Consider the following 229,531-nt stretch of genomic DNA (forward strand, 5'->3'; position numbering starts at 1 on the left):
TGTGGGATAATTGAAATAGCGATTATCTGATTTTGTGATTGTCCTATTTTTGGGGGGGGAAACTCACAAACACCAGTAATGAGCATTAATAGTTTTAAATGAATAAACAAGATGGGAAATTGGAAAAGACAATCAGTGAATATCATTGATAACAAAATATGTTGGCATCCAACGGCTGTTATTCATGGAGAGTTGTGTAACAGGCTCTGTCAGGAATCATGACAATTACAAGGACGTGTTTGAGAACGTTCAAAAATAACATTGCTCCCAAATTGCTTAATCGGCAATACTATTATTTCTTCAAACATGGGTTAAAAGTAAGTCCATAGGATTTTTTTTCTGATTAGTTGCATGTAATGTCCAGCTTTGTGTATTTCACCTTAGGTTCAAAATACAACCGACCTGGTTATTGTGACCAGCTGAGCAACATTTTCACCTTCCCAATGTCGAACGTGCAAGTCTGCTCCTGCCAGCGTGATAGATGACCATGATATTGACTTCAGGTTAATTCAAAACAGCACGGCTGAATTAGATCAAGGGTCTGGATAAGTGCTACAGATAAGAGTGCAGTTTAAAAGAAAAGAAAAAAATCGGGTCACATGCCCTGATGCCCCTCTATCGTAGCATCGGACTCAATACATTTCCTCATAATTCTTTTGTACTTTGGAAGACTCCAAAGCTAAAGAGTTACATTTGTACCTTTGTGGATTTATGAATGTTTGTTTGTATTTTATTGGTCTGGCTTTAAGCTTGCATTGGAATCATTTTAAACATTTGACTGGAGATAAAGATGCTTGCACATAGATTGAATTAGTAGACGCGCTTTTTAAAGCTTTCACAAAAAACAATTAAACAAAAATTGTGTGGTTTGGCTGAATTTAATGGAAAACACAATGATAGCAAAAGCGTCTATGCATTGGCCTGATTTGTGCATCCCTTCACTGCAGCACGGTATATTGAATTGAATAAATCGCAGCAATGTGGCGCATCAATTCGCCTTTTGTCACACCCATCATTACGCAGAAGACAACGCATTCATCAGTCAAAAATCAATTATTGCAAACGACTGTTACTTGTTAGTGAGCACTTGTCATGAAAATGGATATAGTGAGAGAGAAACGGACATAGCTGTACAGACATGCAAGTCAGATGGACAGAAAAAAAGCCTACAGTTCCTAGGGTATAAATGTGTTTGTCTTTGCTATCTCCATGATGAATTGGGTCTTTTTGTGCCTTGAGGCTTCTGCATGCTGAGGTTCCATCACCCCCCGTGTTTATACCCCGACTGGGAATGAGCAGGTAGCAAAAATAAGAGGGTGAAAACAATTTCAATTTCATTCAGAGACAGAGATAGAGGCAGGCTTGTTTTGCTGCAGTTGAACACAGACCCAGTGGGACGCTTTTCTGCAGATTGTGAACTACGAGGCAGAGATGTGTCCCTGTGTTACAGCAGCTCTCACTGCGTTTCTCTACTGCCGCAGGTAGCTTGAGCTGTAAATCTTTATTCTGAAAAACATCAACAATATACTGTCCTATGTAACCCAAATTGTGACAAACCACGGGTAATATAATGGTTCATTTCGCAATAGGTTGTTTTATAAAAAATGGTGCTGAACTAGTTGCTGTTTTTAAGACAGATACTACAAATGCATTTATAAATGACTCAATCCTTTGGTTTCCCAGATCACATAAAGAAAGCATTCAGAATAATGTTCAACTTTGTGTAGGTCATGATGTCCTCAAAGAATTTAAAATGACTGGAAATTTATGAAAAAAGATAAACGTTTTTCAACAAAATTCAATTCAAATGCTAATTCTGTTGTTTAAATTCACCATTTTATTATGTCCTTGAGTACGTGAGGTAGCAGACTTAATCTGTAAGAGTAAATTGTGTGAGTGCAGCCTTAGGACCCTGAGGATATTGGACCTAGGTTGCTGCAGAGGTAGCTTTGTGATTTGTATGCACCCCATCTGATAGCGTCTCCCGGATCACAGATGGATTATTTAGGCTTTTCCTTCAGAATAGGCTCCCTCTTTTGATTTTCTCTCCCTTCGCATTGTATGCTCTTTCTCCCTTTCTGCCTTTGCTTTCATTGTTAGGTACTTGCACGCCTTAAAAATACACTGACATAGATTTGGCTTAACCAGAGAAGAGGGAACAATGATGCTGGAGGAATAACCTGGAGGGTGAGTTGTAAAGTTGTACTCATTTATATTAGTAAGACTTGGTTAGTATCTTTGTTTGTTCATCTAGTGTTGATTATTGCTGCGAGGGTGCATGTTTTTGGCATTGGGGTTTCAAAGGGGATCGAATCTATTCGCTGCCCATTTATTCACACAGGAGCAGATGCTGTACACGTGCTGTGGTGCTGAAAGTTACTGATAATAGTTGTTATTTGAATTCTAATGATTGCATGTTGCCAAAAAGCAAGGATTGCTGAGTTTTCCTTTTAATTTTTCAATATGTATCCTTAAATGTATACTTTGGCTGAGGAGAAGTTGAAAGTCCAGTCAATATCATACATTTATCATTAGATCGGTTTTGCTGTATTATGTATTAACGTCTCTTGATAAAAACTCAGTCAACCATGTTGCTGATTAATCATGTAGTTGTATGGAAGGTGTTTGGCTGCCTCTACTAAAATGCATATACAATGAATGTTTCATTGTGCAAATGTTGAAAACAGGTGAAACGTCTAACAGTGTCTAACAGTCTCTACAAAATGAAATCTTCATTCTATCTCTATGACGCTGGTGCTGAAAATCCTTCATTGGTTTAAAAAACTCTACACGGATCAAACAGTGCACAAGAAACTGTTGCTAGAGTAACATTCAAGCAAATGCAAGTAATCTCTTAAAGGATCACCTAATCTGGTTAATATAGTTTATAATTACAGTTTATTATGCTGTACGGTCCACTAAGAGTTTTGCCCCTTGCTGACATTGCTGATAGAAATGGACTGTGGTTGAGAACATTGAACTCAGCGGGTTCATTCCTCAATGAATCCCTTAATCTGTGAATGCCTTCATCAAGGACAGATGAAACAACGGTTATCTGCCCCTGGCTACTTGCTGCGTCCTTATTTGGGTGGTCATCAATATTTCTTCCTTTCCTTTTAAAACCGAAATGCTTGAACAGATGTTTATAATGCACCAAACACACAGTGGCTTATCTTCTTCATTTGAAAAGGCAATGGCATGTTTAGTTGTTTAAGGTGTAGATGCTGACATAGCAGGGTCTTTCATCCTGTGGGGCCAAAGGTCACTGTCCCTCGTGGCTAGTCCGTGACATCATCTGTTACTCCTCAGACCAGTAATTCTCCTCCATAATGCCGACTCAGCCGACTATGACTTGTTACCATGACAGGGCCCCGGACATTACCTCTCATACTTTTAATATCCTTTGTCTTGCTCCGATAGCTCTTGTAATGCATTGCAGTGACAGTGATGAAGCCCGGGATCCGTCTCCCCATTTATTTCCACAAATGACAAAGCCACATGTCAGCGATTCCTGCCAGGTGTTGATAAGAACTCTTCAGACAGTCAGCCTTGTACAACGTGTAAGTGTGTGATATGGCCATACTTGATTGACAGTAATATAGGTAGGTGGTTTGTGTGTTGTGTGCACATCAAAAATCCGAATTTATCTCAAAAGCACACACTTCTTCTTCAACACACCTCCCTCTGCGCTCTTGATTCAGACTCCAGTTATTGCGGACTGGAAATAAAAGTCAGTGAATCACACTTCCTGGTTGTGCCCCCCGGCTTTCACTCAGACGGCTCCCCCCTCGCCCCCCTGGTGGTGTTGTGCTACAGAGCTGCTGGATAACCACCACATCTCAGTCTGCAATGGGCAAAGATGCCTATGTCATAATGTTTGGCCCCATATTAAAAAGCCAATACAATATTTAATTTACAAAGGGTGCACTCATTAAATGGATGCTACAGATGCACTAAAATCTGTCTGCTTTGTTTCTTACGATTTGCATCCAGGGGTAAATATGTATATTTTGTAATTAAGTATCTCCCCCGCATCTTTTGACATGGTGTACATGATATAACATAATGGAATTCACCTGCCTGTGTCTTTGAGCACGAGGGATTGTATTTAGGAGGGAGAGAAGATGGGGAGGGGGATGCTGGAGGCTGATTCTGTTCACGCTCCGCTGCGTCCTACAATGTGTGATCTGTCTGCTGTGGCGTAGGGGGAGCTGCCGTTCGGTCTTATTGACAATATGTTGGATGGTAAACTGTGATTATTCCCTAGTAGACAGAAGAAGGAAGAGGAAATCAGTATTCCCTTCTCCTTCGATCTACAGACTTTTCCCATTAGCTCAGAGCAGATGACCCCAACAGATATTGTATTGTCATTCTTTTGGGTATGGGCAACTTTTCCTATATTGAGTCTCAGCGCATACAAGTATGCATTTTTACTGAGAATTTCATGAGGAGAGCGTGCACTGTGTAGGACACAGCATGACATACTCAAAGTGTGCTTACATGTTATTATATATGTATATTTATTTATACCAATACCTTCTAAAGCACTAAAATATACCAATAGAAAGTGCATAAAGGAGTATATCATGTGGCCACTACACATACTTGAATCTTTACATAATGTACCCCTGACTTGAATTTTGTTGTTTTCATTAGACTTTTCAGATTAATTTTTCAGATGTGAAAGTACAAAAAAATACCACTGCAGTTATCAGCATATAAACGATAGTATCTGTTTTGTATTTCACTCATACCTCCCGCTGGCATTATTCAAAACTACATCTTGGATTTGTTGTATAGGGTTTTTTTCCCCTTCAACACCCACTTTCTGCCATTCCCCTTTCTTTTTTTTCCCATTTTAGATAACACTAAACAATGCAATGCTGTTATTACCACCCACATTTAATATTCCGCACTGTAGAAAATGCAATCTTCCTTGCTCATTATGTGAGTGATGTATTCTAGATTTTTGTGGAAATAATGTGCCGCAGATGTCAATATGTTGAATGTTATTCATATTGAAAATGATATTGCAATGGCATATTATGGTTTCTGGCTTTCATAGCTTTTGAAACCTCAGCATCTTGACTATATTGGCCTTTCACATCTCAGTGGTTCATTTGACTAATCAAGTTTTTACTGCCCTGTCATGCATACACATATGCCAAGCTTCCATTGACTTACAAGATTGCAGAAATGATCATAATGTCACGGTTTGGGTCCTCTTCCTGTCTTATTTTGTAGTTTTCTTGTCTCTCGTGTCTCTGGGTGAGCTTCACTTCCTGTCCTGTGATTGCCTGATTGCTTCCACCTGTGTCCAATCACCTGCACCTCCCTTGTGTATTTAAGCCACGTGTGCCTGTTGTCCCTTGTCGCGTCATTGTCCATGTCTACCCGTTGTTGGTGCACGTCCTTTTGCTTCTGTTTGGTTTTGTGCTGAATAAAGAGCACATTTTGGAAAACTTTGAATCCTGCGCTTGAGTCCTCCCTTCTGCCTGCACCAGCCCCCACACCTGACACATAAACCCTCTGCAGAATGTGGAGAAGAGGTAAAAGAATATAATTTTCATACTTTGAGAACACCCTGTATGATACAATTCCAGACAATCTTTCAGACAATTTGGCTTACAAAATTAATAACAGCTCATCACAATCATTATTTATAAAAGGAATTGTTTATAAAGACTTCTTTTCCAGGGTTTGAATAAAATCAGCTATGTTGAAGCTGTAGAGAAAAATATATCATCACAGAATATTGCTAACAATGAATTACATAGTTGGTAGATACGTCTCAATCACAAGCTTTTGGTATATTTGCGATTTGACTATTAGTTTGGATTTTTACAAACAATTAAAGTGGGGCATAGAGTCTTTGGCCAGAGGGTGCCAAGACATCCCAGGAATCTGGCTGTCCATCAGACAGCTAGGTTGAGTTGCATGGCTGTTTGTACAGCAGATGGCCGATCACTAGTAGTGATTCCCATTTCTCCCACCTGGCGCCGTCACGGTATCCCATTACCATTCCCACTTGAGAGCACCGGTGTCTGTTGCCTTGTTGTGTGTATTTGTTTGGGGGTGCTTAAGGCTGAGAGGTGCACCAGGTAAATGTGAGCATGTTTGCATGGTGTTTGACTTGGATTATGCATGAGCCCATGGAGTCTGGAGCACTAGAACACAAAGCGGTCACATACACTGTTTTTCGCACAAAGCGCACAGGGAGCATACTTGAGATGAGCAGCAGAAGCTTATTGGAATATGAGCCGAAATGCAGCAGTGAGGCCATCGTGATGGGCCTTTCCCTCGGTATGTGTGGATGGATCAGACTGAATCAGACTCAGAGTTTGGCGTCATGCGGGGTGCATTTCAGAACAAAGCCCATCTGGCATCTTCTCGTCTTTAATTTCACACAGGAGCAATGTTCTGTGTGGTGCTCGCCAGAAGGGTCGATGGTAAATGAGGAGTTTGGAGTGGTTTCACTTTGCGAGAGTTGCACAATATCATCATATAATGATGCTATTTAACTAATGTTGGGCCACAGTGGATGCTGATCATTTTGCTCATCCGGCACGTCTCAAGTTCAGCTCGCATTGGTTTATGCTGTCCTAATACGTTTGTCTCTGGGTTCTGGGTTGATCAGGGCCTTGGTAACGGCAGGGGACCATGCAGGCTGTTCAAACACTCATCCCATCCCTTCTCATCAGCCTTCTCTGTGTCAGCCAGCTGCAGTGGGGCCGTGCCTTGGACATTTCATCAGGTGAGAATCCCTTCACTGACCAGACATACACATAGCAACGTCAATATGACCTATTCTATTAACTTTTTAACACTTTTTGCTGTGTTGTTATCTCCATGTCTTGTTCTTTTAAGAAGAGATTGCGTTTAAATGACTTTGGTACTATCATACTTTATGAAATGAAGTGTGATAAAAGCCTAGTTTGGTGTGCACATTGCAAAAGTAGTTTGCACACAGCAGACTTTTGCAAAGGCTGCGAGGCTTTAGGGATTTTCAGTGCAAAGACAGTGTTTCCATTTAGAGTAAAAGAATATTCCTAAACAGATTATCTCTCCCTCACTGGTATTATGAAATTCTGAATAGTTTAACTATAGGATGTGCTTTGTAATTCAATTCAATTCAATTCATTTTATTTTGTATAGCCCAAAATCGCAAATTACAAATTTGCCTCAGAGGGCTTTACAGTCTGTACACATGCAACATCCTCTGTCCCGAAACCCTCACATCGGCACAGGAAAAACTCCCCAAAATATGAAAAAAACCCTTCAATGGGGAAAAAAGGGAAGAAACCTTAGGGAGAACGTCAGAGGAGGGATCCCTCTCCCGGGATGGACAGACTGCAATGGATGTCATGTGTACAGAATCAACAATGTAAAAGATGTACAATACATTCAATTTCTCTAACTGAAATGATACAAGTAATTGCAAGTAGCAGAAGAGGTGTACGGCAGGACCACTGCAGGGACAACCTCCATCAGATCGAACCACCATCCACAGAGGCTTCTGTGGGGAGGGAGAGCAGAAAGATGTTGGTTTTTGATGACAGTAATATGAATCATATTTAAAGTAATGATGATGGCAGCAGCAGGTGTCAGCAGAGCCATGAGCCAGGAGTCAGAACCACCATATGCCAGCTTTGGGCTTGTGTGGATGAAAGAGTGACGCATATATATACACCAATACTATTGCAGTTACTCTGTCCTCTCGTCGCTGCAAACCTAACACAGACCTCAAGATATGTTTTAATTCTTTATTTGTGGAAAAAAAATCAGAGCGTCCCAAACTGTATTTTTTTCCTTCAGTTGAAATCAATGTTTTGTCCCGCTCTGCTTTTAGTTATTCTTGATCAAATTCGTTTCAGTGAAATGAACATGAAGGTCAAGTGTAGTCTCCATTGGGGATCTTTTAGAGGCTAAATGTCTCACTTCACACATTTATTATAAACATAGTCAAGTTTTGTTATGCGTTAAATCATTGATTTCAGTATCAACCCGGCAAAGTCAAAGCTGTTATGTTGCCATATTGATGTGTAGTATGGATTTGTTCCACAGTTCTAACGGCTCTTATAATTAGACCTAAATATAGAGCTGTGATGAAGTGGGGGCCCCCTCTAGTGGTTAAACTATGGACAATATCCATGCCAAGCACCTGATCCGTGTATAACACATGGGTTCATCGATTAGATGTTATTCTTGATGCAAGTAAACATCTGGACATTATGCAAAAATCACATCTTTTACATTGGGATTATCAAAGATATGACAATTTGACGATTGTAAAAGTTACAAATGGTTTATTGGATGCTAAATTACCATTGCCTGTTACACATTTGATTTACTACTTATTACTTTTTATTTAGTACTTATTGACCACTTAGACTGACGAAATAGTATTCTCCTTGGAACTTACTTCACTACTGATTATTATTATTATATTATTAAATGTCTCTTTAAACATCTTTGTCAACACACAAATCACACATAAAATAATTCAGCTTACGTTGCTTGTTATATTGTTGTGACTGCTGCCTTTTTGTACAAATATACAGCATCAGCGAGAGGGCTATAAGTAAAAGCATATGCTTGCAATTTCTTATTAAATGGGTAAAATAAATCCTGGATTTCTTTTCTCTGTTATTTGCAATTTGGTAATAACAGAAACACAATGTGAACCTGCTGTAATCTAAAATGCTCATTTATTTTTTAATTGTATTCGCCACTGTTGCTGTCCCCATCCCAACAGATACAGAGAAACACAGAGGGAGCCGAGAGGTCATCTCTCAACCACCTGCATCTGAAGCTGCATCTGAAGACAACAGCCTTGAGTACAAAGGTACAATGCAAGTGCTGAATGTGATTTGTGCCGTTCTGGTTGACAAAGAACAATAATCATTCTTCAGTTACAGAAAGCAATTGAGTGCTTTGACAGGTTGATGAAGTTACTTGTTGGCTCACAGCACAGTAGCATCATTTCTGTCTATGGTCATATAATATATTGTTACTTCAGCCATCGTTGTGCTAATCCACTACAAGGTGTTATGAATCAAAAATCTGTGTGTTGTGTGTGTGTGTGTGTGTGTGTCTGTATACAGTATGTTGTAGTCCTTTTTTTTTTTGTTCACATTTCTTCAATATTCAAACTTACAGAATCTGTTTTATGGAATTATTTTTGCTCTACTTCTAAGCAGCCTAGTTTGGATTTGGTCTAATCTCATGAAACAATGTTAAGGACATCTCTGAAATAAGCTTTGTATAAGCCAGCAGTCAGTAAAGTGATAGTGTGGATTCTCCGTTTGTCCTTTTAAGATACAACGTTGAACCCAATTCCCCAGAAGAGGACTATGTTTCTCCATTGCTGACAAAGACTCTAATACCACTTAATGCCAGTTCAGCAGCTCTGCAGACCTAAAGTGCTGTGTCCAAAGCCAATACAGTTCAATCCCTTCTCTATTTGCTTTGACATTTTATGGTTCAGGCTCTGACTTTGGGATGTACTGATATAGAACAAAGCAAAACATTTAGCAGTTCTCTTCATATAGCTTCTACCATTTTGGAGGATGACAAAATAATAATTATTTCCCTTCTGATAAAAAAATAATCAGGAACAGAGTTTCTAAAGTAATTGTAATTTTTTGGCAGTTTATCTTCACTGGGCAGCATGAAACCCTTTTTTTTGTGGAACCTAATTGGGAGCTTGTAGTGACTTTCTAACGTGGTGGAGCTAATGGCTGAAAGAGGGATTCATCATCAGTCTGTTTCATCTCTCTTAATGAGAAGCCCATTTGTCAGAACTAAAATCTTTGTGGCCTATCCGGATAAAAAAAGATGAGATTGTGAGAAGTGGAAGGGCTGTCCAGGTCTGCAGGACGGATACGACTATCTGCATGGTTAGCTGCCAGTTTGCCAATTTGCAGCGGGATCGCTAAGAGCAGAGGCACGGGCTATTGCATCATCTTTTCATTCTGGGTGAGGGTCTCTAAAGAGCTGTCACAGATGACAGGAAACAGGGAGGGTGGAGAATCAGGCATGGAAAAGAAAAACTAGAATGAAAAAAAATAATGAAAGTAGAATTCCAGCTAAAGGCAGCGAAATGTCTTACATGCCCAAATACCCACATAGCTGCTGCAATTCAAATCTGGATTTCCTGTCTGTGCATGTTGTTTTTCTTGCAGTCAACGGTGATTAATAAAGGACTGGCTGAGGCCAGGTCTGTTTGTCTGTGAAGGTTCCAAACGATTTATTCCTCCATAAATATTTTTTTGATTTAGCTTTGTACTTTTTGGAGATTTTTTCTCCCCTGGCTCAGAACTAACTGGAGAGTGACTTTTGAGTGAAACAAATAAATAAAAATAGGTCTCAGTACTTGGCACTGTCTCCTTGAAATCCTTGCCATTTTGTGGGCTGTGTTGCCATGAAGACGTGCAAGTCTTTGTGGCCATTTCTCACCATCTGTTCCTGGAAATATAGGAGCTGGAGATGCTTTGGATTGTCACCGACTGTGACAGACACGATACGACAAACCCGGCATTTAGCTGCGTTCACTGCACCTGTCGTTATGTCGAGTCCACACGCGCACGAAGCACAAGCCCCACTGTTGAACCTCTGTCCCCTCCTCAGTTGCACTTTAGCCCGACTATTATGCATGCGCTCTCATAACCTTCATTGTTATCATGACACTAATTATACAGACATAACATGACCAACACCATATTGTCCTCTACAATATTATGGTGCTATTATGTTGTGAGCAGTCATTCACAGTCATACAATGGGGATAATATTTACTTGGAGGGAATAGAAAAATGTGAAGGTGGACCCAGAATAGCAATGTGAAAAAAAAAATTGAATTGGACAACGTTGCAGAAAAAAAGAGAGAGCACATTTTTATACAAGACTGTAATTTCACATGTTCTTCCTAGCTATTTATCGACCGTGATGTCTCCGCCTTGAATGCCTGCCCCGTTCAGCACAGCCACCAGCGGTCCACGATGGGCAATTAAGGGATTTAAGGCGAGAGGTCAGCGCCAAGGAGGGCCGAGTCATTCCTTTTCTCAGTGTAAATGTTGCTTTAAATATCAGAAGGATTACTCCTTTTTTCCGTGGCTTATTAGTGAAAACAACTGAATTACATTTTCTGAATACATAATTATCAATTCTATCAATCTGTTACTAATTGTTGTTGGAATTCTAAAAGCTTTTTTAAGCATGTGCTTTTTGTTGTATAAATAACAAATGCACTAAAACTTTATAATTTTTTCTTGATCCATTCAACCTCCTTACGTACTCCTTTTTACTTAACATCAGCTAAAGTGGGCAGAATTAAGGCGAAACTAATTTTAACCGCAAATTAAAAATGTTAAAACGGAATGGTACCCCTCCCCAGCCTGTACTTCAGCCTAGCAACCAGCAGAGGGAGTGCTGACCTGCTCAGACAACAGAAGACACGTTTGAGGTACAGTAATTTAAAGCTATGCTGTCACAATTAACTTCAGTGTCAGTCTTATGTTAATTCAAAACGTATTTGACTTCAGCAAAATTTTACTCAAGCCCTGTTATTATTACCTCAGTGTGTTTGGAATTGAGATACATTATGTTAGGCTTTACATTCTTAATGCACTTTAAATGCCATTTAATTCCCAATGGCGCGTTGAGAGGTCAGAGAGGGAAAATCGATTTTTGTCATTCGAAGAAGAGTCCCAATGTTGCTGCTACTGGGTGTGAATGCAGCCACTTTTTACTGGCTCATTAGGAATACACCATTCTTTTTTTTTTTCTTGCTGCCTGAGCGGATCCCTTTAGGTTTTAATAAGGTCACAGTGAAAGCGCACGTCTCTCTGTCTAAGGGAGGTTAAAAATAGTATGTATCCTCCACCAAGGTCAAATTATGCTCACTTTCAACTGTAGACACACTTTGAAATATTAAATACACTTTTGGTTTGGGAATGCTGGACTCTATTCTTAACATATAATATAGGGCACTTAAAACAAAGTGTTTGATTGGTGCAGCCAGTTGAATTTGTTGGCTATTGCGGACTTTTTCCTTTAATTAAGCTTGATCCAGCGTAATTTATGGGACTTGGTAATCGTTTATTTGGATATTTAAACGTATAAAAAACACTTTATGTGGTTTTAAATGAATGTTTTCTCGCATTTTTACGTGTTCATACGGGTCGTCCTCTAGACGAAGTGAACCCTCGTGTTGTGAATGTGTCCTCATGCGGTTAAACGTTGTCTGACTCACTGGAATCTCATCTGCAAGACCGAGAAGCCTCTGACTGGTCAGCACTGGGAAGCAAAAAGCAGCGCAGAGCGCAGGACGCGCGGCGCCTCATCCAAAAAGCGCACGTCCCACGAACCCCGCGGTACAACTATACGCGCCCCAACAATTACAAGTAACTGCAACTGGATTCCGCTCTCCGTTCGGCCACGGAACCACGTCCGCCGGAGTGGATTTACATCGGCGTCTCCGATCACAGATGAATTCCGCGAAGTTCTCCACATTTGGAAGTGTGAGGAGTCCGATCGTGGAGTGGAGGGGATTACTTCTCGAGTAACCCGCGACGATGCCTCCGACTGATCTGAACTTTGATGCAAATCGAAATCCACCCTCCGAGGAGCAGTTTTGAACAGTATTATCTTTGTGGCAGCGGAGTTGACGAACTCCCCCCCCCCCCCCCCCCCCCCCAGCCGGATCCCCATCACCGCGGTGCCGCAGTTGAAGTTGTGATTTAGATGAGACGGAACACAAAGCGCATTCGGACGGGATTTACACAGTTTTCCAGCTCCTCTGGAATGATGCCTGCCTGTCTGACGGGGACTTTTTGCCTACTGGCATTTCTACACGTGTGTTCAGGTACGAGTTTGCTTCCACGATAGCTTTCCTAATAGTTCTGACTGGACGTGTGTGTGTGTGTGAATATGTAAAGACAACGAGTGACTGATCACGTTAGGACACATAGAGAGAGATAGGCGGGTAGTGTATTTGCAAAGGCTGGCCCTTCGGGTATTTTGGTCACCTTTCCCTCTGTAGCCCGCAGTGGCCCCTGACCCACGCCGCGTGCTGAAAATGACCCATTTGTCTATTGCGCTCTGCTGCAGTTCAGTAAAACTCAGCCTTTTACACGCCTTATCACATCCTATCACACCGGTGGAAATGAATTACTACAATACGTGTCCAAGGAGAGAGAGAGAGCGAGAGGGAGAGGGGGGGAACGGTCCATGTGAGATTCAGGTGTCTATATGATATACAGAAGAATCAATGGCGTGGCAAAATTGCATGCGAGGAGTCAAAGTAGGACACCGAAGGTCATCACCCTCACTCCTCTGTCTCAGTGCGTAAATTACACGCGCTGCAGGTTGACAGGAACTGAACGACCTCACCTGGACAGTCCAGTCCAGTCCCCCCTATGTCGCACCATCGATTGTGCATTTCTTTCAATGCCTGGAAAACATCTCCCTGCTCTGAAAAACAGTAGTAACTTCTGGATCCTTCTGGACCACAGACGCTTTTATTTTAGTTTCCTTCATATTTCTATTTACGTAATTGATTTTTGGTGGTAAATCCAACCCAGCGTGAGTGCATGTTGGGAAAACCCACACCGCCAAACTCCTCTCTCACAGAGAACAAAGTGAACCTTTGGATTATACATGTTGTAGTACTGTGTTTTTGTTGGAAGGTCAAGGTTCACTATTGGAAAAATGAAGCCAAGCATAGCACGCCTGCACCCCTGGTATTGCAGGTGAAGTTTGGCGGGTGCATTTGCCGGGGGGGGGAAAGTTTTTGTTGGAGAGCTGACAACATGCTTCCTTTCCACGAGGCTTTATTGGCTCGCACACATTTTTTCTCTGGCCACGATCACAGTTTATATTAGCCACCGTGTTTCACTTCAACACATCTCACAGCTTTATCCATCGGAGGAGAATCGCCTCCTGCTCCTACTCCCGAGGCACACTAAGCAACCCTGAAAAGAAACGTAAAAAAAGATCCATATATAAGATAGATACTTGGAACTAAAGACAGAGTCCCTCCAATGCTCCATATTGGCGCGTGTACAAAGGCAGCTGTCGGTGACATGAACAGTGTCCACAGCCTGACAAAAGAACAGCCTTTTTCAGTTCCTTTCTTTAAAAGTGCAGCGGCACAATTTTTCCAAGGTTTTGCTCTTGCAAGAGCTGAAGATCAAAATACCTCTGGGTTCATTTTTTTCTCGTGGTGTGACTCCATTAGTAAAGTCAACATATTATGAGTGATAGTTATGGAGCGTTTTCCGTACCATACGTCGGGCCCCGAATGTTCCCTCTGGCTTCTGTGACCCCCCCAAGCCACAGCGGCATAGTGTCAACATGCGAATATAATACCGCCATTTACCGTCAGTTTTCTTAAATTGCCTCAAAAAAGGAAACCTACTAAGGCCTGCCTATAGCGCAAAAATGTGCATGACACCCATTTTCCAGTTTGTTGTCTCCCAACTTTCCACACTGACACACTTGCTCACCCTCAATCCAGAGCATTTCAAGAGCCTTCGAGGAGATTTGTGCTGTTCGGAAACTTCTCTGATCCCTCAACATGATGTGACTGTGTTATTCGTACTGAAATGGAAACTTGACACAGGTCCCAGATGCTAAGAGTATTTATTTAATACATACTTATGTACACGGAATGGCCATGTTTGAACCTGTGGATGTGTGTGTTTTTACCACATGGGGGTCTTATGCATTATATCTCTGATCAGCTGCCAGGTTTACATGCCTGTCCTTGATAATGATCCATGCGGAACTAAATGCAATCAGAAGGATTACATATTTTTTCCAACCTGCTTTTGTTTAACTTAACTCATCCACTTACACGGTATTTTGACTGTAGCATAAAAACGTACAGTGATCCACGACTGGCCATCATCAAAACCCCGAGCTCTTAAAGTTGTGCTGTTAAGTGACTTCACCGTACTGGGAACCCGGAAACCTGGAACTCTGCATTCGTTGGGCGTTAAATCTCTGCATAATAAATATGCGGCTGGTAATTGGATGATGCGTGATAGTCTAAATGATGGCCATTAAAAGCACATGCTCGTGTCGGGATGGCTTCGTCCCTTTCATCCCGCAGATGTAAATTATGCGCCCCCCCCCCCCCCCCCCCAGAGTGATGCTGTTAGTCGCCTCGCCGTTCTACCTGCTTTGTTTGATGATCTGTAAACACTGTCTAAAAAGGAACCATGGGAAAAAAAAGAGGAATTATTCTTTGTTATGATGGTTGTCTCGTCTGTGCTTCCAAACACTGGATTTGAAAGCTCAGTAAACCCTCTCAGTTCTGCTGCCAGTAACGGGATTAATACCGTCATAAAAACATTACCAGCTAGGCTAATAACTAGGCTAATAACTTTAGCAATAAGAAACCAAGGTCCCTCTGAGGCTTTATTTTACCCCTCGTCCAATTGTAATCGTTGAAGGAGTGAAGTACGCGAGGGGCTCAGAGACCAGCAGAACTCGGGATGATCCCATCACCGCTGTGGGAACCGCTCGATCCAGACATCTGGCTGGACCCGCCGGAGTTGGTTTGCACACAGGTCAGAGTTCACATGTACCTACTCATGCCGCCTTGGCGACTGACACCCGCGGCCGCGAGAGGCTGCCTGTTGTTGTGACCCGAAATGCCACGACGGGGCACTTGTTACAGAGCGCTGGACTTTAAGCTGTGATGGCTTAATTGGGGGAAGCTGTGCCTGCTGTGCCACACCACAGCCCCCCCCCTCCCCCCCTCTCCCTTAAGCTAACAAGCGCCCCCGTAGTCTTTGTGGTGGTGACAGTGATGAGCCGAGTCCCGCTGCTAATGAGGAGTTCTTTCGCCATGGATGATGGGAGATCTTTGCGCGCCGACAAGAATCCCTTTGTTTGCTGCATGAAATTGTTGAAATCCTTCTTTTTTTTTTTTCTTCTTCCTTTGGAAATGACGCATCTCACACGCTTCACTAGAGAGCCGATTGGCTACAGAGCGTCTCTCATGAACGTTGCTCATCTCGGAGAAAGTGTGAAGGGCAGGAACAAGGAGCGGAGTTTTATGAAATGTATTCAGGGTGTGGCTCTTCTGTGCTTGGCTCACGCCGGCTGCACTGGGTGCCAGTCTAGCTTTCATTCTTTCCTGGTGGTAAGGAGCCTGGCACACGATGCCTTTTCTTCTTTCAAGGCGTTGAAGAAATTCATATTCCTCCTCAACCATTCTTGGGATTAATAAACCCCGGTTTTTCTGTTTAGGTCTTGACTTCATTTTGAAGAGCCCCTGTTATCGCTAAACGATGTGCTATGTGTAAGATGAAGTCCTGCTTGTTTGTAACAGGTGTCATTAAGGTCCTTATTACCCAACAGACGCTCACCCAGGAACTCGCCTTGCAGAGGAACAGAGTCTCTCTTGTCCCTCAAACCCCCGGCGGACGTTGCTGCGATTGTTTGCTTCTGACTGAATATGCATGGGTGCATATGTAATGGTGTTGGCGTGTGTGTTTTCGGATCGCGTACCGTCAAGCTGGGATCCACGATTTCCTCCCCTTGTTTACTCACCGGCTTCCCGTGGCGCCGAGCGTGGTCGCCAACCCTGGGGAAAAGGAAGCTACTGAGAGTTCTAACAAGCCCCCATGTGCCTGGAGTTCACGGGTTATCACACCTCCTCACAGGCACTCGCGTATACGCACACATACACACACACACACACTCCTCACAGCCATACACAAAGGTGCTCATTTCGAGGAGGATCGATAACTACCAGCGAGTTCCTCGCCTCAAGGATCCGCCCACGCCCAGACTACTTCCTCCAACCTTTTCCACTCGTCGCTGTAAAAATAGAATCACGGTTCATTTATTCGTTCCGCCATCACAGTAGTTATCGTGTTATCTTTTTTTCTGTGCAGCAATAACTGAAGCAAACAATTAAAATAGAAATGACATGAAAAGCTGCTTGACTTTTCCAATACAATTAAAAAAAAAGCATGGACACTGCCACTTCAGTAAAGCATCAAATTAAGCACAAACTGTTCTAACTAAATGTAATTTGATCATAGTAGATGATGATTATGACTACTTAGTTTTAGGGCCAGGCAAAGGGAAGAATGCAATATGCACAATTGATGATTTATTTTGTGTTTTAAGAATTAAGTCATTATTTCAGTTGATGTCCTGATCTTAGCCGTTTAATTCACTATCAAACGTTTACTGTTTATTCATAAAGATTATGCATTCATTCTCGAAATTTTATTTTGACTAATACTCGACATGCTAACCTTATTTTTTAACAAAATGAACTTTATTCTTGAAATGGTATTCCAAATGCAATGCCTGGCTTTAATACTCAAAGTTCAACCTTAATCTTACATTATTTTCTTTTCATCTGCCTCTACCCTTGTACTCTTTCATATAGAGCATATAATACTACTGGGGAAAATGAACATTACATAAGCCTGTGGAGCTGGTCAGTAATTTGTGAGCATTAGTTTATTAATGAAATCTCTTGTCGACCATGCTGTGCTCCTCACAATAAACCAAACAGTGAACCGATAGCAATATTTGTTTGGACAGACTGGCTTGGAAGCTCAGGAATCGATGTGGATTTGTGGGATACTTTTTGCTTTTTGTACGCTTTTGACCTCAGTTTCCTGTCCTGAGGTCAGTACAGCTAGGGCTGCTTGCAGAGGCCGGGTTGGTTTGTTACTTTGAAAATACATGTGCTCTTTCTATTTTGGGGGATTTGGGCTGACTGTGAAGACGGTGCTTTATGAATCCATCTTGTTTTCTGCTCTGATAGTCGAGAGGGACATAGACATTTTTTCTTTCTTGCACAAACTGTGTTTCAAAAATGTTTGTACATTTGTGGCTTTATGCGACTTGTCTATCCCGGTTAGCAATGACTGACGTTTTCCAGTAGCTGCTTCAGGGATGATGCTGTGTTTCCTCAAGGATTTGAGGTTTGAGAGCTATTGGGAAACTTCATATTTTGAAAGAACAACTTTGAAGGTCATAGAAATAGTATAACCTCGCCTCTTGAGGTTACATCTCCTCTTCAGTCAGTCGGCTAATAATCAATATACTCCCAGTGATGTGGCTTAAAGAATTGATCAGCCAAACCCCTGGTACGTTCACCTCAATTGACCGTTCAAATAATTAATTCAGAATCATGTTTTCACACATTGAACTGTTTGTTTTCCTGGCATGCCTTTGAAACTCTCCCATCACAATTTATTCTAACAGCCTTGATTTGAATACATCTAAACCAAACACGATCTTTCGCTTGGATAATTAGATCCTAGTAAGAACCTCAGTGAGGATGAAGAGAGCGAGCCAGTAAGATCGTCATGCCCTCAGGACAGATTTTGTTATTACAGGGTGAGGACCTACCTAATATTCATTAACCAGAGTTTGATCTTGAACATTTTGACATACAGTCTTAATATTTAGTGGGAGAGCCAGTTGAAGATATTTGAATTATGTTAGAATAGCATAATGTGGCACTATGAATAGAAAATTTAGAGAGACGTATTGACCAAGACAAATAGCTGTTATTTTGTTATGTTGTTTTATTGTTCCAAACCAATTTCTTCTTTCAGCATGATGAAATCAAGAGAGATTTCTATCATACGAGTAGAAATCTGTGTTCGGGCTGTTTAATACAGGGATTAACAACAAGTAATTACATTTTTAAAGCTAATCCTACCTTAGATAATATAACAATATATTTATTTTTATTTTAATACCTTCAATATGGCAATTACGCTTTTAAGATTGTATTTCCCCTCTTCTACTGGTATTACTTTTCCATTCAACTATTATCAAGAACAATTTAATCTTTAATTTCAACTCGGCTGGCACCAAAATCCTAAAATCCAAAAGAGAAGAATTCCGGCTGTTCCTTCTTAGATTGCATTCCTCCCGTTTGCGTGATGGGATACAATTTAGCGCTTTTACACGTCTCAGGTTAATGAGGGGGTAAGAAGGAAGACATCGGGATAGTTTCATGGTGTTCGGAAGAGGCAAGACATCCGCAGTCTTTGGTCAATATGTGACGAAATAGCGTCAATAAGCAATTAACTCACGTTGAGAATATGAGAACATGAATGCGGGAACACCGACATGAAACAGAATTCCAGACAGCCATTATTTTCACAGGCATTTTGTTCCCCATAGGCTGCGAGTTTCCATTGTAATACGAAGGGCTTCCAATCAACCAAATTACCTGCACTGTTTTTTCACTTCAAACAGCAGCTTCATTGTGACGTGCAAGATTGCTATCAAGTGTAGACTGTATCCAGATCTGTAATGCCTCCTTTATTCCAAACAGTGCTGGTTTGGCAGAGAGAGGTCTAACAAATTGTTGGATCCAGCTTGTCTTCACAACTCATTGCAATTACATTTAACAGTCGAGTGGACCCTCTCTTCAAGCTGCAGAAGTGACAACTTATGCCAAGATTTTCCGATTGCAAGCTCATTTTTGCCCTCTTAAAGTTATTTATTAGAGCATGCAAAGTTTACCACAGAAACACCTCATGTAACTGAAAGCACACACCATAGCAAACCAAGCTGGAGAGCTGTGCTTGGGATGTATCCCTCACGTCAACAAACCACCCCAGCCAACACGCCTGGTCGACAGCACCAACACCAATGGAGCCAAATAAAAAGCTGTTCATACAGATGTACTTGGAAATCACTGCCAGTGAGCTGTTTTAATCGCCTCTAAAAAAAAAAAAAAAAAATCAAAGTGGAAAAGCTTATCGGGTTTAAGCTTTCATACTTTTCACAGAGAAAAGGGTTGGAGTTGGTTTTATTACGAAGGAATGAAGTGTACAAAGTGAAAAGCAATTTGTCAAGACACAACAGGACAGATTTTTTTGCCCGGTCGAAGTGATTGACACGAGCAGGTTGGCAGGGAAAGGAGAGGTCACTTTATTAGGGATTTCCTTGAGCCGCTTCTCCTCCATGCTGAGCTTTGACTTGTTGGCCGCTCCCCTGCGGTGCTTTATTGCCACTCCCTGCAGGTAGTGTTGATATACTAATGTCTGACAAATACACAGTACATACTGTATACAAGTGATGTTTCCGCATTTAGACTGCAATCATACGTGAAGATGATCTTAATCTGTAGTGATTGGTATCTGCATCAACCACTACACATGAATCTGTGGAACGGCTGATATCAAGGCGTAGGTTTTGTGTGCACTAAGTGCTGCAAGAGCAGGGAGATCTAATGTCTCAGAGGAAGACTAGATTTCCAAAAAGGTGGCAATGTGGCACCACCAGCAGCAGCAGCAGCTGTGTTTTGATAAGATTTGCATTTGTCTTCTTGGCTCGGCTGCTGCCAGTGTCAGACACCCGTTGCTCTTATCAGTCAGACTGCTGCCTTTCAATTGAAACCATTTGGAGTTTCCTTCTTTGTTTTCTTGGGGTTAGTGCGTTTATTTGTGTAAAATACCACACATAAATGTCATAAATCATTTATGGATTTCTGGTTGATTCATTTCCTCATTTTTGATACCAATTTCTGATTGGGTCTCATTTGCCCCCTAAAATAAAATGTCGGCCCTGAGGAGGAGAGGAAGGAATTTGTATATGTGCAGATTATATTTATCCTGCCTAAATTCTTTTTGCACAGCTTTTACCAGGAAGTGAACACAAGGGAAACAGGTGGCAACAAATCACATAACTGGATATCAGAATCACAACATGATGTTCTAAGCAATCTGCATTTGTAAAATAAAAGAGGAAGCAAAAAAGCATTTTACAGGAATAGTTTGAGATTTTTGCTTTACTCACCTTTTCACATCGATTGTCTCATTTACCTCTCTGCAAGGAAGCAATCAAGTGTCAAACTATTCATTCCATGTGAATTGTAAATGTGATTCTACTAGAAAGATGAATGACAAACAGCACCAAGCTGTAGTCTCCTTTGGCTGGAGGCACCCTCTTATTAATATCCTCTTTGACCATTATGCTTACACTATCATTCCTGTAAGTGCAGTCCAGAAATTGGGCTGCGGCCACTCCTCCCGCCTCTGCATTAAAGTGGCTGTAATTTAGAGTCAGGAGAGCAGTTCATTGACAAATCCGAGCTGGGTTGGAATTTCTGTTGGTGTTGAGATATTGCGTAATCCAAGACACATACGTGAATGTTTGCATGCACGCAATTGTATATCGGGATTTTAGTGACCAGTAGAAGAGGCCCTCAGTTTTGTGCTGAGGGCAAAGTCATTCTCCCTTCACAGCATGGTAGTCAGTTCACATCTGGGCTGCCACAACCGGGGGCGCAATTAAGACCAAAAATGAATGTAGGTCATACAGTTGTGCGTTTGTGACATGCAATGACGCAGCGTGAAGCTAATGAAAAATGTATGTATCAACTCAGTTAGTGTTTCAAAAACGTGACAGTTTTATTGATAAGTCTCAAAGTTAATTACATAGAAAAGTGCAGATGGTCAAAAACACATTATGCAGTCTTTTTAACCAATTATATTAAATACTGTAGACAAAGTGACTTTAAATTGATACAAAGACAAGGCAAGAGTATGAAATCCCCCATAGTGTTTATTCTGTGCTGTGTCTGTATGTAGTGATGGAAAGTTTGACTTTCAAGCTCTGCCTGTGATAATCAATGACCTATACAGACTTTGCTATCCACTGAACATTTAATGGAGTGAGGATAAGCCCCTCGGATGGGCTTGCTGGCCTATCCAGACAGTTGTGTTTCAAATAACACATACAAGAGGTAAGCTGAGCCCAACTAGTCCTATTTCAAAGCAAATATATTAAAAGATGAATGCTGGAAATGTTGACAGAATCAATGATTACCAGTAGAAAATGTTCAATAAACTGCAACAGCGTAGCACTAGATTTTTTTTTTTAAACTGGAGGAATACAGAATGAACAATGAGGAAAAGAATGAGACTACAGCTTAATATTGACAACCTGATAGATTTATTCTCCAGTTAAAGGGTCCTGGCAATTGAGTTGGCTCGGATGTTAATCTCGTACCAGCAATGTTCTGGTTTGAATCTGCCCCGGGGAATTCAGCGCTTGTTACCTTTCCAGCCGGCGTTTAACACATGACCACCCAAAGTAGATTTTCTATTTACAAGATTATATTACTGCGCAGTAAAAAACAAAAGGGAAAACAATTAGGTGACTGACTGCATAGAATTCTAAATAAACACGTTTGCACACAATTCGAGTGCAAATTATTTAATGTAAACCATTAATCAATTAATCATTTTCAACAATTCAGATGATGTACATCAGTAACAGTTACTGTTTAAGCTTTTCTGCTTCATATAACTTAAAAAAATAATAATTCAGGTTATGGACTGTTGCTCAGTCAAATCAAGGTATCCGGAAACATTACTTCCTGTGGATTATTTTCTGTCATTTTTTAAATGTAAAACTATTTTACAGATTAATTGCTATTGAAAACAATTGTTAGTTGGTTTCATTTTTAAGCCACTCGTCTGTTAAGCTTGCAAGCAAACTCCTGATGCATTCCCACCCAGTTCTTATCTTCCCCTGAACATCTGGGTGCTGCATTTGGGAAGTGTTATCATGTCCATAACCTTGACTTTCCTCTCTGCGCACTGCGTCATTGTGCATCATGTTGTTAGACGAGTGCCAGAAGAAAGAACCTCGTAGTATTTAGTGTAATTCAAGATTTCATAACTTGAATGTGATTAAAATCATAACCTTTTAAAAAGGCAATTACGAAAGAACAAATGTGTGTGAGCTTGAGTTTGGCTGTGGACACCTTTCCCCTGACACACACAGACATAGAAGCACATTCCTTCCCTCACATACTTGAGTGAATGACAGTGTTCAACTGTTCCACTTAATTGCAGTTTATACAGCCTGAGAAAGAATCTCCGGCATTTATTGGTTCCCTATGTTTTACTATAGAAATTAATGTGTGGGTGTGTGTAGGTTTGGAATATTTCTCTCCAAGGGATGAGCATCACAAATGGTTTATTATGCTGTGTTTTTGAGAAAACACACTTGTTCAAGACTGTTAAATGAGAAGCAGAAAAAAAATGAAGAAAAAGCTAACTGACACTATAAGCACAAAGAATGTAAATGGAGATACTGCTACCACGTCCCTGTTAAAAGGTTCAAAAACATCCCCCATTAATTCATTCAAATACTCCAAGTGGTTGTTTTATGGGGGTTATCTGCTGGACTATTTCTTGGTCACTGCTAAGCCGAGGTTACTGCCTCCCGGCTTCAGCTTCATATTTAATGTACAGTATCAGTTCTAATGGTCTTCTTTATCCAAACATTATCATACGTTAAGGTACCTTCCCTTTAGGAGGGGGGGGGGCGGGTTTCAATGGATCAGGGGTGGGGGGAGGGGGGAGTTGATATAATGGTTCGGGGAAACACTGCTTTTCCAAAGAAGTTTTATAATTACAAGCTAGTCGAAATGAATATTCACAGCCAACATTAATGCTAATCATGCATCTGAGAAGATTGTGCTTGGACTGCAAAACCCCTTCTGCAAACATGCACGGACATAAAATCTCAATGAAGTCAACTACATGAAAGACTACATAATGTGCTGGTTGGTGGGGCGAAAGGAGCCTCTGCAGCAAACGGATTTGAGCATAAACATGGGAGAAAAGTCATACGTTTAAGGGTCCAATGTCCCACCTGCTTGAATACGACGGGACGTGACTAGCTTCTGTGAAGCCTACTGCAAAAAACAGATGTCTATGAGCAAATGTTTAATTCGTTAAAGTTAGCCGTATACAGAGCGCTCTATGCTTATTTTTACTGGTTGAATATCATTGATGTGGAACATTTTTTCATTAGCATTGGGATGGTTTGGTGAGTGTAGCCTTTTATTATAAAACAGGTCTCTGGCCTCTCTTGTAACCACTTTGATGTTGGGCCGAATCCACATCAGTCAGAACTTGGCCTTAGAAGGGAGGATGGATTTGGCTGTTTTCCTGACATTTTTGTATAATCAGATGTGCTTAAAATACCAAAGGTGGTGCAGTGATGCACAAAACTTGCATAATATCCCCCACTTGTCACAGTAATACTCTGCTCCTGCTAGTTGGGTTTCAAAGATTTAAGCAAGGTGTCTAGTCTGGGTCTGTGAAGTGTATTTTAGGATGGGAATGCTGACAGCATTCAGTTCTTAGTCAAACACAGGATCCATTCGGCAACGTGAAATCATTCTCAACCCACTTTTGGAAAACTGCCAACATCTGTCACAACACTCGCAAGCTGTTGCTCTTCCAAATGATATTATTGAATTTTGGCTTCTAACTAAACTAAAAAATGTGGAATTTGATTTAGTTCAGTTGAGGATTTCATTGCAGGACTTTTTGGCGCTACAGAGGTCTGCTGTTTCTCTGTGTAACAAATGCTCTGTAAGCCGCTTGAATCTTAGATTCGGGTCTTGTCTTGATATATCGCTCGTTGCCTGTTCAAACATGTGGTGTCATTTGACTTACAAGAATACTGCTTTGACTCTCTGAAGCTTCGAGAAATCTCTGTCTCGCCATTGAAATTGTGGGGTGATGTAGCCCGCGGGTTACCAAACAGAAAACTAAATGACTTTCACAGACTGAAACAAAAGGGATTTCCTTTACAAGATGTAGCTGTTCCACTTACTGTCTCCCATAAGCCTCCCAGCAAAATTGGCCTGTGCAGTGGCACTCGAGCACAGGTAATCCCACAGGACCTCGAGTGGAGATTTACTATCTCCACCATCACTGTGGCTCTGGCCAGCTTGGCTTCTGAGTCACTGGGCAGGCTGATTGTGTCACATGTCAGCGGCGCCCAAGGGTGGCAGTCCACAGCATTCTGCATCGATGAATGTCACTGGCCATAATTATTTATACTGTAAAACAAAGGACAGTCACTTGCGCAGGCCCAAGTCGGAATGGAAAAGCTCGTCTCTATACGTCTGTCAGCCCGTATGAAGTATTATATCTTTTTTAGGATCATTTTTCATAGCGAGCTGACAGCTAGTGCGACCTCAGTGCACAGAGCTTATTTGATTGGGATATTTGATATTTTCTTTGTATATTTCTTTGGTTTGGTTCCAAACAGTCACAGTAGGCTCCGTTTATGCCCTCTAAACAGATACAGTCCTTTACTGTAAATGACACTGGGGTGGGCTGATGGAAGACCACCAACGTTGGCCTATATTATATACCAATTTGTCACATTCAGTTATTAGAATCTCAGATTGCATCATTTGTTGTTTCAAATCTCAGACTTTACCCCTCTATCACCTCGCCGTTTCCTCCTCCTTTCCTCCTGTAATTTATCCCCTCATGCCTTTGTTTTTTACTCACATTCTGTATCACCCAAAGGTAGGGGAATAAAATACAAAATACCAAGCTTGTTACTCCCCCATACTTTCTTCTTTTTTTGGTACATTTTAGTGTTGGAGAGAGAGAGAGAGAGAGACTCACAGTAGTGAAGAACACAGACTATGTACCCACCTTCTTTTCTCTTGGACAAAACTACACAGACATGCTCCTTTTTTTATGGTTGTTGCTCTTCAGCCAGCTTCTCTCCGTAGATCTTCATAGGACCAGAGAACTGCCTCTGGGTTGACTGACAGAAAAATACATATTTGTAGGGGCACAGGTGTTACAAATGACCTTTGTTGTGTACGTATGTACTCCATTGTGCATCTGTGGGCATGTTTTTGCATACTGATTGTGTGCTGGCGGCTGGCCCTTTGCAGATAAAGCCTGGTCTTCTGGGGGCCCACTTGTTGTGGGCTGATATTGCCTTTTTGTAATGCCAGAGAGCTTAGGGAGCTGCATAGACCCTTAGGCATCAGCCCAACACAATTAGGAAACCCAAGGCCATGCCCACCATGCTTGTATTGTTCTGTTATGGGTTTAAATGTTAAGATTGTGTGCAAAATAGCTTAAATTAAATGTTCACACCCATTTTTGGCCAAAGCTACATGGTTTTTTCAGGTTTTCTAGTTTTTTTTTATTTGGAGAGTTGTACCTATTGCTTTTTTATGTTTACGGTTTTCTTTCCTCATTTTTTATAGGATTTAGAACTCTATCTTGCTTGAACGTGACAGGTAACTTATTCATTTATGCAACATACTGGTTGCAAAGACTCAGTCAGTCAGTATTAAAGCAGTAATAAGCAGTAATAAGATCCCCATTCATAGACTAGGCTATTACTTTATTATGACTCACATTTTGTCACAACCCATAGTGTTACCGTTACAGAAGTTCAAGCTTCATTTTTACTGTGGCTGTAAGAAATTGATCAATACTCTACCACTGATAGTCACAAGCTACTCATTTGGTTGATAATAATCTTACTGGTAATAACATACATACATAAATACATACGGGGCTGCGTCACATCACATGTGTTTATTTCCAAAAGAGCTCAAACATGTTTAGAGAATGTCAGAGAGGAAACAAAGCGTGGATGATGCTACTATTCAAATTTAGATAAAAGTATAGCAAGTTACAACTATTTTGAAAAATCCCAATCTCATTTTAGAAATCATTGTTAAGTGTCACAATAGACAAGGTGTAGTATCAAAATAAAAACCTTTGGTATTGTCAATTCCTTGAGGACCGGGTGCTGCTGGTGCCTTTTTGGTATAGCACTCTGAGAAGCATTTTGGAAATGTTAATTACCTGCCTACGTTTAGCATTAAAGGGAAAAGCAGACCAAGGAAGCATATTGTAGGGATGAAAAAGAGTAAAAGGTAATAATCAGGCAATGGGGGGCTTTTCTCAGCAGTCGACAGCCATTCAGTCAGACTGCTCCAGGTAATATGGAGCTTTTGAATGTAAAACATTAAAATGTCGGTGCATTTCAGTTTTTAATGATAAGCTAGCACACCTGTCAAAAGATGTTCTTGTGTAAGTGACGACGTACTCTGCCTCTTAAATACTATCAAATTTGTCCTTAATAACATTTCGTGGAAGACTGTAGATATACACTCACCGGCCACTTTATTAGGTACACCTGTCCAACTGCTCGTAAACACTTAATTTCTAAGCAGCCAATCACATGGCGGCAACTCAGTGCATTTAGGCATGTAGACATTGTCAAGACAATCTCCTGCAGTTCAAACCGAGCATCAGTATGGGGAAGAAAGGTGATTTGAGTGACTTTGAACGTGGCATGATTGTTGGTGCCAGAAGGGCTGGTCTGAGTATTTCAGAAACTGCTAATCTACTGGGATTTTCACGCACAACCATCTCTAGGGTTTACAGAGAATGGTCCGAAAAAGAAAAAACATCCAGTGAGCGGCAGTTCTGTGGGCGGAAATGCCTTGTTGATGCCAGAGGTCAGAGGAGAATGGCCAGACTGGTTCGAGCTGATAGAAGGGCAACAGTGACTCAAATAACCACCCGTTACAACCAAGGTGGGCATAAGAGCATCTCTGAACGCACAGTACGTCGAACTTTGAGGCAGATGGGCTACAGCAGCAGAAGACCACACCGGGTGCCACTCCTTTCAGCTAAGAACAGGGAACTGAGGCTACAATTTGCACAAGCTCATCGAAATTGGACAATAGAAGATTGGAAAAACGTTGCCTGGTCTGATGAGTCTCGATTTCTGCTGCAACATTCGGATGGTAGGGTCAGAATTTGGCGTCTACAACATGAAAGCATGGATCCATCCTGCCTTGTATCAACGGTTCAGGCTGGTGGTGGTGGTGTCATGGTGTGGGGAATATTTTCTTGGCACTCTTTGGGCCCCTTGGTACCAATTGAGCATCGTTGCAACGCCACAGCCTACCTGAGTATTGTTGCTGACCATGTCCATCCCTTTATGACCACAATGTACCCAACTTCTGATGGCTACTTTCAGCAGGATAATGCGTCATGTCATAAAGCTGGAATCATCTCAGACTGGTTTCTTGAACATGACAATGAGTTCGCTGTACTCAAATGGCCTCCACAATCACCAGATCTCAATCCAATAGAGCATCTTTGGGATGTGGTGGAACGGGAGATTCGCATCATGGATGTGCAGCCGACAAATCTGCGGCAACTGTGTGATGCCATCATGTCAATATGGACCAAACTCCCTGAGGAATGCTTCCAGCACCTTGTTGAATCTATGCCACGAAGAATTGAGGCAGTTCTGAAGGCAAAAGGGGGTCCAACCCGTTACTAGCATGGGGTACCTAATAAAGTGGCCGGTGAGTGTATATCCGTGCAAACACACGGCACTGTGGATCAAATTCTCACTCATTTCACAATGTGCGAAGTGTTATCAATCTGGGTAAACACTTGTCTGTGTGGGATTTATTGGTTACAGTCGGAGTGTACACTTTAAAAAAAGTCAATAAAATTTATGGTGAAAAACTGTCAAATCCCTGTTAAATTCAGTTTATTTAACAGTGAAACACCGTAAACATACACTCACCGGCCACTTTATTAGGTACCCCATGCTAGTAACGGGTTGGACCCCCTTTTGCCTTCAGAACTGCCTCAATTCTTCGTGGCATAGATTCAACAAGGTGCTGGAAGCATTCCTCAGGGAGTTTGGTCCATATTGACATGATGGCATCACACAGTTGCCGCAGATTTGTCGGCTGCACATCCATGATGCGAATCTCCCGTTCCACCACATCCCAAAGATGCTCTATTGGATTGAGATCTGGTGATTGTGGAGGCCATTTGAGTACAGCGAACTCATTGTCATGTTCAAGAAACCAGTCTGAGATGATTCCAGCTTTATGACATGGCGCATTATCCTGCTGAAAGTAGCCATCAGAAGTTGGGTACATTGTGGTCATAAAGGGATGGACATGGTCAGCAACAATACTCAGGTAGGCTGTGGCGTTGCAACGATGCTCAATTGGTACCAAGGGGCCCAAAGAGTGCCAAGAAAATATTCCCCACACCATGACACCACCACCACCAGCCTGAACCGTTGATACAAGGCAGGATGGATCCATGCTTTCATGTTGTAGACGCCAAATTCTGACCCTACCATCCGAATGTCGCAGCAGAAATCGAGACTCATCAGACCAGGCAACGTTTTTCCAATCTTCTATTGTCCAATTTCGATGAGCTTGTGCAAATTGTAGCCTCAGTTTCCTGTTCTTAGCTGAAAGGAGTGGCACCCGGTGTGGTCTTCTGCTGCTGTAGCCCATCTGCCTCAAAGTTCGACGTACTGTGCGTTCAGAGATGCTCTTATGCCCACCTTGGTTGTAACGGGTGGTTATTTGAGTCACTGTTGCCCTTCTATCAGCTCGAACCAGTCTGGCCATTCTCCTCTGACCTCTGGCATCAACAAGGCATTTCCGCCCACAGAACTGCCGCTCACTGGATGTTTTTTCTTTTTCGGACCATTCTCTGTAAACCCTAGAGATGGTTGTGCGTGAAAATCCCAGTAGATTAGCAGTTTCTGAAATACTCAGACCAGCCCTTCTGGCACCAACAATCATGCCACGTTCAAAGTCACTCAAATCACCTTTCTTCCCCATACTGATGCTCGGTTTGAACTGCAGGAGATTGTCTTGACAATGTCTACATGCCTAAATGCACTGAGTTGCCGCCATGTGATTAGCTGCTTAGAAATTAAGTGTTAACGAGCAGTTGGACAGGTGTACCTAATAAAGTGGCCGGTGAGTGTATATGTCGGCACAGAAGGTTATTTTGTCATTCATATATTGTAATAATCACTGTTAATTGTACCAGAAATTGTACTGACAGAAATGCACCGTAATATGTAAATCATTCAATATTGTGATTTTTACATGAATTACTGAATAAATATATATTTAGTTAGTGTTAAATATACAGACCATCGTGCACTGTAAAAAGAATGTTGAAAATACGGTGAAATACCGCTGTGGTTGCCAGAACTCCACCGTAAAAATGACAGTGTCAACGTTGTCTTTTTTATGGTGAAGATCTGGCAACCACAGCTGCTGGTATTTTACCGTATATTGTTTTTAAAGTAAATTACTGTAAACAAATAACTGTTCTGAACTGTGAAATTTACAGTTAAAAAAACGTCCTGTTATGTTCTGGCAAACACAGCTGCCAGTATTTCAGATTTCTTTTTACAGTGTAGGAGACCGTCACTGTCTTGCATAGTGGTGATTATTTGCTTTACATTACCATTGGAACATTGAAGTGTGACCTGCTGAAGGCTGTGTAAGCCAGTGTTTGCAGGGGCTTGAAAGAATTGTTCCCAAAGCAATAAAACACGGTGCTTGTATGACTGACATTAATGCCTAATTTCTGTAATTTTCTCCATCTCTGTCGTTCTGTGTTGGGTTTTGAGCAGTTGTTCGCAAAATTGCTGCATGTCCAAAGCTGTTTTGTAGAATCCACTTCAGATTCTCCAGTATTTGCACAATACAGGTGGGACGAAAAGGAAGAAAAATAGCTGAGGTTGTGTGTTGGGATAGGGTTGGAGCTGGATTTACTGTGTTAAGGGCTTGGAAAGAAGTGGAAGGAGTTTAAGATGTGAAGGAGTTGTGTACCTAGATCTCATTAGGGAGGTTTGCTTTGTCCTCTGCCTCACAGGGACTCATTGTTACACAGTTTCTTTGACAAGAACAGCACAATTGACATCTCCACAGTGTATCAGGGATTAGAGCTGATTTTGTGGTTGTTAGTCTGAGAAGGTTGGTGGTGGATTCATATTTCAACGACTAGGGGCTGTGGTGAAACTGGCTCCAAATAGTAAACACAGAGCATAAATAAATGTATTCTCCAGTAGGGTGGAGGAAATAGAGTGATGGCTCCTGATGTGGATGGTTATTCTTTCACTTTTGCTCAGAATATTGGAACTATTGTCTGGAGAATACACAGCTGGACTTAGATTTTCTACCACATGTATTTTCTCAGTCCATAATGAAGTGCACTGTGAAAACAATCATAATACATTTGAGGACTTATGCATTTCCTGTATTGCTACCTATAGCGCAAGTTTAAGACGCAAGTTTAAAAGTAGTGAATATTTAAATTGGTGAAATGAACTCCATCACCATCTGTAGTATTGTGTCTGTGGAGCGATACACCCTAATCCCATCATAACTCAGCCTTGAAGCGCATCTCAAAAACAGCATATAAATATTTCATGTCAGCATTGTTTTTTTCTTTTTTTATTTACAATGCCTCATGGGGTTCCAACTGCTGAAAGAAAGGCCTAACATTTTATGAGCGACATGCAATTGTGCTGTAATTATATTGTCAAACTGGATTATTTTTAATACAAGGCACTTGCATTGCAATAATATCTTGCCTTGTTTAATTCCTTTAGAGCTGCTGGTGTTTTGATTAGCACTCCTCTTTGTTGCATGGAGGGATTATTTTAAATATATTTTACGGTGGCTCTTTGTAATAGTTTTGTTGTGTTCAGTTAACGAAAACATCATGTTCCATGTACTTCATTATACATACAGCTACACACTTGTAGTATATAGCAAGTGTATAGCAGGAACGTATTGCCCTCTTTGCTCATGTAACCTTTGTCCTTTCCTTTCTAGGCTCTCGTCTTCGCCAGGAAGACTTCGCTCCCCGCATTGTGGAACACCCCTCTGACCTCATTGTGTCTAAAGGGGAACCAGCCACTCTCAACTGTAAGGCCGAGGGCCGCCCGACCCCGACGGTGGAATGGTACAAAGACGGGGAGCGCGTCGAGACGGACCGCGACAACCCCCGCTCCCACCGCATGCTGCTGCCCAGCGGCTCCCTCTTCTTCCTGCGCATCATCCACGGGCGCCGGAGCAAGCCCGACGACGGCAGCTACGTGTGTGTGGCCCGAAACTATCTGGGGCAGGCGATCAGTCACAATGCATCCCTTGAAGTAGCCAGTAAGTTCTGCTGCCCCATGTGATGGTGTTGACATGTTGTAGGGCTCATAGCGTTGAGGATTCTGTTCAAAATGACATACATGCATATTTCAGCATGGCGGTATTATCTGCAAATACACCTAATATATAAATGGCCACAGTCGGAATTGGTGTGTATCAGAATGCTCAGTCTTTGATTCAGAATAACCGAGAATCTATCTCTGAAACCCAAGCTTTAGATGCAGTTTCACATAGAATTATCGCCAAAGCTGCATTTTATTTGATATCGTTATCTGTCATCTGTGTTTTTAATTTCCATCTTCAAAGAAAGTAAGCATTTTTAAAATCTGGTAATAGAATATTTCTTCAATATATCCTTCTGAAGACAAATAACCTTTTGCAAAAAAAAAAAAGGAATACATCTTTTCAAGTTCACTCAAACAATTGCATTGATCTAAATATACCAGAAAGGTTAAAACCCAAAGCCTGTTTACTTGTGTTACTTTCTTTCCAATATTGGTCATCTTTATTGTTTAGGGACAGGTGGAAGATGTGACCCACCTGTCTGAAATGCAGCAGCTTTAGTCCCCAGGTTCAAACAAGTGCCAACAGGTGACAATGTCAACTCACTGACTGAGAGTGTGTGGCATTGCCGCAGTATGTCTGAGGGCAGGACTCTATCAGGTTGCATATGGCAGACAAACATACGTGTGTGTGTGTGTATATACTGTATGTATATATATTTGCATGGAATAAAGCATGGCTAAAAGCGGACAGAGGGCACAGGGCCAAAGCGTCATCAGAACAGCGCAGATACAGACGGTCTGTGAATCCCAGGTCCATAAAATGGAAATCTTTTGAATACCAAGAGTAAAAAAACTGTACTGTAAGAAAAGGAGTGTTGGTAACCAGCGTTAACAACCTCAGTCACAACCTACACACACAGCATAGACTCATCTTTTACTGTCAATTCTCCCCTTCTCTAAGGTCTACCAATGCTGGGTCTCCAGGGCAGATCTTTTGTAAAGGTTTAAGAATAATAGTAGGCCTATTCATTTCACCTTTTGAATTAAAATAAAAGCGACGGTCAAATGTATCACGGAAATGCTGGATCAGCACTCTAACCCAAAGAAGCTGAGCACTCTAGGGAGAGAGTTTATTACTTTAAGTTCACTAAATTTGCTGTCAGGTTTTAAGGTCGAGGGAGAGGGAACACAGAGAGGACTTGTTGAAGCTGCCTAGATGAGTTACGTCTCCCTGTTTCATCCTTCAGAGGTCACAGATTCATGGGTCACCCTGGGGCTGCCCAGTAACACAGAAGCCCTTATGGCAAAGGCTGCTGAGTTAGGGTAGGGTTAGTTTATAAGAGGACAAAGAATCTGGGGGGGTTGTTCATTTTGTGTAAAGTTTTGATCTCTTAAATGTTAATAACTTCATTCAGAACAATGACTGGGTTTTGACGGGCTGGTCACGCTTTGAAAGACTGTGTTTGTCCCCCTCAAACACACACATTCAAAGGATCAGCATTTCTCACTTGTTATATCACTCGAAATCACTGAGGAAATAGAACTGTGTGATGACACACACACACTTTATGATAGCGCAGAAATATGGATTGCAATCTTTTGACTTCTTCTATTTCTTCATCCACACAAACCCTGAGATGTGCAATTCCCAGCATTCATGCCTGCATTGCCCTTTTCTGTGGCCCTTTGTGTATTTGTAGCGTTTGTTTTTTTCAGGCTCATTCATCGGCTGTGGGCACAGACTGGTTTCCCACGTTGACCTCTAGCCAGCGAGCTTTCTTTTAATGTCACCTTTGCGTGAACACATTGTAAATTACATATATACAGTGTGCAAACCACAGCCTTTGATTGTCTGCATTGTCCAGCAAACTTGATCATTCAAATTGCAAAACAGTTAATTCAGGAAAAAACATATTGTTGCGGTGGTTCGTATTGTATTGATATCAAATACCTGGTTGTTTCTGGAAGGGTAGCTGTTGTGCGTTTGTGTAGTTGTGAGAGTGGCGTTAACAAAATTAGCCTCGCTGATCTGTGTTCCAAAAGTGAATGGCCTAGTTGATTGCCTTGATGTGCTGGGAGCCACTAGGTCGGCGGTTCAAATCCCAGCTGCTCCCTGAGCAAGACACTTGCCCCCTAATTGCTCCCCAGGCAAAAAGTAAGCCATGGGATACAATGCAATGTCAGTCCCTTTGGATATAAGTGTCAGCTAAATGTAATGTAACTATAATCACCCTCATGTAGCCAGTGGAACTTCAATGTTTGTATGCAGGCATGTGGGCTTCAGTCAATATGATGAATAATTTAGGCACTTGCCCCAAAAATACTTTTTAAATGGTATTGTTCAAATACATGATTGGCTGGATATCATATCACTGATTAATTCATGGACTTGGCCACCCATGCAGGGAGGAGACTGCAGCACAATGACAAAAATCCCACAAAGCATTAGCTATTTGATCTTTTATCAACAAAGTAAATGTCAAAGCTACTGTTGAAAATGAATGACTTCTAAAAGCCCAAACTCAATTCCAATTGAATTTACATTAGAACTTTTTCTGATGCCATTTTGATTGAAGCAAAGCATGGGGCGGGAGAGGGGGGGGGGGTTAGATGATGGGAAGTAGGGAGACGGCTGACAAAAGACAGGCTGGCAGGTTGCAATTGATAGAAGCGGGAAAAGAGTTACAGAGACAGACGGGAACAGAAGAGAGAGAGAGAGAGAGGGGGAAAGAGTGTCCGTCCTTCAAGGCAGAGAAGTGAATGTAGTTTGCAGAAAATTGAGGTGACGTGGTGGAGACAGTGACAGATGTACTATGTGCTAGTGCCTGAAGTGTGACCACAGGGTTGATATACTATGTAGGGACACACAACATGCTCACAGACGCGTGCACACAGACGCGTGCACACACACACAGGCACACACACACACACACACACACACACACACACACACAGATGAGTGTAGCCATTTCCGAAAGTGAAAGGGATGACATGAGAAAAAAAGGAGAAAAGACATATAACTTAGTTTCTATCCAATAAATGTCACAGAAGACACTCAGCATATTTTTTTCTGCCTGCAGGGACCCTAGAGGACCCTGGGAAATGAACATATGTCCTATTGACCTCGGCCACATGATTCAATCATGGGACGCTTTATTGAGGTGAAGGCAAAGTCACAGCCTGTGTACTCTAAAGGTTATTGGATAGTGGACCTGTTTTTAGGTTCAGTAAGGCAGAGGAATACATTATATTCTTAAACTAATTGGACACTACCATTTACTAGAGCCAATGAAAAACGACAAAGATACAGCAAGTCACATGACTGCTCACACATGAGAGTGTATGAGAAAGGCAGCACTACTGATTCCTCTGTTGTCAGGTCAGTTTTTTTTTATGTCACACAAAATGTTGGGATAGTAAAGTAAAAAGCATCGTCCATATAATGAAATACTTCAGATCCTGTAATATATACTACTGTATACAGTTACATATTTCCTGTTATGTTTATGTGGAAGACTTTATTTACTTATAACCACAATTACCACTTGCCAGATTTGTATTAGATACGTATTAAAAGGCTTCTTTCCTCGTCTTACAGATTTCTCAAGTAAGCAAAACATTTCATATGTGAAAAGCCACCTCAGCGTTTAAAAATGTGGTTGTTATCTTACAAAATACAATGTTGCCGGATTCCCAGTAAAAACAACAATAGACAGCAACAGAAAGGAAATCAAAAAAATATATCATTGACGTGTAATAGTGGTCTCAATGTGGCGCTTGCAAATGTTTGTGAGATAATTTATTTAAAGCATGCATGTCCAAAATGTATCAATATGTCATCATCTTAAATTTATGCGGTTTTGTTCTATATACATGTCTTGAAAAGCCAGTGGGAGACATGTGATGCCGTTTAATAATTACATGAATGCATTAACGTGACAGACATGTTCATTTGAAAAGCAGATTCTCTGAAGTGGATCATGGGGTGTGCGCTTCCCGGTCAGACTTGGAGATTGACAGTTTAAGGTGGAAGCCCTGGTTTGCCTCCCTGTCCGCTCCTCTTTGAATGTAATCCTCATGTTGGAAACGAGCGGGTGCGGGAGATGTACACGGCAGCGTGGAGAGAGGCAGATTCTCAGAGGTCATGTTCCCCTTTCGGACTGCCCCTATCCATTAACTAATGGCTCCCCACTTCCACTGGCTGTCACTGTCACTGACAGAATCCCGCCTGTAGTCACTCTGGATAACAGCAATAAAAGATCCTAAGTGGCAGTGGAGCAGTACGTCTCGGGGAAGTTGTCATTTTTCAGGACTCAGAGTGAAATTGTTTGATAGACAAACAGTGACACATTGCAAATGCTCTTCATCCACAGCCACACGTCAGATATCAGTATTTACTCCCAATTGGCCGTGACAGTCTGTGAATGCGGCGCCAGCCTCTTGTTCCTCATCCGGTGTTCCGCTGCCTTGTTCTCCCCCAGATGGCCTATGGTTAGATCAGTCAGTGAATAAGGATCACACTCCAGGGACAGCTGGTTTCTGTTTACAGTCTGGAGACTGGGCCGAGTGCACTGCAAGTATTGTCTAAACAATTTTAGTCGCTATATTCCCCTAGGCTGAGCGGTGTTAGGACGGAGGGAAAGAGTTTGTTTGGCTTGCAACAGCACGGTGAAGGGCGAAAAGAGGGGAAGTACTCAAGAGCTTCTGACAAAGACCACATGGCTCCTGGATGTGTGGCGATACTATCGGAATGTAACGTGTTCCAGCTGCGTGTGTATGCCTGTACATTGTGTTAGGATCGTGCTAGATGTACATGTGTCTCAACTGAAACAACAGGCACTGCATTTCCAGAAAGAACTGAACATCACATCTTTATATTCCTTTGTTTTATTAGGGTTGTTTTCGCACATTCTCAGACCACTTTCTTTTCCAAGTACTTTTCAATTTGCAAAAGCCAGACATTTGAGCATTGTCAAGGAAATTAAAGAAATGTCTACCCTTATGGTTGATGACAAGCTTGCAGAAATTGGGAAATATCGACACTGCTTGTTAGAATCAGCAACAGGTTTCAAACTGATAATAACATACAAACCGACCATGAGACAAAGGACACACATGGCTTGAATACAATGGGAGGGTGCAGGTCAGGCGGGAACAATTAGGGACGATGCAGACAATCACAAGGGAGTGGAAAACACACTAGGGGAGGAAGTGACGCTAACCCAGGGACACAAGAGGCCGGAAAATGCAAAATAAAATGGAAAAAAACAGACCACCGTGACACTGTTGAAGGTTCTTACTACATTACAGGCACATGACGCGTTCTTTACAGGCCATGTTGTTTCTGCGGACTTTTCTCTTTCTGTGCTAATACTTGGAAGATACGTTGCTGACGAGAGGAGAATGATGTGCCACATTAGGAAGTTCACATTAATTATCAGTAATGCAGCAAGATTGTGCCCCTTTTCGATAAAACTCTGCTCGCTGTGTCGCGTCACTCTCATGTCATATATATTCCGTTCAACCATTTGCCAATTTGTCACATTGTAGGAGAAACCTCTCGGAGGACCAAACAACCAGCACTCACGTACTCAGCTGCGGAAGTGTTTCTAGCAACTGAAAATAATTAACAGTGAAAACCCATCATCAAGTCACAACATGCAACAAATCCTGCAATGACATAAACCATGATATGTCTAGCGCGCCCCATTTTTCACTATTTGTCAGTGTGCAAGTATTAGGGGCTTACAGCATGGTTGAGTAATCCTGCTGTCACCGAGAGAAGAGGGATGGTTGTGCTTTTGCTGAGATTTTAGCCTCATCCATCCTCTTTCCGTCACTCCATAACGCCACAGTCAACAGCACCCAGCAGCCATATCTGTGCTTGGGGGTTAATGCTATTTTCCCCAGGGGTGAAAGGTTGTGTCATTTTTTTCATTTCAACCGTGTGTCAGTTTTAATTTCCCAAAGCTTTCTGTCTGCTGTCTCAGGATATCTGCTCTGTCTGGTTTCCCGTCAGCTGATAAAAGTTGCAGCTCTGGTGGAAAAAAAAAAAAAAGAATTGAAAAAAAGCAGACGCCCCCGACAGGACTTGACGAAGACAAATGAGCACTTTTCCAGGTGTTCACTGTGTATTGTGATTTCATCATTGTTTGTTAGTGTTTATGATTGAAATGCCAACTTTTTAGAATATCATTATGCTAATCAACAGTGCTCTAGAAAAGACGGACACTTTGCTTTGTTCCTGCCGACCATATTTAAATATGTTCTGAAGACTTATAGACGGAAATTCTAAACTAGAATTCTAAATTCTAAACTTTGTGTTTTGAACTGAATTATTATAAATTTGGGACAGTTCCAGAGTGCACCCCAAACTCCCCTATCCTGGGCCACTTCTGCCAGCTCTTACTGGGTATCCTAAGTAGTTCCCAGGCCAGTGTGGAGATATAATTTCTCCACCTAGTCCTGGCTGTTCCCCGGGGCCTATTCCCAGCTGGCCGTGCATCAAAAACCTCCCTACGGAGGCGTCCAGGGAGCATCCTTACCAGATACCCAAACCACCTTATACCCGTGACAGAGTTCTTTCGGTCATGACCCATCCTTCGTGACTAGGTGAGGGTATAAACAAAGATGGATCGGTAGATTGAGAGCTTTGCCTTCCGGCTCAGCTCTCTGTGAACCACAACAGGTCTGTACAGCGAGTGCAATACTGACCCCGACTGCTCTGCTTCTCCGGCGAAACTCATACTCCATCTCCCCCTCAGTGGCGAATAAGTCCCTGAGGTACTTCAACTCCTTCAACTGCGCTAAGGACACATTCTGCTCCCACTGTATCTCTCGGGGGACCCGCAGTAGGCAATCTATCGGTTTGCTGCTGTCAACCATAGCTTCAGATTTGGAGGTGCTGGTCGCTCATCCCAACCGCTTCACACTCTGCTGCAAACCGCTCCGGTGAGAGTTGGAGGTCACAGACCGAAGATGGCATCAGCACCACATCATCTGCAGAAAGCAGCGATGAGAGCCGCAGCATTGCGAACTGTAGACCGTCCTCCCCCCCCGACGACGCCTCTATATCCTGTCCATGAAAACAGCAAACAGGATTGGTGACAAGGCACAGCCCTGGCGCAGGCCAACCCCCCAACGAAAAAAACTCCCCACTCCTGCCGAGCACCCGGACACAGCTCTCACTCTGGGGGTACAGTGATTGGATCGCCCCAAGAAGGGACCTCCTCAACGGATGGCCCTAAGAAGGGACCCCATAATCCTGCAAGTCTTCCCACTATATGTCTCTGTGGACCCGATCATACGGCTCGTACAGGTCCACAAAACACACGTAGACCGCATAAACGTATACTCCCAAGCCCCCTCCATCATCCTTGAAAAATCTGCATTGTTACTCTCCCATCCGTGGTTTGACTATTCTATTTGCCGAATCCTCCTTTCTACTACCTTGGAGTGGACTTCACCTGGGAGCCTGAGTAGTGTGATACCCCTGTAATTGGAACACACTCATTGGTGCCCCTTTTTACGTGCTATCCAAGATAGCCCCTCAACACCCATTTCCTTCAGAATCTCTGGTTCTTCACAATAGATGATCTAAATGGTTATCCTTCTATATACAGGGAGAACTTCTTTCCATACTGCCGATCCGATATTTTTAATTCCAAATGATATTTGCATGAAGCAGTAATGTCAGCATTCTATCATGAGCGGACAGCCCCGATGACAACCCGGCAGCCTCCTGTTACACAACACAAGAGCCACACACATTGAACGGCAACCCACATCAGCTTCCCTGCTGAAGTTGCGTCCTTATCTAATTAACAAACGTGAACACACACGTCTTGTTTCGCACCTTAGCTCATTGTCAAGCAACCAAAGAAGAAATCTCAGAGGAAAAGTGCACTGCTAACGTCAGCTTGCAAGCTGGATGTATAATTAGCTGTTCAGCTGCAAAGTATTAAAACAAAACCTAAACTTGCCTGCAAATACAACTTGTTTGTGTGGTCTTTACTCCTGCCTACCACCATTAACAACACATTATTTATTAAACAGATCTTATTTTTTACTAATCTAGTTGTCTTTAGAGTAACTAACTAACTTTACCTGAGAGATGAACTAAATGGCATCTGCACGGACATAGAGATGTACTGTAATTCTTGTATGATATCGTGAGAACCAAATATTGATCAAACATCACATTGTAAACTTGAGCCTAGAAGCACACCATACATTATTGATGAGGCTGATGACGAATAACAGAGAAATCCTTTTTTAGAAACATTGAAGGGCAATCCAAGATATACTAGACTTTGTTAAATACTGTTTTTATACACAGTGGGTTTACTTTAAGGAAATAACACCACAGAGTAGCAGTCACGGGCACATGGAGTCAGAGATGTGAGCAGTTGCCAGTGCAGGAGCCGATTATTAGGCTGTTCATGAAGAATTGTTCCTACCGCTTAGCCGCCAAAACCAATGTTTCTGGTATCTTGTGTAATAGGCTGCAGATGTGGTGATATACAAAAGACAATGGGGACAGGGAAAGAGAGAGAGATAAAGAGAGATAGAGAGGGTGGTTATTCCTCCGTAGAAAGCGAAATAAATGAGGTGAACACTTCCAAGGCACAACAACCATTTCTGTGCCCGCCTGACTGTCAGTTCTGCATCCCCTATTTTCTGCCATTTTCCTCCTCCTGCTCCTCCTCCTCCTTCTGGAGCATCGCTTCATCTTTCTCCTGTGGGAATACTTTAGAATTTTCAGACAGGTTTGTGATGGCGCTTCTGTTGTTGGAGCTGCTTACTGAAAGCTTTGATGACTGGTGATGGGTTCCGCATTATTGTCATTATTTACAAATTGTATGTATTTTTTTTTCCTGCAAGGTGCAGAGTAGTAGACACACAGTAAAACAAGGGTGTGTCTGTATGTTTTCATTGGGATGCTGCCCTATACCTAAAAACTAGTGATATTTCAATTTGTATTGATAATTCTGTTCCATGTGTCGAAAAAATCTAAAGTTTATTTATTCAGATGTGTTTTTCTGCACTGAAAAGAAATGGTTCTAAACATTGTGTCTGTCTTTTATCACCCGACTCACTTTAAAGGGTTGCACCATGTCTAGCTTTTATCTTTTGAATATCAACAGCCTTTTATGATGTTGACGTTGGAATTTCAATATTTTTCCAATTAATTGTGTTGCTATGTGTGGATCTAGTTATAATTAATATTCACAATTTCTATGTTTGTTTAATCGGCAGCTTCCTCCCACACCCAGAAACCAAATTCCTTTTTTTTCCTTTTTTATCAAAGCCAAAAACCTTCAAGTTCAATGTCTCAGGTTTATTATGCGGTTCCTGGCCAGTGAGATGAAAGAGAACCTTCTTCAAAATACTTCTAGTATGGGAATCTACAAGCACCATTAAAGTAGACATTTTTGCATTTCATTCATTCTATCGAATATAATGAATAATATGACCAATGAAAACGATGGAAAGATGGAATAATCAAATCTCCATCAGCCATTACGACCATCATCTCTGTTTACACAACCTCCCTCAATCTGCTTTTCTCTGTGGAAAAGTCCCTTTCATTGTGCTTCCCAGACTTCCCAAGGCCATTGCTGGGATACAACAAAGAAGCACAGATACAGGCAGCATGAGAGGAGGCACTGAGAGCCAAAAGAGTGGATAAGGCTGAGAGGTAAAGGAAAACCAACAGACTCTGAGGAGGGACTGCAGATAATTTAAACAATCTTCAGAGTGGTATAGCCCTTAGCACTGGGATGTCTCAGTCATTTAAACACATATAAATGCCTCTCTGCATTCAGGACATAAATCTCTCGCCTCCCCACCCATATCTTTGTGCTAGTTATGCAAAGCACGCTCTGATCAAATAATTTTCATAACAGCAAATCATAACAGCAATCTACTGGCAACTTATCACAATCAAGCATGAAGAATATATTATATATATAATATATATTATGCTGCTGAAATTATTATTTTGATTGAATGTAATTTATAGCATTTCCAGGAGGAACGACTGCATTATTTGCATAATAGTTTTTAGGTTTAATGTCAAAGTGAAATACGTGCATCATACTAATGGAATGTTTGACTGTTGGAATCTAGTAGTGTTTGCTTTGAATATCTTTATATTGAGACTTTCACTTGTGCAAACATGAATGATGACAAATGATTGATGGAGTTTACCGCTCGTAAATCAAACTAATGTGATGATACTATGTCACCCTATTCCTCAATGAGAATGACAGAGGGTTTAGATGGTACTGTGTATACAATGTAAATTACTTGATCAGCCTCTCTCAAGTAATGTATTTCCCTTCTTTTAGGACGGTGAATGCCATGCGTGGCTTAGCACTACTGCCCCCTTTACGTTGCTGCAGACAGGCTCAGGCCTCTGGTTGTTTCTGGGGCCTGTAATCATAGCAGTTCTGTCCGGGTCTCTGAGGTCAGCGGAAAGAACAGCTGATTGGACTGTTTGACAACCTGTCACCAACTGGTCTGGCACCAGAATAATATGTTTGACACCAGAAAGAATGCAATTGTGTGTCTGACCACTGCTGCTTGCTTGAGGGATTTCATAATGCCTCTTGCTGAATTAAAATTTGATCTAATTATTTAAATGTTTAATCAATTAAAATTGGTGGTGTCTAACGTATAACTATAATTGTTCTATTTTTCTCCCTTGTTTTTCATTTACTAATTGTAGTAGTATTTGAGTGTTATTGCATCTAGGATTCCCTGCCGCCTCACAGTTTATTGTAAGATTGTGGCTTCCCTGCTCAGTTGAAGATTTGAGGGAAGACAGATCCAGAATCTCGACTATATGATTTCATACTCTTGAGTCTCAGTTTCAGTACATTCTTGAGGTGGACATTCTGTCAGATCTCACCACGCATTTGTAAAGTTTGAATCGAAATGCGTCTCATGGTGCCGAATTAGAGTGTCAGTTTGTTGACTCGAACCTGGCAGTTCATTTTTTTTCATTTTTTCCTCACAGACATACCTAAAAAGGATATTCCTTTCCAGCCTCCAATCCTGTATGTTTTCCCCGTGGCCTCAAAGTAGAGCTGTCTAATTATAGTCTTACTGAATTCATTTGGAGTTAGTATGTCCGAGATGCGTGTTTAGACTGATAATTGGATTCACCGGGTAAACTCTCTCTTCTAATAGAGTGCCATGGAACCTCAAAACAATGCCCCATTAAAGTTACAATGTTTTGGCATTGTGTGTCCTGCCATAATTGTTGTCAGGATATCTGCACCAAACAGCCACCTCGGCTGTCTGTCCTACTGCCTGCTCACATTTTTGGTACATACCCTGTCATAGCCTGCCCGCCAGAAATATGTACACGTCAAACATGCCAACAGAAATTAGTTGCTAAAGGTTTTATGCTAAAGGTCTCTCACCAAAATATCAACAGTGCCCACACACCACAGACACGCACATCTTTCCCGTCCACTCCCTATTTAGGGTGTGAGAATCCTGTGAAGATGAGTGGTTGTTTAATTGACAGCTGCTCCACTAACTGGTCTCCCTCAATGACAGATGAGGAGTTTTTTACTCTAATAGCCATCGGACACCTGCGTGTCTTGTCAGGATTTCCTTGAGGTTTGTTGACAGCATGTGCAGGGACGGGTGTGTGATGTAGGAATGCTGTCAGTCTGTTGTCTTGTATTCCTCGGCAAACGCTATTTATAAGTGGCACTTATGTGGCAGAGTGACAGCAAGAATATAAATTTATATTAAAATATATTTATTAGATTGTATACAGTATATACTATATGTCAGTTATATATGTGGTTATACAGTATATAACCACATATATAACTGACACCATGCATGTGTTGTGGTTGGCATGCATTTCTTTCAGCGCTTGTGCCTAAAATTAACTAGCAAAAAATATATCATGGGCATCATGTTAGATGCATTGAATACAATCATGTTAAGCATTTATGTTTTTAGGCACATTTCATTTAAATGAATGAATGAATGAATTTGTCATCTTATTTTGCCTTCACTTCCTGCTCTCTCAAATCTTTTTAATAAGCTGATAATTCATATGATATACTGTGCCCAGACAAGACATTTGTAAATGTTTTCTGCCGGGGCAGTCATCCATATTAATCATCTTAGTGTGTTTTCCTTTTGGATTTGGCCTGTTTGAGTATAACTTGGCCTTGGGTCTACCTCGCTCCACTCCCCACTCTCGCTATCTGCTGCGGCTCTGTTGGCATTGATTATCTCAGACCTCTGTGTGTGTATGTGTGTGTGTGTGTGTGTGTGTGTGTCTGTTTCACCGTCTCGAGCCACGCTGCATGCTGAGAAGGCAGATATCTCTAGAGTTTCTGTAATAGAGCGGATAGTGTTGCCATGGGGGATGGCGGTAGTGTTCGATAACGGGGAGGGATAGAGAGGAAGAAATGGGGGAGAGGGCAAAGGAGGAGAGTACCCATCGTTAATTTACAGATATGAATAAAACCTTGTTAGTTTGATTTGCCCTTTGCCTCAACTGTCCAAAACACTCCTATTAGCTACTGCGGTAATTTAATTGTGTGTTTTCAGCCCGAAAGAAGGTTTGAAACTTTTTTTATCTTTTTTTTTTTACCAGGTGAATTGAGTTTGAATTGTCAGAATTGTCAGATGAAGAGTCAGTTGACCCAATTCAAACACTCTAGATATTCCTCCATTCTGATGAATTCATGAATGGAATTGAATTTAGTTTGTGGGGTTACTGGACAGTTTTGGAAGGCAACAGGGAAAATAACCTGATTCAATGTCTATGTCTTTTTTGATATCTGTTCCATTCGATGATGGTTGATTATCCATTGTTGTGGTTAATGTAGTTCATGTTGCTTGTGTCACTGTTGAATTCTTTATCATAGTAACATTATACAACAATATTACCCTCCATTGCTTTGGGGTATAGTGAGATATCAGAACCTGCACCAAAGAAAAGCAAACAGATGGGGGTGGTTCTTTTTCCAAATAAAAATCCTGCTATTTAGTCCATCGATATTTATTTGTAATTGACACATGATAATAAAAGATATGATTGCTTCCTGTTAGCGCAGTAAGGAGCAACAGCACAGCTAGATGACTCCTGTTCCAAATTACTTCTGGGAGGTGGAAATGCATGAAGCTTCACACTCCCGTGAACACACAGCAGGGAATGTGCTGTACGTTGTTTACAGCATGCACAGTCTGCCATGTTTAATAGCGCTCCCCGTCACTCTCATTTGGTTCCTGAAAAGAACGACAAGCTCACAAACACAGGGACTTTAACAGCTCATGCATGTTATTCACTACGCTTCAATGGATGCTATTAAACATGGGCTACCTTCAGCAGGGACACTTACTGGGCCTAATCAAGGGTTTCAGTCACAGTAAATCTCACTTTTGCCTTGTAGATTACCGTAAGTCGACCGCGAATGTATGTTGACCTCCGCTTTTTCATTCAAACCCCCAAGCAGCAGCATATTTGTATCAAGCAGAGCGTAAAAAAAACAGTGCATCCAACAATAAACCAATTAATTTGGACACATGCTGCCATATCAGACAGTGAATTGAAATTAAGAAAGTGGAAGTCAACCATGAAAAGAAAACCTTGGTAGGTAGTGGTTGTTGTTTGGGACTTGGAGACGCTAACCCTACTGACTGAAGCAGATATGATAATAACTACTAACCTCGAGTCAACCCTGAGTCTGTCCTCTACACGTCTTTTTTCTTTTTCCCCTGCCTTTAGAGACACAAAAGCAGCTTTCTCTCTCTCTTTCTCTCCTCACAAACTGTGAAGGACAACATTTCATTTGAGTCCACAATGCCAGAAATCCCTTCCAGGACAAAGAGGTTATCCTATCCCTAACTGTCCCCCTTCTCATTTCTTCCTGCTTGGATCCAGACAGTGCAGAGTCTACTAAGAAGAAGACAGGAGGGATTAAAGTGAGCTAATTATTAAAGATATCTATACATAATTGCAGCGGATTGTGCCATTATTCATATAGAGCTAAACAACGCAAAATGCCTTCACCACCATCAACCCATGTGGCATATAGCGCCGTGTATTATTCACTGTTTGTAAAGCTGAAACTAAATATTCACATTTCCGTTTAAGGAACTCTATTACCCTATTAAAGGTCTTTTCATGGTCTGTAACGCATCATTGATGAGTCCATCAGGCTGGTGCATTGACGCTATTGTTGGGCAGAAATGTGGAAATGGCATGGTCCATTCAGGTAGCAGATCAATCAGTGAAACTAATACCTGGAGGACTGGATGATTTGACCTTTGGTTTTGTCTGAAGATGACAAAGAGACAATTTAGTGGATGAAATCACTGAGCAAATACCAGAGTCCTTGGATCTTGTGAAAAAAGTCCTCACCTTTCCTCCATCTCCTCAATACATTAATATAAAAGAGATAAGGCAATGTTGTTGTGAAGAAGCTTTTTAATTAAAACACCACCTTGGCAATGGGCTTTTGCTTCATAGTGTTGCACTGTTGGTACTTCTGTCAATGTTTCAGTATATCAATGGTCAACTGCACAGTCACATTCATAGAGTTTGCGCTGAATGTGATCCCATGTTTTTATGCCTCTTGGCCGGCAACTAACTCAGGCAGGCATTATGTTACTGGGTTGTCTGTCTCAGGATTGCGTGTTTCTTCATTTCTTTTAAATTTGGCACATTGTCCACTTTGACTCAATGAAGACGGATTTAGATTTTGAAAGGGAAAGCTTAAGGTCAGTGCGAACTCACCTCTGTACTCCATTTAAAACAGTGACAAACAAGTATGTTGTACAATGCAGTGTCCTAGTCTAATTTAAAGTCAGATTCAAATATCCACAGAGCCTGTGGCCTCCCACCCATCTGCGTGTCAGGACGACAGTATGTTATTCATCAACATCGCTGATTTTAAAAATAATCCATTAAGCACTATGTTCACTTCTACCTCCTGCACATCAGAGCAGCTGTCTCTGTACACATGGTGCAGCAAGCCAACCTCGACGTTTTCATTGCACTGCTGCTAAAACCAATTAAATTCACAGCAAAGGAATCACCTGATTACAAATCTACAAAGCCCCCACCATTTCCCTCTGGTGTTTGTGCATCTGTGTATGCATGCCACCAAGGGCGATGTTAAGAGCTGATCAGGTGGGCATGTGACGTACTTTCTGGTTGTGCACGGCCCGTCTTCTTCTCTAATCCATATGGGCGCTGCACTAATTAAATGAAGCGGCTCAAGCGTTCACATGACTGGTTGCTTGGCACGGAGTGAAAAATGCGTTGGTGTTCTGCCAGGTAATATGACAAAACAGGCGGGTGGGGGAGTTTATGGGGGTTCCTGTCGATGTCAGTGATAGAGAAAGGGTTGGGATTGAGACTGCTTGTTTGTGCGGAGCGGCAAGAGGGAGCCAACTGGCCTGGAGAGACAGAAATATTAAATGTTTGTGGGACATTCAAATTGCCTGCTGATGGTGTAGATGTCTGTGCAAACGAAGGGGATGAGTGGGGGATGATAGCAGAGGGGGGGGGGGGCATTACGTCATGCGAAGCCTCCTCACTGAGCCGACCCTGCTGGAGTCACTGAGAAAGACGGGCGGGCAGAAGTGGGTGCCTCTCACAGCAATTTCCAGGCCTTATCAAATCTAAAGGGTATAAATGCGTGCCCTCCCTCACCCCGTGACCCCCATCCCTCCCTGGGGCTTGTGATCTGCCACTGCCATCTCCACAGCAAAAAAACGTATTATTGTGTTTTAAGTCACGGCTTTACCCATGGATTCATTCTTCTGGGCAAATCCTTTCCATTGCTTTCCAGAATAGTTTTGTCGGAAATCTTTTTTCTTATTCATTGTTTACTATTTGCAGGTGCAGAGATGGATGAGTGAAGTCTCCTGGTGGCAGTGATTTTATAATTGTCCGTTTGATGTTTGTTTCACAGCAAGCGGGCTGATTTTCCTCACGGATTATGTGTCGGTGTGCTCGATTAGTCTCCTTGGGAGGGCTAATATGTCGGTTTATTGGTGTTGTGCTAACAGGATCGAGATTTAAAAGGGGGCAGACCAGCATGTGCTCTGTGGTCCGCTAAACATATAGATAAATAAATGTAAATTGGGTCCATTTGTCACTCCTTGGCCTTGCCACGGATGCCGTGTACCTGTGGAGTGCCGAGCCCAGCATGGATGTGAGAGTTTGTCCCTGTTAGGACCTTATCGGTTCATCACACACGTCCCGTCGAGCCTGCTGCAGCCTCCTGCACGCACAACTACTGGTTCACTACAACACAAGGAGAGAACAAAGCCAAATGATATGCCAGGAGATAGCACTGGTTAAGTTTGTGGCTTTTTTGAAGAGCTACATGAAGTTTAGAAGGCACATCCTGAAGGAGAAGAACATTGACATTGTTTTGATCAGAGAATTACTGCACATATTTTACATTGATGGAAAGAGTTACGATTTACTTTGTCTTTTAGCAGTGCACCATAACATTTTCTTTTTAGTTAATTGTTAAAAGACTAAAGCACTTTGGTTGATTTATGCTTAATGCTTTTAAGCCTGTTAGGATAAGATGCATTCATGAAGAAATGAAAGGAAACAAACTTCTCATTTATTGGTGTCCTTTATTTTTTTATTGCAGCTCTCTCGAAATGTCCCTTATCATTGTGTCATATCAGGGACACAAAGACAAAGAAAGTGACACTGACATTGTTGTGTAACCAAATAATCTGTACGGCGTGTGCTTACACTTTGCTTAATGTTAGGAAATGGTTGTGGCTTCAGTTTTGTGTCATTGTTGACTTTTTCATCCAGACCACAATTTTTTCCTCTGCCTTAACAAAGATTTGCCAAAACGTACGTTTAATCACTCTTTAGTTGCCACAAGCAAAGCTTGTACTGCAGGAGAGCATATTTTGTTTTGCTTGCAAACGTTAAATAAATAAAAAATAAATTCAGTTGTAACATATTGCAACTAACAATATTACTTTAACTAAGCACATTTTCTCATTATGTTGATGAAAAATACAATCCAGGCCACCTTATGTTTATAACAAACAATACTTTCTGTTGCAACATAGCAGTATATAACCCTCCTTTCTAGGAGACAGGGTTGTTTATTAAGTACATCTCCCCTATAATTTCCTCAAGAATACAAGTTTTGGCACAAAAATTGGGGAAAATCTTGTCATGCAAAGTAAGTGTTTACCAGAAGCAACAGCAGCAGTAACCTAGAATAAGTGAGTAATTATCATGTTGTGTGATAGCTTCCATGGTTACATGGGCAAAGGAAATAGTAATTTCAGACAAGAGAAAACCCTCAAATACTGCAGCAGTGACCGCTCATTGTCAAGTATGAGTTAAAGTCTTCTTTAAATATAGAACCTAATAAAAGCAAAACCTCATTGCTAATCAATGGCCCATGTGTGCTGGCCACTTTACAGCCACATGTTTAGCAGTAGTGTTATTTATATGTGACACAGCTTTACTAAGTGATTAGTATATGATTGGAGTCATTTTTGACTCATACTGTAATGTTCAGGCAGCAGTTTTTCTCTCCTCATTTTTTTTCATAGAAGAGAGCGTCATTGAAGCAGAGACAGACATGAAACCACAGTGCAGTAGTGTGGTTTACTCTGGTATTCTGCTGACATGGGATCCATTAGGAGGATTTGAGGGGGTTGGGGTTAGAGAATGCACAACAGGACTTGGAGAAGAAAAAAGAAAGAGAGAGGGAAGCGTGCGGGCCCAAAATTCACTGAGGAGAATCTAGCATAGCTGAAAGAGGTTTGAAGAAGGAGCGAAGGAAAAGGAGAAAAGGGCGGAGCAAAGCATCGGGAGATGGTGAGATGGCTTAGATGAAACAAAGGAGATGAGAGTAAGCAAAGACTGAATTCGGAAGACGGGAAAACACAAGGGAGGATGAAAAGTGATGAGGGTGTACAGTACTATACATGCAGGAAAAGAAAGATGAGAGGCGAGCTGGTGGGGGGGCTGATTTAGCTTACTTTGCACTGCATCAAAGCTGCCTAGTGGAAACCACAAGCATGCCAAATGCCATTTAAAAATATCCAGGTGTGTACTTGCCTTAACCAAAATGATCAACGGCGTACACAAATAACCTCGTCCTTGGCCTTCTAAAGTACTCCCATTCAGTCAGGTGAGTCACGAAACGTTTGCAAAGCCCGGAGAGGTGCATTCATTTTCACGGAGCTCATTCATGGCATACCTCATGCTAATGATAAGGCAGGGTGTCTGTGAGCACACTTAGTGATCTCTCCTGTGGTGCCCCGAATGATACCCCGCGTCCCTGTCATCACTGAGGCCTCGCACGCCAACCCAATGGGAGTGTCATTGTCAAGGAGATTGGAAACACCTGGAGGCTGGTATCATCCAGCAGCACATCCGTCAGCCTTATTTACGCAAAATCTAACACTGATGAATGTTTGTAGCCACAGGGCCGCAGTGGTGTTTGTGATGGAGATTTGCAGAATGACACAGAGGGGATGGAGAAGGAGGATAACCGAGTATTAGCTTTTATTTTACAAATGTGCTTCACGTAATTACAGAAGCTCCTCGAGGGACGTGCCCCTCTCACTTTTCTCACTTTTCTATGAACATCTTCGAATGCAAATATAAGGTCTCCCCAATCCTGACTCTGACCGCAACTTCAAACGGAATGAGCTATCAGACCCGAGACTGGGCGAAGCCTCCAATATCATTTTATTTTCTCCTATAATCACGTTTTTTTCTCTCTTCCTTTGCATATCATTTTTGGGGCGCCCTTGCTTTTTTTTCCCTCCCCCATACCTATCCATGCTCTATCCTCGTCAGAAAGACAAATTACCCAGTGGGCTGCTCTTTTAGCTGTGCTTTCTTTACAATAATCAATTTGAGGACCAGCGAAAGAGGAGGCTAGAGAAACGTGAAATTATTCATCAGGGTTTCTCACTAGCCGGACTGTAGAGGTGCGGGGGATGGTAGGGGCTACCAACGTCCTCCGTGAGATAATTAGGGAGAAAACCGAAAAAGCAGTGAGAAGGGGAAAACCGCAAGACTGCAGTGAGAGGGAGAAGAAAAACAAAAAATGCAGACGGAGATAGAGAGCGGTGTAGGTGCAGACATGAGGGATCCTAGAGTGCAGTTTGTTGTTATATTTGGAAATCTGGGGATGGTGTTTAGTTTGTCGTCCCAGCAACAGACGGATACACAGGAGAGGATGGAGGAAAGACAGCTGGGGCTGGTGACGAGTGAAGTGGAAGTGCAGAGAGGAGGAGGAGGAGGAGGAGGAGGAGGAAGAGGAAGAGCTTCGAGGGGAACACGACAGAGAGTTAGCTTCAGTTAAACTACTCGGGAGAAAAGAAGGATAGCGCGAGGAGAGGGAAAAATGAGCCCGGCTCTCTCCTATGGCGGGTGTTTATTCAGAGCCCTCTTGTTTCCTACCAATTAAAGGGGCTGGGGACTGCTTCAGCACAATCCTTCCTGTCTCCCTCCCTCCTCTGCGCGATCCGCCTGCGCTCTCTGCTTCCCTCCTTTTGCCGCGTTGGCTCCGTCTGCATTTTGTATCATTTCAACGTCTCACAATCCACACTTGCACCCATGTGTTTGGCCTTCTGAATTCTCCCATCTGACATCATCCTTTCATTTATTTGACAACACGACACGCAGATCGAACATCAAATAACGCCGTCACAGCATGTATTCATCAGCGGAATCGTCTGTAATAGGTTGACCTTGTTTCAATTACTTGTATTATCTACAACAGCCTGCATTTGTTCTGTTGTTATCTTCACCCTTCTCTCTGCGGCTGTGCTGCAATGACCCGTTTTCCCCAGAGGGATCATTAAAGTTTCATCTTTCACCCCTCATTCATTTTCCTCTCCATTCATTCCTCCCTGGTGCAGCTCGGTCCAAACCAAACAAGCTTGTCTTTTTACTCCCATTTTTTTTCAACAGTCTGGCTGTAAATCACCCGTCTTTAGCGTCTGCAGGATATGGAGCTTTTTTAAGTGCCAAAGACTACTGTTTCATGGCATAATCGTAACGTTAAATAGCGCATACAAATTTGTATTACATGTGTCTGATCGCTTCTCTGATTTCTGAAATCCCCCTGGAGTTGTTGCATGCATGAATATGCTCATACCAAGCTTAGAATTTTTTTTCTGGAAGCCATCTTGGAGGCTGAGATTTGAGAATACAACAAAGTGCTTGAAAACCATTGTTGTTATCTATAATCTGCTCTGGAGTAGCGGTAATGCGGTGCTGTGCTCACCGCTTCAACCCCCACCTGCACACATTATTATCAGTACCCAACACCTGACAGGAAGCACAATTTGGCTCTAAATCTGCCAATCAGTCATTAGAGTATCGTGCTGCATCTTTCCAACATATCCGTCAGTTGGGAGTAAATAATAGTGTAGTGTCAAAAGTAGCATGTTTTTCTGCTATCTGCACCTGCACTGTCAGCATCTTTCCCCGTCACAATCATGTAATTTTCCCTGGTTGCGCCAAGGCATTGTTGTGTAATGTTGTGTAGACTGTATACCTGTCAGTCAGAATAATATAACTTGAAATATAATGCCGTAGTCCCAGGTATTTGTGTGGAATCGGATTTTTATTAACCTATTTTTCTGTCCCGCTGGAGAGCCTTTTAAACATAGCGTAGCCTCTTTCTCTCCTGGGCCCAGAAGTGTCTCCCTCGATTGATTACAGGGGAAGGACCAGATCACATCTGGGTACATTAGGATGCAGAGCATAGCTGCAACTGTGTGTGTGTGTGTGTGTGTGTGTGTGTGTGTGTGTGTGTGTGTGTGTGTGTGTATTTTAGGGGCATTGCCTATTTTGGCACCTCACCCCCTCCATGCAGCAGAGAGCCTACATTTCAGCGCCGGTTGAGTCGTCTCGCTCAGTGTTGCATACAGCGGAGCTCTTTGTTTCTTTGTGTCTGTATTTCTACTTCTACCCAGGCTTGTATGTCTTTGTCTTGCTCACTTTTCTCTTTGTTACAATGCATCGCCCTCCCCACTACCGGTTCTTTCTCATCCTCCTCCTCCACCTCCTCTCTATCGCTTCTCTTTGTGACCTGGGTGCACTCCTCCCGAGAATATCTCTCCTGGGTTTTGTGTTTTAATATTTCTACCGTTGCCCAATTTGTCTTCTTTCACAAACAAAGGCCAGGTAGGAATTAGGGTAGATTCTCACTCAAACAGAGAGTAGCCCAACTAAGCTTCAGATCTATGCCCTGTCTGCAGTGTGTAATTGCATATACCCCCGTGTTTGACCCTCTTTTTTTTGTTGTACGGTTCACAGAAGGTGCCTTTTTAGAACTCAGCCAAAGGAGATTTTCCAAACAATCAATTGCTAGGGTCATGCTGCTCAAACAACTCTGTCCCTGGGCCAGTATGCTGGAATACATTTGTCTCAAGGTCTGACCGCTGTCTACTTTCCAGTAACAAAGCTCGCAAAATCTTCCTCAACAATCTCATACCTTCAGGGGGGATCCGTTTGCCTTATTAGTAGAAAAATCTCACTCTGTTTTTTTTTTCTTTTTTGCCTGACGGAAAAAAAAGACAACATCACTTACTACTTACTATTCTTTATCTACTCGTTAATGCTCCCAATTACTCCGTCAAAAACCATCAATGTTTTTGCAGTGTGCCGCGCTTATTGAAATGGAAATGCAACCATCTCAAAGTGAAAGTCTTTCATTCACTGGCTTCTAAGTGGATTTATTCATGACAATTTACTCTTCTCATGCAGGATTACACTAATGAGAGGGTTAAAAGGTGGTGTGTGTATGTATGGATATGTGTGTGTGTGTGTGTGTGGGGCTTTTCTCTGCTTTTTAATGCAAAGGACTCTTGCCCCGGAGAGAAAGGGCCGTGTTTCCACTGCTTCCAGCTCACTCCATTATTCACAAGAAGAGGACTTGATTTGGTTTTGCACAATTTCTCATTGCATTTCCTGGCCTTCGAAAGGATTCAAATGTTGCTTGTCGGCATGAACCGACCATTGTGTTGCATCACACCTGGAACACAGCTTTAATGTAATAAAGCAATGCTTGTGTGCCAGAGGAGCAGTCAGTAAGCCGCCCCCTTGCAGGAGGTCAGGTCCCTATGGGGCGGTATTGTTAGTACAGATCTCAGCATATAGGTCTGTGTGCTTTGGGTTCAACCATCCCTAGCCTCTGTTCTACTGTCATTTCAGCTTGCTAACTGTCAGCAGCACCCTGTCACGCACCTCTATGTGTTCCCTTGCCTTGCCTGTCGCTCATCAGAGTCCTCTCCGTCGTTGGCTCCTCCGCCTCCTGTTATCACTTGAACCAGAAGGAATTACGGAATTGTTTGAAAAAACCGAGGGACAGTTTCTTTGTTCATTTCATTGTTGCACTTTTTCAAAAGCTTGAAGTAAAGAACAAACTTGAGGACTTTAGTTATACAACATGCAGTTAACACTGTTTAGCTGAGGTGGTTAATAATGTTGAATGTTGAATAATGCATGATTGTACAGGCTTCTAATAAAATAGAAAACACAGAGGTTACCAAGTTGATACCTTATTTATCTAATATTTATGATGGAATGGACCAAGCTGCCATCTTTCTCTTGTCTTTTCATTTGCTTTTGTTTAATGAACTAGTGAAGCACTATTACAGTTGATATACTTAAAAGTAATGAACATGTTGGATGATTTATGTAGAAGAAATAATACAACATATTTATTTAGTGCAGAATTTTAATTTAAGGAGAGGGCACCATGTATAACGTAATGTAATGTAAGATTTGTCATGTGGGTTTTACTCCCACACCCAGTGACATAAAGGGTCTTGTAGTTATTGTTGCAGAAATGTAATGTAATATATTTAACTTATTTATTACGTAGTCCTCACCTGCAACTGTATGGCACTGAGCCTCTCTTTAGATGGCAACAACATTTAATTGTGGCAATTAAGCCCTTCATACCACACTATAGCTACACTTACTGTATAACATTTCACTTCAATACCGAATGATAGTTCACAAATGACAGTTTGGGAAAGCGTCGGATTAAAGAGTTATATTTGGTCTGAATATCAAATTTTCACAGGCAGAGCAGGCTAGCTTAATGGTGACTTTTCTGAAGTAATTTGAGAATACATGTGTGGGAATGTTTTTAATAAAAACACTTGTGTTTGTGTCTAGTTCTATGAACACGTGTAACAACTTGTCAGCCTATATTTACTTCTTAACCTTTCGCAAATCCTTAAAGATGAGATAAAACTGATGTAGCAATAGTTCCTAAAAAAACACTGCTGTAAAACCACCCTTTTTTATTCACAAAGGATTCAGAATTTGATACTGGTTTTATTTCATACTGTGCCATACTGTATTCAGCTGTGTTGTCATCATCCTCCGAGCTGTACTGTGTTATTGTCATGTACGTCAAGACCATTTGGGCAACAACAGGAATCCTTAGTCAGCCTTTTGTTTCACTGATCATTTCGATTGCAGAAAGGTTTCAACCGGCTCTTCTGCCACCTCACTAATTATCTTAATCTTTCTCTCTGTAGCTGACCTTTCCTTATTCTCAGCAACGCTTCTTCAAATGTTCTCCCTCCTGACTTGATTCTCACTGAGGGGTAGGATGAGATTAAAATGGAGGTTTCACAATCCTTTCAGCTGGTTTTAGCGTCTGCTCCTCACGAGTGATATGTTCTGCACGTACATCAAAAGGATTAGTGTGTCAGATCATCCAGGAACTGTTGAACCGGTGCATCCATCCTCACACACACACACTCACACGGCATCCTTGCACCCATACACCCCCTGTCAGAATGCAGTGCCTCCTAATAGGTTGTGTGCACGTCCATTGCACATGTACAACCATTTCTTCTGACTTGCCTCTGCCTTTCAGAACAGAACAATCTAATTGATGGACTCTGCAAAAAGGGGCAAAACTGTAACACAAAAAGCCGGACTAGCAGTTCAATTGTGGGTCAGCATTCCTAAAATATCTACATGAAGATGTGTAAGAAGCTAATGCTGTGGTTGTGACAGAGCTATACATCGGAGGCTCTTCAAGTCTAACAGAGAGCAACAGTTAAGGTGCAGAATTTGACCCAACAAATATTATAACCGGGCGGCTTGGTGCCAGTAAGTGAGCCCCTATGTTGAGTTAATTGGCTCACCAAACATAAGCTAGATTTATGGCCCTGAATGCAAAAAAAAAAAAACCTGTGTGCCCAGGGACTGTAGTGAGTAATGATTTCTGTGCAGAAAATAAAATTCAAATAGGGGTGCTTGGGGAGGACAGGCAAGGATTTTCTGTTTGCCTTATAAGCAGTGTGCGGTTTCTTTTGGAATGCCAGTGTGTATTCCACAAATCTCGTGTGGCACTGTTATGAGACTGAGCTAATGCGCGTATTCTAATTTGTATGTGAAGGAGCTTCTGGTTTTATTGGATTTGCTCGGTTGCAGTTCATATTCAGATATTGGAAGTAGTGCCAATATCTGAATGTGCTTGTAAAAGGGTACAGGGCCCCCTGGACCTCCTCTGTAAGCATGCATGTGTGTGTCTCTTTTCTCAACCCATGTGACCAGCTACATTACAAGAGCCGCACATATTGGTTTTTGTGTGTCGACCAGCTGTTTCTCCTGGAGCTTTCTATCTCTCCAGACTACAGCTGTGCAAGAGCAGGGAGCAGAAGAAAAGTAGGAGGTGATGGAGGTCAGAAAGGGAGGAGATGGAAGGGAGCACAGAGGTAGGGGGTAGGGAAATGTCAGGAGATAGATGGTAAGAAAAGTCAAAGATCTTATATCTGCTAGGGTTGGATGATAACTGTATTTTTAAAACTAGCTCTGGGTATTTATTATATTTTCAAGTCAGTGCCCTGGGCTATTTTCGTCAAAGAAGGCTAGTTTGTATTTAAACTGAACCGAATGTTATTTGACAAGCGCTGAGAAACGTTAACTCATCAGGGCAGTGTAATATATGCCAGTACTCATTTTTAGTTATAATTGCTTACTCTTGGATTAATGTGATTTAGTACGGTCTCAGTCCCAACGAACAGAGGAGGTGCCGTAATTCTAGTTTAATTTCAGTATTTACATACGTAAAATCTGATGAAGAAAACAAAATTAGTCACACAGCAAAGACAATATTTATGAGTGGGGACAGCCATCTATGGAGACTATTTATTTTCTCTTTCTTTTCATTCTTTTATTTTTCATTAGAGTATTTCTTCCAACGTCCACATTTATTTCCTCAATGTGAAACCATTTTGAGGAACCCACTCTGTGTGAGTGTCTGATAAGATATTTAGCGATGATGCATGGGTTTTGTTGATTAAAAAGGGAAATAAAGTTTCAATTAAGTGGATTTCAGTCAGACAAACCAAACACATAATGATTCAGATTTTCATTGGAGAGTTTTTCATTTAAAAACAAAAATTCTGTTACATTTGCCAGACATCTTGTCTGTATTTCTGTTTTAGTGCTGTCTTTTGTTTTTGGGAATCAAGTGAGTCTTGTCTTCACTGTGAGGTTACCAATTACTGCAGAGACTCCACAAAGTCACGGCTCCTGGCTAAGAAAAAGAACAGCTCTTAAAACCACTACTTTTCAATTTAACACAATGTTTTTTTTGTACAAATCAAACAAACACCAGGCACTAATTTGATTAGTGAGCTTTAGAGGTGCAGGAAGTATTTTGGTCAGAACAAGTTTTGTTATTTTATCCTTTTTTCCATCGTTATGTTATTGGAAGCGGAGCTGGCTGCCCGTAAAAAAACGCATACATAACCTTTTTAGACACCAGAGAATTATATTCCGGCATTTGAGGAATGCGCAACTGAATTTTTCTTAAACCTTGGGTACCTTCATTTTATTATCTTACAATGAAAACTGTATTTATTGAATAGTTGGCAGCTAATTATAATTATCAAACCCAAATCCTGCTGATTGTGAAAACGGGTTCCCATTCTTAGTATTGAACTCCCTCTGTCAGCAAGGATTTTCCTTTATTTTCATTGTTCTCCATGGACAGGACGATTCTGATAAATGATAACACACGGACATTTAAAACCACATTAAACTAATAGTGTGGGAAGTACTTCAAACAGGCATTTCTATGACTTGATTGTTATCCTCTGCTCTAATTGGAGTTGGAGACAGAAGCATGCACAGCTGTTGTCCTACTTTTGGCGAAGCTGCAACTGATATTAAAGCCCATTGCCTTGCAGTAATGTTGATATTGAGCGAGAAAAGCTGAGGATTGCTGAAACATCGAAATCGTATGGCTGGATGTTCACTATATAAAGGTACTTTGAGTCCTAAAATGAAGTACCAAGGGATCGTTAGTTTGGCCGTGGTGACAAAAGATGCCTCTAGGTGTCTCATGCGGTTCTGCAATGTCATGAGGTCACTGTGTGTGCGCCGCCGCTGTCTGGGATTGGATTGTGTTCCCGTTTGGTCCAGTTGGACTCTGCAGAGAGGATTATTGCAGCTCGCCTGCAGTAGGCCTTTTCAAGCGATGGCTCAGGCTCCAGAGGACTAACAACAAGCCAGACACTGTCAGATCCAGGGTAGTGGGGCCAAGGGCAGATGCTTTGAAGTGGGCTACGAGATTCTCATCTAGAGGGATCAGATGGAGGGTGAAAAGAAGACAACGCAAAGCTCCACCTAAACAGGCAAACTGGAGGTTGCTTCTAAAGCTGCAGAGGAGGTTTCACTGTGTTGAAGCCAGAGTTTACAGTATGTGTTACGAATGGCTTCACAAACCTGTGAAATTCACATGGGTGCAACCTGTGGAATGACAAAGTATGATTTGAAAATAACACGAGAGCCTTGTCAAGGCCTTTGAAAAGAATCACCAGTGAAAGAGAAGAAGGGAAAGATGGCAGTGAAATAAACAATACATTTGAATGTTTTGGAGTAGATTAGAAGAAACGGGAGAAGTATGAATCTTTATGCACTCAACGAGTGTTGAGGGTCTTTAATCCAGAGGTAAGACAGACGGTTCAATTTGCGGTGATTGTCTTCTGCCTATTCCTGGAAATCAGGGCAATTGTTGCTGGATGTTCATATTGTGTTAATCAGCCCGCAACATTCTATGTTCATCCAGCATGCTTTTTCTCACTCTCCTCATACATGGAGTCAGGTTTTGCTGACTCCACTTGGGTTGAACCTTGGCGTCAGCTAAATCCCCCCAAAGAGAGTAACATCTCAGGATATGTTTCACGTTGAGCAGAATCTATTTTATTTTTTTGAAGCTATAAGATGACAAAACAAGGAATATTGTAATGTTCATAAACTGGAGACAAAAACAAAACAGTAGCAGAGTTTAGCAGGGCTTACATTGTGTATGCTTCAGTGGTTTTTACTTAGGCATGCATCCTTTCTTATTAGGATTTAATACCCAATTACGTTTTCCCTTCTGTAAAGGTAAATAGTCAGTTATACAGGCACATCTTCCAAATGATTTGGGTACTTACCCGCCACAACAGCATAACATCCACAGACAGACAACTTTTCCACGCTCACGCACAAACATGTACACTTATGAGGACATTATTTAGTAACCATCATAAGCTTCCTTTGTTCACCAAAAATAAATCTTTAACAGGGAGTTGTCAAGAACTAATCGAGGCTTTCATTTCATTCGTTCAGACCTCACACATGCTGGTAGAAACCGGCAGACCAATAAGATAGTATCGCTCAATAAATCAACACACACACACACACACACACTGCAAGCACTATTGTGATGTTCTCTCCTCCCGTCGGAAATGTAAGCTCAGCCATGTTTTTGTGTCACACGAGGAATGCCTTTTATCATGTGACACAGTGTTGTTGGTGGGGGGGGGGTAGGGGGGGGTGATTGCCAGACAGCTGTTTGCCATCAGCACTCATTCAACTCCAGTCATCCAGTGGCAACTCTGCTCAGAGGATTAGACGGGGCAGAGCAGCACGGTGGAGCTCAAAGAAGTGAGGGGGCCAAGAATCCCTCCAATTAGAAGGTCTCCCCCCCCCCCCTAAACCACTGTGCCCATAAGGCGTCTCAGGCCCGCTTGTCCAGTGTCATGTACGAACTCAGAGCCAGACGTGAACGGTGAGTTGCCACCATCTGGGAGTCATTATGCCTTTTCCTCATTGTTTCCTGTCGTTTCACCCCAACGCAGCTCGACTGAGATCTGCTCTTTCTTTGTTGGCTCGCCTCCCTTGGCCTGTTCAGGTTCTAAGCCCCCCCCCCCCCCCCCCCACACCCCACATGTAATTTAAGACTGGGAATGCTTAACAGCACACACTGACGCAAAGGCGTCTACATTAGCAGATGTGTTCCCCCTCATCAGAAGCAGAATATTTCTCAGTTGTTTTTGATCAAACGGTTGCTTTCATTTACGGCGTTCCCTCCTTTTTCTCCTTCACACCCGAATTCCAGTCACAATCTCTGGCGTTATTCCGTTATAAATGTCTTTGACACCCTTTAAAGAATCCCTCGCTGCTCCTCCTGGTGTTGCTTCGGGCTTGAGGCTGTGCAGTGGCGCCCTTTAAACGGAACGAGCCGCCTGCGGCCTCCAGGAGTCCCGCTCCTCTGCTGGGCTTCTTGGAGTGGATGTGGGATTCGCTTTGTCTCCAGTTCAGCTTCTGCTTCGCTTTATTACTGTGCGCGCGCTACGCGTCGTGGAAAGATGATAGATTGCTGTGGTAGCTTTTTTTTTTCCCGATGGCTTCCAGGGGAGCCGTCTGGAGCTCACCTCTCTGCTTTCGCTCTGCAGCAGGGTGCAGTATCGTCGTGTCTTACTCTCTGTCATTGAGACAAGCGTCTTTATGAGCAGCTTGTCTCAATGAACCCTGACTCTTGTTTGAGAAAGGGAGTAGTCAGGTGAGAAAGCTTTTATATTACAGTGTCTATTTACATGAATGATTTATCACATTTACGATACAAAAGATCAATGTGTTTTGGGCAAGAGTTGCTGTTCTTGGAACGGAGCTTGAAACGGCGCATATTTAACATTTAACTGCCATTTAAGCGGTTTAAGAATTTTATAGGGTATCGACAATATGGTCCTTTCACAAAAGTTGTAATAATGGTATGTTTTGTTTATTTCATTGCCATGCTGGGGTGAAGAACCGGCTAGACAACCGAAAATAAATAAATGAAAAAACAATTTACCTGGGCTGGCAATGAAAAAGAACACATCAGCATACGGTATTTCACAACTTCTGAATCCAGAGCTTTCCAAATCCCGCGGGTGAGAGCTGGATGTTACATCAGTCAGTCCAGGCTTCTCATTCACACAATGAATTCAGCACGACTTGAGTGTACCAACATTTTTTTTAAAATATGATTATTACGTTGTCAAACGTGTTTTGTTTTTTCTCTTGTGAATTCCAGTTTTGCGCGACGACTTCAGACAGAACCCGGTGGACGTGATGGTCGCCGTGGGGGAGCCTGCAGTGTTAGAGTGCCAACCACCTCGTGGGCACCCTGAACCCACCATCTCCTGGAGGAAAGATGGAGCCAACTTAGACGACAGAGATGAACGCATCACAGTAACTGCCTTTTTGAATTATCGCACGTCACTCGGACTTTAAAGGAATGTTGACGTAAACGTGTAAACTGTTCCCTGGTTGGAACGTCCACAGGATTCAAAAACATTACTCTGAGCTGCTTTTCACCACTTACACTTACAACAGTTGGATTGTGCGTCACATTTTAGAGAAAAAATTAAAGAATGATTCCTTTGTGATTGTGAGAAAACTAGTTAACATCATCCATGCTCATGCCCTCTTTGAGTTCCCACCACAGAATTCAGAATGCCTTGAGAAGAAGGATTTATTGGGCACATAAAAATGCTTTTGAGGGCATATGATGCTTTTTTTATATGGCTGGAAAAACTGCACAACAACAGGAAACAACAACCGGCTGGAGTTTAAAAGTGTCATCATATGAGGTATAACAAGCATTAATCTAGCGTGTGTGTGTGTGTGTGTTGATTTGTTTATTTGTATTTTGTGCATGCTCCCAGGGACGAGCACAGTACAAGAGCAAATTCAAAGCTCACGTTAGTGCAGAGTGACAGGAAGAGCCTCTCGGGGGAGCTGTGATGGACAGAGCGGCTATCTCTCATTCAAGGAGACGCATGGATCAGAGCCAGGGGGGGGAGCCTCCTCCGAGGGAAATACAAAGGCTGCTTTTTGCTTTGTACTTTCCGCGTGCCTCTTTGTCCTCCTTAATAATCTTCTTTATATGGAAATATGTCTTTGCAGTGAGAGTTCACTACAAGACATCACTTACTGTACAAAGACCAAAGAAGTCCACCACAAGTCACAAGTGATCCATGGCTACTTTTCAGCCTTTTGAATATGTCCCTTGCTGCCTTGACCATCATTAATTCATTCATTCATTGTAGATAGAGTATTAAGTTCCTTCTTAATAACAGTTTTCAGAAAGTCTCATGCACAGGAACAGTTTTATTTATTGATTTTGATATTAAAAAATGAGGGTTTTTATATGGGAAAAAAAGTGGTTTCACCATTACAATGTGTAGGCCACCAGGGCATGTAAGGCTACGTTACAAAGAAAGAGAACACATTGAAACAGAGCAGCAACCAAGTCTGAGGTTTCAGTGTCCGAGGTGGAGGACAGACAAACCACATTTGGATTTCTTAGAAATAGAATTGCTGCTAAACAGGAGGAGCGGTCATTCCAAGAAATAAAACAGCTCTTGGTCTGCTCTTTAATCATCTGCTAGAGTTACTTGTGCAGCAGTATTTACACAAAACAGCAGACAATGGTCGAACCCAACTATAGTATTAGTGCGCGGCATTTGTTTGCCCTAGATCATCACTGCCGTCCTGTAGGAGTAATTTACTGCCATCGCCACTGCAAAATGGGATATTGAATCATGAAACTATAACACATAATGCCACAGATTCATCAGTCTAAATGCCCCGGAAGACATACATCTCTAAATCCAGGGTTTAACTGGATGACCTCAGTGACCTGATTTTAATATGGTTATGCGTTTAATGAAAATGTTAGTGCTCACTGAATAAAATGCAAAACTAGAGTGTGGGAAAGACTGTGAGCGAATAATACAGTTATCCACTGACATTTAAGTAATTGGGAAGAAATCCTTTATTGTATGTCTTTATGGCATAGGTCACCCTAATTTTATACTTCATGTCATGTAGCTTTTATTAAAGCAATTTAGCTGCTATATGTTCCGGCTATTCTCTTAAATTTCATGTTCAAATGAGACACCCAAAGTCTTAGTTATATCTCCAAACTACAACAAAAAATACTTTCCGTCATGCACGTTTTTGCATTGACTATAATGTGAGCTCAGGCATCCGAACCGAAATCCACTGAATGCTGACAGGAATGGCTGAATCTGCAATACCGGTTCCCAAACTCTCTGCACTTTTTGATCTCTGGATTTTAGCTTCACCACAAGTCACACCACAGTCTGTCAAATCATCTTCTTAAAACCACATCATCAGCCACACATTTAGAAGCTCACGCTTAGTTTTTATTCATTTGGTGTACGGTATCAGCTGCTTGGGCAAAGGCCTACTAATGAATGGAAGGCTGTTGGTGTCCTCCCCTCAGCAGCAATGGAATGATGCATTCTATCTGTTTGCTGGTGTGAGGGCAGTGCTCTGCAAGCCACGTGGTGTCTACCATTAAGCCCTGCATGGATGCAGCACTGTAGGCAGCCTTGACCTCTGACCTCAGCGAAGAAATAACCGAGCCACGCTATTCCAGGCTGTGTGTGTCTCTAAAAGGAATACATGAATAGATTCTGTTATTTGGTGCCAGCTGGGAGGAAAGCAATCTGAAATCACAATAACGAGGATGAAAGTTTAATTGAATGCCTACGAGAAGGTGCAGGGAATGGCCCGGCGTGTTTTGGTGGGAAAAGCTTCAGATGTTCATGTCAACCCGCTATAGTATCGTGCCGCCTCAGAGCTGCTCTGGTGTCACCCCTAGAACTGAGAAGCTGCAGATCAGAGGTGGAGTAGGTCACATTGAAATCTATAAAGACACGCAGTGTAGTCTGTGGGGGCGTCGGGTGTATAGGATATGAAAAGAATAAAAACAGTATGGGGCGCATATATCTTCCACCTCTTTGTGTGTGTGTGTGTGTGTGTGTGTGTGTGTGTACGCTTGTGTTTGTGCAGATTCCAGCATAGAGGAGATAAAAAGTTTGGGAAAAGAAAAGACGGCTGACTGAACATCTGAGGAAAATCTCTACAAAGAAGCAGTGTCTTTGTTCTGAGGGTTTTGTGCTAATGTAGCACTAGATATGAATTATGTAATTTCCTTATGAGTGACCTTCTGTGCAGATTGGGAAGCAGAGTAAATTCTGTCCCTTAGATAAAGGGGTGCATACCAAAGCACACTAGCAATACATGCAGGACTTGAGTTGGAGCACATTTGATTGGTAAATTTCCACTTTCTGGGATTCCCACTGGCTTCTGTAATTCACAAACACAGTGCAAACAGCTGTGCAAATATTTCCTGTGCTTTCTTTTAGATCCGCAGTGGTAAGCTGATGATCACCAACACCCTGAAGAGCGATGCAGGGAAATACATCTGCGTTGGAACCAACATGGTGGGGGAGAGGGAGAGCGAGATCGCTGAACTCACTGTGCTAGGTAACATTTTACGATTGCATTTCACAACGTTGCTCCACTTAGTCGAAGATCCCTCTCAGTTCACAGTTTGCGGTGTGCTTTGCTGTTTTTGTTACTGGCATAAAATATCCCATTAATTGCGTTGATTATGCAGCACTTCTATTCCTACTGGCAGGTTTGGAGAGGTTTCCCTCCAATCAAGTGCCGCACATCTAGTGCCGCTACATCCAACGGCACAACCCCTGACACCTTTCAGTACAAGAGCTCCCCATTCCCGCTTGTTCCCAAAAGCCTGTTTCCAGCCTCAGTTGTTCAAAAATAATGTATTTTTCTAACATTTCCCAGAATAGAGCTCTTATCGGTATCACAGGGTTAGATGACCTTGGTTGAGGTTGAAAGAATACAGTATAGTGGCTCATTGAGCCATTCAAGGCTGTGGGAATATTCTTGCTGAATGTAGAACTAGGTCAAAATATGTTATTCTAGGTTGTGCATCATAAATGACTTTGGAGACCGACGGATGATTAATACTAGACTATTAAATGTTTCTAAACTAATAGCAAGATTGCAAGATGTAGATTATTTTGCACTATGCTGGATTTTCTTTTTGTATTACAAATCTGGTGTGTTTTTTTTTAGGGCGTTGGTAGAAATAAAACTCCAAGCAACCATTTGAGGTTTTGGGAGCGGAAAGTATTTTAAGTCAGTTAAAAAATAAAAAGATAACTAAGTCTGTATAATCTGTTCTTCCCCAGATAGTTGACAATCTTCACCATTCAAAAAAATGATTCCAAAGTAAATGTTATCATTACACTTGTAACACAGTGATATTTATCTAACCAACATGAACTAAGAAAATTCATAAGAAAATACTTTATATATATATATATATATTCATGCGCATGTTTGTTACTGCTTTGCAGAGCGCCCAACCTTTGTGAAGAGGCCCAGCAGTGTGGTGGTGCTGGCAGAGGAGAGCGTCGAGTTCCACTGCGTGGTTCAAGGAGACCCTGTTCCCACTATCCGCTGGAGGAAAGATGACTCTGACCTGCCTAAGGGCCGGTAATGCACAAAATGCCCTCTATGCACATTAACATACCATGCTAACGCAGTGTTTCAACTTGTTCTTTCGTGTCTTGATTGCTGGTGTCCGTTCTGTCTCCAGATTTGAAACCCTAGAGGACCATACATTAATTGTCCGCCAAGTGACCTCTTTCGATGAGGGCTCCTACACATGTGTGGTGGAGAACATGGTTGGAAAGTCTGAATCATCCGCCACGCTCACTGTACATGGTCAGTACAACCCAACCTCTCATCTACCATCCTCTCCTCTAAATAGTTCCTTCAGATACTAACATTTCCTTTTCATGAGGTATTTGCACAGAAGCTGCTTCTACCTTAACAGGACCTTTTCACTTCCTTGCTGGGGTCCATATAATGTCTGAAGCAATTACAAAAAAACAAGCAGTATCGGACATTACAGCATTTAGATTTTTTTACGCTATCCATTGCATGGTTATGTCCTGTAGAAACAAAGAAGAGCATGCACAGTAAATGCTTACTTGCTGTCAGTTGATGGGTTCATTTTGTATGTGTGTCCTGCCACACTGACTTCCTTCAGTTCTCAAACCATTGACAGTGAGACACAGCTGCAAACACTGACCAATCATATGAACATACTGATTTAAGCACAGCAGTGACGCAGCGGGTGACATAGACTGTGACTGTGTCACAGACATAGACTGTGACTGTGACTGTGAGGCCAGGAGGACTTAATTAAAGATAAGAAAAGGCTAGATGCATGCAGGAAAATGACATGGTTCCAATTACACTGTTTTCCTTCTCCTCCAAAAACCTGAGAAAACGAGTGTCTGGGGGGGAGGGGGGTGGGGGGGCATAACTGATTTGGGCAGTGCATGTAGAAAGAATGAGAGGCCCCTGAGTTGAAGTTGAAGTAATGGAGGAAATTATCTAAGATAATAAATGTTGTATGATTAAATTTAAAAAGTTCTGCCAGGTGCAATCATTTTTAACCATGGAATTGTTTTTATTTACCTAGAACATTCACTTGCCATTTAAATCAGATTTAGCATGCACAATTTAATTACATTTCCTAAACATAGATATAGATTTATAGATTAAGACAAACCCATCTTATAGAGCAATAACCACTGTTATCCCTAAAACCAGCTGGTTAGCTAGCCATTGTTTTCCCATCTCAAAATGTGTCTTTTTTTGAGTAGTAAATGCCTGCAAGGCACCAGCACCTCTCACTTCTACCGTATATCCAGACAAAATGCTCCTCCCTCAGCCCTCACAGTTTTATGTGCTTGTGATGGGATTGTATCTTCGCCCAAATACGCCTCAAGGCTGTCTGGCAATATAACTCCAACCAGTAATTACATACAATTTTCACACACCTTCCAGTGAAATAGTCTGATGGGTTTAAAAGGGGCTTAACAGAAGGCACTGTCCACTGACACCTGTTTAATTTAAATTACACTTTTTAAGTGGGGAAATGTTATTCCACAAAAATTCTGCATGCATAGATACGGTTGGAATTGCATCCCCATATTGCTGTTTTCTTTTATACCAATTCCATTGTGTTTCCTCTTTCAAGCCTGTGTCAAAATTGTTGAGTGCATCATTGTTGTTCCATTTACCTGTGTGTGCCTTCATTACTCATTACAACTGCTCTTTTTTTGTGTCTTTTCCCTTGTAGTCAATACTGGTAAGTTGTCATCCCTCCCTCATCCACCATCTGACAGCAACAAGAAATCTTAAACCCTGTCATTGTGCTCTTCACTGTTTATCCATCCACCAATACAGTATGTCATTTATATTATGTGCTGGTTAATCAATAGATATGTGCTGCTTTTTTATTTATTTGAAAAGGAGAAGGTCAATAATGGCTGCTTCCTGCTTCAATCACACTTAGCCTTTATTCCTTAAGCTTTTGGTGCTTACTGAGATCTTCTAAAACTGGGAATGATGACAATGTATCAGGCTGCCAGGTAATTAAGGACTCATTTCCTCTGCAGTGCCCCCGGCATTTGCCATACGCCCCAGGAACCAGGTGGTGGCAGTGGGCAGGACGGTCACCTTCCAGTGCGAGGCCACTGGCAACCCACAGCCCGCGATCTTCTGGCAGAGGGAGGGCAGTGAGGTGAGATTGACGCTCTGTCTGTCACACTTGATCACTACCGTATGCGATGAATGAAACTCAAACTATCCTCGTCTTGTCTCCAGAGTCTCCTGTTCTCATACCAGCCACCACAGCCCTTCAGCCGCCTGTCCGTCTCCCAGATGGGCAGTCTGACTATTACCGATGTGCAGCGCTCTGATGGCGGCTTCTACAGCTGCCAGGCGCTCAACATCGCTGGCAGTGTTATTACCAAAGCACTGCTGGAGGTCACAGACTGTGAGTAAAGGGAAGGTGTGATGGAGGGCAGATGGAAGGGACTGGGGGGGGGGGGCACTATCTAGCTTCAGTGTTTTCGCTTTTGGCTAAACAGACTACTTTTGCTGCAGCAGTTTTCCATTGTCAAGCAGGTGTCTTAAGCTGCACACTGGCATTGGTCGCAGACTGGAGAGAGCAACTAATTGTCGGGGAAGGGATTTCAGGATTTCTTTGTTCACATGTTGGGCTCAAAAACCATCTGTTTCCATGGTGATTGTGTAAAAAAAAGGATCTGGACTTATATATCTTAACCTTTGAAAATGAAATTGACTAACAACAGTACAGTTTGTGATCTGAAATTGAGGTTAGAGGAAATATAATTCATAATACCCATTATAACTTCTTTCCATTTATACATATTGTGTTTTATTTTAATGTAAATGAATGTGAATTAAAAAGGCAGAATTTCCAAAATATATCCAAATCCTGGGGTGATGAAATAACTTAATTGGTGAATAGAAAAAAAGCAATTTAAATGTGCTTGGAGGCCCTCGCCAGTAATTACACACTACCAGCAAAGTATACAAGCTCTCAATTAAATGACCTGTGTGATCATGAATACATCTGTGTGGGTAACTGCCTACTGTGTACATACAAAATAAATTAATGACGATAATTGATTCAGGCTTTTGAATGTCACTGCATCTCGTAGTTGGTCAGTGCAGACGTAGTAGTCATGAAGGACAACCTGCTGTCTACATTGGTAATGTGTTCCACAGCCTCCTTTAAAGGGAAATGAGCAGCATGCACTCAGTGAAAAATCTGTTACAAGTAATGGAAAAAAAAAAGAAGGGGTCATGTTTTATGTAATTTTTTTCAGTGGTCTAAAGAGCTGCAATCCTGCCTGCACCTGTTTCTCTCTACTCTCCCCTCCCCCAAATTATCTCCATCCCACCACACTCCTCTCATCCCCATTTGGAGTGGTGCATTTGTATGGAAATAACCGGCACCTCTGGCAGTTTTCAAGGCGTGTTTCCATCACCTTTTTTGGGGGTATTTTTATTTATTTATTTAGCCTGAACCCCTGCCTCAATCCGCGGGGTTTTAAAATGTAAGAAGAGAGCGACGAGAGCTCTGTTATCTGAGGGGGATTGTTATTAGTTGGGCTTTGCCGCTGTCGTTGGAGCCGGGCTCCAGCGGTACGTACTGACGAATGAACGATTAGTTGCTCTCCGCTGGAGGGGAAAAGTTGATTTATTTTTTCCTTCACTGCCTGCACAGCCACATGAACCTGTTGTTGTCTCTTTACCAATTTTCTTTTCAATACCTTTCACATCTTATCTGCCTTCGATTTTTGGGGCGGGGGCAGCGTTTCAGGTTTCATTTTCTACATTTTCATCTTTCTTACTTTTATTTGTGTCACTCTCCTCTTGACTTTGATCCTTTGTCAAAAATAATCTCCACTTCCATTATATACTTTATTCGATAGTGATTGTAGACATAGAGACAGGGTAATGCACAAAGACAGAAAACAGAGACCAATCGGGTCTTAGCCACACAGAAATGTTTTTTTCAATTAATAGTACCAAATGAAATACAAGAAAGTAATTGACCTTTTCTACAAACAAGGGATCACAGCATCTTGTGAGCATGTTCTGTTAAGAGACCTTGTTTCCTCTGTGGATGAAGCACAAATCACATGAGCTGCCCCTAAAGAGCCAGTTTTTTCGGTAACTCTACTTTAGCAATACTGTTAAATTAAATAGGTTTTTAGTCAACCAAACATGACCCCAAAAACTATAAACATGTTTAGCCGGAGTGACTCTTGTAGGTGAAACGCAAAAAGGCTACTGAGCATTTAATAAAATATCAGTCTTTCACTTCTTCTTTCTATTTTCCTTGTTGTGTTTATTAGCTGGGTCAGACCACCCGCCTCCTGTGATTAGGCAGGGCCCTCTCAATCAGACCGTCTCCGTGGACAGCACGGTGGTCCTGGGTTGCCAAACAGCGGACTCTCCACCTCCTACGGTCCACTGGAAGAAGGACGGTGCTGCTGTGTCTCCACTGGACTCCCGCTTGTCCGTGGCTGACACAGGATCACTGGAGATCCGCTACGCTAAGGTAGGTGACGCAGCAGCCGGCATTCAGCAGTTGGAGTGGCCCACTGATAATGCCTGCTACTGGTACGTCCTCTCCTCAGCTGGGCGATACAGGCCTCTACACTTGTGTGGCTTCCAGTCCACATGGAGAGGCTTCCTGGACAGCTTACTTGCAGGTGGAGGGTAGGTCACACGAATTAAAACGTGGTCGTAAATGTTGTTTAACGCGTGCTGAAGAGTCCCGTGTCGTGTGCTTAAAAATGCTTTTCTCGGAACCTTTTGGCAGAGTTCGGAGTTGTTGTTCAGTCCGGGCAGCCGATGGACCCGTACCTGATTCCCGGTGCGCCATCCAAACCTGAGGTGACAGACGTCAGCCGCACCTCTGTCACTCTGTCGTGGAAATTGAAACTCGATGGTGGCGCAACACCGACATCTTTCCTGATCGAGGCCTTCAGGTTGGATACCTGTATTGTATTGCCATCCATCAACCTTGATGAAACTCTGGTTACATCTGTGTGTTACCGTTGTGTCCCCTTTGCTTGCAGTCACACGTTAGGGAGCAGATGGGTGACTGTCGCCGAGCATGTAAAGACACAGACCTTTGTACTGAGGAACCTGAAGCCTGCGGCTGTCTACCTCTTCATGGTCAGAGCGGTGAACGCCTACGGCCTCAGCGACCCCAGTCCAATCTCTGACTCTGTCAGAACACAAGGTCGGTGTTTGGCTTTTCCTTCCCCTCACGTTCCAATCGCGGTTCAAATGAATGCGTTATTGTGCCATTTCACTCATGTCCTTCAACTTGCACCTGACAGACAGCACATCCACCATGCAGGGAGTGGATCACCGACACATCCAGAGGGAGCTTGGCGATGTGGTTATCCACCTGCACACACCGACAGTGGTGTCATCTTCTGCTGTTAGGGTGCAGTGGATGGTAAGGGGCCGTACCATGATGGCTGTCTTGCAGAACATTCAATATTTTTAGTGTTTTTCAGAGTTAAAGTTGAAATGGGAATGGGTCAAATGTGCAATTGTACCTGTAAAGGTAAACATATTGCAAGGCAAAAAATAACATAATTTTGATTAGGGATCATTTTCATACAGATTTATACTCTTATAGATTTTTTATCTTATTCCCCAACAACTCAAAGAAGTGAACTATAAATAATAAATGGGAAAAAAAACCATTCTCAGCATGGATGTGAAAGAGATCTGAACAATTTGAGCAGCTTCTGGGATAAAATGCCTCGTGCAAAAGTACATTTTTATGATTAAATTATATGTGGGTGTCTCTTTCGAAATATGTATTAGCAGAGAATAAACTCCTTGCAAGTGAATTCATCTTTGTTATTTACTTTGTTACATTTTGACCTGTTCCAAAAACATAGGAATTTATTTTGGATGCATGTAATCGCAGTTGTGTATTTATCTCAGGATAAATATTCTTCAGCATTCTTTGTCATAATTGCATGGTTTGGATAGAAATGCTTAATCCTCTCCAGACATTGCGGTTTACAGTGAGAAATTAAAGATTTGACAGCATGCTAATTAGTATCAACCAAAACCCAAAGTGTAACAATTGAGTCTAAAGTGTTTTCAATCTCATCCAAAATGTTTAACTCACACGCAGATACAATTGCACACTGACATCACATTCACACATCTCTTTGCTTCTACCCCGGATGTTTCTAGCTCCTTATCAAAAAGGGTATCGCTGTCGCACGTGCTGACATTTATGTGGCGTGTTTTTATCTCTGCGTCACCACTAGGTCGAACAGCAGTCGCCATACATTCAGGGTTACAAGGTGCTTTACAGGGCCTCCGCTGAGCATGGCCAGCCAGAGGGCCAGTGGAGTGTCCTGGATGTACATGCCCCACGGGAGGACGGGTTGCTGATCAGTCAGCTCACCAGGGGGTCCATCTACGAGTTCAAAGTGCGCCCTTTCTTTGATGAGTTCCAGGGAGCTGACAGTGAGGTGAAGGTCGTCAAGACATTAGAAGAAGGTGAGCGTTGCTGGATGTATCTATAAATAGCTGAGAGGAATTAAATGTTATCATGTATTTTTTCATTTCTTTGGAAACTTGTATGTATTTTTTTAAGTGTTAAAGCCTGTAAGAGCTGCAGAACATAAGTGTGCGCATGGTTAACTGTATACTTTATTCTCTTAGCCCCTAGCAGAGCACCTCAGGGCGTTACAGTCACAAAAAGTGATGCCAATGGGACCGCGATCCTCGTTGCTTGGAAACCACCTCCAGAATGGGAGAAAGCTGGAGTCATTCAGGAGTACAAAGTAAGAAAAGAAACGGCCCCCTGCCTCTCCTATACACATGCTCTGAATCATGTGTCTAACGGTTAGAATGTAGATGACGCGTTTGTGAGGCTGAGGAAGCCTCTTGTGTTGTCGGATGTGTCCCTCAGGCGATCACTGTCATCTCGTCTCCTCTCGTCACCTTCTCTTGACAGATCTGGTGCCTAGGTAATGAGAGTCGATATCATGTAAACCAGTCGGTCGATGGCTCCACCTTTTCCGCGCTCATCTCCAGTCTGACACCAGGAGTCCGTTACAGCATTGAGGTTGCAGCCAGCAATGGTGCTGGACCTGGGGTCAAGAGTGATGTCACTTTTTTTCAATTAGGTGAGAGTTCTCCCAAGATAGGAGTGTTCATATGGTTCGGTGTAACAACACTATAACTAAAAGCTATGACACAGCACATCTTCTACGTGGTCTTTTTTTTCTCGTTTTCATTAGCGAGGAAGCAATAAAGCTCCATGTTGTGCTTACCATGCTGTTAGCCTCATACACATATATTTTTACAATGCTCTTGTTTCTTTTCTGCTGTATCAACATTTTTGAAGATTCCTTTTTTGTACACATTCTATATGATGTCTCCTTTTCTTTCTTTTTTTTGAATGGTTAGACTCTACGGGACAGATGATGGATATCAGTGAGGAAAAAGACACGTTGTCTCAGATTTCAGATGTGGTGAGGCAACCGGCATTTATTGCAGGCATTGGCGCCACCTGCTGGTTGGTCCTCATGATTTTCAGTGTGTGGCTCTACCGGCATCGCAAGAAGAGAAGCGGCCTCAGCAGCACGTACACCGGCATCCGCAAAGGTGTGTTTTTCTACACTATTGCGTTTATGCTTTAGACAGGTAGGTGACTGAATGTTCAACATAGCTCATCAAATGTGTCATGTGTGGATCTGCAAAGCAGTTTGTCCGGTTACTTTTGTGGGAACATTTTATGGTCATTAGCATTGTAGAAGGGATGAAGCAACAACACGCTGCCCCATTACTAAACAGCAGTCTTTTTTTCAGGGATTTTAAGGAATAATGTAAGAGGCTGATGAGCAGATGACATCAAAGGCTGGAAAAGGCTCTGTTATAATCTTCTTTTGACGAAACCACTACAGAAACAAATTTGCATTTGTGACTATACAGCCTGTCAAAGGCTGACCTTTAGACGCTTATTTCTTCAACACAGCGCGGGTCTTAGAAGTCAGAGGCCTGTCATTACCACGTCTGCTACAATATCACTGTTATTTTCCAACTCTCTCCTGGGTTGCCTGTCACCAACCATTAACTATTCACCTGGGCACATTTGAAAGAAAGAGGCAGCATTAAGGCAGACTGTCAGACAGTCATGTGGTTGCTTCCACGTTTGTAGGTCTTTCACACGAAAAGAGTGTACGCATAGACATGTCGCAATCTCATAGTGTAACAAAACTACTGTACATTTTTTTTTTTTAATTAATTCTGTTTCTTCACTCTACGTTCATTTCCTGTCTGTCCTCACAGTGCCATCATTCACCTTCACACCCACAGGTATGTACTGTAGGTTTTTTCCACTAATATTTGTGATATGTAATGTATTTGGCAAGTGCGCTTGTCGAGTTACTGTATTTTATTCCGTTGAAATATCCCAAGATGAAACTGCTCATGAGTGGGATTTTTGAACAATGCCGCAAACACAAAAGTATTTATTGAATCAAGTAAAAGAGCATCAACAATATAGGCTAAAAGGTGGAGTCAATCATTATAGTATTAGCATTTAAATATATATTTGTTGGGTAAAATTGTGGATTTAGCTGATGAGAATAATGTAACAATGTGCTGATGTATAAATCCTGCTTCCTTGCTTGATTAATACATAAGTAAAACTACATAATACAGTCCATCACATCATTTGGGGCCCTTCTATGTGGTGTTTGCATGTTCTCCCCCATACCTGCTTGGGTTTTCTTCGGGTGCTTCACCCTGCAGTCCAATAACATAAAGGTTAGCATATTGGTGACTCTAAATTGCCCGTAGGTGTGTGAACGTGAGAGTGAATGGATTTCTGTCTCCAGCCCTGTGATTGACTGACGACCAGTCCAGCGTGTACCCTGTCTCTCGCCCAATGCCAGCTGGGATTGACCCCAGGCCCCCTGCGACCCTCTAAGGATCAGCCGTATAGAAAATGGCATCAAATGTTTTACCGGTGGCAGAAGGGAAACTGTCTCACACGATGCGTGTACATCGGGTTCTGCAGTTATGTGGATGTAGGTTAAGGAACAGGCAATTATTTGTGTCCTGTTTATGCACATCAAACCGCAGAGTCAGCCTCTGTGCCCTATTGATGGAAGCATGCATTAAAGTGAGTGCAAACCTTTGACATGAGAGTTTCTGCTTATAACCTCTGCCTGCCTTTCATGGCTCCGTTTCATCTGCCTTTGGCACTTCTTTTCCGCAGCACATTAAGGTTTGTTTATTTAATTTGATCTTTTTTCTTCATCTCTTTCCAGTGGCGTATCAAAGAGGAGAATCTGCGTGCAGTGCTGGAAGGTGAGTGATATTTTTGTCCCTTTGTGTCAAACAAAGACTCACAGGAGAAATGCAGTTACGTGGTGGAAACACTGGGAGGAGATGTCTTCCCTCTCCAAATGATGAACCTCATGCGTCCACCCACATGCTCATTCATCAGCAACAATGGCAGGTTTTGATTGGCAGCACTGTGGTCCTCCTTGTTGCAGACCTGGCCTTATCGGCATGGGTGAACCTCTAAACCAGCTGTGGCTGCCAGACAATTGGCCGAATGCATGTGCCAATCACAAGGACTGTAGCATCAATTGCTGCAATAATGGCAATGGCACCAGTGACAGCAACATGACAACATACAGCCGACCAGGTTAGTGCAAAACTGAACTCATGTCACAGCGTAGGAACTGTGGGAACCCCCTGAGGTACATATTTAGTGTCTAATACATTATGCCCAAGTCTTGTGACTTGTGTTCTTCCTGAGTTCATGTCCTGCTTTGTAACACGCTCATCTTTTCTCCTCAGCTGACTGCATAGCAAACTATGGAAATCATCCAGACAACAAACAGGGGGGACAGCTTAGTTCTGAGACGGCCATTTACAGCGACGTGAACCTCTCCAACAAGCTTAATGAGATTAAAACATTCAACAACTCCGACTTTTGCTACGCAAGTCCAGGGGGAGATTCAGCAGCTACATATGAACCCATCCCGTACGCCACCACGCAGCTAATCCAGGCCAGCATTAAGAACAAGACAGGCCCCGGTGGTGCAGAGAAAATGGAGATGCCCTGCTGGAAACAGCCCCCTAACCCGCCTCCAATACCAAAGGAGATGGCGGCACAGATGCAATACAATGTATTTGAGCAAAATATGCTAAATAAAGGTAAAGCAGGGTCACATTGGATTTATTTCACACAAGTTCTGTAAAAGAAAGAAAAAGAAAAGCTGTTGCAAATGTTATTGCGTGTTTGTCTTCAGATCATTTTCAAGGAGGTGAAGGAATGATCCATCCTAAAACTATTCCCTACAACCCGACCCGTGACCACAGCACAGGAGGCTCACACCACAGCTCCGACAGAGGCAGCAACAGCACTTCAGGTGAGGCCAACGGCTCCGATGCACAGTGGTGAATCTAAATGAGCTGAGCCATAAGCCCGTGTTTACCTTAACCTCTCATCTTTCAGGGAGTCAAAATCAAAAGAAAGGAACGCGGGCCCCAAAGATCCCGAAACATAATGCAGCAACGTGGGGAGAAGCTCTGTCTCCTCCTCATGCTAATGCCTGGGACTGTGATGAGTACAGCCTACCGATGGAAAGGAGGTATGGGGGTGGGGAACACACATGCATGCTCTTCTCTACAGCACACACTAATACGTAAACATTGCTTCAGAAAATGTACTCCCTCAACCGGTTGGAATGGAGTCTGGAAGAGAGAGATAAAGTACTTGAAAATGCCCTAAATATATACCGAATATATATATATATATATATATATATATATATATATATCTCAGGTTTAATATACCAAAATAATTTCTCACACAAGCATAATTGGAGGTACTGAATGCTGTGAATACCTCCAAACCTTTTATTAAAACATATGCTTATACTTTACATGTCATTTAGCTGACGCTTTTATCCAAAGTAACTTACATGCATTGTAACCCATGCATTACATTTTTGCCTGGGGAGCAAATAGGGGTTGGGTATCTTGCTCAGGGACACTTTGACATGGTACATAAGGCAGCCGGGATTCAAACCACCAACCTTGCGGCTCCCAGCGTATCACTCTACTCCATGCGCCACCATCAGCGCTTAAACTCACCTTCAAGAACAAATGTACACATTTTAGGTTATTGTCATTGTCACATTGTTTAATATGACTTCTGGTTTTATGTAATTACTTCAGAAAATGTGGATGAACATAACAGGAACGGTGCATTTAAGAGCAACATTTCCGCAATAAGAAAACAATGGTGTGGGGAGCCTATTGTTCATCTTCATCGTGCTGTTTTCCTGTGATGGAAATGTGTTTTCTGATGACAGACCAAGGGATTTGCACACAGGTTTAATGGACCTTGACTAATGTGTCAGGACTGCCAACCCCCGTCATTCCTTTAGCCATTACCTCATGTCACTTTTCTTTTTCTTTTCAGTTTTGATCCAGGGGAGAGAATGGAGGGGTGCCCCACCCCACCAGTAAGAGCAGCACCCTCATGTCCTACTGAAGTGTCCTACAGTCACCCACTGAACAACACATCACAGGGAGACCTGAGCAACGGAACTGATCACCTCAGGTAACCAGATAAAACCTTCCTGAAACCAAATTCTTCCCTTTTTTAACAAACACTAAACATTCTTTGACGCGCTTTCCAGCGAACACATCGCCAGCCACCTTCGCCCTCTTTCCCCAACACACACCTACAGCTCCATACCCTTCTGCATGGACACCGATGTACAGGAAGAGGAAGAGGAAGAGGAGGCAGAGGAGGAAACAGGTGCAGAGCTTGCTGAGAGTCACTACAGCCAACACCCCAACGCGCAGAAGCACAAACACCAGCTGCACCACCCCTCTCCACACAAGCTGCTCCTTCATGGGCTGGAGCAGACCCCAGCCTCCAGCACCGGCGATCTGGACAGATCGGTCACAGGGTCCATGGTTAACAGCTGGGGCTCAGCATCGGAGGACAACATCTCATCTGGCAGGTCCAGCGTTGTCAGCACTTCGGAAGGATCCTTCTTTACGGACGGCGATTTCAACCAGGCAGCGGCCTCTTCACGGGATATTGTAGGCCTGCGCATGTGCCGATACCCAGAGGAGTCAGGTGAGAAGACTGAGAGATTATTTTGGTTCCAAACGTATGAACTGCACTAGCTCCAGAATTGTTTACTTTAATTTAGTGTACAAACAGGTGTAACACAGTGTGTGATCCAAACAACCTTTTTGTTTGATTTGTTCTGAACCTGTGTGATGATTTCAGGCCGGCGGCTCCAACGGCCGAGCAGCCCCATGTCCACTGACAGCAACATGAGTCCTGCAATAACACATAAAAGGCCCAGAAGACATAAACAGAACCAGTCTGGTGAACAAGGCTACCAGCCCAAAGATGTCTTCAATGATGGTATAAACCGAACCCAGAAAGAGAGATTTTACCCCTGTTTTATCTCCTAATAACTCTGACCTTTTGGATTGCCCTACCGTGTCCCCAGACTCCTGCATGCCTATGAATTTTTCCAGCCAGATGTCCCACTGCGACTATAATGTGAGGGGCGCCACGCTGCCTCGGGTGGGCTCTGGGGAGGCCCGGGGTCGACGCGGCAGCACTGGGACTCACAGGGCCAGGGAGGCTGCATCAGAGCAGAGGGAGAGTCACGACAAGCACAAGACTCCAGGAGGAGGAGGGAGAGGAAGCAGCAAAAGCCGACAGCACTCAGGCACTGGACGGATTATTTTGCACGCACTTTCCAGTTTGTCAATTAATGACCAGCGGACTGAAACTGTGTTTCTTGTTCCGTTAACAGAAATTGGAGATGTCCTTCTGTACAGTCGTCCCTCTTTCCCATCAGGGCAAGCTCAGAGGGAACCTGATGACACAAATTCCTCCAGCTTCATGTCGTGTGGAGACTCAAGGACCAAACAGGGAGGACAGAAGGAAGAGGTGAACCAAAATCAGTAGGAAAAGTCTAGATACACAATCGTCTCTTCATTATTTGGTTTCATTATAATAACTGAATCAAGTTAAGTATTCATTTAAATGCATTAAGTGCAAGGGAACCTGACACTGTTTTGTTTTCACAGTTCCTGAAGAGCTAAGTGCGCAAAAAGGAATTTCCTACAGTTGCTTCAGACCTTTCAACATGAAAAAAGACTCTTACAATACTGCACAATTCAAGCTATTCTTTTCTACTCACATTTCTCATTAGATGTTGGAAAAAGAAAAAAAAGTGCCCTCATTTTTAACTCTGTAGACTTTAATTTGATGAACCGTTTATTGTTTGCTTTTCGGGTGACCAGCCTCCAGGAGCCTGAACTGCTGGTTGATCATTAAAGTGAAATGAATGCACATTTGATGGTGGTTGTGAGTGTCCACATAAATATTGTCCATGGCGACTGCTTGATGCGGTCTGTACATGATCTTTGCTAATCAGTTGTCTTGATATTTTACTATAATTGTTATTCAGCCATTAACAGCCATCTTGTAAATTCTTGAAATTGTTTACCGCCACGTAAGTGCTTCAAATTCAAATTTTATATAACAGTGTTAATGTTTTTTAAGTGATGTACATCTTGTCTTTGTATTATTTGTCCTACTTTGGTTATAAAAGCACAATCACTTACATTCATTGTATGTTTTTATCATATAAATTTCAGTGTGGAGGTTTGGAGTCTTGTGAATCGTTTAATTAAGTTCACTTGAGGCTGAGAAATTGATTGTTGATTGTGATTGTACATTGAGTTGCGTACGTTGAAGCTGCTTTCATTCAGATTTGAACTATCTATTGTGTGTACTGAGAGAATTGCATGCAGATTCACGTGTAGGAGCTTTTACTTCACATCTTGAATGCGTTGTCCTTACTTTGGGATGATGAAAAAGTGGAATGGTTCCAGTTCCAGTTTCTCCACTGAGTCCGTTTCCTTTAGTCCTGTGTCCCCTTGACCTTCACTTTTGAGCAGGGGTGGACAATGAGCTTCATCTATCAAATTACTAATCATGAATCTCTTCCCAAAATGAATTTGGATATTCATTTTTAAATGGACACATATCAGAGCGCCAGTTAAGAAAAGTGTGAAATTATCAGGAAGTGATGATTAATAAAATCCGTTGATATTGTGTTTTTGTAGTTATAAATTTAAATTTGCATTGGGTTTCTGATGTTGGTCATATTGTCCAGCCCTAATCTGTAAATTATATATGGATAAAATATGTCACTTTAACTGCTTTGTTTGAAATATTATTGCTGTTCCTAGAGCAACAACAACAAATCATTGTTTAACTTATTCTTTGAATATCCTTCTAAATAACCTATCCTCTTTGCAGTTTCAAATGAAACACTGATTTTCTGACATGAACAACCAGAAATGGCAAAAAAAGAGAGCCCATGGTACTATGATTATTATAAAATATGTTGGACTCTTGTTACAAATGATTGTTGATCCTTTCCATTTCTCTCACCCATGTGTACAAATGTGTTTTTAAAACTTTGAACTTCGTGAAAACCAAAACTAAAAAGGAAAAGTATGATGAGAAAAATGTGTCCCTGTCATTTTTTCCTTATTTACCTGAAAACACATGAATTTGTCATGGATTTTTCTTTTAAAGAAATGTATTTACAGAAAGGTGAACAATTGAACTTGAACAATGTGTATAACACTATAGTTGTCCCTTGTAAAAACCCTTTACAGACCATGGGATCTTTTAAAACAAAAATGCATTTAAATTGTAGTATTTAAAAAGTGTAGCTTTTCTTAAATATTTCTTGTTTTTTGCATCATTCATCACTTTAACATCTTCATAGATATTTGTTCCTTTTTTTAAAGTCCAGTTCATGATTTCCAAGTGTCAGGTTTTTGCTGAACGCCGTTCAATTAGTCCCGCAGATAAGCCCGTCCTATTCCGTGGTTGAGAGGACATGAGGATTATGAGACAGAACTGTGAGGATGTGATGAGACATGCCGTTTAATTAACCTCACTGGTGAACCTTCATCAACGGAGCAGCTGTGTGCTGCTGAAAGGAAAAAAGTTTTACAGATGTCTTCCAATGTGTGTCGTCCATTTAACTATTCCTTGACTCACACAGTAAGTGGTGCATCATCAACAATTAATTACGGTGATTTTATTACTATACAGAACTCATTTTGATGCATTAACAAAGTTGATCCTGAACAAACTCCACCCAGCAGTGATAAGTATGGTCATTAGGTACTTTGAAGTGTGTGACCCTTTGTTTCACAGTAGTAGATGGTTTTGAGAGTAATTGCCTGTCTGCAGCTCCTCACAGCACTGTGGTGTCTTTCAGCTTGTTGACTTAAATGTTTTATTCATCAATTTGCATCGCTTGCAACGCTCTCACCTCGAAAACGCAAAACGTGCCATACCTACAAAGCACCAAACATCAGATGGACACAATCAATAATTAAAGCTGCATAGGACCTTCGGACAACATGCCCCATTTGTTCCTTAATGGAGTGTGTGTCACAGTCTACACAAATCTAAGCAAAATTAAACCAAAAATAAAAAAGGCCATCTTCCTCCTGAATTCAGAGCATAGGAGCCGTTGAGTGCATTAGGCTTTTTTCACCAAGATCATGTTTTTTAGGGTGAATCATGCATCACCATGGCAACAGCATTCAACGAAAACTTGGGATGTAGAATTCACGATTAACTGTTATTAATGTCTTTATGGCTTTACTCTTAACATCTGAACTCAATCAGCTCAACTTGCATGTTACGTTCCCCAGTTTCTGTGTCTGCTTGTTGTCTCCCCTTTCCAAACAGGTGATTCCAAGAGCCAGATTGGAGACCTGGCCCCACCCACTCGTCAGTGGCAGAACCAGAATCACTCCCAGCCTCGGAGGGATATAAGAAGTCACACTTGCGGTGGCTCACGGTGGCTGATGGCTCTCTCTCTCTGGTGTCCTGTGTGGGGGTAGTACGCGCATACGTGACTCTGATTGTGTTCTGTTACCTTGTTCTGTATTGTTGTGAGAGCGTATTGTCAGTTCTGTGTTTTACCTGTTCCTTTTGTTCCCAGGGAAAAGGGGAAGCACCTTGGGAGTGCGTAGGCAAGCTGCCCGTGGGCCTACACCACCCGTAGTCATTTCTCCTGTCTAGAGACACTAGGCAAGACCTGGGCGGACCACCCCTCTGTATTTTGGTTAGTGAGCCTTGTTAGTTCTCAAAGCTAGGTTAGTTTGGGGGGGGGGTCAGGTCAGGTAGGCAAGAGATACTGTTTTGCTTTGTTCTTTGTTTTGGTTCCGTCCAGCCCCTTTTCTCAAGCAACCCGTATGTTTATTTGTTTTAATAAACATTTCCTTTTTACGGGTAAACTGTTTGGTCATCAGTGCACCCCCACACACTGCACCTTTTTCACACAGGCTGCATTGAGGTCACGAGCGGCGGGGTCGTTGCGTTGCCTCCCCCTAGAAGCAACGTGACAGGGGAATATATCAAAGTATGAAATGCGTTATTTCCTTTTGCCAGTATGTGGTGTTTGAGTTAGTAAAGATTTTTTAATGATAGGCCACGAGGATTGGAAGATGTTTATAGTGTATAAACTGACTTGATGTGACCAGGAGATACATACTGCATACCTTTGTCAGTAGAAAACCTTCCATTCTATTTCTATTCTATCATCTATTTTATTTGATCTATTTCTCCATTTAAGCTTGTTCAAATTTGACTCTGCTAACAGGAAAATGATCGCAGGTATAAGAAAACCTCCTGGACTCAAATAGGATGCAACTTCTCAGTAAAGTGCCAGCTGAGTCCTTATGCTTACATCTACATAAACCTGAAAAGCATTTAAGAACAGAACAACATAAAGTACAATGAGGATATATATATATATATATATATATATATATATATATATTTTAAATTGTATCATGTAGAATAGTTTCAAAGGTTAACTAACCATTTTTAATATAGGTAAAAGGCTACTCCCGATACCTGTGGTATAATCTGGTGTGTGTCCTTGTGCACAAGTCTGACCTTTACAGCCGTCGGCAGCTACAATGTGATCTGTGCTTTTTTTGTCCAATTATCAAATCAAACTTGTGTGATGTGACTAAATGGTGGGGAATCGGTTTTACTGTGAAGCTAATGTCCACTTTAATTAACGTTAACGCTAATCCATCAAATAGAAAAATCAATACTATAATAGCGGTAGGGGAAATCATCATTATTGCCGCTGAGATGATGATTACATTATTTTTGTAAAACTTGAGTGTGCATGGGCTGTACTTGCGTGGAATCTTTTTGAATTTTTTTGAATTTCTTGGATTATGTTTATAGAGTCGTTCATACAATCAGTCTCTTCATGAATTATTCCAATAACTTGATTGCAACCAAATTGAGTTCTGAGTAAGTTTCCGTTGTGTGTGTAACACTGTTTTCCATTCTTGAAAACTACTTTTTGTCTCCATCCATGACTGCCTTAATGCCAATCTATTGCTTTGTCTTTCATTTCACCTCAAAAACAACTATCCACGGTAGGTCATTCGCCCGCCTCGGTCGCTAAGATAATGTGTGTGAATGTGTGAGCGTTAAGGTTTGTGATCTTGCATGTGTGTGATGCCAAGCTTCATTTTCAATGTTGCTATGTTTATCCAGCAGATTCTCTGCAATCTGTTGACAAAGAGCTGGCCATGACAGCTAGGGCGAATGTGGCGGAATTGCTGCCGACGCTGAAGGAAAAAGTGAAAGGGATGGCTGTCAACCCCGAACAACTCTTTATAAGAGCACAGGGACAGTGGGTGAGTGCTTTGCTGTGAATTCAAATGTGTCCTCTGGCCTACAAACTGAACCACACATGTTACATTTCTGGAGATTATCGCACACCAAAAGTTGAATCTTAACAATAACAACACATTTTCTTCTAATTATTGTTCTTGTAATAGAAAGACTTTGGAGAACTTGCACACATTTTAGCTCTTGAGCAGGCTCATGAAATAACTCAGGCGACCTGATGGTCTACATATTTGGGCGTATTGAGGATGAGAAGGAGGCACTGTTGCAGAAAAAGAAGTCTGGAGGGGATGAAGACATCGATTAGCTTCACGGCGGTGAAACAAACAGGTGGCGTCAGAGATAGGCAGCATTTTTTCAGCTCTGAGAGGAAATGTTTTCCTGTCATTGACATACTCGGAGGCTGGGGGTGAGGTGACACCGGTGTTGAGTGAGAAGTCATGACTGAAGGGGGCCACGGGTAATGAAGTGTGAATTTACGATTTCAGATTTTTTGCAGTTGTGTTTGAAGAAGATTACTCTCTCTTAAAGCAGACAGTTGATAAGGAAGTAGGAGGTGTCGGAAATAATGACTCTGGTGCTGAGTTTGATCCAACAGTGTTGAATTTAAATCTGTTTATGGAAATATATCACTGTCTGTCACTCTAAAAGTTAACTCTGAAACTTGGGGAGAATCAGTCCTACGACTCCGAGAGGACTTTCTGTGGCAGGTGAGAAGAAAATGCCTGATTGTCAAAGGCTGCACTCAAGGCAGAGAGGAACATGACACCTCTATCTGGCAGCAGGAGAAAGAGGGGGGCACTGTTTACAGAGAGTCACTTATAGAAGTTAACAAAAAAACTCAGTTAAAAAGGACATTTACTGAATTTGAAAATGTACATTGTACCAATGTATTATGAGGGATGTGGGGACATTTAAATAGTTGGAATTCTGTCAATTAAATGCATCCTACACAATCAACCATGTCACCTCTTTGAATGCAAACATGTTTAAATTTCCCTTTGAGCCATGTTTCACACCTAAAAATGTAATTTCATGAATCTATTTCAATTGTGATTTAGCTTGTTAAAAACATCCTGAATATCTCAGTAACTACAAAAGACAGTCCTTCTTCACTGAGATGTCCACACACATTTGTAGTACATTTACAGTTACTAAATGCACTGACTGTTTCATGCAGGATTGTTTACCGCTTCCGCTAAGGGTCTTGGGCTGGCTTAATTGGAGTGCCACAACAACATTAGCAGACAAATCGTAAGTCAATGTTGTTAAAGAAATCTATTAGGGCAATAGTGGAGAGACAATCTGTCTCAACTTTAAAAGCTAACTAGCTCACTACACCACTTTCATTAGCAAGATTACAGCAGTTTCTACAGCTGGGTATTTGTTCTATGATTGAACAGTAGAGCATGTCTTGTTTGAAACCTGGAGACTCAAATCACACTTTAATTGTACTTAATAATGGCTCTTACCTATAGCAATCGGCATGTAAATCGGCTTATTTGATTAAATTGCACTTTCTTGTTTCTTGTTCTTCTGGGTTTGTATCCCCGTGGTTGAAATGCACTTATTCAGTCGCTTTGGAAAAAATTCAGCTAAATGACATGTAATGTCTGCAGACTGTGAGTTGGTGAAAACAGGTAAAGGCAAAGATACATATAATACGTATATAACATAACATCCCTTCTGTGTTTCAAATGGCCTCTTTTGAAGATCTCCAGGAGATGCCTCACTGCTTCATGTCAGCAGCAAAATGTGAACTGGCAACATAAAAGAACTAGATGAACCATCAGTGTGAGCAAGACAAAAATAAATTGGTCACTGAGGGAGCTAAAGGCCAAGGAGCCCACTGGCCTGTGGCGTACCCTCAGGGAAGCTGGGCCACAGAACGGTGCAGCATTCTCAGATGGGGACGATGTAAACCACCACCACTTGAACGTTGCAATTAGCCAAATGGCATGAGTCAGAAATACGCCTCTCATGGCAATATTACATATAATCATACTGAGAAGGTCGTCAAGCTCATTTCAGAGAAATCCCATGAAATGATGTTGCTCCTGCAGTGTTGAGATCTAACTGAACGTAAAAAGGAGAGTGGATGGCTCCTTTCCCTTAAACCAGCAATAATAAACCATCCTAAAAGGGAAACGTATCCAACTAGAAAATGCATTTCCTGCTGTAAATGCGTTGGAATGCATAAAGCTGAAATTAATTTCAGAAAGTTGCTTGAAGTACAGAAATGAAAAAAGCTGAAATAAATTCCAAACATTGCTGAACGAATAGAAATAGGAGAAGCTGAAATACATTTATAAATGCATTCCAACAATAAGATGTCGGAATATGTCGGAGAATACTTGGAATGCATAAATGCATTCCAACAATGAAATAAAAAACACTTATATAGACCAGGTCCAACCCTGTAATCAAAACTTCAAACTTAATGACTCTTCTCCTAGAAGTAGTCAACAAATATGTTATTGGCCAATTTGTGTCAATATACAACAGCCTGAGGGATAGATGACACACACATGGGTGTTGAAATACAATGCAATGCTGTCTGTATTATTATATGAAAATTGTCATATGTTAATGTTGTGTTAATATTGATATCAATACAATGATGTACTTTTGTTTAACTTGCCATTTATGCCACATCAAATTTAATATTTTCAGAATTAGACAATACTTTGCCTCATCGAGACTACTGTAAAGTTTGTCTGTTTTTAAAAAATAAAAAAAAGTAGTAGTTCGGTCTATTGCTCCAGCATCATGTTATGCAATATATTATTATTCTCTGCAGTTTGTAATTACTGTAATGGTAAAATATGTTATAACATAGTCTTATGCTGAAAGAATGGCTATTGTCTGTATTGAAGTAATGTGAGAAGAAAAAGGAGATTCAACAGTTGTCTTTTGCACCTGTGTAAAGGAGGACACTCGAACAAAGGAACTCTGTTACTCCTATCCCAACCTTGGTTCTTATCTCAACTTAGTTTGCAATATTTCCTACGTGCCATTGAGGATGGCCTTCATGTGTGTGTATAAGAACTCAACATTTTCACTTCTCGAAGACGCCATCTCCACAGAGCACCGTAATACGTGCTTGTGTATTTGACTTCCTGCTTGCAAGCAATAAATGGACTTTTGCAACTTTCACTCATCAAGACTCTGTTTTATTAGATGAATCCAGAAACAAGTCATTTTCTTCTCCCGAACTTTTATTGAAACTTTACGGTGGTGTTTCAAAACAGTGGAGCCCTTAATCATACTATTCTTTGATATTGTGTCCAAATTTAGCTCTTCATTGGGACAGTGGCACTATGGGTATGAATATTATGTATGTATGCTAATATCTTTTTGCATGTTGTTACATCTTGAATAAACATGTCTACTATCTGTGAAGCTGATTTTATTCATGTAAACCACAGTGTGTCATTTAGGTTCACCCAATTATGAGGATGTTTAAAGTAATATTCTTAATCTCTGCATCCACAATGAGAGAGCCCCGGAACACTTGTTTGTTTAAATCTCATCATCATCGGGTTATTTTATTTGACGTTGGTGGTCACAATTTCTTTAAATGTTTGATTTTATCACATTTAAAACCACCAATCTCTTGCTCAAACTTTCATTTAGAATCTTTTGCCAGTTGATTAGTTAAAAGAAATGGTGAACAATATGAAATAGAACTATTTGTTAACTCGTTGTGGTTTGGAGAAAAAACAATTCCCCACAACAAATCAATATTTGTAGCAATCTGTACAGATTTACAGCAGTTTGAGGCCAGATTATTTCCCTGAGTGATTAAATTGCCTTTTCATCCAATGAGAATCGCAACAACCATCATAAGATGGAGTTGTAACTTTGTGAATGCAGGTGGAGATTTGTAATTGGCCCTTTGGGCACTGTTGTTTTGTTAAATTCCCATGTCGAGCTGGGTGAATTAGGAGGAGTCTATGGAGGACTCGGGGGTGGAAGGTGGGGGAATCCTGTAATAAGGCAGCTAAATGATGAAGCAAGTATAGAATTCATTACAGATTTAGCAAACATTATGTCCCTAAAGCATCACCGGTCACCCGCTCAGTTGGATTTACAGTTTAAATGGTGGAATGCAAACAGTATGCTTTTTGCACGCCATCTGCGGTCAGTCCTAATCCCTGCCTATTTGCCTTTAGTTACAAATATTAACAGGCTCTGCTACGCTAGACATAGCAGCCAATTGCACCATTACATGATGCTTTCCTCCCCCCGCTGTGCAGATCTATGCTAGCACAGCTGCATTGGAGAGATAACAGAATCTCTAACTGTGTCTCTCTTGGCTCCTCTGTGTTCAACTTGTTTACAAAAAATATTTTTTTAAGACTTCATCATAGCAGTGAACATTTTGCCTAACAATTTAAAAGGTTTCCGATTAACAACAAAAAAGTCTTCCACTGTACTTCTGTTCACATTTGACTTTATTATAACTATGTAATTTCATGACTTACTATATTATTACATTTGTGTAACATACTAAACTATTTGCATTTATAGTTTGTATTGACATACTATACTATGCCTTATTAATATTTCTTTGACATACTATACAATAACCTTTTTAGTTTTTATTAACTTTCTGTATTATGACATTTGTATGACTTTTTACAAGCAATAATAACCATCCTGCACTGCATTCAAACTGCTTCACGATGATTTTTTTTGGTCCTCTGCAATGGAATATCAGACCATACAGTGTGAGAGTAGAGTCTCAATCATGTGTAAGTCACGAATAAGTGATATAATAAAGTAAAAGGTCACAACAATGTAGATCATTGTACGTCATGCCATTTCAAAGCAAGGTTGTCACGGTTTCAAGGGTTTGTGTATTAAAAAAACCTAGTCATAGTACAGGGAGCCATAGAGTAGGCTCTAGCTATCTCTAGAGTAGTACCTTGAACTTCAGTCCAGAAAACAGTCAGATATGTACAGTTTGATTGATCAAAATGTTTATTTAAATCACATTTGCAGGGAGATATTACTGCCATATGTGTATATTAGGGCCGGGACTCGATTAAAAATATTAATCTAATTAATTAGAGGCTTTGTAATTAATTGCATTTTAATTGCATAAATATTTGACCTGAGAACAGTGAGAAGTAATTTTTTTCACATGGATTTTTATTTTTGTTCAACCAATTCCAGCAGACAAGTGTAGAAATAGCATATTTAGAAATATAGTACTTTCAGAAATCCAGGTAGCCTATAGGTAAGTAGACCTTCTGTAAACTAGGTTTTTTTAAGTAGACCAATACTTTCAAGTACATTCAGAACATTGGTTATTTTTTCAGACGTGGACTTAGTTACCCTGGTCCTTAAACCAGTCATCTGGTGCAGTGTGGGTTGGGTGTGGGTCCTTGTACTTGGAGTCGGGCTAACGTCCACGCTAGCTGCTAATTGTTTTGCGTTGAGGTGATACTTGAGGCTCGATGCGAATTCCTTGTTGCATAGCTTGCACACAACCATGCTCTTATCGACGCTTCCATCCGTGTGTTTATTATAATAAGATTTCCCATTGCCCTAATTTTAAATTAAACAAACAGTGACACTTTGAATCATCGTGAGTTCTGGTGTCTCTAGTGGAATCAAAGCTGACCTTCCTGATCCACATTTGGGATTTGATTCTCTCTCCTCAAGGTGCCGTGTGTCAAACGTGTTTATTTCTTCCGGGATTTATTCTCCACTCAGCTGAGGAGGAACCTCGGACTGGTTTAGCTCCATAGGGGAGTCGGTATGGATCCTCTCAATTCACACGCGGGCATCAGCACACATGTCGAAAAAAGTGAAATAAGGATCACAGCATAAAAGTAGTGAAATCCACTAGGGCTTTATTAGAAATGCCATTATATGACTTTACTTGACCTGCAATTCTATTATAACGGTATGGAACAGTTGTGGATTCCAGCCTGAGAATCTATGAGAATTGAGGTTGGATTCAAAAGCATCAACAGGTGTGTGGTGGAACAGTGCAGGGAGATAGCAGGAAGGCTGAAGTGTGGAGGATCCTCAGTTCAAACCTGCTCTCTCAGAAGGAGGGTTTGGTTGCAGTCAGGGATTCAAACTCTAAACTTTGAAACAGTTTTGAGGTTGAGTAAACAATCCCATGGTCTAATATGAGAAACGGACACAATGAGGCATGTGCTTGAATAGCACAAGGGAACAACTGAAGGGCTGCAGGCTCCAACCTGCTGTCTGAGTTTGTGAGTTCATGCCCCTTCATGCAGACATCACTTCTGCTTTGAAAGAGTTTTGAGGTTTGAGTAGAAATATCAAGGTTAAATACAACAAACAAAGGGTTGGTTAGTGTGTGATGAATTAGCACAGCGGAAGAGCTGCTGCCACAAACCTGCACTGCATTTCAAGTTTGTGGGTTCAAGCCCAGTCTTGGGTTTGAGCCTTTGGCTTTACTTCAGGTTTGAGTAGCAATCTCAAGGTTAAATACAACAAACAAAGAGTTGGTTAGTGTGTGGAGAAGTAGCACAGCGGAAGAGCTTCTGACATTAGCCCCTGCACTGCACTTGGAGGTTGTGGGTTCAAGGCCACATGTGGAAAGAGCATTTAAAACCGTTTTAAAGTTTAGCTCACATGCTCAAGGTTAAATAGGAGAATCATAGCTTCCAAAATGTGACCAGGACTGGTAGTGTAGGGGTGAGTGCAGGGTGCCAAAAGCCTCTGTGCGCACCGCCAGTGGGTTCAAATCCCACCCGCCAAGTCTTGAGCGCACTACTGCGGAGGTAGTAGTGGGGGCATTGTCCCCACTGGTTGTTTCAGAGAAGTGTACCCTGGGGGTTATGCAGAAACACAAGGCGCGTTCACTTGGTTATGATGGCATTGTCAAGAATGATGAAGAATCTTTTGAATGATGATGAATTGAATTTGATGTTAATTGCTTTGCTTTAGCCTTTTAGCACTTATTAGCCATGCTACGGGTTCCACCTTTTTGACGGGAGAGAAGGCCGGATGAGTCAGTAAAGATGAGCAGATGTGTCTCATTCAGTGGTCGCACTGACATGAAACTTATTACAGCCTCTGAGGGCATTTTTCAAGACAATCACATGTTTGTCTACTTCAGGCCATCCTGTGGACAACCTTAAACTGACAGTCTGGCACAGGGTGTAGATTTGTTTACCCTTTTCAGTGCATCCACCCTCCAATTCTCTGTTACATTCAAATTCAACTCACTTGTGCCTTAACCAATGCAGGAAGGATGAATAGCATGGTTGATCCTCCAAGATGCATCAATCCGTCTCTGGGGCAATATCCCATTAGGATTTAGGAAGAGCCACCATGTCCCTTGAGGGTTGAACCCAGATAAGGTTTAAAGTACAGAAATTTGGGGCATTAGTGACAGGGACGTGTAGGTTGCTCCATCTAAGATCATTCCAGTCATGTCATGGGAAAAAGAAATATTGTGAAAAAAGTCAAAATATGTAGGGTCAAAAAATGTCACAGAAAATATTTTTTTTAAATAATAGTGTTACGTTCCCACCTAGGTTGGAACTCGTTTTACAGGTGGGGAGCGTAAAAACCTGGGGTGGCGCCCTGTATAACTAGCGGTGGACAGTGAAGTAGTGTGGGGGGGGGGGGGTGCAGCTGAAACAAATAAAGCGGCATGACACGCAAAACTTGTGTTTGGTCCTCGTGGGACATTTAGTAGGTGACAAACAAAAACAAAAAGTACACACACAACCAAATAAGGGAGGAGAAGGGGATTGTGGGGGCTGGGGGCAAAGTAATGAAATAATCAAAAGGTCTCTTTTGTTCTACACCCCTTTCCCTGTAACAAAGTTTTACCTACGTGATGGAAATGTACACCCATGGGCAGAACTACCTACCCCTTCTCCAAAACTGAGGTAGAGTACAATTGGGTCTCACTCGACCAGATTCCTAACAAAACAATATCCGCCAGGCCATACAAAAAACCCACAGCCTCTCCTTTCCTTTCTCTCTCTCTCCTCTGTTCATCAACCAGGCTGGTTAAATAGGCCACCAGCTCGTTAGCTGATTGCTCCCCAGGTCTTATACGGTCACGCCTCCTCGCCAACAGCCAACCAGCACTGCACACCTGTAAGCCATGAAAAAAACAAAACACTACTCCCACTCACAGTTAAAGGCATAGAGACAAAACATGGGGACATGTAACAAAAAGGTAAAACATTATTATAAAAAAATATATGTAAGGTCAATATATATAATATAATATATATATATTATTAGGGCCGGGACTCGATTAAAAATATTAATGTAATAAATTAGAGGCTTTGTAATTAATTAATCGAAATGAATCACATTTTAATTGCATAAATATTTGACCTGAGAACAGTGAGAAGTAATTTTTTTCACATGGATTTTTATTTTTGTTCAACCAATTCACACAAAAGTGTAGAAATAGCATATTTAGAAATATAGTACTTTCAGAAATTCAGGTAGCCTATAGGTAAGTAGACCTTCTGTAAAGTATGTTTTTTTAAGTAGACCAATACTTTCAAGTACATTCAGAACATTGGTTATTTTTTCAGACGTGGACTTAGTTACTAGCTGCTAAAACACTTAGCAGCTAGCGTGGACGTCGTCCACGCTAGCTGCTAATTGTTTAGCGTTGAGGTGATACTTGAGGCTCGATGTGAATTCCTTGTTGCACAGCTTGCACACAACCATGCTCTTATCGACGCTTCCATCCGTGTGTTTATTATAATAAGATTTCCCATTCACGGGGCCAACCGACACGGTCTCGTCAGCTTCTTCGTTCATGTTCACTGTGGTTTGTGGTTGTCTGAAGTCATGAACGCTAGTTGGTGCTCCAGTATAATCGGTCCTCCGAAACTCATCCAGTGAGAAACGTTCCGCGGTGCAAAAAATAAGTGTAAAAATGCGTAAAAAATGTTTAATGTGTTATTTATTGTGTAATTAATTAATCTTAATTCACATTGTAATTAATTGTAATTAACACGCTAAAGTCCCGGCCCTAGTGTATATGTGTATTTTATTAGACTTTTAACATTAGTTTAATAAACAGAATCAAACAAGGTCAGTAAAGTCACAACAACCAAGTAAGAAATCCATAATTTCACTGAGTAGCACCTTTGTGAGCCACTTGCAAGCATGCGGTCTTAAACCTGCATATGTTTGCAGTTAATACCCATGTCACAGATTTATAAAATCCCTGCAGAAATAAGCTTAACTAAGGAAAATGTACGCAAATATCTTACATTTAGTTTAGCGTTCATGTCTCGAGGTAATTTCACATATTTAAAATGAAGTCAAATGAGATGTAAGTAAACCAATAGTATCCTATAAAGAGGTGAAAGGATAAATCCGGTTTGTTTTCACATACACATTTTATTTTGCATCAAAGGATTGAAAAATGGCCCAACTGTATGTGGCTGCATATTCCTGAGGGCAAACCAGTCTGGCAGGTAAAGATTCTTCAAAGGGCGAGCCATTACCAGAACAATGATCAGTCCAAAACCATCCAAACAAGAGTAAAGACAATGCATCGTCAATCTCACTGGCAGAAAATACTAGTTGGCTGAATTTAGAAATTGAAAAAGGTTTTTAAAAGATTTTCCAAGTTGGTCAAGTCTTTGAAACTTGGTACAGCGACAGTGTGAATCCATAACCATTCAAAAGAGTAATATTCAAAAAAAGATCAAATCTAGTCTCATTATATTTCATTTGCCTTCAGGTGACAAAAAGACAACGTGGACATTTCCCTTTACTGTTATGCTGTCCTTTTAATATTGCACTACACTGAAAGCAACTGGAAATACCATTTTTGATTAACATAAGTATTTTTTGTGGATTGTACGAAAAAGACATCATTTGTCAGTGTCACTGCTTTGGATGTCACAACAGATGTGCTGCTTTGTTACCACATGGAACTGTTTTGGTTACCCTTTTCTTAGTATTATGCATAATATTAGATTTCCAGCAAGTAGTGTGAAACACAGCTCGTTACATTGGCATATTATTTAAGTATTGGTTAAGTACTAACCTTTTCCTTGTAACTCTCAGTATCTTAGTGTTTATAACAATTATAGCACAGCCAAGTACATATATATTCTGTTTAGGTTCCGTTCAACATACAGTAAACGTCCCTCTTTGCCATCATGATTCTCCGCCTCAGCTCAGCTGACAATGGGCTTGTGCTTATTTTTACCAAAACGCTCTGTGCAAAGTACAACGATACAGTAGCTTCATCAAAATAAGCTAAAAGTTTGAGCAGTAATGAAAAAATCATTCACAGTAATAAATCACAAAAGAGACAACATCAGGTTTGGCTTGCATAGCAAAGCAAAAGAAGGGAAAAGAAACATTAAAAAATATATTTACAGATTATGCAAGTCCTTTTTTCATATTAGGTTGTCATTTGGCTGTGATTAATCTTCCTTCTCTCCACTGTGTGAACTTTAGTACACCATGTGACAGATAAAAGAAGCGGACAAATAACATTGTTTACTTTTTTGAAGAGGGAATGAAAATAACACTGTGAGACTGGTGTCTGTACATGGAATTTACATCTCGGCATTTTTATCTTGCACTCTTTCCTTTGTCTCCATTCTGTCTCCTCTCCATCTTCCAAACATCATTCTGTGTCACTCAGAGAGGAAATCTCATAGCGCTTACAAACAAGGTGTCCTGGGACAGGGAGCAACTGCGGGAACGACGCCTCACAAAGACTCTGGAAGAGCAGAAACACCAAGAACAACAAATGTCAAATCTGTGGGAGATGAATACTTCGCTCTTAGTATCTGCATATCCCAACAGCATTTCACTTTGCAATAGAAATTGTCAGGCTTCCACAGCATTCCTTCTTTTAAAAATGATGGGGCATAATTCTTCCAAATCTAGAATTTGTTGAATCTCTGTCTACTGATCACTGCATTCTGATGCTGTCACTACTGACTATAAGAGACAAATCTTGTCTTGTCTTTCTTTACAAATTGTTAGAGAAACGAAAGCCACAATTTAGGATTCATTATGTGCTCTGTGTTCATCAAAGAGCATGGATTTTTTAAATCTTTGTCAATCAGGCTGAAAACAAAGACTACAGAAATATTCGAAAAAAGAATCAGTCAAGGCTGCAAATCATTTTTTCTCTGCATGTACAGGTGACACTGCTGTCTTAAATTACATTCATTATGTGTAACGTGCATACTTCCTCGCGAGGATCAACACCTACAGTGCTCCCTTTTCTCTGTGCTGCTTGTGGAAGGATGCCCGTTGTGGATGGGTTCTGTGCCAGGTCTCTTGTGGGAGCCCCTACTCAGGGTTCCCCTGTTGGATGTTGTCGTGCCGCTCCACGAAGCCATATGCTGCCGCTCCAGCGTCGACACGGTCACCATGCACTCCTCAGAGGGGTCTGAGGCCGCAGCTGCCCACGAGCTGTGCATGCGGGAACCCAGGCTGTGCAGGGGCTTCGCGGCCGGTGTGTGGGCTACAAGCGCCGAGGGTAAGGCGAGCGGATTTGTGAAAGGACGCAAGTGAGACATCAGCATGAGAGCACTCCTCGTTATGAATTCAAAGGGTGTTTTGGTAAAGCAATGGCAAAGGATACGTACCGTCAGTGTTGGTGTCCCTTCGTCTCGGCAGAGTCCCGACCTTGGCCGTCTGAGGTTTGAGGCCGGTCAGTGGTGCCCTCTTGTGGCCAAGGCTGTGTGTGCCATGGTCTTCTGAGCCAGAGCTGTCGGGGTGACAATGCTGGTAGCATTTGCCTACAGAGAGAGAGGGAGTTAAGGAAGATAAATATTTGGCTAAGCGGCGCGTCAACAAGTATTTGGCTAACGTGCAGTGGATCGAGCTGAACACCAAAGAGCGATAAGGATGTACAAAAGTAATCAGCTTTTGTCAAAATCCCAATGAAATAATGTCAAACTTGGTTCAAACATAAATTTGTACGTGACGTCTTTAAACAGCAGTTATTGATGATAAGAATCTTACTTTTCACCGGATTGACAGTGACTTCACTAAATGTCCCAGCTCTGTCGGAGGAGAATACTTGTGTGCTGGAATTGCCCAGTTATCACAACTTTTGGGGAATATATCATTCAGCTGCCCTGCTCGTTATCAGCTTGGATACGATCCATTATTACGCTTATCATTTTTAGAGAAATGGGTAATATTCGCTGTTTCAACTGCTGCATAGAAATCCATTATTAAAACCTTTTACGCTTAAAGACCACCAAGATGGAGCCAAAACCGAGCCAGAACCAACTTCCAACAGGAATACAGTGTACTCATTATGAAGGAATATCAGAATGTTTCACACCGTTTGAAACATTAGAGACTTGGCTACAATCTGCACTTATCTGTTCAAAAACACTCCAAACACAACTATGCAGATTAGTCAAGTTGATTTGATTTGAGTTGTGATCATGCACGTTTTCCTCATCAAATGACGTAAAGGTGCCCGAACCCAGGCAGCGAAAGCCAGCGTTGCCCTAACCCGGGAATGCGAATTCTGACACTGTTTCCGGTAATTTGTTGTTTTGCAGATTGAAAACGTAAAAAAAAAGTAATGTTAATTCATACATGTCAACAAATCTTTGTGTCAAGTCATTTACATGTCTAAACTACTGCAGGAAAGTTATTTTGATGAGATAAAGGAGTAAGACTCACTGGCGCAATGACCAGAATTTTGAGATACGTTGAGACAACATGAAATAATGTTGTGACAAACATTCCTTACGGGACTAAAGCCGTTTTCTCAATCTGCTCTTCTAATACATGTGACAGCTAAATATAACTCTATAAAATGTTTGCGTTGCGATGTTTGTAAATATTTTTAGTCACAGCGACCAGTATTTTGTCCTGCAATGAGTTTTTAAAAGGGTTAAAAACATTCTCAAATCTCTTAACCTCTCAAACAATGGAGTCTAAAAACGGTGCTGTCATGTCCCAGTGGGAGAAAATCTCCACTTTCACTCTAAAGAAAGGCTTTCAGACAAAACCCTATTTATAAATGCGTCAAATGGTAAACTTTAGACATGTAGTTTTTCAATAGAGCACTTCTAAAGGTTTTTGAATCATTTTACATTATGGTTTTGATATCCAGGACGGCTTCAGACTGTCTGCATATCTCTTTGACAAAGAATACTTGTGATTAAGACTAGATCTGTGATGTCCTCCGTGTTTCTTGACAACCGTTCATTTGATCTGCTTCACAATAGCGTTGAGTGTGAAGTTGTTTGGATTAACGGTTCTTGAATCGGCCCAAATGGCTCCGTTCCGGTAGAAGACAACCAGTGGATAGATGCGTGTTGGGGCCTGCATAGTATTAAATGGCCGGTTGTACTTCTTGGACTCTGTTCTTTGTGTCTGTAGGTGATAGTTCTGCCAGAAAACCGCCCGCACAGTGTTTGCCACCTCAGGGATCTATTGGCAGAGAAATGCATCAATATTGGACTGTCTGCGAAAACATGGCGAAGGCTTTGTTAGGGAAAGCTTGTAGTCACAGTAAAATAAAAGGACCCACGGGCCTCCACAATCCACACACTGGCTTTGCCTTGCTGCACGACGCTTCTTCCTGCACGCAGTGGCCATTGTCATGGGAATTTAACCATGTACTGTAAAATTGTCTTACATTAATGAAATTTCTAAGGACCAAGTGGCTGCAGTGATATAGTAGTAAAAGAAATCAGTCTGCATTATTAATCCACAGCCATTGGACATATTGACATTGAGTGTATGGCCTTGTTTCTAAATGTGGTGCATCTTTAATAACAATAATTCAAACACCATGTATGCATTAAAAAGCATATAAATATTTTTTACCATCAATCTACTGATGGTCTACTGATTTAAAAGCAACGACTTCATTCAAACTTGTTTCAACATACATAAAACACACCTGAGCCCTCAAGGCCTTCTATGCTGTGAGCAGGAGCGTAGTCAAAGCCACCCAGATTCTTTGAGACCACAGCGTATCTTTCCTCCTCCTCCAAGTCCTCGTCTTCTTCAGAAAGGAGAGTTGCTCCCAAATCAGAGCCCAGTGTACTGGACATGAAGTCCACTGGAGGGATGGGGGTGGTTGACACGTTTGGACTGCCCTTCATGTGCCTAATAAATTGTGGGGAATTACTGTATATTAGCAAAGAAAACACATTTCCCAAAGCAAAGGAGGTCAGATAATGAGCATGAATATTTCAAATATTGTTTTGAATCACATGGAATCAGTGCATATTCAGAAAGGTAGGGATGCAATGTGCACTGACTGTGATTGCCTGCAGTGATTCAACTGATTACTTTCTCAGTGCTCGTGTGTGTTGTGCTAACACAATGGAGTTGTAATTGGGCTGGATAAAGGATATCTGGATGGGCAGGGCCGTCACCGACATGCCTGTTATCTCCCCCAAAGCTGTCCTCCATGATGGCTCACATCCCGCCGTAGAGGAGATGCATGCATAATTATCAACTCGATTTACTGATGTCAGAACAGCATGTTAGACTAAACCTAGTCATTACCCTCCAACACCCGTCACCTCTGCCTTCAAGTTTCCCAATGCTCCATCAAAGGTGCAACCAATTGAGATCTGTTTTAATCGCTCACAGGAAACGTGGTCTGCAGGTTTCGGCTAACACAAGTAAATAGCAGCATTTTTTGGTGCGCAAATATTGGCCGTTGATATGCAAAATGCCAAAATATCAATAGAATGTAATGAATAAAATCACTGGTGCATCTCCTAGTGTGCAAAGCAAGTATGTTTGAATGATATTGTAAAGCATGGGAAGAGCATATAGCTTTTAAATTACAGTCAGTACAGTACGATAACGGCCCCTCTGGTCTTTTTTTATAACCAAATAGATAAATCAAATTATAGAAGGAAATTGGTCCCAGTGTGTGTTTGCGCATGTGTATATATATATATATACACATATATATACATATACACATATATACACATATATATATATACACATATATATACACATATATATACACATATATATACATATATACACATATATATACATATATATATATACATATATATATATACACATATATATACATATATATATATACACATATATATACATATACATATATACATATATATATATACACATATATATACATATACATATATATATATAAGTTGAGCCTTACCATGTCTGCTTGGCCACCTCGTATTGGTAAGCTCTAGTCAGCTCATCCAAGTGGGCCTGCAGAATGGACTGCATTTCCTCATGGTGGGCAGAGCTGAGAGAAGAAGATGAGGGCTGGCTGAAGGAAGCTGCTGCCGGCGAGGAGGATCTTCCTCTAACGGGAGGAGTCGGACCTCTCTCCCCCTCAGCCTCATTATCCAAATTCGGATGGCGGTACGTCTGGACAGACATTGGTGGGGTCCAACTGTTGCTGTCATATCTGGCATATGGACAGATGTTTTATATATTTATCATCACGACTTGTCGTAAATGGCTGAAGATACAAAATGTGTAAGGATTCTAAGGGAAAATCTTCCACTTTGTATGTTGTTATATTGTTAGTGTTGATGGTAAACATAGAAGCAATACGTTTCACAGTGCATGCTTTACTGATTGAGAGACATTGCTTACATGTACCAGGGTGCATTGCAAGTGAGCTTCTGATGCCCCGAGGTCTGCTGGCTACTGCTTCGACCTCTATTGTATGTCATCAGCCATATTCTATACCTCAAACACACTAAATGCATCCCCGCCAATAACATCCTTTGCTTAGGGAAGCCATTGCTGTTCTTTGAAACCTAATTTGTTATTAGGGCTGTCAAAAGCTATAATAGACTGATTCATCGCACAATTCATTAATCAGGATTAAAAGTTTGTTTTTGTAATGAGTAATCACTTTAGAAAGCGTGTATGTTAGACACTACAAAAACTACACACAACCGTCATTTGTGTTTGAACTATGTGAAGCTCTTTTCCAGGCTCTCACACACACACACACACACACACACACACACACACACACACACACACACACACACACACACACACACACACACACACACACACACACACACACACACACACACACACACACACACACACACACACACACACACACACACACACACACACACACACACACACACGGCAGGATCTGTTCCGAGGCAGAGGCAGATGAATGTATCTTACCCTCCTCCGTGGTTTTCCTGGGGGTAACGGTCAAGGTCAACCTCTGTGCCAGGAAGTGGGTGCATGGGTGGTGGAGGCAGGGGCATGTTAGCCCAGCATGTCCCATTTGATTTAGAGGTCTTTGTTCCACCCTTCACCTTCTTTTTCTTCCCAACCTTTGTACCTGGGGGGAAGGTAAAGAGAAAAGGAAGTTTGGTCATTTCTAGACAATGCTAAGAAATCCTTGTGAACACAACTATTATTCTGCACTGAATTCACAAACACTGGAGTCTTACTTCCGTCTTACTCTGTTAACTGAATTGTTTCAACCCTGTCTCCTACGCAGAGTAAATTATTTCTCTTTTTGTGTCCTGACAGCACATTAGGACTTTTTTCAAAATGTTGACATTTCTTAAAGAGCCCCCAAAACCTGCGGCGAACCACTTTATGTTGCCTCCCCACGTGCTCCACTATCTCTGGTAAGCCTGACATTTAGCCGAGCACACAGGCTGTTGTGCAAAAGACACCAAAGTAAAGACGGAAATGCCTCCATGACTTTACTAAATGTATACACACTGCATAAACAACTCAGAACACTGAGCGATTTTCCGCCATCACTAATCAAGTTCACCCAAAGAAATGCGTCATGATTGGATGACATTTCTGGGCTAGATGAGCTCCTGGGGAAGAATTGTGATGAAGATAGAAGAGTAATTAAGAACATTATCCTGGGGGTTCATTTTCAGTTAATGTGTACATACATTCCCCCCTTTCCAATTTGTGCTTGTTCCGCTTTAGTTTTCCAACGCCCCTTCCAGTCATTTCACAGAAAAATAACAATAACTTCCTTTCAACTTATAGCAAAAAAAGGGCTTTTATTGGAATGTTTTGCTATTGCTATCCATAGAGACTCACGATACACACATAAGAGTCCAAACATCAACACACCAAAAATGAAAAGATAATTGAGCTCTATCTACAGCGGGACTCGTACCACTGCCAGGCCGCCTGTCCGTCAGCGAGTAGCCCAGGTTCGCTATTTCCTGCTGGGCTTGGAGAGAGGCCTTCCAGCGGGGATCTGGCCTGTCCACGGCCAGCTCGTGGAAACTGTTGGACTGTAGAATCTGAGAGGTGGCATAGGGGGTGGGCTGACTGCCTCGCGCTGGGCTGCTGTAGCCGGCCTTCCCCATAAAGTCAATACTGCTGTAGATGGCCCCATCAGACAACATGGTGCCCGTCTTCTCAACCGCGGCGGACGGTAAAACGTCTGAGACAAAAGAGGATGGTGGCAAAGCGAGGTGGGAAAGAAAAAAAAAAATAGGGGTCACAGAGAGATAACATGATGACATGATGTTAACGATCTTTAAGGTCATTAACGCTCCCTGCTGCTCTGGCACTCGGTATTAGTTAAATACAGGTCTCAAATGGACTTGATATGAATGAAAGTGATTATCTAGTACCACAATTAGCATGCGACACGCTGTGGAAGCCTGGTAGAGTGGTCACATGACCCTTATTCAAGCAGCGCTAACCTTCAAGCTTTACTTTCTTGCACATATAAATCATGCAGCTCACCAGGGTTCCAATAAACAGACAGGATATGCAAACACACAGATGCAGAACCTCGAAATAAGGCACAATGTCAGGGCACGAGAAATAATGAAAAATTTAAGCCAAATATCAGGCTTGTCAAATCAAATCAGTCAAGTACAGCCCTCAAAGGCTCTCTTAATTTGCGTGTACGAGTTTGTTTGTGTGTGCATGCTTCTGCGTGATGTCCTGTCACTGCGCTTCCTAATGGATGAGCATCAAAACTGTCTGGCCAGGCATTGCTAAAACTGCCTTTCACAACACCCCGGCCCGGCCTGTTTACCTCCTCGGCCAAAGTTGCTGCCGCCCTTTGGACTCCCTAAGCCGCCGTCAGCTGGGAGGCTCGTCGAGGGCCAGGAGTCAGCCAACCAGGGGAGGCCTTGGTCACCCGTTTTCAGCAGCCCTGGACGGCTGTGAGGGGATGTTTGCAGAGAGAACATGGGGTAAGACAGGGGACCAATTGACATTGTTAAATATCAAAGGTGCGCTGAAACAGCATTGCTCATTTTTCTCGTGCTGCATCAACAACAAATTGCTGTGAAAACTCATTCAGCATATTCTCGCCCGTGGAGCAGCCTCGCACACAGGCGACCATACACCACAAAGAGACATAACACGGCAAGTCTATAAATCAGCCTTCTATCTACCCTTCCCTCCACCACCCCTAATTCTCCCCCGAGAAACAAGGCAGCCCTAAATACACACTAAAATCCACTTTGGAGCCTTAGCACAACAGAAATTTACATTTTAAATTGAGAATCATGGACAGCCTCTGGCAGATCGGCTACACTGGTGCACCGTCTCCATGGCAACAGAGACAGCAGAAGCCCATTAGGTGGTTGGGGAGAGCTACTGTGTCGTTTTGTCTTAGTGAAATACAACGGTCATGAATACCAGCTTTGACTACAAGGTACGTTTTTGGAAGCAATTTAGGGACAAAAAAGGTTACAAACATTTCTTATCAGCAGCTGTAGAACTGGGAAAACATTCAATGCCATGGCGCCTCCTCTTCATATATTTTTGCTTCATGTGCGGCTACAGAGTACATTGTTCACAGATGACTCTGTGATCGCTCAAATTATTTCCATTTTAAAATACACAAGCATACACACACATTTACATACATTTGCTGAGAGACGAAAGCCAAAACACGGACACAGTAACATAAATGTAACTATACAACGTGACGAAGCGCACTAATGCACAAAAGGGTTAGGCAAGAAGACATTTATTTTCATACTGCTTGCTTTGGTGTGACAAAACAGAAAGAGGGAAGGGGGAAGACTAAGGAAGATGAGGAAGTTCATTCTTTCCCTCTCTGCAAACGCAAATCCACTCCCTTCTCTTACATCCTTTGATTTTCGCTGGATACAAAGGTAAACTTGAACCTGGTCATTTTGAGGTGTCAGGAAATTCTCAAGGTCCAGTCCTTTTGTTGTTATATTCCCCCCAAATGCAACCCATCAGAATGTCCTATGCGGAGAGCGTTTTTTCCAACAGCACATTAATCAACTCTGCCCAACTACCTCGACCTCTGGCTCTGTTAACAACCTCGGCTGCACCGAGAGAGAGCCAGGGAACAAAGCCCTCACCTGCATTAATTGGTAGCACTCACTTCAAAAGGAGTGATTAATGCTTTCATCAAGTGTGCCATCAAGTGTGCAAATCATATGCCGAAATATTGGAACCTGTATGCAGATTTTGTTCATCCTGAAAGATTTCTTTAATACAGGTATGACAAAAGGCTCTTGCCACCAAGAAGGCAGGTGAAGCAATACGGTGTGGAGCACTAACAGTCAGTGGTAAAGCTCTTGCTGAAAGGTTTTCTTGGTATTACAATTTATTATTATTATTATTATAAGTCTTACCTTCCATTTCTGATCAGGCCTCTGTCTCTTTGGAAAGTAACTTTTAGAGAAAAGAGGGAGGATGGAAGGAAAAAATGCAATTATTTTGCCTGAAAACATGCAGTAGACCCTTCTTTTAGTAAAATCAGCTTAACTGGGATAGTTTAATACACAATGATGAATGTAAAAAGACATACCTGCACGCGTAAAGGTAAAGGATTGAACTGCAATTCAAAAAGAAGAAGAAAGTGGATAAAGTGTGATGAACCATATGAAAACATTTTGTTATGCTCAAAAAAGAAAATCAAAGGAAGGCGTGGAACTATGAAATCAGGCGCTTATTTAATGCCTGCTCTTTTTTCAATGATGGTATCGGCATGATTTGATGAAACTAGGTGCTCTATTCACCTAACTAGTAGATTGCAGCATTATCTGAATTACACTGATTGCCCTGAGGGAAACAGTTCAAGTGAAGGTGAGACACTTTCGACCTGTGGCATTTGTGTCATCATCATTTTATTCACTACTTATTTTCAGAAGACAAATTTCAAACCTCTTTTTAAAAAGAAGTTTTTAAAAGAGAGAGGAACACTTTTCTTGACAAATATCACACCACAGACAATACATACTGTGTAGTATTACACATATTAAGTATTTAATATCAATATGATTAAAACTAGTTATAACTAGTTATATTTTACATCATAGAATATTTAAAAAAATAAGAAATATTTCAGTAAAACTGAAATGTGATGTTTTGATCTTAAACTCCATTTGTTTTGAGAGAAGAAATCAGAGAAGCAGCACTCAATCTAATAAATCCCCATCAAATAAGGAAATCGCACTGCTCTCTCCCCAAGTCACCTCAATGAAAGCTGCAAAACACATAACGATAATGGCACACAGCTATATGCCAGACTCACTAAGGGATAAAATAATATTTCATACGTAAACCTAGACGCGCCTTGTGATAATGTGCAAACAACACCAGCTACGGTCTGATAATGGAGTGGGATGTTAAATTACTTATTTCGCATGAATGTATTAGACTGTTGAGGTGAGGTGCCGATGGAACTCAGCACAGTTGATGCACATCAGTGCTCTGTGAATTAAAGTAAATAGGGCCTATTTCCGTCAGTGCCGAATACATTTCCTTTGTTCTGAATTTTTTGCCAACTCAAATGGAATCACATGGGATGACATCAGCTTTTGTCCTAGAAAGAGACCTAATGTGCTTTGTGATTCCGTCTCGGTGCAGAACCATGTAAATTGATTTCATTTCGGATTTTTTTTACCTGCATAGTTGCTTAGTCCCTTCCTCTTTTTTCTTCTCCAGTACAACCAGGCACTGAAGCCCATGAGGACAATCCAGCAGGCCCCTCCCAAACCAGCGATGAAGGCTGGCTGCTTCACCACGTCTGAGATGCTATTGTTTCCTTCCGATCCCGTCATTACGTCCCTCAGTTCTGCACCTTGGGGCCCCCACACACAAATAAATACAACCAAACACAAGCACACAACAGACACAAATGAACAAATAAACATGATTCAATAGAAGCATTGTTTAAGAATCATTTTTGGACAAAGATTAAAACAATTATATTTCCACTGTGGCTCAAAACATGCCTTTTGGTAGTTGACAACAAATAAATAGACGTTTTGAATAAAAGAAAAAGATCTATTGTTCAGTTAATTTTAAACATTTCAAAAAATAAATAAACTATATATTAATGACACATGGATCTGTGCACAGGCTTAAAGATGACTCTGAACTAATGGAAAGGAGAAGAAAGAACATGCTGGGGAAAATGTGGTAAAAGCAAAAAAAAAAAAAAAGCAAAACGGCATCAGTGCATCCAATATGTAGGCAGAGTAAATCAATTCAGCATTGCACTTATCAACTTGAGCTGCAAGACACAAGATTGACAGAGCAGCTCTCACAGAGTTTGATTTTCTGTTGCAGTTACTGTGCTGTGAAATTAGATTCACAGTCCCCAGCAGGAACCCCCCCCCCCCACCCCCTCCATCATTAAGCTTCAGTCCGCATGCCTGTGTTTCCTTTTCTCTGTGCGTTGAGGGTGTTATTATATATCAGTCAAAAGTCACAGATGAAGAGCATCTGGCCTGGGCTACGATATTGATTCCGGGCTTATATAATCTGGGCATCTTTTAGCCATTTGACGAGATGTGATAGGCTGATAAGCTCCAACAAAAACACAGTTGACATTGTTAGCGCCAGCTGGACACATATTGAAGTGTTATTGATATGGCAAACAGTACTTGGCAGAGCGTTACCACACACACTACGCTTATTAACAAACGACAATCGATTCCTCTGTAGACGTCTGCGTTGTAAAGCGCAGTCTTCTTTCACCAAGTCTAATAAATTGATAAATCATTTCTCCAGACTCGCAGTCTGTGAAGGAGACTGAGGCCCCTCATTATGAGCTTTTTGTTTGACCCTAGATTTGGTGTGTGTATGTGTATTACCTAAAAGGATGAGTTGGGGTTTGCTCTTCTCCCCCACCCCTGCACTGGTGCATGCAGCCACCTCCACGTGGTACTGCACTCCAGTCTGCAGCCCCCCGACAACCACAGAACGGATGGTTGCATCCACAGACTTATTGACATGAAAGCGGGTTTCGTTGGCCAGACACCAGATCTGACGGAGACAGACACGCCAGACAGAATTTATTACAAGGCACAGTACATTACTAACGTATTCAATTTGGTTCAGCTTATGAGGAGCAGCGTTTGATCCCACCTTGTACTCCTGGATGATGCCGTTCTGTTGGTCGGAGGGAGGAGGGTCCCATGACACGCTGATTGACGTGCTGTTCTGGCTGCCTACCGTCAACACGGTCACTTGCTGCGGAGGCGCACCAGGTGCTGATGTTGTCCAGGGTAAAGGGGGGGGGGGGGGTAGAAAGATGAAAGAAACAATGGTAATACGTAAAGGAGTGATATGATTTAGACTGTTTACTTTGTCGAACCCACTCCATCAACTCATACGCAGCAAGCCATACAACAAAGTGTTTTTCGTGCCAGTGTGGCAGATGGCTACCAGAGCACTTTATCTCAATTTCCCTTCCTTCGTGTTTTTTTTGAAGGGTTTACTGGAACCTGAAACAATGGACGATTCAAACTGAGTTTAAGATTTTCTAATCTTATTGGCTATAAGATATACACTAGTATTTTAGGTCCAAGTTGTGCACAACTAATCGCGCATGAAATTACCATATCAAGCAGGCCAGAAAGTTCAGATATGGGCAGAATGTTTTTGGCAAGGGAAAAATGGCAGAGCCCAGCTGCTAACATTATCCCTTTAATGGACTAAGACCATAATGACCACATGTAAATGCATTTAAAGTAGCTGTACTCAATTTTGCATATCTTATTTTAATGAAAATGGTCAGTCTCTGTGTCCACTAATGAGAATTCTGCGATGTCTTGTCAACAGAAATGTGGTGTTATGCCACATGGTGCCAAACTCAAACTCTTTCTTTAATGGGTCATTTTTTTTTAAATGTACAAAACTGGCCTTATAACCTGCATGGACAGATTGGCAATTGGATTTGAAGAGACTGCCAGCAGCAGGAGGCAAACACAATGTCTGTGCAAGTGAGCAAATCATCATCTCTCACTCAACGGACTACACAACCACTCTGGGTACACCGTTTCTCATGATTCCCATTAAAACTTTCATTATGCGCTGACTGAGGGAATGAAATAACTACTCTGGATGCAATTAAGGAGCTGAAACAAACAAGGTTATCTACAGTGAGTTGATGTAAGCAATGTGCTGAGTGCCGCGGCAATGCAGAAAAGCCAAAGCAGGTGGGCCATGATGGGATTGTCTTGTTTGCGACAAGGACAGAGAGCAACATGACTTCTCCAGATAGGATTAGTTCTGAAAATGGTTGGAGAAAAAATGCATCATAAAGGTGCACATTATCTCAGTGAGAAACATTGGTGATTGTATTGCTAGATCAGAGAAATAAGGCCAGGCCATGAGTTAGACATCTGGAAAGCTCTAAATATCTGGTAAACATGAACATAAGTAAACCCTTATAATAAATGAAGGATCTTAACAAACCTTTCTAAAAGATTTCATTAAAATAACCTCTACAAATTGTTCGGAATCCCTACCAATAATCTAAATTAGGAAACTTTTTTGGCTCATGAATCAACACTGAATCTTTGTAGGTCAAAAGTCAAAGTCATCCCAATCAGGTTGTCTATTGTACTTTTGCTCTAGAGATACATTTTGTTTCACACAGTTCAAACTACATTAATGCTTTAACATATTTTGCTTAGCAAATGTGGGTGCACCACATCCAGCAAGTAAGCTCCTGTTCGCTGTTTCCGCGAACTGATCGATCTTTCCCGGTCTGTCAAAAGTATACATTAGGAAAAGAGACAGGAATCATTAAGTGCATTTCTGCAATTTCCGTATTTACAAGAACAATCCCCAAGGAAGACTAATGGCTACAATACCAGCAATGACTCAGAATAACATTACAATAAATCTCCAGAGCAGCTGAAGAAGTCAAAGAGTATGCTCCTAATAGTGGGACTAAACTTACATCGAGGTTAACAAAAACAGTATCTCAAGAGTTAGCAAAAGCAATTAATGATTCCAATGTTGTAGGAAACCGTGTTTAATCACAGCAGTGCAACAAAAGGCACATAAACTGCTTGATGTCCTGCAATACAGGGTATCGAGTGGTAGACATAACCCGCTGTAGACATTGACTGTTTTTGACCACTGAGACCCCTGAGACCCCTGAGACGCCCTCTGCCAGTGCCAGTATTTCACAAAGACAGGGGGCACATTCCAGATATATAGAGTTCTTTGCTCTGAATTCTGTCGAGCAGCACATTTCCAATCTTGAAAGCAACTGTAGATCAAACCAATTTTCTGCACCTCTATGCCTTGTTTTCAAGATCCCAATCAGCAAGAGGATGTGCCCACAAGGCCTTAAATACCTGCAGTAATTATGGGTGGCCATTTTAATTGGGCTACACTGAAATTAATTTTCGTTTTAAGCCCCTGTGCATAGCCATTCTCATATTCTTGGGAGGAAGATGCATTAATGGCCTTATAATGACTTGCTCTCAGTTCAGCTTGTGGGGCACATGAATTCAATACGCCTCATGAAGAGGTTACTATGCCCTGAGAGCAAGCAGAACCCTTTGTTTAAAAGTACAAAAAATACGTAAGGTGCAATTCAAGACTCCATTCTCAATAGCTTTTTTTTGTAAATCAAGAGTTTTCAACCTCATGATATGGAGTTTTTTCATAAGAGTTGCTTTAGTCTCATCCAATAGCACCATTTGGACAGATTTTGAAAGGATTTTATTTATTTTTCTCTCTCTATTTACAGATTCTTCAAATACATTTTGAGACCCATTCTTCCAATGGACATAGAAATAACTATCACTGGATAACATTGATACTGAATACAACCTAAACATGTTATGATTCTGTAAGTGGTCTGAAAGGGGTCAATTTCTAGATGCTTTTTCATGGTGGATATATAAGATTATAAAGTCCTATTAGAATCTCGAAAAAATGCGTACTCTATCATAACATGTGTTCAGAATTGATTAAGGTAAATTATTACTCAGATGACACTACATGTTGTCAATTTTTTACAATGATTTTATTAGTTACTTATAAAACAATTAACCTAAGAAGAACCAGTAGCAAATCATTTAATCCGCACGAAAGGAGCACAAGGAGAATACCAAGAAGTGTTACCACAGATAATTTGTGTGTGTGTGTGTGTGTGTGTGTGGGGGTTGATAAGAGGGGCTTATGTCATACGGCTCTGGTTTGTGTGTGACGGAGACGAGGCAGCAGGGGTCCACTGCGGAGCAGAGAGAGAGTTTAGCTTATGTCAAAGGAGACCGTTTGTTCCCTCCCCTTCTGCCCACCAACCTACAGAGACTCAAGCTTGTCACAGACCCCCACTGCGCTGTCTGGTAGACCTGTTTTCACACTCATGGGACATGCTACTGCAGCAGGGTGGGCGGGTGTACTTGAAATGCCATCACCCATTACTATCTATCCACCAAGCCATCACCAGCAGCAAATAAATATAAAAGTAGGTAGAATCATTTACAAAAGAGCCTCTGCTCTTGCAAAAGTAACTAAATCTCACTATTTCTTTGCAGCGTCAGCAGAAAAATGAATATCTGTTATGAATTATAATTCATTTATCGCTTACCTTCTTCCATTGTGCGTGCCGTCATGGATTCACTGTCTGCACCTTGGAACTCATTGAAATATGGCCGCACTTTAATCTCATAGACAATCCCTTTCTTCAAACCAGAGAGAGTTATGTCCCTCTCTGAGGCGACCTTCAAGTCTTGCATCTGCCACGGCCCCGGGGAGGGCAGCCCCGACGTCTGCCGGTACAGAACACGGTAGCCTTGAATGAACTGGGATGGATTCTCAACCTGAAAGGAAAGAAGAAGAAGAAGAAGAAGAGAGAGAGTGCAATGAAGACATGCTGTACTGTAATGACCTGGGAGGTGGCGCACGCCTGTGTGTAAACTGCTTTGGAGCATTGGATCGGCATTTAGTTAGTCTCCTTGTCAGTAACAATGCACGCTTAGTTAATCATACAATTAAATTAGCAGCAGAGGAGACAGAAACCACAGGAAGCGAGTTGTAAATCTATTTGGTAAAGCTGAACAGCACCTCCGAGGCAGACTTTCAGCCCAATTTGGAGAGTTAGACTTTTTTTTTCATTTTTCACTGGTCCATTTCAGGAGAGGAGTACAATTTGTAACATTGAACTCATTGCATGGGCTTGTTAACAAGGGCAGACGCAAGGCAAGGCTTTTAGAAGTGATGTAGAGCAGCTGTTTATCGTCAGACCAATCAAAATATATTAGGATGGATCTCTTTTCTTTTCTCGGTCTCTTTCTCTCAGTCAGCATGTCACTAACACCATGATTTGAGAATCCTGAAAGCCTTATGCACTTTAGATGTACTGCCACTAATGTGTTTGTTCCACTGTGTTACAGAAAAAATAAATCAAGGGGGTTTGGTCGATAAATCGAAATAAATGACCCTCCTCTGTGTTCACTTTATCATTCTCTTAGAAGCCCCATTTTTAACCAAGATGTGCTTTAGAATAAGGGTTCTGATCGCAACTAGTGACACGTTCTTGAGCATCTTTGCAGATTGTCCAATTCAAGTTCACTGACATATGAAATCCAACAGTGCACAAAAAACACTTTAATAGAGACACTTTTACTTGAAATGTGTTAACCAATGGGTGTGTTTCTCACAAATGGAGCCTGGCCAAGCAACATCCACAGACTTATTTGAAAGGACAAAAAAGCCCGTTTTTTCCTGCCACTTTATCAGTCTGCAAGCAGCATATAAGCACATAATAGCAGGCTAGTGTCCAGCCGCGGTGTGTCATTAACCTACAGCAGCAGCTACTAGGGACACCTTGCTAGCAGACAAAAATAACACTTCCCAGATAAAGGGCTGACTTTAAACTGCATCACTTCCAGAAGTGATACACGTAGCGTCTAATGGTGATGTATTTGTCCTGAATAGAAACATTAGTCTTGTTAACAGCATCACCTCAAAACCATTTTAAATTGATTGCGCACCAGCTGCTCAAGACTGTGAATGTGTAGCCATCCCTTAAACAATTTACCTAGCGTGCCCGTGTAAACAAACCTAGTGACATGCCCGGTGTAACGTTCCCAAAAGCCTCAGCTTGATTTGTTTGGCCCCACCGAAGGTATAACTACTATAATTATAAAAACGTGGAAGAAAAAAAGAAAAAGTATACCAGTACTCACAGTCCATGTGACCTGCACTGAAGTGGAGCTAAGGACCACAGGGTTGTGCATGCTGACCACCACGTCTCCCAACTCTTTCTGCACGCGCCGATGGTCCACTCCCTGCGCGGTGGGACTTATGTCTGCGACACAGAAAAGAAATGCAGGCATGTAGAGGGGAATATTGATGATTCATTATGCTGCACTTCATTTTTGTACCTTGAGTGCGGACTGGTTCAGACATGGGGCTGGGGTCCCCGAGCCCTTGAGCGTTTACCGCCCTGATGATGAACAGGTAGACAGTATTGGGTCGCAGGTCAATGACTGTGAACTCCGTGGTCTTCACGTGGTCTGCCACCGTCTGCCAGCTGTTACTCACTGACTGCCTGTAGAACGAGCAGGATTAAATGTAATTAATTAGGAAGAATCTTTTCATTACTATTGAAGTAATGTAGACTGTTTGTTCGAGGCAGAACTGGTAGGCTCCGTTTCTTGAGACAGGAAGCTAAAATCACATTTCACGCAGTAATGAAATGCCACATTCACTTGTGAAATCTTTAGAAAAACCTCCTGTCATCCTCAAAAGGAGTAATCAGTTTAACAATCATGACACATGCTATGCCTTTGAAGTTCCATTTTTAGTCAACTGTTTGGTAAGGATAGAACAAAAGCTAGTTCTCATGTGCCAATCATTTTCTGTTTGAACGGAGCTTTTAGTCGCCAAATAATTAGCATTAAAATATAAAATATCTTTAATAAAGAATTGAAAGCCGAAACTGCTCCGGCTAGAATAACTGCCCACAGAAACACCCACAGTTGCCGTAAAAGTGTGGGGTCAGTAGATGTAGCCCGAGGACATAGGTCACAGACATACCCAAAGGCCTCTATGACATAGGAGGACACTGGAGAGCCCACCTCCGGCCCCGGTTCCCATGACAACGAAATACTGCTCTTGGTAACATCAGTGACAACTGGCTTGGAGGGAGGCCCCGAGAGGGCCGTTGCATTGTGAGGAGTGAAGTCTAAGAGGTCAGTGGATTCTGAAAGATGCAAACAGAGAGAGAGGGTAAGATAATGAATACCTGCCATAGCAAAGAATATTAACCAATGCCATGTTTGATGAACAGATTTTTGTAATATGAATTATTTCTTCTGAAGCAGACCTCTGACATCCAAGTAGGCACTCCATGATGTTTCTCCACTGGAGCTGGTGGCAACACAGGTGTACAAGCCCAGATCAGACAGCTAAGAAAGACAGATTCTGAAATTATCCTAAAGGCCGAAAAACAAGCCACCATTTGCATCTTCACCATCGTCACAGATACCAAATTCAAAAGCAAAGAATTAGGTGAAGCAATCTCATGACACATACATATCAAATCCAAAAGCAAAGAATTAGGTGAAGCAATCTCATGACACATAAATATTTCCTCCACGTGAAACAGTTTTCTTTCTGTTAAAAGCTCTTGCGTCACTCTGGGCTTTTGAAGGAAGTTCACAGTTGGTATTACAGTAAAAATGCATTAACCTCCACTGGCCTGCATTTGGCTCAAGAAAAACTGGAGAGTGGATGAGGAAACTTTAACACAGAGCATTAAAAAAGAGCCCAGTAAGAGCATACATTCATTTCCTTAATTGATTTCCTCCAATAATAGTCACCCTCTATTCCGAGAGCCATCAACATTATCATCATCAGTGCTGACGCAGGGAATAAGAGATCTCACAATCTATTGTATATTGGCTATGCCTTAAAGACCACTCTCAGCTGTGCTATCTCTCAAGAGAGTAGACGACAGAGTGACACAAGAGGAACACTTTGACACTGTGACAGGACACTGCATATTGCACTTCTTCCATTATGAAGACCACTCACTTGTCCCTGTCCTTGAGTCTAACTGCTGCCTCAGAAACTAAATAGCAGCGTTTAATAAGTTATAAAAAATCAATACTCGCTATTTATCTTTTAAAAGCATTTTTTAAAATTACATTCAGCTAGCAGGTGGGACAAATTAAGTCTTTCACATGCAATAGAAGAAAAAAACATCAAATACATTGTGTGTATGAACATTTGTGTTTGGATGTGTATCTATGTATGTACAGTATAGCTTCATTGTTTCTATTGACGTTAGTTATCAAAATAATTTAAAAAAAATATGATCCCTTCCAATTGAATAAGAGAAACTACATTAAATTGCATCAATGTACAGAGATTATTTGCAGACACACATTTACCTACCTGCAAATATTAAGATGCCGAGTACAAAACAAGTTTATTTGTAACTATAGGGGGGGATTATTTAATCAAAAGCAAAATGAGAAATTGACTTTCTAACTAATTAATCCTCAGATAGAAATATTGCTGGACAAAATTGATTTGAACACACGGTAAAGCAAAAAATGAGGGAATAAAAGCTTAAGCTGCACTTTGGGAACATCACAGCGTTTCCACTTATCACCCAGTTGATGGTTTTTAGAGGCATTATTGAAACAAATGAAAACAAACCCCAAATGACCACAAGCATGAAATGATCCTGTTATTCTGTTGATTATATACAAGTAGCAAACCATTGTTCCATGTAATAATACAGGCACATTGCTTGCTGCCTAATCCTACAAACATTCATCTTTCTGTCATCCACTAGAACCCACCCTGGTACTCTGGATCTGAAGGCTGCCATGCTCCAGCAGGGAAAATCGTGGATCTCTTCCAAGCAGATTGACGCCATTCTTCCGCCAGGTGACTGTGGGCTCAGGGTCTCCTGATGCCTGACACTTGAGAAGGGACAGACCTCCCAACGCTTGCGTTTGATTGGATGGGCCTTGTCGAATGATGGGTGGAGGGCGGCCCTTCAGCGCTAAGGGTTATAATCAAGGAATAGGTGGTATTTAAAATAACACTGTAATTTTGATGTCACAGTTTCGGCATGCAACAATGACTCTTTATTCTTACTTGTTAGATTTTGTGTGTTTGAAAAAAAAAAAAAAACATGTGACCTTATCACAAGGTGTTAATTTGTGATTGCAGTAATTGCATTAGTGACTGCAGGCCCAAGATGTTAGGGTTCAATCTGATGGATTTGTTGTGAGAGGAAGTGACTGTTTTGTGAGCCCTTCCTACAGCGAGGCAGTGCGCTCATGGCACTGCATCACACCTTTAAGCTTTAATTACCAGGTGAGGATTAACGATGCTTCACCCATGGTGCTAATTACCAGACCTTCTTTCTAACACTTCTCAACACATTCATGCCTGTCCGCTCTTACTCTGTGACTCATGGGTGCACCTCCACCCTCTTAGCATTTCTCCCCCCCGCCCCCTGCCACACACAAACACAAAACTACATTCTGAATTAGCATGCCGAGCAGAACAACAATACACCTACTCTAAAGCTTTTTAAAGCATGTTATATCATCCAGAAAACAGGCCCTGCACTCTGCAACCGTAATATGTGGAGTTTTGAAGATCTCCCTGCTTTTAACTAGTCTCTGCTTCCAATTTCCTCACTGCTGCTCGAAACTCTCTTCAGGTCTGTCTGTAGTTGTACAAGTGTTTAGTGCAGCTTCCCCATGCCCAATCTCTCATCACACCTCCTTCAGCACAATGGGCAACAAGGCACTTCGGGCCACTGGCTGAAGGTACATGTGGCTAGGTTATGTGAAATTATCATCTACATATTCAGTGTTGCCGAAAATCAACTTTTGGGTTGGGATTTTCACAGCAATAAATTATTCTATAATAAACACACCCACCCACCCACCCTGTCCCCTCTTCGGGGACTCTTAGAAGGCCGGGTTCTATTCACATGGTGGTCAGGTTGACATTATTATACTATTATTACACCATTATACTCTACTATTCTTACAAGACTGGATATTAAATGAACCTGTCAGCCACACATTTGAGCCAGGGTGGAGCATATATGGATTTTCTAAAAATGTGCATCGTGTGGGGGACCCTCACCCCCCTTTGTTGAGTAATGCCATAAACATCACGTCACTTCTACTTGGTATTACAGCCACTCGCCGTTTACAGCCATCAATCAACCGTATCCTTCCCTGCCCTCATGCTCTAAAACAAACATTTTGATATTGATCAATCTTCTGAGTGACAGAACAGGAGTCATTTCCTCTCAAAAAACCCTTCAGCAGATGTCAATTTAATAATGTGTGGGAGAAAAAGCCAAGAAACAAATGGAAAAAAGGACATAAACAGCTCCCAGCTGGCAGCGGCGCAGCACTTAATGTTGACATTAAGGCTTTGTCAAAAGAAAGTGTTTCTCCATCAAGGAGGCAGTTTTCAGACTATTCGCATTTACCACAGAGAGGTGGTGGCTTTTAGACATGAAAGTAAGATGCATCTTAACCATTCTGAGTGTGGGCGGACAAGGGCTTTTTATTCACTGTTTCAGTAAGTCAGGACTTGACTGGGGAACAGCAATGTTATCTCTTAAAAAAAAATAGTGAAACCTCAGTATTTATCAAATCTAAAATGCTAGAATACAAATGCGGAATACTATTGACAATTGCATTAGAAAGTGTGTTGTTAGTACGCTATACCAACATTGCTAATACAGACCTGTGACTTTAGAAAGAAAGGCAAAATATATGTCATTGTTCCAAAAACCACTATCAAACTATCAGGAGTATTCCTTCCAAAAGTAATGCTCTATTCTGTTGAAAATACCTGTACATCGAGCGTTAATATCATGCAATAGTGTATAATACCAGAATTCTATTGAATCTATAGAATTCTGGTTGAAACACAATTAAAGTAATAACTATTAGTGCATGTTGTTGCTGTTATATCCAATGCTTTAACACATAGTCCAGCCTTACCGTCTGCTACCTCAAGCTGGGCCTTGGCGAGGATGCTGCCTGCCACAGTGAGGGCTTGGCAGATATAATAGCCTGCATCAGAGCGTTGGACGGATGAAATGGTCAGCTCTCCATTCAGTGACACAGAAACCCGGCTATCTCCCTGTTTTGGCTGGTTGGGGAAGAGAAGGTCCTACGGGGAGTGAGAGAGAGAAGTAAAGTAAATAAAAGGGGGTTGGCATAGTTTCTTGGTAGTTTAGAATTCACAAAAAAAAGTTCTTCCTTAATGAGAAGTATATTGTCCATGAAGAAATGAGTTGCTTGTGTAGATAATGTTTGTAACAGAACACCATCTCCTGCTTAAAAAGCTTACAGGAGTATTGTGGAAATTTTCTTCACATTATCGCCAAGTCTCCTGGTTAAAACCGTAATTCTTTGCTTACTATTATATTACGATTACTAAATCATATCTTTCTAACAAAGTTATGCTCAATTGTTTGGTACCCAATGGGCAACCAAACTATGTTTTTCTCAAATTGACTGTTTACCATCAGTCAAGCCACATATATCTGCAAATGTCTGCATTTCATGCAGATGGTTCCTACGTGAATCTCAATGTTACTAACAATGATTTCACTATTCTAAATTACCACTTTCCCAAATTACATGTTGGTTGCTTTAACATTTTCCAAAGGGAAAAGAGAAACTTCATAAAGGGAAATTAAAAAACATTTTACTTCCCTGTATGGAAATTTCCGTAGTGTCTTTAGACACACAATTTGAGCCTTTCAGTAGCAAACAAAATCACTTTTAGCTGATGTAAATCCACGGTGATAATTTACCCCAAGCAATTACACTACAATCTATTTAGTGGTTTCAGGCTGCAGTGCTCTCACTCAATACAGGGCAAATAAAAAAAAAGCATCTCAACTTTTCATATTCACTAAACATAACTAACTTCAAAGCAATCACTGCTGTACTCAATACGTATTTTCAATTTGCTTGCATATTCCAAAAAGCATGCACGATGCAGTTAGATTAGTGGGTCAACGGGTGGCTTCAACAGTTTGTCCACAACAGTGACACTCTTGCTGTAATAAACCGCAGTCATGGTCACGAAATGGAGGCATCAGCTATGTCTGTTTCTGCACCCTGGGCAGACAAGCTGATGGGCAGGAGAGGACATTGGCCCTGTCTCATTACATCTAATGACTCTAATGCTGCACATGCTAAGTGAATTGGCCAGTGATTGGTGATAAATGACCACTTTGTTGTCTATATATCGAACAGAAGTACACAGAGCTGTCACCTGGTTTGAACCTGTTAGTTGGACCCCTGGGGAGGCGGGCCTATATGAGATATAATGAATTCCTCATAGTGCACACATACACAGGCACACACAGAAACGTCACATTTAGTCAAATCGGTAGCCTCACCTGGCTACCCTCTCGCTGCCAGAAGACAGTGGGCTGAGGTTTGCCTCTGGTCTCACAAGGAAAGGTAGCTGTCCGTTCTTGTGCCACAATCTGATCACGTGGTCGCACCACAAACTGGGGCGCCTCTGAGATTTAAAGTGAAATAGACGATGATACAATAGTTACACTTTGCATATACTTTCACAATGCGTATGCTACAAAGAGTAGTATTAAAGGAAAATTCTGTGACTGAAGGTCTACCTACTACCTCAAAGGTTCATGCAGCAGATCTTTGTTACATCTTTAGGAACGATTTGTTGACTATGCCAATCACACAAGTCATTCATCCAGATGCAAGAACATCTGAATGAATAATATCAACTAATTATCACGGGGTCAAAAAGTCATTTTTGAAGTCTTTTGAATTAGGGCATATGCTAAATCTATATATCCATAAAAAAGTGAGGTGGTAAATCCAAACTGTCCGGAGAAGTCAAGGGTTGATATGAAAAAATGTGGATATTCATGTGCCCTATTAGTTTGATGAATGTTTGTGGAATGCCACATTAAACCATGCATATGTGATCAAAAACAGAAACAACAAAGAAGAGCAATGCATGCAAAATGGGATCAGCTCTTACTTACCAACAGGGCGAGCTGGTAACACAACAATGGTGTGAGTAAGATTAACACACAACACAGAGAGAAGGAAAGCAGAGGAGTAGAACAGAGGGACAGAAAAAAAATTGAATGAAAATCAGAAATGAATGAGATGGAGTTTGGTTCTTATTTACACAGGCTCCGCCCTGTACTGCCGTCCCCTCTTCCAATCACAAGCATGCTTTGGGCCACGGGAAGTTTGCATTGGCATAGGCAGCTAATCTGGAGATGCCGACTTAAACACTCGCTGACCCGACAGTACGAAAGGCAGCAGACGCACTGCTGTCTGCCATTTCCGTTATCTCTTCTGCCAATGGCGATTGCAGATGGATCAATGCATGCTTCTAATTGGAGGATTGGATTAGCCATGTAGACCAGCAAAGGGCTGAAATTGTGCTTATAGAACCAGGGTTACAATATGGTAACCATATTTTCCATCCATGGAGTTTGAGTGGGGAGGAGGGTGAAGCTCAGTCACCAAAAGCAGTTTTTTGAATTAACCGAGTAGTCTTCATCTATCCTCAAGGACAGGTCAGGCTTAAAATAAATGATATGTTGGTCAAAATATGTCTCGCTTGTTTCCGACACCAATCGTTGGCAATTAAATGTGTTGCTGCATCTCTTAAGGGTTCACAAGAAGTCATGCCTTAGTTATAGGAACAACCACAATAATCCAATACAAAAAGAATAAAGTAATAAAGAAGAAATGAAATATGCATGAGAGATTTAATGTACAGTGTGTGCTATGATTTACCAAGTACTAATCCCCGTTGTACCAATATGTTGTTCAAACAATGTTTTCAGGATCTTTTAAGGCCAATGTAAAGAGCCCAAAGAAAAGGGGGTTTAATTTGCTAATCAGAATGTATTTCTAATTGTGAAATTAGTTCCCTCACACTGATATGGCCGTGGCTATGGAGTGAGTGGACTGGATGGAGAACGAGCCCCCCCCCCCCCCCCCCAGGAGAAGTCAGAACAGTTCACTTAAAACTGGTTAGATTTTTCATATCTGGAGCCTGGCTGCAGATCTGGAGCAATCAACTCCATCAGCCCGGCGATATGAAAGAAAAGCTGAGGTGGGGCCCAACCTTTCAGCAGGGGGGCAATAACGCTCGTAAAGTGGGCAATAAAGGATGATTGTCCTCTGGCCTGCTTTGGGAGACACAAAAATATCAGGGACGGGTTATGAGCTTTGCTTCGAGTGAGTTGGCGAGCAGGCACCCACCTCTGATCGTCAGGTAGGCAGAGGCCTCCAGTTTACCCACACGGTTCTCGGCTACACAGGTGAAAGTTCCCTGATCACTGACTGATGCTTTTTTTATCCTCAGCAAGGAGTCCTCCTTTTCATATCTGATCTCGTACCTGGGAGACGGGGACATGAAGGGTCAAGTGAAGAGATCGAAGGAAAATGTCATAAAACACAAAGATCAATAGAAAAGACGCACATCAACATGTTCATTTGAATCAAATAAATACAGTCAACAAACACTACAATAAAAATGCATCTTGCTTAAACTTGTGCGATGTTTCAGATTGAAGCTTTTATTTAGGTGATGTCATTTTTTATAGAGTGAAAGCCTTTTTTAAGACAATTAAAGACTTCCCGCTGCACACACTGCCGCAGAAGTAGAAAAAAGGAGAGCAATTATGCTGAGAAGAAGGCATGGCAAAATGAAAGGTGCTTCCAGCTGGAACCCTGACTGTTCCACTATTTCAATATTTATAAAGACGAGCCACCCACTGCGGTGTGGGCTGTGCAGTATGCTATACTATGTATGTGTGTGTGTGCGCGCGTGTGAGTGCACGCAAAAGAGAGGGAGACAGAGACAGAAGGAGAGATAGACAAACAGTCTGGGAGAAAGGGAGTGGCACAGTCTGACAAACTGAATTTGATGAATGAGCCAAGCAGTAAGAAATGACTAATTCATAGATGTGTTCCATGCATCAGTGTGCATCCACCAGTGCAGCATACTGCAAAGCGGCAGGAGAGCAGTGAGGGTGGGAGGAACATCTCAGCTACCAGAGTTTAGAGAAGCCCCTCACAGGGACTACGGACGGAAAGAGTAGGAGTGCAAGGAGTTTGGCTCCCCTTCTCTGGGGGGCGTTTTGGCCATCCTGTGAAATTGTCTAGCCAGCCATACTGATGCAGAGATGGGAGACAAGTCAGGCAGAGAAATGGCACAAGGGGTGAGAAAAAGCCACATTCGAAATAGATGTTCTAAAGGGTGTGGGCAGAATATCGATGGAGATTGCGAGGTCTGTCCAGAGTCTGCTGAGGACTCCATTCAGAGCACATCTCTGACCCAGATACAGCCTTCCCAGGAGGCTGACGGGTTTACGAAAAAGAATGAAAAGCAGTGGAAGGAGGGAAGTGAGGCGAGGCGGGACTGAAAGTGGAACATGTTTCTAAAGTCAAGGGGTGTCGAGGTAGAGGGCAACACGCAGGTGGGCAGAGGGACTGTCAGACAGAGAGAGACAGGCGGTCCTTGGCACCGCTCTGACACACCGTCCCAGGCCGTTTGCCTACAGCACAACGGCTGCTAAGTGTTGGTTAAACTTGTTGCACGAGTCATTATTTCTTTCTAATAGTGCAGGACCTCTTTTTTTAGTAGTCAACACAGTTGACTAGTTGTATTGAGCAATACAGGTGGGATGTTTACTCAAGCTATATCTGTTTGTTGGATGTGGTGGTTAATTGATGCTTGATGGGAATTCCAATCGGGATTTAATACTTTACCATATTAGTAAATTATTCAAATATTATGCCACAAAGTGACAAAGAGAGGAGCTAATAAATAAAACCAGCCAAATAGAAAATGCAGTGCTGAAATAATATAAAATAATAATAATAATAAATAAAATATAAAAATAATCAGATTTTCTTAATTAGACAAGGTTTAGCCAGGTTATTTAAAATGCTATAGTATGTATTGGGACTTGTATTGCATAAATAAACACAGACGTATTCATAACACACGTGCATCCCTCACCTGCCGCGGGGAATGTCCACGTCCTCCTTTTTCCAGCGCAGTGTAGGAGGGGGGTCGCCATTAACCTGACACCTGAACTCTACAGTCTCCTCAACTAGGACCACCTGGTTCACGGGCCGTTGCACAAACACTGGTCTTTCTGGATGTGGGCAGTACACATAGCATGGAGGCTAAATATACTTTTGAAAGAGTGGTAAATACCGCATATGCTGGTGCTCAGTAAATACCATAGACATACAAAAAAAGTCAGGCTTTATTGCTTTTTGAGCCAGGCAAAGAGCGTATATGAGAGTTCTTACCAAACACGGACAGCTGAGCTTTTTCACTCTCTCTTTCTCCAACCATGTTGGCCGCCACACACACATATATCCCCATATCACTCTTCTTGGTATTTGAGATAGTTAGCTTTCCCCCACGGACCTGACAAAGAAAGAGGCATTTCATGTCAATGAACCAGTTCGGTAATAAGCGCTTTCTATGGTAACAGCTCCGGGTAAATCTGAAAGGGTGAATCATCGAGCGTGTGATTCAGAGTATAAGAGTCTTGTAAAATCTGTTCCCTGATGAGTTACCCACCGTGATCCTGTCATCTTTGAGGTCAAGGCGAGCTTTATCTTTCCTCCAGAAGTTGGTGGGCTCAGGATGCCCGCGTGGAGGCTGACACTCGAGGCTGGCAGTTTCCCCGACCGCCACCACCACGTCCTGTGGGTTCTGCCTGAAGTCATCCCGTAACACTACGGGACAAGAGGGAGCAGAAGTTGTCACTTTAACTTCAATGGTGGCAATGGTTCATTAGTAGGAAGTTTTTTTCCCCGATTATTTCGGTCACTCATTAGTATTAAAGTCACTCTAAAACTGAGCCGTCTTTGGCTTAGAGACCGTAACCACCTATTTCTAATGTGAGAATATGAAGATAATTCAATCGAGTAGACTGCCACACAGGACGCTCAGAAATCTCTATATTTAATAATACAGCCGTCCCCCCGAGGATATAAGCACACGCTCTTCTTTGATCTCAGTTACGAAATGTAATAGTGTGCGAAGCCAGGTAGGATTAAGAGAACAATGTGGGAAAGACATCTAGCAGAAGAGTAAGACTCATTAAAAGGAAAGTAAGAAGAGAAGTAATCCAAAAAGGGAGATCTATAAGTCAACACTGAATTTATACCGCCCTATTTCGGCTTTCTAACCAAAATCTTCTTCTAGCCTACATAAGGAAAGTGTTGGATAGATCAACTTAAAAACACAAATAGCACGAGTGCTTATTATTGTTGTTTTATTTCAACCTGCAAGCGATGGCAACAATGGACATGTTGGGGGAGGCAGGTGGAAAAATTAAACCTGAAGCTTGTGCTTAAAAAACCCTGCATGGAGTCCATAATGAAACAGGTTGATCCTCTGCGGAGAGGGAACAAGCTAGGTCCATTAAAGTCAAAGAAGTTTCTGGTGTACGAGTACAGTATTGCTAGTAAATTATATAGCCGTTGGCCTAATTGAATTGTGCAAGAAGGAAAGTTGGAGGTTCACCAAATCATTAGAATGAATTCACTGGGAACCTGAAATAGTCTCAGAGAATTTTGCAACATAATGTAATAAATGCAATAGTCTATTCAATTTAAGAGTTAAAGCCTGGACTTTGTGCTCTAAAAGACCACATGTTCTAACTTGCTTTGGAGGAGGGACTGTACTTGTAGCAGACACAGGGTCAGACCTCGGTTACTTGAAAAGAAGCCGTACCACCTCGTGAACAAATTGGACCACCGGTGGCACATATTGACTAAACTGAAGGTCTCATTTAGGTACACCTGCATAAATGGTTTCAAAATATCTCACTAACAGCGGCAATCGTTACGGTTTCTTTTGAAAAATGCTTTTCCAGAATCAATAACGTACCCTGAAGAGGGGCGGCAATTTTATAATACTAAAAAAAGCATAGATTTATGACAGCTACTTTAAATACAGTTGGTGAAAAACGCCAAAATAGCTTTTTTTATGCATTGAACGTACACACACCTTTAGCTCATTAAAATTCCATTTCTGAGCAGTTTATTTCTGCATTCTTCCACTGTTGGACAATCGTCTGGATTTTTTCAATGGCAGGGATGTCTGTACTCAAGTTTTGAGTGTTCAAAGGAGCGTGAACATCAAGAACCGTCAAGCAATGCCACATTCATGCATTGGAACGCAGCTATGAGCTATCTGCTGCTAAGTCAAAAGGTTACAGCTTCAAGATTCCCTTACGCTGTCACAACTGCTGTCCCAAATATCAATTCAAAAGGGTCTGCTTTAAGTAGATGCAGGAATGAGGGTACTGTAAGCCATCACTGGAATTATGTTTAAAAATAGAGATCGCGATTTGGATCCAGCAATGCTTTGTGGCGCTTTGCATTAATACCTTATGACATGTTGTTTTTGTGAAACGCCTTACTGTAGTGCCCTGTGTGACAACAATTAAAAGACACAAAAAAAACGGTTGTGAGGAATAAAAAGATTTTCTGTCAAAATCTTGTGAATAAACCTAAGCTTAAAGTGTCATTTCAGATATTTAAGGGGTGACAGATAATACAAATTAAACCTAATTATATTCATACTTGCCAGAAAACAGTTCATATTGAGTTACAGTTACATGTTAGTTTTGATGATCTTAGTTTTTAGATACCAACTTTAAAATGGTTGTACAAGCCAGTGTTGTGACTGGTTTTACAAAATGACAAAAAAAAAAACTAATAATATAATTTATAACTAAGAGCAGCACAGAATGGAAACACTGGCTCGGTGTTCAGTTTGCTTTTCATCCTCATTACAGCCATAAGCTGTTCTGCTGATATACTGCAGCATGGATTCCAAGTCCCAAAGGACACCTCTAGTGGAAAAGAAAATCAGGAAGGAGCCAAAGGCCCTTCGGCCCAGCTGTCAATCTCATCCGTTCTGTGCGGGAGTAAATGAGGCTCAGTTGCAGACACTACCTTGGCAAAGACATATGCACGATACGCTTAGTGACCCACTCCATGCAAAAAAACGTTCATCCAGTCACACAACTACCGTCCTGCTCCTGTGTTGTCACATCAAAGCTGTTTTTGTAGCGAAGCTTGTCTCAGGAGACTGAAACCCAGACAAACAGAATGAGAGAAAACCCAATCATGAAAAAAAAGCAAGGCAGAGAATGAACATTGTGTTGTATTAAATTGTGCAGATTAAACTGAAAAATACAGTAACTGTGAGAAATCTAAAACCAAACAAACAAACACAGCCAAAGACCAATATTAATATGTTGTCTGAGGAGGTGCTAGTCATTTGGAAATGAGCTATGTGCGTTTATTGAAACTTATTGGAGGATATTTCCAATTTCAACACAATATTACAAAAATTGTATTTCATTTATTCTATGATTGATGATGTGCATAAAAACTCATGTCTAAATATATTGAAAGTGACTAAGTTATTATATAAATATGGATGGGGGTTTGGGTTCTTTGTCCGAATAGATAAATGCTGTCAGTTCTGTGGCTGTGATTTAGTCAATGGCGACAGTGAGCATTACCCGACTGCAGTGGCAGGTTCTCCCCACCGCGGACACTGCAGTGGGGGTCCCCTTTCCTTTTCCCCCCTCTCCTCACAGGGAGGGGCTTAGCAGGGTTCTGTAGGTGGTGCTCGTAAAGGCATGTCAGATGTTCGCTGGGTGGGGGGTTCTTGTTTTAATCTACCAGTCACAAATGCGGAGTCCCTGCGGAGGCAGCACCCACGGGTGGTTTGCTGTCAGTTGGTAATTATTTCAGATGGTGAGGACGCCACCACTGCCTAGTGCTGTCTGATTGAGTACTGCTCAATTATTCAAACAAGCCATTCAGTGGGCATTCACTCGTTTCCGTTATCAAATCAGAAGAATGATTTGTAAATGGGCTTCATTTCATGGCAAAATGGGTGGTAAAACAATGTGACAAGGTGGAAGTATTTGAATACAAGCAACAATGAGGGACCCGTTGTATGAATAATAAAAAAAGAGGGATGCGTGATTGTCATGAATGTTTAGATAGTTCATCTTAGCATTTCTTCTGAAGACCCACTTCAGCTAGCACTCAAACTAATTTACATTACTGCATTTTCCCTATTAGACCCATGAAGATTGCACTTGTCAAGCTCCCCATGTCATTTAAATGTAGAATATTAACTCCATTTGGTAACAGATACATGGGTTTAGTTTGTTCCTATAGAGGAGGTGTAAACATCATATATATATGAAACCTTCCATTTATTATATTGTCTGGTACACTTAACGTCTCCATCAAGCTTGTACTCAAATCTCTTTTTGAGGAAGTTGATAAATGTTATGATCACACAGCCATAACAGGAAATGTTTGTAACCAGGCTTTGTTTTGTTTGTGTAGTTGCCATTGCTGAGGGCTGACAATGTTGGCTTGTGGTTATACCACTTTGGCCTAGAGTGTAATGAAATGCCATGAAATCCGGTTCAGACAGTGACGGTCGTGACCTTTGCCTCTCCCTCCGTCCCTGTCACCCACAATATTTTGCCGAACAAGTGGCATGGCTCTAGGGGCGTCGATGTCAGCCCGTCACTCGGTCAGTCCAGCTCTTCAGTCCAGACAGACTATCTCTACAACTCTTCAAGTATTCCCCCCTGGAGGGGGAGTACTACTGACTTTGTTGATCTCCTGACTTTTTCGTCTAGGTTGATTTATGTGCTGTGGTCTGATTTTAGGGACATTTCCTGACAACTCCTGGATGGATGGGTTATAGTCATGGGGATTGTCATGTGCACACGTTCATATCCTCCTCAGGATGAGTTGTAAAAACTTTGGTATTATAAAGAAAGTTCCATAGCTGTCATCACCGGGGCAATTTTAATTTGTCCCATTCTATCATTGCAAAATGCAAATTTAGCACGCTTACTCGCTAAACTCTGATGTGTTAGCATTTGGCTCAAATAATTGTGCCTTACTGCAACCTTGAAGTTTTAAACTCTAGTTTATTCATTTAATTATGTTTAACTAAAAAGGAGCTTAAGTGAGACTGTTAAAAACAACTTTATTTCTTACTATCCCTGCTATAATTTAAGCCTACATTTTCTTGTGTGCTGTATAATAAGAACATAATATAAGAAGCCATTAAAATCCATTTCTTATTTTTGTCACTGCACTGCTATTGAAAGGTAAACATGCAAAGTCAATACAATTTGGCCTAAAACGTCGCTACAGTCAATTTCCCATAGAAATTGTAAATGTATTCCTGCGGTAATCATGAACTTGATCATGAGTTTGACTAAAAGGCCACATTTCTAATTTACCCTAGTGTATCAATACACTTTTTGGAGAAAAGGGATATAGTGAGACGTGGTTAAGGAGCTGAATGTTATAATCGAGTATTAGTTCATTATTATAAAACCATCTGGTAAATAAACACGGTCTGACAGATGATGATGGGTGACTATACTGCAACCCAAACATCCTATTTTTTGCATTTTGTTTACTTTGAAGCTTGTTTGCTCGTGGATGTTTGTGTGTGGGTGTGTGTGTGTGTGTGTGTGGCCGTGCAAGCAGGCTGGTGTCCCAGCAAGGGAATGTATAACCCCACCCAAAAGAAAAGTGTTGTGGTGTACTACTGTAGGGTAACACGGCTGAGCCAAAAAAGAAACAGAATTTCCAATGAGGAAAGATGAAGACACTAACACCTTGCGAGTTGTGGTGAGTAACAGATGGCTGTATTTCCATTTGGGAATCACAGATGCAATGAAAAATGTATGTCCAGAATGTGGACAAAATTTGCCACATAGCAGGTTTAAAAAGCAATATGCAAGCAATAGCAGTGGGTAATCTTGGTATTTTGTGAATATTCATATTTATAATATTGCTAAAGTAATCATAGAGCTATTTTAAAGCTTCATACAGTTAGTGATGCAGGGTCCAAAACGCCAAACAACAGCTAAGTCATTTCTCATCACAGTGGTCGGCTAAATTGTGTTTTGGAGTTTGCTGAAGATCCTTTTTGAGCACGATACCCTGTAGGGTGTGTCACTTTCTCAACGGCAGTGAAGGATGTCCCATATCTGTCACATGCATAAAAAAAACACACTGACGCATACACACACACACACACAAACACCCTCGCATGCATGCATAAACAAAACAAAAAACAGCTGCCCTGTTCGTATTCCACAAACTTTGCTGATGACCACAACATATCCTCGCTGCCCAAGAGAGACGCAGACTGCAAGACAGATATGCCGACACACAATCAGGGAGGGGAGGATATATATATATATATATAGAGTCAGGAGAGATATCTAGATTGAGGATTTTTTAAATTAATAAACAATTTAACATGTCCGTGCCCTAAAAAAGTCATCAGCAATCAGTCAGGACTGACGTGGAGACGGGGAGCATTTACACATTCTCCCCCGAGGCTATGAGTCCGGCACAGATGTACATACCTATTGTAATCCTGTATTACCATCAGCAGGACACAACTTGATCATTTCTAGCTATCAACTTCGCATTACTGGGCACTGCTTGGGTGGAAATATGGGTAAATTATTGTATTTTTTTATTCATACTATAAAATTGTTTATATGGACCGAATATGACCAAAGCTCATTTCCATTTTCCAACATGGAGTGTCAACTCCAAGGCAGTGTGAGGAGTTCCATGGTAACCAAAGTCAGCATAGTCCAAAATTATAAACAGACAGCCAAAAAACATAGTACTGCTTGACTTTGCTTTTTTGGCTTCATTAGTGTCAAGTCCAATTAGTGTCAATATGAAGGTTAGAAATAGCTGCACATTAAAAAGTGGGCACGCCTCTGGCAATAAGAAAATTTAACTGAGTTTTAGATGCAATTCATTTGGTATAAACCTATGTTTCCTTTAGAATTATACTATTTTTAGTCTTTTTAGCTTTAATTTGTTCTTTCATATTCAAATTCGTACCACACACATAATTAGGGACAATTGTACGCATATCTTTATTCATAACCTTTTCCATGAGATAATTTTATGGCCATATACACTTTAGCCTAGACTCAAACACATTTTTAATGCGTTCTTTGGCCTTTTGTGTTAAGAATCAGTCAACCACCATGAAGGCTTAACAATAAACGCCCTACCATTGTCATGTTTAATTAACCTCCATTCTCACGTAATGTAAATTGAAGTTGTGGATGGTAAAGGAGGAGGGTCCCTCCCCCAACGTCTTTGCCCCTAGTTACAGAAACAGCATTCCCTGAGACCACATTTCTACATCTATAATTAATTTTGCCTGTCTCTGTGCATTTCTTCACTAAAACACATTCCTCTATCTCCAAGACCAATCTTTGTAAATCTGCTAGCTCCTGCTCCTATCTCACATCTACCAACAACTTAAAAACTGGATGCACATTTCAGTATAATGACATTTCCATATTACCCATGTTCATGATTTTTCATTTGAGGGTGTCTAATTCCTCATTAATTGTGTGGATTTCTCTTTCTCACTCTCTTCTTGACTCTTTTAAGGAATCTTGCCCAAATCTCATTGGAATGGACATAGGACCCGTGTTCATGGAACTGGACCCTCCCCTAGGTCAAACTGAATATATATATATATAAAAGAGTAAGGAGATGGAAAAATGGAAGCAAGCAAAATAAAGCAAAAGAATGATCATATTATTTCTCCACAAAGACCATGGATATCATAGACCCTTACAGCAATATTGCGGAGTGGTACAACATGAGCTGGGAAATGAGTCAGGGATCAGACTGGATCCTTTTATCCGCCTTGTTTCACTAAAGCAGCGGTCTCCCATAGAGAAGGGGCTTTCTTACATTTACTCTTCTTCCCTAACTGAAATTATGCATGCTGCTGTGTTTCACAGCCATCATTGTCATCGGCACAATGGAATGAACTGGATTTTTTTTTTAAACCTAACGGCATTCTTTCTCAGACCTTTAAAGGTTAAAAAGGCTCAATCTATTTTTTTTTCTATGCCTTTCCTATAAATCTCTAAAGGCTATATCATATTTCCCCACTGCCTTGACTTTTGTGGGTTATAATGGAAGAAAGTGATGTCGAGAAAGCAAAATAATCTGTGTGTCTGGACCATCCTGCATGATCAAACACATCTCATGACGGCCACCAGAGACGGAGGTAGTAAGCTGTGTTTACCACAGCATCCTGGTTATATGCTGCTTTGCATGGGTACATACAGATGGGCCACAATATGTGCATGTTTGGATAGTATGTAGATATGTGTGAACGCATTTGAATAAATGCTCGGAGCTATGAAGCAGGGCGCCGCAGTGCCACTACTCCTGACATTCGGCACAAAAGAAAACTAATTAATATGGTAATGTCATGCTTCCACATCAACTGGTAATATATGGTACACTTTGTTTGCACTGGTTTGATCTTTGATCTCGGAATGAGAAAGTCGACTGAAAAGTACGAGTGTAGTGCACAAGGTTCATGGCGTTCCAGAGGTGAGGGCAGATACTACATGATCCCCCCCACCCCCCAGACCCATCCACCATGTTAATCAGGAGCCATCAATATACCATCTAAAATATTAATACAAGAGGGTATAATCATATTCTGATATATTGGAAAATATTCTTCTTTAGATCCCTACAATTTAGTTGTAAATCTTATAGTATATAAATAATAACAAGAAGAAGAAATAAATACAAATTTGTGGGGTTTATCTGGTGGACAAACCAAGTGATGGCAGCCAACAAAAATTCAATTCTGCGCTGCGATTTCTTCAAACTTATTGGTCAACGTAAATCTGCCTGCCGAAGATCGGTTATACGTGATGCCGACGAATCGCTGGGGTCCAAATCAAACATTCAAAAAGCCACGTGTCACCTTCCAGCGGGCAGGATGGGGTCCAGGTATCCGTCTCAGTAGCCCTAAGCTTCTCCCATCCGCATCTCCAGCCCAGTCCCATCCCCGGTGCTCCACTGAGCGGCTTAGAAGATTATTCACCCCAAATCTCTGTTAATCACATCTATGCACACCCCCTGGTAAACCCAAGGCCACCCTGCACAGATCCTGTACGTACAGACGCAGCAGCTGCCACTGGCCCACTGCTCTCCAGCACCGTCGCAGAATCCCTTTCCACCTCTACCATCACGTAAGTATCTATGCAGATTTAAATACACCATCTGTTAGAAGGAAGCCTGCGGTGGCACTCCAGAAAATGGCGTACATTTTTTATACATTGCAATTGCGGTAGACAGAGAGGTATGGCAAGTCCGTGCAATCTTCCAGTGACGGCCCATCACGGGGTGATCAGTCTCTGCTGAGGGGGCATGTCTTCCCCCCTGTGTGAACACACACATGCATATTCATGCGCTTACAGTTGAAGGTAAGCTCTGACACACAAAGAGGAAAGACGACATACCTTTCTCTCTGTCCCACACATGGGAGATGAAACTGCTCAATGTATAAACGTTGCATACATTTCTATGTCTATTTCTTCAAAAGAAGCTTTTTTTACACAAACACTCCCCTTTTATTTTACGTAGCAAAGTATTAGTCCCGACCATCATTTCCCTCAATAATAATGTGCCCTTGTATCTCCATCACACTTCATCCATTCCTACCACTGGATGAAAATATCTAAATATAAATGTAAATCCAAAGCAAAGGTCCAAGTGGAATAAACAGTGGTTGACAAAATAACTGTAAATACTGACATGGCTAATCTCAGCACAGCTGTTAGTATTCGGCCCTTTAATCCTGGTCCAGATCGGTGATGCGCTCACACTGGCTTGGGGACAGATGAGCAACTGCCACCAGGCTGCCAAGTGGGCTAAAGGCAGCAGACTGGCCAAACGCTCACTTTTAGGCATGATAAGCTGTGAATCTGTGGGTCCTGGACAGCAGCTTCAAACAGCACAGTCCTTTTGTTGCAATACACTGCTGTGATCTTACACCAGAACCCAGAAATAAAGGAAAGTTTGGATGCCTGACAAATGTAATGAGCACTCTGATGAACTGATGAGACAATTTCATTCATTGAAATAATACAAATCTATTTAGTGCATTTCGTGTTACACAATAGATTCATAGTTTACTGACTAATCACAATCTTTCTGTTAAAATGGATTCTGCAAACAATCTCACTGTACTCAATTTTGCTTAAAAAGTTATAACACTATGATTGATCACCCACTTTTCATTGCCTCCGTCTTTGTCTCATTATATTCAGATCACTTCATTTTAAGACCGACAGAAACAGCGCAAACTATCTCAATCTAAACACACATATCATGTGTATCAATACAGTTTGCTCAGATGTTCTCTCTATAAAGCGCGCTCTGGCATGTTTGATTGTCTAACCCCTCACTTTATCTGATTTTACCAGAATCAAATCATATTCGTTGATGCTTTTATAACCTGTCAATCAGAGTTCTAGCTGACATGCTATCACTCATCACAGACAGCTCACCGTGATGAAATACAGTGTGCAACACAGGGATGTTTTTTTCCTGGATGCAATGTAATAACCATTTGAATCACTGTAGACATGACTGTTTTGAGAGGCTGACTTTGCAGTATGAAGTGCTGCACTTCTCTGCTGCTGACAGACTGGAGCCAGTCTGCATTGACTTTATGTGCCAAATCCACTCCCAGTCAATGATCAGTGGACGAGAGAGGAAACATCTGTGTAGCGTATCAGAGGGAAAGGAGGTAAGGTCAGAAGTATGAGACATGAGTGACAGATGCAAGCAAACACATGGATGCCAACACATATTCCCGAGGTGCTAGGCATTAGGATACTGCCAATCCAGTTGTAATCTTCTGGATAAGGAATCTCAACACTCCCACAGCACACAAACAGACCGTGCAAACAAAGTATACCCATTTGGCTTCCACAGCCCATTTGGCTTGCACACACTCTCTCAACTCACTGTTGAAATTCAAACATTACTCATCATATTTAAACAGTTTAATGAAATCACGGCGTCAAAACTGGACAATAAAAGGAACTAAGAAACTGATCTATCTAGATGTCATTAGGCAGTAATTCAGCAATTCTGAAATGGAATGACTGACTAATCGACTAATCAATTGCTGGCCTTCAATTAAAACTACTCGGTATTTGCTGCCAGCAAAAAATGGCTAAATGATTAAGAACATTTATTCACATAGCTTTTCAAAAAACAGAAAGTTCGAAAAAACGTGAAAACAAACAGTTTGTTTTGCTTTCCCTGCTAATTATTTATTTTAATCTACTATTAAGCAGGGTTCAAATGCGTCCTTGAAAGGACGGAAGTGAGAAAAGTTTCTACTCATTATAATGTCCTTCTAAGATGGTCAGTAGTATTTTTAAGTGTGAAGTACAAAAACCGAGAAGCTGCAACATTTGGAGGAATGAACAGGGGGTCAATCAATAAAAGTTGATAAAGCTGTATTCCGCCTGTGCTCCCTACACTACAGACTGCACTTATGATTGTTAAATTGCTCCAATTACTGGCTGACAGAGGCGTTTGAGAAAAGGACCATCAACCCCGGCATCCGAAGAAAACAGAAAACAGCCGGGTGTTTTCTCTCAGGAAATGTAATTGATGAGACACTGTAGAACAACACACCCACTGGAGCATCCAGTCCCAAGGCAAATTATTACTTGGCTTAAAGTATGTGTGGAGTCTACAGTACCTGTATTGCCATTTTCATAATTGGTGCCTGAATATAGCACACGGAGAATGAGCGATGTAAAATGAACATAGAAAAGTCAATTTTGCTAAGAAAATAAACTGTTCTCCTGTTGTATAAGAATATGAAAATGTGATGCACTTCACAGAAGGAATATTTACTAAAATTATAAGATGTAAAAAAAAAAAAAAATGCATGTGCATGTCAGCCTTTCACTCGCTCTGGCAGCAGTCATGTGCGTGAACACAGCTGCATTCAAAGTTGTTTTAGAAGATCAGCCTAATCCACACAGCAGCACAGGAATCATCCTTCAGGCTTACACAGTGAGCAACATGCAGCAGCATGTTATTAATGCTTATTTCACACAACTTTCCTCTGAACCCAAGTCTATGTAAATAATAATTACTATGTATGTTGAAGTTTATATGAGAGGGAAATCCACAGGGTGAAGTTGGAAAAGTATACTTTAAATAAAGACTTATTGGATGGGCACGAACACAACGTAGTAAACAAACAACAAAAAGGTCCTATAGGGTTGAATGTTCTCCTGGTGGAACATGTGGGTCTTCTCTGGGTGCTCTGGTTTTCTCTTTGGCCAAAGTCATGCAGGTTGAATTGGGAACAAAAATAGCCGATAGGTGTGATTGTGCCTGTCAGTTTGTAAGTGTGAAAGACTGACGACCTCTCACCAGATGTGTGTCAGGATACACTCCATATTCCTAGACCAGGGGAAACATCTACTGGCGTTATTAGCCCAAAATATTGTAAGTATATTATGTTTCTAGATCTTATGTGTTATTAGTTTTGATGATTTTTAACAAAGAAGTAAAATGTCTAAAGATCATCATAAAAAAAGCTGAACTTATATGCTAAACAAAGTACTTGTGAACACCAGTATGTTAATGTTGTATGTGTGTGTGTGTGGGGGGGGGGGGTTCTCTTCTTTTTTTGAAGTAGTCAAAAACGTGGTAAAGAATTCTATATTCGTTTTGCTGCTGCTACTCAATTCCTACCAATGACAGTACCTGAATCGTTGGAGGTGAAGGACGTTTAATCAGTTAAATTCAGGTGCCAACTCTTGGTGGATATATTGTGGCCCTGCAAGATGGATTACTGTGCAGCTTAAAAGTCACAATCACAACTCTGCCCTCATTTGGTTAATGGGCCTATGTGAGTCCTATGGGCGCCTTCACTACTACGTCACTCTCTTGCACCACTTCTGGCTCAACAAAAGCTAAAGATATTACGGAGTAAAGGTGAGTAGACTCCCAGTTTCCCTTCAAACGATTTAAAAGGTTTTGTATTATCCTGGAAGAGTGAGAATCTTCTTTCAGAGCATGCATAAGAGCTTGCAGAATCTCTTCCACCTCGTCAGCCATTTGGTGTAGGTATTAAACCCCCCACAACTCCCACCATTATAATCTCTATGCTGAGAGATATGTGGAAAAAACATAATCAGCTCCAATAACTAGACTATTGCAGAGGCGTAGGCCGCAAAATCCATCGTTTTGAGCAATTTTTTAAAGTACATTTTTTTCGCTTTTACACTTTTACTTAGCCTATTTCTGCCTTCCTATGGAGGCTGTAAGAATTATTGCAAAGCAAACAGGATTTCTTTGTTTCCTTATCATTTAATTGATCAGCAGGACCATTCGTAATAATTAATTGTTTCAGAGAAAATTCCTAAATTGCAGAGCGCAGCATGTAGTAACAACTTCATTAGCTGAGGGTTGAGGTTTTTATCAGAATTAAACATTCATTATTGTGTTAGCTTCGAGTGTCAATCTGTGGTAGGAATATCAACATTTAAAATCAATATATTCCTCTTTAAGCAAATTTAGCTAAGTAAATTCTACCTCAAACTGCTTTTACTCTTACTTCTTTGTTTGACGAGTAAGCATGAATTAATAATATGGACAGTGATCCCATTGCTACTAAATAGGTTAGCAGAAAGAATACATAATGATGTACTGTATGAAGGAAAGGGTAGGGGATAGGGGATGTGTGTGACGGCTCCAGATAGAAAAATAGAATACCAGATAGCAAGATGCTGAGTTTGCTGATGTGTATTCTTGCTGTATAGTTTTATCCTTGGTGGGTGTGCTGTTGAGCCCTGCATGGCTGAGCAACTCACTGTGGCTCACTCTAAAAACCCTCACCCACAGACAGTTTCCCAACTGTCACATGCCATTGAACCATTGTAAACAACACACACACACACACACACACACACACACACACACACACACACACACACACACACACACACACACACACACAAAGCAGAGCCATTTTCATTAACAGAACCACTGGCACTCTCGGCCCAGCTGGTCCCTGAGTCGACACTGGAACTGCACATCTGGTGTCATTGCTCTGTTAGAGGGAGGCCATCTGGTTGGATGGAGGAAGGGGGGGGGGGGACACGGGGAAAAGAGACAGGAAGTCAGAAGAGATTCGGGAGACTCTCTATGGCTTTCATCGATACTGTGCCTTTCAACGCTTTCACAGAAAAAAAGGAATGTTTGTCAAATGTAGCGTATACTCTGCGTGCATTAGTCCTCTCCCGAGTAAGAGGATTAGATGTCAAAGTCAGGTTTGCACTCTGAGCTTTTGGAGCTAATGGCAATGAACAGATAGCATGTTTAATGGCTCTCAGCAAAACACACGTCTTCTCAACACGAATAATGCTCCCTCTGTATTGTGGGCTTTGGCTTCCATCGAGAACTTATTGTTACATAATACATAGAACCATTAATAATGGTTAGGGGTTTCACTGTGACATTGCTGCGCAGTCAAACCTCCCTGTTATTTGTGATGTAAGGTATTATGTTATTCAGTGTTCCAATTCCTACCAGTCTGTTTTCATTAGAAGGCTGGCTGTGAAAGGCGTTTGCATATAGAAGCGTTGCGACGCTCCAATTAACTCTGCTGAGCTGCGTTTATACTTCACTGGAAACTATTACTCTCTGATTTTCCTTGGTGTTTGACAGTGTCACAGGGATTCTCCCTGTACACAAGAGCAAGCCACGACAAAACCAGCATTTGTTCAATATTGATGCACTGTGGCACAACTACAAAATGAAAATACAGTTGCCTCACTTTTGTCTGTTACCACATACTTAGAGGGCAGGTTCATAAGCAACAAAACAACCTCTGCCCTCTTGATTACATTATTAATGACTCAAGCCATCCTCTCGTTAATTTTCACTGCCCACAGTTTCACCCTGACACGGGTAGAGACTTTCTGGCGTTGTAAGGGAAAAAATGAGAAACCCTTGAATGCACCACGAGCAGCATTGTACTTATATTTTACGTTAAGGCCCATGTACACAAATGCCTGCAAACGCACACACACACGCACACACACACACACACACACAAAGTGCCTCCTGCTGCCAGTGGCCGACTGAATCATACTCTTATTAAACCTTGATCGGAATTCGAGCTTGGGCATTATCCACTTACAGTTATTAATGCTGCAGCTCTCTTGGGAGGGCAGAGCGGGCAGTGGGGGAGGGACACGCGTCACACATACAGATGCTGGCATAACATCTCTGACTGCAGGTGGGATCGTTTACGTTAGATGCACGGAGGAGATTTGCATTTCGATAAATGATTATAGAAATACTGCTCCTGTATGGTAAAGCATGCACATGCACTATGAAAGAAAGATAGAAAATACACCCAGCAACATGAAATCCTTTAACACACATTATCATCAAACCAATCAGGAAAGTGGCGAGTTGATACGATAACCTTGCACTAGATGCTCGATGAGACATAACAACATTGCTCCCAAAATCCTGCCCTCAAGGGAGACAAAGAAATGAAGATTTTCATTTGACTTTTCCAGTATTCTTACCCCTGTTAATTAGAAATCATACAACATTCTTTCTTTCGACAGGATTAATTAAAAATGTGTTGGAAAAAAAAAAAAGAAAGAAACATAAGGCTGAGAGGAGAGCAAATGACAGGAAAGGAAAGAAAATGAATCGGGAGTCCATGTTTTGTGTACATTAATGGGAAATAGAAGCTGCTAAGTGGTTGACTGTATTTTTAGTTTTGTGAACAAAACAGAGTTATTAAGAAATAAAAAGACTTGCACAACATTCGTTTATCTTGCTGTAGTACGGAAATGAGAAGAAATGTTTCAAACGACAAAAAAAATGAACAAGTGCTGATGGGAAATAGCTTGACTGCATATTCAGACCGTGGTGGACTGGGGAAATTGTTGCCGGGGAATAATAATCAGTAGCCTCAAATCTCAACTGGTTTGACAGTGACAGTATTGACCCAATTTCATAGCAGGTGCAGAGCCGACACAGTTGGATTTTATTATGGAAGTGGTACTTGCCCCTATCTGCGCCACAAAACCGGTGTGTTCAGGCCGCTGGTTGGCGCGTGGCACCAGTAACCAACAAGAACCTGATCTGACGTCAATGGCGCAATATTCCTGCAATCCGGATGCTGCGTCGTTGAGACAGTGATTGGCATTGACATTGGCGGATTGATAACGCACTTAAACTGCGCGTTATCAACCACAAGGACGCGCAGAAGAGTTCATTCTCTTCAGTAAATAGGTTATTGGTTCATTTGCTCATATGCGGGAAAAATGCAATGGTCTATGGGACTGGAGAGTGGGAGAGGGTGGAGGCCGACAAGACGTAGCTGCTTTGCTCGTACGCTTTCACTCTGCAAGCCAGCAGATAGCAATGTGTCAAGTGCAGGCACATCTGGCTTTTAAAGGGAATGCCAGATTAACCTGTGAAAGGAGAACTCTCAATGTACTTGATCCATGCACTTCAGACAATGCGGTATATATTGTTTGAATAGACGTTTTTATTTTGATAATTGGTTTTATTATTATTATATTATCAAAAAAAGGCAAAGAAATGGTCAAGATCTTCTGGATCTTGGGTTGTGGATTGTTGGTGGACCAAAAGAAGACATTTTAAGATGTTACTGCTTTAAAAAATATGTTGAAAATACTAATACTTTTCCTATTTCTTTGTACATTTTATAGGCCTTACAGCGAAATGAGAAAATAATCAATAAATGATCTGATGTTGAAAATAATAATTAGTTGCAACCCTGTTTGACCTCTCTAAACATGCCACTTTTCCCTTGTGTATTGAAATTGTAAATTGGCTATCAGAGAAGATTTAAAGAAACAGACTTACAATAGCTTCAATGTATTTTGGCCATTCTGTTGAGATAAATATCTTTTCTTTTTGTTGTTCTGATTTAGATTTGTGGCTTTAATTAGAGTTCCTCTAAACGGAATTTCAGTTTATGAGGGAATCTGTTTATAATGGGGGACAAAGGCGGACTCCAAACTAATTTAAATTGTGGCCACCTACACAGATGCTTTTTAATTAGATAGGACGGATAATGGTGGTGTGTTTGTTGTTGTTCAGGGAAAAACACATTTCTCAAATGTACTGTAATCTGCGAAAGGAGCATTAGTGTTCACATAATCACAATCACAATCATAAGATGGATGGTTTGGATGGAACTTACTGTGAAACCCCTACCCACGGAGTGGGGGGGTAAAGTGAATATCCATCCAAGCTGATGTGCTATTACTTCAGTATGTAGGTGGAATCGCAAAACAGATAACAGCAAACTTTGTCATCTGAAACATGTGATTTGCAACGGTATTTTGCATGAACGTGTCTCTTTCCCCGTGGTAACTGACTTTAGGATTTGTACTTTGTAGTCTTTGTAATTCTTCAAAGTGCTTCCAAGAGACGCCGCACCTGTAAGTATATCCGCCAAGCAGCATGAATTTTTCCATGCTCCCAGCAAGGTATTACTGCCTGGACAACACGGTGATACAATGGGAGCGGTGGCCGTTGAACGCGAGCCGGACCGGCGCGACAGGGGGGGAAGGGAATGCATGCTGGGAAAGGGAAGCGACAACTGTGGCTGGATATGGCTTTGATGAGGAGGCATGAGAAGAGGGGAGGCTCAGTCTTGGAAGGAAGCAGGTGTGTGAGGGGGTGATAAGAACGCTGTGGCAGGCACTACACACACACACACACACACACACACGCGCGCTTGCAAACAAACAGTATACTCCTGCAAATACAACTTGCTGAAACCCTTCATTCAATTTCAGAACTAAATCTAAACGGCATCCCTCTCAAATAACTGAGCTTGCAGCGGTGCAGTGCCGAACACTCCCGGTGTGCTCGCATCATAAAGAGACGAAGAATTATGGTGAAAGAAAAGAAAAATCACTGAGTGGGATGAGCTAAGTGTGCGGGAGCTGGATTCAAGGAGCTAATATTATAGACACTTATTTTTAGGAGGATAGGAAGAGTTAGTCGGTGCCTACTGTACAGTAAGTGCTTGGCCACATTTACCACACATTCACATGAATGTGATTTAAAGCGTCCCCGGGGAGTCCTTTGCTGCAATGTGCGGGGCCGAACAGGGAAAAGTAATTTATGGCTACAATGTTTTTTTTTTTTTTTTTTTGGCTGCCGTTTTTTCAGAATCCATTAAGATTAATTAAGTGTCGCTAAATGTGGTGCTACGGAGTTCAGAATTCAGATGCCGTCTAATCATTAGCACACAGTTCATTCAGCCAGTTTAGCTGCTAAAAGCCTGAGTGAATCAAGACCAGAGTGATCTAATGGCTGGAGAACCACCAGCCCTGCGACCGGCATGTGGATGGTGAATTCACGATTGACAGTGTCTGCTGCGGCGTCACTGTATAAACCATGCTGGGTGGATGTATATCGCAACCCCACAATCATGAGTAAAGTATGCACCTGTCCATACTTGCTAATCAAAAGGAAGCGCGAGTGAGTGATACACAAAGAAGGCAATTAGACACTCCGTCATCAAATATTTGATTTGTTTGGCAGAAAAACTGCATCGAAGGGTTCACAGCCAAGCACGTTCAGCCTACTTCATATCCACTGTTGTCTCAGAGAGACCTTCCACAAGCAATTAGCTCCAATCAGGGATTAATTGAGCTGACACAGAAGGAGAGGGGTGGATTTGGAACCGTTCTGCTTTAACATTTGCCATAAGTCCAATTAAAACATCATTTCATTGATTGCCGATCTGTTCACAATAACTGTGTGCATTTGTCAGTTCATGCACGTTTTAATGTTTGTGTGTTTATCTGTGTTTCAGGTGTGCATATATATATATATATATATATATATATATATATATATATATATATATATATGCACATATATAACTGAAAAAGCAAAAACTGATAATAATTTGTCCTAAAACATATGTTAGATATGCGGAGGAATGATAAAGAATTATTTGAGTGGGATGAAGTTTGCAGTATTTGACATCCAAGTCTCCCTCAGCGAGGCATTCCTTACAGGATACTCATGACCTCATCACCTCTGATCTTTAAACCTGACATCCTGAATTGACAAGAGACCAGACCCTGTAATATGAGACTTCTTTAATAAGCTGTTCAAATTGGAAGAAGCCTATGGAACTATTAATAAAATCAGGTCATACACTTTACCAGATGACGAGCAATGGTTTTATACTCCACTCTTCTCCATGGAAGTTAATTCAAAATTCTAAAGCAAATTTGTCAAGCCGTAAGAATTATTTTGGTTATTTATAATAGTCCCTTGTACTTAGCCTGGACAAGATTAGAAATTAATCCATTTTAAGAACGGAACCAATTATTTACAAACCTTTCCCTTTTTGTGGCTCTCAACAAAGTTCTGTCTGGTAAAAAAAAAGGCAATATTGTAAATATTTAATGAAAACATAAATTAATTCAATAAAATATGCAAAGCAGACAAGATAAATGTCCATATTTGATGGTAAAAATCTTCCTTTGTGGATGACTGCACAGGAATGGATTTTTTGTTATCTGAGGCCATCTGAACCAAGTTGGCAGAGAGGGCGCTCTCTAACTTGCACACTAACTTGTACTGTGAATTATACAAAATGAATACAGTCGGTATCACTTAAGCCACTTTTTTTCTTGGACATGCTGAGCTTTCAATATTAATAATCATGTAAATTCATCAGTGGGCTATAATTATGGCATACTAATGCCGAAAATGGGGATCTGGGCGTCATGATTATGTACGTCATCTTTGTTTGGAGAGGTGGCTAAGAGAAGAATCAAGCACTATGTGGGCTGGATTAAGCAGCAGTATCCAGATCTTGGATGGAGGGTGTTTAAAACTTACTGTCTATCTTTTTTATTTAAAAGTACAAAACATAGCATGCCTCATGTGACTCAACTGATATTTCCCCACATCATCATCCTGTAGGGAGAAAATAAATTAATATTTGACATCCTATTTAGTAACTGTCTTTTACCAAAACTTAATTGGCTCAGTTGAATTTTGAACAAGCAGTGATTTAAACCTGGTGGAATATATGTCTGGCAAATTACATTAACTTTTTAAACTTTTCAAATTTTTACATCTTTACATATAGACCACCAAACAAGTGGCATGCCTTGAAAGTCAAATAAATTCTGTTTTTATCTACATTATTAAAAGCTACTACAAATAAGTATATTGAGGAGTTTATTGAGGAATCACAGCGTGAAGAACTGGAGCCCAGAAACAAAGTCAGCAGGTTTCATGAGGGAAGATCACAACTTCTCAGACATTCACCAAAAGTTATCATTCGATAATGTTTGAATTAAATATTTAACCGTATCATTTCAGAAAAAGGTCATGCTGCTACCCTATAAACCTGTCGTGGCTGGCAAAATATATGGAATTTTTTTACAATACATATCTTTAAACGCCATTTTCTCAAAATGAGGTTTTTCTCATATTCAGAAATCATAACTTCCGTAGCACTTACACCAAACTTTCCAATGTCCTTCCAACCCATATTCTGAAGAGAGCTTTGTTTCGAGTGCTATTCATGGCTGGATTTGTAGAACATTTCATTCCTGAAGACGGGGCCAAAATGGATTTTTCACAGATTTTAAGTCACACAAAGATAACAAATATTCCCTCAATAAAATTTCCGGACACCAAGTTTTCAACTTGACTTTATCCACCTTGAGTCTGAGGAAATGTCTTCACATTAGCACACATGTGCATGAACATAATTGCCTGAGCCTTGTAATACATTTGAATTGGGTGTGCCGAGTTTGATTTGGACACCAACAGCTTTCATAAATTGACTGGGTTGGCTTGTATTTAGTCCATTAGATATTTCCAGGAGAATTGTTTTTTATTAACTCTAGCGTCAAACAATGAGAGAAAGGTCTAAAAAAATACAAACTTTCCCATCTTTCATTGGTATTTGTGTGAGATCTTGATCGCAACTACAGCATACAACAAGGCCAAAAGAACGCTACCCACCATGAATTCTGAATCTGTTAGTTACAGTACGGACGTGGAAGCTACCCAACAGGATGCGGGAAGACAATACAAACCAACAACCCGTGATTTCGTTGGCTTCCTGACCCCTTGTGACAACTGCTTCCCCAGAAAACATCCATCAAGGGAAATGATGAGGTCTATGTTTGTCTCTACTTTATATGCATTTCTGCTCCCACTGACAGAAAGCTGTCAGCTGTGGGGCTGGAGTGATTTTCCACTGGCATCCATGAAGAAAATCCTGGTTTAGATTCGGAGCTGCCTGGCTTTTCTGATGTGCAAGAGTGCTAGAGACAGGCCTGTCAGGTTTAAGCAGATTAATTAGGGTGTAGCAAAGACTGAAGAAATCTCTCGTCCATAGATGCTATACCCACTGACACGGCTTTGAATACCAACAAGTCCCCGGGCAGAAACAGGGCAGAAAGTCTGCCATGCCCCCCCCCCACTCATACTCCCTCTCTCCAGGGTTAGTCCAATAAGCACAGCCCTCCCTCTTTCCTTGAATGTGTTCATCCCCGCCTCTTTCCTAGAACCCTTTCTCCCTTGTTAGCGCACTTGAAAGTCAAATTCCATTCTATTAGGGGTGATACAATATATACAGTGTATATGCAATGTGAGAGATGAGCAAGAGATACACAGCTTCACAGGGGCTTCAGCTGTGATTCAACGCCGATTAGATTGAGAATGACAAACTGGTGTTGCTCAAGAGAAAGAAAGAAAATGAAGAAAGTGAAAACCCAAACTTATTTTTCGTTCTCCACTTTCTCATTCTCACTCACACTCATTATCGTCCATCTTATCTCATTGCACCGATTGATATTGAAGAAAAGACAAGGGCAGAAAATAGAAGCACACCCCACCCCTCCCTGAATCCTCATCACCATCATCACTTTCATCATTACATGAAATATGACCGAGAGCATAATCCCACAATGCCGTGCAAATGTCGACGTGAGTTAGCATCAAGAAGACACAAGAGATATGCATGCATCATCTGGCCAGGAGAACATCACTTGTGGGGAGACAGCCAGAGGCCCTACGGAGGAGAAGTGGATAGGAGGGGGGGAGAGCGATAGAGAATAGTAAAAGTAGAGGAATAAAGGATGCAGAACAAAAGGGAAAGTGAAAAGAAAATGAGGTTCAAAATTAGGGAGAAAATGTAGGATAAAATGCTCGGCATGTTCACCATAGAACAATCCGGGATGTAATAGAGAGGCAATCAGAGAAAATGGAGGCATAATTTCTCAGCGCTGCATAATCTGCACAGATTCAAGCATAATGCGTAATCTCCACAGGTTCAACAATACACCATTTGCCCTGATTCTGAGCCAAAAGTGTGTGCCATTCGGTTGCTTGTTATTTCTACAGTACATGGGTATGGATTTGACTGGGATGAGCTTGATTGGGGATTTGAGGTGGGTGTCCACCAAAGGGTGCAGACAGCTGGGGTCCCCATGCGTGCCCCATCCCTCCCCTAATGCCCTTCACTGACCAGATTAAAACCCAAATGACAAATGCACAAAGGCTGGAAACATCTGTTCTGGAACACACTGTCCATCCCTCCCTGTGCTGAGCCCTGTTGGTCACTCCTCAGTTCAAGTCCCCATGCGGACAACATCTGCACCAATGGACTACTGCACATTAACTACTGGAGCATGAGACCAAGCTAACCCAGTGAGAGCACCATCATTTACACAGGAACACAAGTGCTTTATCAAACACATTCTTTCCACATTGTTGCCCTTTGAATAATCTCATGGACGTTACCTGTATTCTTTGAACTAAAAGATTCCATCTTCACGACTGCTTTGATAAACCAATGAAACGCAGTCATATTTGTTTATGATATTTCAGCGTGCAAAACCCCTTTTTCCTGCCGGTCTCTTGCAATAATAACACTGGTTGTGAGTGAAAGGGGCTTTTAAGACTTTGACTACAAATGCATTACACGGCATGCCATCCTTCACAGTGGACTAGTGTAAAGTGTCCTTAAGTATGAAGTTAAGCCAGTATAGGCCCTGTAGCTCGCGACATGCGCTTCCATCACCTTTAATTCAGATAAGGGATTCCTGGAGCTGCAGCTAAGGAGTTAAGAGTCATCACAGCATACCGTTAATGGAGCATAGTGGCAGAGCCCACATTCCTGTGATGTGGAAGACGCCGGATCCATACAAACAACCTACCTCTATGGGCTTAGTCAATTCCACAAGAACTGAGCAAATATTGAAGTCTAGTCTGGGTTGAGGAAAATGAAAGACACCATGTGACGTGTTGTTGTTTTGAACGTTTGGGATGAGGCAGCAATCTAAGGAGGCGAGTGGTGAGGGAGGAGGCGATGTGCTTATCAGGAAGAAAGTAAAGTCACAAAAAGGCAGGATTATGTACTTTGATTGATTATTTGGTGTTAAAGACGTGAAATAAAAGCATGCTTTGAAGCAGCAGCAGCACAGATAGAGACCCCCTAGTACCCCGACACTGAATCAAGACCACCACACAGCCCCTTGCAACACCGACTGTAACTGTAGCCTGCTTCACACAAACACATGTCAGGTGGGGATGAAATCTCATTTGCTGCCTTGTGCTTGCAATTACACCATGTACAACAGTGGAGAACGAGTTTGCACACGTTGAGGTGCAGCACTTGTTGGTATCTAAGGCAGCGACAGGCCATTGAACGGTACACGGCATGTACTTGCCTATGAAATAACCCCACGCAGGTAGAAAGCATGCAGAAACATAAGCTTGAGTGAGTGCACTTGGATATAAAAGAAGACACAATGTTCAGTGGATTTCATGAATTAATCAAGCTTCCGGATATTCCCTTTCCTTTTTACTCACTGAGGTGTACGCTGGGGAGGTCTGATGTCATTTTTTGGTATTTTGCTGCGCTATGGCACTCACCACTTGAGAATCGGAGGATACGATGGATGCAATTGTTGACGATTTCTGGGCAATCTGACGCGATGGAGGTGAACGAATGGGGCAACGGAAGTCCGGAAGGCGACACTTAGCAGATATAAGAGCGCTTTGGCCTAGATGGGTGGAACGTTGGGTGGGCCACATAAATAATAAACCAACGACTGAGTCCTTCTTGCAGGCTGGTGATTTTCTTCACTCCCATCACCTCCTGCCAGAGATGGGACCACTGTAGGGAGTGAATATTAACTTACTCAAATCAGTGGCGTGACACCATGGAAATACAAGATATGGCTTGCAGTCAAGTTGTATATAAGAGAAATAAGGAAGATACTATATTTGGTTCTACTGCTTGTGAATGGGCCAATGTCCTTGGCGGTTTTCTTTTTCATTAGAGGCAAAATCTGCCTGAAGATACCTGAAGTTAGGTCTATATGCAGATTGCACATCAATCACTGCGTAGGAACAATAATGAACCATTGACATTTTCCTGGGGGACACATGATTTAGCTTTGTCACACTCACATGCGCACACACAGTATCACCCTGAAATGAAGGCCCTTTTAACAGACACATGCATTTAGTACGAGCACGGGGGAATGCTAGGGGTCAGTTTGAGTATCACTCGATTTGCAATCTGCAATTTTACTTTGTTCCTTTTTTCACTGGCCATTTTTTCATCCTATATTGCTACTCGATATAATGGTTATAAAACATGACTGGATGTAGCTTTCAGAAAACGGAAAGGCGACACCCAGCTTTAACGTCTTTATGTGACAGGCGCAGTAAGTTACGGCTGTTTCCGGAGTAGTGTGAAGGCCTCATTCAAGGTCTGCTAATGGAGAAGCTTAAGCCGGCGCCAACTCATCTAAAAGGAGATGTGTAGCCATATTTCAAACTCAAATGTTACAACACGACTGCTTTAAATTACAGCCAATAATGTGTTACTGTGCAGGGCATCGCGATATACTCCCTTTAAAGCTAGCTGCATGGAATGAATCATTTTGGGATCCATCACATCGAAGAGGGATTGCGTGTTGCGGTCCGTCCCAAACGTGAAAATACAGAATGTACAACGATCAAATGTTTCTGTACAGCAGGATATATCACGTAAGCTTCTGACAGAAGAGGAAACTGAAAATATGACATTGTCTGTGTTTTTTTTTAAATATCTGGTATCTTTTTTAAAACTCAAGGCTGACAGTACGCTACTTTTACCTTACTAAATGAGAACCGCTGTCCTTCAGATAAGGACGGAGTAGCTGGCAGCTGAACCTTTTCACACTGTTTGCTGGAGGATTTTCAATCTGTGGGCTGGAGATCTCAGGCAGACAAGAATATTTGGTTTATTCATAACAGGGATCCTCAGTCTCAGGCTGTGACAGGTGCACAGGAGCAGCTTGACCCATTATGACTTTTTAGTTTTGCCAGTGACTTCTTGAACACAACAACTGTTATACTAATGGGGGATATTGACTGCTGCTGTCATTACACTGGACTTTAGTGGAACACAGACTGTTTCAACACGTCATTTTAAAATTGTTGTACTATTTCATACTATTAAAACAGCTTTAATCACTCAACAAGACAAAAGAGTTTTGGTTGTGTCTTTTCACACAATGAATTCAAACAATAGCCCGACACTTGATGCATTTAATTCAGCGTATATAGGTAGGAAGAATCATTTATGAGAGCACAGGAAAATATCCAATCAACTAAGTAAAGTATTAAGCCATTTAATATGATTTAATTAAATTTTTGCTTTAATGGACTTTTTTGCCGCTTCAGCATTCAAAGTATTTTCTATTTAATCAGCACTTAAGTTTTTTTACATGGAAAAATGCTGATTAGCTAACATCTTTTGTTAGACATTTACTTTGAAAAAAGCCTCTTGATGGAGGGAGATATAACGCTGAGTCGGTGCATTATTGAAATTTAAATGAAAGTTCAATACACTACTCAAAGGGCCGACGTTGATTAAGCAGCAATAATGTAGAGAAATAGATTTAAATGAAAGCAAACTTCCAATTAAAGTCAACACAACCACCTGAAAGCATTTTCCAGGGTATAATAGCGCTCACTTTATTAGCTTTAATAAGACTGTACAGGTGGATTAAATCATTTGAAAAAGAGCTTTCAAATTCACCTAAATGATGTTAATTGAGACACTATGTTGAATTTAATCTCACATCAACACATACATACAGCTGTTTCTTCTTGGGAGAATTAGTGATGTGTGACAAGCTGAAACACAGTAAATTCCATTTAGTATGCCTCTTCACACCGGGCATATGTTTTTTCCAACCAACTGTAAGAAAGTGCACCAGAGCTCTTAAAGGTGTTTGCATGGCCCAATTCACACCAGATGCTAGCCCTTAGCTAACCCACCGAACCTAGTAATGCAGAGACCTCCAAGGAGTGAGCATGGTCCAGTTAGCACCAGATGCTAGCCCCCCTTATCCCACTGTCTTCAGCCAAAAGAAATATGCATAAATGAGTTCCGCTTGCCTGCCCTGGCCACCTCGATATTTGCCTTGTTACAAGCTTAAACACAAGAAAATGCATCTCCTACACAGCAGTGATATTTTAGTATTGTTCAATGTTGACACAAAGACATAAAACTGATGCTGAGACATGTTGAACTACTCAATAGGTTGTATGGTAATTTCATCAGCCATATTAAGGGCAAATATGTTATTATAATCAGCCACTGCAGTCGACAGCGATTACAGCATGTATGAACAACATGCAAATAGTCCATTGGGATGCTACTACAGTACTCTAACTGGGATGGGAAAGCAGATGGTAATCAACAGTACATTATCATTGTTTGACTTTCTGTGTGACCTTATTGAACAATAACAGCAACCAATTGTAATAAAACATGACTTCTACTCAAACCGTTGAAACGTTTAACTTATCCCAGGAGACAATTTACGAAAATTAATCAGTCAAGATCGAAGACGCGGGCACATGGACATTTTTCATTTTATTTTGTATTACGAATACCCTTTGCAGGGTTTTAAGCATACGGTAAACATCTCATGTGTTTTGTGAGGCTCAGAAAGAGGACTCTAATTGCCCTCGGTTGGAAAAAGTAGCACTCCGAGCAGATAAATGCTCTTGAGCTTTTTCTCTGTCTCCTAATCTTAAGAGCTCAGGGGGTGTCCTTTTCTCCTGCACTGTCAACAGCAGAAATGGAGAAAAAAGGCGAGCAGTGCTTATTACTGACCACCCGGAGCTATAGAAACTGATTAGACGGACAGAACTTGCCGTGACATAAACAACGCACATCAAGCTAAGAGGAACATTAGTGGGGCATTCAAACCTTCGGGTACATTTTTAGATTTGAGTTTCAGTTACTGATGTTTTCGTTTGCCTTAACATAGCTGCTGTAAATAGTTATGTGTAGCTCGCTGGCACAAACAACACTGATAGCAGATTACGCGCTGCCCCAGCAACAGCAAAATACCACTGCAAGATCCTCTGTGCGATTGTAATCAGAGACTTAGGGTGAAAAATGAGTGTAAGTGCGATCACCACATAAGGCTTAAACAACGAAACTATTAATGCAACTTTCACATCAATGTTGTATCTGTGTTGGAATGGAAGGGCTTTTTACCACTTATACAGCTAAACGTCTGTATGATGTGTGTATATATATATATATATATATATATATATATATATACACACACACACACACGTCAAAAGATGATATAAATTTATGAATTATGGAAAATGTATACATATTATTGCACCTTCATCAAAATGACAAGTGCGGAATATGGTAGAACATGTAATGTTCAAACAATGAAGCAGTTTAGTAATTCAACTTGAACATTTTAGTTATATTTGGTGGAATTCTGTTAAAATCCAGATATTGGTGAATAAATCAATATCTCTCACAAATAAATCAATCAATTCTGGCTTCTATTAGTATGTATGTTTGTATGTATTCATTTGTCCTTTTTGGGACCACATTACCAGTCGTAGTTTTAAGTCAATTATCTGTAATTTACGCACTGTATAAGGCAGAAAGAAAATGATGAGCTCCTCAACAACAACATCCGAGAAAGATCACTTCTGATAAGCTGGGTTCACAAAAATTCCATACTCTGTAGCGGCTTAACGAGAGCAAGGCAGAGGAAGGCAAACAGGGGATAAGTACACAAGAGAGCTGTTGGACTGGCAACAGATGGTGAAATGTGGCCAACCTATCCACCCACAGAAAACATTGACAATCTGCCTGGGAACACACAGGGCTGGCACTCGCTAACTTCAGATTCCGTCTATGGGTAAGACTGAAATGCATGATTGATGGCAAATTGCCACTTTCCAAAACACCAGAGAGTTCCCGTCTAATATGAACCGTATTGAACTTTACTGTAAGTGTTGTGCTGCATTTTCCAAATCTCCACAGCGCTGAATATGTGCTTAATAACAGCAACGGCTGACCACAACCTAATCGCTGGTACCACATCAAAAAACCCAACCAGAACCCAGGCCTGGCCAGACTAAAATAATTTATAATCCACTTTGCACATGGTGTATGCCAGTTCTGAATCACAAATATGGAAGGGAGAAATAATTCCTTCCTTGTGATGCACTTTGGGAGAGAACCATAATTTAATGCCTGGAGAAAGCAATGCTTTGACTGTCAAATTATCCCGATTAGGCAAATGTTGTTTACTGCGTAGTCTACAGCATTGAATGGCTCAAAGGAATGCCCAACACGTAAGAACACAGTGACAACGAATCAGGGAATGAGGACACGGATGACTTCTCAACAGGGACGAGAAGCAACACAAGCAAAGGTCAAATTAAGGAGATGAAGACACATTAAATAATGTTTATAATTAAGTTGGAAGTTAGAATTATAATTTCTAGAAATCAATTTTTCTTTGGCATTTTGTGAGTCGAGGTATCGAACCATTTCTTTAGTAGTATATTGGCTTATGAGCTTTAGGTTCTTCCTAAAGTACATTAAGACCAGATAGAAACACATACAAAATTAAATTGAATGGTGACTCCAAGATGCTCATATTGGTTCCTCAGGCCGGTTCTCAAAAGGGATTTGACAGCACAGCTTCCCAGAGACCACCGGCTTGCAAATTAGAGATACATTAGTGAGTGCTTCAGGACTCTTACATGATTATGCATGGCTAGTATTTTTGCCGTTTGCTTTGACAAGTAAAAACAAGAAAATGAGTGAGGAAAAAAAAATGATGAGGCCAATCACAGCTTAAATGTTGCATAATTTGTGTCTGGTCTTACTGACGCATGTAATACGCTTATTTATTCTGAATGTTTTATTCCTCCTAGTTATTTTTTCATTATCAAACCGGAAAAAGGTAGCAGGCTTTCATTTTAGAGAATTGAAGGAAGAAATGTTGGCCAACATTTGTTGCTAAATAACATTAAATCTGTTTGTAACTTGGGCATGTCCAAATAAGTGGTTGTATGAGGCAAAACAACATAAAAAAAACTCGTTTCCAAGTTTTTGCAGTTCTATTTTAGCGTATTGCATCATGTCAATATCAGTAGTTAGAACCATGTAAAAGTGTTTGTCCATCCATGTAGCCTTTTTTTTCTGGCAGAAAAGCCCCCCACAAGACCCTGGGGAGCGTTCCAGCCCAGTACTCCTGCTGAGTGTGGGGTTTTGTTTCCATGACAACAATATCCTGACAACACATCGCAACTGTAACCGCCTTTTGTATGATAGAATAAATCCAATCCTCTGATGGTGATTATCTATATGAGATAAACTATTTCTTTTTGGGATGGGTTTTTTTTTTTCACCATTAGGCAACAACTGGAGGACTCACTGACTTTGGGCATCAGTGACGACACCAGCGCCTCTCTGAAAGGCATTTAGCTAAAAGCCCTGCTGTGCCTGACAGAGCATAGCTGTGGACACTTGGTCTGGTTGGATTTTATGTGACAGGGTTTTAGATAATATATATTTTTATTTTACATCGTATTTGCAGCTAGTGCATGCTGGCTTCGGCTCCAACTCAAAACTGCGTTGCCTACCTTTTGCTTGGCAAGTGCTAGTAGCTTGTCAACAATATTTCTAACAACTTTTTTTTATTACATGCTCCTCCATTAATTCCGCTCATTCTATTAACGTTTCAAATAAATGTCCGACGCGTTCTCCCTCATTGAAATAATTACCACAGTGCACAATGCAGACAGAAGATTCATCTAGCATTGTGGTTCCTCAGTTTGTTGGCTGCCTGTAACTTGGGGGATTTAATTGATGATTGTCTGGCTGAGTGACTACTCTAATTCACTTAGCACAGTCAAACAGAGGGGGCTCATCTTGCTGTTGAGGTTTGTACCAATGAACACCCTTGCTCCCTTCAACACATCACTGTTTATGTCTTTCAGTCCCTTCTTAGTAGTTTGTGGGAGCGCGTTCTAATTCTATCAACGGCCACTCGCTCTGGTGATTAGTGCCAGTCCACTGGTGGCCTGGAGGTCGCGCAGTTAGGTTGACTTTGCTCTGAAGTACTGCTCAGCTGGAGCATCTGACTAAAAGCGACAGAAGAAGCGAAAAGCCGGCATGCTGGTTGGCTTTGTGTGATGTGCACATTGACAGCAAGTAACGGTTGAATATTAAAAATACATTCTTGGATGTGATAAACAAGTGACATGCTGCAACAGTACTACAAAACGCAAACATATAAGACTGTTTAATAATAAACAGACGTGGCAAGTCATAGAGAAATTGCTGATGTTATCATTTGTGTCAAATTTTTAGCCAACAGTACAGGAAACAGAATTTCAACGAGAGTGGGAATACTCCAGATTTGTTCTGGGTGACGGCAGTGCACGCTCCCTTACTGGCCGTGGATTAAATTTGCTAATCTGCTTGGTCTTATTTTTGGATTTCTTATTTCCAGCCAGAGAGAAACATTTAGGGTCTTCTAGGGCTAGTTCTGCTACTGTCAACTAAATCAGAAAACATCCACGTTTTCACTGTACAGAGCACATTTCATTAAAATTCACCATTCTTGCCAAAATAATTACATTACGACAAATATTTAGCAAAGGTTAAATAACCATGCAGATGGCGATAAAGTAAAACAGTCTACTGACAATTTCTATCAGTAATATGTGCTCAGTATCCGGTGTCCCTGTTAGAGTGAAGTGGACCAGCACTAATTCATTTTAGTCCATTATGTACTGGATTTCCTTTTGAGAATCTCAAACAAATAAAAAACACCTACAAATAACTTTGTTTTTTTTTTCAACTCTGCCCTCTCCACTTTTCTTTCCCCGCCAGTCGCGTCATGTGACCAAAAGTGTTAGGCCCAGCCCCAAATTGGTTTTGGTTGGTTGAGACCTGTGATGATGCCCTTCCCGAGCTCATACTGATCAGCATCCCCCCTCTCCTGTGACCCATGGTCTGTATTCATAGGCAATGGACTTTCAATATCATTTTAAAAATGTAAAAAGTTATAAGGTATATTATTTGTTTTGGAAAGGCTGCCAGATGTAGATTCCTGGCATATCTACATAATTTACATATGTCAAGCATAATTAGCATGAAGAATGCCCCTTCAAACTTGAGTCAGACTCAAGCTCCTGAAATGCATAACGTACAACCAGAATTGAGCTTGTGCGGCACAAATGCAACCAGGGGAGCGGCACCCCACAGGTCTGCTACATGTTCTAAGCTCCTGGTTGAGATACAATGCTACAGACCATTAGACGATTTGAGGGTGTGTGCGGACTCTGAGGAAACAGACTCTTTTGAGCTAGACTCACTGTCAAAGCATCCCCACAGCACTTTCATCTACCCGCTTGCTTCCCCCCGCAGCATTGCATGACAACTTTGGCTCCAGCAATTCTGGCATTATCCTGCAGCCCTAGGAGGAGCCATATGAATATGCATCCCCACAGACACGTTGTTCTGCATAACACAAAGAAGACTAGAAGCCATCCTGGACATGCTGTATTTTTATGATTAAGTAGTTCCAGAAAAAAAAACCATTACTCATTATTAACCTTTTTTTGCACAAGAAGAGATCATTTGGTTATTGTCTGTTCTGTTGACTCAAGAAAGACTTCATTTGTGGGCAAGTTGCGAGCAAGACATCAGGTTGGGGCTTTAACGGCCAGGAAACGAGCATCTAAATATATGTAGTTAGAAAAGACAACCATGCAAGTGGTCTTTAAATTTGACTACTAAATTGCAAAGCCTACACAGTCATTATGTTGCCATCCCACTTTAAAGTAGACATCCCAATCAGGCATTAGAAAATTCCACCGTAATCAAACAGCAGGTACCTGAGCGTACATTGGAAATGGAGATCTAGGTGCATAGTTGGTCTACCTGGTCTATATATATATATATATATAAAAAATACTGATGGTACATCTTACCTCTTTTTCAAATTCAACAATAGAAGAATAAAAACGATTAGTCAATAAGAATTGCTACTCCTACACTTACAATGAATGTGACAATTAACTCGGAAAACAAATTCAGAATGCCTGTTTGCGCCGTAAAATACAAATGAGCTTTATTTTGCTTAAGGAGAACCACCAAATCCCCACAAAATCCCTCTGACACATTGTGTTCATAAAGCCGGCCTCTATTCAGTCAAAGGAATCTGTGGAGTGGCTATAACATTATAACGACAGTTTTGGGTCTCTTTATGAAGACGAGTTAGCACCCATCTTAAAATACAACTGTGCAATGTAAATGTGACATATGTAAATTCACATTGTAGTGAGCCAGCGATACTGTTATTGCAGCTTTAGATTAACAGGGCATTCAAAACAAAATATCAAAGATCACACTGTCTCATTTTATATGTGAAAGCCAATGCTCTTTGCTCATGCACACACACATTTCTATTTACCAAGGCTCTCCTTGAGCATTAGTATTTCCAGGACATTTCACCGGTATTGATTTGAGAGAAAGGAAAAGAAACATCACCGGTAAAAGAAGGCAATAGAAACATAATTGTCTAATGTGGAAAAGGCAATGAGACAAAGGGAGGATGTGGTGAACAAAACGACACAAAGATCCCAGATCATGTCTCGACTGAGTCCCTATAAGGGTCAGGCCTCTTATCGCAGTCTTTTCTTCTATCGCCTCCTATTTTCATAATTTACCCATGAAGCCTAACACTGAATCCAGAGCGGAAGACAAATCTGCAGAAGCCCCAACAGCAACGCAAAAAACATCATTCTGTAGGGCAGAGGCCCTTCCAATCCTTCGGTACGATAACTCCACCATTTAAAACAGACATCGACTCAGAAGTCATTGGGAGGCCAAGTGTTTTAAAAATTGAAAATCAAATTGCAATAACGTTTTTTCCTGGAATTCCCTATTTCCTGTGTGTGTACAACACCTCTATGAGAGTGAGAAAGAGAGGCCACTAGAGACATTGTGGATGTTGGTGTGTGCACGGTGCATGTATATTTGTGTGTGTTTGTGTGCGCGCCTGAGTGTGTTGTGCATCTTGTTCATGGCTAGAAATCAGCTCAGTTTAGCACATAATGGAAATGTGAATAGCCCAGAGCGCTTCTCTCCCACACAGGGAGAGAACTGGCTGGGAGCTGGCTGAATCTTTCCAAATCCAAACAGTGAGAGAGAGTTAGCTAGGTTAAAATCCTGCCCCCCTTTCCTCTCCGTCCCTGGAGCAATTCACTGCTCTGCCCATACATTACTCGAACAGGTCATCCAAACAGGTCTCACTAGCAGTCTGAAAACATAATCGCAGGGATATTATGCACACACACACACACTCCCGCTTGTAGGTGGAAAGGTGACGTTGCTTGTATTATGACGGACAGCGTTTTATATTTGGAACCCTTCAGCTCATCAGGTTATGCTTAATTGAACCGAAAACTCTACCCTTTTCCAGATGAACATGGACACTTTCCTCACGTTCACGTACTCCACCAAAGGTTACCAACCTCAATATATACTGCCACACCATATTTCCATGTTGTTGTCACGCAGCGCTGAGATTGCTTTGACCAGGCTTAGTGCCTTTGTGCCGAGAGGAGTAGGACGGGAGCTCTGACTTACGTGCTACTTCTAGAGACGCGTTCCGGCTCACGGCCTCCCCCACGTAGTTGCGGGCCACACACACGTAGCTGCCGTCGTCGGGCTTGCTCCGGCGCCCGTGGATGATGCGCAGGAAGAAGAGGGAGCCGCTGGGCAGCAGCATGCGGTGGGAGCGGGGGTTGTCGCGGTCCGTCTCGACGCGCTCCCCGTCTTTGTACCATTCCACCGTCGGGGTCGGGCGGCCCTCGGCCTTACAGTTGAGAGTGGCTGGTTCCCCTTTAGACACAATGAGGTCAGAGGGGTGTTCCACAATGCGGGGAGCGAAGTCTTCCTGGCGAAGACGAGACCCTAGTAGGGAAAGGACAGTGAAAGTCCCATTAAATAATGCTCACGTTCACCTAGATAAGGCATTGTTAGTTAAACTGGTAAACATGTACAAAGTGCAAGATCTGAAATATGGAAAACCAAATGTTTCAAACTAAAAGCAGCAAAGGAGAGGAAGTTGTTGATTGCTTAATATTATGATGTTCAGTCATGTATCTGCTAAAAAAAATACATATCTTCCCAGCTTCATGAACATTAGATGTACAAACATCTGTACATTTAGTTGGTAAACTAATTAAGATTTCATTACACTCTGTGAAAGGAAAGTTGATTGGTGTTGGGCTCACATTGCCTGCGCTGGATGCAGTGTTACTACACTCAGGCTCTAATATTTACCTTCACAGACAGGAGCTGAGGAGTCATTACATCTCATTAGCTTTTTCATTAACACTTTCCATCAAACACTGACATCTTCAAACATGTTGCCTCAGCGGGTGTAGAACAGAGACTGCTACATTGGATCTCTGCATCACTGCAATGATACGCAAAGTTTACAATTCCTCCTTAAAGGTTACATTGTTATATTAAGATGAATAGTGTTAAGCGTTTTGACAGACAACCTTCAGCAAATGTCATGACAATGATTCTGACTGTGCCGATAAGAACAACATGCTAATCTGTGAAACAGTGACCCAGATAACAACCCTTACACTGCAACATTCCTTCCATTTATTTGGCCAGCACCTTCAATACTGTTACTGAGTAATTCTACCTCTAAATGTCAGAGGAATGACTAAAACGTAGCAGCACTGTGCTTCTCTACAGACTAGACAGCATCACAACTCTTATAATATATGTGGTAAAAGGACTTCCCTTTTTCCATTGTGTGCATGCTAAAACCAACATTTTGGCAGGAAATATGGCAAGCAAATAAATAAAAATCCCAGTACAATATCTCTGGTCTTTTTGCCTTTGATTTTGAGGAATCATACAAATTGAAGAAAGCAACCGTGATAATTAGTTGTTACACAGCAACACAATTTAGCTGCAAATATGAGTTAAATGGATGTAACTGTCTATAATGTTAAGTGGTTTGTTGACAGAAAGCTTCCCATTAGCTGCCGCCAACACACACACCATGTTGATACGTTATGTTCTTTATATGCTTTTAAAGACCTACATGTCTGTCTAAGTAACAATCGAGCAGATCCACCAAAACACACATACACAAGGTCTGTGGGATGGTGACTTCTTGTAATTGGTTTTCCCATTAGCCCGTCTTCAGTGTGGCTAATGTATGGTTTGACTTGTGCTGTCAGACAACACTATAGAAATTAGATAATTGAAATTGTGTGTCTCTCGGTGGCTCAGTGGTGGGTACCGTCATCTAACAGCAAGAAGTTTCTGCGGGGTCCTGTCAAACCCAACCACAGGGTTCGCCTGCTTCCTGTCCTATGCATGCTCTGCCACCCAATGACCCTGAACATTAATAAGTATGGACAGAAATTAGTCCTTATATGTGTTTCTATGTTACTCCTAGAAATGAATCCTTGACTGTGAATAGCTGGGTGGTCTCGTATTAATAACATCTGATGTTTTGAATTAAATCATGTTTTAAAGGTACAGTTTGTTGGAATGGTGACAGTCAGAATGCCCCCTAGGACTGCTTTAACCTGTTAAACCTGTGTACATCCAGGTCTATTTTTCTCTGCAGGAAGCTGTGTTTATTAAGGGCTCTGTCCATAGTGCTGAAGCTGAAACCCAAGGTCTGGAAGGAAAAGCTAGGCAGGGACATGTTATGACTCTAATAAAAGTCCCTTTGATGGTACATCTGTCCACCAGTTGAGTTCAGAAGAACTCTGTTTACAACGAAAAGATTAATCTGATCGTTGAGTGCGCAGAGTGCGGAAAAATGAAGATCGACATGTTGTAAACAAAGTGTTTACAACACAAAAGCAAAAGTCAAAATCAACAGTTCTGTGCAATGTAAACTGTAATGTCCACACTCAGAATTAGTCTCTCTAATAGATCACAGATGACTTATTTCCAAAGGCATAGTCAATCAGACCACAACCATTGGGATTACTTGTGCTTCCTTGGTTGAATTTTAACTACTAAATTAGTAAGGCTGAAATGTACACCTATCTGTTTATTACATAAATATGCGGATAACATTACATGCTGCAGTGCGTAGCTGCTTTTTGGAGAAGCTTGTAATGTTTTTTGTTTAGACTGTCAGGAATCAGGAATGTACTTTTTAAAAATGTATATACACCTGGGTATTATTATTTAACACCTATCAGCGACTATCAAATTGAAATCAAAGCTTCCGAGAAAAAACACTTTATATTAAACAGTTTCCTGAAATTTGTGTAAAAAAATCTGATGAGCTTCACAAAGATGCAATTCTTTGGCTTTACAATGCACAGATGGCTGTATTAAATGAACGGGGAACATAGCAATTCCAGTTTCCTGGAACCACCCAAATCACACACCTTGAAATGCATCTACTCCACTGACACAGATTTATGTTAGAGGCACAGGGGACCAAAAAGTAGGCTACAAAACACTTTGTGAAAAGCATTCCCGCCAAGAAGCGTGGATATGTCTATTAGAACATCCATGCAGTCAGTCAATGTAGACACAGACAGCCACGAGGTGAATTTCAACAATATACAGTATGAGTGAGCATCTTCTCTATGGCACATGAGCCATTTCAGCCACAGGACATCCATTCAGCTATCTGCCTGAGCAACCTTTTGCATCACAGGTCACACAGAATATGACCCACGATGAGCCCGCCACAGAAAACTGTGAGCACAGTTTGATAAATGATCTGTTTGCAACACTTTGGAAGGACTGTACAAGTCACATCCGACACCCAGGAAGATGAATTGTTTCAAACAAAATTAAACAAGGTCTTTTTTTTTTCTTCCACAATACAAAAAGTTCACAGCACACTTTCAAAATCACAAAACTTGCGATGGCACACGACATTTGTAAGCTGTGGAAGAGTAACAAACGTGTTCAATTAGCGCTGCCCTTATGAATAAATGATCAACTTTTGTCTGCAGGATCCATTTAAACACTTATCCTGCCGCGCAATCTTAATCAACACCGAATGAACCGACACGTTGGAATGACGCATTTATGATAAACGAAAAACGATCATTTCCACTTAACAACCAGATAACTGTGGACCATGTGTGACACAAGACTCGTTTTCTTCGTGCACTTACAGCGACAAGAACGTGGATCAAATGATAGCCCAAAAGAGAGGGTCGTCCAGGAGATCAATGTGAGGGGGGACATGACCCCAACAATAACCTTTATGAAGGGACGCACACGTAAACGTACCTTTGCTTTGGGTGTACAGAAGTCCACAGAGAAACAAATACTGTAGAGGACCCATTCTGGCATATTGGCCCCGCGAGCTATCGGCGCATGAATTTCTCCTCAAGCGAAATCAAACAGGAAACGTATCACTCAATTGGCGTTTCCGATTGTGCGACGTTGAGACGAGACAAGTGTTTAAAGTTGGTGAACTCAAATCAAAAAGCCCAGCGAGTTATTTCAGCCGCCGAAAGGAGCCGTTCACACGTCCATCCTCGCTCCCGCGCAGCGCGCCAGTAACGCGGTGCTCCGTCGGCTCTCCGGCACGTTGGGAATTTCTGCAGTCGCCAACAAAAAAAAATACAATCATCACCGACGCCCAAAGACACTCCGGCGACTGACGGCTCCCCCGTCCGACCGCATGCTTCTGACACTTTACCGGGTCCGACCGAGGGGAAACGCGTGCGTCCCCCGCGCGGGACAAGTTGTGGGAGGAGAGGTTGGAGATGAGAGTCGGCGAGAAGTGAGAAGCTGCACGGTGCAGCACAGCAGAAGCAGCAGCAGCATCAGCATCAGCAGCCCCTCCTCCCCCCTCCGCTGCCCTGGGAGAAACTAACGGCCAGATCAAACACAATAGGGCCTGGACACCAAAACTCAGCAGCACTCAGTGTTCTGGGAAGTGAGATGCTGGTAATCATGCTCATTAGTTGTGTTTTTTTGTATCGCTTCTGGTTTTTCTTCTTCAGGAAGGACAATTTAAGACTAACGCCTCAGAAGTACACGACATACGTGCGGCATGTTCAAAATGAAAGCATTTGGGCCTTTTTCTTTCGTAGATTGTCATTGGTTAATCGTTTTTTAATTAATAACTAATTACTAATGTGTCAGGGAGCGTAGCTGGTGCGGAGGAAGGCAGGACTCACAAGCAGGATTTCCAGAAGGTTTCCAAAGGTGCTCTTTATTCACCCACAAAACAGGACAACGTGCACCAACGACGAGTGACAATAGACAATGACGCGACAAGGGACAACAGGCACACGGGGCTTAAATACACAAGGGAGGTGCAGGTGATTGGACACAGGTGGAAGCAATCAGGCAATCACAGGACAGGACAGGAAGTGAACCTAAACCGATTCGCACAGTTTGTTCTATGCATATACATATAGGACAGTCTACAACGTTCACTTTTCAGGGCCATCTAATCAAACAAAAAATAAACATGCCTATACTAATGCTCTGGAACTCAACATTGCAACTGTAACTTAACAGTTTTGTCATTGAAGCTGTTTCCTTTGTCCAACAAAAGAATATCACACGGATAGATTCATCATTTGTTTTTTTCTTCGTCATTTTAACTTCTAACCCTTGTGAAGGGCCACCAAGTACAGCACAATATATCGAATGAAATAACTTAGCCCCCCTCACAGTTTTATCAAGGAGCATTCTCTGTCCCTGTTCGTGGTTGAAAAAGCTTTCACAGAAAAGGTGTACAACTGTAAAGAAATGTCCCTCAAAGCACAAAGCCTGGGTTGCTTATCCTGCTCAATATTGTCAAGAGAAAAATAAATGCAGTGGCTTGCTGTGAGAAGAGAATGAGATGGGCTGAATCAGGTGTTATTGATCCTGAGCGTAAAATCAAACCATTTTTAGCATTGTGTTCACAGCAGCACGTCTTTGACGACGATGGCTAAAGTGAGTGCAGGAAGCGGGGTGTAAATTGAAAACATTCAATTTAATTAGACAGATATCATCCATGAGAGAGTGGTCAATAGGGTTTTACTGTCACGTTGTTCTTATGGCAGCTCAGTTTAGTTTATGGTGTTGTTAAAGCTCGCCTCAATCACATCTTATCTTCAATTCAATAATGCTGAGAAAAACAGAGGGCGAGTGTATATATAGATGTTCCCTTTTTGGAAGAATAGAAAAGAATAGGGAGAATGAAACTTGTCAATGCAGGGGAGAACATACGTAACGTGTTAGAGTTTTTCAGATTTCATGCAGAGGGTGGCCTTAAAACATTGCGCAATATTGTCCCGTCTTTCAGAGGTGCAAGCAGATAATAAATAGGCTTTTGAAGAAATTAATAACCTCACAAAATCCATCAAGGTGAATTTTAATGATCTGAGGAGGAAACTTCAAGAACACGTTAGTGCTAATTGTACCAAATGACCTAATCCACAGTGATGCTGCATTTCTTCACGAGCACTTACTGAGCATCAATCTCCTACCTCTTTTACACTGACAAATGCTAATGTCAATGTTTAAATGCAAGAGATATTAAAACACTCAATCTAAATGCAAAGATTACTGAACATCAACCTGTGACACAGGAAAGTTACAAACATTAAGTCTGAGTTCAATCAATTTCCTGTAAGGTGTACATGCCGTTCGATGAAACCACTGAAACTCATATTGGAAGTCAATGTTAGCGCTGCATGTAGCACAGACTGCTTCCCCTTGTTCTGTTGACGTAGCCGGGCTGTCAAACACACATTCATAAAAAAAAAAAAAAACATATTACAGGAGCCCTGAGTGGCAATCTGTATGTGTATATATAAAGACAATTTAAATAATAAATTGTTAAATAAAATGTTATGTTTCATGTACTGTGTAACTGCGTTTTATGCCTTGTCTCAGGTCAAAAGAAGAGAATGTACATTTATTGAGGGAGTTGATTTGATGTTTATCTTGGTTGGATAAGGTAGGACAGGCAGAGAAAGCCTCCATCTCTGATCACACACACAGACGCTCATGTTTCCAGGCAACATGGGACTCTGCTGCCTTTCTCACACAAGCCAAATTCAAAAGGGCTTCGAACTCTCATCAATCTACCCCTCTCTCACTCGATTGATCACACATAGGAGACGGTGTCAAGGTCACAAGTTTTGTCCGCCCCATTACCTACTCATAACCATGTTTGCCCAAGCCGGGAGTGTTGGAGGTAGCAGATGGTGTGTGTCTGTGTGCGCGTGACAGTGTCTTCAACACAAGGCTAGCTCAGCGTTAGTGACAGTAGACAGAGAGGACATGTGTCCTGACCACTAAGTCCAAACCCTTACAAGTGACAAAGCTGTGCCTTACAACTTACAGGGTGTTATGTCCAGTGGATACCTTTTTTTTTTAAGTGCCTTAAAATATTTACACCAATGATTTGAGTATGTTCAGGCTATGAACAACAGAGAAATGACGATTCAGTAAACTGTATTCATTTTGTTGTCCTCCTTTTGTTGTTGAGCCTTGCAAATTGCCTTCCAATAAACCCATTGGCCGTTGAAGTACCATGGACTTTTCCCTATACTTCAAGATATAGGGCATTTATTTAGCTTGTGCGTGAATATATGGAGAAAAATAACAAATACAAATCAAATGAATAAAAAACATCTTCATTGTTGCACTGTGTCGATTATTGGAATGTGCAAAGTGTCCAAAGAACAATACTTACACATACACAGACATTCAAAATAGTCAAAATGCCTTTTATTCAGTAGCAATAACAATCCCATTGAGGCTTGATTTCAGATCACTGAGGCATTCTGATTCTCAAATGGCACCATATGATGAAACAGGTTATATTGCATTGACCATTAAGCATCTCCTTCTGTTTTTCAAAAATTACTGAGATAAAATATGGCGCTCCTTTCATGGCTCTCAGAGAAACTGCAAGGCGAGGAGGTCAGGAGCTAAAGACAGCGAGACAATGCAAGATTAGTGAAGAAGCTGGGAAGGTGTAGCCAGATGGGGATTTGCTCCTGGAAGAGTCCTGACACAGCTCCCTTAAGGAAACTCTGAAATCGGCCATGAAAATTGATGATCACATTACAGACTGTTGTACTTAGACAGTGTGACTCTAGCACTGGAAAGCCTTGTACTGGAGTCCATCAATAAGTACCAGCTGGATACAATACCTTGTCTACAGCTGCAAGAGAAGTTGCTGAATCAAAGGATGGACCGGTTTTCCACAATACCTAGTAGATGCCTTTGGATTGTATACTGGCTGTGGCCTGTTTAACGCTAAATTAGAGCAGGACCTGCACTACTCACATGGAATCAGCCAGCAGAGATGAAGACAAAAGGACACAGTTGACGATTAAAGTTAAAACGTTTTATCTTGATGCCGTTCTGCAATGGAATCAGAAACCGAATGTTCCCTTACACCAAGGAATGCTGTTTAGGTTTGCAAGATTATGAGATGGCCGCATTTAGCCAAATGCATTACTGGAATATTTATATACAATAACTGACAATGTATAATTCAATTTCACAAATCTGATTCCATCCTCAGAGCAATAGATCGTCAAGCGCGTTTCTTTTTTTCTGTCCTGCCGTTCTGGATCTAGGCCGTTCTCTAAATCTTGAACTCTAAGACACTTCTCGGGTAACTTTTGAAGTAATGTCCGGAGCACTCTTGAAATCAGAGCTAGACATCACAAGATGTCTCTTCTCAGGAGATGCAGTTTTCTTCTCTCTCGAATGTGGAAGTGTTTTCAATGCATTACTATCACTTTGTTCTCTTGCACCGGACACAGTGCTTCCTCTGTGTACCTTCACGCTCCACAAAACGCCATTGAACTCCTGACATACCTTGCCAGAGTGGCAAGAGAAGGGCCCAGTGCTACCATCTCCATTTAAATGCTTTCAAGGTGAAAAAGGCCCCATTCAGCTTCTTGAAGTGGAAGCAGGACATTGGGGGACACTAGTGAGGTATCTCTCTTGTGATAGAGACACATAGGAGAAAGAATGGGTTCTTTCTTTTCAGTTTAATCAGGCGCAAGAGCATTTACACCATTTATTTTTCCTCTGGATGAGCACAGGAAACAAAAATAGAGAAAATAGGGGAAATGCCAAGAGAAATACAAGGACCCAAGGAGGCCCTGTACTCTTAACATTTTCAAAATAGCAGATAATAGTCTTCTCTCATGCGTGTAAACATTGAATTTCCATAGAAATGGCCTCCTGCTGTGCCTCAAACGGGTAGTCATGGGTGAGAATTATGTAGCACCACTTAATCGTATTTGGTGATTCTAAAGCAGCTAAAAAATGGAGAAAACAGAAAAACAGGCAATATGTTGGGGACAGTGTCAGTGTTGGTAATTAAATACTTCATCAGATAGTATGAATCCAGATTGATCTTGATGCCATCTTTAAATTACTATATATTTACTTGTGTCATATACAGTCATGGGCAACTATTTGATTGACTATTGAACACATTGATAACAACTAAATGATTTGATGATAATTAAATTCAGTGATGAAAAGTATAATTTGTATATCTTTATTAGTACGGTGAGCCAATTCAAGTTGATGATTTTTTTGATCACATCCTAATGGCGGTGCTGGGAAAAGGTCATCTTAAATAATATAGTTTAGCTTTAATACATAAGAACAACAGAGCACAATGCAATTAAAAGACGTCTCTCATTTTAAAGCGGCGCGAGACTTTACGACGACGTCTGTCTTCATAGTCACAGTCTTGACAACATAATAACTTTAAGAACAATACACGCCAGAAACTCAATATGTACACCACAGGTTTCTCCTGGATAACTGCCATGCGCTCCCTTTACAGTATAGGATATGGTTAAATTTTGGAAAGCTCTTGCCGCATAAATTTGCATTTCTGTGAGGAAAATATATTCATTTTTGACAACAGTCAGGCTCAGGCAGCCCCTAACTCTATTTTTGAGGATACGATTCTCTCCTGAATAAATGCTGGGCTGCTCCATTAACGGGGCCCAATGATCCAAGCAGAAGAGTTCAGCTGTGTCAGGGTAAGAGTGAGATGGACAGTGAGTCTGCCCACGGATTTAGCGCATCACTACCAACCCGGTCCTCTGTGTGTCCCTGACCTATGGTCATAGGGTCCTGGGCGGTGAGCGAAAGAATGAGATGGTGGATACGAGCGGCCGTGTGTTCATGGGCGGCACTCTGCGCTCCAGGGTGAGGGACTTAGTGATCCAAAAGGACTTCTGTACCATTATTGCTGCTCCTTCACATCGGCAGAAACGGTTTCATCAATTCAGGGTGAACCCGAGGGGCGTCGCCGAATACAGGCGCAAACGTATTGACAACATTTATCTTGGTAATACAAGGTGACTCTAATTCTAATATTAGAGTCAAATCCACTGCTCTAGTGGCAGCAAGTAGCAGATCCTGGTTCTGGTTGTCCCCCTGATCTGCAAAATGGGTAAAACAATAACGTATTGATGAAATGAGGTCTCCCTAATATTAACTGGAGATTACATTTCCTGCTGAAAATGTCTTAGAATGCTCAAACCTAAAAGCTGCATGATTTTTTTTTAAACTGCTGAACTCACAGAACGAAAAAGTACTGGGATGAAAATTCAATGCCAAAATCTGAAATTCAACTAGCTTCCCATTCAGACCCTTGGTGACAATTTCTCAAAAAATGCAGACCGTACCAGTTGAAACTGATTAGTGCAGTCTGACACATGATTCAGATATTAAGTCCTCTCAGACTGACATCATTCAATTCCCCCCCCTCCCTTGCTCCCGTCCCTCCATATACCCCCCCCCCCCTCCCCACACAAATACAAGCCAGCTCAGAAAAGGACATCCCTGATATGACTCTTCATGTCTCTACCTCCATTCTCCCATCACCCCATCTCCCTGTAACTCCCTTCACCTCACCACCCCCTTGAGTCCTCCAAGCCCCTCCCCCACCCTCTCTATGCCTCCTCCACTTACACACACACACACACACACACACACACACACACACACACACACACACACACACACACACACACACACACACACACACACACACACACACACACACACACACACACACACACACACACACACACACACACACACACACACACACACACACACACACACACACAGTATATATAAATAAATGTATATATTGCGACGTCTTCGGGCACGTCTCAGACACACTGTCAGAATTTCTTGCAAAGTTTGTTTTACCCCTTGAGTTCATGCAAGCTCTTAGACAATACTACTTGTTGAAGCTTAACGTTATAAGAGTCAAGGAATATAGAGACGGAGATGGAGCTTAGCGCAGGTGACTCGTGTGCAGAAAAATTCAATACTTCTGACTCTCAACCTTGGAAAAAGCATGATGTACTACACACCCAAGGACACAGTGTTTTACAGAGTTGCCGTTGGTGAGACAAACGGCAGCAGAACTATACTCACACGGAGCGGTGTACATCTACTGCTCTAACGTTACTCAGACACTTGCAACAACACAACATTGAATCGAGCCATTTCGGATCTCAACATCAGTCTTGACAACCCCGATTGATGTGGTTCCAACAGAATCAGGGTTGACATATACTTGTGATCACACAGCTGTGACATTGTTTTGTTTACAAAACTATTAATATCGCATGAAAAGACCTATTAGTACAATTTAGCTGCTTGACATTGAAATCTAACAGTAGCGTTTGGAAGTATAACACTGCTCTTTTTCTATTAAAAGAAAGTAATAAGCTGTGAGTGTGACCTAACTGCAGTATTGTTTCTGTTACAGGTTCCCAAACCCAATCGCTCCTCACTATTCACACCTGCTCAGTGTCTGTAATTAACATCCGATTCATTTTGCAGGACGAGATGTTCGTGAAATAAAAATGACACCATTTGGGACACAGCAGACAGCAGAGATTTGAGTAGCTTTCAAAGGACAATAACCATCTGGTTCATTTGGTGGACTTTTTGGCTACTTTTGCCTGTTTATCTGTACAACACACGTTTAACGAGTCTCAACCCATCTCATTTTCAACCGTTTATCTGGGGTTGGTTGTGGGGATATAATCTCTCCACCTAGACCTGGGTTTTCCCCGGGGCCTCTGCCCAGCTGTCTGTGCATGGAAAACCTCCAGAGTATGCCTTAGATCAGCCTCCGTTTCCTCCAATTATCTGATTTTTTTCTGTGGGGGGGGATGTACACCAATGGAAATGAACAAGGAGCGCACTGATATGGCTTCGGGATGGTGGATAGTCGAAAATAGTTTTTTTTGTCCAAAAATGATTAATTGCGTCCAAATTGGGTAATAAACTTAATTTGACAGATGAACGATTAGGCTTGGAAAGAAACGTATCTGTTGTTAGGCAAATACCGAAGACATCGCCTGATCTGTTCCTGGACTTAGTGAATGGTCTAACATGGATTGTCATCTCTAATAGTACACTTAGCGACAGTGATGCCCTCAGGTTTCACTGCAGTAAATCAGTCAAACTATTAGTTCCTCAACTATCCTCCGATGTCGGAAGCTGCATGAAGTGAATGGCAGAGGCAGCGTCTACGGCTGGCTTTAGTGATAGAGAACGTTGTCAAGTATTGTTAATGTAACATGCCATCCCTAACACTGTAGACAAGATTAAATATTGGCTGAGTGAAGTCCTTTGAGAGCCTATTACCAACTCTAGACTGTTGATTTGTATGATGAGTGATATTTTTGGCTACGCTTGTGAGAAATGATGATAATATGAGCAGGCGGATGGATTATTCTTGCGTCTGTCATTAGGCCTCATTTTGTGTTGCCTTTATAAGCTACCTGAAAAGCAAATAAATCTCAGTGGTTTTTACGAAATACATTGTTTAAAACACGATGAATACTCTTTTTATTACACTGAAATAATTGACTAATCACATTTATGGCAGAACAAGTCATATAGCCGGCGTCTTATACTGTAGCTATGAACGTTAAGTAGACAATGCAATAACAATATATATTAGGCTATATATTCCTTAATACTCCTTAATGGTTAGAGTAGAGAATTTAACTCCTTACAATTTTCCCGTGCTGAAGGATAGCTGATGTAATTTTTCTTTCGTTTCAGTCTTATTTTGGAATTGAGTTTTTGGTAAGGAAAAAATAGATTTTAAGTTCTTTTTTGAAAAATTGACTCTGTTGAGTATGTGCATTGAGGCTGGCTCTCTGACAATTTTAACAGTACATGCATCCTTCAAGTAGCTGTTGAAAATCCCAGTGAACATTTACGTGTATGTCCATACATGAAACTGTTGTCAATATTAAATAAAGATGATGAAACACCCAGTTGAGTGCAGATCTCTTTTCAATTGATTGAAACTTTTGGCCTGGATTTGGCTCCATGCTCGTGAATAGAAACCTTCTTAAAACACCCTTTACCCAAATAACAAAATCAGACTCACCCATTTGTCTACCCGCACTGCAGCAGTTAAGTAGCAACAACATACTCAGCACCATATGATGGACAGTTCAAAGACAATACACTGTCCAAAAGTGACCGCAGTCAGCTGTGCTATAACAAACCCCTCCCAACCAGGGGCGGTTGAATAGTCAATGGTAGCATGACACGGAAAATAAATGCAGCCCTATTTGAAAGGGTAAAATGTTATGCACCTTTTTGCAGTGGAACGCAAGATAAATGTAAACAGTCACAGGGTTGCACACTCAGGCGACTGATCTTATTGTCCTTCTGGCAGATAAAACAACAGGATGCCAGATGCCATTCATATCAGTCCAGGTAGGAGATTAGTTCAGATTTCCTTTTGCTTCCCCCATCACCGTCATCAATGTCAGACTTTGTGTTTAACAACCCCCTTAACCACTGGGGAGGAACTTTCTGTTTTGTCGCATGTTGTATTTCCAAATAATTTATAAACACACTCGGCTCAGAACTCAATAGCTTGATTACTTTCTTGTCTTGGGAGACAAAGAACCAACCAAAGCCCATTGAGCAAGGCGCTTCAGTCTTACAAACCTGAAAACAGGCAACTGGACATTCCCTTGTGCGCAGATTACGATGTATCAATCTCATGGATTTAACTCTCTAAATCCCCGACTGAAATGTTGACCTGTTGGTTTTGTGGATTTTTCCCTAGAGCGTCGTTGTGAATGCAACAACGCGGCCGTACTCAAACCCGGGATAGGTATGGTAATGTTGAAGAGGCCAGATGAGCTCGGACCCTGAAAACTAACCAACGAGCCAATTGTACAATGAGCAAACTATGAAGATCTCTTTCAGTTTTATCTCATGGGTTTAAGTTTTTGGTTGGAACTCTTAGATTTTGTGTTTTTATTTTTTTATTTACCCCATTGGAGTTGAGCTCTTGAAGTGTTGAACTCAACACACTGTACAAACAGCTTTCTTATTCTAGTTTTTTCTCTTGTACATTTGGAAAAAACGGCTTGCTGCATCGCTGTGTTTTGCTGTATCTTTTATGAGTTGTTTGAAATCACTTTGTCAGATTATATCTTTGTCTTTCACATCTTAAAACGGAGATTATATAGGTTTCTAATAATAAATAAAAATAATCAAATTGAAGATTGGTTTTATGTCGTTATAGTTATAGTAAGAGGCATTTAAATAAAAAGCTGCTTTGGCTCATCACAGTTTTTAAATGACAGAACAAAGAGTGTAAGGACCAAAGTAAATATATATCTATTTTTTTAGTTGGGCATATTTACATCAATTAAAAACTGTTAAGATCTCACCATTAAATGTTAGTCGGCCCTTTCAAGTGGCAAGGTGACTCCTGTGCTTCCAAAACCTGTTGTACAGCATAGAAATGTTTGACTGCATTTATATTAATTACAAAATTACTGAAAATGCCTGCTTTAGCATTTGGTTGTTGTTGTTGTTTGCACCACCAATGGCTCACGTCATCGTCCATCAATGTTCAAAACGTTGAAAATTGAGGAAAATTGCTGTTCCTCATTAGGCAGCTGAACACAGTCAGTGAAAGTTTGAATGTGTGTAACCGAGGCAAAGAGATCACTCACATACTTTGTTCTGCGAGTAAAACTGACCTGCTCCGTCGTTGATGTTTGAGGATGCGTCGGTTCACACGTATCGCCATCAAGCACCTTTTACTACACAGTAAATGCTCAACTTAAGCTCCCGGTAGCAGCCAGGACGCGTTTCAACAGAGCTGAGCGTCCTCTCAGTCTGTCTGACTGAGCACACGTGAAGACAGGACTAAGCCCGACTGTGTGTTTATCTCCCTGGAAGCGTGTTTGTGTGGAGCACGGAGGATTTTAGGAGGTAATCAAAGAGAATGGGCCGCAGCTGTGGTGGCTGAGCAGCTGTCGGAGTACTTATTTTAAATATTTGTGTTCAGGTTCAGAGCAACTCATATTTCCTGCATGTGTGCGTCTAGATTTCCAAAAGTGACATGTTTACGATCAAAGATAACGTATTTTTTATTTGTAGGCCAGTTTGGACTGAATGACTGTAAGTGAGTTAGTGATCAGTAGCTGCGTATTTCTAATGCACAGAATAGCACGTGCTGTTTATCCAACCTCTGCCACGAGCACCTGCCGCTGCTGTTTTATCCTCATTCCAACGAGGCAATTAACAAAGACAGCTGACGGTCTGTACTACACTGCTGCCCCCTACTTATCGGCTGTGGTAAACAAAAGTGTTTTTCCCCCATTTTCTCAAAAGCAGAAACATTTGCTTCCCCAACCACCTGAACGTTCACTAAGTTGTACCAAATAGTCCGTAGAATTTGTTTGCAGGTTTTAAATATGCAAGATTTCTGACTTATTGCTCTGACGTTCCCATGAATAACATCTATTATCCTAGAAAAAATACTGTTCAAGAGTGTGATGGAAGCAGTCTCCAGCAGCGTTCTCATTCTTTGTTGTGGTTTCGGGTGTCAAACAGAACGGAGAAAAGCTGATACATAGAATTCAATAGATGGCACTCAAGACAACAAAGATACAGAGGAATATTTCAAATGCATTTGCATTAATTCCCAGGAGATGCTACTCACTGCTCATCTAGCTGAAAAAAACCCATCCTGTTATTAGATTATTCAAAAAAGAAGATGTGCTTCTTACATACATAAAGTGTTGCAATGTCTTCAGGAATAAGAGGTATTTTCACCTGCCTTCACCTTTAATGGTGGAATATTCTATGGAACAAATCTGTAATTATTCTTACGTGAGTAGGCAGCTCAAATCGTTTTTTATTTGGATGATATACAGTCCATTGTGCCTCCGGATGGATTTTAAGAAGGAAAAAAAAATGTTTGAAGAGGATACATGGTGGACAATCAATACAATCTACTTGCATAAAAAAAACAAAAACGTGCTATGGTGTTAACATGCAAAAAAAGGTCACTGTGTGTGTGGGGGCGGGGGTCGAGAGGAGCGGGGGGAGGGGGGGGGGCTTAAGAAGTCCGCTGGAAATGATCAATGCACACGGTATAGCATCAAAGGTAAATAGATGGATGGCAAACAGAGAACGGGGGTAGTGTGCTGAATCTATACAGCAGCCCATACTAATAAGGGAAATCTAAGCCGTTAGTGGGGCTTAAAGCGGCTTACAGATGAAGAGAGTCTCAATTTGGCTGCAGTAATTTATATATTTTTTTGAAAATCTTGTGGCTTGGTAATTTCTTCACACTGTATGTCAGACAGATTGAAAGAATATCCAGCTCTGTTGAAATGCATCCTCTGCTGCCTGCAGCTTAAGTTGAGCACTTAATACGTAGTAAAAGGAGCTTAATTGGAAAAGGAGATGTAGACACGTCATTCTTTGCCGGTGTGTGTTTGAACAATGTTAACATTAATGCAAGTGTACCATCCATAGCCAGACATGTCTTTGTGAGATTATTTTCTCTGGGTTATTTAATATGTATAAATACATATTTGAGTTCAGATGGAAGCTGGTCCTGAATAACACACACATCAGTACAAATCTGCAGATGAGCAAACTACTTTTTAATAAATCCAATCAATGTGACATGAAATAAATAGAGTATTCATTATCAATGGCCTGTTGTGTCCTGTGCGGTGTGCTTCATCTGCTCACCTTGTGGTCACTAGTTCACTCGCTCCTCACACTGCTGCTAGTCATTGTGTTGCATACACTTTAGCATCCAGAAACATTTTTACCCCAAATTTAAAAAGAAAGTGGGCCATGCATATTCAACCTAATCCTGTAATGGAATGATGCCATGTAAACAAACTGTGCAACGCAAAAGGCAAACGAGCACATTCTTAATCTTCTCATTCAAACCAAACCTAAAAGAATGTGACGTTTCACATTTTCCAAATTAATAGTGGGCTCATATTTGATATTTGCATGTTTTTTTTCTCTCATGTTTCTTCATCACTTTTGGCTGTGTCTTAATTGGCATTCCTTTATCTAATAACAGCTGGTTACATCTTTCTTATCAGTTTGGTTTGCAGCATTTTGTCACATCGTCGCAGCCAAAGAATCTGCACATCTAAACAACAGCACAGACAGATTTAAGACCTGTCAGCTTAACCAAGCTGCTCGTGGCTTTCTCTGAGTAAACCAGGTGTCTCCTTCCAAACATTCTTTTTTTTATTCCCTGCATATCTTAATGCAGTAGAAATTCTTAAATTATTGTATTCTCTAATATAAGTTTGCTTTTGAATGTGTTAAATGTGTACATGGGGATTTCAATGCTCCTTGCCTTTACGAGTCCCAGCATGCACATTTTATGAAAAGCGATCAAGCATGAAATTAATCAGAGGTGTTATATTGTTTCCCACCTTCTTTCCTCTATTTTGCAAACAGATAATTCTGGCCAAAAATACTTAATAATTTGTTGGCAAGTGCCTTGAATATGATAAATGTATATTTTGTATTTAAGCTATGTGGGGGGAGAATGGAATTCTTCACTGGGTGTTTCACTGTACTAGTAATAGAACTGTGAACATTTTTAGAAAAGCTTAACGCATACTTTCTCCAGGCACCACCCTGACGTTGGCATTTTGGGAATGAGTGGAATATCTTGATAAATATTCGTTACCGGCTAGACGGTAATACTTAGGTGATCTCTCACTTTAAACTCAATGCCTCTGTTAAATGTTAGCGTGCTGATGGGCTAAAACTAGATTGTTAACATCGATTCAAGGATTTATTAATTCATATTGTACAAACCAGGATTGCAAAATTAAATAGTAGTTGTATTTGTATCATATATGTAAGAAGTGAAGTAGGGGAAACTTGCAATGTAGTGAGACCTTAGTGGGAATGAGGGGAAAAAGCACTCCGCTGAACATCAACTCGTTAACAATGTCCCAGCGTGAGCTCTAAGCATTGGTGCATAAGTGCAACTTCATAGCGCTTTCTTGTGAGGCTGTAGTGTATATGTTGTTTTGACACGTTTTACTCTGGATATCTAAAACACATTGTCATTCCCAAAGAGTGTACCTACTTTGGCCGTTTCTTGTTCTAGTTTGATGCTCAAAGCGACTGGAAGGAACAACAAAGAATGTTGAAAATACCTTACTTTGGATTAACAGAAATCAAGCAAAGAGAGAGAAAACTCAATATGATAATCATAAAGTAATAGGAAAATGGTTAGGAGGAATGTAGCATTTATAAAAACTAAAATTCATCAACCTCATCAGAGAAGGTGCCTTGGTCCAGACCTTGCCAATTTGACTTTCCCATCAAGCATGACAAGCTGATGGATGTGTGCTATCCAAGAATTGAGTTCACGTGACCTGCTACCCCAAGGATGAAGTAGCACCCTTACAAGTGCACTTGGAAGCGGGAGATGAAGCGCAACACGCACCCTTCGCGGCAGGACACGACACAATGCTTCCTGCTCCCCACAGCAACAAGCCCCACTGCTTAATCTAATCAGTTCGAATTAACCTTAATACACACCGGGCCGCGGGCTTTTGACTCTGCTGTATCTTGCCGTCACACCTTGTACAACCGCACCACATTCCTCGCCGAATGACTGCCACAGGGCCTAACTTGGGATGACACGCGGGACTTGAGAAAAGTTCATTTGTAGATAACTTTGACAAAGCTAAATTCAGGAATCTCAGAGAATCACAACGGGGTACAAAATGATGGGAATATTTTGAATGACAAAAGCATTAAATAACCACTTAGAGAAGATTGTAAACGCCTGGGTACTTATGTACATCTTATTACTCAACAAATTGTTGGCTGAAATTGCATATTTTCAAGAACGGAGGGGCCCCGCAGCTAAGAAAAGCTACATTTAGCCTCAAGGAGAAAAGTTGGTGGCATTCAAATGCCCACAGGTTGCCCACTTAGATATATCAACAGCTAAAGGCATTCCCTGGCTAGTGTACTGGGCACATAATTACATTATATTACACTCATCTTGCACCAGACTCGACACCCCACTGACCCCAGAACAGCCTGACATCTTCAGGGCAGAGATTCATCCAATTATCCCTGCCAAAGCACTGCACAAATAGTAGCAGGGTGCTGGTCATTTTATACAGTGCCCGGGTCATCTCACTGCATGCTGAGGACATTCATAATGAAATATTCATCTTAGCACAGCACACAGGGCTCTGTTTAACATTGAAACTTGGCCAGCAGGCTGCCTCTAGTCTTCATGACACTGATGTTGACTGTCTCACAAACCACTGTTTACCATTCCAAACAGGGATGTCTGCTGGACTTCTCTTGCTCTAGTGATTGAAGAAGACACTCAAACTGTATGTGCTACGGTGCCCTAAGGGCCCGAAAAGAAATGGGCGGTTTAGCTTCGTTTTTTTTTGGTTAGCCTTGAAATAAGGTATGAATACGTGGCAAACATTTCATCTTTTGCATCCTATCAACAGCAGATGCAAGCCTCTTCATACGCTCATGCACCCCCCTAATAGCATTTGGTTCCCCTGTTGGTCTTCCATTCTCATGAGGTGTGTTTAGTTATATTCTCTGTATTGTGTTGCGTGTCACTATTCAAAAAATTGCCAAATAAATAACTGGTTGCCTTCAGGTGTCATGCATCACATTTTCCACAGCAACACAGGTTTCCTTTTATGGTTTAGGCAAATGTCCCACAGTTACACTGCCATCAAGTGGTGGAAAAGCAGTAGTCTGGTGTTAAAGTGAAATCACAAACTATACCATTCTTGCCAGAATATTATTCTTTCAATGGACACGGCTGATGAAGAATTGCTGTTTTTTAAATATACCTGCATCAAGCCATTAGGAAAACTGTAGAAATATTCTACCAGGACAAAGATGAAAAATATATTCAGAAGATTAGCTTATTAAAAACTGAATAACTGTCTTTGTCCAATGTATTTGTTTGTAACAGATAATTCTAGACATAGATGCACTTATATCTTGACCTGAGGTTAATGGGGGATTGAGTACATTTTAAGGAATGATAGCTGGGGTATTTCTGTAGTTAAAAGTGAATACATAATTATATGCCTATTTGTATAATATAACTGAATCTACAACCAAAAATGCTGTATTTGTGTCTGCGACGTCTTTTATTCTTACTAGGGACTGATTTAAAACATATACCGAATAGATAAACACAGGGGAGTCGGTCACACACTGACCACACTGGTCAGAGAAATGGTGAACTCTGCTTCCATCTGCTGGTAACAAGGGGTCAATACAGTACATGCAATTTATTTTCCATATTTTATAAAATTCCTCTTGCTATGAAAACCAAGCCATTAACGTGCACCAATCCAATCCAAATTCATGCTCTTTTTTCCTCCATAACAGAATTATCTTATCTTATCTTATGAGACCCTACAGAACCATGTGTGGCCTCATGTTTAGTGTTAAGCTACATTATGCATGCACAACAACCGTTATTGAATATCAATGTTCCACCACCTGTTAATTACCAGCACTTAAATATCAAACCACAGAATACAACTTCCCTCAATCTCACACGTAATTACGCGCTCTGTGGACAAACCTTGCAGTATCGCTAGATATTGCTTTCCACAAATCTTTGATTTGGCTTTTCTGCTACACTCAGAATTCAAATGGTCTGAATTTCAGCCCTTCTTGCTGTGCACTGACCTTGCAAAGCGTGTCCAGGGAGATTAAAGCTGACCAAGAAGCTTACACATGAAGAGAATGTGGGAGTTTCTAGAGATGCTATATAACTGCAAGTTGTTTTTCTTGATCATAATGTAGGGATGAATTAATTTATTTATATCAACTATAAATGTTGATATCAACTCCGCCTGAAAAAATTAATCAAAACATTCCGTCCTGATCTTTTGTATAGTAGGGTGTTATGAATACTGCAGCATCTTGAGAGCATGATTGCACTTGGAATTTGTATTCTTATTAGACTCAGTTATACAGCCTTGACCTTTTGCCTCAGATCTTTTCATATCGTTTAATGCCGTGTCAAGTTTTCTGGGACAAGTTTGGTAAAGGCTGTTGACAAGCAGGACAGATTCCAGGGGGAATAAAAAATCTGGGAGAGTTCACATCAGGGCGGAATTCATAACTAGGAGGTTGATTGTGGCTTTTGTGTACGTTTGCTGACGTTTAATTGCCTTAAAACCCATGTGGGACCACAGAAGGTAATTGGATGTAAGGACGCGGGGATCAAGCAAGGAAGCAATTTAAATTGAGAACAAACTATTCTGTCGTATTAAAACATGAGACCGATAATGCTGAGATAATGCTGAGGCAAAATAATGTAAATAGTTTCAGGAAAGCACCTCATGTGGACCAATACTCCTGCAGATGGCCAGAGGTCCCTTTTTAAGGTATTTTTTCTAGCATAAAAATTCAAGGGCTATTTAGCTGTTTACTTTAAAAGTGTAATAATGCTTTCTGTTTGCATTCTACCCAACAACATCCCCGATTGCTGTAGTTATTAGTGCCAGTGATTGCTACTTATGTCCTTAAGGTTTCAAAGTGATGTTCAATCCCATGGTATCAATCATGATCTGAAAAACAATTAAATATCTTCAATTACTTTGAAACAATTAAAGACTTAAATTAGATATTCATCTCATCTAATAATACATCTAAAATAATAAATATTCTTTTTACTATTGCCATTGCTATTGTAATAACAATGATAATAACAACATGCTTGAAAGTAAGCAAACCATCATTTGAACAATCAGTTAAAGCTGAAGATGTGCACAGCTGGCTCCCATTAACTCCCACTCAGTGAGATTCATTTACCATGTTGGATCACAACAAGCAAATTAAGAAATGTGCAGAAACATTCGTGACACCAACGTGAAGTTATCAGTTAAATGAAAATTTCCTTGATGACAGGTTTTTACTGCACTCTGCCGAAATTAAGACAATAATCATGACACATTGGTATTATCGTCTTCCTTTTTTTCTCCATTTGCTGTCTGTGTAAACTCTCGGGTTTAGTGCAGCATGCATTGTATTCAACGTCTGTGCACATAAACCTGCTCCTGCTTTTCAGTTTCAACAGTTTCCTTCCATCTGCAGCAAGGACTCTGAACACTGCTTCTTTCAATAACTACTTCCCCTGCACCAACAGTGTATGCATTGATTTATTGAGCGGGCAGCTTTATGTTTCTGTGATTCATGTTGATGTGCGATTATGTTGTAGAGTCTAGGTGTCTGGCTATGTGGGCTGTTACTGACACTGAGCTGAACCACATCAACATGCTGGTGCGAAAAACCAATTCCAGCCAATCTGCTTCAAGAAAAGTAAAATGACCACAAGGTAAATAAAGCAAAAAAAATAACAGAACAACGTCGAAATGTATGTACTTTAGTAAGGGAACAAGTGTTCAGAAATATGGACGATGAAAAAGATCCACCTGTAAAACATCCAGCCATTTAGATTCAAAAAAGCTGTTATTGGCCTTCAGTTGATTTTCTTTTCCTCAAGTTGGAGAAGTTAAACTCTGTCATCTAACACCTCCAGCATCAAAGAACATGACAAAACACTGTTTATCTCGCAGGCTTATTAGACTGCACGGCTAAAACACTTAAATTCATGTACAAATATACACGCTTTAGATCACAGTACTTTGCACAGAGGGAATCATTTACATGTGAGTGAGCACATGTGAGTGGGCGTTCGCACGGCGATTGCAGTTGATTAAATGGCCTTCCTGTTTTCATGCTGAATTATGCCATACATTTAGCCACTATTAAGTCATAGTGGACGCTGGAAAGGCAGGTTAATGTGCAGTACGTTACTATTTTTTGATCTTCAACCACCAAGCAATCTTTGTCTGACGCTTACTGGTAGAAACGTCACAGAATACTGTATGACCATGAGTCTATTCATGTGGGTGTTAAATATATGGTGTACTGTGATGCCTCACACTGCTTTGCAAAGAGTTTGCTTTTTTTTTTTTCCAGGTCATGAGCCATTTGACAAACTGTGACATTTTCATGTCTTGGTGCTCGTTCATATCACAACTGCCTATAAATCCCAACCTCTGCTACCCAACCTTCTGTAAACAGGCAGAATTAGAGGGGAGGAGATGCTATGGTGCCGCCTCAGCATTTACCAAAGGACAGTGCTACCCTTAGGTCTTATACTTTAATGTCAAACTCTAAGTTAGTGTCTCGGGAGTTGTTTTGCTGAAAACAAAAAAAATATCAAACTTTTATCATTTGTGTCCCGATGCATTCATTATATAAAAATGTTTGAAGCCAAGCCTAATGTGTTTTTTACCACATTTCCATGCAGTCAATAAGGGAGAATCGTTGAAAACCCTTCTGTAATTGCTGTTTTAAATGAATTTTTCAACCTAAACTCTGAAATGAGTTATTAAAGCGATTATCTTTGCTATGCATGACAAAGATCCCTGTATCTATTGAGGTTTAAGATCGTGATTGTGGCTGGGTACTACTCATAAACATGCCAGGGCTGTCAAATAGCTTTTACGGGTTGTAAATAACAGGTTTGTATCATTTTGGGCACAAACATAGAGCAGGTGAAGAAAAGGGTCGAAGAAGACATGAAGGCACCTTGTGGGGAGACGAGCATCTGACTAATTAGTTCACTCATTAAGATTCAGATTCTTGGTTCTGGTTTGCTATAGTTATTCAGTTCAAATGAATTGCCCTGAAGCCTTGACTGAAACATATTCAATATCATCTGACTATGAAGAAAGCTCAATAAGAGTTTTGTTGTACTTGTAATGCCAGTACATCCAACATCCAGCAGAAAAAAAAAAGTAAACGTCGGTCAATGAGCCGCAGACGCCATGCTGAGCCCTGAAGCTTCTCCTCCGCCACCGAACAGAGGGCCGTGTGCGGTTTATCCTGACTGTATTCAAATATTGAATGCGGCGCGTGTCCGAATTACTCAAACTTCGCCACTGAACGTCCTTGGGTCCCCAACAATAACACATCCACGTGTGCACTAGAGGGGATGAACTGCTCCTGACATATGCAGAGGAAACACCCTCAAACACACAGACAAAGATTCATTGCTTCATAGGAAGTTCTTCTATTATTTGTGGAGCCTCTGCAACACTAAATAATTGATGTGTAATAAAAACCCATTTCTGCTCTGACCCTGCTGTAAACATAGCGGTAGACAGAAGAGTAGCCCTTAATGAGGGGTAAAAAAAAAAAAAAAGCATTCATCCCTTTCACGGTTTAACAATTGTTGAAATCAGTTTGTCGAAAAATGCAGGCAAGGTGACATCTGGAGGGCACTGAAACTGCACTCCGAGTGATACTAAGTCACACATCACTTGAAATGACGGAGAGAGATTAACCGAAGCACCACATTTGATGGCCAGCTCCTTTACTGTCTGATACACACTTGAGTTAACTGAGGATACAGCAGTGCTCAGCCGGGGTCTAATTCCAAGCAGTGCAAAACAAAGGCTTCTCCAGGCTTGCTCTAATATCTTTGCTCTCCCAGGCTCCGGCTTCTTTCTCTTTCTATTGTCTTGCATACAATTGTGTTATATGAGCTTATGCTGACTAGGAGCAACTCCCACAGTGAAATATTTTCGTAGAAACCGAGTGCGGGGGGGGGGGGGGTTATACCTTGAAAGAAAGATTCTTCTTAATGAAATTAAAAGTATGGAAAGGTAATAGCGACTCATATTGTATTTTGCGTGTGTGTTCATGCGCACAGGCTACTCACACATTGCTGCATCAATATTAATGCAGCAATGTGTGAGTAACATTTTGGCCTTTCATTAACATTTAGATAAATTGTAAAAGGTTGTGAGAAGGGAAAGGAAAGATGGAAAAGAAAATGGACGGCACGGCGACCTGTGTGGAACATTTTCTTTTAACTGTGCATGTACAATAATGCAAATTAAAACCTCACCTTGTGATCCTTAATTTGATTGTTGTAGAAGTGGCAAACATTACTGACGTATCACAACCGGAGTGCTGTGCCTCCTCTCTGGAGCACCGCGCTCCCGCATCCTCAGACACACTCACAGACACTTCATCGCAGCTGAGATTTGTCTACTTTCATCTGTATCATTTTCACACAGTTCATCAGCAGTTGTCAAGTAAAGGCAATAGCTTTGACAATAGCAATACTATTGCCATCAAGTGGAGAAAAAGCATATATATTTATATATAGATGTACATTATATCTATATATACATATTATTCTAGTAAACGGCAACTAGAAAACATTATGCCTACATCATTGAGCGCGATTCTTTAGAAAACAGCTCACTCATATATTCATTATTGTGAAGAAATGTATAAGACAAGTGACCACAAATGATCACTTCTCATTCGAGTGACCTCACGTCGTCTGTAGAGGGGTCCTAAGAACAACTGAAAGATCAAGAACAACATGGATGAACAGTTAGATCTTTAACTTCAACTTAACTTTTAACTGTGGAGAAAGAAATGTCTTGATTGCAGCTAATCAACGGTGTAAAACAAGCAGTAGCGGGCCTCCCTGTAGTCTATTCTCTCTTCATTTTACGGCTTTCCTCCTGGTTGCTCAACAGGTCGAGATTTGGAGGGATGTCCTTTATGTCCGAGCTTTCATCCCATTATATTTCAGCCATCACGTGTCGAGCAGGGTCCAAGAAATCTGCCATTGGGTCTTCAGAATCAATCGCCCGTCGCTTAGAGTCAACACAAAAACCAAACAATCACATTTTGAGTTGGCGAAATTGGGGAAACAGTAACGTCAGCACATGCATGGCTTTTGCATGGACACGCAGGGAGGGGCCGAGCTATGCAGAGCTTGAACAAGCCGACCTGTGTAGATCTACAAGCTGTTTTCTTCAACCCACTTTGGCTGATGTAGGAGCTGCGTCGTAATCCCGGTATTAACAGGTGGATCACACAGTAAAATGTGAAATCTCTTTGTGTTACGGTTGTGTGAAGATGTTCAGCCTGCTTTAATAATTAAGGAAATAATATATATAACGTTTGCCACCTGCAATGTGTACATCATCGCATGCTTAGCTATTTGTAAGTCAATGAGAATTAGTGAATATTGCGAGCACTTAGGATGATGAGTGTCTGGATGAAACCCTGCCTCCCCCCACACTCCTGCAGGTCTTTGCACTGTTGAAGGGAATCATTCCATTGTGCATCCAGTGCAAAATGAATGCCTCATAACGATAGAGATATTTGATGTCTTTTATTATCAGCACGTTTGTCAGTATAAAGCAATTTGTTTCTAGGCATTTGTTTAACATGTCATGTCTCTTCTTTTCCTCGGTTGAGGCATATTTCACTTTCTTGATGAATACTGAGCAAACAGAACATCAGAAAATTACAGAGTGGCATTAACACTAACACAGCACGGCGAAAATTGGGAGAAAGAATTCCCCCTCAGCACTTTCACAGCCCTAGGAGATTTAAATAATAAAAAGCACTGAGCCTCTGAACAAACAGGATAATTATGGCCTACAGTCTTCCTGTCGCTCGCCTGGCACGGCCAAGCGGAAAGAAACATGTTATTACCACTCAAAAGGTTCTGCGAGGAGAATTAGGAGGAATAAATGTTTTATGTAGAAGGATTGCTTCACGGTGGATCCCTCGGACCAATTCAACAGTCGCATTTCATTGCTTTCATGTATTTTAGGAATGACAAAATCATAATGTATGGACCACGCTTGCTCACGTAACATATGAACATAAAAATGTATCACTATGGTTGGTTTAAATTAAATTATCCATTTAGTGTGATACGAAACACACCAGTGGTCCAATAAAGATCAATGGTTGTCTGTGTTACATCACTTTATCCATTTCAATGCTATCATCAACACACTTTGTGATTCAGAAACAACATCAAGCGGAAGATTCAAAAGACTTCTATCCGGATGAATCTGATCAGTTTAGCTAATTACATCTTAGTTATAAAATAACTGGCTATGTCAGGTCTTGTCGGAGCAAAGGGCCTCAGACCATTTCAGTCTGCTTTCTAGGTCTCGCTCCAACATGTGTGCAGCTGCCAGCGGAGGTGTTCAGTGGAACAGATGGTGTTGTAATGGAAAGAGCTTGTCTCCATTAGACGCCACCGCCTGTCTCTGTAACACAGTCATTCAAGGCAGCCATCGCTTTTAGATTGCCACACTTTTCAAAACCCATTGAAATGATGTCAGCACAACACCATATGACCTTTAGGACTGATGATGCGGCATCACTTGTCATGTGCAAAATCACGTATCGCCACTGATCAATTCCTTGAGTTAAACCACAAATTCAAAACAAATCTGGGCTTTTATTTTAGGATGAAGAGCAGAATCATGGGTTAAACAGCATTTACGTTTACGAGTAATTTGTGCTCTGAGATGCATGGTCACAGATACTTCAGACATTCTGAGGTGAGGTTCTATGATCATAGTCATAGGGGTGAAGTCTGTGCACAGAAGACATTACATCTGGCCTTTATACTTTAAATTTAATGAATGCTGAATGCTCTAATTCAAATGTCATTTTCTTGCATACCAAGTTTACATCTTCCTTTCATATGGTCAAAAAAGCCACCTTCAACCACACTTTGAGTATTAATTATGAATATGCTCTCAGGGCCACCCAGATGTCTTGTGGCAATTGAAAAAACCTTTTTGGTTCTTCGCTTATTTTTGAATTTGCATCGTGAAAATCCCCACTGAATCTCGGGAGGCCATTTCCACAGTCCAATTAGCATCTTATGCAATTAGAGGGGAGAGAAAGCCCATGGTAATTTTCAGTGCAGGCAATTTAAACCCAGGGTTAGAGCACACTGTGCAGTGGAAGTCCTGCCTAGAATGGGGCAAACATGCAGCCAAGTGAAAAGCAATCTCATTTTTGCTGAAAAAGAGTGACTGAAAAAAAAAAAAAAAAAGTCATGCTTGTACTCTGTGTCCTCAAAGCGAAGAATGCGAGAAGAAGCAAATGACATATGGTGGGATGACAAAAGTCTTGTATTAATCATTCTGCAATGTTTTAATATTAGTGCTCATTGTCATGCACTTTGAAATTGTTTTCAAACCCTAATGGTGTGCTCAAGTCCATACTTTGCCCTTTCTCAAACCACAAAACCTGCAAATAAGGCAATATCAAATTGTATTTTGCATATGTATTTTGCGTTAAAAATTATGCCTAAGATGAGAAAAATAACAACAGATACGGACACTTAAAAAGCTCGTCATGTTGTGGATTCTCTTATATGGTGAATGTTTTCAGTGAAAGTCCAGTTCCTTGTGTCTTGAGCCTAAAGTCATTTGCCACCGATCTGACTTCACCAAGCAGAAAACAGGCAACTGAATCTAGCCCCGGCTCCCAAAAATGACTTGCATTCAACAAAATGGCATTGTTAAATAAATGCATTTTGTGGAGAAACCTATTTTCACATGTATTCCATTTTGATATTTCAATAACACATTTCTTCTGTGGAAAGGATAGTTGAGGTGGTTGGGTTGGATGTGAGAATCAAACAAACACACGACTTTCCCCCAGGCGACAGCTGTTAGAGTGCCGTGTAAAACAAAAGTCCTCATTGACTGTTGAAAAATTATGTTCATAATTTAAATTATTAAATAATAATCTGTGATGTTTTTCCGTACTTATCCAATAATACATTATGTTACATGAACAATTTTAGGCATGTAGCATTAGTCTGGAATAAAATGCATTCCCCTTTAAATGTAAATGAGAATGCTGTTTGGTTTATGGGAACATTATTTTACAGAAGAAATAGAAGCTGAGGCATCGCTGGCCCAAAAACATTTGTGCTGGCAGGAGTATGTTTTCTCTACGTGTCCCATTTAATGCCAATTAAATAATTCCTTCTCGAGTGGCTTGCATAAAGGACTAGGACCACCTTTTGCCAAGCCTCTCCTGAAGAGATGACAGTATTGTGCCACCAAAAGCTATTCTGTATCTGGGGGAGTTCCATATGCCACAAAGGTATTTTACATCTCCACATCCAATTAGATGGACCCATAAATGCAGGAAGGGTGATGATCAGCTCGGTCCCTTTTCGCCAAATAATGCTCTTTATGCAGAGATCCACAATTACAATGACATGTTAACACATGAGAGACTGCCACAGTGGACACAACAGTGGGAACTTAATCATTGCCTTTACTTAGAAGTCCTACAGGGTGAAAGCTATGAGATGATTTAATTGGTCAGCTTCTGAAAATGTATTTATATCACTTCATATCACAGCCAAGAGTTAAAAACTTCTTAAACCCATAACTACAGCAAAGGTTGTAACAAACATGCTTGAAATGTACTTTGAAGAATTCACAAGAGAAGGACTAATCCTTAACAGAAACGTTTGTGCAATTAAATATTTGGCTGACAGTCCGCTTTCCCTTGTCACTTTGCACTCGCTGAAAATTCTACATTCTACACCTTTGGGACGACTTAAAACACTGACTCATATCCAAGCTTTAAGGATATAACTTCTATCTATTTCATCAAATATATTGTTTAACCTGCCATGCACTGTAGTGGTTATGCTTTGCATGAAAACTTGTTTGGAATGTCTTCATCCCCATGAAGAAGGACAGCTACATCACTGGTGGATGTGGTAGAATAGTGGCCGTGTTTAGTACTGGTATAAATAGGCCGTGTGTGTACGAGTGTGTTTCATCAGATAAAAACGGTTAAGTGCTGAAATGATAGATGTTAGATGAGTGGCTGGAATGGAGAATGCAGATGGCATTCCACCCCGGTCTCCTCATCCTGCGTCCATCAGGCACCATGTTGCTCTCTCACTACATTTCCTCGCGCTGTCCCCTAAAACAGGCTGTACTATGCAGAGAAAGAAGCTTTTAATTGCATTTTCATGTAGGTGTTTTCCGAGGGTGTCTTTCCCCAGGCAGAGGGAAGAGTGCTCTGAGACGAGCTTTACATGCTCACTAGTGCATTCAAGCCCCACCAGGGAAAGTGCGTAAGAGGGGAGAGGTGCTGGAAGTGCAGACAGCCCTGTAGGGACACTTGAAAAAAGCCATAACAGCTAGAGTATAAATAAATGCATGGGGAGAGCATTTTTCCTCATGGATGAAAAGCCTTTAACCTTTTGGTCTACATAAGAGCAGAAATCGTTCTGTGACATTTAACTTGCACATTCCCTCTTTTCTTTCCAGATACTTAATTGGTTGTTTTTATAGATACATCAGCACTTTCTCATTGGAGTCCAGCAGCTTACAAACTATTCTCAGTCTAGTTCTGTGCTAGCAAATTTTCAAAGAAATGTTTATGTTCATGTTACCTTTTGACTTTTGAAAAAAAAAAAAAAGTCCCTTTGCCCAGTTTATTTAGCGTCAGTGAACACTCAACGCTGTCTCCTCTTGTGAATAAAAGAAAGAGTTTGCTTCAGCCCCAAATCTGTGATTCCACAATGATGCATAATTGATTTGGAAAAGGACAGAAAAGGAAATGGTGACACAAGCAGAACAGAGTTTGATGTTGAAGGCTACACAAAGATAATACCAAAAGGATGTTATAGCTTTTAAGAATAATGAAAAAATCTGCCTTGGATCGTGTTGATTTGATGCCGATTTGATTGAGGTCCACCTCAATAGCACAAAGAAGAGCTGAGACAGAAGATGGTCATTGATCCAACTCAAACCCAAATAGTACAACTTTACCCACTATAAAATTAGACCCTGGAAAATGTTACTTCAGTCAATGGCAACACATATAATATTAATGGAAATGAGATGTTCTGAGCTTTAAAAGGTGCCTATGCAAATCAGCGCCCACTATACCACACATTGCGTGGGGAAATACTTGTGCGCTGTAGCAAAGCATTAAGTACTTGGGCTGTGATACGGCTGAGTGCAGACTGCAATATTCCCACTGCTGATGCGATGACTGTTTGAAACAATCCTGATGCCAAGAAGTCTAACACAGCGAGTAGTTAAACAACTGCTGGAATGGAATGTGAACGCTGAGTAGAAGATTCAATGACATCTTTGATTTCTTCAGGTAACTGTAATATTTCATGGCTGTTTAATCTGTAACGCATAACGATTTCGTGTTCACTCAACTGAAAATGTTTGTGGCAAAATTCCTAGTACAGCGTTAGTTCATGAGGCCCACAGTGTCCACTATTAATAGGTGCAGGATAGCTTGTGGCTGGATCATCATCTTCAGCTTGCATAGAAAACATTTGGATCACTCAGGGACCAGGCATTCTCCATTTATCTAGTGGTTTAGTACGGCGCACTTTGGTGAAAAATAATAATTCAGAATCAAATATTCATTCATTTTGCATTTGCATCCCGATTCCCGATCAAATGTTTGGACACATTATTCTCTGTGTGCAAATTTTTGACTCTGTATATGAAAATGTTGTATTTTAGAAGGTAGAAGACACTGAGGTGCATCATTATTGATGGGATCTATTTTTGTAATGGTGTTATTATTTTTAAAACATCTCCATTTACTCTGGAATGGTAAAATAGTTTCCTGATGCTCAGAAATTACTCATGCATTTGGGGTTTTGTTATTCTTGGAGTCTTTCTTGGGCTAAGGCTCAAATGGTGAGCAACAGTTAAAAAGCCGACAAGTGACTATGAGATGTGACTGCTGAAATGCTGAAAAAAATAAGCATTTGACATTTTTGAGGAAAGCATACTGATGGCTGTATTCAGATAAGGCAAGTGTGAGTGTATTTCATACTGGTTTTGATTGAGATAATCTACCTTTAGTACATTAGTATAGCAAATTTGAGGTGCAATTTTTACAATATTGGTGACACAAACAATCATTCATCTAACACAATGACTTCTTTACATAAAGCATGCATATTTAAATGCAGTCATATTTATTGGTATAAAACACCTGCCAATCAATCTGAATGCAATATTAGTTGCTGAGGTTTTTGACATTTAGCAGCGGGTCAATCATTTTACTATCATCTGAGTCCCAATCTGTCCCATCAAAACACTAAAGTGGTTGAGTGGAGAGGTTGACTGATCAATAGTATCACACTATGGTTGTATTAGACAGCTGAGGGAATTGAGGGCCAATGAGTGGCATGTGTTCCCATACAGGTTTCTCTGGACAAATAATGGTTAAAAAAAACCCAACCAGTCAGTTTCCCAACCATTGAAGTAGAAGAACAGCTCCAGGCTGTACATCAATGTGACATCGCAGATCATACACGCAGATCTCTGAGGGCTCATTTATAAAGCTTGTATACACTGAAGATACACCCTCAAAACTGTTCACAGCAGCTCCCAATTTCTGGCAGAGATTAGCAGAACAGTAATGAGCCCTGATACATCTGGGGGGAAGGAATAGCACTTTAATACTGAATACAAAGAAAAGACAATATGTACAAATGATTTAAACTAGAGTAACACTTATTTGCTCCATCTATTTGTAATAGCTGGAGGGTATAATGATATCGTATGACTTGCTCGGATGGCACATAAGACATATTTAGTTAGTATGTTTTTAATGAGTCTAATGAAAGGGTCTCTTGATACAGTGCAGAACACTATTAGAAACCGACAACCCCTATGCAGTGTTTATCTATTGTGCACATTTTCTATTTATGATACGCATAGCAATAAATAAAGAGCTGCAGTTATCACCCTTCATATTTATTTCATATTATAGCCTGAACTAGTCATTCTTGCTCTCTGCCTTGTCATTGGAGAGTTTTATATAATATAGAGAGTGACAGGAAATGAGAGAACTGAGGATATTGCAGCTACACAGTAACCGCCCACATCCTTTCTTCTACCACGATGTCTGCAGTTTCATTTTCGACACAAAGAAGGATTTTAAACCAAGTTAAATGAAAAAAAAAGATGTGCTCAACATGGAATTTATATGATATATTATGTCAGAAGTAATACTATCTTCTTAGTGTCCGTTAAGGGTGTGTTAAGATACAGTTTTTGGAAGTTGGTAGAAAATATTATTACTCAGCTACCTTTCCATCTACAACAGGACTTTAAGTAAATAAGTAAGTAATTGATTGGGGTGCCTGTTTAAGCTTGATTATTCTGTTCACTCTTTCCTGTATTATTGTCTTACTACTTAAAGAGGGTGCTGATGTGCACAGCATTTGCCTACTATTTATTTTGGCTTTACTGCCAAATAAAAAACATTAATACTTAATGTTTGACTTGACTCTAAAGCAGAGGCTTTCCAACTTTGAATCTAAATTGGCCTTTGTGTTGTTGTTTGTTTACGAAATAGTTTTCTTTTTCTGTTTGTTAAAGCAAGCCATTCTATAGGAAATAGAAAATGGAATAATAAAACATAGCTAAGCAGCTAACTGGCCCAACCTTTCTAGTTTTGTTGAAGTCAAAGGGATCTTCAGTTCTGATATTTGCAAGGTTCACAATTTTTCCCGTGAAATATTACTTCCCCCTTTGGCAACACAAGTGTATGGTAATGTCTGAAACCTCGTGCCAAAAAGAATCACCTTCTGCTTAAATCAAAACCACAAGAGTAATGTCTTAGTTTAATGCTCACTTACAAAACTGCATTTGGTTTACTAACCATTTCTTACGTAATTAACATCTTCTTTGCCTTGTTTCTATGTTATATTTACATTGATTGCTGCGAGACTGTATGAATTTTCCCATGTCCCTTAAGAATGAAATAATATTACAACTCAAAGCACTGAACTTAAATTAATCCTTAAATAAAACATGAAAGTGGATGTGTCTGCTTAACTCTGCTGAAAGTGCAAGTAGATCAATGTCTGTTCATTGTAATGTAGCCTACCCTATACAGACTTAAGTGTGCACACAGGTTCTCTAACAAACACAATTATTTTCTGCCTACCATTGGGAATAACTTCAATCCGGGCTGGCTGCTCCCCACAAAATGTGGTTGATCAGCCACATTCTCAGGAATTAATCATGAATCAAATGAAGTGGTCCTGAGTGTATTCACAGAAGTTGGACAGCTTGCAAGAATTAAAAGAATCATCTTCCCACTCTAATTCCTGTCACCGGGGTTTCAAAGAGAAAGTAACTTTCATCATCATCACCTTCAATCAATACACAAAGAGGCTATGTTCAGCAGACTTGTGTCCAATTTACTTAGACGTTTGTTTTTAAATTAAAGCGAAAATACTCTTTTCCACTCCTTGCCAGTGAGCTGTACAAGCTACCTTAAATCTATTATTTTATCCCCAAATAAATACAGCATAATGCAGATTTCAAAGTAAATATTTACAGTTTAAATTCTGAGCATGCAGTTTTAAAATCATCATCAAAAGCAGGTTTACAAGTTCACCAAAGTGAATGACTAAAATGACTGATGACTGGTTTTAAGGGAGAATTGCAATGTGCAGAGTGTTAGACTCTGATGATCAATACAAAGCTCACCTTATTAAACACAATTAGCTTTCCAAATGCTAATTATTTGGAAGTAATGCATGTTTGGAAGTGATACATCCTGTCACTTAGAATAGATGGGCTGGGGGATTAAGTCGGAGAAAACATGTTTAAGCACCAATGATATGCTCTATTTGATATTATGAGCTACCTGGTCACTTACATTCTCTGTAAACCTCTATCTGTATCTTCCGTTGCCTTCCCCTGGGATGACTGTATTGACTACCTCAATATGATTCTCCGACAATTTCTTTAATTGTTTTGATCTCGCGTTTGCCACTAGTTATATGTTGCCGAAAATGTCACAGGGGTGTGCTGTATGAGATAACAATTCAGTTCACAGCGTGCAGTCTTAGCTAATTTCCACTGGTTGTGTCTGCTTCTCTCTTTGATGCCACTATTAAAAAAAGCTGAGACAAAAATGTGTCTTGTTTTTTTGCTAAGAAGGAATGGCGGGGGAGGGGGGGGGGGGGGGGGGGGGCTCTCACAGAATGTTCCAGAATGCTTATTTTCCCTTCGTTGTTCAGACGAACAACAGTTGTTACAGTATGTGTCAAACACATTGTTATGAATGTGTCCTATGATTAGTACAGTTATTGGATATTGAAAACGACTCACAGTGCAACAGCAACATTGGGCTTATTACAATGTTTCTGCTCCTTCAACTCTGTACACCAAGAGGTTTTTTCTTCTTGCAACTGGTTAATGGTTGCAGGAAGCCATGTTGAGAAAAGCAATTACACAATATCCCACAGCCCGTATAGCCGCAAGGCAAATTTGTGTAAAACAATCCCCAAATACTAATGTCATGCTCTCTGTGATAATAATATACGGATACATACATATATTTCATATATAATAATATATATAGCTCATATTGTATTGCTCATTTGTAATTCTCTCCTTCTACCCCTGCTTGCCTGTGGGCTCTCTTATTCTAACACGGTTTCACTAACAGCCAAGAGGAAAAGGAAACTTTTCTTTATTTGTGATGAATTCAACATAAAAATTTGACCAGAAGAGGCACTTATTAAAGTATGCTAATGGCTTGTTGTGTGCCCACAAGGATAGAATGGGCTGTTTATATAAGGTATGAAAGTAAGCTCTTCGGCTGATTCATTTCTTACCTTTAAAGGTGGTCGCTTGGCGGGTTCCATTAGCAAGCACAAACATTCTGTAGGTGAGACGCTGCAGCAGTGTCTATGAACGCTCTTATTATCTGCTCTCAACAAGAGTTTAGTTTGCTTCTAAATGTGCTATTTCCATGCAAGGATATGCATGAATTGGAGAATAATAAAAAAAAACACCTACAAAAGATAAGTGCACATACAGCCTTCAGTAAATCACAACAAACAATGCACAGACACAGGCGCTTACACTCACACACTCTAGGAAGCACAGGCGCACATTCTCGTCTGTCTGTGTGATTCAAACATATCAAACACCCCCCCAAAAAAAGATTAACCATGTGGGATACAGACTTTTGCACAAGACAAAAAAAGGATGTTTGGTGACTTTTAATAGAGCCAAGTTATCATTATACCAGTCCATATGCTGGTCCTCTCCCACAACTTTTACACAAGTGAGAAAGTGCAAAATCCTTCTCCAAACATGTGCTGTGTGAAGGCAGAATTAATAATACTATCAATTCCTTGTTCTAATCGGAAGAGCCACTTACTTATGCATTCATTAACAGCTAACCGGATTCTTTCACTATAACAAAATGACTGTGCAGGAGGTTTGAATCAGTTAGGTGAGTGATTCAAATCTTTAAAACATTTCCTCATCCTCAGGTAGAATTACTTTGTACAAATACAATATTTTCATATAGGGTACCTTTACGGAATAAAACAAATATAAAATTCATCTTTGAGCTTCAAAATTCACTGGTTTTATATGATATACTTTTTTTGCAGAACTAATTAAGCAATAAGGTACGAGAGGTTGTACTTTATCGTCCAATAATGTAACAGATCGAGGGCGTTGTTACAGTCTTAATTTTGGCGGCTCTTTTAGATTTAGAATGTTGCGCAAAATCTAACTTGCTACTTTGAGTGCGCGGTGATATGGAACGCTCGGGTCAATGTGAACAGCAACTGTACATTATCGCTGAATAATGCATCCCAAAACGCTGGATTTCATCTACCCGTATTAAAATGATGAAAAATGTTGTGTTATTCATCATTTACCTCAATATTTGCTGTTGGATATAGTAATTATTTAAAACTGATGTCTTGTAACGGTAGGACAACTGAGAAAAGAATAGGGTCTTTATGTAAACTTAAGCTTACCAAATAGGGTTCACCGTAGTTCACTTAACTCACTCAGTAAAAGGAAAATCAAATTCAATATTTGTACCTTTTTATTTTTTTTCAAAAGATTCAAATGTGGTCCTCCAACCAGATGAATATTTCACGCAGAAATGCTTTGATAGAGTGCATTTGAGAGTTGTCTCCCTGTACAATGGGTTGGGTGGGCTCCATGCTTGGAGCACTTTGGCTGCAGAGTGGCAGCGAGAGAATGGCCGCCGTCCAGCTGAGATAATGGAATTGGTCTGTTCTTGCTATGCGGTGCTCAGAGCTGGAGTTAATTCTGTTAATAGCAAGACCTTCTAAAGTCAAACCATTCCCTTGGCTTGAAAAAAAAGGGTGGCTTCTCTAAAATGGTAAATGGATTTATAATGGATTAACTGGAAAGTGGCACATACAGTTTACGATTGTTCTTGAAGCTGCTAATGTGTAATCATAAAAGGAATTGGCACTCTTTTTTTTTTTAAACGCAAGAGCGATTCATGCAAGGGAAACGCCACCATCCAAATCCGCACTGAGTGCATATCTCAGAGCCCAGCCCCATTAACGTAACGCTCTTTGACGAGCCAACATTATTTGTATATCACACACATTGTCTCATCATCCCACATCAGCAACAATTAGCCGACACGCCAATGTTCTTTAACAAAACAGGCACCAACTCCCCAGGACCCTGAATTCATGAGCACAAAGAGGTTTGAAGAAATTCCTTTTCCCAGATGGCTGAAGATGCAATCAGCTCTGTAGTTAACCCTTTCAATACCCACTATTGATGTTTCTTCACCCTGACGCCGTAATGGCATTGATTCATGACGGTTATCTTGAAGGCTTAAGCAATTTTCCAACAGGATATAACTGTGTTTTAATCTTTTTCATAACCCCGCCGCGCTTTTCTTATTCATGACAGCAAAATGGATACAAATATGATATATGTGTATATTTAATCTATGCAATATTCCTTGGTCCTAAACCTTATTTATTAACTTGAAATCAAACCAAATGAAATAAAACATGATCAGAGTCAGGCAACGAATCGTTTCAAAATACGATTTAGAATATTTTCAGATCTTGTTTGCAATTCAAATGAATGCAGACAGAGCTGAAACAATTGAAGACATTCGGTTTAACCTTCATCGTCCCAGTGAAGTCGCTAATTAACTGCTCAGTTGAAGTTTGTTATTCCTTCTGGTTCATAGTTACATGGGTTAAATGACTTGTGGAATGTAAACAAATTACAGAGCATTACTGTTTTTTGAAATTGCTATGAACATTGTATTAGAACAGCATGAACTTCGGCAGACACTAACTGATTCTGGTTTGATCCAATTAAGTACATGTATAAAAATGTTTCAGGAAACTCCAATGTAGACTGAAATCAAACTTTAGTAAAGAACACCAGACATCACAATGTAGTTATTTTCTTAATTTTACGAAAGTGCCAACAAATTGTTTTTTCAAATGTGCTTAGATGGGTTTTCATGTGTTTGGTTTGTTGATGTTCTTTATTTTGCTCAAATGTATTGGTGCTCACATTTTTTTTTTACTAATATCGGTCATTTAAAGACAATCAGGGTTGAGTCTAAAGCTGAGCCAACATAGAGACATTTCTCTGTGCAATAGAGGGACAGCCACGACACAGTGACATAGTATGGTTACCTTACTAGTGACAGTATTTGCCATTGAGTTTCTTTTAACCTTGTTCTTGCAGTAAAATCAAGCACCCTGTTATTCTATTGATTATGACGTAAAAGTACATTCAGATGCATGGTGCATTTGCCAGAAATACGTATCAATCATAAATGCCAGCTGGGAGATTAGTATGCAGTTTTGATCGCTGTCAAAACCCTTTCTCTATTAGCTGAAGCCGAAGCTATAAATGAGCCTCATTGTTCTGGGCTGAGGTCAGATTACGAATTCTGCAATGAGTACACACTACAGAAGAACCCCCCATAATCTTCACCTCGTGTTAATTACTGAAGACAAACATTACAGATCGCCAGAGACTCTTATCGCTGACTGCTTGAACACATTGGAGATTTGCCCCACATCTGATATGATTTTAAACTCCAAGTAATCTTTGTAACAAAACAATCTGTTTGCCCTATTATCAAATATATCCCTTTTTTTATGAGCCGATCTGAAGAAGATGGATGTACATCCTCACTAATTACAGCAATTATTACTTAGCGATGATATGACAAGCTCTCAAACAATTACCCCTTCTCCCCTTCCTGTCTCTTCCTCCCACACAGCCTTAGTGGAAGTATTTCACTGCACAAATACTTACCATTTATTCCAGCTCATGAGGAAAAACCACAAGCATATTATTCATTGTATTGCATGCCAACATAGAAAATAAACAAGACCAGCACCAGGGAGCAAACTTACATCCTGCTGAGCACAAGATGTTGGGATGGTGACACTCTCTATTACACCGAATTTACAGGACTGCTGACTAAACCTTTTGCTTATGGCTTACATGCACAGAAAAAGACATTATGTATATTGCCTGGAGTGCACAGTGGTATCCACCTTTAACATAACACAGACCTTTACTGACTGTACTGTCAGTACAGAGCCAGTGTTGACATGAAATATAATTCCTAGTCCTTATTTAAGAAGGCACGTTATCTAAAAATACACCCCTTTGTTACAGCAAAAAGCTATGTGGGAACTCATAGGCTATGTGTACCAACACAGCTGGGAGCTAACAAGTACAAACACTACAGCCTTGTCTTGTTGGCCTCACAGCCAATCTGGTGCTGCAGTCTCTCCATGCCTTGTTGAATGCCCTGCTCAAGGGCATTTCCGCTTTGGAGGATGATAAAGGAGAGATCACTTTGCCCATCCCGGGCCAGACTTGCTGCTGCAGCACCCTTTCTTAGCAGCAGCTTCTTCCATCACACTGACCACCGTTGAGCCGCGCAGGGCTGAAAAACATTTGCTTTCTCCCGGATTGTTTTTTTACACAGCTTGTTTTCAATATGCAGTATCATCGTTTATATTCTGATGGGAAAAGAGGTTTTTGTGAAACAATGTTCAAGAGGTGATTCCTCTCTAGGAATGTCTGGACTCTGATGAAAGTGCTCTCCTTCATTTAGTTTCTGTTTCCAGCCAGCCTTCTGCGTGCCACATGGCAGAGGCTGATGAGGGCTGGTGGGTGAGTGAAAAGTGAGCACAATGGACAAAGGCATGTGTGGCACCTCACATCCATTTCTTCTCCTCCTCGCAGCTATTATTGTATGAAAGTGCTGTCGACAGCTTTTGCACTGCACTGTGACTTCTCAAACAATAGCTAACTTACCTGCCTTTCGCACAAGGAAATGTAGCCTCCAGAATATGAAGGTAGATTTGGAGAGAACGATACCCTTCGATTTTCGACTATTAAAATATATGAGTACATTATACTGTACAATAACATAATCATGTGTCCAAGCTGTTTTTTGATAGCGGATGTAATTTTGGACCAAAAGTTCCTTCGGCTACAGTAGAAGGCAGTCCAGTCTGGTGATCTTCTAATGTGAAGGGAATTACTGTTATCCTAGATGACAACACTGACATATTAAACAGAGATAACTTCTTAATGACAATGTTGCTAATCTAGTAATCCGAAAACGCATTGGAAATCTGACAACGGATAAACCTCTGAGGGCAAAGGCTATATTTCTGGTGTGTCTACAGATATTATTCACAGTCCGATTAGTAAATTGAGATCAAAGATAAGACTTGAGTGTATATCGCCGGATTGTTTCATCTTTACAAGATCATTTCAAAACAATACAAAACTACATTTTCTTAAGCAGATTAATTTCAGGATTTTATTTCCACCTCTTTTTGCTATTCAGTGACACTTGCATTCAACAACAACCTGCTTGAATTCTGTACAGCGCTTCAGTCACCAAAATCCTCTGGTTTTGCAAATAAATGCAGAATCTGTCTCCATAGATTATTAATCTGGTAATGGAATTAATATTATTTTTTCATCTCATTTAATTAACAATTTCCTAAGGATTGTGTTGAAAACATGTAAATGAAATAAGAAAAAGTTGACACCCCAAAGTGACGTCATTAAATTGCACGTTTTGTCCTGCAAAAAAGTCCAAAACGTAAAGATATCACAATGATACCAAACGCAGAAGGAGCAGAACTTCGAGAAGCAGGAGTAAATTATTAATGAATGTCTGCTTGGCAAATTACGTCATTTAAATTAATCCTGTAACAAAAGTATAGATATTTGAAATTAAACTACTACATTAGATAGAAAACAAACCCAGGCCATTAGAAATCCCAGAGATGCACAGGTTGTTCAATCAGTGACAAGCAAACACTGGGATGTTCCCTAATCTGACCCGCAGTGGGTGCAATAAAAACAATATTACATCGTGCTCAAAGTCACGATCATTTGCCTGAGCTTCTCTCTTTCCACTTTCCTATAAAGCAGGCGTTGAGGATTTAGAGGGTGCAGCTGTGAGGGATCTTTGATCCCAGATGGATGGACACAGCTTTATTCATCCTCTTGTCCCTGGTTGATATCCTCGCCCAGATTGAGATGGATTAAAAGATTTGCCATGTGGCTTTCTTTCAACGTTCAAGGTTTATGTCACATGTTGCAAATATTCCTTTTCTAAGATGCTTTGAACATTGGAGATGAAATAAATGACTGTTATCTTTATACACTCACCGGCCACTTTATTAGGTACCCCATGCTAGTAACGGGTTGGACCCCCTTTTGCCTTCAGAACTGCCTCAATTCTTCGTGGCATAGATTCAACAAGGTGCTGGAAGCATTCCTCAGGGAGTTTGGTCCATATTGACATGATGGCATCACACAGTTGCCGCAGATTTGTCGGCTGCACATCCATGATGCGAATCTCCCGTTCCACCACATCCCAAAGATGCTCTATTGGATTGAGATCTGGTGATTGTGGAGGCCATTTGAGTACAGCAAACTCATTGTCATGTTCAAGAAACCAGTCTGAGATGATTCCAGCTTTATGACATGGCGCATTATCCTGCTGAAAGTAGCCATCAGAAGTTGGGTACATTGTGGTCATAAAGGGATGGACATGGTCAGCAACAATACTCAGGTAGACTGTGGCATTGCAACAATGCTCAATTGGTACCAAGGGGCCCAAAGAGTGCCAAGAAAATACTCCCCACACCATGACACCACCACCACCAGCCTGAACCGTTGATACAAGGCAGGATGGATCCATGCTTTCATGTTGTAGACGCCAAATTCTGACCCTACCATCCAAATGTCGCAGCAGAAATCGAGACTCATCAGACCAGGCAACGTTTTTCCAATCTTCTATTGTCCAATTTCGATGAGCTTGTGCAAATTGTAGCGTCAGTTTCCTGTTCTTAGCTGAAAGGAGTGGCACCCGGTGTGGTCTTCTGCTGCTGTAGCCCATCTGCCTCAAAGTTGGACGTACTGTGCGTTCAGAGATGCTCTTATGCCCACCTTGGTTGTAACGGGTGGTTATTTGAGTCACTGTTGCCCTTCTATCAGCTCGAACCAGTCTGGCCATTCTCCTCTGACCTCTGGCATCGACAAGGCATTTCCGCCCACAGAACTGCCGCTCACTGGATGTTTTTTCTTTTTCGGACCATTTTCTGTAAACCCTAGAGATGGTTGTGCGTGAAAATCCCCGTAGATTAGCAGTTTCTGAAATACTCAGACCAGCCCTTCTGGCACCAACAATCATGCCACGTTCAAAGTCACTCAAATCACCTTTCTTCCCCATACTGATGCTCGGTTTGAACTGCAGGAGATTGTCTTGACAATGTCTACATGCCTAAATGCACTGAGTTGCCGCCATGTGATTGGCTGCTTAGAAATTAAGTGTTAACGAGCAGTTGGACAGGTGTACCTAATAAAGTGGCCGGTGAGTGTATATGTAAAAAAATAACTTGCCGCCGGTATGTATATTATCAAACTAATACAGCGTAATAGCAAGCGGGATGGTATAATACATTTTCTATGGTGATTGGATGCCAAGATATATACTACTGAGGCCTTGAGATTCACCTCCAGCCTAATCACACCTGCAGTGTTTTCCCCTTGTGCAAATGTGCCTGTTGATGGGCTGTCTAATGTGAGAGCTGTGGCCAGGCCTGGAAGAAGTCATCCACTCGCCTCATTTGGTCGCTTCGTTGCACTCCGGGAAATATTTCATGAAGTCTAAGTGACTAAAACAGACAGTAGGCATTTTTTATCACATCTTTACATTTTAATATGGTTGAGATATTTCAAAGTTTGAAGTTCAGGGAAGAAACTTGCTCTCTGCAGTATTAAAACTTTGCATTGTGTGGGGTTTAGATAACGTGTGCTTTTGACGTCAATTCATGATGATATTTATAACCGGATCTTATTAAAACTTTTTAGTGCATAACTATTTTATTTAAAATCTCAGGGCCAACAACTATAAATGAGATTTTCAACATAAGAGCAGCTCATGGCAAATTATACATTTGTATTGTTATAGAATGAATTATTGATAAAAATATATTATTATTCATTATTATGAAGAAGGCGGCCAATCAACAGATACATTATGAAAAGCAAAAGTTATGTCACAGTGCGAGATGTCTGTGTGGAGACACCAGCCGTGTGAATTACATTCCGATTTTTTTCTTTTCTTCTAATCCAATCGAATGAGCCCCTTTGCCTACTGACTCCTTCAATTCGCTGCTCTGTATGCAACCCTGTCTTCTAACACCTGAATCTCCCCTCTAGGGTGTCAATTAAGTTTTATTCTTTCCTAGAATCCTGTATATATAGCACATTTTTTTTTACCTTATACTCTGTTAAGGGAAACACATTTGCATGGATTATGTTAACTGGAAATTGTTTTGCAGGTGAAGAAAGTGCAAGACTTGTGCAGCCGGAGGGAAGGAGGCTGGGGATGTAACAGAAAAACAACACACGACTTGGTACAGGAGATAGACCTTAGAAAACTGACTCTTGCATTTTGTTAGTTTGGCAAATCCCGTTTTGACGTCAACATTTAACTACAATCTTTACTTCTTAACTAAGTGCTGTGAGTGAGCAACATAACAAAAACATTTCTGTATTTTGTGAATATTGAGCGAATCTGTTGAGTGACATTTTTGCCTTGATTGAAAAAGTTTTTCTCTGTAAATAAGAATTTGTCATCTGGGTGGCATTGTGTTTTTCTGTTGCAATTATTTACTGTATAAAAATGTAACAGTCCAAGAGTGAGAGTTGTTGTTTGCCTCTACTTTGGGAATCGGCTCAAGAGAAAAAAACGTCATATCGGTGAGCATCAGGTTTGACATTTAGCAACTCCAAACTGTGTGCTGTCAACTTTTCCTCACATTAATTCCATCCTTAGGTGACAGGGGTTACTCACTTAAGCCGTGGCTTGATGACCCCTTTTGCTGACTTTATCACCTCGGGAGCTTCCCCTTAGTGGAAAAGAAAGATGCACGGACGTGCTCCATCACAGACTGCAGCAATCGCTGAGGGCAGCGTCTGGATACAGCATCAGACAAGGAAGCCTGCAAAATATAATGCACTACATAGTTGTGCACAGAATATAATCCAGTTATGTTTTCCAAAGAGGGGAAATAAATGTCTATTCACCCAGCAAATGGGGATTTAATTAGTATACATCAGCAGCTCACCATGCGTTGATAGATATGGATGCTTTATACGAAATGAAAAGTCGGAATACTGAGGAGGACTCATAGGCTCTCAGCATGGATGTGACAATCAGATCTGCGTTTGGTGAAGCGTTAAAGCAAACCGTGATCACTGGTTGATCTCACCAAATGACTCTTGGACCAAAGATAGATCTGCTGCCGGGATCGCAGGCTGCCACCGAAATAAAAATGGAAAGGAAAACCAATCAGGCCATAATCTGTTTGCATGCTGGTCTCCATGACGCAACCAAAAGCCATGCTGACTGGTACGTTAGGAAGTCAAGAAAAAACAGGTATATAAAATGTAACTGACTACATGGCAAAATACTGCTTAGGCTTTAGAAGTGGAGCTTCAGAGTGCTCTTTCGGTCTATTTATTATACATTTGATCTTTTTATCTTTTTCAACTAATTCCCCAGTGGATGAGGACTCTGGGATGAAGGAATTTGTGCATTTATCAAGAGTTGTCATTAAGTTGCAGTCTTTTTTTGTTGCGCTAAATTCTTTGTTTTTTGTCACATTTTAAAGACTTGACTCCAACCCTCTGTTTTAATCACTGAGAATTCTTACATTTGACTCGGTAGCCAAAATGATATTCTTAACGGCCCCACATTATGACCCTTTTGGGAGATGAATTATCTCGAGGCTTTAAATGTGAAGTGCATGTCCTATCTCTCAACCCTGTCCTCTTGCCCTTAGTATTTTGGCAGTGCACTTGCATGCCATTATAATTAAAAAATGTCATGTTTTTGTTTTTACCTACATTCAAGGCTATTCCCATTTAAGTCCATGTCACAGCAAATGTCAATGTCTCGTTGCCCTGTTCCACAACTGCCTTTCAATTTTTAAGCTGAACACATGAAACTAATATGAATATGAATATTAAGTGTCAATTGTTAAATTGTAAAATAGACCTCTCGAGGAATACACAAACAAATTACTACTTTAGCTTTTTATCTTATAAATAGAATCAAACATTTGACATTTTGTGTCTCTAAACTATAAATATACTCTTGATATTCACATTGAGATATTTTCAATACATGCTGTAGTTTGCTCCCACTTAAATAATCAAGTTCAGAAAAATATTTATATCTGAAAGGAAGAATTGAATAATTAAATAAAATTCTATTTTCCCTCATTGTAAATACCAGAAACCATCTATATGCAAATACGACAATTAGTCAAAAAAGATTTGCTGAATGCAAAAGTTGCCTTAGCTCCTCTAAAGATTATTTGTGGTGTATTTGCAGAAGCCTTCAGGTTTACACAACATTTCTGTAAGTTGCATACTGGATTGATTGTCTTCCAAACTAGTTGTGATGACACAGAATCACCTCGTAGCAGAACGTATTAACTCAGATTTAAGGTGAGCAACAAAACATTTCCCCTTGAACAGCTGAGGTTGAAAATTCCCTTTTAGTGTAAAATTCCATACATTCTCCGTTCTGCAGAGCAAAGCGAAACTACTTCCTGAGCGGAGGGAGACATTAAATCATATGGCAGATATTTTTCTTCTTCTATTTCTATTGTATTACCTTTATCTGCTTCCCAACAGCCTTGACACTGCTGTATACATACATGAAAATTTTTTTCAGCAAAGTAAAAATCACAAGAAGAAGAAATCATCAAACTAGCAGTTGTGGCAGAGGAGAAGACAACTACAGCGCCAATGTTCATCCTGAATAACTATGGATTATTGATATGTATTTTTAATTCTGGAGCACAGAAGAACATGCTTAGGATAAGTAGGATATAAGTATAATATAACCAGCCTCATTTCAAAATAAAAAAATGGATTACAACCTTACAGCTGTTCAGATTTTTGAAGAACAAATTAAAGTAATTAATTAAAGAAATCCTAAAACATCAAATACAAACTCAAGATGAGTTGCATGAAAGAGCGTCTTAAATTAGATTTTTGTTCTGTTTTACCCCAACTGAATATTTCCCTACGTGTCACTTTCTGCTGTCAGAAGTGCTGCTGATGTTATCATGTTCACATTCTTTAGCCCTATGCAATACAATAATTTTAAGTTCCAGTAATGCTGAATTTGAACTGTTTATGTCAGGCTCTTAAGCAAACAATCAGTAATACCAGTAATTGCTGTGCAATCTCATTAGTGGCATTAAAATATCATAATTAACTTAAATTGACACAAAACAGATGGAATTAGAACATGAAAAACTTGCGGGCAAAAGAGAAATACTTCAATAGGGCATCAAGCAGCTGAATGTGGGGCTTTCATTACTGCAGTGCACTCCTGGCCTATGACTTTGATGTGTATATGATGTGCAACTAGAAAGGGAAAGAAGAACTGACACTGAAACTGTACCTACTCAGATAACAGAGCTGAAATCCTGTTGAAAGAACCGTCGCGTTTCACACACTCCAATTACATGACTCTCCTGCATGGCCATCATAAATCATAGAACAGATCATGATCCTTTAATGGAGACATTGAATCACTGACGAGTTGGGCCTGGTTGTCTCCCCATCCTGTTAGTATGCGCTCAGTGATGTAAGGAATTGAATAAAAACCCTTTTCACTTTTCACAAATGTGGAACACAAAGTGAAGCTCACCAAATTATGCCCCATTAATGAAATAACTGAGGGGAATGACGAACGATGTTGATGGAAACAGTCTGCCGCTGATGAAATGAAAAGGCACTGGACTGCATGCGAGTATTGTACAAAGGTCAACTCTGAGATGTGATCAGTTTGTAGATTTCTTCATGTTTTCCTAATCACTGTACGCATGGGTAAATAAGTGTATGTTAGTAGGCACAGTGACTGTGTGAAAATTGAAGCCACATAATGACCTGCTGAACAAGAGACTGGAAACTGAAGACCGGTGTGAATCTGTGGAAGTCTCAACATGTCTCTCTTCATCAACGTGTAATCCCTCTGATGGATTTGTGACGAGTGCTTTGACACGCGGATCGATATTTGAGTGTCAAAACATTCGATGGAAACGTGTCCTTTCGACCCATGGGATGTCAATACACATAAGACATTAGAAAAAGTCATTTTCATTGTTTTGTATAGTTGAATGCATGTGTCCGCACAGATAGACAGGCACTCAATCCTGCCTCAGCCTTGGATACCTCTCTTTTTATTTTTTATTCTTTTCATTGAGGGCATTTTTTTTTTTTTATCGACTGCTGCCGACATGTTAAAAGTATTTCAACATTCAAAGAAAAAAGATTATTTTGAAGAACACTGGCTGCACTTTTAAACTGAAACAAACCCATTGTGAGCCTGAGACGAGCAGAAGTCCTTTTACACTAGGTCTGTCTGCGGATAGAACATCCTCATATCATGGCAGTTGTGTTTTGGTGTTAGATTCACTGCCTGCAGGTAACCTTTGCCTTAACTCCAGCCTCCGTGCTCTGTCGTTTGACTGACTGATGTGCTTTCATGAATCATGTGCTCTTATTTTCTAACTGACGCGCTACATTTTGTCATCCTTGACATCTCCATCCGAGCATACAAATACCACACTGTAAAAATGTTACCTCGGAGTCAAAGCTGGAAATTTACAGAAAATTTTAAAATGTATGAAACAACACATTGCTCCAAAATTGTTTGCAATTTTAAGATTGTCCAATTTCCTTAATTTGAATAGTAATTTGTTCATTTCAGTTAGATTGGATTCACATTTTTCCAAGAGGGCGTTTTTACACATTTTGGTCCTTCCTTTGTTACTTTGCTGCCCTGTTTGGAAAAGTCACCCCAATAAAAAAAAAACATTTTTTCTTTAAATAAATCGGATCATGTATTACGTCTCCCTGGTTTGTTTTTGCATGTGTTCAGGTGTGTGTGTGTGTGTGTGTCTTTCACTCATATTTTAGCGTTCAATCCCCTTTTTGACACGTCAATGGCATCACTGGTGATCACAAACATGGGGTTATTTCTCACATGTGACATTTTTAAGCTGGTGCACACAGCTCTCTGTGGCTATGGATACTCAACAGTTAAATACTTGTGTTACTGGTGTCTCTGAGTGCTTCAGCCACGTAAAGTTCACCCACAGTTTGCCTCTTAAGGAGACGAGGGACTCCTTTGACACGTGGAGTCAATTCGCCTCACAGCCGCGCTCACCACTTTAAACACATCAGCCACTGACTGTGAATTTGACTGTGGATGCGATAAGTCCACAGAGCATTTATCCAACTTTGAGGAGTGGCGAGAGCACAAAGTAACAAAAGAAACTGAATGGTCAAAAAAGTGTTTGATTATAGGAGTCTAGTTGATCAACTCATAGTTCATCTGCCTGAAAGACAATTTTTTATTTACTTATGCTCTAAACAACTGTTTCAGCAAAAAGTATGTCTCCAAGAGATACCGTTTAGGTGCATGCAGTACACTGTATTATTTCCTTACCCAGAGCAAAAGCATAACACCACAACACACACACACACATAATAGCTATGCCAGGAAACATAAATCAATCAGAAGCTATGCCTGTATTTCTGTAATGAGGCCCAACCTGATACACCAATATATATATATATTCCTTGTGTCAATCCTGCCCCCAAACACTTGTTTCCTTGGCCTGTTTTCCTTACAGCGTGCAAGAGGAGGTTGAGTAGAGACAGTATATATGATAAGGTCCAGAATGGAGGGATTGGTTATGCACCACTGACAGTATAAGACATGCAGTCAGCAAAACTTGCAAATCTTTTAGTATGTGTCATAAAACCTCGGAGACATACTTTCAGGGTCACACAGCCACAGAAACACCGTGTATGTATTTTTGGGACAAGTCAAGCAAGTGAGGGAAAGTAGTTCCATTATGGATTTGATGGATGCCCGACTTGTATTTGTCACACAGTCCTAATGTTTCTCTAAACGTGTGTTCCTGCCACAAACCACGCTGTCCTGAATATAATCCTACCCTTTCAATGGCACAGAGTGATGCGTCCGAACGCTCCACTGAGGGGAGACAAGATGTTTTTTCAGTCACGACACTGTTGTCTGGCAGAAATCTGTGGGAGCATGAAGACCTCTATCCACTATGATGTCAAAAATCCATCTGTGGCTTGTAATTTTGTATAGTAATGAATCCATCTGTAGCAAAAACATTTCAAACCCCCAAAAATATCCACTCATAATGAAAATGTCGTTATGTCAAATGACTGTAAGTGTGTTAGTGCTACGGTGCGGGACTGAGTCTGTCACTGTGTGAGTAATTCCTCTCGTTTCCCTTTTAACGTTCCTTAATATGAAAAGCAAATAGGACACTTGTTGTCACTCCCACTGCTGCATGTATTAAAGAGCTTTTGAGTTTACTGAGGAAACCACACTTGAGTTCAGTAGCAGGGGGAGATGGGTGTAGGCAGTTTGACGGAGCAGTGTAATATTTCACAGTTTACCTGTCAGTTGCCAGACCTTTAGTAGACATGCGCTGCTGCCTGTGTACATGTATGTGCTACCTTCTGCCCAGAGACTGGCTGACACTCTAACATTGTTAATCTGTTGGGTGTTAGACAATACAAAGGGTATTGTTTTATCTTTGGTATGAATTTTAATTGAAACTTTAATTACAATCCTAATGAGCAGAGTGATACAAAAAGGATTTTTTTGTCAAGGCCTAGTTGGAAAATGTGAGCCAGAGCAGCTGAGCCCAGGAAAGGAAAAGTGTAACCTCCCTTAAATGGGCATGGTTTGGTTTTAAAAAGCTGAACAATCATGTCGCAGCACAGTGATTGCAAGGGAGAGAAAGTCATTTTTTCCATCACCTCAAAGAACAAGTTCGGTATTTTTTTCCAATGAATGATTGCAGATCAATTAATTTAATTTAAAAAATAATTAATATGTAAAATGTGTTCTAGTAATACAATTCAGAGTACACTTATAGCTACCATGAAGTGGTGATACCACTGCTTTACCAGAGCTTGTGTATTGACATTTTGGGAACAAGGATTATAATGTGATGTAAATGGTTGCAATGCTTCTGAATTTAACCATGCTAAAAATGTAAGGCTATGCCGCCCAGCTCTAGTGCCAACGTAGTTTGTCTTATTCTAACACGTTAACATATTCCCATTTAAACTGTGCAGTTAAAATGCACTTGAAATTGTATATTATGTGCCATAGATCAATTGGCTGCCTTAACCTAAATTACAGTGTGTTATAGATTTGAATAACAACACAACAGCTTCTTAATAGCACTGTTACAGGACATATATAGGGGCCAACCAAGGTGTAGCTACAGCCCTTTGCTATGACATCATATGCTGACAACCGCTAATGGTAAATGGTGCAAATATACAGATTGGATGGTTACTGCAAGGTAAACACCTGCTGAAATGTAATGATGCATCTGCATGCTGCTTTTTGTGCACGCACACAAAAAACATTTTTTTACCCTTAACACATTAGAACTATGTGTATTTAGCAAAATTACAGCATAATGTAAAAGAAAAACACTGCTATGCATAGTATCTGTAGGTGCTTAGTGGACAAACTGTGGTCACGGCGACTTTCCCAACATTTACTAAATACCAAGATTGTGTAGAAACACTGTCTTTTGTTCATATACCATAATATGGTAACATGGATTACAATCAATTCGGAACAATTTATATTCAACCTCAGATTTATTTCATCTTTATATATTTATTGTACCCAAATGTACCTGAAAGTTCTTTTTAATATTATAATTAATATAATTTAGTTCTGAACGCTCAAAAATAAAAATGTATTACTTTTAGTGCAGGTCCTTGTATGTTATCCATCTGTTCTCTGAAGTTTCAACATCACTATTAAAATCAGGTAAATTAAATAAAGGATCGCTTCAGCTACTGCAGTCAACTTAGAGCAATCCCCATCCATGCACTACATTAGTGACCAGCTTGCCTCCGCTCTACCGCTAATGCAGGTAACATTAACATCAGCCCTCACATGCCCTGTGAACACCCCCGACGGCACCATTTCTGCACACGTATGACAATATGAGCGTTTGTAGTTATAATTTGTCAGGAAATTAGTTATTCAGCCCCTTAGAATAGCTTCTAGCTTCACACACAAATGCTGTTGGTTGGAACTGATCACACAAAAAAGAGCAAAAATAGAGGCGCAAAAATAGAGGCGCAAAAATAGTGCCGAAAGAGACGTATTAAAGCACAAAGTTTAAAGAAATTGTTTTAGAACATCCACAAATTGAACACTTTGAAACAACTGCCAGCGATTCGGAATTTCTGCCTCTGGGAATCAAACTCTCAGTCTGGAAATGCATTTTTGTCATTAAGAGGCCGTGTTCAACATTGAACACTTGCGGAACTAGTGAAGGCAAGGAATAGAGTGAGCCGCAAACAGCATGATATAAAAAGCAGCTTGTTGACACACGTACAGCCTCAACCACAGGCATGTTTATCAGTGGGTAAAAGAGAGAGTTGTCACAGCAGGATTAATTAGCATTTCTTTGCCGCGTGTCATGTTTTTTACCTTCCGCATTAGAGCTGACACCCTAACCCGCCGTATACCGTAAACCGATGTTCTCAAGTGAGGCGTGTAACGCTAGGGGCGCTTATTTTCAGACGTTATGAATGAGTTATTAACCGTGTTTGGAGCGATGCTTCTCCATATGATTGAGTTCCTCCAGCCCTGTGCATTCTGTGGGAAGAGGGGGGGGGGGGGATCATGGGGCTACCATGACAAGCTCATCCATCAGCACAGCATGTTCAAGTCCCCATCAAATGCCTGCACCGCTCCATAAAGTGGAGGAGGAGAGGTGTCACTCCCTAAACAGGATATATGGTCTCTCGCCGAGACACAAATTAGACAGTAAATACATTACGGTGGAAGTAGCCTCTCCCACGGCAACATGTTTGCGCTGCCGCTGTTGCCAAAAGCCACACTGCAGGGCTTTTACAGGAGGCCGCTCGCCTGCCAACCAAAGGTACACAACGGATCACATCCCCCTCACATCAAAGCAGTGCAGTTACATAGTGACAGCTTGATATTTTATGAGTCTGATATCAATTAGTGATTCATTTTATGAAATGTCATTCTCAAAGTCAGTCGACTTTTCTGGGTTATTTCTTTTTATTGTAAATTACCATCACCATGAAATTCTAATATCATTTTGTTCGTTCGGAAGCAGATTTATCATCACGTTCAACCTTCACTGACCATTATTCAAAGCATGCTATACTGGAGGCACAGGTGGACTCCGGCCCAGATTCGGCACGCGCGAGGCGTGAATCCGTGTCCGCTCAATCTGGCCTCATCTCATTGGAATACTCGTCTCACACGTACAGCACGCTGCACAGAGACAGGGCTGTGGCTCCGTCCAACAGACTTAATTAATTTTCCCTCCCCTCGTCTTTGTGCTTCCCAGTTTGGTGCGGCCAACTCCCCCAGCAGCTCGCTCCAGTGTTGGCATAAAGGAGGACAGCGAAGACGGCTGCGTATCCTCTGATACGTACACACGGTGTCGCCAACCCCGACCACTGAGCAGCCAGGACATGCGAGAGAGAGCGAAATAATCCCTCGGATTGCGCAACACAACTGTTTTGACCAAAAGAAGGTCGCCTTCCAACAAAGCCGTGACACTTTGCAGAAGGCCCTGTATTCACAAATAAACAATATAAAAGCTATAAATATTGTGCTGGGGAATGATAATTAGAAATGGTGCATGAGAAAGGAGAGCAGGGAGAAGTTGTATTTGTGGTATGGAAAGCAAAGCCCGGGTCGTGTGACCGGTGATGAAATTACTAGTTTCATGGGCAACAAGAGAAATGTTGATGTAGAGCTTTAGGATTGAAAACTGAGGTGACTCCTCTTTGCTGTGAGATGTAACCCAGCACTTCAGTGTGCTGAATGCCTGAATGAGAAACTGGAAGGACACAAACCAGTCATTCATGAATATGCATGGTGCAGTTAAAGGCAATTCAAAGAAATCTGGATTCACTGGGAGCGCCAAACTGCAGCGGGAAAAAAAGTACAAATTCAGGAGGAGGTTTACAAACCTCGATACACACAGAGTTTTGAAAGTTATCTAAATGTATTTTTGGTTTGATGCAGAGAGTTTTCCAAAATACTGACACATAGAGCTGAATAAATTACAGTGGAGCAGCCAACTGAGGGCCATGTTGAAATCTCTAGAGGCAAAAGAGTTCGCCCCTTTCATCTCAGACAATTGCACAACTCTCGCCTCGAGGCTGCCTGTGCGCCAGGTACGTTTGGAAGCATTTATTTGTGTAAACAAATCTTCTTGGTGATGAGGCACAATCATCATCTCACAAGCCCATGACAGACAAGAAGGTGCATATTGTCTAATATGTATATTATTTCAGTAACAGCCTTCAGAATTTCCTCGGCTTTTGTTTTGAAGTCGTCACAGGCTTGTCTTTGGGATCAAACTTGAAGGGCAGCTACAAAATGAGTATCAGAACAATCAGAACCAGTGTTGCTGTCACAAAAGAAAAAAAAAAGTTTCATCGAATTACTTTGTGGGACTTAATTTGAAAAGCAAAGTACAAAGCTCTCGAATTTAAAATAAATATTGACAATACGAGGCTCCGACTGTCAGAATGTGTGGAAGGATGGAAAGGTCAAAAACATGATTTGGTTGTACATGTTCGACAAAAAGTTAGTGACCGTGTCAGAGTGCTTTCTGGCTGTCAGTTTGTAACAAAGGAAATGTCATAAGCAGGCTTTAATACCCACTGAGATGGGGCAACGTGCACTCTGTCAATCTAAAATATCGGCTCCTGAAAAGTGTGGAAAGGTGTGTCCAAACTTCTGACTGGTACTCTATATATTTATGTAGATACATGTAAATTACACGAAAAGCATTTTTCTCACAATGAAGCATTGTTTTTGTTTATAAAACAAAGGATCCTCTCCTTTGGACTATATAGGGTGATGAACATTTTAACAATTGCATAGTTTCTCCAAATTAAATCAATCATGAAATATATGTGTTATAAATAGTCAATCCAAAAATCTGTTAAGTCTTGTACTTGTACAATCACTGTAATGTAACAGTTTCCAAACTTAGGGGACCAATCACTGTGTTTTTCTCTCGTTGCTGGTTGTGTCTGTTCTTTCTGTGGATTGCTACAATTTGAGGAAAATCTGATCGGTATAAAAATAACGACCAAAAGAAGCGACCATGTTGACTGTGATCTGTCTGTCTTTATATTGATCCGCTCAGATTCAGGGCTAAGGACAGTGCAGCACCTGCACACACACACACACACACACACACCACACACACACGCCTTCTACGGACAATAAACAGCCATCTATCTAGATTTCAGTTTTGAATAAAAAATTGCCGTCTTTTAATCTAGAAATTAAAGTAAGGCTTTAAGGCTTCTCTTATGGCTTAGGGGGCTTCGCTGCTCCATCATAACTCTGACAGGCCAATGGGAGAATCAGAAATTAAAGTGGCAAGCTGCGTGACAGTCTGATTGAAAAGAGAATAGGCTGTAACTTCATTAGTGCCATCCATCAATCAATTCAAGCAAAGTTTTACAGGCATCTTCATGAGGGAACACACATCACGATCCTAGTTTGACGATTCACGGAACTTATTGGAACTTGTGCAGCTGGACCTTTTCCCACAGGGCACTTAGATGGGTGCTAAATCGCTACATGATTGCAATATTAGGAGTATTTGACTAATGATAGGTAATCCAACATGGACTACATGACATCAATTGATTAACAGGTATTTATTGTTGATCTCATTTAACTAATTTGAACATACATTAGAAGTAGAATGGCTCATTAGGCCATTTTAATAATAATCCGCATTGTTGAGTTGTGAACAGCACGCACTAACACCTTTTTGCTGCCGTTACATTTTCTGTTAACTCAGAATGAATTGATGGGAATATTTCTAAATTGACTGCTAATAGAAGTTTTAGTGAGTATTTCTCACTGTAAAATGGTGCCGTCGCAATGCACCTCTAAGCTATACGGTTCGGTAGCAACTATTTCACTAGGATTGCATGTAAACGATGACTTATTGACCCAAATATTATCAATATAGTTGTCTAACGTTTGCTCAAACAATACCTTCATAACTCACCGTTGAATGGAAAAATGTAAGAATTGTTGCAATTTGTTTATTTAGCACTTTATTTCTTGGAAGCACTTATTGGCCTTTATGCTGAACATAGCATTAGTAAAATATTATAATCTTTAATATAACAATGTGGAAATTGGAAGTTGGTATATGGATATTGGTGGAAAGGTAATTCATGTTTGCATAAGTGGAAAGACCAAAACATGACTAAAGATTATGCCTTATGGTTTGTGAGTTCCTCTGTTTCAAGAGCACACCTGTTAGTATCTATATATAGTTTTGATGTGAAGCACCAAGCACAGAAATAAAGTAGACAAAAAGCTGATTAGAAGAACTGCTACAAATGTTAAAACACATTTGACATGTGGTTTCGGTTGGGATTTTGCTTCATTTATTTGCCCTTCATTACGATAAAAATTACAATACAACATTATAAATTACTATATATAGTAATTTAAAATGCTGTATTGTAATTTTAAATATTGTATATTTAAAATGTATAAGCATTATGTTACAGTGAAGATGTATCAAAAAATATACATCTTTTGATATATAATATCTGCAAAGTGCAACATGTTCTCTTTATATGGTCTGCATATACTTTGCCAAGATCAGAGCAATTTTCCAGCTTTAGAATACAATTTTATTCATTCAATTTCAGTCATTTGTTTGTGGCACGGCTAAAATGTTCTTAACTACTCTCACAGAACCACGAGAGAGGCTTTTTGTTACAATGCTAGAAGACAGACAGTTGATGTGCAACTTGCTCTGCCGCCTCCGTTCTTCCACTGCATCCCCTCCGGATACTTCCACATCACGCCAACACATAAGAAAGGGAAAAGGCCACTTTAACTTTAACCCTCGAGACCCGTAGACCTCGAGGTAGAACACTTCATTACAAAGTAAAAAACATGTTTTGTTGTTGAACTCCATGTAATCTAAAAATAATGAAACAAATAAATAGAAGCAGTCCCACCCTTTGCAACCATAACGAGTGATGTACAATGCATTTGAATCCGCTCTATTATTACTATTTAATATTGTGTTAAATAACTTTGTTAAATAAGCAGAGACTGTAGCAGTAGGAAAACTTACAAATCTTTCTCACAGCTATTTTCTTGACTTTGTGATTGCAAATTATTTGGTAAAAACATATGTAATTGAACATTTCTGTGCATATCTTTGTAGTATTCAGCGTTGCCTTTTCAGAAAGCAGCTATTCACTCCTGATATGAATCTCATTTTGGCATAGACGCAGCACAGCTTTGCATGATTGGCTGTATTGCCGTCTTCTCACACTCCCACAGACATGCATTTGATTTGTCACCAGCATCCAAAGTCTTATCTAAACACTGCAAAGATCTTGAGAGTAAATGTTCCCCGTTGGCACACTTGAGCAGCACAGAAACAAGCCATTCTGCTTGAAAAGGATCTTCTAAGTACCTTTTTTCATACAAAGGGAGATTAGAATGCACTGCTAAATAAAGAGAATAAATTATGGGACGATGACTTGGCACATTAAGACATGCAGGCCACCGCATGTTATTGTCATATGATAAGAGGACTGTAGGAAGTGCTCATTCAATCCATTTTCACGAGAGGGAAATGAAAGAAAGTGGGCCAAACTTAAGTAATTGGCTTGAGAAGTTGCAGCTCTCTTGTCCTCCGTTTCTGGGCTGAGAGGGAGAAGCCTGCCATGCTTGTCAAATCGTCATGACTGTTACTGTGATGGCCAGAGAGAGTAAAAATGGCATCCGTCTTGTAAGAGTAAGGGGAAAAAAAAATACAGGTTCATCCATGTGTGAAAGAACATTTCGTTATGAAAGTGAAATATGTCATAGTGGCAGATACCAAATTGACATTTTTTTTAAGTTAAATTTTTTTAATTCAATGCCCTGTTACACAATTTAGATATTTTAAAATCACTAATGATGGCAAAAAAGGACTGTTTGACAAACGGGTGTGCATCTGTGCCAACGGCTCGCATTGGGATTTGTTTCAACACTGGCAAATCAAGAACATTGTATACAATATTAAATTATGAGATTAAAGCCCCAACTTTGTGTTCAACAAAATCTTCAATATTTTCTCGATTTGAGTTCCATATTTACAGAAGTGGGGGGGGGGGGGTCACACACACAAAAAATGTCTAAAAATAATATTACTTTGCGCAAGCCACCAACAGGAAATGTAGTATACTGTATACAGGCTCTCCGTCCATCCGTCCTCATCCACTTAACTGGGGCCAGGTTGCAGGAGTAAAAGGCTAAGCCGAGTATCCCAGACGTCCTTCCTCCCTGCAAACTAACATAATAATGTACACCATGATGTGGTTGAACACGAGCAGGTGCCTTTTTTATGTTGTTTTCCTCTCACATTGATAGTTGGGCTTTGTCCCTTAAACATGTGTTACTATGGTAACGCAGGGTGTTCAGAGAGTCTTTTCAACTGTGGGCTCTTAGCAACTCGTTTTAGATTTAACTGGTGAAATATAAGACGCCATGCGGTTGTGTAGTTAAAGTTGTCTCAATGTTCCGGTGACTTCTACAACACTATTTATTCATGTTCATGAAAGTAATAATTGAAATGGGCATGTTTTATTCAGGACCTTGTCCTCGATCAGATGGTAACAACTTTAGGAGCCACAGAATTCAGTTTGTGCCTTACCAAAGGGTATTTGTTTCATACTGAAAACACACAGCAAGTGGCAATCTGGGCTTCCTGCATTATGGTGAATTCCAATGCAAACGTTTATGGTGTGTATTTATGAAAAGGAAAAAAGCGCAAGGTGACAATTGTACATATTAAAATGTAATATAAACGATTGACTTTTTGATTTAATGTTCTTTTGAGATGTCTCTCTTCAGGCCGCTTGTGTCAAGTAACCCATATAATTATGCATCTGACACATATTTTCATCTGTGGTTCATCAATTAACCATAATTGCCTTATAAACACGTGGAATTCAATAGCTTTCTGCAAAATCAATCCCCATCAATGAGCATTTAAGAATGAAGTCATTATTTCAAGGAGATTTACCTCTCTGGAGACCTTGGTACATCCTGTTTTTGCACTGCTGTTATTGTTGTATCCCCTTCAGACAACCTGACAAACACAAAACCCTGGGAATTGGGAATTTAGTGTGCTGCTCTTTATCCGAGTTGGAAAAACAAAACTAACTGAAGAATAAAACTCATGAAGGCTCACATTCCACACACAAGAAGTGCTACCCCATGTTTTTAGTGGGAATCAACCTGGAGAAAAGCTAAAACATGCACATTTGATTGAAACCAAAATATCCTGTGATGACTTAACGCCCAATATATCCCTTTTTTGTCATATTATTACTTAATTCTCAAAATGTCAGATTATTTCAGTGGCCTATTTCAGGAACCGACTGGTTTTCCTCCATTGGGTTGATCTTGTTTTTCTCTCACTAATGTGCAGCTTATTTAGAGCAGCTTTTGCTGTGTGTTCTAAACATTGAAGGGGACATGTCCTCTGAGGCCCCTAGTAACATATGCCCATGCCCACATGATTTAACCCTCTCCATCTCAGATAATGTAATAAAACAACCTGTCAGGCCTTAACGATAAAGAACACCCGTTTGACACACCTGATATTGCTCCTGATAGTAATCTCATGTCACATGTAGCAGCCATGTAAACAGGGTGTAATTCATGATGCGATACATGGATTTAGTGTTTGCACTGGTTTGAGGTCAAATCACAATGACCTCTTGTGGGATACGAATTCTATTTTTCTTCACTTCTAAAGGATTTAAACAAGAAGGAACAAAAAAAGGTGGAGAGCAACAGGAGTTAAATGTTCGATTTCTGAAGCCATTCTTTGAAGGAATAGTGCAGAAACAAACCAGCGACATCGATACCAAATGAATGCAAACACTAGCATGTACAAATGTGTTTTCATGTGAAACAGCAGGACTCTCACTAAAAAGCTGCCACCTTTCACTTCTTCTGGAATCCCAGGAGACAAACTGAGTTGTTTTGGTGTGCATTATTATTTCCTGGCATGTTTGATAACACAAATGCTGAGAGAGGCTGAAGAATTCATCTGAGGACCCTTCACTAACAAATGTTTTTTGTTTCTAATTGAGCAAAGAATTGCTTAACACCATAATAAGGATAATAAAATATCTGTCTAGAAATCAAGACATGTTATCTTGTTTACAGCTGGTTAACACCTACTAAATCATCATTAAACACATTTCTGGGTGTCTCTCCCCAATTCTCAGTGTAGTAGACGTTTTTCTCTCAATCGCTGTGCACAGAGCATGTGTTTGCATTTACAGACATTTGCTCATATCAGCAAATTTCATGCAGGATAAGAAAGCAAGTGAATCAAAACAACAAGATTTAATCCCAGTAAACAATTGCAGGTATTGTAGAGAAATCTCTTTAACTAAACTCACACTTCACTGTTTTAGGACGGCCTTAAGTACTGTGTAATGAGTTATATTCATTGGATTGCACCGTTGCCAAGCGCAGACAACTTCAAAAATTCTGATATGCATTCCCTGAGATACTTGTAATCAACAGAGTCTTGATTTCCCAAAACGGACTAGCTGTTGCCATTCAGTATTTGGCAAGCACTTCCCCCAACTGTTCAACCGCCAATGCTGTAATTCATGTTTTTGTGAATTTGTCTTCAGAATACAATACATACACCCAATGTATTTTCAAAGAAAGTTAAATCACACCAAGTTATCCCTGGTTAGACAGGCAGCACAAATTTTTAAGTTTGGCTCATTAGGTAGCACAAAATGAAGCCGTTTTCAGTGTCTAACCGGCATCCTGTGAGCCCAAATGTGAAGTCTAATTCTGCACTTGGCCATCAGGTAGATACATCATTTTCCAGATACAAGTTATTGTGCTGCTCAGGCTAGAGGATGAACTTTATCTCCTGCTCTTTTGGCCACAGCCACCCCCTATCATCCCCTCTACACCCCCCTCAGCATGAACTACAAACAGAGAGTTTGATGTCATCACATCTAAATAAATAACCAAAAGTTAAAAAAATTAAAAAAACAAATCCAGATCTAGACTGGAACCAAACCACGTCAATGAATATACGTTTAAAGCTCAAATATATTTCAGCAGGACTTCCTTCAAGACTCTCTGCAAACTAGTGAGATTTTAAGGGAAATGTAATATTGTTTTACAAGAAGCAGGTTGTAACTCAATGAGTTCAGGGAAGTCTCCCCTTTGAATAGTTATGTATGCTGCAGTGCATGCTTGAGGAACGGAACCGTGTTTCGGATAGGATCAGAGGCGCTGCGATATCCAGCTGTTAGCTCCAGAAGCCTCTTTCTCTGCACCGGTTCTTCGGCTCTGCTCCTCTCTCCCTCGCTGAGGATGTTCGTGGGTGTGTGTCTCTCTCTCTCTGTGTGTCTGCTCCCGCCAAAGATAATATTCGAATAAACTTGTTCGCATTGAGTGGGACAATTCTGTCCTCTCCAAAGATTAGTAGCGACACGTCCCTAATGTCCATATACAAACATATGTCCTAGTTCCCAGTATTGACATAGCAGCAGACCACTATTTGCTAAGTGAAGATATAGTGGAGTAATGCTCACCTGAGCAGAGAATTCACTCTCCCTCCGTGTGGATTGTCAGATCAGAAGGTTTTCTGTGCTTTGCTAACGTCGGTGGGCGGACCGTCCGTGCTCCTTGTGCATATTTGTGAAGCTCCTGGGCGCCGCTCGGCACTGTGCTCATAGTCTTGGAGGCAAGGAACCCACCCTCCGGTTAGCCCCTTCAGGTAAACCCTTTTAGTTTGGCCCTAAACTGTTGTCATGGTTTCCTTTGGGCCGCCTGAAATTCATATTGATCGCCTTTTAATGTTTTTTGCAATACCATGTTTTTCTAGAGGCCTTTCACCTACACACACACACACATTGATTGCAACAAACACTATTTAAAGTCACCTTTCCGATAGAACAGGTCTATACCTTGATAGTTTCAGATCTTTATGGTATTTATCTTATTTACACAATGACTACAAATCTCCTCTGCTTTCTGTATCGTTGATAAAAAGTTGTAAACCTTGGGGAAAACACTCGTAAAATAGTATATATATATGCTTTATTAAACACTACGCATTTGAAAAATTAAGATTTTTTTATTTTAGAAACTATATCTGCAAAAAGGAATTTGACATTATAACAAGGTAAAAGAAAAATGCATTCCGCATTCACTCTGTTGTTGTGCAGGCTGTACAACAAGAGAAAAAAACCCATGGAGGAGATCAAATGTGATGTCTCAGATTCCCTCATTGAACAGATTTGCGTCCCATATGTCTCGGGCAACAAAAGAGAGTCTCCTGAGAGGTAACCACAACCTTCAGGAGTAATACAGAAAACTGAAAAGTTGCTTAGATGTTAAACACCTAAAAAGAATGGGCTCAAATCCCCAAAAAATTGCTTGAAAGCTGCAGTGAGGAAGTAAACAAGCAAGAAAGCCCTATTGGCTGAAAAACATAGGTGAGGGTCGTACTGAAAGAGCAGACAGAGCGCTTGAAGCCTTTGGAGGGAGACAGCCATAGTCAACCACGTCATTCTCTAATATACTAAAGAGAATGCAGAGGAAAAGAGGCGGAGGAGAGGTTGTGTAGTTGGAAACGGAGGGAAAAGAGAGTGAGACCTTTGTCTGACGAGTACCAGACACACAAGGTGAGGGGTAGAATGAGAGCCTTTTAATTAGACAAGATCGACAGTGAGAGGTTGTGAAGCCTAATTAGGTGTGTTTGAAAAAAACGGTTTTGAAAGTGAGGTCGCACAACTGAATGAGAGACTTCATTATGGCAGAACGAAAGCAGGAGATGGGCGAAGTATTTTTTAAACACTATGGCCGACATTTCCGATAACAAGTACTTAGTCCTTTTGTCCGTTTCATTAGCATAGGAATTTCCTGTCAATTAGATGTTCATGATACAGAGCACCCTGATTTTGTACCAGGGCAGATCAAGCTCAATGACCTTGTAAGTGACGAGCAGGTTTATTCCTGCCTGCTCCCATTTGGTAATTTTATGGCTCTCACATTAGCTGTAAGGAGTGGCAGCAGACTAAAAGGAAATTAATGTAAATTTGGCATTGAATGTTTTGCACTCCAATGCTTTCAAATGTCTTATTACAATGGCTGCCGTTGTGTGCAGTATATTTAGAAGGTACAACATCGATGTCTAGAAATGTATCAGTCTATCATCACAACACGTCTACATTGTAATACTTCTTTTAAGTTAAAGTTCTCTCAACTCTTTGTTCCAATGATTCAAATGGTGATGGTAATAATGTTAAGTAATATCATTTTAGCGAATTCATTTGTGGAGGAAAAAAAACATTATTCGTTTTTTGTGAAACGGGCTTAATGACCTCATTTGCACACAACCTAAAGTACCACAGTAGTTCATTATCTTTTTCTTTACAAACAACCAGCAATTAATTATCCGGTTCACATTTGTCTTCGGCGTATGTGACCCTGTAATATTCCATGCAAAAGAGCCAAAATAAACTGTAGCCAGAGACTACTATACAGAAAAATATTTATTGATATTAACTGCACCAATAAATAAACTCGACAAGTAAGTCTAGCTGAGAAGAGATTAGGAATTCTCTTATACATAGTACAAGAGAATAAAACTTCAAACCAAATCCCAGAAAATAAGCCATACAATAGGTTAGGGAAACCAGTGGCTGTCTCTAATATCTGTTTAAAACGAAAGAAACCAAACTTTTCATGATGCAGGCATTCATAGAGTACATCTACCTGTCTGGGCTTGCTCACGGTCCCTTACCCCAGTTGGAACAGGTGATTGAAGTAATTGTGAATCGCCAAGCAAGACTGATAAAAAAAAAATGTATTACTTCCAGGAAAATCATGAAATATCACAATGTTTTTCACCAAATACTTTGGTATTGAAAATGCAACAATATTGTAAGATTGATAAATGATTACTGAAATCAATTGTCAATCAATCATACACCTGGTTAGTGACAAATAAGGTATCTTAAAAAAATATATCACTTTACTGTGATGTTAAACATCAAATGCAAGTGAAAACTTATGCCACATCAGGATACTCTTAATTATCCATGAGAGTTACTCTTCACAGAAAGAAAACCAAAACAATGAGCTTAAAGATGTTTCTGAATTCTAACGGGAGGTGAATTCTGGTGATCATAAGATCTATTATGCTTCGAAATAAATTATTATTATCCACTTTAATGTCCAGCTGACCATGAGTGCGGTCCAATGTCTCATGTGTCCTGAGAACTGAGGGGTCAGGTTATCTGGCACTTAAAACCAATCAGCAAACTATCACAGAGCGAACGGGCGGAAGTGCCCTCCTCACTGGGGATTCTCTCTCAAATTAAATCGAAATAGTTTTGATGGAATCCAATAGAACTGGTTAAGTGAATGATGTAGTCTTTATTTGCAAAAAGAAACCAATCGGGAATTCTTATAGCCAAACCAATCATTATCTTTGAATAAAACATTTTAAAGCAGTAGGTTTAATAAACCTGAGCAATGAAAAAAAAAAAGAGCAGTATCTCTGTATTATCAAAAGCATCCTTTTAAAATTTAAATTTAAAGCACCAGTATTGAAAAAAACTCAAAGGATACCATTCCCTACATTGTCACTAACATGAGCTTAAGAAGGTTTAATGAGCACTTTCAAAATAAAAACTTTTTACCTTCTTTTTCTTTTCATCACACGCACACTGTCACAATGGGTGCTGGAGCAGGTTGCAGGCAGGACTCAAATGCAGGCTTCTCAAAAACTGTGCTCTTTATTTAAATAACCGAAACAGGACATGCTCCAACGACGGGTGACAATGACGACAGCGACGAGGGACAACAGGCACACGGGGCTTAAATACACTAGGGAGGTGCAGGTGATTGGACACAGGTAGAAACAATCAGGCAATCACAGGACAGGAAGTGAAGCTCACCCAGAGACACGAGAGACAAGAAACTACAAAATAAGACAGGAAGAGGACCCAAACCGTGACACACACATTGAAAATCCTTTGAGTGCATGACAGTCTTTAAAGGTTTTGATCTCTGATGGTTTAACCTTATTCCATCCAGACACAACTCCTTTTCCAATTTACTGAAACTGGCTTACGTCCTTAAGCAAAAACTAATTTCAACTATAGATCTTTGCCCCTTTAATTCATAGCCTGCCTTCTCCTTGAGCTGTTCCTTCACTACAAAGTTAGGCCAACAATGCAGTTTAGCTCCCAGACATTTATCAAGCAATGCTGTCCAGCTCTCAGCTATACATGAGGCAATAAGCTCCAGGTTACAGCTTTCTAAACAATACAGTCCCAACACAATATCCCCAGGAATTGGATTTTCTAGAGGCTCTACCCCCCCCCCCCTCTCTCACACAGGATATATAACTGAATGTTTCCACTGCATTAAACATGTCTTAAGCTAATTAATAAAATCAGGCAGAAAATGACTGTAGCACTGCACATCTCCCGCAATGTCCTTGAAACCAGTCATAAACCACTGACTGCAGCAGCAGAAATACATTCTGATCACAGGACCAGAAGTAAACAGCTGACTACACGACTGGAAACAAACAAGCAGCAATGAGACCAGAAATAAACGACTGACCCACAGAGCTGGAACTAAACTGGTGATCACAGGAGAGTAGATAGATGACCAATTATCATGCGGTGAACAGGCAAAGCTCCAAGGGGTTTGACATCCGCGGGCTGTGTGCATATCCCCTTCAACAAGCCCGTGCCCTTTTCGGCAGCCTTTTAAAAGACTTGGTTGCTGTGAATTTGGTGGCTACACTGACTGTCCCTGAGGAGACGGGCCACCAGTTCCTCCTAAAGGTTACATTCTGTCACTTCAGGGGAGATGGTCAGCCTGTTTGAGGATTACAATCCACCAGTGATTACTGTGTAGTTGGTCTGTGTTTGTGTGTGCGTGGGGTGTGACGGACCAATAGGAGGGTTGGACAGAGAGAAAAGTGAAAACAAATACGATACATGTGATGTTATAATATGCATAATCCTTTGGAAATACAATCAATATGTTTCCGTGCTGACTACTCTTTGGGGTTAAAGAATATTGAAAAAAAGTGAACAAATAGAGAGGTTTTGAATAGATTCATGACAGAGGCCTACACTTTGCTACCATCTAATATTGATCCCCACTGAGCGCACGTCAACACACACAACGGATTAAATGTTGAAAAACCAGAGGAGGCGGAGGATCTTGGAAATGTTATCCACCCTAAAATAACTTGTATTTCGACGTAATGTTACAATGTGGCACTGTCAAACTCATTATTGGATAATGAGTAAAACCAGGAGACTTTTAAACAGTGCAGTGTGTTATTTATGAGATTGGTAGGCACTCGCAAATGAATTTGGAAATGACACGCAATAAATGATTGCTGCCGCCAAATAAACGTACAGTTTCATGCAGAGATAATATGGCGTTAGGATGATGAGACAATCAATTATTTGGATTTGCTCAAGTTAGAGTTGGCTCCGACCACCAAGCAAAGTCAACACGCTGCCTGAAGAACATCTGCGGCTCCTGCTATTTTGCACAAGATCGCACCTAAATCCAAACACCCTCAGAGACGAGAAAGGCAGAAAAAAAAACTAAAAGGAAGTACAACATCCCCCTCCTGGAAGACAGTGAACCAAAACCAATTATTCTTTCACCTCAAGGCCTCTATAAAAGGTTGACGGATTGTGTGAGACTGGTGATTAGTTTGGAGTGTCACACAATTGGGCTGTGAACTCTGCACTTAACTATTACTAAGGACTAATGGAAAGAAAACTAATACGTATCTGAAGAACTCCCTAACAAGCTTCTTTACTTTTTTAGTTGAACATGATGAAACCACCTCAAATGTTGAAACAGCTTTGTCAATTACCTACAAAAACGTAATATGTTACAGTCAAAGCACCAGGCACGATGAGCCTTGAAGAATTAAGTACTACTCTATTAGTTTAAAATAGAGTGACACCAAAACTGTCATTGGAAGATACAGAAGATTATACCATGAATTGCTAAAGATACAGCTAATTATACTTAATATTTCATTACAAATCATGGCTTGTAAATTATAATAAGCCAAGACTATCTTCCAACAACAGATTGTAAAGCCCCCAGGCATTCCGCACATAGCTCTTGTTTAACATTTCATTTGCTGTGAGATTTCCTCTGTTCTTACAGATGACTTGATACGTCATGCCAATGCACTTGTCGGTAAATCTTGAATCTTAATGAATGAACACGTTCTGATACTTTGACCTATTTATGCTCTTCGTTTTTCCCTCCTTTCACTCTGTGGAGCAAGAGGCAATCAAGCCCTTTAAATATTTTGCATGTTTTAGATACTTAAGTATTTACCTTTGTGTAGCCTTTATTGTTTTCTCACTTAGATCTCCTTTATATCTCTTCTACTTGGAGACAAACATGCATATTTCATGGCCCCTCTCTGCCTTTAGCTTTTGCATGGCCTATCCTTGTCCTTTTTGTGGTGCTTTACAGCGGCTCCTGATACTGGAAGTATTAAGTGCAACACATTCCTCTTGCAATCCATCCTCCAATCATCTAAGTTTTCTCGCTTTTCCAATGTCTACCTGGTCAGAACTGGGTACCATCAGTCTGAAAACTATTCTTTTCTCCTGTAATTGCACTGGACAAACAGCCTTCCTGGACAACTAACTGTTTATTGACTGGTCTCTCTACAGAGTGCTGCTCCGCCTCATGGTGCAGGGCCACCGTAGTTGTTTGAGAGGCATAAGGTACTGGTACATTGTGTGTAGATGTAATGACCGACTTGAGATCTGTTGTCGAGCTGCAGGTTTTGCCGCTGGTTACCCAAACTGTCGCATAATCAAAACTTCTCCCCCTGCAGCTTTTCAACGGGCAAGGCGCTATTTGCCCTCTCGTTGCTCACATATACAGTACATGTCCCTTTGGCAGCGCAGCAGCTAAAGAAAGGCTGAAGAGAATGGGTGAGTGTGTGCAGTATGTGCTCTCGTGTGCCGGCCTTCTCCAGATTAGTCCGGTTGCCCGAGGGATGTGATTGATACGCTTATTAATGCTTTTGGACAGTTTTCACATATTCCCATTTAAGTCAAAACTCTGTTTGAAATGAAACATTGAATTCGATAACATTGTATTCACATTTGTAATTGAATTGCTTGGGCTCTAACAGTATATCTAAATTTCAAGTGGGCACTTGAGAGGAAAAGTGAAAATCTCACCATGACCTCCAATGTCGAGAGCCTTTATTGGTTATTGCAGAGTAGTAGATATCGTAAACGCCCATCTTAAGCTGTTAATGGAAATGAGGAGAAGAGAAGGGAAGAAGAGAAACTACTAATGCACTTTAGACATCTGAAGACATCCATGTATAAGCTGAATACAACTTAGACGCATGCAAACTGTGTTAATTCCATTTGGTCTTGTACTGCTGGCTTATTAGATTAGTGCTTGAATGTCATGTTTGTCTGGTTTCGATATGTAAAATGGAAAGCATTAAGATGTATCCTTTAAGGCTACAAAGGGGTACTGAACAAGAGCTTCCCGGCTAGCAGAGTTTGTTACAGATATTGAGGCTGATATTATCTAATACGGATTGCTACTGGTCCACATGGCATTGAGCGCGTGGGTGGTCTACATTAAACTAAGTGAATATTTGGTGCTACAGTCAGCCTAGAGAGTATTTGGACAACGAAATACTGTTTGATATCCGGCTCCATTGTCTCTCTACTTCATATGTTCAACAAGATGATGCTAATGAGGTTAGTTGGTTTTAATTTCCACAGTATCTTCAGATTCGTATTAATATTCAATGAAGCATTTGGTCTTTCCCTTTTCTATTCCACTGTTAAGAGTCATCATGTGCACGCGGTGCCGAGAGATACAAGTGCCTCTCGATGAACAAGAGGTTTTATTGTGAACAGAGGCCAGCAGCACTGAAGCGCCGCTCACCTGTTCAGCCCGACAGCCAAACTGGTCCCGGGCACCGGCCTGCCAAGCTACACCACAACCAGCTGGTGGCAATCTTCAATTACAACACCTGAGCCGCATTAACTCGTCAGCCTCAACTCTGAAAGCCAGCAGGTGCACGGGGGAGCGGTGCAGAGGGCTCGCTGGTACCCTCGGACAAGATTTGGCTCGTGTCAAAGGAAATAAAAGATGTTTTATTAATTTGCTGCAGTGTGGATATCGCTTCCTTTTATGTGGAAATTGTGGATTTCTGGTGAATAAAGGAGCTGCAGGTACTGGATCATGTTTTTGCTGAGCACGCTGTTTAAACTGGTCCCATCAAACCGTTTATGTAACGGGAATATGATGTTTATGTTGTTTAAATATTCTACTTTAGTTTGTGTAACGTCAAGTGGTTCTATTCACAGAAATCTATTTAATTTAAATTAATTTACTTAAAATATTAAGTATTTTTCAGCTGAAATGAACATCATTGGGTTTTCATTACCTTGGAATGAGCTGTCCATATCAAGAGCAACCACTTATTACATAGTAACATAGCGAAAAGGAAAAAGATGAATTCCCTTTAGAAATACGTGAAAAGCGACACACATGTGGTTTGACAGCTGAATAACTTCGCAAGAAGATTTCTGACTTGTTATCTGACCAGTTATTTTTAACATATTTATATGTAGCCAGCCACAGTTTTATTGATATCCTTGATTAAAGTAAGACTTCTCCACTCAAAGTCTTTTTGTCTTGTACTTGTAGAAAGAAAATCATTACAACAAACCAAAATTCAATTGCACTCAGGGCATTCGCTTCATAACAAGCCCGCTGTCTCAGTGTCAGTGTGTTTCATTGTTTGAATTCATTTCTAAAACCTCCCAGCCACTGGCTCTATTTAGAGAACAATTTACCCAGGTGAAGGAATAGACTCAAAGACTCAAACACACAGCCGAGTTGGAAGAGGTTGCATTGACTTCTTTCAATGCAGGTCCATACACACACTGTATGTTCTTTTTTTTCTCTCCACGTTTTATTATGTGCAAGAGCAACCAACGACCTGGATTAAATTAATTATGATGTTGCATATGAAAAGAAGTGTACTTCTCAAGAGTAGTTATTCACTTAGAGCAAATGTCCTGTAATGATGATTCACTTACATTTACTTCATCAATTTTAATACTGCAATAACAACGTCAGTTAATCAAAGTAAAAATGTCGGGCGGAGATATAAATTGCTGAGTGTGATCAGAATTAAAGACTTGTAGCCATCATTAGTTCCACTTCTATTTCTGATATTAATCATTTATATAGGAATGGCCTTGAATGGATGAGCAAAATAACTGGCCTGTGTTTTTGCTCTACGGTACTTGAAATTGTAGTGCGCACACAAGGATGCAGATTTGGATTGATCCCCAAGGCATTTTTCTCCGCCTGTGAAAAAAACCATGACAATGTCTGGAACCTTGTTTTGCTTTTGCGAGAGCCGAGCAAGCTTGAAAAAGCATCGGAGTAACAAGGCATTGTCTGATCCGTGTTGCATTTGTATTCACGTAACTAAAAGACATGGATTTTGAAGTCATTTATCGGCATGGCAACTGTAGTGCAAGCTTTTAGAAGCATTGCTCCCAGGTGCATGTTGTACTTTATAGAGAGCAGATACATTCTGGAGAAATATTGCGGTTTGAAAGTATTTAATTGGAGACTGCATTTCCAGACAGCCATCCCTGCCGCTGGTTTTATTCTAATTGCCAGCATCAAACGCACTTAATGAAGCGAATGGTGAAGAGTGTGGGTAAAAGAGTGAAAGTGACCAGGTTTCCACGGCAACAGCAGCGGTATCCGAGTAGTGTTTTCATCTTAAGGAAAAGGCTACAGGAGAGCAGTGTTTCTCTGCAGTGCTTCCTGCAGCTATATAACAACCCACATCTGTTCAGTTATAACATATATTGTTGGAAATGCCGCAAAGTGCAGCTGAGAAATGTATTTAAACCTGTAGAGCAAGGCCTCTGCTACCCACCAGAGGAACAATTTCCCCTGCTCAGCCCCAGGATTTGACTTGTGAAGGCCGCACATGGTTGGGTACTGAACCATAACAGTGCACCACCTTTTAAGTAACTCAGCAGGGGGACAGCTTTGAAGGCTTTCTGTCTTAAGATCGGAACAACAAAACATGCAAGTATTTTTTTTGCCCTGCTTCTCTTACATGCATACAGTTCATCCATGCAAGTTCTTCAGAACCCAGCGGGTCTCCATTTGCACATCATTAACCTCAGGTGCCCACAATGGATCATGATTACCCACGCGGTAAAGTTCTGCAATCTAACACAATTGCTGCAGCATCAGGTTTTGGGAGTCTTTGGTGCTCTCCACCCTCAGGTCATGTTCAGGTTTGGTTATTTTCAAATATCATTTATGAGGAAATCGCTCTCTCTTTCTTATCGCCAATGGTCTGCATCTATGTGTGTCATGTGTTCCAAGTAGGACAAACTATGCCCAGCAGGGAAATAGAAAGAGAGGCAGAGCGTAGCCGATGTGTTGCATTAGCCTAACGGTCAGTAATGGATGAAATAAAGCAAAACCTTAGCTGAAGGGAGTGTCTCAAAATCCCCAATGATTCAGGGAAGGCTTTTTCACTGTAGGAACATTTTGACCTGGCGTGATCCACGATTTATGACTATGCACAGAGCTGTCAAGTCCAAGCGAAACAGACCATCAAAGTTGAAACGAGACATGGTCTAACCAGTATTGGGAAAAGGCAATATAAAGCATGATGTTGTTGATCTCAAAATTGGCAATTGCTCTGTGCTTTCCGAAATAGGTGTCAAAATTCTGGCACAAATACAGTTGAATACTGTTAATCCATGTTAATTTGAATTAAATTTAGTTTTAGTCCCTATGAGGATGGATATTAGTTTTATGTTGATTTTTGTCTGCCATAGTCCACTTTTAGTCAACAAAGGAATATTTATATTGCCGTTGTCTTTGTAAGTTGTAAGTTGCACCACTATGTTGTGTGAAGTTAGTAAAAGTTATTGTATAGTGACGTTGGCTTATGATGCTAGGTTGTCTGTATGCATTAACGTTACCTTGCAAAGCAGTTGGCTAACGCTTGTACTAAAATGCCCCAAAATACATCCATGATGCAACATATTTGACTAGAAATAATTTACAACTCCAACATAATCAACGTTAACGTTAATCATGGAGGCCATGAAACACGGGGGCTGCCAATCTACTGTATTATACTGTAAAAGAGAAAATGTTTTTTAAAACGGAATTTTAAGTCAGGCTCCTCATGAAAAATGTATTGATTCAATTTAACATCTTGAATTCATCATATCCCCAGTCTCATCTTTATTGAGTTGTCAATTACCACATGGTCTTGGGTCTCTCTTGCCCCAAATCTATGTGACTCCCCTGAATATCAAAACACTTCCATGAGTCAAAATGTAGATAATAACCATAATACTGAGACAGCAGATCCCTCAAGTAAGAGGGTCTCCAGTACAACATAGACACATTAATAATTGATGGATGGGAAGCCGGCCTACACGGCAATTCTGTGAAGCCCTGTCCCTGCCACAGGAGAAATTTCCAGCAGCAAATAGGTCTTGCAGATGCCAGTTATGTCATCTTTCACTACAACAGTGAAGTGAAATGCTGTGCAGGTCTAATGGAGTAATAAATTAGAAAACGGAGCCCCTTACCCGGGGTTACAATTCAATGGAGAGCAGAAATGCTGTAATACATTAGTAACAAGTTCACCAGTGTGCCTGAGTTAACAAAATGTCTCACAATTCTAATAATTTAAAAAAAAAAGAAATCTGACATAAACCTCTAAAACAGTGGTATTATATAATAATATTATAAATGTAGTCTTGATGCAAGTAGTCTAACAAATGCCACAACAATATACCACGTTGGATTCCACCTCTTGCTCTTTTAACTGTGAATCTCAAGAGGATAGAGAAGAGCATTCCCAGTCCACCAGTCCCTTTCCTGCGGTCAGCATGCGGGAGCTATGACCGGAGAAGATGATGAATGCACAGCAAGCTGGCTGTCCCATGTCCAGGTTATGTCTCGGCTTACAAGTTATTTATTATTGTGGCTTCCTCTGCGTCCCTGGAAAGCAGGGTAGGCTGATGTCAGTTAAGCACGGTATAAAAGCAGATAAACTCAGTAAGGTTACTCGTGTAGGTCCCTTTTACAAAAGGCACGCTGGAACAGAACCTTGGATGTGACAATAGCGTCTCTCCAAGCTCTTGAAATTCTTGAACCTCCACTCTGCTGTTTCAAGTGAGAGAGACAAAAAAATGTCATTATGCGAGTCAACAGTTTTGTTTTGAATGACCATTATTAGAGAGTAGATGATGGATAAGTGAAATATTTGTTTCTTTAATTATATTTTCCTCGAGTGAAAAAAGACATATCGAGAAAAAAAATGAACTAATAAAAGTACACACATATAAAGGAACTAAAAGTTGAGGGACATATAGTTAATATTTCCTATTTTTGTGAGATGAGAAATTAAAACATTTTCTCTCTGTATTACTGTTGCCGCGGTTACTCATATACTGTTGGCAAGTAGTTCAAGAAAGTCCTTTCGTATCCATGAAGGGTGCCCACTTACCTGAAGAACCTGTCAGAGTGTAGATCACAAGGAGGGAAACATTACAGAGCCATCTGGAAGTCTTTACTGAGGAGAACAACATAGGGCCGTGGTCACTTATTACAATTGAAGGCATTGGTGAATCAGTTATGTACTGCATAAGTGACTTGCTGGTGAGGGGAAAGACAAAGCTGGAGAATGGGTGAAGTGGCAGTGAAAAATATGAATATTCATGAACTGTTGGATTATTCATACACCAACTGTCGCCAAGTCCTAAATCCTCCATGAACTGTTTTTTTCTCTTAGTGATCTTAGTGGACAGCTATTTCCTGCTAGTTGTTGTTGATCTGTCTATTGTTGGTTGAAATGTTCAAAAGTGTTCAAATCTCCTCCAATGATGATTTTAATATGGAGAATTTAAATAAGTATGTGAATTAAATGGCGTTGGGTATGTTAGGTCCAAAAAATATTTTCAGCATTGTGGACTGGTGCGTTAAAGACAATAAATATGCCGTTTGGGTCTGCATTGGGTGTAATTCCAGAGTTACTTGAACTATAGACATCTTGCAGGGCTACATTTATTTAAATGTTACATATCTTTTATCATTGGAGAAATCCCAATCTATATTCCAAATAAGACAAGTATTGCAGATTTTTGGGATGAAGTGTCCTCGGGCTTGTTATGTTGAATGTAGGTTTGGAATGCCTGTGTGTGTGTGTGTGTGTGTGGGTGTGTGTCTGTGTGTCTTTGTGTATGTGTGTGAGGTTTCAAATATCTTACTTTAACAGTCTGTCACCATTTATCATAATAGCAGCTGAGAGCTGGAGAATGATAAACAGAAGAAGAAAAAAAACGTACATTTACAGAAAACAATACATGAACATACATTGGAGTTTGCCATGTCACGCTCACTGAGTGGTAGGCAAAACATAATGTGGAGGAGAAGGCAGCTGGGGTATTGGGGTCACGGTAAAGCTGTCCTTAAAAGTATCATTTGTGCACAATCAAATTTGATGATTTGGCTATTCAATCATCTTGATGGATTACAGAGCTTTACCGTAAATTCCAGACAATACAGCGCACCTGAATATAATCAATTTTGAACGAAAAAAAGATGTGTTCATATAATTCATTAATGAATCAATTTTACGTGCAACCGCTCTGTTTCCTTCTCCGACATTCAGATTGGTTGTCTGTAACTTTCACCGGTCTGTCTCGCTCTCGCGCGTTAGCACGTAAAAAATGACACATGCTGCACCGTTGTATAAGCAGCAAGGTTCAAAGCGTGGGAAAAAAAATAGCGGCTTATAGTCCGGAATTTACGGTACTTTGATTGTTTGTTTCATGTGGAGTTAATTCCTTTTCTTTTATATTGTTGAGTTTGGCATTCTGTGAAAAACAAATCCAAGACGTTGCTGAGAGATTTAAGGAAACGGACGACAGTTCTGGTTGTTAGTAGATTGCTTGTGTTTGTCTTCCTCTGCTTGTTTATAATGAACAAAGCATGCAGAGGGGTTACAGGAGCAGTTTCTATCATTCACTATTTGTTGCAGCAGAGTGACGGAAGTACATGATTTCCTCTAGTAGGCTTTAAAGGTATTGGCAACTCATTGAAAAATTGAAATGTTCTAAATGTTGAAATAGGAATTGGTCAAAAATGTTCAACCTCAATGCTTAATCAGTTTTAATTTTGTTGACAGGATTCTTCCGTAATGGATCCCACCTGTAGTTCTTGCAATGCTCAATGTCGTGTCGATTGATCTGATGACCTAAAGGTTTAGGGTCACGTTTGCACTTTAGTGCGAATGATGCATCTGATCACTCTACCACTGTCAATAGTCAAATATTCTGTTAAATATAACGTATGTGTGTGCTCACATAGACATGTGTGTTGCTGCTTAGAGGTGCCTCCCCTTTTTTGCAGCGGCTATACTGCTTGTTTTGACATTGTTTAGGAGGTGAGAGACCTTTGCTCTCTTGGTTGACCTGTGCCACAAACTCATCCGACTGGACGGTGCCATGGCATGCTGGGGTGGTCCACCCGGGTGCTTTAACATCTCACAGGGAGATGGGCTTAGATGGTTGATGGTTTTTAAGGATCCACAAATTTCTACGTTACTTGATCTAACATGGACCTGAATGTGATTTCCATTTGGGGAGTATTCACTTTGCATCGGCCTACAGTGGTCCGCTTTTAGCGGCGTCTAAATTATTTCCTCCGAGATGAATCAAACTTATTGGGAGATAAAATACGTCCCTGATGGTAATTATTCCTCAGCAGTCGTGATAAGTGGTGATTGAAATGTCCTG

At 40.9% G+C, this 229,531-nt stretch overlaps 2 protein-coding genes across 5 annotated transcripts; one reads left to right on the forward strand and one right to left on the reverse strand.

Moving 5' to 3' along the window:
• Positions 1-1,978: 1,978 nt before the first annotated feature.
• LOC119215674 (roundabout homolog 1-like) lies at positions 1,979-80,001 on the forward strand. Of its 2 annotated transcripts, XM_062558128.1 has the most exons (31): positions 1,979-2,187; positions 6,638-6,754; positions 8,756-8,845; positions 31,490-31,816; positions 61,209-61,366; positions 64,357-64,477; positions 65,380-65,518; positions 65,622-65,749; positions 67,498-67,622; positions 67,706-67,877; positions 69,772-69,977; positions 70,057-70,138; positions 70,242-70,410; positions 70,501-70,667; positions 70,768-70,889; positions 71,725-71,959; positions 72,125-72,246; positions 72,420-72,591; positions 72,875-73,072; positions 73,757-73,783; positions 74,743-74,782; positions 74,971-75,125; positions 75,281-75,640; positions 75,736-75,855; positions 75,942-76,077; positions 76,914-77,054; positions 77,134-77,582; positions 77,739-77,879; positions 77,968-78,192; positions 78,280-78,416; positions 78,557-80,001. In XM_062558128.1, the coding sequence occupies exons 2-31, from the start codon at positions 6,661-6,663 to the stop codon at positions 78,569-78,571; spliced, it is 4,773 nt and encodes a 1,590-aa protein (XP_062414112.1). In that variant the 5' UTR covers positions 1,979-2,187; positions 6,638-6,660; the 3' UTR covers positions 78,572-80,001. The 2 variants fall into 2 exon arrangements, with proteins under 2 accessions (XP_062414112.1, XP_062414113.1); XM_062558129.1 differs by lacking the exons at positions 1,979-2,187; positions 6,638-6,754; positions 8,756-8,845 and adding an exon at positions 12,720-12,865.
• A 12,581-nt stretch (positions 80,002-92,582) lies between these two features.
• On the reverse strand, positions 92,583-218,334 carry LOC119215456 (roundabout homolog 2-like). 3 transcript variants are annotated; one of them, XM_062558080.1, is made up of 28 exons: positions 159,011-159,082; positions 158,112-158,425; positions 154,452-154,778; positions 121,059-121,216; positions 120,782-120,902; positions 120,483-120,621; positions 118,718-118,854; positions 116,854-116,978; positions 115,439-115,610; positions 113,255-113,460; positions 111,769-111,850; positions 111,480-111,645; positions 110,825-110,991; positions 110,627-110,748; positions 109,027-109,258; positions 105,558-105,682; positions 105,284-105,455; positions 104,089-104,265; positions 102,991-103,017; positions 102,815-102,854; positions 101,230-101,357; positions 100,351-100,623; positions 99,378-99,540; positions 98,371-98,628; positions 97,111-97,319; positions 94,823-94,975; positions 94,444-94,698; positions 92,583-93,942 (listed from the first exon to the last, which is right to left on the reverse strand). In XM_062558080.1, coding segments are annotated over exons 2-28 (4,191 nt in total). In that variant the 5' UTR covers positions 158,167-158,425; positions 159,011-159,082; the 3' UTR covers positions 92,583-93,940. The 3 variants fall into 3 exon arrangements, with proteins under 3 accessions (XP_062414064.1, XP_062414065.1, XP_037323533.2); XM_062558081.1 differs by lacking the exons at positions 158,112-158,425; positions 159,011-159,082 and adding an exon at positions 218,318-218,334; XM_037467636.2 differs by lacking the exon at positions 159,011-159,082 and having other exon boundaries at positions 158,112-158,775.
• Between the last annotated feature and the right edge of the window lie 11,197 nt (positions 218,335-229,531).

Source organism: Pungitius pungitius, chromosome 16 (assembly GCF_949316345.1).
Source record: "Pungitius pungitius chromosome 16, fPunPun2.1, whole genome shotgun sequence".
NCBI lineage: Eukaryota > Metazoa > Chordata > Actinopteri > Perciformes > Gasterosteidae > Pungitius > Pungitius pungitius.

Excerpts from the sequence above, each read along its gene's own strand:
- LOC119215456 (XM_062558080.1), bottom strand. The coding sequence starts at position 158,166 with ATGGGTCCTCTACAGTATTTGTTTCTCTGTGGACTTCTGTACACCCAA. Across the intron at positions 121,217-154,451 it reads CGCGTCTCTAGAAGTAGCAC|TGTTACGGGATGACTTCAGG; the intron begins GTAAGTCAGAGC and ends CTTGTCCCGTAG. Across the intron at positions 110,992-111,479 it reads TATGTCATAGAGGCCTTTGG|GCAGTCAGTGAGTAACAGCT; the intron begins GTATGTCTGTGA and ends CTCGTTCTACAG.
- LOC119215674 (XM_062558128.1), top strand. The coding sequence starts at position 6,661 with ATGCAGGCTGTTCAAACACTCATCCCATCCCTTCTCATCAGCCTTCTC. Across the intron at positions 67,623-67,705 it reads GGCAGAGGGAGGGCAGTGAG|AGTCTCCTGTTCTCATACCA; the intron begins GTGAGATTGACG and ends TCTTGTCTCCAG. Across the intron at positions 73,784-74,742 it reads ATTCACCTTCACACCCACAG|TGGCGTATCAAAGAGGAGAA; the intron begins GTATGTACTGTA and ends ATCTCTTTCCAG.